General features: G+C 37.0%; 1 protein-coding gene across 4 annotated transcripts; it reads right to left on the bottom strand.

The window, feature by feature from the left end:
* Positions 1-50,493: 50,493 nt before the first annotated feature.
* On the bottom strand, positions 50,494-271,240 carry CDH12 (cadherin 12). 4 transcript variants are annotated; one of them, XM_037381806.1, is made up of 13 exons: positions 270,997-271,239; positions 270,783-270,926; positions 204,832-205,247; positions 172,406-172,700; positions 126,244-126,363; positions 120,355-120,522; positions 100,364-100,551; positions 90,881-91,134; positions 71,431-71,567; positions 65,213-65,334; positions 63,514-63,631; positions 58,284-58,535; positions 50,494-53,595 (listed from the first exon to the last, which is right to left on the bottom strand). In XM_037381806.1, exons 3-13 carry the CDS (start codon positions 205,060-205,062, stop codon positions 53,096-53,098), a joined length of 2,385 nt encoding a protein of 794 aa, XP_037237703.1. In that variant the 5' UTR covers positions 205,063-205,247; positions 270,783-270,926; positions 270,997-271,239; the 3' UTR covers positions 50,494-53,095. The 4 variants fall into 4 exon arrangements, 3 of the variants coding, with proteins under 3 accessions (XP_037237703.1, XP_037237704.1, XP_037237705.1); XR_005103402.1 differs by lacking the exon at positions 50,494-53,595 and adding an exon at positions 63,213-63,335 and having other exon boundaries at positions 58,426-58,535; positions 270,997-271,240; XM_037381807.1 differs by having other exon boundaries at positions 270,783-271,239.
* Positions 271,241-288,358: the final 17,118 nt, after the last annotated feature.

The following is a 288,358-nucleotide window of genomic DNA, read 5'->3' as shown; positions in this document are numbered from 1 at the left end:
TTTGGCAGTAGACTTCTACTTGATATCTATTTCCAAACCAAAGCAAGTATGTGTATTTACTAAGCCATGAATAGAAATTATGAGCTGAAAACTTCTCTGATATTCATAATAAAGGTCTAAAAATTGTTGGGTATTACACTGAAGCTGTACATAAATTGTTTGGGTTTTTTTTTATGCTATAATTTCAGTGGAAATACTAGTAATTATTTTTTCATGAATCTTTCCTTAAACTTTTGTCTTCCATGTGTAATTTGGCACTTTATGTTAATTTTTCTCTATGTTCTGAAAAAAATTAATTTTGTCAAAATTTCCTATGTCACATTCACAGTATGTTAGTTAGTACTTATAGCTGCCACTGTACATCTCTTTGAAAGTGTTTGGAAGTTAACTACTTTGAATTTGATCAACCAAAAAAGCATCTTCTTGACTTTAACTATATAGATACTATCATGAAACATCCTTAGGCCTGAAGTGAAGGCAGTGTTTTAAATTCTGTTCCAGGTCTAGATTAGGGAGATCACCTTGTGGGATGAAAATAGTGCATTCTCAAGGTTTTTATTAAAAAGAAACAGCCAACCACCATCCCAAGCCCTAGAATCTTCCTTTTAATTATGCTGTGAACTCCAGTCTTTAGAGTAGTGTTAGATACAAATTCAGTTAATGAGGCTAAGTAAGGCTTTTCACATGGTTGTACTGCTTTGAACAGAATTTAACCTGAGAGAGGTTCCTGGGATTCAACGGAGGACATCTAATCAGAACCACAAACTGCAAAAGGCCCTTTTCTAGAATAGTCGAGGGATAGTTAAGTACTGAAGTTTATACTTCAGATACTTAATACTGAAATTTAAGTCCTTCTTCTGGTATTTCACCATTACCTTACCATTAAGTTCTTCAGCCATCTCTGTCATCTCTGTTGGATTTAGTGAATAACTTTAAACTAGAAAGTTATCTAGGAGAGATTAAGCCAGTAATCTAGAGATTCCAATTGGACTCCCAAGTAGGCATGACAGCTTGCATTTAAGATCCTGGCTTTCTATGCATCAGAACAATCCTGTAAGTTAATGGGCCTTTTTATACCTTAGATGACCATTCTAACTACTGGACCATCAGACTTTGGAGTATGAGAAAATGTATAAATGCTTTCTTTTCTTTTCTTTTCTTTTTTTTTTTTTTCCTCTCCACAAAGTTGAAAAACCTTTGTCCAAGCGTATGCTGACATCTCAGTTATTTAGAGGAGGTGTAAGCTATTTCTTATCTAGCCTCAAAACATAAATAAAAAAATAACATAAATAAAATGTTGCTGGGGAAGAAAAGCCCTGAAATGCCAAAAGGCCCAAACCACTGGAAGAAAAGCCCTGAAATGCCAAAAGGCCCAAACCACTGTTGAGAGTATAATTTTCTGGAAAACTTCAATTCTGCAGTTGAATCATTCTGAAGGATGTGATTCTACTATTTACCTTGCTCCCTTCTTTCAGGACTTTAAGTTCTTCCTCACTGCTATTGACTTTTGGTACAGGTTTTCACATCTTTTGTGATCACATTGCAACTGTGATCTTTCAAATCACAGTTCATCTTCTTTTGCGATTATCTGGTCCAGAAAAGCATCTTCTGTTCTTGGTTTATAGATTACATATGTCAAGAAACCATCTTCAGTACACTCCGTATTATCTACTGATGTATGTGCCCAAGCCTAATGTCCTTCCAGCAGATACTAGAATTATTGAAACCCTGGTTGAACATCCTGGCTCTGTGTGACTCATGAGTAACACAATCCATTTCAAAAAACTTTCATAGGAATAATCTGAGGTTTGTCACACTTATCTCTTTGCAGCTATTACATATCTATTAGGCTATCAAAATACATTTTCCTATTCATTTTGTTTAACACATACATAGTCTAGTCACTGTGCTCTAAATGGTCTTTGACCACAGTTAACATCCTGCATAAAGGAAGTAATTATAGCCATTTAATTATTCATTCAGTTCAGTTTATTATAAATCATTCCAAAATCTTATCAGGACCTCAAAGATTTCAGTGGAATTAATGTTAACTGATTATAACCGTTAGACCAGTTAGTTCAAAGAATGAACATTATAAAAGATAAACAGTAATTATTTTATATTTTAGTTATTTTGAGTGTGAGTGACCTATACTTTTTCAGTATAGATTTCCTTCTAGATTATGGATTAAATGACAAAGCTTATCTTTGGTTTATGTCAGGTGTTTGTTTGGGTTGAGTTTGCTATAACATTCTGTTGTACAACTTTAAAGATCAGAAGAAACTGTATATATGTCTACTTCATTATTCCATAGGAGATGGTCCACAGTAAACAAGTAATTTTTTATCACACTTGTAACTTCCAAAAAGCATTGTTTCATTTTGGCAATAAAATGATGCAGACACTATCAAAATATTTCAGCAATGAGATGTTTTTCCAGTGTTTCTAGTCTGGAAACAAGGTGATTTCAAATTTTATTGTGGGTCTCATATTTAGTCTGTCTGTCTTAAAGTACATATTATCTTTCTGAAGATTAATCCTTGGTTAGGTACTACTGTTAGCTTTTTTCTTAACCTTTGCTTGGATGTACTAAACTGATTTGATTGTTTACCTCTGCAGCGTCAGCTAGATTGCAAATCACTTTTCTGCCTCTTCTGTAAAGGAATCAATACTCTACATCTCTACTTTGTACATTTTGTTCACTGTTTCCATGGGAAATTTTTGAAAATCCCGACAGTTGTGTTAGCATCAACTATAGAGACAACAAGCAGTACAATTAACGTATGTTCCATAGTGTAAGAGGTTATACACACATGAATTTCAACTATTTAGGGCTCAATGATTTCAGTAATTCTTTTGATATGGTTAAAAAAATATATCTAATTTATGTACAGGATTAAAGACTAGATAAACAAAATTAGGCTGGAAAGTACGTATTCAGTAAAAAACCCTTCTTATCTGCAAATAAGTTTTACCATGTATATTCAAAATAGCCCAATATTCTCTGAAAAGAGTTAGGTGTTGTATGAGAAATGCCTATTGTGAATGAAGACTCAGCTGTCACCATAAAGCTTGTTGTTTATGATATATTATCCCACTAATTCATAAGCATTAATTATATTTAGTAATTAAGGGCATCATGGGGAATCTCTTATGAGCTCTTAAACTGAATTACCCTCTGTGCTCATAAAACACGTTTGATTTCAGGTTGACCATTTGTCAGACACATATACCTGTTTGCCTGCCTTCTGCTGCTTTCTACTTTGAGTAATGAGGAAACATGAGCAAATTAAGTTATTTCTTAAGCCATACACTTAAAAAGCAGGCAAAAGATATCTTTCTGGTTTTACGTGTACATGTGCTTGTAGATACATATGCATACGTGTGTGTGTGTGTGTGTTTGTTACCCAGTAAATTTGATCAATTTTCTCACTAAAGTAATAATTTATAAAGTTATGTTTGGCTTATTAGAAGTGAATTGTATTCATAGCTTAGAATTTTCTCCCTTGTTACTTTCGAAATTTAGCTCTAGCTCTACCAGTTCTTAAATAAACACACTTAAGTTGACTCCAAGTTACTCTAGTTATACCTTCATGCAATGCAACAAAGTCACTGGTTGGGTTATACCATGATATTATTTCATTCTAAAGAAACTTGCAGAGATTATAGGAGATCTGTTTTAGATTGCTACCATTGTAGTTTGGAATTTTTTTCAGATTGTAATTTTTATTATTTTATGAAAATCTTACATAAACTGTATGACACCTCTGTGAAATAATCACTATCTATTACTTACGAAGAGTGCTGAACTACTTTGGATAACAGATATGAAGTCAAAATATTCCTACTATTTATCAGGGTCATAATAATTTTAATTTGCTTATTGTGTTACCTAACTTGAAGTCTATTTTCTGTTCTTCCAGTCAATCTTTATATCATATTCACATTCATAATTACAGCCACTGTACAGGGGTAGTATAAGGGTTGATGAATGATCATGTAATCTGAAAAAAGCCAATTATCTATTTCACTATTTTTGATGAGAGCAAAATTAAATTGCATGTTAAATTTATGCCTTCTTCAGTAAGTGAAAGGATGTGGCAGTCATACACAGGAATAGACATTATCTTACTCAGTTATAACAAACTCAGTAAAACAAGGTGTACTGCAAGTCATATTGTCATGCATTAATGACCTTTTTTAAGAAAGTACAATAACTGTAATTTTAAATGCCTGAGTATTGAAATATTTCCCTTGTTCATAGAAAAAATTACAGATTCATAGAAAAAAATCAAATATTTTTCTTTTAATCTTACTAAAGCTGCCATTAAAAAGACATTTATAATAAATACATATTTTGAAAGAGCATGTTTCAACCTATTGTCTGCCTCAAAGTTCTAGAAACCAATACATTATTTAATATCAACAATATTCTGTCCTTTTCATGCCGGTATAAGAGAGACGTGAACAGCAGTGCATTATTTCCCAAATAATGCACTTTATCAGGGAGACAGAGACAGCAAAGACACAAAATTTATGAAGAACAGTATGAGCAAACCCATAGCAGAGCTGGAAGTGAAGTTTACATCTCTGCATGCTCTCTGTGCATGGTTCTACAAACCTGTGGAAGATCTACTCTCTGTAATTCCTGAGTCAGGAATGTCACCTCTAAAATCCCAGGTATTTAATAATAAAATATTTTACCCCTTTCTATTTTTATGTGTGGTGAGGATCCTGTTCTGTATACATTACTGCTCCTTTCATATAGTGTAAGCATATTTTATTTATACTGGAAATGTCGAAGAATTCTGGAGTCAGTAGTTTACGGGTATCTTTCTACAGTGTCCTACAGCAGTATGATGGCTTAACAAGAAATGAAGATATCAATGCAGACATGCATGGCTGTATCATATTATGCTAGCGTGCTTTCACTGTTTTTTCCTACTTTATACTCTCCCATGTCAGCTAAAAGGACTTTCCAGGGTTTCTCCACAATTGTTATGCTATAGTAACACTTTCAGGGGTCTGGAGTCTGGCCTTATATCCTAGCTGAGAATGATGCTAATTCAGTATTTTGTGCATGTAAATCAGCCTTCCAATAAATACAGTTTTTCTTAATAAAAGGTAGAATCTGACTGATTCAGTGTTTCATGAGCAACAGAAAACATCTAAAGCAATCAGAGACCTTCAAAAGTAATAACACTCAAACATTTTGTGCACAAATTCCTTTATTTCTCTAGCATATAAGGCTTAGCCTTTGGATCTCTGTCATGTCATGCAACGCAGCCAAGTTTGTGTGGGTTATCTGCTACAATAAAATATATTTATTTTGTTGCTTTTATGTTAGCACTACAAATTCTTACAGTCAGTATTAACAGAGAAGTGTTACAGCATTAACAAATTACTGAGATGCATTAGTAACTCAGTGCAATCTGGATGTAAAAACAAAGCTAACTCCAAAACAATTTGAATGTGGTATAACAACACAAGTACTATCAAACCTCAGAGGAAGTATATCCAAAGTGTTGGCGTAAGAGGAGTTTTGTCTTGGTAGATACTATAAGTTATGACTCTTGGAAGTGTTTTTTTTTTTTTCAAAGTGAACAAGATTGCTACATCTACTTTTGTAGTTTTGGGGGCTAAAATTGTTGCTAGTCGTGTACTGTTATGCAAGGACAAAACCAATTTCTTCATACCATTTATGCTACATTTGGAAGGGAAGAAGGTTCCTTGGATTAATTCTAGTTCTTCTAGGGTATTAGGAGGAATATGAACTGAGACAAGACTGGAGTAGAGTCTTCTGGTGAGTAATATGTGGCTCACTGTAGGCAATAAATCAGAACAAAATACACTTTGCGTTCTTCTTTTTGAACTAGATGTGACTGAGGTGTGGGCTTTTTGCCTAAAATCCAGCAAAAAGAACTCAATCCTGTGAATTCATGAAAGAAGCTGAACTACTCATAGTGATTACAACATACATTGTTCATATTTCCTTTGTTTGTGAGAAGTAAAACTATTTCCTCTATAACTTATTCAAATTGCTTTACAGAAATTTCTGTTCGTATGCTGGTTGTTATCTATAAAAAATGGTGATAGATGGTCTTCTGCCAACCTTTATATTGGAAGACTTCCATGGAAATTTAGATTCAATGCCTTTTCCTGAAGTCAGACAAGCATGTGAGTTGAGTGATATATCTAAGGTATACAAGTTTACCCATGAGTTTAATCAGGGAGAAGATGCTGTTTTGGCAGTGTGTTGTACAGGAGATTCCTTCCAGCTCTGTGCCTTAAAATGCAGTCTGCTGCTCTTGCAAAAAGCAGTTATATAGGAATTAACAAATTTATCAATCTGCATCTTACAAATTCCCTCCCAGTCCTGGGGTGGGTTGACCTTGGCTGAATGCCAGCTGCCCACCAAGCTATCACTCCCTTCCTCAGCAGAACTTGGCAGTGGTGGGGATAAGATGAAAAAACCCTACCTTGTGGGTCAAAATAAAGGCAGTTTAGTGAAGAAATAGCAAAGGTCACGCACATGGAAGCAAAGGAAAACAATAGATGTTATTCTCTACTTCCCATCAGTAGGTGGTGTCTAGCCACTTCCCAGGAAGAAGTTGCTCCAGAAGACAAACGTTGTAAATAACGAATGTCCCCAATTCCTCCTCCTTTCTCTTAGCTTTTATAACTGAGCAGATGCCATGTGGTATGGAATATTCCATGGGTCAGTTTGGGTCAGCTGTCATGGCTCTGTGCCTCTGAAGATCTTGCCCACCCCCAGCCTACTGGTGGTGGTGGTGGAAATGTTGGAGAAAGAGCTTTGATGCTGTATGAGCCCTGCTCAGCAGTAGTCACAACACTGGTGTGTTATCACCATCTTTCTAGCTACCAGTACAAAGCAGAGCACTATGAGGGCTGCTAAGGGGCTCAGCCAGGCCCAGTACAAGTCCTTATCCCATATTTCCACAGGGAGAATCTTTTGGGGAGACTCTCACTTTGGAGGTCTGAGCTAAATGTGTACACTGAGAGATTTTATGCACTGTGTCGGTGCCACCCCTACCTGCCTTTGTCCCACCATTTATGTATTCACCAGAGAGAAGGAACAGCTTTTACTATACCAGTTGAGGTATTGGAATAAAAATTAGGAAAATTCTACATATACATTCATTCTTCAGGTTTTCAGAGGATTATATTACTCTATAAATAGGTACCTGGTAGTTCTGTATCCTTAGTCATCTATATCCAGGATATAGATGAAATATATGTGGCATTCTTCTAGCCATGCACTTTTTCTTTTCCTCTGAAAACCAAAGAAAGACAGAGTAGTATGTGCCAATGTGTGATCTGCAGATTGAATCAGGATGCAGCCAAAAGGTGGTGGTGGTGGTTGTTTTTGTTAAGCTCAGTTGACAGCTAAGTACCACACAGCTGTTAACTCACTGTATCCCCTAACACCCACTGGGATAGGGGACGGAGTAGGAAAAGCAAAACAAGACAACTTGTGGATCAGGATAAAGGTAGTTTAATAAACAAAGGAAAAGAGGAAAAAGAAAGACACACACCCAAACCCACAAAACAATCAATGCAAAGGCAATGACTCACCACCTCCCCCAAGCAGACCAATGTCCAGCCAGTCTCTGAGCAATGGCCACCTTCCAAAAAAACCTTCCTCTTCTCTGTTTTTATTGCTGAGCAAGACATTACATGGTATGGAATATTCCTTTGGTCAGCTGGGGTCAGCTGTCCAGGCTGTATTCCCTCCCAGACTCCTTCCAACACCCAGACTACTCACCTCAGGGGCAGAGTTGGAAAAAGAGAAAGCCCAGACTCTGTGAAAGCACTGCTTAGCAGCAGCCAGAACACTGGCGTGTTATCAACACACAAATCCAAACCCAAGCACAATACAGGCTGTTATGAAGAGGGTTAACTCCATCCCAACTAGACCAAATACAGAGGTGTAGTAGACATAATTGCTGTAGCTGTCAGGGCCTTGGATATTTCTTTCCAATTCTATCACAAAATTCATATCCCAGCTGGATCTTAATTTTGCTCTTCTGTGGTCTTGTCTCAGTAAAGGCTCTGCACTTAGATTATCCAAATGGGTCTTCACTCCACTGATCTAGTTGGGATTCTTTTATTCTGACCATGGGTGCCTGAGCAATTTAGATGAGGTGTCACTAGTGTCTTTTTAATAGTGCTGTCACCTATCTTTCTGTACTGTAAAAATATTGATTCATACATCTAAGGGATCAAGTTGCCTTTTTACGGAAGTCCATTTCAGTGGCAATTGTCTGTCACTTAGTGTCCTTTCCCTCAGTATTTCTGATTACTTGACTTCCCAATTAAGAGTTAGTATTCTCATTAATCCTCAACGTATTTCTTCTGTTAAACATCTCATTCCTGAGACACACCAGTCCGACAGTGTTTTTCAGTCCTTTTCTGCATTACTGATGCTTCACAGCTTTGTGCAGTTCTATTCAGGTGTCAGGATATTTGGGCTTTTGTTAGTAGGACTTGTTGTTCAAGCAAAACAAGGGTGCAAACAGGTCATATGGGTGCTGATATATGAATGGCTGGTTCTCTTTTGTCTTTCTGATATCACAGTTACTTTGTGCTGAAAAGAGAAAATCTAATCTTTACACAGCATTACAAAGATACCATGCCTACATGGTGCTGAGCCTGAACTAACTGCTCTTGGGACAGACTTACTAGCCCAGGCCTTGTGCCAGGCTAATGTTCTGCATTCTGGGTTCACAGCAGTATTGTGCTCTTTTGTGCTATGTGAATATACTAGCCCTCTGGGATGTAGCTTAAGGCTCCTTGTGTATGCTTCAGTGGTCCTTATAGACATAGACACGCAGTCAATATTGAGGAGACATGATCTGGAATAAAATATGGAAATAATTATGGTTATTGAACAGTCCTAGATGTGTATTATGTCCCAAGAAGGGCAACAAAGCTGGTGAAGGGTCTAGAGAACAAGTCTTATGAGGAGTGGCTGAGGGAACTGGGGTTATTTAGTCTGGAGGAGACTCAGGGGGGAACTTAATTGCTCTCTACAACTACCTGAAAGGAGGTTGTAGGCAGGTGGGGGTAGGTGGGTAGGTCTCTTCTCCCAGATAATATGCACCAGCACTAGAGGAAATGGCCTCAATTTGCACCAGGGGCGGTTTAGATCAGATATTAGGAAAAAAAAATCACTGAAAGGGTAGCCAAGCATCGGAACAGGCTGATCAGGGAAGTGGTGCAATCACCATCCCTGGAAGTGTTTAAAAACATGTAGACATTATGCTAAGGAACATGGTTTATTGATGGACTTGGCAGTCCTGGGTTAACAGTTGGACTTGAGGATCTCAGAGGTCTTTCCCAGCCACAATGATTCTATGATTCTATGATTTTAAGTATCCTATGATAAATGAAGCTACTTTCTTACATCAGCATTGCTTGCATTTCTAGAAGCAGTAGAACTGTGTACAGTCTGAGATTGAACTCAAGAGGGGCAAAGAGAGCAGGGTGGTAAAACCAACACTTTTGAGAGGCTATCAGGTTATTTTCCTCTCGAGGAGTATGAAGTCTACATCAGTTTATGCTAGACCCTGATGCTTTTTTGTCAGTGATTTATAGCACTGATTTAATCCATTAATACCAAGGTGTCTCCATGGTTTTTTTTCAGAAAACACTATCTGGATGTCAGCAGGATACTGGCCCACACACTTTGCTGGCTGTTTGTTTTGGTTTTTTTTAAGTTTCTAAGTTAAATAGCACAGTTTTCCTGCTCAAGGTATCATATTCCTAATAATACTTACTGAGCTATGTAAGCATGTGTTTATCCCCAAATGGAAATTTAGGCATTCATTGTTATTCACAGTGGATAGATGCACTGTGATTTTTGTTGTAGCTTGCAAGCTTCTTTTTGTTGCTAAAATTTAGATGATCAGAGAGCTTTTATGTGAATATTTAATTTTTTTTCTGCAACCAAGGTGTTTTCCTTAAGTGTTCAAGCCCAATCAGAGAAGGCAGAGAACAAATTACAAATGGTAAAATTAATAATAAACCCCCATATACTGCTTTGTGTATTTTGGTTTTCGTTATCTGATGACTGACAGTTGCTGTTCAGGCTGATGTTTTGGCAGTGCCTTTGTTTGTTTGTTTCTCTTTGTCTTTCAGTATTGAACTATTTTTTTATTCCAAAACTATGTATCAAACAGATCTCTGGCGTAAATCCATTGACTTCAACACTTATTCTTCAGGGCAGTATTTGGGGGAAAATACATATGTCTATTTCTAACTACTCTAACTCGTTCTGCAGTAAATTAGAAATTGAATTACATGCATGTTAGATCTTGGTAAATTCTTTCATTAACAAGTATAGTGTTATAGTGATACTTAGAAATTAAATGGAATGTCGATCCATTTTATATTAGACAAATATAGTCAATGTTCATCAAACAAGTATCTTCTAATCACTTACATAAGGTGTTCTAACAACTCTAGCAGTTCAGAGAGATCTTTTTTAATTATTTGAATAGCTCTCCTTGGCCTGAATAATTGCTAAATTATTCACCATATATTGTCTTCAATTGTTTCATATAATCTAATGATCAGGAAACCATTGGAAACTCTTCTTATTTTTTGCTTTAATCAGAAAGTAAACAAGAGCTTTAAAAATTACAAGTTTTACTTTTTATGTATGAGAGGTACTATTTAGCCTTTTATCATTATTAGGCTTCTGTCTTCCTTTTAAGTTTCAGAAGTTCTGAAACAAAGTAGAAAATAATAGCGGCATGTAAAAGTAATAGTTTTGTTACGTTTCTCTTGAAAATATAGGGAGGCATTCAGAACTGGAAAGGAAAAATTATGACACCTGAATTATAACAAGTTTTTTTTCTTTTCATTTTTCCACCAGCTTTCTTAGAGTAATAAATTTCTTGGCATAAACACTATTTCTGTTTTAATATCATAAATATAGCAGAAGGAAAATCTGAGGGAAAAAATAGTCATGCCTTATCTGGCTTGATTTTTTATGTCTGTTCTTGTGTTACTCTCTTGTGCTGTGGACAGAAATGATAGGATTAAAACCTTTTCATAATTTTAGCAAGGAATTAGGGGCAGAAATGTTAGAATGTAGTATCTTTTCTTATCTGTGTTACAGTAGAGAGTGTGAAAAATTATAGCTCACCTTTTGCAGTACTTGGTCCTTCTGTATTATAGTAAGAACCAATTCCTACCTTAGATGCGGTATAGAGATAACACAGGATAAAACAAACAAAACAAAAAAAAAGTGAAACCCTTGAGGACTGAAAAGAAAGCAAGCAACTTTCACAAAAATGAGGAACTTGATCTAAAACCTGTTCATCCTCTGTAGAAGTCAAATGACCTCATGATCAATCTGTCAGTGTGCTTAAGGTCATACAGGAAAGTTATTCCAGTACCAGTCACTGACAGTTGATCTGTCCCCATCCAACAGCTGCAAGAAGAATTTCATCCTGGAACCTAAATGATGGAAATAACAGGAGTCAATATATTCATAACATCACTAATACTTGTGGTAGACAGAACATTTTGGTCTTCTCTCCCTTTTCTACCAGCTAAAGCTGTCCTACTCTCTAGTTTTTCAAAGCAATAGTGAGCATTCCTCTTTTACTGTTCTTTCCATTATCTCCAAAGTTTTCTATTTTTTAAAAAGAAATTTTCCACATTAAATGAAGGTGATGTAGTTATGTCAGAAATTTCATTTAAGAGCTCTGATGTACTGTGTAGGATTTGGGTGGGCATAATTGTTTTTCTTCAAAACATTAGTTATCTGCTGCTCGCCTGTGCCAGTGATCTGTTGCCCCAGTCTTTTTCACTATTGGTTGTACTGTGGGGGTGTATTTTGAACAGGCAGAACCAAATTTGTACGAGGTATTTTAGCATTCAGCTGTTCTAAGGAGGCCCTTCTAAGACTTTTGTATGAGACTTTGAAGTCCATTCTTGCGTCTTATAAAAAATAGTTAATGCAAACTGAGCTTTATTCAAAGAGGTAATGGCAGATTGACATTTGACTGTTCTTCCATATGCAAATTATTATTTCAAAGCAAAGTCTTTTATGGTTTGTAACACCAATGTATTTTTTCCCTGAAAAAAACCCCAAAACACTCTGCTGCGCATTCAGTAACTTTTAAGTATGCATTTCCCACTTAAACCAATACATTTCTTAAAAAGTAAAAAAAAAAAAAAGTGAAAGGAGAACTGTTAATTCAATTTTTTTTTTTACTTCAATGAAAGCAAAACAGAAGATAAGGCTATATGGATAATTGCATTGCTCTTGAAAGAAACATTGAGTCTAATATCCTGCTAAGACTCATCATACTTTGTTCTTTGTAAAACCTTGTTAAGAGGTGCTAGAAGGGAAATAAAAAGTGGAAAAGATCTGATGCCTCCTTTGATGTGGGTAGTTAAAAATAAGAAGCTGTTTCAGTGATTTTAAAAGGTCATATTTCACAACTGTTACTAAAACATAGCCATTTATGTTAAAGCGATTCTTATGGAGACCCCCCAGAGTGATAATTTTGGACACAACAATGAAGACATTTAAGTTCTTCTAACACCTGTAATCCTTTAATTTGATTTGTAACTATTAAGCTTTCAAAGCCTCACTGTTGCAGGACCATATAATTGATTTTTCTTTACTTTTTGTTCAGTGGGCAGATCATTGTAACTTGACAGAGTGTTAAGATATCCATGATTTCTAGGCTCGAGAGTAGCTGTTTAGCAATTCATTGCCTCTGCTTAGGGAAACCAGTTTACATAATGACACTAGAGTGTCAAGTTTTACTTATTTACTTTTTCAAGATTTTAAGGTTAGGATATTAATATTTAGATTAACCTTGTTTAGAGGACAGGAGTTTCTGAAGGTATGATTGGTTCAGTCCTGAGCTGTACTGCAGTTTTGCTTCAAGTGCATTTTTCTTCTGATTTTAATTACAAAGACAGGTTAGTAAGTTCATTGCTGAAATGCATTGTTAACAGTTTGCTAATGCAGTCACGGGGAGACTACAGTCTGACAGGAAAGAAAAAATCCTTAAACTCATCATGACGATGTGATTAGAAAAAGTTCGTGGAGCAGTGGACAGAATAATTGAAAGCAGCTCAAGTACAAAAGGAAAATTCCATTCTTCATTGTCTAGGACTCTGAACTAATTGATTAACTAGTAGATTTTTTTTTGAATGTTTTATATATATATATATCTTTAATTGGTGGGTATAGATTAGCATGGCATTGGTATCCCATGACTTTCAGATTTTCTGTATAATTTGAATCATTCTTTTCAATATTATTGCAATCACAGCAACAGTTCACTGCTAACAGGTAGCAGAAGTCTCTGATAAAATAGCCAAAGCTAGTGTAGTCAGGGGAATTAGATAAATGGCTCCCAATATCCTTTCTGACTATTCATTACTTGTTGAAACATAGATATATGAAAATACTGACCTATTCATAGTGTATTAGTGAACTGATAACCAGCCCGACTACCTGATATTCGCTTGCAGCTGCTCTTGGAAACAGAAATATCCTTACTTTGGGTGGGAGGAATTTGCTGAGGCTAGTTTGAGGTTCAACACATTCTGGTATTGCGCCACACATTAACTCAATTACAATTTGTATGAATTGAATAATGAAAGCCAAATTTGTATAATGATAAATTCTGTTAATAAGGCAACAACTTGGAAAATTAAGGTACTTTGCCATCTTTTGATCTTTGTGATCCTTATAATTTTTAAGGGCATTGCTCCATTCAGCATTTGAAGAACGTTCATTAATGCTAACATTTCCTCTGAAGATTTTTTAAGAGTTTGTAAATATTAATATTCTTTAAAATTAAATTGGAGGCAGCAGTTTTAAATGTATAAAAGATATCTACATTAGGTTGCAGACTTATCAGAAGCTCTAAAAATGGGATAGCAGGGTGTGTTCCCATGGGTGCAGTGTAGAGTCTTGGGTGCCACTTGAAATGCCCACACAAATCGAGACATGACCCTTACAAATCAGATTCATGTCTTCCTTTTCCTAACCATAATTGCCTTTTTGTAGTTAACTTCACGCTTAACCTCTGGTATGTCCTGTTGCTTTTTTGCTGGGAAGGTGGAATGCAAATTTTGAAATACAAATCAACATAATGGAAAGTTGCTCAAAGTATTGCATTTATGTTCTGCAATTGCATTCTGAAAGGAGAGTTTTACTGACCTTGGGGAAGGCAAGTAGAAAAATTGTTTCCACAGAAATTGGATGTGTATTTTCCAGGAACCTTTAGATAGACCTTATGAGTCTTTGATTAGATAGGCACAGCTTTCTCATTTTTGAGCTTTATTATCTAGCTGAAGCACTTTGAAGTAGTCCCACAGATTTCTGCAGCAGGAAAAAGTCAATTACAGTCTTGAATTATTAGCAGTTAGAAACCAATACATTGTCAGATAAATTCAGAGACCTCCAAATTAGTAACTTTTTTATTGCACAGCCTGAAATTCTCAGCAAATACATGTATCTAAATTTATTCCATTAGGAGCTCATATTGTGTTTTGCATGATTGTGTCTAAGCTATGAAGATTTAAAAATAGATGTTAATTAAACACAACTCAAATACACACTTTTCTGGGAAAACTACTCAGTTTTCCACAAGTAGGTGAATATACTTTTAGTACCTTAGTAAATGTATGCTGGACAACTGGTAAAATAATATGGGCAGAGTCCTAGGACGTGCTTGCATGGTACACTGACACTCAGCCTAGCTTCAGACAAGCTGTTACATCGGCACAAAGCAGCTGAGCGCAGTTCTGCACAGATCTACCACTTCAGGTTGCAGAGTCCCAGCAGACCAAAGGTCTAACGGTGCTCCCTTACTTCATTGGACTCGTCTACTGGGTTTGCATGGCAAAGTCTCAGTAGTGAAGGCTACAGGAGTGGCTTCTGTGAGAAGAGGACGAAAGGTTCCCCCACGTCCAACATAGCCAATGACAGATGGATGGACCCACTGCTGGCCAAGACTGAGCCCCATCAGGGACAGTGGCGGTGCCTCTGTGACAGCATATTTCAGAAGGGGGGGGGAAAGGCTGCACAATTGCAGCAGGAGAGAGGAGTGAGAGTATGTGAAAGCAACAGCTCTGCAGACCCCCAGGTCAGTGCAGACGGAGGGCAGGGGCTGCTCCAGGCACCAGAGCAGAGACTTCCCTACAGCCCATGGTGAAGCCCATGGTGAGGCAGGCTGTGCCCCTGCAGCCCATGGAGGGTAACGGTGGAGCAGATACCCACCTGCAGCCTGGGGAGGACCCCACACTGGAACAGATGGATGTCCAAAGGAGGGTGTGACCCTGTGGGAAGCCCACACTGAAGCAGGCTCCGGCCAGGGCCTGTGGCCCCATGGAGAGAGGTGCCCACACTGAAGCAGGTTTGCTGGCAGGGCTTGTGACCCTGTGGGGGACCCATGCTGGAGCGGTCTGTTGCTGAAGGAATGCACCCCGTGGAAGGGACCCATGTTGGAGCAGTGTATGAAGAACTGCAGCCCATTGGAAGGACTCACTTTGGAGAAGTTCATGGAGGATCATCTCCCGTGGGAGGGACCCCATGCTGGAGCAGAAGAGTGTGAGGAGCCTCCTGAGGAGGAAGGAGTGGCAGAGGCAGTGTGTGATGAGCTGACCACAGGCCCTGTTCCCCATCCCCCTATGCCGGTCAGGGAGGGGAGGAGGTAGAGAAAGCAGGACTGAAGGGAATAAAGTCCCTGGAAGAAGGAAGGAGGGTGGTGGGTGGGTGTTTTAAGATTTAGTTTTATTTCTCATTATCCTACTCTGATCTGATTGGTAATTGTGGCAAAATGACTACAGTAACATTATAACATTAGAGACATTTTAGGGTAAACCTACAGCTGCTACGTCCAGGCTGCAATGAGGTTGCTATGCACTCTCCAGTAGTTCCCCAGCCAACACAACCTGCAACCTTAGGACATGCTGAAGGGAACCGACCTGAACGGGGCGCAGGGTGTGGAGCGGGGTGAAGACACCACAGCCTGGCCCTGTTGTACCCCCTGCAGGGAGGGGAACTTGAGGATACCATTTACTGACAAACCACATAGTAGCTGTCAGGCAGGGAAGATAAGCGAAGTTGTCAGCTGTTGAGCCAGCAACTGTGGCAAGATCACTTTCCTCGGATGAACTTTGTTCATTATAAACTTATTATAATACCAAAATACACTTCCATCTCAAAGCTACCTGCCTCCAAGGTACAACCACACTTCGCTGAGCATGCACTTTATATTTTTATTTGACTGTACCTTTAGAGGTAAAGCGAGAGAATCTTACACCTACCAGTAACAAAAGTTCATATGACTAGAGTTGCTCAAGCTCCACCTAGAAAAAAAGATATAATATAAAATAAGTTAGGAAAGGGAGAAGTTAGGGAAGACTCCATCATATATGTTGGGACTGGTTGACAGGCCAAACCTGTTTTTTCCCCCCATAGGGTTAAAACTGTACTATACTCGATGCACACTTAATGATTAAGTCCAGCTGGCTTTTATTAGTGATTAGACTTTGTGTGTATACTATTTTATGCTTGTTCTTGAAGTTGGTGTACTATCCACAGCAGTCTTGAACCTTAATATTTCATGTATCTGAGTAATAAAAAATTCTCAGCTGAGGTCTCTTTTGTGTGAGATTCCAGAAACATGAGTAATAGATTTAACTAGTGAATCTGTCACCATGAATCCCTGAATAGGATGGGTGAATCACCCTCCGATGCAGTGTGCTGTCCAGTAGAGTCTCTGTAGTGAGCTCTTGTAGAGGAATGAGGGCAGTGGGTTGATCAGCATTGATAACATGCAGCTGTGGCCTTGCCACGAAGGCAGGGATTTGATTGACTTGGATGATGTGCAGGTGTAGCTCGTTCCCACTAAGTGGTTAAATGGCACTGAGGATTGTGAGGGAGGTGCAGTGTGGTCTGACCTCTAGAGGAAGGAGAAACAGCATGGACAGTAGACTCTGAGCAACAGTAAAGGCCTTGTTGTAGCCTGTTAGTTTGTTTGTGCTGCAACAAGCTCTGACAAGCCAGTTGGGTGCAAGGGTCTTATATTTCCTGGGATGTTGGTAGGCTAGTTGAAGGTAAAAGGTTGGTGAAAAACCTTCCCCCTTAATGTGACAGATAACAAATTAAATTTGTTTTCCTTGAGTTAAGTCTGCTTTGCCTGTGATTGGTGAATGATCTCTCCCTGTCCTTATCTTGACTAGTGAGCTGTTCTTTGTATTTTCTCTCCCCTGGCCAGCTGAGGAGGGGGAGTAGTAGAGTGGCTTTGGTGGGCATCTGGTGTCCAGCCAGGGATGACCCACTGCAACCTGTCACAAAGCTGGAATCTGTATGGCACTACTGCTTTGAGCTCCAGAGCAAGCTTAACTGCAAACTAGATTGATTTTCTTTCTAAAATGGGGTACACTGTGGTGAGATGGATGCTGGTCTGTTCTGCACTATCATGTGATCAGGGACAAGCCCCTTAGTAGAGGATGCTTCAGCCTCCTTAGTGTTCCTGTGAATTGATATAATAAGGTTAATGCACCTTTACTGATAACTGAAGGGGTTTGGATCCCCTGCTTTTTCTAAGAAGTTAGTTTTGTTGCCATATTCTTGGTGTTGCTACTACTAAGAGAGAACAATAATCTTGTCGTCTGTCATTATAGAAAATGTTTCTTCTGAAAGTTAATGATGATGTTTCTAGCCAGAGTGAATGACTATAGCTTTATTCATAAAGTTCAGGAAGTTCATCTCTACAAGATAAATTCATAAAGGAAGTTCATCTCTACAAGCTAAAATAGAATACAGAAATACATGCTCAGGAAAGCACCAAATTACAGAATTATAGAATCATAGAATCATTTAGGTTGGAAAAGACCTTTGAGATCACTGAGTCCAACCATAAACCTAACGCTGTCAAGTCCACCACTAAGCCATGTCCCTAAGATCCATGTCTAGACATCTTTCAAATACCTCTAGGGATGGTGACTCAAATTAGATACCATACTTGCAGTAGTATAAAGCTGTTCTGTTTTCCAAAAAGCTTAAAAATTTGAAATGGTTTTGTGAAAATTCAGTTTTGTAATTGTGTCTTCTAAATCAGAAGTCCTTCCATGTATTTCTGTGAGTTGCTCAAGATTATATATGAAGCTAGCAGGAAAAAAAATTGACCCTTATATTTTTGCGCTGGGTTGAACACTGCTGTATGCCTTCAAGCAACTTTGTTTTTATTTAACATTATAAGCTATGTATTTCTGTGAAATTATTAAATAATATTATAGGGTGCTTGAAAACTAGTTCACATCAGACATCCATGGGTATGAAGATGGACTTTGGTATGCATGTCTTCTGAGATTTAGCCAGAATTTTTTTACAAGAGGAGAACTTCATTTTCAGAAATATATCTATATCAAATAATGCTTTAGCTCTATCCTTTGTTCATTTTCCTACAGATGTTACCCTTACAGTTCTTCCCACAAATGTAAAAGTTCTCAATTCTGAAATGGCAGTATGCATTTTGTGATGATAAAATGATGTCACTTCAAATGCAGTGTATTTTATGTCGTGCAATGCTTAAAAGTTCATGTTTATGCACATCTCTTCATGTGATGGTGTCACACATACAAAGGACGAACTATACCAGCATGCATTGTTATGATGTATCATTGTTTAAACAAGTGTTATGACTGGCTGGAATAATGAAGGTTTTGGGTCTGCTGATCACTGTATATGAACAATATGAAGTGAGCCAGTCTCTGCCCTGAAAAATCCATAGCCTGAACAACAAGGTACAACAAGGAGTGGGGAGGGGCAAGTAGTTCTTGGGAAGTCCAAGGAAAGGATTCCTAGTAGAACCTTCCTGGAACCTTGAACAGACTTAAAGAGTCTTTTCTTCAAAAGAATGTCAATTCAACTTTGAATTGTAGATATATTGAAATTATACTCCTCTGTATAGTATAAAAACCCTGTTGTATTGACAACACCATACTTTCTTTCATCAAGGGACTCTGTATGTCATCAGTTAAAGTGTGGAGACAAGTTCAGTTTTATAGCCAGCTTGTTCTCATTTGCTTTTAAAGTCTCAAGTTGCTAATTAGCAGTGCACAGTGTGCTTCCATATACAATAAATGAGACAAAGAACCACCTCCTCACCCATAAGAGTATCTGTATTTTATATTCCTTTGTCATTGCAACTATTTATACTTTATTTCATGTTATTAAGCATGAAAGATTAATAAATGTTTATTTTTTTCTAAATGTTATCTTTCTTTATGATTCATTATCTACCCAAAGAAAACAACGCCAACAATAACTTCTACCCAGTAATTTCACAGAGTGAGAAAATAGTGGCTTCCTCAAAGTTAGGGAAATAGTCTATTTAAATTTGACAAGTAAAGGTTGGTTAAGGTTTAAATGCAGGATGAATAATATGAGGTAGCTCTTAATAGGTGGGAAAGTACAGTGAAATTTTAAACGAACAGAACCCAGCCTTATGGCATATTAAAGTGCCAGATTCTACCATGGAATGAGAAGATGTAAATGCAGAATAATTTCAGCAATTTAAACAGAAAAAATCCAGATTTAGTCTGTTAGTAATGACAGCTGGATCTGACTCCAGGTTCCTTCATTATTATGTGACCTTGGTGACAAGATTTTCTAAGACGTTCTGATAAGAGCCTTTGGCTCAGCGTGTACTATGCATGTTTAAGGAACCTATAATTACATTTCTAAAAATGGTGTCTTTGCAATTCACTGCTATGATGTTTGTTTCTTCAGTGAATTTCACCTCGCAGCTTTCTGGCAAAAAATGAAAAATAAGAACTCACAGTTGAGGTATAATGGAAAAGAACTGGATTCTGTAGTGGATTAACATTTATGGTATATATAAATATAAATTATTTTTAAATGGTCAACATTTTCATAATCCTCATGCTCAAATGGTGGAATAAGCATTAAATAGTTCAAATCCATACTACTCATGGTTTATGAACATTTCCAAGTAGGATCCAGCAGAAATGTCTCCTGTTATGTCCTTGATTCCCTTAAGGAGCCACACCTCTCGGTTATGATCCACAACACATCCATATTAACCTCAAAAATTTTGCTTTTTTAAAAATGTTTTATAATATTAACAACGCTAGCAATCTGTGTAACAGCTATAAACAACCTAATAAAATCTATAAAAGCAGTCTTTTCACACTTTAACCTGCAGGACTATATTCATATGAAAATCCCAACCAGAATCAGAGGCCTCAGAAAAAAAACAGAAAGTAGAGACACAGCATCCTTCTTACCAGTCGTCTTCGTAGACCAAAGGATGGGAGAGAGAAATCATAAACCCAGAGACAAATTAAGGTATATGGGTGAGAGTACAAGTGTGCTTTTAGTGATGTAGTCAAGAGCATTCAAGGATTCTTGCTCTATTAGCAATGAGAAAATGGTGTGAAAAATGGCTGGATGGAATACCAGGAGAGCTCATTTGTTAATGTAAGGCTCTGCAACATCAGCACTTTCTTTCAAAGTAGCTCATCAAAGATTATAGCCTTTACACTAGTTTAAACCTTTATTTCATACCCCTATACTGCACAAGATAAGCACATTCCCTTGCCTTGAAAAAGACTGCCTAATGAAAAAGGATGTCACTGGCCACAATTGCACTGGAAACGATGCCTTTAACAGTAAATCACTGTAAAATTTGCTTGCATCATTTTCTTCTTCTGTGCCTTACCAAGAATGGATGAATTTGTTGATGGCTTTTCTTAATGCTGGAAACGCCACTTGATCTTGTTTTTGTGTTCTTCTGAAGGCAGAAGAGAATCATGAATTAGGTTGCATGTCAGCATATTATCCTTTTCATGCCTCTTTTTCCCTTTTTCTTTGTTATTTATGGAATGTTGGCAAAGTTGTGCAGTATTGTTTCCATTTTCTCTTCTGTGTTAAGTAGGCAGGAACCCAATTTTAAACAAAAGGAAGCAGAGTAAATGGAAAATCACATATAATACCTTGATAAGAAAGCACTGAATGCCTTGATACCACACCATTAAAACTACCTGACAGAACAGCAACCATAGCATTCAGAATGACTAGCTTAGACATTTGAAATTGTTACGCTTGTTTAAAGATAACAATTATACAACTGCCTGCACTACAGAATACATCTTGTGTGTCAGCCTCTTTTGATTTAATTTTTCTATTCTTCCACAGAATCTCTAGCAATAATAAAAATGAACAATCATAAATCATAGTAAGTAAAAGAAAAAAAAAAAAAAAAGAGTTCTGTTTAATGGAAGTAAAAAAAGGTTGGGAGAGAAAAAAAATACATTTTTATAGAGCATTAGATAAAGAGGGAATTTACTTCTCAGGGTTAGTTTCACAAGCTGCATGCCCTCAAGAACAACTTTTCTTCAGGAAGTTTTTCTGTGGAGAATTTCAGTGATGGATACAGCTTGCCCTAACCTACAAGAAAAATATAAAATGGGCATGAATGCAATTAAATTTGCAGTGGTTCCCCCCTCCACATACACATTTTCTGTGTATTTTTACAAATAACACAGTAAAAAATACTGTAAAAAATATATTTATACAGTTTAGTCGCAATGTGCTCATGGTGTGGCTAATTCTTTAACTGCATGAGATATTTTTGCAGCATATATAAAGCAATGTAGACTACAACACTGTTGATGATATTCATTGGTGGTACAAACATTTTTGTGTGTGTGTGTATATTGACAGTGGAACAGAGTTAAATAAAGATTGTTAGGTATGCTGAGTCTGGAAAGGCAAAAAGAAAAAGATGTACGTAGCTGGGTATCAGAAATAGGTCAAAGTGGCAGATATTACTGGATGATATTGTCCAGATTGGTGTGCAGCCTCCATCTGTAGGTATATTCCAAAAATGACTGGACACAGACCTGGACAACCTGCTGTAGCTGAGCCTGCTTGAGCAGCAGGGTTTGACTAGATTACCACAAGAAGTCCCTTCCAGCCTAAACTGTGAATTTTGTGTAAATAAATACAGAATATGAATATGTAGTAGTTAATTTTTTTAAATGGTTATATAAAGTAAAACATTGATTTTTACTGTAAGAATTGTAACCGATCCTTTAAAAAAATAAATAGAAAAAAATCTCTGCCAGGAATAACTGAGGGAAAGATATTAAATCGTTTGACACAACTGCCTGCAGCAGTACTATTCCAAAAAGGTGGGGTTTCCATCTCTGTCTAACAGTGTGCTTCTAGATTTTTGTTATTAGAAATTTTTCATTTTTGTAGTCTACTTCAGTCTATTCTGTGGATCAAGACCTTTCTACAGTGTTACCAGCCTTTGGCCACAGTCACACATGATTGACCAGACTGTGATATTTCCCATCATCAGTTCTGCTTTTTCTTCTTTTTACCTTTTTTAATCCTGATACTTGCATACTTGGATGCTCATTGTACAGTTGGGCATTTGCTACTGTCCAGAAAAATGAAGTTGTTTCACTAAAAAAACCCAAAATCTATTTTTCTCCAGAATTCTTGCTTCTGTGGTATGCATGAACACACTATTCATATTATCTAGTAAGAAATTCTTGACAACTCTACCCTTAGCATGGCGCACATGTATTTTTTCTTTTCCTTTGCAGTACTGACTTCTCTGCTAGGACAAATAAAGGGAAGTGGATACTGGGAAAGATTAAGCTATAGGTACCGCTCACTGCGTTCTGACTCCATTACCACAGAAAGTAAGCTGAATCACAAGTACAACATAAACTGTAGAACAAGAACACACATGCTTTATACTTTAGTTTTATTGCATTATACTTTGGAAATGGTAAGGTTTTTTTCATATTATGAATACATTTTTATTAAGACAAATCTTACAAAGACAATGCTAGCTGAATGAGCAGAACACTGCTAAGAGAAACTCCCTTTATATAGTTTTTATTTCTTTCTGAGCAAATACAGACAATACATTTCTGGCAAACAGAAATTCCAGGTGCAGTTATATAAAGTTAATTAAAGGAAACTTCATTCTAGAACAACAACTTTTGGTTGTGTGGTTGCTGGCAGGATTATGTTTATGGGATAACTGACAAGAGAAAGATGGGAATAGAATTCCTGGCAAGAAACAAATGCAGGTTGCAAACATTTAATAGGACATTTTTAATGATCATAATGAGGAGGATGTGTAGAAGTGAATTCCTGCCTACATAAATCCTGTATGGTGCCAGACAAAACAATTGTCCTCTTGGCAGGACTAAACTAAAGCATTTATTATGTGGGATAGTATAATCAAAAATTGCATTTTATATGAGAAAACAAAAATAAAGATTGATAACTGTCATTTGTAAATACAAATAAAAGAGGGTTGGGGTTTTTTGTTTATTTAAAAAAAAATATAAACTAACATTCCATTAAAAAGAAGGAAGAAACTGCGTAGTCTTAATTATGATGTTAAACTATTCTACAGGTGTAGTGTAATTTCAAAGTTGCCTGCTTATTGTAAATAGTATCATATTTTTATTGTGACAGGATAATTCGGCTTTCCATAGCTAAGAGGGAAAGGATTTGAATGTTTTTCACTGCATTAGTAGTCGTCCCGATTCCTTTTATTTTTATTTCTGTTGAGAGCTGTTTTCATGCGGAGTGAAACTACTGTTGTCATGAAACAGCATTGTACTTTTAATAACAGTCATTTGGACAGATTCATACTTCTTGCTGTGCACAAATCGCTTCAGGACAGCGCATAGGAAGGGCTGTGTGGAATCACATCATCTCTTATGGAGCAGAAAAGACTTTATGGCTGTAAGCATCTACTACACTGTAGGGATTAGTTTAGCGTCTCACCAGTGTCCTTAGTCAAGTCACAGAGAGGAGGCAGAGCCCAGACCCAGTATCCTGCTGGTACAGAATTTTGGAATTACTGGGCAAACTGAAAAAGTCTTATTTGTGCAGCAGTGTCATTTATTGAAAATCAGGCTTGGAGAGATTCTTTTCAGGCCATTTTGGGACATAAGCACAATTTAGTCTAAAGAAGGGAGTTTTGATAACCTGAAAAAAACAATGACTGAGCAGAGAATTTGTCTGGGTGTTCAGGTCAATATTAAAGTGTGCTCTAAGATCCCAGCTAGCCGTGCATTCCACCTACATCACGTTTGGAAGGGTAAGGCTGAGAAAGATGCCTATCCATTTAAATCAGAGGTTCAAATCCTGACATGACGGGAGAGGCTGAAATTCCTCTGAGATGAGATTCCTCAACTGTCAGTATAGAAATGAAAGCTAAAGTAAAGAGAAAAAAGTCAAAAGCCATATATTTGTATGGGGTATGAGTATATGCTTAGGTTAAAGGCAAAGCTGTGTTTTTTTGGGGCCACCTCTGGTCTGACTTTTTCAAAGATGCTCACCTAAGATTTTTATGAAACTCATTACAGCCAGTCCTAAGATCAGAGTGTATCATTGTTTTTCAAAACAGCGCATCTGGAAATGCATGGAAGTTTTTAATTTTTTGGATCTGGGGACCTGTTTGGATTGTTTTCATACCGTGATATGGAGAAAAATATAAATGTGCAATTCCTCTAGTTCTCAAAAAAATGCTGCCTGCAATTTTCACCGGATGTATCAATCTTTACTAAAGGACAATACTAACACCTTTGCTCAAAGAGACAGGATGGTAAACAAACGACATTAGATGACAGTATGCAGGATTGAGTAACTTGGTGACAATTCTAAACATCGAAGAAATGTTAAAGTATGTCAGATGAAGTTCACCCGGACGGACTTTCCACTTTTGTCACTCAGTTTATTCCTTCACTTCTTTCTGGGTGAGATTCTAGTGATTTAATAAGTAGATTTATTTTAGTGTTTATCTTCCTGAATTAGTGTGAACCTTATCAGGAGACCTTTGCATAAAGCCGATGGAATTGGAAAAGTTCATAGCAAAGTAAAGCAAGTTCTTTCATTTCTGCTCAAAATTTAGGAATGAAATTTGCAAGGAACAAGTGTCCTGATAGGAAATTCTCTTCTCAGTGATTTATGGAAAAGATTCACAAGGCTTTCACTGCAATGTGCAGTAATGAGGACAAAGAAAGATGACTGAGGACATACTTGGATAACCTAAATAGAGAAAACAAATATGTTCTGTGCCCAGAAGGCTTGAGACAAGAGAACACTTACAGGGGAAAATGAAACAGAACAAACAAACAACAACAACAACAAAAACCACAACACAAAAAAACCAAAACCCCCCAAATAACTTTACAGCACTTAATGATTCAAAGCAACAGTGACTTTAATGTCACTATAACAATATAGGATAGGATATTATCCTATCCTATTATATTATAAGGATTATAACAATAGGATAAATACAATGGGCATGTTGGGGAAGAAAAACCTCTTTTGCTTTGTCCTTTGTACTGTCTGACCTGACTTAGAGCTGTGGGTTAATTTCTGCCTTGTTTATTGCACAAGAAGAGGTATGCAGTTTCCCCCTATACTTTTCTACTACAGTTCAAAAGAAGGACAAGATGTGCAGGGAACCATAGGTGCCACTTTTTGTTGCTTCCTGAAAGGGCTAAATGGATGGGATATGCAAAGCACAAGATGAGCCTGAGCTTCCTAACTTAGTGGGTAGCAAGACGTTCCACTTTGGAAGTCAGCACTGCAAATGAAATCCCTGCAAATATTGGTGTATGTTTTACAAGACAAAGTAATAAGATCTCCAGAATGTTCCTTGGTTGGGGTGTGATGTCTACGCTGTCCTTTATCTTATGCTTTAAACACATACACAGCAAGATGAGTGTTTCATTGCAGTACAGGCAAGGGTAGTCATCTTTGTTTCACCTTGGTGTCAGATTCAGCATAGGCCAGTAGCTATAGTACAAATACTTAAAGGGTGTTTTAAAGTGCAATTTTTGCTAACTTACGTAAGAAAGACCCTAGATAATGCTTATCACCCCTTCAGTTCTCAGTACTCAGTTTAATCCAATGATAAGAATACCTTTATTTCCAAGCCATGTTTTCCTTTATATAGTTTAATGATGCAACAGTTGTTAATATTGCGTTCCTAGTGTGCAAGAAATATTAATGGCTATATTAAACCCTTGTACTCAGAGTACTTAAATTGTTACTGTGGTAGTTTGACCCTGGCTGACTGCCAGGTGCCCACCAAAGCTGCTCGATCACTGCCCTCCTCAACCAGACAAGGGAGAGAGAATATAACAGGAGGCTCATGGGCCAAGATAAGGACAGGGAGATCACTCAGCAATTACCGGCATGGGTAAAACAGACTCAACTTGGGGAAATTATTTTAATTTATTACCATTCAAATCAGAAAGAACACACACACACACCCCATCACCCCTCCCTTCTTCCCGGGCTTAACTTAATTCCCCATTACTCTACCTCCTCCCCCCGAACACTGTAGATGGATGAGGAATAGGGGTTATGGTCAGTTCATCACACGTTGTTTCTGACGCTCCTTCCTGCTCACACTTCTCCCCAGCTGCAGTGTGGAGTCCCTCCCACGGGAGACAATCCTCCATGAACTTCTCCAGCGTTAGTCCTTCCCAGGGGCTGCAGTTCTTCATACACTGCTCCAACATGGGTCCCTTCCACGGGGTGCATTCCTTCAGCAACAGACCGCTCCAGCATGGGTCCCCCACAGGGTCACAAGCCCTGCCAGCAAACCTGCTTCAGTGTGGGCACCTCTCTCCATGGGGCCACAGGCCCTGGCCGGAGCCTGCTTCAGTGTGGGCTTCCCACAGGGTCACACCCTCCTTTGGACATCCACCTGTTCCAGTGTGGGGTCCTCCCCAGGCTGCAGGTGGGTATCTGCTCCACCGTTACCCTCCATGGGCTGCAGGGGCACAGCCTGCCTCACCATGGGCTTCACCATGGGCTGCAGGGGAATCTCTGCTCTGGTGCCTGGAGCAGCTCCTGCCCTCCTTCTGCACTGACCTGGGGGTCTGCAGAGTTTCTGCTCTCACATAGTCTCACTCCTCTTTCCAACTTCAGGGGTTTTTTTGTGCAGGTTTTTTTTTTTTTTTCTCCCTTCTGAAATTTATCACAGAGGCACCACCACTGTTCCTAGTTAGCTCGGCCTTGGCCAGCAGTGGGTCCACCTTGCAGCTGGCTGTCATTGGCTCTATTGGACATGGGGGAAGCTTCTGTCATGTCACAGAAGCCCCTGGGCTACCAGAACCTTGGCATGCAAACTTGCTACAGTTACACAATCGGATATCGTGTCAGGAAAGAGAAGAAGCGTTAAGAGCTGGTGAAAAAAGCCAAAGGAAATCATAGGCTGGATGAATTTGAGACAGAATACACATGGCATAGTTCCACAAAGTAATTTTCATCTAGAATTTTCCTTCCCTACTCTTATTTTATTAGTAAATTATCTTTTTTTCCTCTCCTTTTTCTTCCAAAATCTTTTGTCCTTTGGGCATTGCACCATCATGCACATACTGTATACAGACCTTCGTCTTCATTCTCTTTCTGGCTGTGGATTTTGTGATATAAAAACAAATTTTCAGAAAGCTTTCTGTAATAGGATGGCTGAGGAAAGGTGAGCTGCATATCCATGGTACAAATTTATATGGCAATTTTAATGGAATGATTTTGGAGTAAAATACTAGTGCTCAGCTTAAAAAAGGATGAAGACTGTAGATCTGGCATGTTTTACTTGCCTTTACGACCCAAGAATTTGATTTGGGACAAAACTCCCCTCTTGAGTTCTGGGCAGGTTCATTGAACAGTCTGTGGTGAGGAGTGGAAGAAGGGTGGGAAGGAGGCAGAGAACATGGTGTGAGTGTGTGTGGGAGAAAACCCAAAATGCTTAATTTTGACACTTCAACTTGCTGTTTCAAAATGAAATCTCAACCCTAAATTTGATTAAATTAAAAAAAAAACAAACAAAAAAACCCCACCCCCCCAAAAACAACAAAACAACCAAACTAAAACCCCACAAAACAAAACTAATCACAACAAAATAAACAAAAAACAGGCAACAAGAAAAAAAAAGAAAAAAAAAAAAAAAAGACCTCTAATTTTTTTAGCTTCAGTAAAGAATGTTTACTTTGACTGGGTGTTATGTTTGGAGGGGATAGAGTGAATGCCATTTCTGTAAGTAAACCTAAATCCTTTATTTTTGTATCTTACCTAAATACTACATTTTTTCATTGTTTTTGATGCAGGAGACAAATCAACACAATCACTTATTGCACAGTTGTACCTGCAAAATTAATTTTGTAATCCTCATTCTAAAAACCATGTTTTTTTCCTAAATAGCATAGTTTTGTTATTATTAGTAAATTGTCTAATTTACTGTACATATAATTTAATGTAGGTACATTGCTTAGTCTAGCAGAAATTTATTGTAATTTAAGATATCATCTGTTGAAATTCTCTTAAGTACTGTGACTTTCAGATGAGATGCAAAGTGTGAGGTACAAGATCCTGGTTTTAGGTTGTAAGCAGTATTTTATTACATCATCATTAATAAGACTGTAGAACACCAAACTGCTCTGGATTGAAGCACTAAAAATAAAAGGTGGTGTCTGAAATTTAGCTTGATCAAGTACTTTATATAATTAAGGATACTTTGACTTAGTTATAAAGTACAGCACAAAGCTAGCCAGCTATCTATATTTATCATTGTTCTGGTGATAAAATTAATTCAGAATGAGGGTGTGCCATAAAATCTTTCCTGCTAAATAATCTATAATACAATATTAAAGGTGATTTTGTTTGTAACATCAGAACAGGAGTTTTCATACCAAGTTATGCCTACATAAATGAAATATTCAGCTTGAAGTCTGAGGCACAAGGGAAAGCCTCACTTGGCTTCAGGCTCTCATCACTGTAATTGTTGAAACTATAAATTTCTATGAAACTACATAAATTCATATGAACACAAACCCTAGGAATTCCAAGCTGCCAGTTTTACCCATCTGAGAAATGCTATTGAAGATTGTTGCCTTAAGACAATTTCTGCATAAAGTCACCTCATCATGTGAACTCCTACTGTTTTAATGTTTTTGGATGGGGATGAACAAATAATCATTCTCACAGAGGGAATCTAGAAGGCATCTTATACTGTTGATAGTTGATGTGACTGTAGTTCATTGGTTGGACCATTGCTAGAAGTCCAGCCTAGTGCTGAATTAGCAGTAGTGAGGAATAACTGGCTCTGATTTTCCCAAAACATCTGATTCTGGACCTGTCCAGGTATCCAGAGGCGGCCTGCATATTACAGCTTCCCCATAAGTGCTCTTTCAAGCAATTACACTAATGCACCAAAGGGAACGAGGCAGTGATCCAGGCCTTCCACTTCTCCTGTATTTGTTGTCATGTCCTGGGACAACAGGGAAGAACCAGATGTCTTCCTTGCGTTTTTCTAATTCTAAATACCCCTTTCCAGGCACCATCTGTCTTTACAACAAAATGATGACAGAAGCCCTAATGTAACACATGCTGCACTGAAGTATTATCAAAACCGAGGTTTGGTTTGGTGGTTTTTAATGGCATTAAAACAGGTGCTGTGATTAGTTGTCATGAGGTACCTCATGAATATTGTAGGTAAGGAGAAGATTTCTCTCCTGTAAAGGAGAATAGCAAAGAATGTCCTGTTCCATCCAGTGATTGTACAGTTTTCAACTTCTCTGGTTTACAAAATGAAATGCATGCAAAGACTCATTTCCCAAATTAGCTGGTACAAGCCCCACTGCTTGCTGTGAGACGCCTCTTGGGATGCTTTTTCTCCTCCACAGTTCCCACACTGTTTTGAAGAAGTTTGCTATGCAGCTAAGTTCCTATTGCACAATGGTTTAAATAACTTTGGCACATGTATCTGTTCATTAATTCCCAGCTGGATCTATTTGAGATATTGTGAAAAGGGTCCCTCTGCCCTCCATGACCAACATGCCTGTATTTATTTTGGTTTTCTTTGAAATATATTTGCTCAACCCAAACTCTTAGGCAGAACTGCCAATTAGATTTGCTGTTGGAAACCACTGGCAAAAGTTGCCTTTTGACATAAAAAAAAAATAAAATTCTTTAAAACAAATTATTGTTTAGAAAACATGTTATCTGTAATATATTGTTGAAATTAATTTCAGTAATTTAAAAAAAAAAAAAAAACAACAAACAAAAAAACCGGAAACTTTTCAGGCTGCTTTCCTGAACTAATTAATGTTGATGTCAAGGAGCACTTGGAAAATTTTTTAACTTCTCCCACCAATTTCAGATTAGAATAATTTTCAGAATTGTCACAGAATGGGGAAATTTTCTTTCCTCTTTTTTTACACTCCATTAAAAATCAATGCCAACTTCTATCTTTGGAATAAATAATGTGAATTGAAAGCTAAACCAAATAGTAAATGCTAAGAACATTGTAACAAAATTCTTGTAACAAAATTGTTCCCTTTTTAAATTAATTGTTTGTTTAGATTAACATTCTGTAAAGTTGAAAGTCATGCTAAATTTACATTTTTTCTCTGTCCATGTTTGATGAATGTCTTTCTGTGATCTTCTTCATTATTCAGCACCTTTTCGAAGTGGAGTTGACCAGGTTATTCCTGAGACAAGGCCGATTAATCCCTGAAGCAACAACACAGTGCATCCCAGCAGTCAAACCAATAACTGCAGACTGAAAGTTAGCTGGTAAATGGGATTAGGAATTCTGTTATGCGACTGTAGATCTACACACCTCTAAGATGTTAGTTTTCTCAGCATCTTTGCCTTAAAAAGCTTATTCATTCTAGCAGAGGTGAATGAGTCCTGCTTCTATCAAGAATAATTGAGTACTACATACTTCATCTTAATTATGTGGCCCTGGGATATTAGTCAAGCAAACATCCAATTATGTCCATCTAAAATATTAATAGTAAAATTAATAATGATTGGTTTAAGTGTAGGCTAAAAGTGAAGTAAAAGTTCCTTTGTGGATACAAGCTTCCAACTACACAAGGCAAATACCAGTATTTTTATCTTCTACCCTGTCAAATAAGTACATTTCTTGCTTAAAGGTCATTTCTTTGAAATGATGGGATAGTTTACATGAAACTATCACCTCTCGTAGTGCTTTATTAGAAGCAGTATACTATATTCACTTTAGGACCTTATACCCTTGTATGATATGCTGCCCTCAAGAAAATGTTTGAAAAATGCTAATAGGAATCTGGGGAAAAGGGAGAAAGAAATGCCTGTCATTCTTCAGGCTCACCTGCAAGTGGCACAGTGCCTGTTATAGGTTAGAACATTCCCAAAGGCAACCTTTGTCAGCTGCCAGGTATCTCCACAGGCTGTTCAAACGGACTGGTGAAGTGCGGGAGACCTAGCTATATATTCTTACTTTAATTATAGTCCCCAAATAATTACACCGGGGAAAGGTAAGGCATTGCTTTGAAAAACTCACCAAGAATGTCATTAAGAATGGGAGATCTTCAAATGATTGTACTGAGTCTAGGCTGGCATCTGGCTCAAAAGAAAAGTTGGCATGAAGAATTATGCTAGAGTGTAATACAGTTAAAAATGTATTGGATTAATTTGTCTGTAATTTTCAAATAAGAAAATGATAAGGCAAATGTTATTCATGGTAGAAACACTCCAAATCCATATTACTCTCTTCAGTAACCTTTTTTTATAAAAAAGAAAGAAAAGGGAAAGAAGTTTATCCATGGAACTACTTTAAGATCTTTGAAAGATTTTTCCAAACAGCTGAGGGACAGTCAGCAAACCACTAGATGACTCTTCTAAACCTAAAGATTTCAGGCTTGCTAATTTTTGCTATTATTTTGATTATGATGGTTATTTCATAACGTCAGTAAAGCTTTAATATTGCCAGTGCTGTCTACATGCCACACAATGATAGGTGGTGGAAAAAATAATTTGACCCCTTCTGATGTTTCATAGCTGTGTTTTAGCTAAGGATGCAATCGTGTTTCCACCTAGCATCTTGCTGAACCTTAACTATTAACCTTCTATTTGATAGAAACATATTAATTCGCAGCATGAGCATTAAGTATTGTCATTTCCTAATAAGTCTTCCATAGTGATTAGTGGCCACAAGTAAATGGACGTATTTATCTCTGTTGCTTTTAGGATCAACAAGCCAGGAGGAAAAGGAACTATTTAAAACAGAACGAAACCATCTAGAAAATTACTTCATGACTGCATCTGCATATAATCAATTATTTGTGTTGAGCTCATAAATCACATCAGTCTCCTCACAGAGATCTAATATTGACAAAGGTTTTGGTAAAGGGATGTACACACAATCTCTTCCTGGGCATGTTGTTGAGAGCCAAGTTCTTCAGTTTGCCTTTTAGGAAAGCACCAATAATATCAAAATAAAGAACACCACCACTACTGCAAAAAACCCTCAAGAAACCCAACCCAGACAAGGTGAAATCTAATTATACTGTGGGTAGAGAATTTTTATACTTTAAAGACTGTTATTAAATCTATAATGTGTATAACAGTAATACTAACTGGGGAAGAAGAGGACTAATTAAATACATACTTGTTTAATAAACTGGTAGGTATATTGATGGAATTTCTTGAATTAAGTATTTAAAATCCCACCTTATGAAAATGCAGTGTTAAAAAATTACTACATATGATGCTTTATTTAAGACCTGCTATCACTGAGGTTAGAAACCAAAATACAAGATGGGATTTATAATCACCCTATAAGAGTTTAGGGACCTAAAGTGGCCATAGTAACATTTTCTGAAAAGATGGTTCTTAATGCCGACCTGAGGCTTGCATCATTAATGAGGTTTGGAAGCAGTATTACATCTTTGACATTATTACTCCATTTTGTAAGGACTAATACAATTAACAATGTCCAAAATAGATTTATTTTTCAATTAGCAAAATAGAAAATGACATGATCCTCTGCAACTATTGACAAAGAAATAACTTGTCAAAAATTGATGCAATCTGATGTTATGAATGTTAATATTAATGTAGGTATGGATTTAAAATAAAATTGATTTTGTCAAACCATTCTTTAAACACGCCACATCATATGCATGTATAAGAACAGAACACAACCCACAATTTTAAATGTGATAACTTCTTTTAACTTAAAGGGAAAAAAAATAAAGATTGCTGTAATAGATGTTTATACACCTCTGGACGTTTTTTAATAAATACTTCTGTCTGATTGTTCTTTTCATGTTTGAAAGAACCCCTTGTGGTGATTTAGATCTGATTCCACAGAACATGCGCACCTTCTGAAGACTGTTGCAATTAGTTTTCCTAAATGGGAAATCAGTTCAAGAAAAAAAAAAAAAAAAGGTGATGTTTACTGAACTATCTGTTTAGTTTCATAGAAACTTAATAATGGAATTTCATTTTAATACTCATAGTGGTGGTCCGATGTAGAGGAATGAAGCTGGCTTAATTATCATTGATAATACACAGCTGTGGGTTGGCTTCAGGGGCTGTGGGTTGGCATATGTAGATAAGGTGCAGCTGTGGCTGGTTAAGTTAAGTTAAGTTAAGTGGTTGAGAGCCAGTGAAGAGAGAGCAGACGAGGAAGAAGCAGAGATAAGGGAGAGAACACATGCCCTGGATGAGGTGAGACGAGGAGAAGGCAGCAGAGGTATGAAGAGTGTGTTGCTATGAGATGGTAAGAGACCTTGTTGGTGTTTGATAGTTTGGAGAGTGCTGTGACAGTCAGATACATCTAAAGTTGTACTACACATGGGAAGTGATTATCCCAGCTGGACCCATACATACTATTTGTCATGTATGCAAGTTTTCAAGTACAAAACTATGTAATGAAAATTGAGACAGAATGCCTCTTTTGAAGTGCATGGTAGTTTCTCGGTAAATTCCTATTGGTATTGAACATAAACCAGTTCACAAAACAGTACTATATCTTTTGGCAGCCGAAAACTGGTATAATAAACTATAACAAAACAGTCAAAGCATGAAGAGTATAGGTGTGAGAGTGAGGACAAAGAAATTGCCAGTCTAAAGCAGCTGAATATTGTAGTGGGACTTGGCACTGAGACTAGACCAAGCCACCTAAAGAAGAGGTCTAGAAGAAATGAGATACGGTATTTTACACATACCACTCATATATATATATATGTGTGTGTATATATATACATATATAAATAACAACATAATAGCAAAGTAATATAATGCCAATAGTATACTACAGTATAATAGTGACAGAATGGAGAAGCCTGAAAGTGATGAAAGATATAAAGACAGACATGTGAGAAGAGTGGTATGTTAATTACCAGACTTTCATAATAAAGATGAGGGACTAACTACTTTTTCTCAGAGGTTAATTATTTTCCAGTGAATGTATCTTACTCACTTAGAGAATTTTCTGGAGAGAAAAGGAAAATTTTAGGTAAAAATCTATCTACTTTTTCTTTCCCAGCTCACAAGCAGTGTGGTGGTGTACTTTATTTTGTGCACCCCTCCAACACCTGACCTCACCCCAACCCTGCTACTGGTTACATAGTTTTTTAAAGCTATTGAGTTCTTTTTGTCAAGATGGAGGAAGTTCTTACTGATCCTTAAAGATAATTTGACACAAGGACAAAAAAGGGTATTTTTCACTGGATCTATTATGCACATAGTTGAAGGGAACCAGAACTATAGTAGAAAAAAACATGAGTGTGTTGCTTTTAAGTAGTTTGGTGAATAAATCTATTGGTGTTGACTAAGAGAGATAGGATAACAGTTTGAGAAAATTGGGTAAAATATCACTGCATTGAAGACAGAAAAAGTAGAATATGCTAGACCTTGAAATGGAGAGCAAAATATTAAGGAGAAAGAGATAAAAAAGGGAGGCATGGGACTTAATTTTCATATCTATGATTACTTAAGTGACACACATAGTAGTTAGAATACAAGGAAAGCCTTTCCCAGGCAGGCTATATTTGTGGAGTGTAATTCTGGCAATGTAGAAATTTTGGACTCTTACTTTTGGCGCACAGAATTTCATGTGAAGGTATCCATTACTTTGTTATGCTTTATCTAACAACTTGGAAAAGCATGTTTAGCTAGTGGACATGTGTTCAGGTCATCAAAGATAACTGTGTGTATGAATCCTTAGATTAGATAGCTGAACGGCCCGTATGAGTAATGCATAAAGATTACTTCATTTTTTCAGTGTTACTGATTTGCTTGATTAAGACTACAGTTCAAAATTATTAAAATTACATGGATACTTGCCACCGATGTCAGTATGTGTGTCTTGAAGTCCCCTAAGGTAGAGTCATCAGCATTTGCTGTGCAGAAATAGAAGTACTTAAATGAAACTGTACTAAATAATGTACATAGGCCAGTATTCACCCCTTCCTGGAAAAAATGGGTTTATATCTAAAATTTACAAGGAATTTCCATATACAGCTTAAACTAACAAATAATTCTTAAACTCAGTTGAAGGAACTATTTACCTTCCACATACACCTTAAACATTTCTTCTCAAAGATATTATGACTGTGAGGATCTGCTGCTGAATAGTTTCTGAAATTTGAAGGATTTTCACATTGTACTCTATTGGCATTCACACTTTAAATTCATAAACCTTATTAAAAACATGTTAAAGGAGTGGACAATAATGCAGATGCAAGATTTCACTATCTATTTCTCAACTGTTAACATTTTCCTATTAATGGTGTGCACATTTAAAAGAGCCATGGTATAGACAAACATGATTGAATTAATACAGTGAAGAGAAAACAAGTTTGTCTAATGAAAGAGCTTAGAAAAATGAAATGTGAACTGCAAGCAGAGCCATACCCTCTTTCTCATACTTCTACAAATAATAAAGCTGAAGTGCTCTTTCTCAGAGAAACTGCAGTGGAAGAAGAAAAATTTTTAATTGTGGCCTTGTGACTTTCTTCAGTAGAACATTTGAAATCCCTTTGTGAATTAATTTCAAAGTTTATTTTTTTTTGCCAGAAGGCTGAAATCTGAGATTGTGAAAGCTGTTGTAGACTGATATATTTTAGTATAGCTATGCACTAACATACGCCATCCCAATTTAAACCCATAAGACTTGTATGATATTCTTTGCTGGATTCATCAAACAAATATTGTATTGGTTTTGCATATATGTATAGAAATGCACATTTTGCTTTCATGCACAAATAGTCTCTGCATGCTGTAGGAACCCTACTTCAAAAAATACAAGTATTTCTGTTGCTTTAAAATGGAATTTTTGCTTGTTTGCCTAAAAGGTTTATCTGAAAATTCTTAGAAAATAAAAGCTTGTTTATATAAATCATGGGAGTGGGCAGGAAAGGCAGAGAGTAATTACATTTGTAATTAAACAGTTCTTAACAAATATTTTGAATACCTGTAGTATTCCTCTGAAACTGGATGATACTTGTTTTCAGTTCAGCTTCTTTTTTGTTTGCAGAATTGAATCTATAATTTACAGTAGAAATAGGGATTGCTGATCAGGAAAAACTAAAGAAAAATAGATTTGAAAAGTTTATTCCCGTCAATGAGTAGCACAGTTTCACTTTATGTTCTTTTATATTCTCATTTACTTCAGAAGTTAAGTGCTTCCTAAAAATGAATACAATTTTTTTCCTTCCTCTGAGGCAGAAAGGTATTATTTTTCCCAGCTTGAAATGAGAACCAGTCTCAAAGAGATTTGTGTTATTGAACAACTAACAAAGGAACGGAATGTCTGAATTTCATGGTTACTGCTGTAGAGCCAAGGCTGGCAGATTGGTATGTATGGTAGGGAACAATATGGATACTCATATTAGGAAAAAAAACCTAACACCGAAACAAAACAAAAAACCTAAAAGTAGAGACAACTGAGACAAAATCGTGGGATACTTTCTGTTATATTGATGGGAGAATTTTGACATTTAAAGAATTTTAAAAGGGATTAAGGCAATCGGTCATTTCTTTCAGATGTTATTATTTAGCTGCTAATGAACCTTTGAAAGTATTGCCAGGAATCTAGAATTATTCTGCTTATCTTTAAACACTGAATTGTGACATGCAAGTTAACAGACTACTTACTCCAGAGTCCCTCTGTAATTGATGAAGACAGCTTGCCTCATATGAGACTGCATTACTCACTGGAGGATCCTGTCTTATTTCAGAATACAGAAGGAGACTAAATCATTCTGAGAAACTAGAACCAAAGAGAAAAGCAGTATGTGTCATTAAATATCTTCCTTTTCTTTTTTTTCCTTTTACATTTTTTTTATTTTTTTTTTTACACCAGCTTCTCTGGTATGCTTTTAAAGCCTGCAGGTCATTATTCTTTTAGACACTCATTCTGGCATATTCATGAGCTTGTTTTCCTCTGAGAAACAGCTTTTTCAGGGATTCATTAATTTCTGAGGTAGAGAACGAAACTGTTCTTGTTAAAGAAGGAGGAAAAAATAAAAAATATATATGAATATAGTTTAACATATCCATAAGAGTTGTATTATAATTAAGTATTTACTGTGGTGCAGCAAAGAAAATAATCTTATTTCTTCACACAGTCATTTCTGATGCAGAAGAAAGGCTCATTTATAATTGCGTGTACAATGGTGCTAACTTCAGCTAGTTTATGTAACTAGATTCTTTCTGCCTAGAGCACTCAAAAAATATCTGTCATTTAATTCAGGCTGTTGATCCTCATAGATCTCTGTCCTTCATGTTAAAACAGGGAGCAGGAGAGGTTTTCTAACATACTGAAATGCATTAAAAGCTTGTTTTCCCCATAGGTAGCCAGTGACTGTCAGTGCCACGGCAGCCAGTGAAGCTTCTAAAATGGCGTAGTTTCATGACACAATTTCTCAGGAAAAGTGGAAAATGTTTGTCTTGTGAGAGTGTGAGAAAGCTTATTTTCATCTGGTAGTTCCCACTCATTCATGACCTCAGTTCAGTATAGACAAATTCCTACCTTTAACAACATCAGGTTTGGAGAATTGAACAGATTATAGATGTGCCCAAAATGTTTATGTGAAAGCACTTTACAAAATCAAGCCAAAATGAAAGTTTAACAAAAACTTTTCTTCTTCTTTGCTCTTGCAAATCAGTATTTACAGATACTATTACAGTAACAGGGACCAGCAATAGCCATCTCTGCCTTTGTCACTGTAGGCTATTCTACATATTATTAGCAGCTACATGAAACAGCCCAGCTGGAAATCGGAGATGGAGAAGGATATACCTGCTTAGAAACCTGAGTTCCTTTTAGAAAGTACATAAAACCTGTGCACTGATACCTGCACTACTACTTATTAGTTTCCAGACAAATGGAAAATGGCTTTTGGCCAGTGCAGAGAACACTCAAAGCAACTTCACGCACATCTACAAAATCCCATTATGGACAGCTGATGCCGTGTTGACCTGATTTGTTACACTTACAAAAATTGTTTGACAATTATTTTTTACTTTTATTTTAGACAAAAAAATGCATCAGAACTGCTTAGGCTATATCCTTCTTTTGTTCACAGTAAGAAAAATTCCAGGGCAAGTTATAGGGGTTATCATCCTGACTTTCAAAATCTGAGTACTTTGCGGTTATGTTTGCCATATAAGGGTTCCAAAGAATGATTTATTTATTTATTAATGTCTGGTAGAGAAAAATGTTACATAATAAGTAGCCTTCATGGTCTGTGTGGTTGAACTTGGTAAATGTGGAACTAGCATCTGGTGGAGTTTCTCAGAAATTTTTATGGAAATAAGTTGTGTCTCAGTGTGTTGTTTCCTTAAGTTCTGTTTTACGTAGTTGCTTTTGTTTGTTTTTTGGGATGCGCAATGGATAGAATAAAAAAAAAAGGCAAAACACCTTCTAAAGACAGGAATGGACTTGCTCTAATCCTTTTGCATGCTTGAGAGTTATGTAGTATGAATGAGAATGAAGTAGGTTAAGAAAACCACATAAAACTGATAATTGAGATTAAGGAAATTCTGAAGATAAATGCATTTTTAGTTTTTCAAGAAAAAAAATTTATCTCTGAAAACTAATAATAGTGAAGACAAAGTGTCATGCTGAGAGTCTTTGAAAGGTCACAGGTAAAATTTAAATTGCATCCAAAATGTAAAATTTTACATATAGAGTGCTGAAATTTTGGCATAGATGTCATCAGAACTGATGAGTCTATAAAATCAACCTTAAATTAAAAGGAAAAAAAGTATATTTGCCCTTCTTCAGCAGTACTTGTCGTGTAATTGCTCACCAATATGAAAAGGGCTTATAGTTTTTGCCATAATTCATTGAACATCCACCTGCCAACTGTAGTAAAGCAGTTCAAAACCCAGATTTGTGTAACTCCTGAGATATAGATGTGAGCAAAAATCATCTATTTAAACAACCCCCTGGCAATGGGATCAGAACACTATGGCCTTTTTTTTACAGCTCACCAGGTTCCTAGCAAAACCTCTGTATCCAATGAAACTACTGAAAACCTCAGCCCGTCTAACTACTCCCATGTGTCTGTGAAAAAGATAAATGGTTTCAGTCACTTCACAATGAATTTTGAAAGTAGTTGTCAGCATTCTTTGCTGACATTGAAATTTCTGCTTATATTCAAAACCACTTCACATCTTTTCCTTAGTGCTTTTGAAGTAACAGTGAAAAAATACTCTGCAGTGGCACACTGTGCGTTTACATTATTTTATAAAATGCAAAGCTTTAAAATGTAGACTAATCAATATAAAGTTGCTCATTCAAAAATTATTATAATATACTGGCAATATTACTAATGTACATATTATAATTATTTCTCTAGGAACTTCTTCATATTCATATATCTTTAGTAGAAATTATGATGCCATTCAAGTTTCCTGTGTTAACACGCTAAAGAACACAGAGTTTTAATGCTATCAGCATAACAAAATAATGATTTAAGGACATTTTAAATGTCTTCACACATTTATTTATTAAACTTATGAAATATTCCTGAGTAAACTGCCACCAAAATAACCCTCAGAGCAACAAAAAAGTGAAAGAGGGGCCGGGGGGAGAAGGAGAGGCTATGTTTAGATTTGCTGTATAGAGGACATGGCTGTAAAATGCCCTCTTCCTCTTCTCCACCCCCACCCCCCACCCCCAATCAAATTAAATCAAATGGTTTGTCCTTTTCCAAATTAATAAAGGTTTCCCATAGGACTCCTAACATAATCCTGGAAAGCTCTTTCTGTTCAGAATATAGTGTTACGAGGGTTGTCCATCAACCGCACTTTAGTTTATAGCTAAAAGTCTGTTCTCAGTGTCTGAATAAAAAATCTATTCTAACTCAAAGTGCTTGTCATTGGAACTCTAAATTGCATAATGTGTCATTAATAGTAAAAGCAAAAAAATTCAGACACACAAACATTTTCTATCAGTGTTAAATAATCATGAAACATGTTTAATTAAAAATTCATAAACAAAGCCAAGAATATTTCTGTGCATTATTACTGGAATAAACTGATGTCAGAGAAGGTTGTCTCAACATTTTGAAAAGCAGGTTCAGCATAAAGAAATACTCATCAAAGCTTACAATTTCTGTTCTGTGAAAATGTTTATATTTGAATGTCTGATTTCATTTTATAAAACAAATTTATGACAGTATTCTGAAAATATTATGGTGTGCTGTGTTTCCAAAAACTAATATGTAGCAAATGATACTGGAAATTTCTAAATTCCCGGATCCTTTGGGCTGCCTAATTCCAACCAAATTGGGACCCAGGTGCAGCAAGTTCTAGCCCAGGGGCTGTCCAGCGGAGGTAAGAACTGCTGTTAGAAGTCGATGCACTTTTTGCCTGCTTCATTTATGCACATAATTGCATAGGATTCTAAGAGAATGATCCCACTGTGGGCATTAATTTTTACCCTAACAATAAATCAGTACTAGAGGCAAATTTTGAAACTGGACACTTCTGTAAGATGATGCAACAGGCTTGTAAGAGCCATACCTTGCCTCTTGAAATGGTAAGAAAGGATTGGTTTTTTATCATGATTAAGAAATTTCTTCCTCATTGAGGCCTCTCTGATGATCATACAGTTAAGTTCTGGTCATAAATAAGCGATCACAACTCTTTCTGACTTGGAGTGATCTGCACTTTTGTCATAGCTGAATTTGGTCCGTTGCTCTTAAAGTTGTGAGCACTCATCAGGAGAATCATTACACTAAATTACAATAAATACAATATGGAGAGCTGTTGTCTGGTACTTGCTATTAATTTATGTTTGTGAAGTGCACAGAATCCTCTACAATTTTACTACACTTGGCACACTGTTGTTTTGGTAGGATTCAAGCCTCTCTTTGCAGTCAGTGAAACTACTGGAAAGAGCTCAGAGCCTGTTGATTTCTCATTAGCTGGTATTTGATTGATAAACCATTTTATTCTTCTTTCTGTCAACGTCTGGGCGGGCTGAAGTGACTTCATTTTTGATAGAATTGTTATCTCTGGTGCTAGTGTATCACTGTAGATTACGCAAGGCTAAACTCCATACACCCTCATATGATACTTTTTAAAATATTTGCAGATTTTCAGGATAATAGTCCTTTCCCATAACAGTATTTAAAAAGCTCAAGGCAAGTAAATAAATGCCTACAACAAGAACTAACGCTGAAAAACATTTGCTTTGTGAGAAGAATAGAATGAAGAACTTGTGTGAATCAGTTGATTGCTGCTGCAGACTGAACAGGTTAAGAAATTGTACTTGTATGGAATTTAACATTGGTTGTATTAATTCCTTTTAAATTTCAATCTGAATTAAAATGAAAACCTAATTCTCCTAGAGTTTATCAGGATTTCACTGTTGACAGTAAGGTTATTTGCATTTAAGCCTTTCTATGATCTATTGAACAGATTTAAAAAAATAAATGGTTGTAGATACATTGCCATTTTTAGATCTCATTTCTTAATATACTTAAGACATTTTTGTTACTGGTAGTAGCAAGTAATCTTACTACCTCAGGATTAATTGACAATATCCAAGATTACTTTTATGATGAAAACACATGAGAAAATAAGCAAGCATGCATGCGATATCAAGGAATCATTTATCTTAAAAAGTAGAAATAAGTCAAAAAGAAATACCTAATACTACCTGCTTTGATCTGTTTCTTAAAGGGCACTTACTAAGTGTAACTAAATCCTATCAGATACAGTGAAGTTCAATGTACTGTAACAAAAGTGTATCTGCCCAGTGTTTGAACACACCAAGGACCCTTCTCTACCTTGAGAGGAGCCTTACAAATCTACCAGCCATCTGAGGGCAGCAAAGACCCAGACGCTCCGAGTCAGTTAGGTGAGCCGTGGACAGAACCAGATGTGTCAGAGTGCCTTTCTTCCACTTCCCTTTTTCTTTTCCCAGCTAATTTTCGGAAGCTCATGTCAGTGATGGTGGAAAGTCTGGCACTGCAGTCTTTTCAGGTAAAACTGGACAAGCCTCTGGTGGTACATACTTGATGGCACACCCTTGCCGTGAGAAAGGTTAAATGGCTTTCAACAGGCATTTCCTACATTAATTTGTAATCCCAGGACATATTGGTAAAGCCTGTTTCCTCCACACTATGAATGATATGAACTGAATCGTGGCATAAGAACCAAAACTCTTCTTCTTTGTTCCTAAGGTGCAAAATATAGGAAGTTTTCTTGTGGTGCACTGCTTTAGTACTATTTCTTCTTTCAACTAGCGTACTTTGCTGTTCACGTTCACACCTGCTTTTTCTGTCACATTGATTACAACGCATCTGACTACCATGATCTTTATTATTGTTTCAGTTCTCTATAAATTCCAAAAATGGAGACTTTATGTAGTCTTATGAGACTTAATGAGCCAAGAGAACCCCCAAATATCTAAAGCCTTTTTAGTGCTAATTTATCTTAAATGACAAGAATATACATTTCAGTTTCCATATATTTACTTTCTACTGTTTACTTGTCAGAAAATGAACTTAAAAAGAAACGTATAAAATATAGATGAATAAGCATGTATAACCTGCAGCCCTCTTGGCTTGTACTAGACAGAAAATTTCACAACTGAACACATGAAAAGAGTCAAAATTTCTGTCAGGACTGAGTCAAGTTCCTCAGAAATGTAAAGCAATTGTTGTAAATTGAAATTCTAAAACCTGCAAGCTGTATTGTTTGGTATGTCACTGGTGCTATGTAGCTATTGTTAGAATGTTCGTGAAATTCCCATGCTTTAAGCTTCTTCACTCAATGGTTTTCAACCAGTATAGTGCCATTTTTTGAAACTTTTCTTCTGTTTTCATTCATACTAATTCGTGGAAAAAATGCTTTAAAGCTATGCGTAAGTACATGTATTAGGTTTAAACACATTTCCTGTTGAAAGTACATTTCCTGTTCCGATGCCAAAGTAGGCTGTTATATTTTTGTATAATTTTTAAATGAAACATCATAAATATTAACTAACATAGTAAATTATACATGATCTCAGTGAAAATGTGTTCTGTACCTAAGAACAGACTTTGCAACTAAAAATAACAATTATTTGCATATACAAGGCTTGTGCCAGTATAAATCAGGAGTGTCTCTAGTAGAGTTTATGGTGTCACATTACTGTAATGGATGACACCCAAAGTCAAGCATTCAAAAAAATATATCATGTGATAAAATTATGTACGTAAAAAAAAAAAATTGTTCAATTTCTATCTTTTAAGTAGTTACCTAGCGTATCCAGTTGCCCTGTCACTTACAGGGAAAAGTGTTCTGATATCTCATTAAAATTTGCTTACTGTTTTCCCATGGATTGAAATGAAGATATATTTTTTTTCTCCTAAATTTTACTTCTCAAGCTCTTGGTTTCTGAGCATTACAAGAGGAAAGCAGGAAACAGTTTCCTATGCATATTTTTTAAAATCATGACCTGCAGTAGGCTCTCTTACAAGTACTTCTTATGCTATAAATAGAAAACAGAACAATGTTCTTCAGTTACATTAAATAGTGCTGATCCAGCATGTACAGCACAGACAAAATGAACAGCTATCGAGCACTTCTTAGGAAAAAAACTTTTGGACTTTCTTTTATTTTGTAGTTACAGAAAGCAACTTCAGGTAAGGAAAAAAAAGTCAAAACAGTGCTTCAAAATTGGTTGTCGGACTAGGCATCTGGGTTTTCTGCTTCAGAAAATTGAGTCAGAGCAGCCAATCTATTAGCCAAACACTGAGAGGGAATCGGCATGTACCTGGGTAGATCTAGCTGGAGCATCTTCAGTCCCAGTCCTAAGAAGCATTTAAAGACCAGTCTGTATTTATTCTTGATTGATCAATCCCAATCTTCTTGTAAAATAGGTATTTCTGTCTTCTTGTCAAATAAACATTCCTCAAAGGAATAAATGAAGGTTCATTCTTTCTTGAGGCAGGGAAGAGGAGTTTTCTGGGGGCTTTTCAGAGCCTGTGAAAGGTGAAGGATTAGCAGCGGGAGAAAAACCCAGACAGCAGAGTGCCTTGCTTGTGAGCCTAACCTTTCCTATGAAGCATGTTGATTATTTTTACTGGGTATGGGATAATAAATCATGTGCTTTTTTTGCACACAATTATTACATAGCTTCAGGAGGTGGTGTGAGGAGCACAATAGTGGCCTCAATATGCTCGTGGGAGAAGTAAGATGCTTATTTACTGTAACCTTCATAGGGCATTAAAACTGAGGCTCTTAAAGTTCTGTGTGCATGCTTAAACTGCTGAGCTGTTGCATAGGAGGGAGAGAGTTTCTTGTTCTGCAAGGTTAGTTTTTTCTATTGTTTTGATTGATTTCTGCAAGTGACTTTTGCAGACTTTGTGATACGCTAGGCCCATTATGCATGGGATTTCCATTGACAGTTTACAAGAGGGAGGATTTCCTTCTGCATTTCAGCAGGATGTAGATGTGTTACTGAGCACCATCAAGGCTGAGGCAGTTATGCAAATTTAAACAGGAACAGGCATGGAGCAAGAGAGGATTTTTAGGATTACACTGCATTCTGGTTTGTTCTGCAGCTGTCTTTCTACCTTAACCAAAAATCCTCCATAGATTTGGTGGATTTGGCAGTCCTGGGTTAATGGTTGGACTTGATCTTGAAGGTCTTTTCTGACCTAAATCACTCTATGACTATTGCTGAGCAGTCAAAGCTTTATTTTTCCTACTCTGCCACTCCAGTGAGTAAGCTGGGAGTGCACAAGACACTGAGAGGGGACACAGCCAGGGCAGCTGACTGCAACTTACCAAAGGGATATCCCACACCACGTGATGTTATGATCAGCAGTAAAACTGCAGTGGTCTTCCTTACACTTATTAAACTATCTTCATCTTGTCCCATGAATTATCTGACTCCCACTCTTCCTATTCTACCCCACTTGCCTGTGAGTGGTGGTGTGGTGCTTAGGTGCTGGCTGGGGCAACCCACCACAGAGCCTCTATCATATCCAGAAAAGAAGGTAGAATTCTGAATTCCTGAATACAGAGAAAATTATAAGCATGATGGAGCCATGTTCAGCTCAGACTTCTAGCAAAATGGAGAGATCAGTCATGGCTCACAACATTTTATCTGTTTCATGTTACGCTGTTTCATTTAGTCCTGCAATGCTTTAGCACGAATGCATAAATGGTCTCTGAATTACAAATCAGAAGTGGTGTGCTATTTCTAGAGAGGCTGTTCTTCCCTACAGTCTTTACAGACTATTTCAATGGGAAGAATGGTCCTATTTAGTTTTTCCCATGTATGTTTCCTCTGTTGCTTAGTGTTTGAAACAGGGGTTTCACTCTGCTCATGACAACAGTTTTCTAGAGCTATTATCTAGATGAGTTGTCAAGTCAATACGTTGTTTCATAAAATTTGAGCCCTGGCAGGGCATTCTCCTCTCCATAACCATCAAGAAAAAATTAACACTTCTGTCAGCTTGGGCTGCAGAGCACAATCGTCCAGACAGGCAACAATTCAGACAAATCTCTGTGCTCAGTATCTGTCACTGAATATCTATGGTCAGCAGATAGTTTCATTAAATCACTTTTTGAGTTTACTTACCATGCCCTCTTGACTACATATTAGGTACTTCTGTCACATCATCTGGACCAAGAACAACTAAAGTATGTGAGCTGAGATCATTTAAGTCGCTAAAATCGCAATTATAAAAATTAGTCCTATAGAGCAAAATTAATCACTTACCAAATGTGTGACAGCATTACTGAGAACAATAGGCATTCATTGGTGAGGTCAAGTCAGCAAACCTGAAAAAAGATAAACTGAATTTCTGTCCTCAGAGTTCTCCTTTTAGGAATTGAAAAGTAATGTCTTGCTGTACTGTATTTGAAACATGTATATGTATTTCATTTCTCATTGCTAAATTTCCCTTAGTTTCATAGAATTTATTTTTAGTAATTTAAGACTAAGAAATACAATTGAGCTAAGAAATATTAAGCTGTTCTTTATATTTACAAAGGAATGCTAAGTAAAAATAGCAGAAAAATCAGGACATAACTCCAGAGTCCTTTACCTCCTTTTTATGTGTCCTTCCCTTCACAGAAAGTACGTGAGTTGCATACTGTAGAATGTGAGAAAATATACTGCAAGTTTTGATACTGCCCTTAGATTTTCCTTATTAACTTCATAGTCTGATTTCTGCTGATGACGGTTTGCAGCACATTAAGTTGGTGTTTGTTCATTACAAAACATCTTATGTAAACCCAAACTAAAAAATTTGCACCTGTACTGCTGCATCATGTATTTTTTGGTTAGAAATTTCCACCATGAAAGTTCAGCTGTAATCAGATATGCAGCAAGATCCGTAACTGCAAGAATAAAGAACTTACAGGAGGGAAAAGATCAAACTTCAAAGTAACCCAGAGAGGCTAAAGCAGCAGGGATTGAAAACAATGAGAGCATTCTGAATAATATTAAATGTGTTGCCCTGCCTTCACTGACTACAGAGAGAAAATGAACTCCAAGGACAAAATTAAAAATGTAACTATCTACTGCAAGCATGTGACCAAATAATATAAGACATTCTGTTAAGGCATATTTATTTTTGATCTCTCCTAATATGATGCAATTTCCTCTCTATACACCTTGATAGCTTCAGAGAAAGAAGGGGATTAAATTGAATTATCTTTTCTGACAAAGGCACACAGCAGAAAAGCATGCATTTGGCTAGTAAATGTATAATACTCAACATGTGAGAACAGTTAATCACCTCTACTATTACAATGCATAATAGGAAAGCGGTAGGCTGCTCTCCTGAATAATGGGCTAACACTGGCCACTCATCCAGCCAGCCAGTCACTATATTCCCCCTTTTCTTTCTTTGTGTGTTCTCAGGACACAGGGAAGTAACCAGGACAGCTAATTAAATGAAAGACATGCAAAAGATGACATGTAGAGGTTACCATCTTCATGCAGTAATGAAATTATTTTTTAAAAAAAGAGTAAGCCAAACTGTCATCATCACTGAGCAGTCAGTGTCGATGTCCCTGTTAAAGACAAAAGCATGTAAGTACTATATAAAGGTGTTCAGAATTGAGGGAAATATGGCAATTACAATATTTAAAATCTGAGGGGAATCATAAAATATGAATCTATATATGCATGTGATGTGTCATAAAAAAAGAACTGGCTTTATCTATGCAATTCAGAAAATGAGAACTGAGAGAATGATGATGTGAGGATCAATTAAATTTACAATGAGGAAATACGATTGGTCAAACTGGGATAGTAACCTTTTCCAGCACTGGCATAAACTAATATCCCAGCAAAATATCTAGGAACAGACCAGGTCATGTGACTCCTCCATACGCTAATCAAACACTGTTCAGGGACTCACTGGGTAAAACGGGACTCGCCAGATGGGACTCCTGTATTAAGCAACCCACAAATTATTACTTTTTCATTAATTTGTCCAGCCTCTTTTATATCCTATGTAAACTCTGAGCCTCCACAGCTATCTCTACTACTCATCGTGTGAAGGCCAAATCCATTTTTTAATTTACATCCTGACTTCTGCTTGTTTCATGAGATGCCCCTTACTTCTTGTACTGGAAATGGCAATGAATAATTTATCCCTTTCCAGATTATTCACATTGCTAGTAATTCTGTAGATTTCTAGCCTATTCCGCCACTTCTGCCTGAGCAGTCTCTCTAAAACAAGTATTGGTTACTACGCATATGTAGTTATGTCCCTAATGCCACTGAGTTTACTAGAGGTTAGAAGCCTAAGTAGACAGGATGGTTTTAGGATGTCACAGAATAGCTGAGGTTGGAAGATGCCTCTGGAGATCATTTAGCACAACTTCCCTGCTTAGAGCAGGTTGCAACCAGGACAAATCCAGCTGGGTTTTGAGTATCTCCAAAAATGGATACGCCACAACTTCTCTGGGAAACATCATCCACTTCCTGGCATCCTGACAGTAAAGAAACATTTTTCTTACATTTTAATGGAATTTCTTGTATTTCCATTTGTGTGCATTGCCTCTTGTCCTGTTACTATGCAGCACTAAGTCTGGCTCCATCTTCTTTACTTCCACTCACCAGGTATTTATACACATTGATAAGATCCCTCTCAGTCCTGAGAGTTATTTAGACTGGGACCACAGCAATGAAAGTAAGATAGACAAAAAACTATCTGGGTATTCTATTTGCAAACTAATGTTGAATTAGAAAAGTTTATCAACAAAGTAAATAAAACATTAAAAAAGAAAAAAAAAACCAAACAGGAACTCATCCTAGTTTTCCTCAAAATACTAACTGATGCTCATGTTCTGAAAGCTTATCTGAATTTTGGTTTAAATAATAAAAGAAATTAAATCAGGTTATAGATTTGCCATTAAGAGAAGGTGGTGAAGGGGTGTAATATAAACTTTGATTTTCATTCACACTTAATTGTCACCTTAGTAGGGTTATTATTAGGAGTTACTTCATTATTTGTTCTCATGAAGATCTGTAGAGCTCAAAAATATTTTTATACACACAGGATTTGAATGTCTCTGTCAATAATAATAATAAAAGTAAGAAAATAACTGCAAAGAATTTACAAACCCAAATCTCAGCATGTAAAATCCAGTCACTAATGTCATACGAAATGCCTGTAACCCAGTGGATTATTACATTTTCTTCCTCTATTCATTTAATAGAGTTTCATTATTCCATAGCAACCAGTCTTAAGAACTCTTTCATAACAATAGAGGTAGATCTACAATGAATATAGGATCTGCAGAACTGTATTTTTTGCTACTGTGAAGGATCAGTTGTGTTTATGTGGATTTGTACACCTTATTCTCAAGGCAAGAATATTTTCAAGGTAGTATCTGGAATAATACTATCAGTAATCTGTTGAGTCATTTATTGCTCTTTTTTCCATAATGAACTCTACTTGCATAACCTAGAGTAAATGCTCAGTAACTATAATTTTAATTTGAACAGCAAAATTTAGAGCAAATTTATAAAAAAGTAGAAATTGTGAAAGTATAACATATTCAAACATCTTCCTGCAAGAAACATCATCTATTTCATTGCTTACCAAACCCTTGCTGCATTTCAAAAATAGCATCAGTTTCAGATTTGTGTGGTAGCATTCCTAAATCCAAATATTAGCAGTCTTTTGTTTTCTGAGCCCACAAAGACATTGTGTAAACTTTCCTAAGTAGTGGCATTTTCAGCTTTCTTGGGAGGGCAGAGAAGACATTTCCTCCTTCTCTGAAATTCCTTTCAAATGATCTGTTATACATAATTCTTCAGTTCTGTATGCCCACAATGTAAGTTTATCAGCTAGATTTCCTTGGATACTTCCCTTCTTAGCCGAGTGCTTTACATTTAGACTTTAATTTCAGCACCACTAGTGCATGTCATAACTAACTTTAAAAGTGGATTTGTTTGTGTCTTGAAGTATCTCAATGCCTTCATGTGCAGAAGGCATTTTATAAAATGTCTTGTGATTTGCAAGGCGGGGGGGGGTAACTTCTGAGACATTTAAGATGATGCTAGATGTTTGTGCACATGTTTAGAAATCTAAACAAAAACATTTCACTCAGTTCTGTCCCTTCTGTGCCTTTTAAGCTTTATCTTAGTTTCCTGTCACTCTGGTAGAATCTGAGGTTTATGGCTCTGTCCACAATCAAGAGAAAGACAGACATCCACGTTAACATCTTGATTGTGCAAGTGGTTGTAAGGACTATTTTGAAAATATAGTGCTTGAAAACTGAAGTAGTTATCTGATACAATTTACAAAGGCACTGGAGTTCCTTAATTCCGTTGACTTCAGGTCATCCCAGATACCTTGAAATATTTTAAATCTTGTAAATTCAATATTTATCTAATTACCTTTTAAAAAATAAAGTGTTAAAAACCTGACAAGCACCTTTAAGGGGGGGGGGGGGGGGAAGTGAGAGAACATGGAATTAAACACAGATTTCCTGGATCCCAGCTTACACATAAATGAAAAGTAATTATTTTCTTTAATTCTACAGAGCTGTTTAGAAAAAATACCCATTAAGTTAAAATTGTTTGATCACTCTTAAAAGAAAGGTCTTAAAAGATTTTAATTATGATTTTACAGGACAATTGCATTAGTAATTACATACTTTAAAAAAAAAAATCTTCCTGGAGGTTTATTAATTATATGATAGAAACATCTCAATTACAAACCTCTTGAATGTCAAAAATGTTCATTTGATATTCAATTTGGTATTAAATTAACATACAACAACTCACTCTCAAATATTAGATTGCATGTAGCAGTATGTTTAAGACCACGTTTTCTGTCTACCCATGTTGGAAGTCAGGCACAGACTGTTCTGCTTAGAGCAATTGCCAACCTAGTCAAGAGCGGTAATGTCCACCCAGTACCCACTACAAATACACGCAACTTTCTCAGGAACAAGCATGCCACGATGTCAAAATATCAAACACTGCTCTCACTTATGCTGACTTTACTAGTGAAATACATGTAAAGGACTAATGCAGTTACTAAAAGCAGAGTTTGGCTGCAGGACTGCACACCTGTAAATGAGCAGTGTCAGATGCTTATTTTATCTGTGGCAGCAAGGTAGGAAGCATGGCCATGCATATGCTACATGCATATTTAGCATTGCTACCTACGTTAACAAGTGGGAATTTTGTATGAATCAAATTTATGTTGTAACTAGTAGCAATGTTTTGGGTTGGTTGGTTTGTTTTCCCCCAGAGCTCTGGTTTAGGCCCACTCTGCAGTATTATGTTGCCTTTGCTATTCTATCAAGATGTGCAAAAATTAAAAACATCAGTTTCCATATGAAAGTTGCTCTGCTGGTAAATAGGCCCTGCCACTCCATCTGCTTCCTTGTCCTGTGAAATGAGAGCTTTTGTTAGCTTAGTTTGCCTTTCAGGGAACATAGGATATCTTTGCTGATAAAGAAAAAAAAAAAAAAAAAGACCTTTCTTGTTACCATATGTTGTGTCATTTCCTCAGCACTCTGCTGATAGAAGCTATAACAATTGTGGTTTTAATACCACCCTGTCCAATTGTACCTAACGATCCAACACTTATTTAAACTATACACCTTTTAAAGTTTCATTGGGATATTAATGTATACAGCTTTGAAATACCTTTACATTTCCCCGAGAGTAAAGGGATCTTTGTGTACATTAATATCAGACTTGTGAGCTAACTATATCTGGTAGTTATTAATTCTTCAGCAGCAGCAGAAGTAAGCTGTAGAGCTGAGGTGAATAAAAGACCTCTGATTCATGAAAGACTTGGGCTGACCTTGCCAGTGCCATTAATCACGTGTAGAGCTCAAGCAGATTATATAGCACTGTGGAGATTTTAGAAGGAGAATATAAGGATATATGCACTTTGGGGGACATAAACCATTTTCTTACAAAACATCTATGCCTTAGATCATCAGTAAAAGTCACATGAAACAGTTTTACAGGAGATCTTTCATGGCATAATGCCTTGTGCATATCTGTATTTCTGTTACCTGTACAGCTACATTTACGCGTGGATATGTACGTAAAGAGTGGACAAACATACTGGTTTATATTTTTATTCTGCCTCTGTTAATATTTTGGCAAGAGCAAATTCCCTCTTCAAAAGGCTTTCTGAAATGTATTATGTGGGTGTGACAGTGATATGCAATGATATGCTGAACTGTAGCAGATGGTCAGTTGAAAAAAAAACTATCTCTATAATATGTGTCTATAGTACCTACAGAGTAACAATCTAATTGCAAAGAAAGTGATGTGGAGTTCTTTACATGTACTTCTTTAGCCGTAGTTACAAGGGAAAAAATTCTTGGTACTAAAAATACAATAATACTTTTAAGAAACCCTCTCCATTTTACATTCTAATACTAATCTAATTTTAAAAGAAGAGGGTGAGCCAAGGGAAAACTTCCTTCACATAAAGGAATAGCTGCTTTCATCTTTTAATTATTTTGGAAAAATGTAATATTTGCATGAACATTTTAAATATTCACTGATGTATGCTAAGATCTTTTCCTTTTTAATTTGGGATTTACATGTTCAGAGTGAGCAATAGCATTTCAAATGTAATTTTTCAGTGAAATTTTGGAAGAAAAAATATGACATCTTGACATATTGTTTTCTTCTTTTAAAAAAACCAAACATAATCCCCAAACACAATGTACACACAACCCACCCCCCCACCCTCCTTAGTTTTAGTCATTAGATATACTCCAGGAAGTGATCTCCATTTTTGTTCTAAAAGAAGTCAGCACGTTGCTATTGCTTCTTGTCTTAAAGTTCTTGTCCAATTTACCATTCAGTTTTGTAACACCATCCCAGCAGACTTTACCACTTAAATGATAAAAGTTTCAATAGGCACTTTAGTGGAATTACGAAAAAGCTACCACTCTTCCACCGTGATGCCAGAAAGCTATCTTCTTTCTAAGTCAGGTCAGTAAACTGTACCTTGTAGGCCTGAGCTTGTCTCAGTATAATTCCAGAGTAACAAAATAACAACAACAAAAAACTGTGTATATTACAGGATTTATCTTTCCTTTGCAGATCAAACCAAAACTGACAGTATGATAAATGCAGTAACTTGCTGGAAACAGTTGCCGTCTTTTATAATCAAATGAATCCTGTTGTGTATAAAGCTTAGGTTTATCTTTTAGATTTGTTGTTGGTTTACTTTTATTTTTGTTTCACTGTTGTAGTTGTACTTAAGTGACTTTGTCAGGGTTATAACTTTCTTCTTCTCCAAACATGTCTGCCAAGATCTTAAAACGAGGTCCCCAGTCACTCAGATAGTCGTAATCCTGGTCTGCCTCTGTAGTAAGGGAGTCTATAGAGCTGAGAGACTCTGCAACAGATCCATTTCCTTCATAAGCATAGGTTGCCAAGGAGTCATAAGGGGGTGCAGTCGGATCTACATCATTTTCCTGCAGCCTTTGATTAATGAAATCTCTTATGTCTGTGTTATCTTCCACTGGTGGTCTCTGACGTGGAAAACGCAAGGTGTCTGGTTTTATGTCCCTGCGTATTTTGTTATCTTCAATCACTTTGGGATTCCTCAGGGCACCTATGTCAAAAGCCTGGGTGTCCTCTTCTCCACCTCCTTCATCATCATAATGGATAACATTATCTCTGATGTCTTCTTTAGAGGTCATCAGAGTGTCCTTTTTCTTCTGCCTCCGTAGTGCTACATACAGTACCACAATGACTGTAATGAGAGAAAACCGAAGTTAAGACATGCTCAAAAATAATTTGCCACTCTGATGACATACCATTATATCTTCCTTTGAAAGTTGCAAGCAATCAAAGGGACCTTTTTCCTTAGAGGATATGCTCCTACTATTATTTTAAAAATAACAGTGCTCTAGCCAATGAAAAGTCATTTGCTGTTTGATGTATGAGTCTAACTTTCCTTAGTGCTTGCTGTGCTTCTGAAGGAAGTAACAAATAATTGTCTTACTGGCCTGCTTTGCAAACAAATATAATTGGAAAGACTTCAGATTTTTAATTCAGAAAGGGAGAGATGGGATTTTTTTTAAAGTGTCTTCTGTTGCCAAAAATCCCCAAATATCCATATTGCAGAGCAAAAAACCCTCCATAATATTAGAGAAGGGGGGGGGGGGGGGGTGTGGGCATGATGACGACTGGTGAGAATCTCTGAAGTGGAGGAAAAATAATCCTACTTCAGCTTTTTATAGAGCACACTGGTTTCTTCAGGGATCTGCTTTGAAAAATCCCATGTGAAATGGTTCTGGAAAGAAAAGGGGTCCAAGAGAGTTGGTTGATTTTCAGGTATCACCTCCTCCAAGCTCAACAGTGCTCCGATGAGCAGTAAATCAAGCAAAGGCAGCTGGAGGTCTGCATGGATGAATGAAAAGCTCCTGACTAAGCTCACATATTTAAAAAAAGAAAGACACATATAGGAGGTGAAAACAGACAGGTGAAACAAGAGGAATATACAGTGGCTGTCTGAACATGCAGGGATGTTCATTAGGAAAGTCAAAGCCCATCTGGCATTGAATCTTGTAAGGGACATGAAGGACAACAAGAAGGGCTTGTACAACATCAGGGGAAAAAAAAAAAAAAAGAAAAAAAGAAAGAAAAATCCGGGCCCACTCCTGAATTAGGCAGGGGCCGTGTTGACAAAGGACACAGAAAAGTCCAAACTACTCAATGGCTTCTTTGCCTCTGTCTTTATTGGTAAAGTTGTCCTTCAGGAATCCCATGTCCCTGAGATCAGAGGGTAAGTCTGGAACAAGAAAGACTTATCCTTGGTGGCAGAGGATTAGGTTAGTGAAGACTTAAACAAACTTGACGCACAAGTGCACAGGACCTGATGGGATGCACACGAGTGGTGAGGGAGATGACTAACATCATTGTGAGGCCACTTGTGATAATTTTTGAAAGGTCATGGGGACCGTGAGAAGTTTCTCAGGACTGGATAAAGTGTCACCCCTATCTTTAAGGAAGGCAAAAATGAGCTAGGGAGCTACAGGCCAGTCAACCTCACCTTGATCCTGGCAAAGTGATGGAGCAAATAATTCCGGAAACTATTTTCAAACATAGCAAGAACAGGAAGGAGATCAAGAGTAGTCAGCATGAATTTATGAAGGTGAAATTCTGCTCCACTCATCCAATAGCCTTCCACAGTGAGGTGACTGGTGGATGAAGGGTGCAAAGTGCATTATTTTTATCCTAACTTTAGCAAAGCTTTTGATGCTCTTTTCTGTAACAACCTTCTCAGGAAAACTGAAAAAGCAACAGTGATCAATAGACCAAAGACCAGACGGAGGTCAGTCACCAATGATGTACCCCAGGGTTGATACTGGAACCAGTTTCATTTAACATCTTCATAAAATACCTGGATCATGGGATTGAGTGCACCCTCAACAAGTTTGCAGGTGTTACAAAGCAGGCATTGTGCCACTATTCAAAGGGACCTCACCAGGCTGAGGGAATGGGACAACAGGAACCCCATGAAGTTCAACAAAGGGAAATGCCAAATCCAACACATGGTGAGGAATAATCACATACTGTAGATGTTGTTGGCTGACTGGCCAGAAAGCAGCCTGGTAGAGAAGGACCTAGAATCCCAGTGGACAACAAGTTCACCATGAGCCAGGAATGAGCCCTTGTGGCAAAGAAGGCCAGAAATATTTGGAACTGTATTAGGAAAAGCACTGTCAGCAAGACATTCCCCTCTGTTCAGCCCTAGGCAGGCACATTTGGAGTTCTACCTCTAGTTCTGACGGACGGACGTGGACTTTCTGGAGTGAGTTAGTGCAGAGCAAAAAAAAAGATTATTAAGGGATTGGAACATCTGCCATACAAGGAGAGGCTGAGAGAGTTGGATCTGTTCAGCTTGGAGAAGAGAATTCTCAGGGGGACCTTACCGGTGTGTAAATTACCTGATGGATGGAAGTAAAGATGGAGCCAGATTTCTCTCAGTGGTGCCCAGTGACAGGAAAAGAGCCAATGGGCACAAATGGAAATACAGGAAATTCCATTAAAATGTAAGAAAGCTGCTTTACTGTCAGAATAGTCAAGCAAGCATTGATCATATTGCCCAGGGAAGTTAGGTGTACTCATTCTTGGAGATACTCAAAACCCAGCTGGTTACTGAGCAACCTGCTCTAACTGACCCTGCTGTAAGCAGGGAGGTTGGACTACATGATCTTCAGAAGTGCCTTCCAGCTGTGATTCTATATAAAATAAAATGTTACAAACTGGTTTTATTCCAAATGGCATCTCAATGGCAATCAGCGTGTGGTAGGTTTTCTTTCGTTGTTTTTGGTTATTTTCCCAATAGTTTGTCTTTGGAGATATATTTCATCGAATGCAAAATCTTCTTATACAAAACTGGCCTTTTATTATTTTTTGTTCCCTAAACTGCCTTTGGTAGAACTGACAGTGTTCTAAGTGCTGTTGGTGAAGTAACACAATAATGAATACAGGAGTTGAAATGATTATAAACTCATGGTCAGGCTGTGTGGCCTAAAATAACTCCTGATTCTGGTGATATGTTGACTATCTTTTTTTGTAGAAATTAGTTCAACAAGAATGACTTCAACTACTATTTTAATGACTCTGTTTGAGGCCAGGTTCATAGCAAGAAATGAAAACCTAAAAGGAGATTTTAAATTGATCAATGGAATAGTAAGGAGAAAGTCTGGATGTAAGATAGACACCATTCTCTTAGGTTACACACAGAAGTGGAGATCTCATTATTTATACATTAGTTTTTCTACGTAATATTACCAGGCTGATTAGAATGAAGCGGGTTATTAAAGGACCAAAACCTCTTTTCCAAGCCTAATCTCAGTAATTCAGTCTAGCAATCTGAGCAGAGTGGGAATTAAAATACCTTCATTAGCTTTGTATTTTCCAAGAGCATCAATCAGCAGCAAAGCTGGTAAGGAGTCCTTTGACATAGTTATTTTTCATTGAACATGCTGTTTTTTTTAAAATAACCTGTTTATTTCAACAACATTAGGGAAACATAAACACAGTTCCATTGAAGGCCTCCATGATGACCCAGCAAATCTGGAGGAAATTCAGGCTTCCCACTTCCCCAGATACTCTGCCATTTTTACTGGACACAAATGTGGCAGCTTGTCCTGCAGCTGTGTGTTTAGGGATTCTAGGCACTTTGCTCTGTAACATAGAGGTTAAGACATAAGTCAATCAGAGCTCTCTCTTCATGTGAAAATGTTAAAGGTTTTTTCATAGTGGAATTTCTTTGATGCTGAGGCTCACCCCTGGCTGCCTTTATCCAGGAAACCTCTACAAGTAAAAAAGTAGTCCCAAGGTAAAGGAGACAGCATTCTTTTTGCTTCCAAAAAAAAATGATCTGTTTGTTTTGTTTTGCTTTGTTTTAAAATTCTTCAGAATGGGTGTACTTGTTAGTAAGTTCTATTCATGGGAAGTATGACTGTTTGCCATTCTTCCAAGCTGAAACAACTTTTCTCACAACATAAAAATTTTACACAGAACAGAAATTCTGACTTTTACCCACTGCTACTCAGAAGCTATTATAGTAATTTACTTAAATGGTGGATTACTGTATTATTCAAATGCAAGGCAGTATCCATATGTTATATTCTGTGTCTACAGCCATTTTTCCCTATGCATTAGACCTGTGTAAGGAGTATTATCAGATCTAGGAAGCCCAGAAGAGTCATAGGCTAGCATCTGTAAGCATCAGTCTGTTTTCTGCAGCCTACGTTGGGCCTGTGTGAGCTACAAAGTTGGTTTTATTTTGTTATCAGTTCCTTAAGGGTACATTATAAATAGGTTGCACATGACTATTGACTGCTTTGGGCATGCAGTAAATAAGGCAATATTTAAATATAATGTAGATCAAATGACAATGCCACCTTATGGAATCCATGCCTGCCTGAAATTAAAATGTGCCTGTAAAGTTTTACATGGATCTAGCCAGTCACAGTCTACATTACAATTATTTTAACCTCTCTCATTTCTTTGTTCTGCTTTTGCTCATGCTGTCTTGAAGAATTAAAGGCCCTTAATAAGTACTTACTGCTGTTACTCTCAGTAGGACCTGTCTACCTTAGTAATTATTTAAAAATATCAATCCTTCAGGAAAGGTATTTAAACAACACTGTTTCAGAGTAAAAAAAAAAAATGGTTTGGATTCCACAGAAAGCTTTTTTGTTTTTCATGCAATAAGAAATACCTAGGTATTATTCAGATTCATAGTCATGGTCGGTGCTTTGGAATGTTTTTTCAGAAACATAGAAGCATTAAAGTACTCATAAACTGCCACACATTTTCAATGGCTTTTGTTAAATGATAGATGAGGCTAGTAACAACACAAATCAGTTCACAAGTGAATAATCAGAGTAACGCACTTCCCACAGTTTCATAAGAACTAACCTAGAAGTATAACAATACACAGCAAAATGGCAATCAGTGCTCCTGTGCTGAGGCCTACTGGCAGGAATATTGCTTCCACATTGCAGGATTGGATGGTACCATCAGAATCACATCTGCAAACACGGATAGTCAATGTGTTTGTGCTGCTCTGGACAGGGTAACTGCTATCTTCTATTACTACTGGAAGAAAGTACAGCTCTTGCTGCCTTCTGTTGTAACCATTTCTCCTGGTTTCAATCCCAGCAGTGTTGTCTGTAAAACATGACACAGTCATTACAGGATTTTTATTGTGTACGTCAATTCACCTTTGTAGTTTGTATCACCTTTAATAATAGGCAGCCATTTCATTTTGGAAACTCAGTGAATGACATGATTTATGTAATTGCATTGTTTTATCGTTACAGAAGGTATTGTATTATGATTTGGTACAGCTGTTTCTTGCAGAACATTAAGTAATATTCTGTTTCTTGTAAACTTCTTAGCTTGACAGCTGAAATTTTGAAGAAAACATAAATAATAATTTGAAAAAGCATTACAGGTATTATATTAGGAAGGCTTTTCAGTTTTTCTTTTCTCCTTATCTCCTTATATTCCAAGCCTGTGGTCCAAAGGACTTTGCACATGTATTTAGAAACATCTCAATTAATTCATTTCTCCTTCAAACTGTAAGTAATATAACTGGACAAAATGCAAAACCCCTTCAACATTCCTGCCCGATTAAAAACAAGTACAGAAATCAACTGAGTACTTCATAATCAGTATATTTTCCCTCAATTAGTCATGAGTGTGCTCAGAACTCCTAGAAGTTATGTTTTATCATTTCTTCCCAGTAGATATTCAGTGATCGCTGCTTTTCTTGAATCAGAGTAGCAGATAAATGATGTGCAGATTAAAAGAATTACATTGAAAATAAACTCCAAATGAAATTAGCAGAGAATTAATTAGCTGACAGATTGGAATGAAGGTAGCCTGCAGAAGTTGCCATTTTTCCATCTCATCCATGTTCTTTACTATATCTTTAGGAGAGGTCACTTGCTGTCTATGTTACAACTTTTATCCCTTGGAGTTTTGTCACTAGGTAGAAGGATTAAGGGCTCTGAATTCCACGCTGAAATACTTGTGTGCAGTTCTAATTAAGGACAATAAGAATGAACCCTAAATATCTGAAATCAGATATGTTATGACACCTTTGAGAAAGCACTTGACTGAAAAAAATGCTTATTTCAGAAATTCCCTTTTATATCAAACTCAAACATGGCACATGAACTCATCAAGTTTAGTGACATTTAGTTTTGAAAAAGTGTCTCAAAATTGTATGAATCAAACAAACTTCCACCTTCAGCTTGTTTTTTCCCTATGATTAATCATCTACACTATATAAAGATTTTTAGATCTATTTTGGAGTAATCCATCTTAATCTTATTTCTATTATTTCTATTTCTATTAACAGAATTATTACTGTTCTTTTTCTTTTTTTGTCAAATTTTTGTGTTGAAGATCACTTTAATACAATGCAACCATCTGACTTTCTCCTTTGAGAAGAATCAAATAGATCAAGCTCTTAAGTCTTTGACTTTGAACAATTTTTGTTGCTCTTCTATGACCCCTTTCAATTGTTCAGGGTCCTTTTGAAAATATGGACACAGACACGTTTGAACTCCACAGAGCAGCCTAGAGCTGCACCGCGAAGTTGAGACAGCTTCTGGTTCTTCAGTCTGTTGGCAATAAATTCATTTTCAGGAAGTGTGTGATAGTTTGGAGAGAAAAAAATTCCCTCTTACAGGAGTGACTGAGTGTGCTCAGCAGGGAAGCCCCCTCTGGAGAGCAGAGTGGAAAGAGAAAGATGGGTGGTTCAGCTGGAAGCACTCCAGCTCTCCCAGGCCCTCTCACTTCTATTCACCCTTGCTGAGTTGGTCTTAGCACTGCTGAAGGCATAGTCTATAAACATAACATTTCCCTGTCTTTACATTTATAGAGACTCCAAATGCAGCTTCTGTCTGGCTCCTGTCCTCATTAAGTTATATTTTGAGTACGGAACTCAGAAAAGTTTATTCTCTTGAGTGTGCTACAAACATATTACACCTGCTGTGATATCACACCACCCATGATTTTTAGGTGTATAGAATAACATTGGTTATTGATCTTCCTGACGTTTAAAAATATTAAATGACACCTTTACTTGTAACAGCATTAATTGTTACACAGTGGACAAGATTGTTTCCTAAAAAAAAAATAATAAAATATCAAAATTCCTTTCACAAAGTAGCTGCTTGGGACTAACATAATTGCTAACTCAAAAGATAATGGCATTTGTGTTTTTAATTTAGGAAAAAGGAAAATAAGGTTGTGTTATTATACTTTTAAATTGTGCACAGAGCAGACCTTCCAACTTTCTGGCAAACAAAAGGCAGAAGATATTGAAAATATTATACAAAGTTTCTGTTTGCACAGATTTTTCTAATAGCTCTGTAAATCATCACAAATTAAAATGGTTTTTATGGTTGGAAAATACTCCCCAAAGCTGTTTTTTCTGTCTTCCTTTTATTTCAGTAAATAGTGTACTACTTTTGTCTTTTTTTATTAGGTGTTAGGAAATGCTTTTAACAGTATATGTATAGGTACATACACAAACAAATATTTATGCATGAAAAATTGTGTGTCTTGGTGGCTTGTAATTCCATTTTAATGGAAATACTGCAATTGTTTTTATACAGTAGAGAAAGTTTCTTAGCAGACTACTGAGATCCAAAGTAATCTGGCTGTCAGTATTACTGGTTAAACAGGGAAATTTAATTATCTAATATTTGAGAAATTTCCTCATCAAACTCATATACTAAGCACACATCACAAAAGCTGTAAATGAGAAAGGTCATTGAGTTTAATTACTGTACAGTATTTTAAAGTTTAAATATTCTTTTGAGGAATTAAGTATGTTAAAATCACCTGAGAAGAACTGGAAGACACATTTAAAGCAATAGTTTGTTATTATTAAAAAAATAATAATCTTGGTGAAATTAAAGGGTATTTTAGGAAATGGACAGAAAGAAAGAAATTAAAGTTCTTGCTTTAAAGAAATTTTGACAAAAAGATCAGCAAAGGTATTTGGAAATATGTAGTATTTATGTTATAAGACCACGTAATTACAAAGGTACTGCCCATATGGGCCTTCAAATGTGTTGAAAAGTGAAAAGATGAAAGTAATTCATGTAAAATATTTGGATGATCAAGAGGTATATTTTCTTGCTTCTGTTAAGATATAGATAACTTTTTTTTCCTCTTTAATTATAACCGTTACTTATAACCAAAGTTTATTATGCTGAGTTTTCCAAAGAAATACTACCAACAGCTAAGTAGGGAACAGAAAATAACAGAAACTTCAGTGCAGCATTAATGAGAAGCAAACTTAAGCATTGTCCAAAATTATAAATCCAGTGGGACACAGATGTAAAACATTTAAATGTTTTTGGCATAATTATAAATCCAGTGGGATACAGATGTAAAGCATTTAAATGTTTTTGGCATAATTACAGTTAGATATCAAAATATCACAACATTTTTATATACTAGTAGCTGTTAAACCCAGACTGTTTAGAGTAAGCACATCTGGAGAAGAGTAATGACCTAATCTTCCAAGAGCAGAAGTAAGCCCACTTGAATCCATTGTGAGGTTGCCCCTCATACTCGTTGAGCTCTCTGTCTCGAGAAACCTATTTGAATGATCTCTGCTAAAATGCTGAGCTACATATTTTTGGTTTCAGAAGACACTATTATTTAGGTCTGCAATATTATGAATTACTATGGTTTCATTACTGTATTTACAAATCATTAAATGAAATTCTTTGCTCATCTGTAAAAGGTTTTAAGCTATCTATGACATACCAATATAAAATTCACCTAATACATTTGGGAATAAACTGTATTTGTCTTGCCATCTTCACAAAGGAGCTATATAAAAAGACAAAATAAGCACAGTTTATTTTTCTGCTGTTTCAAATCTATTTCTTCCTGAATTTTCTTAATGATAAAGGTCTTCATGATTAATAGCCGTGCTTATTTTGTTGGCTTTAATACCATATGACCAAACATTGACAGAAGTGTATGGCTTCAAAAGCAATGTAGGTGATATACTTGAATGGTTTTAAAAAAAGCTAAATAAGTGACCTCTGCAATTTTTTTCATTCTATGTATTATCCATTTCTAGTACTTTTTAGGACTTGGATTACTTAATTCTCAAGAAAATAACCTTTACATCATCAGTATTATGTAAAATTTAAATTAAAAATAATAATGAATAAAATTAATAAAATCTAAAAACATAGTTAAGAATTATATACTTTTTCTTTAAGTAATACTTATAACCTACATAGTTATATAGGCAAAGGAATGTTACTGAACTTTATTGGATGGTTTTAGGTGTTCTTTCTCTGCTAAGTGAACACTTTTTGTGAAAAGTTTATCATATCACAGCTTTTTAAAGATCACCTAATAGCTGATAAACTCATTATTTTTTTTTCTTTATTCGGTTAAAGTAATTAGTGGTGAAAATTTGCTACAGTTTATTATGATGTTTTAGATGTGTCTGTTCACAACTACATTCTTGAAGATGTTTATGGTAGAAGAAAAGATCAATTTTTTCATCTTGGGCTGTTCATTCCCATTCAAAGAAGCATTGAAGTGAAAAAGAAAAAAAAAGATGATCAGTTATGAGAAAAATTAGGGGCGAAATCAGATATGTTAATTATATAAATCTACAAATTTTTAAGAGTGTTGTGGGGGTGTTACACTGCAGCAGCACTGTCCATATTTAGAACTAATTCTTCTGCAGGACTATGCATCCTCCAGAAAGCACAATAGGTGGTACTTTGAAAACAGTTAGCAAAGTAATAGTATTTAAACAAAGCAGCAATAGTGCCTTGTTTAAGGGTATACCTGCATTGGCATATGGGTTCTTCCTGAGATTTTGAATGACTAAAGGAAAATAAAACAGGTAGCAGTGTTTTTGCAGGCCTGTAGGGAAATCTCAGCCTTTGGTGTTCTGACAATTCCTGTCCCCTAAAAATGAGAAAAGGTGCAAACCTGAATTTATATTAATGTATGTCCTAGATAGTTTAGCATTTAGAAATGTCAAATAAAATTAGTCTGTAGACATGACTGTAATACAAAGTAATCATGTTTGTCATTATAATCACAGCCTGCTGCTCTGAAAGAAAGATACATGTAACCAACTTACTTCTGTAGTCATGGACTGTGAAATTTGGTTTGTTGGAAGCCTCAGTTGACAGTCTGAAGGAAAACCTTTGCCCAGCGGGTGACAAATCTTTGTCTGCTGCAGTGACAGTCTGTATCACCTGAAACCAGATTAAGATCAATTCTGAAGTCAGTTCACTCTTCTAAAAGAAGTTTTGTAGAAGTGTAAAGTGAACATCAAATGAAGCAATGGAAGCGGAATCTTGTTGGATTACTCTCATTCCCCTAACATTTGGATGCTGGAGGCAAGACGTATGAATAGTTTAGCTTCCAGAGAACTCATGATGTCTCCGAAGGTCTCACTTTGACATAGCTGAAGGAAATCAGAAAGATTTACCTTATATTCATAGCAGAAGTATTCAATAATTGTCCTTTCTACCAAAATACTAGTGATTGTTTTAGGTGAGTATTTAAAGACAGTTCACTTTGTCTGCCACTCCTACTATCACAGTTATGACCAGTACATGCTGTAGTACTTCACAAAGCTGCACCCTAATTTTACTAATTACTAATTAGTACTTCTAATTGAAGTAGAGATGGTTGAAAGGTCTGCACCATCTAGGTATGAAGAAACTTTTGGGTCCCAGAGTCTTATCCACTAGATTTCAGGTAAGTGCAGTACTTTTAAAATGTTTCATAGTAGGATTGCCACTGATCTTTTAAAGAGGAAGGCATTTTTTTATGTAACAAAGGTGTAAAATAATATTTGACAGCTCAGTGCTTGTCTCAGCCTTCCCTGTGAAGGGTTCCTCTTTCAATTCTTAGTGCCTGGATAAGAAACTAAAGGTGTCTAATAAACTAGAAGTTAAATTATGTTGTATGGTAGTTAACTGAAACACATTAAACAACAAAAAAAGATGAGATAGGAATATCATATGAAGTCATAGACAGATCTGTAATAATAGCAGTAAAAATCACACAGACTGATTACATGCTACACACATACAAAGATAAGTCATTGATTACACAGCAGGCTGAATATGTTCCTTCCATGGCTGGCATCCACTCTCTAAGTTGAACAACTGAAGTTACAAGTCTTGTCTTGGAAACAGTATTAGCTGCTAATATGTATGATGGTGGGCTTTGGTGTTTTGCAGCGCTGTGTTTAATTACACAAATTTTGCACAGAAGGAGCACATGCCAACAGCTTCTCGGGCCAGCTCTACTAATGCTGGCATCACTTATGGTGTCAGGTGATATTCTGCATCTGAAATAGGTTTTGCTTGCTATGTATATATATTTCAAATTGCTTAAAAGACCCAAGCTTTCAGGAGGATTGTCTTTAGGGTTGTGCGTTCTTTTTCTCAGAATAGGACACTGAAATGTGTGTAATTCATCCTACTCCATTTATGCACTGTAGTTTTACCCTTGTCTTTAAGGAAGGGATTCCTTCTCCTGTCACAGCTATTAAATGCACAATAAAGAGTGGTTCAGGCTCATATAATCAGGGATAATAAAAATACATAGACTACAAATAGACTATAAAGGTCAACAAACAGCACTCCAAAACGTATTTCCAACACAGACATTTTATTTGTAAAAGAATTCTAACTAAGATGTCATTTTCAGACCCAGAAATTTCTATTGCTATAAACAAGCAAAGAAAAGGAAAAAAAAAAAACCCCAAAACAACAACAACAAAAAACCCAACCAAAACAGCAAGTATTACAAATTTGAAATACCTGTCCTGGCTTGGCATTTTCACATACAGATGTCTCATACGGAACTGCAATTTCAGGAGGAAACTCGTTGACATCCAGGACATTTATTATAACGTTGACTTTGCTGGTTAATAGTGGATTACCTATAAATGATTTTTAGGACAAAAACATTAAGGGATACTATGTATGTTTGTTGCATCACCAGTGTCCATGGGCTGTCATAAACTGTTTTGATCCTAGTACTGGGGAAAAGCCCTTGACTTCTGTTTATTTCTGATTTGTACTAAGGAGAAATCAGAAGCAAACTTCTTAACATTTCATACCAGACTTTGATCTGTTATTCTTCATTGGGTAAGGAAGCAACCAACATGATTACATTTATCAGACCATAAATTAAAGGATTTGAACTTGCACTTGTAATAAAAGATGCAAACTTTTCTCAGATCACTTTTCACGAAGTCTGTGGGAAATTCTTCCAATGATTAAAACAGAATTCTGTTTTGCACAATGGAATGCAAAAAATCAATATTTATTCCTTAGCCAGTGTTTACATCTTCAAAATATTAAGGAGGTAAGTGGACCATACCCATTTAGAAGGTGAGGAAAAGTAAGAGAGAAAGATACAAAGAAAAATCTTGCTGAAAGCCAGAGTCAGTGTAAACTTAGCAGTGAAACATGTAAAGCTATCAATCAACTTATGGTTAAACCATTAGGCTATGTTGTAACAGATATTATTTTTTAACTGCATAAGTATTTGCAAACAGCAAATGCATTTGTGCAAAAGAAATGGTAAAAAAAACCAGTATACATTGTGCTTCTTTCCATTGTCATAACAATGCAGATAGTCTTCACGAGTCACTAGATGAATTTTATAAACAAGTTTACTGGCAAATGCAATCTATGACAGAAAGACACACTAATTCAATACAAAGGAGACAACAGTCTTTTTTACTTTATGCTGAGACCTCTTGCAACATAGATACATAAAAAAACAGTTTAGCTGGTGAGTGAAAAGGGTAATTATTTTGCATAAGAGTGGCAGCCACTAAACAAAACTAACAGTTCAAGAAATATATACTATGAATCAAGGTGGTGTAGGAGTGACAGCATGGGGTCATGATTTCAAGTACCAGAAAAGTTTTCTTGAATCTTCAAGCATAAATCTTAGAATCACAGAATGGTTTGGGTTGGAAAGGACCTTAAAGATCATAGAGTTCCAACCCCCCTGCCATGGGCAGGGACACCTTCCACTAGACCAGGTTGCTCAAAGCCCCATTCAACCTGGCCGTGAACACTTCCAGGGATGGGGCATCCACAGCTTCTTTAGGCCACCTGTTCCAGTGCCTCATTACCCTTGTAATGAAGAGTATCTTCCTTATATCTAACCTAAAGCTACTGTTTTTAACAGAACTACGTGATCACATAGTGGTCAGAGTTAAAAGGACCTCTTAAGATCATCTTGTCCAAGCCCCTGCTAAAGCAGGTTCACCTACAGCAGCTCACACAGTTGTGTCCAAGCAAGTTTTGAATGTCTCCAGAGAAGACTCCACAACCTCTCTGGCCAGCTTCTTCCAGTGCTCTGTCACCCTCAAAGTAAAAAAAAGTGTTCCTTGTAAGCAGATGGAACTTCTGTGTTGCAGTTTGTGCCCGTTGCCCCTTGCCCTGTCGCTGGGCACGACTGAAAAGACCCTGGCCCCATCCTCTTGACATTCACCCTTAAGATATTTGAATGCATTGATAAGATCCCCTCTCAGTCTTCTCCAGGCTAAACAGGCTAAGCTCTCTGAGCCTTTCCACATAAGGCAGAATCTCTGTAGCCCTTTATACATCTTTGTAGCCCTCTACTGGCCCCTCTCCAGCAGTTCCCTGTCTCTCTTGAACTGGGGAGCCCAGAACTGGACACAGCACTCCAGATGCAACCTCACCAGGGCAGAGTAGAGGGAGGGATAATCTCCCTTAACCTGTTGGTCAGGCTTCTTCTAACTCCCCCCAGGACCTCACTGGCCCTCCTGGCCACCAGAGCACACTGCTGGCTCATGGGCAACTGTCCACCAGGACTTCCAGGTGCTTCTCTTCAGAGCTGCCTTCCAGCAGGTGAACCTCAGCCTGTGCTGGTGCATGGGATTGTTCCTCCTCGGGTGTAGGACCTTACACTTGCCTTGGTTGAACTTCATTGTGTTCCACTATGCACCAACTCTCCAGCCTCCCCAGGTCTCACTGAATGGCAGCGCAACCTTCTGGTATACCAGCCACTCCTCCCAGTTTTGTATCATCAGCAGAGATGAACACTTTGTCCCTTCACCCAGCTCATTGATGAGTAAGTTGAAAAAGACTGGACCCAGTACTGACCCCTGGGGAACATCCATAGCGACAGGCCTCCAGCTACACTCTGCACTGCTGATCACAACTCTCTGAGCTCTTCCATTCACCCAGTTCTCAATCCACCTTACTGTCCACTTGGCCTATCACTACATGTTCTTGTGAAAGATCCCTCTCCAGCTTTCTTGTAGGCCCCCTTGAGGTAGTGGAAGGCTTCTGTAAGGTCTCCCTGGAGCCTTCTCTTGTCCAGACTGAACAACCTCAGCTCCTTCAGCTTGTCTTCATAGGAGAGGTGCTCCAGCCCTCTGATCCATCTTCATGGTCCTCAATGGACCCTTCAGATTATTTGCATTAGCTGCTTACTTTGTAGTTTGAATAAATCTTCACATTTCAGTTGTTTATAACTAACACAGCAAGGAGCAAAGTCTCTTCATGGTGGCACTGTAGAAATTTTACATTATTTCTTTCTTGGTTTTAGCATTTTCAAGAGGCCTCTGTCAAAGTTAAAAGGTATTTCCCAATGCTTCCCTAGTTAAGTAGGATCAGCTGCAAGTAGAAGTGTGCTGTACCTGCTTACAGGTAGTGGGTAAATTGACCATCTTGCAAACTCAGCTTAGAATCTAAAAAACAACAACAAAAAAACCCAACGAAACCAAACACACAACAAAAAAACACTACCCATATCACACAATATTTAATGTTACTTCCTATGAACATACCTAATTAATAGTGAACATATCTAATAGGAACTCTTTGAATCCTCATTCATTTCCAATTTAGAGTCATCCCTGCTCACAAAATGTCTCTTTGGAGAAAGGCATTGTGTCCTATGAATGAAAACAGGTTGGTCTAGCAGCTGGCAATTAGGCAGTGATTCTATAGATGCCTAAAGAGCCAGAAGAAATCTAGATCACCTGCTCATAGTTGAATTGTTTCCTTTGTATAAGAGGAAACAAAAAAGTTCTAAGAAGTTATTTTAGTCAGTAGAGTGCAGGACCTCGACTCTGAATATATACAGAGAGCAGAAAACCGCTGAGTAGGTCAAGTTCACTCAGTTACCAGCAGAAACAACCAAACTTGAAATTTCTCTCCTAGAAGTACTCATTGCAAAGAACACAGCAACTCACAGAGAGCAACTTAGGTTTTCCTTTAGGTTTTGTGTGTTTATTTTAAGGTAAAACACTGTCGAAGAGGAGTTCAGGATACATTCTTCACATTAGAGATTAATATGTTGCCATGAAAGCACAAACACAGATGTTACCTTGTTTCTTTTCACAAATATGTTAACAATGCTTTTCCAGTAAAATAACAAATGTATTCAAAAATTATGTATCATGTACATGGGAGATATTAGCTGATTTTGATAATTTCTGTTAAAGATATTCGTTTCCATAGTATCTTACATTTATATATATATATATTTTAACAGTCTATATATTATGGAACTGTATATTTTTAAATTGAACAAATGGATTTGACATACAGGGTTTCATTTTGAAATCAGCTGGCAATTAGGCAGTGACTCTATAGATGCCTAAAGAGCCAGAAGAAATCTAGATCATCTGCTCACAGTTGAATTGTTTCATTTATATAAGGGGAATGATGGCAAAGCCAGTTTAATGTATTTTTTTCTCTGACTTGATAGGGATAAAGCTGGTGGGCTTTGTTTATAACTGGCCTGTTCAAGAAATGACAATTTGCAGAATGACCATTAGGGTGCGTGTAAAAGTTGGTAGAGGGGTTGTTGCTATTATTGTCTCACAGTAAGAAAGAAAATAAGTATTTTAACAATAATATTTTTTTAAGTAACAGAACTTACTATTTTGGATCCTGTATATTTTTAAAAAGGTAAGTTCATGGAGAACTGAAAATACTTGGGTAACAACAGTGCCCGTTCCTGAGGGAAGTTTATGCAACTAATTGCAGTACTGGGCCACTTTCCTTAGATAATCATGTATTTGTCGAGGCACTACTCAGTGCACTTTTTCTCTAACAAGATATGGCAGTTTCATTGTTTCTATGTCAGCAGTGAACAAGTCACAATTATTATTATTTTTTGTAACAGAAGTTCTTGAAATTTATCAATTTGCCTCCCCTCTTTTTCTTCAGATTTTTCTTCCCTTTATCTTTTTTTTCGGTTGTATGCAGTATGTCACCCCTCAAACCCCAGCTTTTTCTTCTGTGCTAGCTCTTAGTCAGACAACTGCATGTAAAGTTTTGACAGATAGTATACCTTAAATCCTTCAAAATATTGCCAATTACTGGCATAGTACAGGTATGGCAATTGTTTTTAATGCTGTGGATAATGGTCAATGTATAAATATTTTGAGGTACACTGAAATGAGCCACAAATATGTTTTAATTGTAGATTCTTGACTAGGCAATTGTTAAAACTGAGAATTTCATAATATAACTTACCTGCTACAGCTCTACATAAACATTACGTGTGCTGGGAAGGTGCACAGACAAGTAAACACGGAAGTTTTAGCCAGCTTTAATTACTCTTGGGAATAATAAACAGATTTACATCAAGTTTATGAAAACTTCTGCCTTACTGCATTAAAAAAAATTACAAATCTCAAATGTTCTTTGCCCACCAACAAATCTATAATAATTAAGCTTTACTGAAACATAGACCATTATGAGACCTTCCCTCAGCATCTACCTGCCTTTCAGTTTCTCTGAAAACAAATTACAGTTCTGCTGGAATTTCTGTGTACATGTACATATATCTCCATATACTCAAAATCACTTGTGATAGTTGCCTCTGTTAGTGTATTTTTTGCCCAGACTACAGATAAAATTCAAGTGTTCATTTGACTGGTGACCTCATTATATTTTCAGGTTTCAGCGAGTGAGCCCATAGGGTTGGGGGTTTTTTTTGACATAACTACAACCAAGAATTTATATTTTTATTTTTAAAAATGCCTAAGTTCTCTCTTTCCAAAATCTCCCTCTTCCTGTTAATAGCATGTACTACTTTTTGAAGACTCAGTGCCAAGCAATACATTGAGGAAAACTTGTTGTTTGTTTTAGAAACCTGCATTTCTGGACACATAAACACAACAGCATAAATAAGAAATATAGCAGAGGTCCTCTTCTACAACCTGCTGATGTCAACAGAAAGATGTCTCTGGCATTTACACAACCACTGAGTGACTTGTATTCAAAGGGTTGTATGAGAATTTCAATTTGACAGAATCATGAAGGAGGAATAATGTACAGAAGGATGGCAATGAAGAAAGTTAGAGCTGCATAATACAGTGGTAAAAGGGAGTTCTTATTTAAAAAAAACCAACAAAACAAACATAAAAACACACACACCCCACTATGTAGGAGAAGACACAAAGACAAGAAATAAAAAACAAACACACACACACCACAAATCATATAGGAAAAGAAAACAAATGGTTAGGTGTAAAGTCTTGGGCAGAGAAAAGACAGAAGAGCAGTGATGCAGCGCACAGATTGGTTAATTTAGGGCCTTAAATTTTGACTCAATTTTAGTGGAATTTTTGAATGAGAATCAAATGAGTCTTCAATTTTTTCTGCCTTTCAAATGGAGATTGGCAGACCTGTTATTTGACTAACCTAATTTCATATGGAGTGAATTACAAAATCAGAACTCGGAACTGGAAGGTCTCCATACAGCTCCTCATGCTCTCTGTGCTGACAAAATGTTTTTCAGCTTCTGATGGAACTGCAGCAACATGAGGGCTGCTAGAAAAACCTTAATATACAGGGCTGTTTGAACGTCACAGCTAGCCTCACAGTGAGTCTGGTGAAATGATATTTATTGAGCCTTCTTAAATAATCTCTTTGCAAAACATGCACTCTTCACAGTATATTTATGCCTGAGCACTACATTCTGAAAAAAACACCACCCATTAGCATATTAATTCAGTTTGTGTCATACTTACTAACTTTACTTGCAATTATAGAGAAATTGTACTGTGCTGTGCTTTCTCTGTCCAGTAATTCATTAGTAGCAATGGTTCCTTCAGTAGCATCTATTGTAAAGTAGTTGTCCACATCATTCTTCCAATCGATAAAGTATCTGTATGTGAAAAATATTAAACAAAGTAGATGCAAATGTTCAAAGATTATTCATTTATCATAACAGCAGTCTAGCTAGCTCAAGTTTTGTTATTTTACTTTTCCCAACTACTATCACTGCAGGAAGAAGACAATAAAAAATGATTTATTTATTTCTTTTTTTGCAGAGTTGGAATGCTCAAGGGAAAATGGGATATGATAAAAGATTTAGTATTTCTGGTGTTCATATTATTTGAAAACTCTGAGCTCTCGAGAAGTTGATGTACAGCTTCTGTGACCCTGATCACTTGTACCAGTCAGTTTGGAAAGCACTAGATAGGCTTAGAGGGAAAAAAGAGAAAAGATACGTGAAATAGTGCTTAAGGTATGAATAGGAATGAAGAGTGGATCAGATCTTGTCTCTTTACATTCATTTGTAGCTGCAATAGGCTGGTAGTAGCCTCACAGGGTGTACAAAGATGTTTTCTAGTGGATGTATACAGGCTGTTGGCACTGAGTCTACTCAAAAGTCCATCTCCTAAGGGATGTTGGCATTCACAGTATGGGAGATGGAGAAGAATGCGGTTGTTCCCCCACATATATAGGAGCAATAAAAGACTCTTTGCCTTTGGGAATAATAGGCAACTTCAGCTTTCACTGGGGGGAAAGGGTGTGTGTGGGATATACCATTGGTTGTTTTGTTCTCCTAAGCCTTTGTCGAAAGTAGGAACACAGAACAAATTCAAAACTCAGAATGTGTACTTATTTGTTATTTATACTTAGCAAGGACTTAATAGAAAGCAGAGATGCACTTGTAAACATAGCTGCTTAAAAGCAATCTGATAATTATTCCAAACCCATCTGCCTTAAATGCTAATTAATTTGAAAATCTGTTTTCACATTTGATGCTACTGTTTGTAGGTATAACAGAATAATAATTTTTCTGATGCAGTGCCACCAGCTACTAATTTCTTTTACATTGCTACTCTCTTCATATCTTGATGATGTTTCTCAAAAGCTAGGCAGGATGAAACTGAGAACGCCATTTGTGAGCAGTAGGCAATAAGAACAAAACCGCACTCAACAGCAAGTACATTTAGAAGATCATAAAGGCCAGAGGAATGTTCCTATGGCATCTCATTGCATGTAAACTAATGAGAACAAGCATAAAAGCTATTATTTCCTTCTCTGATTAGTGTGATTTATGGAAAGAATATATGGGGAATATAATGATAAACAATGTTTACTGCTGTAGAAGGAAGCAGTGGTAGAAAGGGATATTCCCAAAGGAAATATATCAGATTGGGACTCAAGAATGCCAATAGCTCAGGAAGACTTGAATAGCAAAAAAATCACCAGTAAGGTACCATGGTCATTTGGAAACATTTTGTTTAATCAGAATTACAAGAAAATCCTATCTGTAGATGAAATAAGTTATTTATTCAATTGACAGGCAACATTACCAGGTTAACACTTTATTTGAAAAGCCTCAGAAAAATTTTGCTGAGGCAAATTTTATACTTTTGCGCAGCTGAGCAGGCACATTTTCTTAAATGTGATATTACTGTCTACCCACATTTCTAATTTCAATTTCATTCTGCAAAATCTGTTTGACATAAAAAATTTTGAAAAATATAAGCCATTTAATTAGAAATATCATTACACTGAGATACTCTTTAGGGAGCAGTAAAATTACTCTTTCAGGCTTTGCATGTTTAATAGATTGTAGTTTCTTCCAAAATTAAATATGCAGCCACAAACAAATAAATGGGATCAAAGCATGAGAAAGTAACTTTGCTTATCTTTCCCCTTAGGAAGATTAGTTTTGTCTAAGTACTCTACACACCACAGCATGAGCCAGGGAAGAAAACTCAGGACTTATTCAAAGCACGGCATAGGTGATAGCCTCCTCCACCAAGAAGCTTATATAGAAAATAGAATATGAAATAGAATAGAATATAGAAAAAGAAATATGAAAAATATGAATATATAGAAAATATATTCAGTTTGAAGACTGTTGCATTTGAAGTTGCATTCAAGCATGAATATTTTTAGGATCTGAATCTGACCGTTTATACTGAAGCATTCAGACAGGTGATTAACTTCATGCACAAGCCTAGTATGCCTACTCCAAAACATAATCATTGGCAGGATCAAAGTCCACAATAAGCACTGCAAGATTAGCACAATTCCTGCTGATACTAATGGCAGAATTCCTCTTTGCTTCTGTGGAAGTGGGTTCTGTGGGAATTGAACAGTTTGATTAAAACAGAACTGTAGCAGTTGTTCCAAATTCATTGTCTTCACCTGTGGTAACACTGTGTTAACTATTATGTCAGCATTGTTAGCATTTTTTTTTTTTTTTAAACTGTGGCATTATCTTTAAAGACATTGCTTCCTTCTCTTTCCATGTACTGCACAAATGGTAAAATCAACAAGGGTGGAACAGTCAGCTTCTCTCATCCTAAGAAGCTATATATTCAATTATACTACAGAAGAAAGAGGAGTAGAAATTATTGGAGATGTATTGTAAAATATATATATATTTACAGGAAAAACTGCAAACAAGCAGCCATTCTTTTTCCTTTCATTGGTTGTCCATGCGCCATACACATGAAAACCTACCTGGCAGAAAATAATCTTACAGATAGCTCTTCTGGACATACTATTGCTCCCAGATACTTTAGTAAGTCTGTAAGGCTTAGTAAAAGAGTTGACCCCATATGGCTGCTTTTCAAATGGGAAAATTTCAAATACTTTTCAAATTTCCCAAAGGGAAGTAATTTTGGGGGGAGGCTGTAAAAGAAATGCAGTTTCCTTTTACATTCAAAAAATACTCTTTCATATCATCTGATGCTCAATGTGAGATTATTTGTAAACAGCACAGCAACAGTTAGTCTCTTTCTAAGGCAAATAGTACTGCCTGAGCTCTGACTTTTACTTGGAAACACGCTTTCAAGAACAGAAGAAATGGGAAAAGCGTCTCCCATCAAAAAAATCAGTAAGTTTCCAGGTATAAACCATGGTATCTGGGGCATAAAGCCCTACATTTCCTGTTAGACTGTGACACAAAGGGGAACACTGTTGAAATACTGGTATTAGGACAGCTGTCTAGATCTTCTAGTCATGGTCTAGCAGTCTGAAGCAAGTGTGATGGGTCTGTCTGACTGCTCATAGTGCCTGAAAGACAGATCATGGATAACTGCACTAATCCCAAGAGGCAGCTCCCTCCTTGAAAAGTTAAGAAGTTACTTGTTGACATAGGACACAACAGTATTATTTTTCAGAAGCACTTAAACAGGCCTGCTTGGCAGCTCTGAGTACCAGGACATTGATATACATTTCATAGTCACTGAGAGGGATGAAACTTTGAACTATATGTCCCCCTGAATATTCTTCCCAGCAGAGGACTGTATTCCAGATCATATTATTCAAGGCAGAGGATGTGTGGGATAAGTGTGGAAGGATAACACCTTTGCTAACATTGTCTGAGTATTCTCAAAAATAACTGTATTTGTACATCAAGTAGGACAGAAATGATAGAATGGAAATATTTGGTCTATAAAATGACAAGAGTCAAGTCTGTAGGACTGTCATCCAGAGTGTTCACAAAGACACACGATGTCCTCTTAAGAGGTCCAAGAATAATTTGCATTCCTCTTGCCTAAATGGTGAAGCTGTGTGTAGCTCATGGGATCTCACAGGGCGCTCCTCCAAAAGAGGGCTCATCTTCTTTTAAAGAGCAGAGGACAATAGGGAAGACCGTGTGGACTCTACTTGCAGCACAGAACGTAGCAGAGTGCTTGATGGAGTGCTGTTGAATACATGAGTGACTGCAGATCACCCTTGTGAGGATAACAGGAACTCTGAGCCATCAAGCAGACAACTGGAGTTGCTTCAGAGTTATACCATGACTAAAAGAAATGGACAGCTATCCTGCTGCTGCTATGGAAATATGCATGACAACATGCTCAGGACGGATGGGAAGTAGCAGGAAGCTAGGGAGGCTGTGAAGCTCAGGACTTCGGTTATGTTTTTTGTCCTAAAAATGTGGAGGGGAAGACTAGTCACAGATGGCCTTTGGAACAGTGGGTGTCCATCCTCACCACCAAAAGTTTACAAACCTTGCCAAAGTCCCTCTTTGTTGTTCTGTCTTGATAGCGACAGCAGTGGTGACACAATGCAACAAAAGAATCATGTAACTGCATGCAACAACTTACAATATATCTTTTTTTTTTTTTAATTTGATGCTTAAACACAATGCAGAGTATGTATTTGTGTGTCCATGCATTGGCCCTAATTGGGAATTTACCAGCTGTTCCCAAAATTGCAGAGGAAGGCATATTGTAGCTTGGACATAGCTCAAAAAGGGGCTTTTAGGAGAAAGTTACAAAGTCCTTTGCAAGGCAATAGCTATTTTTTTCCTTTTTCCAAAATTCAGCTGAGGATTCTAGTCTTGCTAGTATTACCTTGATAATGAATAACCTATACTGTTACGGTTTCATACTCAAATCCCCATTGAATTCCATATACATGCACACATTCTTATGTATGACAAGTTTCTGTTGAATTTCTACCAGCTAAAAAAATACTAGAACCACCATCGGTACTCAGTATCATTTTCTCTTCCCAGCTCTCTTTTGATAGTGTTTTATTGTCTCCAGAGGAGGACAATTGCAAAGTACTGGCCTAACTGTTTTTTTCTATGCTTTTCAAGACCATAAGGACACCTTATTGTGAGCTGATTGTGGTTGTTGGGATTGTTCTAGTGACAGAAGCACTCTCAGGTCTTCTTTTGAACAGGGTGTCATAAATGCAGAGAAGGTAAAACTAACAAAGAATCAAGAGGTACCAGAAAAATTTCCCGGTTACACAATGCTGGCATGGTGAAAGCTGGGTCATATCAAGGTCTAAGCGCTCTCTTGTGCATTCCTAGCCCAGAGGCACCCCAATGTATTTATCCTTGCTTGTACTCGCATGTAGCTGACAACTACATCTATCCATACTGAAAAGCAGTATCCAGGTCTCAGTCAAGCTGCTTTGACATTTTAGACTGAAAGGTCCCAGACACTAATTAATGGAGTGAAGTTGCAATACCTTGCTAATATACACCCATGCCTCCTCAAAAGTAAGAGCAACTAGCAGGAATAGTCTTGCATAACTGCCATTTCACTGCCTGTGAGACATGAGGGGACTTATGAATGTGGAGAAAAAATATTTGTTTCCAGAAAGTTTTCTTTCTGATACTGCACCTGAAAGATGAACAGGCAGAGCACTTGGCAACATGGCTAAACTCAGAGCATCTGAAATGGAATATGCAGTTCTTAAAATTTGTTCATGATATCACAGCCATGCAATTCAAGCCAGGAAATGAGCAAGGTAAGACATATATAAGTGTGTGTATTTTAGAAGAAAAGATTGTTTTAAAACCAGACTGGGAGGATTAAGGCCAAATGACACTGAAGTAAAACTCTAAAGCATAAACCTTAAAAGAGTGCTAAAGCACAGATGATCGGTACTACCATCACTTACCAGTGGTGGCAAACATAAGGAGGAGAGCTCTGACCTGTCCAAGCTGCTGAAAGTAACAGTGAAAAAAAGACACCGTCTACACCCTTTGTCACTGTTTGTATAGTAAACAGGGAAGGGAAACATGGACCATGACCCTAGAGATGCTGTTAAGCTAAAGGCACTCAGACCAAACTTGCTTCTGCCACGATAGCATGCATAAAGAAAATCATCTGAAGGAGTAAAGCACATTATTCAATTGGAATTGGCATGAAAATGGAAAGGAATAATCCAATTCAGTGAGCAGTAATGCATTTAACGTTTAATTACTGGCTTTCCCTTTTTGTTTTACTGTTCCATAAATAAAGAACAGTAATCACAACCAGCCTCCTCAAAGAAGAAAAGAAAAAAAGCCAATAACCAAACCTCAACAAAAAGCGAGGGGGGCATTCCTTCATTTTTATTTTTTTTTTTATTTGATATAGAGCTATCTTACATCATCTGTCTTACATCAGCATATTCTTGTCTGTATTTCAATTTCCGTTGTGGAATTGTACCTTAAGCAGACTCAGATGGTGAATCTAAGAAAATCCAAATGACAAATTTTCTGTGTACACTCAATGACTTGTCTGCCAACCCCAGTTTAGAAAGTATCTTATTACTGCAAGCTGACTACAGCTTGTCAAACCCAAGCAGTGGAATGAAGAATTTTAGATGTAAGAAAATTCCTGATGCAACGGGAAAAAAAGAGATTAATTACTAAGAAAAATTATGCTTTCAACTATACTTTTCCAACTAAAAATTTTTTCCAAGTATGTACTTGGTGCTAATCATACTCAGTTACATATCTGCTCTAAGGTGCAGGTCCAAATATTTTAAAATACAAACATATATTTTTTAAGATTGCAGTTATTAAAAAGTAGAGAAAAAGAAAAATCACTGCTACAATGAGAAACAAGAAATTCAGACTTCAAGTCAAGCCTGAAAGAGATTAAAATGTTAGAGAATGTAATGTGTTGAAGCGTGCAAACAATTTTGTGTCCTCCAGAATCCTATCCTGGCACTGAAAATTCCTTCCTGCAATTATTAAAATGATCCATTCACTAAGTTATCTTTGTGTAAAACTCAAAATAATTGTATCACCATACGTACATACATATATATTTGAAAAAATAAGCCAGTTCTTTGTTGCTCTTCTCAAATGTAAGTGCTGAACTCTGCTTCTTACTGGAAATATCTTCTATTCCAGTTAAGATTGAGGAATGATTGTCATAATTTTGCTAAAGGTGCCATCAAGAATTTTTAGAACAAGTCCCCTGTAGACCATGCACGCTTAGAGAAGCAATTAAGTTAAAACAACTGTAATTAGATGTAATGAAATATTTTATTTTCCTTTGCTAAATGATACAGTCATCTGATTTATCTACTTTTAGAGCTAAATAGGATAGTTAGATTTGCAAAGTTTTCCTCAGAGCTGCAGCACTTGAATCAGTATCAGTTTTCTAGTTTCTTTTTCATACCTTCATTTGATTTAAGGATTACCCTTTTTTTCTGAGTCTTGTGGTTTTCTATTGACTTAAAAATGCTGGCTCATGGGGTTTTACAGGAGCAGCAATGGTAAATACCATTTTTTGTCCTCTGTACAGCGTGATAACATGAAATAAGATGCAATGCAGTACTTGCCTAAGAGTAGCAGACAATATCATGCAGCACCCTTGCATATCATTCATGTTGTCCTGTGTTAATACAACCCCAGGGTTCCTTCTTATATTTTTAAAGTGCCTATTATGCTGTACAACCCAGCAACTGTTGTGCTGTATACATACAAAGTATTATTTATATGAAATTAGACATTTAAAAAATAAAACACCTTTTCTTGAATAACACTGTTAATATAAAAAAAAGATTTGAATAAATAATTTACTTAATATAATGAAAAGCAATAGCACCTCTTTTGTGCCAAAATTCCTAGTTTTTTAATACCCTGGGTTTGATACTGTGTTGCTCTGTTTGGAGGAAGTAAATCCAGTCAAACTTATCTACTCTCACATAAAAACGTAATCTGATATATTCATAGTAATAGTTATTAGAAAAATCTAATTTAATAACAGCAAAATAACACCTGAAGTTCTGCTGTAAAATTTTCCTGTCATTAAGCAAAAGATGTAAAGTCTGTGGTAATGTTCCAAAGTGGCAGATGCTGCTCTGCTAGGATGCCTTTTTTTGTTTATAGGTTTAAATAATTTATTAAGCCACCTCCCTTAATGGGAACAGAAGCTTTTTGAACCTTTGCTGAGTATCTTCAGAACACTGCTGAGATGTTAGAGGTCAAACCAAAGGAAAACCTTACTGGTCTGCCATCAGATCTTATGCTCTGGGTAATCCCTTGGGTATTAGCTGGATCCCGGAAGAACCCTAACCATGCTGATACATAATAATCTCAATACTTAAGTTTTTGGGCTTTGTTTTTTGTTTGTTTGTTTGGGGTTTTTTGGTTTGTTTTTTTTGGTTTTTTTTTTTTGGGCGGGGGGGGGATACCAGGAATGAAGAAAATATCCCCCAAAAACCTCTAACAAACAAAAAATAAACTCTAGCTGAAATGTTTAAAAGGAACCAGCTCTGCCATTCACTACTATCTGACTATTGCCATTAAATCTTAACATTTCTCCTAAATGCCCAGACATAGTCACAGAAGGGTTTCTGCTGCTGTTCCTGTTAAGTTTAAATGGTTATCTCCTACTCTTACTTCCCTCTCTGCTTCTAATCAGTATTAGTACTACAGTTCTCCCAAATGCATTTTCCTTTTAAAATGGAATGGGCCAGGTTGTAAAGGAGTAGTTTGTTTTCAGCTGGTTTCTAACCTAAGCTGTTTCACAAATTGGGTTAATTGACAGTTGTGCTTACAGAGTTGATATTAATAAAGCTCTCATGGGTAATGCTTTGAAATGAACATCTCAAAGTTGCATATTCAGATGCAACCAAAAAATGAGCAGCCAATGTAGTTGGTCTAACGTGCTCTAAGCATCTTTACTACCATATCATAACACAAAACCAACAAGGTGAATGTAGGTAGAAAGGTCTTAGTGGCATTGCTTTATTCACAGGTAGCAAAACCTAGAGATTGATGTGCGGGTGATGCTATCTATGTAAGTGGCACAGTTGTCTTTCATATTATACCAATCACACTTGCCACACCTAAAAATGAATGCACCCCCAATTTACTGATATGTTAAAATATTTCTGACAGTTTTACCATGACGTTTCTTTCATCATTCCACTCAAAATGACATATTTCTTTATGATTCAGTAGAGATTTTTGAAGGTATGTAGTACAGCTATAAAGCTGTTGTAATAGTTCAAGCTGAGCAATTTTGAAGATCCCACTGAAGTAATGTCTCTACTCTTTTAGTGGAAGGATAACTTTGTATTTGTTAATATATTTTGGCTTAAAAAGCGGAGAGGTTTTGGATTATTTTGGTAGAAGCCAAAATAAGTTGTTGTACTCCTCTGTCCCCTTTTCCAAAGCAGTTCAGGAGTGTAATTTCTTGGACTGATATCCTGTGATCTGTACTTCAGCCTTCCCAGAATGAATCTTGTCTATACTGCACATCAGATAGGGGATGCCTTGAAGAAGGACAGATGGAATTGCTGTATTTTGGGAGAAAGAGCAACCACTTCTAGTCAGAATGTCCCATGTGTATCATTTTCATGCCTTTCTTATAACACAGGATCTTTCACAGGAAAAAATAACACAGTTTGAATCTTCTGCATACAGCATGACTACGTTCACAGTCCTTCATACATGGCTGCATTCCGTATTTCTAATCAGGAGATTGAATCAGGTTAGTGATTTTAACAGTCTGTAGCTTACCTGATCTGGGATGAGAGATACCAGTGCAAACAAATTATACTTTGCTCCTTTAGTGAAAATCAACCATCATGTAGAATTAGCTGACAAGGAAGCAGTGGCTGGAGACAGCCAGACTGCAGCAATGGGTCAGAGTCAAGCGAGGGAAGTTGTTCAACACGAGGGAAGCTGTTAAACTTTTCATAAGATTTATAAATCTTACATAAGAACTTTAGTAGAACACACTAAGCAATATAGAAAATAAAATGTGCTGCAGTTCAGTTATCAGCCCTTCCAAACTGCCAGTTCTGCCTGTCTACAAATTCCTGTCCTTCCTCCCCCCTCTCCCTTTAAAGGTTTTGTTCATTTGCGTATCACACCCTTCAGTCAGCTCCACTGTCTGATCTGCGTTTCTCATTACCAGCTGGCTATCTTATCAAAAGCCATTGTCATTTCGAAAATGCATTGTTTTTATTCAATTTTAACATCATTTTTCCTGCTTCATTGAGCAGGCATAACGGCAAGACAGTCAGGCAGAAGGAAAGCTTTGTCCTGTGGTTTAATGAAGTCTCAGTTGTTTGGACTGTGAGCAGCAGCAGAAGACACGTTGGACTCAACACCCTCACTCCAGGCATAGCAGTCAATATTGCTGTGAAGGGAAAGCAGCACAGCACTTTCTCTAACAGCACCACAAATTACAGGCCCTGAATACCATTTCACCCTGATTTTGAAAGGTGCATATTTGCCCTCTGCAGTGCTGCCCAGGGCCTGTCCTTTCCACCTTCACCCTGCCCACAGCGTCAAGGATCCGCCACCCGCCTTCCCCAAGGCACCCAGTCCCTGGAGGGCGTGTTGACATTCAGTGAAGAGCAGAGCAGAGCTCCTGCTTTGCTGGTTTTAGGTGGGCAAAGGGTGCGCTGGGCTGGGCATCTGGACGTGCATCGGTACCTCTATCCATGGGCAGAGAGAGTACAGAAAGAGAGGGAGCAAAGGATTCTGAGCGGGCCTCCCCAACCCTCAAGAAAGCTGAGAGAAGGAAAACAAATGTGATGACTTTGTCAGAAATTCAGCCTCAATATATATACGCTGAAACTTTATTTTGTACTTGGGCACATGGGATCTAAACCCCACAGCGTAAGGTGGAGATGCTTCCTGGGCCTCTGTTTCCAGGCCTGGCCTGAAATGCTTCATCTCCTGACAAAGTGCTAAGGCAGTAAGCAGCATAGCTGCCATAGAACAGAGCAGGCCTAGTGACATAAATTCAACAGGAATAATCTTTGATAGCTTTACTTTTGCATCATGTAAATATTAGCTCTGTTCTACATCTTTTGGATACTAAAATCTGAACAAATCTCTCATATTTTTCCCAGAAAAAAGCTGACGTAAAAAGCTCATGCTGAGACAATCAAAGAAAAAGCAAACAACAGCAATCGTGCTGACCCTAAAGCAAACTGCATCACCCAGCAGAGAATTTATTGCTTCCTTAGATCGTCAGCTGGGACTCACTTGACTTGTCAGCTGGATCTGCAAGAAGAAACACTCAGTGAAGTCGGGAACTGGAGTCTGCATTGTTGCTTTGAAGCTGGTTTGGTGAAGCTCTCATAAAGCAAGAGATTTTTCAGGACAGCTCTGACAGTGCAGGAGCTGTTGCATTTTCCTTTTTTGTTTCTCCTCTCCAATCCTCTGCATGTATAAAGGAACCCAGAATCTGCAGAGATCAATATAAGGATGGGGTCACCTTTTCAAAGGTTTTACAGATTTCATGAGGGCCCCAGGCAAAAGCTGCTGTTGAAGCACCTCATTGCCCCCCCTTGCATACTAATGGTCTGACCTGAGCCAAGTCAGGTCCCATCATTTGCCTCTAAAATTGGTTCTTCTCTCCTCCTAGCTGAGCCGGAATTTCTGCGCTGTGTTTCCTCCACACTGTTTTCAGATTTACTGCCTAAAATAATCTGTTATTATAAATCTGTAGATACTATTTACATGAATGCTGACATCAGTTTTTTAAACTATTTGCTTTTGTGTTTGCCCATACTGAACCTCAGCTTTATATTTAGATTATCTTTGCTCCTTTTCACATCCAGCCATCTTAGATGATTCTAGATTGCCAGTCTCTCTGTTTCAGCTTAGAGAAGATGGAAGTGGCAGAATCACAGAAGACTGAGGTTGGAAGGGAACTTTGGAGGTCATCTGGTCCAACCCCCCTGCTCAAGCAGGGTCACCTATAGCCAGTTGCCCAGGACCATGTCTAGGTGTGGGTTTTTTTAATATCTCTGTGGAAGGATGCTCCAGCACCTTCCTGGACAACCTGTGCCAGGGTTCAGTCATCCACACAGTTAACAAAGAATTTCCTGGTGTTCAGAAGGAACCTCCTGTGTTTCAGTTTGTACCCACTGCCTGTGGTCCTGACACTGGGCACCACTGAAAACAGCCTGGCTCTGTCCTCTTTGCACCCTCTCTTCAGGTATTTATATGCATTGTTAAGACTTCCCTAAACCTTCCCTTCTCCAGACTGAACAGTACCAGCTCTCTCAGCTTTTCCTTGTAGAAGGGATACTCCAGTCCCTTCACCATCTTCATTGCCCTTTGCTGGACTCTCTCCAGTATGTCCACATCTCTCTTGTACTGGGAAGCCCAGAACTGGACACAGTAAAAATACAAGTATCTGAGATCTGTCTGCATCTACAGTCAGGATGTAACTGAAACTGACGAACACATAGATGCCAAAAAGTGTGTAACTCTCAAAACCCCTGTTGTTTAAACTTAATTAAAAAGCCTGAAAGCCAAAAAAAACCCAAAAAAAACCCAACCAAAAAAAAGAGCAACGACTCCCCCAAAAAAAACTACAAAAACCCCACCCACAACACCCACCCCCCCCCCAAAAAAAAATCCCAACAAATATATACGAAACTATATGCCATTATTATTTAAACATAATAATAAACTTTAGCATTTTAGGACAGGAAAGTAAAGCCAATGTTTACAAGCAGACCTAAAGGAGAAATTTAGATTGAAAGGACTTGGTATCTGACTAGGTTGCCATAGTTAAAATACTTATTCTTTTAGAAAGGGATGTAAGATCTTTAATTAAAAATGTTGAGAAACTTAATTTTATGCTAGGAAGATGGTTTCAGGTTTGCCTTTGTGTACCACTGTGCAGAATAACCAACTAACATCCTTCCCTGTAGCATGTAAGTTTTTCTTAGATGGTTTAAGTCCTAAGCCTTCATAATTCTCTTGGTGTCAAGCCCTGAGAGGTTCACAGATTGTGGTGATATGGCTACAGCCATTAAACCTCTGTTTTAATCTCACAATTGCTTTCTAGAGTGCTTGAGAAATCCGTTGCTGGAGAACTTTGGAATAAGAGCCCTTGATCAAAAATCAGGAAGACTATTATTTGAGCTAAAGTAAAATTACAGTGTGTGCCTCTGGGATGTGAACTGGCTTTGTAAAATCATATCACCAGGTGGTACAAGTGCTCTGAAGTAAACCAGACCTATTATGGTCATATTGTTCCTTTCCCCTCACTCTGGCTGCTTAGCTATTCTCAATTAATTTAAAAGCTTTTCTGCCTTGGAGCTGAATGCATGCTTCTTGATTTTCAGCATCCACTTCTCTCACAAACAGGTCATTCACTGAAAGCTGTGGTCCATGAACTTTTGAATCTATACATACTTCTAGTTCTAAACTGACTGACATTTTATAGGTTAACTTGCTATTTTTCACAAGCTTCAGTAAATTGATGAATTACCAACTGTAAATAAATTTTACTGACCTCTCTCAGTTTTAAAATTTGGGTTTAGCTTCTTTTGACTTGCTGGAGTTGGGAAATAATATTTCATGCTGCAAGCGCTTCCAGGACATGATCTAGAAAATATGCATGTCAAATGAATCCTAGCAATCTTTTATTTGGGAAAGCCTGACTTTCCTCTAGTGCAGGCTTTCTGACTTGTGCCAGAAAGTACTCACCTTTGCTCCATGTTCCTGCAAGTCCTGTGAAAATCCACACAGACCGAAAGTCAGTCTGCATGTGCTCCAAAATGACAAAGAAAGATTTTTCAGCTCAAGCCTCTTGCTGTTTTCAATGAACAGGCTTCAGCATCACAGAGGACTAAGTAACAGTACGTTTACCTTCCCCACCAAAGAATTCTGTGTGCTCCCTTCGGCCTTAAGTCCGTAGATTTAAAAGTAATGTTAAAACAAATCTTACTTTTCTTGTAGTGGCTACTTCTAGTAGCTTCAAGCTGATCACTGGAACTGAGGTACCACAGTCCTTGATTTAATACAACTGAGTCACTTGTCAACTGAGCTGTGATAACTCTCTGCTTGTGTGCACCTAATCCATTGCAAATGTGAAATAAAACATGTTAATTTAAAGTACCATGAAGGGGATTACCATAATAATTTGTTACACACACCTTGCTTCAAGGTAAAGGTAGAGCAAACAGATAGAGTCAGTTGCTGTTGAATAGAAGGAATTCATTAAAATGTAAGAAAACAGTTCCTTTTGAAAGACAGTTTATACACAGAAAAGGAACATTTTTCTGCCTTGTGTTTGAAGAGAAGTCACCTTTCTGTTCACTCATTTAAAACCACCCAGCTGCTGAGGAGGAAGCCAGCTCATTCAAATCTAGAGAATGGCAGAGCAGTACATGGGATCATATTGGGGGGAGCTTAAGAGGAAGACAACAAAGGCATGGAGGATGCGATTGCCTGAGGTCACGACGACGAAGTCTAGGAGCCAGGGAAGAAAACAGAGTCAGAGTGAGAAAGTCAGGGAGAAATAGAAGGAGGAAGTAGGAATTGGTTGCCCTACTATCATTTCCAGTGTTGCTGGAAGGTAGGTATATGGGGTGGTTGTTGTCTATATGGTAGCTGAGTGCTCACTGAGCCAAATGAGACTGGAAATTAGGGAGGCTGGTGGCGAAAGAGCAGATGTGTCAGCCAAATATATCCATTGAGATTCAGAGAAAATGTTGGGATAGAAACCCAGTTTCTAAAGTTCTAGAAAGAAGATCAAAGTAACTGGAACAAAGAGAAAAAAAGACATCAGACCACTGAGATCAAAAAAGATGTCTATCATCAGCAGAAGAAAGGAAGGCAGCAGAACAGGTCACCAATGAAGCTAATGGGATGTGTTTCAGGAAGAAAAAAGCAGAAGCCAGCTGTGGGAGAAGGAAAGATGGACCGTGAAATAGGAGACTGGTATTAAGACTGCCAGAGTACAGGACATAATAAGAAAACAGTGAGCTAATAGGAGGACTGAAAAAAAAATAGTAAGGGATCTCCAGCAGGAACTGAGAGGTACTGGTGCAGGGATTTGGACTGGCTAGTGGATAAATTAGAACTCGGAGGAGGTCTTAAAAGTGGTTGAGGAGACTGGGACTTCAGTAAAAGGCAAGGGATGGAGTGGAGGTAAAATTGTAACAAGAAAGAGACAGGAGGTAACAGAGCAAGTGTGCAAAACTTACTAGAGCATCTAAAAACCAAGCAAAATGCATGAGTCCCACCATCTTTTATCTGTGCAAAACCAACTGGCAAAGCATCTTGTTCCCCTCCAGTGTGATACCATACACAGAAAAATAGTTATCACTTAGTCTGTTATTAAATGAAGAGGCCTGGGGTGCTAAAACTAGATGTCCTAGTCTTTCTATGTATGTATGTAACTATCAGATATGTTTTGATGTCACAGGATGGGACTTTCCTTTTTGAAGAAGCAGCAAATTCAAAAAGTGGATGCAAAAAATAGAAGAATTATGGGACTGGAAGGTCAAGCACTTTCCTGTTACATATGTCATTTTAATTCATCTTGTCTGCGGTTGTACATTAAGATAAACTGTTTAAGGATTCAGGAAGAAACTTACTATTTGTATTTTCTTGATCTTTACATGACAAAGTATTGCACTGGGAAAACAGAACCTATCTGTGAAAGTTTTCGGTTCACTGTGAACTAGTTCAGAAAATAAATAAGGCTTTTTCTTTGGCAGAACATGCAGGGAATACAATTTTGTCCCCAAGATACTGAGGGCAGGATTGACCCGTGACTAGTACACATGGCTTTTTTCTTTCTTTAGTATCACAGTTTCATGACTCTGGACTTGGACAGGAAAATGGACAGTCCCCATAGCTTTCCTGCTTTGAGTCGTTCTTGTGGTTCATAAAGAAAAACTCCTGAATCAAGCAGAGAAGACCTGAAGGGCAGTGTTGTGGCACAGAATATGAAACTCATTGTAACTGGAGTCGTATCTGAGATTCACATCAGGGACAATAATCCTTTCATGCTTTATGCCAGAAGATCATCTCCAAGGAAATCTGACAGCTTCAAGGGTGTCAGTGCAAAGTTGTTGAACTTCACTCACACCGTTAGATAAAGCTGTTCTAGAAAATATTGCAGATTACTCAGTCTTGCTATCCATTTGCACTGTCTTGTTATTTAGACAACTCTGTCTATACATTTATGCTGTATGGACATATATAAATGCAATTTTTAGGAAGTCCTAAAATTCCTTTTACCAGAAGTACAAGGATCTTTACTAAAAACTTTACATATTTATAAATTACGTATGTTGTAATACACTACAATACAGGTGCTTTTCTTTTTTTTTTCTTTCCTTTTTTTTTTTTTTTTTTCTCCCAGACAGAAAGTAAGCATCGTAAACTAGGGGAGTTTGAGAAGAATATGAGACCATTGTTTTCAGAAGTGCTTTGGGATTTTTAATGGCCATGAAGTACATAGGACTTCATATTGACATTTCTGCTGAGCATTTCTTGCAGCACTATGGATAAAATGGGAATAGACAACATAGCTCTCCTGAGACACATGAACTCCAGATTTAACACAGGTTGAAAATTAGGTTCACTGGGGTAATGTTCCAAAACAGCTTCAAAGCCGTTCACCCTTGCTGGTGTTGAATACTTGCAGCCCCTTTTCTCCTTGTGCTTAATTTCCAGTTTCTTACTGAATGTGTGCTCTGTACACTTTAATTTCAACATCTCTAACAAATATCCCACAAAATGAACCTTTTAAATTTCCTGACTTGTCCAAAAACTTGATTCCAGTAACAAAAGAGAAAAATAATATAAACCACATCATATTCAGTGGCTTCTGGTAAATTATTTTTCTTTTTCTAACAGCTGAATCCAGTCTTCATTCTTAGCTGTTACCTCCCCCTTCTTGATGTGTCTAGCATAACAGAGCTAAAGCTTTTGTCTGATAGCATGGATTTAGTTGCTGTAACTAGTGCTGCTTCCTTTCACGTGCGCTGTTCTAGCATGTTTTGTTCTCCAGCATTTTGCCTTCTGTTACGTGCAGTCCAGATTTTTTCCAAATCTCTATTGTTTGGCAGCTTGTTGATTTGGTTGCTGTTGTAATGAACATTTTAATGGCCAAACTGTTCTAGAAAAACATTTCAGAGAAAATCAATTAATTGGTAGAGAAACTGCCACCCAGAAAATTGTATGGAGTGTTGTTTCAAAGAACATTACTTTCTTTTCTATGTTTGATTAGAAGGCATATTTACTTAAAAGATGCTCCAACACCTTTTTTGAAATATGATGAAGTTGATGGAGCCGTTCTTTATATCTATGAGTCGATCTGGATTTTAAAGAGCTGAAAGACCATAATTGGTTAAGACACATTAAGAAGTTTTAATCACATGCTTTGTAACTAGTTTATGGTTTTCAAACTTCTGGTCGGGTACTTTTTTTTCTTGTAAAACTTATGGAATATTTAACACTAGTATATCAGCAACTATCAATTGCATATAATTTCTTTTTCTGATTGGACTAGTCAGCATTTGGATACAGGTAGGTTCTTCCAGAGCATAACAGCATCATCTGATAGATACATTAGTAAGAAACTTATAATGAAATTGAAAAAGCGGGAGATCAAGCTGAATACAGAGAATCAAATATATCCTCAAGTAAATGAGAGCAAATAAAGATAGTTCGAGACTAAAAAATGAAAATTGATTGAAATAAGTGATCTTACAAAGCTGGAAGAAAGCTGCATGAAGAGGTTTCCAGCTTAATCTTCTCAGCATGTCAGCTGGGTTACTGGAATACATCCCTCTCCTTAAAGCAAAGTATTTCCCTCCAAAGTCCATCAAATTCACTGTGTAACTTACTTCTGTGTAAGAATGGGTCCCTCGGAGAAAATGGTAATACTGGAAGTATTCATGTTTTTCCCCGGACATGAACCAGCTGAATCAGTTAATAAAAAGTGACCCTGGGAGCATGTCCATAGTTTGTCAGTGTAAGGGGTCATCAAGTAGAGCATTGGGACTAAAATGTAAGGGTTTTTTAATAATATTTCTGATTATTATTTTTTTTTTATTCCTGATATTTTAACTGTAGAGGGGCATTTGGACACCCACGTAGTGATTTCAAGGTTAACAAAGGTAGACACAGTCACTTTAAAACAGCTTAGGATTCAATATTACAGTGAGCAGTGTATGGAGAAACCATCGTGAGACTATTTTTCGTGTGTAGTTTCAAATATAAGATCAGTAACCAAAGCCCTTGAGTCTCCTAGGAGGGTTTGTGAAGTAAAAGACTCTCACTGAGGAGTGGTTATCTATTCAAATGACTCTGCTGTCATATCATTATGACATATGAAAATATGATTAAAGGCTTGCTGTCCAGTTGCAAGAAACTATGGTTTCCAACATAATATTGACTTCAGTGGATTATTTTCATAGGCTACTACCAGGTAAAAAGGTTCCTACTTCATTCTTTGTTAGTATATATTTCAATCCTTTATCAGGGTCAGGGAAGGAACGTGTCTCACAGATTCATGAACAAATACATTTCTGTATTAAAAAAGAATGAAGAATGTATTTTTTTTTTAAACAGTGAAACAAAAACATTAGTAATAGTTGTAAGCAATAATTAACAGTGATTCGACAAAGCAGGAGCTAAACAGTCACTGTTACATGTTAAATTTTTGCACATGATTACAATGCATAATCTACCATGTTTATTGTACATTTTGAGAATGTATGTACTAAGTCAAAATACATATAATTAATAAACATGGATTAAAAAGACCAAATTAAATTTGGAGTCAAATATGCATGAGTGTGTATGCACTTGGTAAACACTAGTGGCATTTTCCTGTTCTGTCATAGTCCCATTTGATAAATATTAATATTTAAAGATTGATGATTTCCATTATGTCTGCAATATTGCTCATGAAAGTCTGGGAATAAAAATATTTCCTGAAGTCAGTTAGGTCCAGCCTGAATTGGTATTGGAAGTATGTATAATGACTGTCAATGTCTTAGACAATGTCTGCGCAGGAGCTTCCTTATTGGTACATCAGTCTCGTTTACTTTATAGTTTCTAATGTGACTGGAAATACATCCACAAAATCAATATACTACATTTGTATAACAGCTCCCTTCTCCCTTTTATTTCAGGAAAATAAGCTATACCAGTAAATGAGAGGTTTTGCTGGCAGGGGTTTACTTGTGCTGAAGTCTGCTGAACAGAGCCATGTTGGTCAGCAATCATGTCCCCACAGCCTTCGCCAAGACAGATGTAGAATTATTTATCAAAGCATTTGTTCTTTGCCAGATGTAGAATGTAAGTGGATCTTGTGAAAGGGGCAGTGCTCACTGTCACCCATTGAGGTATAACACAGACACAGCATGTACAATCCCATTTTCATTACTATACTTCAGAGCTGCTTTTGTGGAAGCACCAGACACCAGGCAAAACAATGTATTTACTTCCTTAGTCTGAGCACACCATCTCTGAAGTCATGTCAGTAACTTATGTGATCTGTATGATAAGCAGCTCTCAGCACTTCTCGTATTTTTTCCAGATCACCCACCCAAACTATCATCTCTTTTCTATATGTTACAGTGACAGACTTGGATCATTTTAAATCTTTTTACTAAGCTCTTTGCCACCAAGTCTCGCTGTCAGCAGCCCTTTGGGTTGTCTGAGAATTACTGAAGGAAGAAAAGCTTTCTTACCTAACCGAGCTGCTGCCAGCATCGAGGTCTTGTGCCGTCACTGCACCTATAATGGTCCCCACAGGCGTATCCTCATACACCTCCATTGTGTACGTAGGCTTGCTGAAAACTGGAGGTTCATCCATGTCCAACACATTTATCTTCACTGTAGCAGTATCTTTGAATGGACCCACCGAGTGAAATCGATGGTCAAGATGGAGATTGGAAGCCTCAACTTTAAAGGTGTATGCCTTTTTTGTTTCAAAGTCTAACGGCTGTGGAAAGAACAAAAGAAAAACATCAGATTTGACTAAAAATTAAACATTGCAAAATCACTTTGGTAGGATTAATCTGCCATAGCTTAAAGATGCCTTCAGTATAAACTTCAGCTCCCGAGCTAATTGCCTAAGCTTGTTTTGCAGTTCTTCTCATGCCAAGGTGGTTTCTGAAATAGGCCAGATAAATCATACCCAGGAAACGACTGTTTCTCCACATCAAAAAAAAATCGCGATGACTGGCATGGATGTAAACAGTTACAATGTAGGTGTCTGAAGTTAAATGAGTGAAATTCATGTCTTGCAAATGAGCTCTGTGCAGGTTAGCCAGAGATTTGCATTCACAACTCCCATGCACAGGCAATCAGCTGTCTTTAGCTGATCCAGTTCTTTAAATAGAAGATTTCGTTTGGCAGAGAAACCTTTCAGATGACCATGAAAATGATGGAAGTGAGCCCAAATGAAAAGTCTGATATATACCAATGGGTCAAACCAAACTTTAGGTATGGCTTGGAATGTGATTTAAAACTTCTTCTGAGCAAAGTTTTTCCTGTAAAATGTCTCAGCAGTGAGCTGCTATTCATGCCACATATTTGACCCACATGTACTCTAAAAAATGTGGACTTTGACTCTGCCTTATGATCCTAGATGTAATCCATAAAGTCTTGAAGGCAGCATAGCAGCTCTGGGCGTTTGATGGAAATGCATTGCGCAATCAGATTGTTTTGGGGTGGGTTTCTGTCAATGTACATAAGTTTAGTGCCTTTGGTTTTAAAAAAGCAATCATCTCAGAAACCTTAATGCAGTCTTACTTAGTTGAAAAGACACAGAAGCTTTATTTTCAGTTAAAGGGTTTAGCTGCACTGGCTTTCATGTTGTTTTTAACGTTACTGACAAAGGCTTTTCCTGCTGCCTGGGTAACACTGGCACCTAGTGGTTTCTGGCGATTATAGGCAGGTTGGAAATAAACTAACAGAAAGGATATGCTATATGGAAAAGAGCAGGATCACAAGTGTATGAGCAAGAATATGCCAATGTCTGTCATTTTTTTCCCAGCTGTCATTACCGCAGTGTTTCCAGTCATTTGTCACAGCCAGGATAGATCTAAATTCTGGCATTTTCTGCCCTTATGAAGTAGCTCCATTAAAATCAATCAAGTTACCTTGACTTACATTAGCTGAACAGCTAGCATAATAATTTTAAATCCGTATGAAAGACATCGTAATTTTAATAGACTAGATGGTCAGTCTTTTCTGAGCTGGGGATTTAAAATTAGCCATCCAAGTTTATATGCCACAGAAATAATCAGGCTTGAAAGCCAAGTACTACTAACTGATCCACTACCACCTGCAACCGTCCTCCCACAGACAAAATTTCCAGTGGAAGCCAGTGTGAGTTGCACCTTTATAACTGGACTGACAGAAGAGCATAAACAAAGACTAAAAAGAAACAAACAAAATTAAGTGTGGAAGATCTTGTGCCCCAGAGTTAAAACCCTAAGCTGTTGCCTTCACTACAAATGGACATGCTGCTTCATTGTCCAAATTGTTGCCACTGTCTTTTCAGTTTCTATACTAGTCATGTTCACTGTTACACGTTGCCAAAAAAAATCCTCCCCAAAACAAACAACTCCCCCGTCAAATGCTTCTCCAGCTAATTACATAAATTGTTAACATGTTTAAAAAAATATTAAGGGGAGAAAACCTAGAGTTTAAAGAACCAGTCTGGAGTGGAAGAAGTCTAAGTATGAGCGGTTAAGCTAGAGCTACATGATTAAGACAGAGAAAGTAAGAAATCTAAGCTTTCAATTAAGTAGACATTCTAACTGATGCCTTGTATGTATCTTTGATACCCCCCAAAAAAGGGTATTAAAACTGTTCAGACTAGCTCCTGTGATGTATGAGAATATTTACAGATAGATGTACTAATGGTAAGAGCCATAATTCCTGCGGTCCTTGCAGGCTGTCTTTCACTGAGTTACTCTTCAAGGCAGGAGTACCAGATCACAGTCCTTGGCCAGTGCCAAGTCACAACTTTCATAATGTAAGGAGAACAGAGTGCTTGTTCGAGGACGGACAGAAAGAATAAGGTTCCAAGCAATTCTATGTACTGGTGTGCTCGGGCTGGCATATTTACTGAACAGCAACCCACTAGACAGATAAAGTGACTGCATTATTTCTATCCCCTCAGCCTTATGGGGCAGCACTGATATATTTTCGGAAAGACGTTTGCCCCAAGAAAAGAAAATGTTTTGCCTCTGTAATATCAGAGCAACCCATTCTCTCTTTCTGTCCTTCTATGGGTCTGATGATAAACACAGTTAGAGGTTAAACAATACATGGCCAATGCAAAGCTCAGTTGGCACTCAGAACAAGAAGAGAGAGGCTGAAAGTGCTGAGCCATCGTCAGAGAAAGAAATCAGTGACAGAATTCCACAAAAGAGCAGAATTTAAACTTTTAATATAAGTGAGGCTAAACTGCAACTGAAATGTCTGTGGAAAGATGGGAAATGTTGCAAATGGTAAACTGAAGATTTTTTTATTTTTTTTTTATTTTTTTTTTTAAGATTTTATACAACATATATAATGCAGCAAAAGAGTATGGCTTTAATGTATTGTGTTTATGGGAAGTCCATGCTACAATCTCCTGATCAGTTCTGGTCTTCCCAGTTTTGAAGAGTTGAGACATATAGATAGCTATTGACAGTCTCAAATTTTGGCATTTGTCTGATATGTCCAGTCTATCTGAAAACAGAAGAATTGAATGTCTGTCTAGTCCTCAAGCAAAAACCTTTTGGGTTTTAGTTTTAAAGATGTTAAAATAGCATTTCTTTGGGTTTTGTATTTTGGTGTTGTTTTTTGGGGTTTTTTTGTGGTTGGGTTTTTTGGGGTTTTTTTGGGTTTTTTTTTTTTTTGTGTAGTAGATCACGCTAAAGTCTGTGAAGAAAATGAGTAGGCTACACAATATTTTAGCTGCCTTTTGGTTTTTTTTTTTTATTATTTTTAAACACATATTTTGCTGTTACATAGTAACTGTCTGACAGTGCTCAGTACTATTTTCACCTAAAACCTGGAATGCTGCTAAAGGGTACAAACATAGCAGAATGCTGGAATCTCATAGAAAAAAAACCTATGACATTATTGAAACATCTTTCAATTAACCAGATTTTAATGGAATGGTTTCATAGAAGTGTTGTTTTATAAATAACCAACAGGAATATTGATTCTTTCTATTAAAAAAATATATTCAGAAAGCTAAGTTTGAGTAAGGCTTTTATTTTACAAAAGTTATGAGTTTTTTCCAATGTAAACAGCAATTTCGGTAATACTAAGTCAATGTCCTATTAACTGTGAAATATTCAACAATTAGAGGAATATTTCTAATTGATATTCTAAGTACCAGTGACAGAATAGATGCATTTGGCCCCCCTATCAGTTCTTACCTGCCTTTTCCTATATTACAGTTACAAGCTGCTCTATATAGTCACATAGTAAAGCACTATCAGCATACATACAACTGTGTGCAGCCAAGGCATTCTACAAATCCCAAAATCAAATAACACATACTGACAAATCACTTTATCTTGCAACTCTGGAAGTACCATGAATAGATTTAGTATGACTAGGAAATCACATAAACAGCACTGTGTTAGAAATAAATACATTCTGAAATATTGGTTTCCCATCTTCAAGGTAGACGTTAAGAAATGCTACTATACAGATGTATCTGTCTAAAATTACATATTAAATAGATAGATGGAAATATGGGTAGATAGATAGATATAAAGAAGTAAAGAATTGAAAGAAAAAAAAAATGGGCTGAAAGATGTAATGAATTCTGAGAAGCACGGCAAGAGTGAGAAAAGAACTATCCCGTGATTTTGCTCTGCTTTTTATCCACACATAAGAGATACAACAGCACTGTTTGTGGCACAAGCTTTCACAATCCACACCTACAATGATAGAGAAGCTGTATTTTGGGATGAGGTTGTAAGCCCTAGGTATATGGATAGTTATGGACAGTAGCGCTGGGTTGAGAGAAGGTGCGTATCGTCCTTGGCTTGCCTTCATATTAGCATTGTGCAACTGTAGAACAACTCTATGTCATATGTGCCCATCCCAAAACCTGGCAACACTTTCCCCTTGAAGGTGAGTTGAAAGTCTATATATTTTGTGAAATATTGCCATCAAAGTGTTTGCTGTGGATTGACATGTTTCAGTAACTGCACTTCTGCACTGGATTTTAAATCGCATAAGGAAATAATTGGTATTACAGAGCAGGTTGATTTATTAAAACAAGCTCCAGATGAACCAGGAGCTCTCATTAGGTAGGGAAGAGAGGGCACAGTAAAAAATGAGATCTATAGGCCAGATCTGAAGTGAATATTTCAAAATTTGATGGGAAGTGGGCAAAATATATGTACGCTCTTATCTGGGGAAGGGGAGAAGCTGACCAATGTCAGCGATTGAGCTGTCTGTTGCTCTCAAGCCTCTTACCCATTTATGCAGGTGCCTTTCACTGTTCTAGAAAAAAAAAAAAAAAACCAAACCACAAAACAAAACAAACCTAACAGCTGTATCTGCAAACTACAGAGACTGAGCATTTCCCCTTCCTCATTCTTCCCGTCATTCTTCTCTGTGGCTGTCATGGTCTTTATGATTGCATCTGCACCTGGATCACCACTTTCTGCCTGTACAGAAGGATTTAATATCAGCTGCTTTTCCTCCTCAAAATGTAAAACCACAATTCCCACGCACAAACTCGAGTTATGATTATAGGCAGACAGTGCCTATGCACACACATGCAAAGGATATTCTCTGCCTCTGGAGAATCAAGGGGTGGAGTGAGCAGTCTGTACAGTCTTGCTAGTAAAGCAGTTAGTAGCTGTAATGCAATTCTGGCTGAGGGATATCAACAGTCTGCCTTATGCTCACCGTTGTAGTGTACCGATGCTATCAGACTGCTCTTACATTATAGCAATATCATACATGGGCTATCCCACAAGCAAGACAATTTGGCTTAGTCGACAGTCAAATTACTACTTGCTGACTCCAACTAAAGGCTTTTTAAAAGTGGCCCCTGAGGTTCCAAGGAAGCATACACTCCAAATACCTTCCTGGAGCTACGGAGTCTGTTCATTGTTTCCCCAGTTTCTGTTATTTTATCGTCACTAAAGTTATTGTTTCTCATTATGTGGTGCTATGTCTGCCCCGACACCGTGATTTCATGGTACTGCTTTGCCATCTGATCAGTTAGCAGTGGTACACAGCTTACAAAAAATAAGATGCAAATGTTCCCTGAGTTTCCACTGACCTACGTGGAGAAGCTCAAGCAGTACAGTACAGCAGTGTAGGATCATACCAGGTGAAGCCTAGAAACACTTTTTTCCTGGGTTTAATGACAGTCTGCACTAATTAGTAATGTTTGAGCTAGACTCAGTGCTTGAACCCTGATCAATTACTGGATTAGCTCATGCTGAGCCAGTTAAGGGGCTTCTGCACATAATAGGTTTATTCTATAAACTTATGCTTAGTTTAATAAATTTAATGCCAACTGTTCAGTGAAGCTTGGATCCTTCTGTTTTCTGTTGGATGTGGTCATTAAGGATTTCTTATCAGTTTCAATAAAATCGGGAGCTTGCCTGGGACTGACACATTTTCCCCCTGTACCCGGGAGCACTACCCCATGCTCCACCTGAGGCCACCACATCTGGTACAAAGGAGATGGTCCCTTCTGTCACCCTGCTTCTTGTAGCTTACACTCATTGTAGTTTGCTGACACATTCAGGTAGGATGACAGATAATACATAAATATAAAACTCAATAAAAACTTTATTAAATAGCTCAAGAGAAGGGAAGAAATTGGTCATTCTGTTCCTAAAATAGTAGTATTTCTACTTTTACAAACAACTGTATACAGCACTATCCTAAAGTCCACACTCTCCCACACTTTTTACCAATACTATTTTCTCTTTTTTTGAGAGAGAAGGGAAGCTCTTACAGTACTAACCACACAGTGGTGCTAAATAGCATTTGGATTTTTCTTTAGCAGACTATAAGAAAAGCTATTCCATTTTTAATATATGTAAATAGCACAAGAGTATTAGTAATCAAGCTTATATTGGATCATAGCATGAAAATAAATTAGCAACCAAAACAGATGACTTAAGATGTGCACATTGTCCAGCTGTAGCTGTTTGTGCCCATTTAGTGTCCTAGAAGCAGAGAATGGCCTTTTGCCTCCACCAATGCATTCAGCATGCTGAAAAGAACAGCTTGGCTTGTGCAATTTTTTATCATCAAATGTATTTTCCACCAAAAATAAATGCAGTCCAGGAAGGCTTCATTTTTCTCAATTTTGATATAGAAATGTCTCCATCTGGTTTTGCATAACAACAGAACACAAAAGCATTTACACAGTGAATGACAGTTTCTGGCTGCAAGAAATTTTTCAGGAAAAATAAAAGCAAACTTTATAAATGGTTTTGAAATGGCTCAGCACTGAATTAATGCAGTACATCCAACATCAGGATATGTTATGATACCAAAACCAGTCCAAACCGGTTTTTAAAGCACAGGTACTTTTTATTAGTGTCTTTGACTATTTATTATTTATAGCTCCGAATTGAAAGTGTGGTCGTATTCATTCACCAGCTTTGACTTAAAGAAGGACTAAACGCATACCTAACTTAAATATTTGCGTAATCCCACAAGGTCAAGTCAGTGTTTTGAACACCATGCAATGTGGAATTGCTTCTCTGCAGGCAAATGAATAGTGCTGTTGCAGTCTTGTACAGTTCAGGTAACATGCATTTTAATAGGTGTTCACAAAATTGTGTTTGTCTAGCACTTCTGAAAATCTGAAAACTGCAACCCATAAAGGCACATTTGTATTATTACAAGCACAGAGGACAGGAAAAGACAACTGAGTTAACAGTATCATTATGAATCAGTATTGCTCTTGTTTAACCAGGATCCAGTAAGGAACTTAAGTGGATGGATTTTGGGTGATTCAAAAATGTCTTAAAACACTTGGATCATTTAAAGCTTGGTGAAAGGGAGCTTTTCCTAGAGAAAGGGTTTGTGAAGGACAATGTGTAGAGTCTGTATAAAGGCATTCTTTATGGGATGACCTGCATATTGGGTTTATTTTCTTTCCACACTCCGGCATAGAACAAGGATAGTATTCCCTGACCTTCACAGCCTGTCACCATCCCCAGGCTCACTACGATGAAGAAGATTAAGAAGGGATTAGGACTATATTTTTTCCCCCTCCTCTTCAATGGCAGAGAGCTAACATTTACATTAGGCAACATCAACTGATGTTCTGCTGTTGTAAAGGTGCCCTAAACTTTCAGATATGCTGTATCTCAATACTGAAAAGGCTGAATAAATGCAGTAAAGTATCTGGACATAGAACTAATTATGTTTGTTTGTTTGTTTGTTTGTTTTAATTAGTGGTTCATACAGACATTATATAATTCCTGATGTAGCAGTCTCAAAAGTACCAGGTGTTTTGCCTGTGCTGCTCTTAAGATAACTGTGTCAGGCAAATTCATATGTGAACACGCTTCATCAGTAAAAACTACTATATGTGTGCTGTTTGAATCTGCATAGCCAATTTGAATGTTTTGACTGTACAGTCTAATACATACCTACTTAACCATAGGTATGGAAAAATTCCATTGCTGTGTATAAAAACAGTCAGCACAGCTGAGACTTTGAACTAACCCAGGAAGAACTGAATCCTAGCAAAAACCTACTTCTGATGCTCAAGCATACATTTTTCAATGGTTCCCACTCATTGACATTTGTGATTGTCAGTGCATACAGAGGGGCATGCAGCTGGTCAGCCTGACAGTCCCAGGTGGAGCTATTTTTGACTCATCTGCACAGAGGGGAAAAAAGTGATGAGAACAATTTTTAAAAATTAAAAAAAAAATTACAAATTCACATAAGGAGGAAGCAGTACATTAAAACTCTTAGTCAGAAAAGAAGGGGGTCTGTGAAGAGTGGAAAAAGTTTGCGTCTCATTGACAAATTACATCTTGTGGGTATCGTAGCTTCTATTTTATGTCACTTAAAACTAGCAGAAGAGTAAGTGACTTGACATCATCTGGTCCTTTAATGCACCTATAGATAATTTACTTTTTTCTGTGTCAAGAAGCTAAAGCCAGGAATTTTGCTGTTAGAATGAGTATAATGCAAATACAGATCATTGGTCAGAGCCAGGGGAAATTTAATTACCTAAATTCTAAATTTTATTGGAACTAACACTTCTTTACTCCTAAAGCTTGTTTTAATATACATGTCCAGAACTCTTTCTTTCCCAGACCCTGACGAAGTGCTCAGATCATAGATGTGTTTATTTTACAAAAATTACACCTGCAAACATGAGCTGTCTATGAAACATAACCTGGCCTTTCAAAATGAGATGATGGTTCTTTCTGCTAAACAAGTTGATCACTGCTGTACATGTACATGCCTGGGCTCAGAAGACGATCATTGGTTAAAATGTGACAAGTCCCTATTTTGGATCTCTACTACTGAATGCTTTAATCACTAAATTCCAAATCACATTTATCCTTTCTATCTTCAAAATTCATAAATTCAGTAATCTTGAACTTACTATAGTACACTAAAGCAACATCAACAGCTGAGATGCAGTGTGCCCCCTTGCATGAGTATCTGATAACCAGCTATTTGGGATGCTATTAAGAGACTGGAAGTAGGACTTGTCGATTTGCAATCATCTGGGACGACTCTACCCTGAGTAAAAACTCTGTTCACCACAATACTGTACAACAGCTTCATTATTAAAATAAAAAACATAGCATCAAAGTTTTCAAAACAAAAAGTTTATAAGTAAAAATTAAATATATTATCTTAAACATAAAATAAACCTCTTTCATTCCATGTTCTGAACGGGAACATTTTTCATATGGTTTTAGATGGAACACTTCCCACAAAAGAGAAATTTTACTTTCTAGACAGAGATAAGAATTAGTTCTCTGCCATTAAAATTGACATTATTTATGAAAAGTCATACCTGATTGTATATGAAAAGAAACACTACCAATTTCTTTTAAGACTAAGGCCACAACCACAGATTCTAATAAAGATAGAAACTACTATGTGTTCTTTATGAGGTATAATTGTACAACATTTACTTCTCTTACCTAATTTCTCACTTGAGCCACAGGTACATACACCCCATCAGTGCCACATACCTTTTTCAGTTTGATGACTCCTTCCTGCGTGTTCTCATCTGTTGTGATGTCAAACAAATTTCCTCCATCTCCTGGAACTATGTTGTACTCAATTTCTGCATTCTTCCCGAAATCAGGATCCACAGCTCTGATCCTTCCAATCGCAGAACCAACATGGGAGGACTCAGGTACTTTTAAATGGAAGATACCTGTGAAAAAGTGGTAGATAGTCATTCTTGGGATTTCTTGATAATTAACACAGTATGCCTTTTCAAAACGATGGAGCCTGTGCAAAATAAACAGACTTAAATCATCTAGTTAAAATGATGAGATCAAAACAACAAAGGATTAGAAAATACATATTCATGTTTTACCCACCGATTTCCCCTAATTTCTAGATTTAGTCCAGTGCAACTGTAAAAACCTTAGCATCGCTATCTATTGAGATAGCTATCCGTATTTCTATCTTTAATTTTACCCACATGGTTGACTCTTTTGAATTAAACTCCACTTGTAGACAGTACATGTTAATAAGCATTTCCCTCCTGTGTTTAACGGGTTTTAGTATCTGAATTCGTATTTTACTGAGAAAATATACACACGCATTTCACAGTAGTTGAAAGGAAAAATTCAGTGGAGAAAGGATTGATTTCCACTCATTTCTGTAGTAGTCAGTATTACAATTAGATGTACAACTCCAGGGGAGTAGGAGGGCCAAGGGAGATGACAGAGAGTAATGTTTATACATTAGCCACCAGAGGGTGCTCTGACTAAAAGTTCACTGCTAAATATAATTTTTTTTAGCTCTGCATCTTTTATTTTCGGTTTATTTACTATCAGTGGTAATAAAAAACCAACACGTGAAATTTACACACTTTAAAAATAAGCATTACTACTGATACGTAAGGACAAAATGATTTAATTCAGAGAAGCAGCTCTGCTGAAAAAGCACAAGACATGACAGATAAAAGAGCTAAAAGAGGTCCAAAGTACTTTGAGTCAACCTTGACTTTAACGACATCCATAGCAGCAGCCTTAATTTAAAACAGGGTGCCCTGGCTTATTACAGCAGTGCTGCAGTGCCTGGCTCCCCTGCTCGCGGCACCCCTCGCTGCAGCTGTCATTTTGCACAGCTGCCAGTGCCCACCGCCACGACCAGTATTTCCAGTGGGCAGGTAGTGCTCACCTTTCTTCATGCAGCAGCCTTTGCTGTCAAAACTACCAGCAGCTTTTGGAGCTGATTTCAGCGGGCCTGGGGTATTTGATTTGCTTCATCCTGGCTCTCAACAAAGCTAGCGTTTTGCTTGCCCCATCATTTTGTTTTCCCTGGTCATTCTCCAACAGCTCTCACAGAACAGCCCCTCCAGCGCAGGAAAATATCGGCAATGGCCTTCCCTGTTCCTCTGCGTGTAAACACGTAGGAGGAAATTTGCACCTCTTTTTCAACAGTATAGAAGGGCAGGCATCTGTGACTAGTGGGAGGCATATTAGGGGGTTGTCTCAGAGATTTCTGCCTGGTAGCGGTTCAGTCACACTTCACAAAATAAGGCTCTGAGAAGTTGTATATCATGCAACAGCAGGTTAGATGACTTTCGCATCCAGCCGCTGAATTAAACAGCAGACATGGTTCCCTGTCATTATCTCCTCACAATGCATGCTGTGTCAGCTTTTTCAGCTTTACAAGCTTTTTCTAGGTGAGGAAAAAATTGACATTAGCACTGCTGGATTAGGAGCAAAACTACTGTTTTTGTGAGCTAGTAGTTTGGGCTATGGTACCTATAGAATTGTCTGTTTGAATGCCTCTGAAAAAAATGTGTTTTGCCTGCTTTCTCTCTCTATCAGTATGCAAAGTATACCTGAAGGCAAAACTTGCTTTAATTGTTTGAGAAAATCCCTGTAAGTAAAGTGTGTTTGTGACAGCATCCACATTTGGACATTACCGTGTGTAGCTTTGTAGTAATCATTGAGTGAGCTACCTAAAAGTTGTGCAATTATCACTTCACTTTCTTCCAACACAACATAATAAAGGAAAATTTCCTTCTTTTTTCAAGGGAATGTACTAAAGGAACCTTTTGCTTTAACAGCTGGAAAGGAGCATTATGACACAAAGTATCAGCAAGACAATAGCAGTCTCAGCTATTTCTTAGTTATACTTCAATGAATGAGTAAAAAAATAAAATTTTAACATGGTATGCAGAAGAGTCACAAATCCTCCTATTATTTAATGTCACAAACGTGTGTATTGCTGGGTCTCTGCTGTGCAAGTTATTCAGAAGAGGTGGAAGTAAAAGGATCTAAAAGGGCTTTGCCTACACTTGAATCTTATATTATATTTCCACATCACAGTTCTAGCCCTGATGCCCAGATCTTTTACAGACACTTAGATTGGATGACAGAAATCATTGCTGCACTGTTTGCTCTTTACAGCCACAATTTTGGCAAACATAAAATGTAAGAGCATATGATAATGGATTTTTCCTTTTTTTTTTCTTTCGCCTAGTTGATCTGTTCTTAGTGAACTGAAGAGCACTCAGATCCATTAAAACAAACATTTCTCTATAAAATATTACACCTGGCTGTAAAGCACATGGGACTTAGATGAAGTCAAAGAAACATGGCATTACTCGTTTCAGATTGTTTAGGCTTTTATCAGTTATTTTCAATGACTTGGCATTTCATCACTTCCAGAAATTCAACAGCAATAAAGATGGGGTTATCCAGATTAATTTGAAACTCTGAAGTAATCGTCAACTCTGCCAGAGTTAGATCTCTGAAGATGTAGTATGTAATTACACTGCCATTGTCCTCCTGTAATATTATTTTCACAGCATATGGAAGCTGTTAATGGTGCTACTGCGACAACATACTTTCAGAATAAAATAAATGAAAACAAATAAAGTGTATTGTTGCCACCTCAGGGAAAAACTTAAAGAGAATATAATGTATAGCATGAAAAACTTATTTTTTCCCTGTCTTTGTACAGAGGACATTTGAAATGATCACATGAATGCTGCATATGAAATATAACAAAAGGACAGTTTTGTAGATTTTTATTTTTCTGTCTCTAGAAGACATTAGTTCTTGCCCTAGACTTGCTGTGACAGTTTAGCATTATTCAGTTTTTATTGTCCATTTCGCCTGTGTACACTACTACCTCCATTTGCTATAGAGGTATATTGAAACAGGCCTGAGTAATAGCCTTTTACTCCCAAAGGTCCTGAAAACCTTGTTCTCTGCAGCTTCTAGGAATGATGGAACAAGCAGCTCAGCCAACGTTATGCAGCAGCTGGTTATGCTACTCAAACAGTTCTGTCAAATTCTGTAGATTGTCTCATGTGACTTCTCTGCCTACAAAAATCTACTTGCATAAATCTTTTTAAAATATGTTTTCTACGTTTGATGCTGTCCTTTATAGAGGATGAGTGATACAGATGTACCAAAGGAGCAAGCCCTTACATCCCTCAGACTGCACCATGAAACTGGACTCTGCAACTAGTTATCCTTTTGATGATTTCAGTCATGTATATTGCATGCAAGTCAGAATATTTTCACATATAGGAAAGATAGTAGCAATGCATATTGCCTGATCAAGACTTTTTGCTCTGTTGTACAAGCAATTTTAAGAAGAAAAAAAAAAAAGTGTTTTTAAGGCCAAAAGTCATATGCCAGTTGACCTGTTTAACTTATGCAACATTTTGCACTTAAATTACACTTAAAATTCAACCCAGAATCCAAAATTAGAGAAAGCCCAGTGATTATGTATCTCAGCATAAGCATTCAGGCATTCCCTTACAAAGCCTGTGTAGCGCCTCTGTGATTCAAGGTGTGAAATTTCTTCAGAGTTTCAGATCGAGCAGCATCAATGAGAATGATACAAATAAACGAGTGATGATGCTATTGAAGATTTTAGGCTGCAATGACTGATAGGGCTTATTACTCAGCCCAAAAGCATTCAGGAAAATGTAGTTAGAGGCAAGCTAACAACACATACAATCTGCCTCTGAGTTTCTAAACCAAAGATGGTTCCAAAGTGCATAGTGGGAAGAAATCAGAGCTGAGTGACAGGTAATCAGTCATTTTGACTGAAATTCAGCACACACTTACAGTTCTTTTGATGTGATTAGATTAGTTTTAGTTCTGAAGGCTCAAAAGCTGTTCTGGGGTTTGATCTGTCCTTAGAAAGGTTTTTTTTTCTTGTTTTGTTTTTGGTTTGGGTTGGGTTTTTTTGTTTCTCCATACCTGCAGTTTACAGGTACACCATCATTTAACAAAAAGGTTTTCAATTCTGGTAAGAGTAAGAAATGAAAAGCACCATTACATGTCATCAGCAAAACGATCAGCAAGAAATAATCCATGTTAGCATCTAAGGACAAGCTAAATGCATAATGGCCTTCAACCAAACAGATGTAAATGCTGTTTGAGGGTTGGTTTTTTTTATAATTTCACTATACATGTACTGTGTGTATGCAAGATTACCCTCTCCTGCTTTTTTTTTGTCTATATTTTTTTCACTTGTCTTTGGCAACTGCTGAAGTATTGCATTGCAGATAATCATAGCAGCATGAATCTTACAGGAAACAACACTGAAATAAAATAATTTCTTTCTTTTGGATCTAAATCTTTAATTCTTACTCAGGGAAAAAATAATCAGATTATGTATATTATAATATTCTTGTTGGCTTAAATTAACAAGGCATTTCAGTTTTTTATCCTGGCCAGGTCATAAGGGCACTGATTTCTGTCTGTTTAGGAAGAATCTAAAGACAACTGTTCATATTCACTCATTGGTGTTTTAACAATAGTGTAACAGGCAAAAGAAAGGATGCTGTAAATACAAGCGGATAGTGTACTAAACCTGTTACATCAGTGTGGTGGTTTGATGCTGGCTGACTGCCAGGTGCCCACCAAAGCTGCTCGATCACTGCCCTCCTCAACCAGACAAGGGAGAGAGAATATAACAGGAGGCTCATGGGCCAAGATAAGGACAGGGAGATCATTCAGCAATTACCATCACAGTCAAAACAGACTTGACTTGGGGAAATTAGTTTAATTTATTACCATTCAAATCAGAAAAACACCTCCCCCCATTCCCTCCCTTCTTCCCGGGCTTAACTTAATTCCCCATTTCTCTATCTTCTCCCACCGAGTAGTGCATGGGAATAGGGGTTATGGTCAGTTCATCACATGTTACTGACTCTCCTTCCTCCCCACACTCTTCCCCTGCTCCAGTGTGGGATGCCTCCCATGAGAGACAACACTCCATTAAGTCTTCCAACATGAGTCCTTCCCATGGGCGGCAGTTTTCCCCACACTGCTTCAATGTGTGTCCCTCCCACAGGGTGCAGTCCTTCAGGAACAGCCTGCTCCAGCATGGGTCACCCACAGGGTCACAGGGCCTGCCAGCAAATCTGCTCCAGCCTGGGCATCCCTCGGATCACAGCATCCCCCAGGCATCCACCTGCTCTGGTGTGGGGTCCTCCCCAGGCTGCAGGTGGGTATCTGCTCCACCGTTACCCTCCATGGGCTGCAGGGGCACAGCCTGCCTCACCATGGGCTTCACCATGGGCTGCAGGGGAATCTCTGCTCTGGTGCCTGGAGCAGCCCCTGCCCTCCGTCTGCACTGACCTGGGGGTCTGCAGAGTTTCTGCTCTCACATAGTCTCACGCCTCTCTCCTGGGGCAATTGTTGCGCAGTGGAACCCTTCTTAATGTGCTGCCACAGAGGCACTACCACTGCTGCTGCTGGGCTCAGCCTTGCCCTGCAGTGGGTCCCTTTTGCAGCCGGCTGGCATTGGCTCCCTTGAACATGGGGGAAGCTTCTGCCATCTTCTTACAGAAGCCACCCTTGTAGTTCCCCTGCCACCAAAACCTTGCCATGCAAACCCACTACGATGAGCTACAGCTAATCAGCCTAATAATTAGTGGCATGTGATGTACATGCTCCTAAAGCTGGGAAGATGTTATTTAGCATAGCAGAGAGATACATTTGTGCATCTCCTAGCTGTGGCTCTGACCTGCAGGGGGCTGGAACTTGCAGGGGGCTCTTCCCCTGTAGAGAAGAGGCCAAGATGAGCCTTTGTCACCTTGTTCTTTGTGACAGATCACATCTCAAACTGACTGTCTCAAAGCTTGTTAGCTGAGCTCCTGCAAAACTTAACAATTGTGAACAGGTAAGGAGCCAACAGCTGCCTGACATCAGTTTTTGGCCAGGGTCAAGGAAAGAGCCATGCCGCTGCTTTGAGGGATGTGCCTGGAGATGGACAATCACACCTACCCATGCAGTAATCGTTTGTGCCCCACGGAGGAATGTGGTACGTGCCCTTGTCTGGGAAATGACCCCCTTGAACTCCCTATAAAAGACTGTGTCACCAAACAACAAGTGGTGATCCTGAGACCCCTGCCACTGATGTGAATAGAGACTACAGACCAACAGGACGCTGCTGCATCCATGGTGGTGACCATCTCTTGCAACTCTATCCCAACTGCTTGCTAGATTTCCTTCTTTCCTATCTTTCCCTCTTTCCTAACGCTATTTTCTTACCACAACATGTGAATGTTTTGTTTACATAAGCACACGATAAATTTGCTTGATCAGCGGCATTTAACCTTGTTTGTGTCTTAATCTCACTCTGGGTATAACAAAGAATCTTCCTGGCTAGGGTCTTCCCAGACCAGAACATTCTTTCATGCAGTTTCATGCATGATCTGGCATAGGCTGGTAAAATTTCAGTTATGGCAAGGCTTCTTCCATCCTCAAACCTACTGCTCTGAGTTAGGGTTTATGGCCTTATTAGATAACAACAACAACATAACCATTCTTAAAGTTCCCAGTTCTCTGCTGTGGATCCTGGTCCACTCCTAGCAAGAGCTGCATCTCTCCAGACTGAAGAGATCCTGGATGTCCAAGGGTTCCCAGTTCTTCAAGGGAAAATGAACAGAAGCAAAACCCATTCTGGGTCTGATCTTGCTGAAGTCTAGGGTGATCCACATGATGGAGGTTCCCCAGATCTGGCAGCTACTGAGTCTATGAGGACCTCAGGTGAACTAGCAGACTGGGGTTTTGAGGCTGTCCTCTTTTTTCCTGAAAAAAAAAAAGTTCATCATACCTGGTGTAATTTTTGTATACCGAAAAAAATCAGTTTAACCATTTGCTGTTTTTTCTACTGATAAGTTGTCACAAAGCTTTCTAAAAATAAACCTCCCACTTGCATGCCAGAAACTAATTCCCCAGAGCATAATACCCTCCTTGTTGGAGCAAGAGTTCAGGAAATGGGAAATGCCAGTTCATTTTCTCATCGGAAGATATTCAGACCCAATGCTTCTGTCTCCAAAGAGTGCTGGGTGTAGCAAAGACGAGAGAATATTCTGTTTAACAGCTCACTCAGCGTAGAAATCTAGGAGCAGTTGTTTGAAGCCACAGACACTCATATGTGTGTGTCCAAATACCTAGGCAAGAATAACTCTTAAATCTTCGAAGGATCTTAAACTTTCTTTTGTATGGTAGCACAGTTTTACTAGAAGGGGAAGAAAATGGGTTTTTTTTCTAGAAATCTTCATTATTATAATTAAGGGTTTCTTCTAGCCAATATGGAGCTGATTTCTGACAAGCTGAGGAGACCAAATCGATTTCCTGAGTAACTGTTTTAATTATGCAAATATTACTGTGTAGGAAAGACCCCACCATTATCACTTCCCCTTCCATTGGCCTTGCTATATGGTCACCTGTGCAAAGCCTGATCTGTGAATGTATTCATGTGTTCTACAACGTGCTTCCTGGATCTCTGAGGGCTTGTGTGGAAAACCAGTTCTAGATGATCAGTTTCATTATGTATCATGACTAACAAAGAACTGTTCTGCTAATACACAGTCTACTGATTAAGAAATTATTCCCAAACAAAAGAAGGCAGTAAAAAAAGTCAAAAATACAATGAGAACACTAATTATTTTGGGTTATAGTCTAAAGCTTGAATCAAATGTTTTTATGTAAGATATATATAGTGGTTATAAAGATTATCAAGGTGTAGCATGCTTTATGGATAGAAAAAGATAGTTTTCAGGATAAACTGTCTTTCCTTTTCAGAATCTCAGGCAGCATGTAATATTCATTGTCAGGTAGGTCTAGTGGTATATTTTAATGGATCACACACGGCACCATGAAAATAATCAATACACTTATTCCCTCTATAAATTTAAATTCCAGGAGATATATGTGAAAGTGTGAACATGATAAAAAGTATATTGCCAAGGATGGGACACAGAGTTTGTAATGCTCTGCTTAACATCTCTGCTTCTTAAATACCTTGCGGGAGCTTTCTCATATATTCTTTATTACTCTGGCACAAAAGATAATAACACAATCTTACTACAATTCATTCACATCTTAAAAATGTGGTCAAACCATTACTTCAGGATCTAAGCCAAGTGCTCTAAATCACCTGTACTGGAAGAATCATTTTTCTCTCCATCGACTAAAGAAATAAGGTCCCTATCTTTAGTCCTCCAAGTCACACCCAAGTTGCACATCTAAAATCACCTAAACAAAACATGCTCGAATCCATATTACTTAGAAGACTCCCTGTGAAGCTTTGATTTTCACATGCTTATTGGTAGATTTTATGTAAATGGTTTTCCCTAAAATATAGTATTACTTCTTTTTTCACCATGTTAGCACAGTCTGAAGCAGAATATTATTTTGAAATATAAAAATGTGAAATAATCATCAAGTGTAAGTGCCTAATAGTTGGGTGTTCTTTGTTTTCAGTATTGGTTTACTGTATGCAGTTTCCTTAAAATACTTGAGAATTAGTGTGTGATATAGACCAAAAAATAATGATACAATAAGATGGCAATTGGCCTCACATTTGTAGTCTTTTACATACTTTACAACAAGTATGATCAACTTAGCAAAAGTGATTTTTATGACTTCCAATTTAAGTGTTTAAAGTGAGAATCTCTATATAAATACTGCTGCTTCTGCAAGGAAATCTGTGGGTAGTGACTCCTTATTATAGATCCTTCTCTTGAGAGTGTTGGCAATCACTTTTATAAGATCAACAAATTTGTTATGGAAGCCACGTGAGAAAAAATATAATTGTCATGTATTCAAGAGAAAACTTGAAAGAGTTCCTCTAGATATTTCTACTATTTTATTTTTATTTTGTAACTTGCTCTAAAAAAATTCAACTACATGTGTTTTGGACTAAAGGGAAAGCAGTTTCAAAACTGCTCAGTAATCTGCAGCTTCTAGGGCTGTCAGTAGGAACTTTGGGAGTGCACAAGCATTGTTTGGAGCATCCCAGTTATGATCTTGGAAGGAGTGGGGCACTCCTGAAAATCTAACTACAACTGTGGTTATTAGTATTTCTGAAAATGATGAGCCTAAACTATTGTGATTATATTAGATATTACTTATGGTCTGTTCATTGCATGTTGCACAGTAGCCTCTACACCTTTCAGAAAGCAAGCCCACCATGGTCAGAAGCAGAACGGCTGTGTTCATTTCTTATTTGGACAGAAGGCCTTGAGGAAAAAGGCAGATGCTGCCAGAAATTATAGTGATGCAGCAAGTGACGCTGTAGTCTGTGAGTTACTTTGCAACCAATTCTCAAGGCATTGCAAGGCAACCCCATGCTGTTAAATCCGTAGCCCTAGCCACTCTTCAGGTTCAGAGAGTGGGTGGAGATGCATGGTGCTTTTCAGCCATCCCAAGGTTACCGTGGATAATGTTATGCATCCAGTCTAAATACTCTCTGCGTTTTGAATGCATAATTTCTTCATCGCTCCCCACAGAAAACACATTGGGGTGGAATGAATGTCATGATTCCTGCCAAAGGTTGTTGAATTTCTATGAACTGTATTTGTTTACACCTTCTATACAGAAGGTAGCAGATGTAAAGTACAATTATTAATGATAATAATCTACTATGATGATAATGATGTGTTTAAAAATAATTGACCTATAAATCTTACTGTTAATGATCAGTTACCACTTAAACCTCATGAAACGGGGCTAATGAATTGGATAAGTGCAGACTAACAACAGGATTTCATGACCAATAGATAATATTTAACTTCTAACCACTATTGTGCTCATTTGTATTTCCTGGACTATTGCTTACTGTGCAATCAGAGCATTACATTTTACCAAGCGATCTGTAAAATACAAATTACCTGTATTTTCACTGGTTATAGAGTAGTACCAAGAAATAGCTATATTGGTTTTCATGCTCTGCTTTGCAGTTGAGGGTCCAATCTTTCTCAGTTTAGAGCTTTAAAGAAGTTTTTTGTTCCATTCAACCAGTACTCTAAACAGTCCTTTCTTCTAAGCTAGCCTTTGCTAGTTATGCATTCTTGAGAAAGTTAAAAAAAAACCCAACAATATAAGTGTAGCGTATCTGAGAATCTCTGGCAACTGAATATTTCGCCCTCCCGTTTATTTCTCAGGTTTTTGGTGGTGTGGGTGGTTTGGGGGGTTTTTTTGTTCTCCCCCCCCCCCCCCCCCCCCCTTTTCAAAATACGATGCTTTAGTTGGCTTTTGTGTCATTGTTCAGTCTGAATCAAATGTTTCACTCTTCAAAATGCTGCATGATCAAGATCATGCAACAGTGACAACTACCAAAGAAAAAGAAGTTTCTAGGGAGCTTTTACTAAGACTGCCTCCACTTTTGGGGGCAAATCAGATCTCACTGAAAGTGCCTGAAGAATTCTTACATGGAAAGGAATAAGCAAGAAGTAAGAGAAAGTTGGTTAAGTGTAAGAAATCTGTATCAATGTAGGTTTTTATGTTAACTCCTTTATGTTGCACACACACAAACAGTAACAGAAGCCTACTTAATTGTCAGGTGCTGTGACCCAAGATGGGCTGCGTGGCCTGGATTGGAAAGCATAGGCTCAAAAAGTTACAAGTGTTCAAAGAAATTTCATGTGCCAGCCCAGAAGCTACCCAGTACAGAGTGGCCTATTTCCATGTTATTAAATTCCTTTACCCACACCAAAATAGGTCAGCTTCATGGAATGTAACTGCTGAGAATAGTTCCTGATCTGCACTAATTTCCCCAAATGCCCTGAATTTGTCTAAGAAAGCTTTACTTGGTGTTGGTCAAAACTGTGCCCAGTGCCTGTGCTCAGGCTAACAATACTGATGACCGAAATGTCCAGGGACTTTCCCTGACACTCTCATGTCATTCTTTAAGTCTTCAAAGGAAAATATAATGAGCCATTTTATACCTTCTTTTAGTCTATGTAAAAATGTTTACAACTACACTGGTTAAGTGGAGGTGTAGGGGAAAAAAAAAAAAAAAGAACTGAGGTTTTTATGAATAACTGGCAAATATGTAGCTAATACAGGTGGGTTGAATAGAAACAGCAGGCAAGGGGTCACTGAGCTGTACGACAGTGCGTGGCCAAACAAACAAGATGGACTATAAAAAGCTTATCTGGGATGGTGAAGACTCATAATCTCATTATAGCACAAATGTCAGGAGAACTCAGAGCTGAAAGTGACCCAGCAAAAGGATGGTGTTGGTTTAGCAGTGTTATGGCAGAGAAAAAAACCCAAACACTTGGGGGAGCAGGAGGAGATGGCTGCAACAGTAGTTATAAGATGAACAAATGAGATCAGGGATAAATTTGTGTCTCTTTCAGGAGAAAGGAGACAAGAGTGCATGTTAAATGTAAAGGTAGACAGGGTGAGGGGGGAAATAGAAAGCCAGAGGAGGGTGAGAGATGCAGACAGTACAGAGGTGTGGAGACTTGGAAGGAACCTGGATTAAAGAGGTTACCCTAACTCCTCCTCTAATTCCTGTAAGAGCACTGTGCAAATGCTGGTCTGTTAGTATTTCTTCCCTTACTGATTTGACTATTGTATTGCTGTTGTTAAAGCTGTAGTTAAGTGACTTACTGGTATTAAAATCCAGAATTATAATGAGCTCTTCATGGCTGCTGGATTCATGATTGGCTTACAATTGCATGGACCTGTTTCTGGAGTGTTTGTGTTCCTGTCTTCCATAACTCCTTGAAATGGTTGGTTAAAATATATGTTCAATTAAAAAATAAAGTTTTAGTTTACCCAAAACTCACAGGTAAATGGAAATTAGACTCACTGATTTTCTGATGTTAAAAGATTTAAGCTTGGTTTACAAAACCAGGCTGGTGCTTTTGTTTCCCCTTTATGTCATATGGCACAGTAGTTAGAAAAACTAAAAAGTGTGTAAGACTAGGATGTAACCTTCTTCCCTTTATGACTGAAAGCAAGCTCTGACATGGTGTCCCTCCTAATCACAGCCTGCAGGCTTGTCTGCTATGAATCTGTCCACCTGTCCTGTGTAAATATCTCCCATTTGGTATGAAATAAGTAATTAGTTGCCGGAACTGAATTAAGGCCTCTTGTCTGCCAGGAAAATTCTTTAATCAATGAAAGATGCAGTCATTTTCATTCCAAGAGCCAATGAAGATGCAAGTGCTATATACAAAGCACAACTTTCAACAGCAGAAACAAGAGAAGCCATATTTCCCTATCTAAACTGCACTAGGTAGAATAACCTCCCAGAAAGCTGGGCAGACTTGTTAAAATATTTAATTAGACATATCGGAGCTCTGAACCTTAATCCCAAGTAAGTAGGGAGGGAATAAATCTTCCTCATTTTTTTTAATCGAAACTTTTTTGTTTTAATCTTTAGACTAGTGAAGACAATAATTTTGTAATCACACAATCCTTTTCTCTAAATGCCTGATTTACTGCTGGGTGGGATCTGCATTATATACTTCTGAAATCTTTAAAAGCAGATACCGTTATCTGAGGAACTTCTCTCATAGGCCACTCATCCAAAGCAGTGTGTTAAAAGGTTTTTATTTTTATCTCACATGGACCAGAAGACCTTTTACTTGCACTTTGCATATGAACCCAATTTTGCAATAAAATCTGAGCATGACTGGTTCAAAGCCTCATGAATCAAATCAGTCACATTAGTTTACCAAGTGAACAAAATTGACCTGCTTTTATATAGTAAACCCTATGCTAAATTGTGCATTTGCAATTTCTGTAATGTACTAAGCTTCCCAGAATATATAAATAAATAAACATAAGAATTTTCTATCTACAGAGAGTGTGTTCATAAGTATTTATAGACAGGCCTTCTAAGTTCAGCAGTCGGTGGTCTTTTCTTTCAAAATATTTCTACAGATCTCAGTACTTTAAAGTAACCTATTAAAATATGCTATGAACCAATAAATAATCACTGAAAAAAGATGCTGTCTAAAAAGTAATAATACTCAACTCTATTTCTAATATTATAATTGTGAAATAGACGATAGATCTATATAATAGACCATCCAGATAACAGATCATTCAAGTAGCATGCAAAGGTTATATAACTAAGAGGAAAAAAAAAAAAAAAAAGGCTCTTTTTTTCTTGCACTGAATTTCCTGAAATTGCATTGATGAAAGACATTTTTTTTCCAGTTTCTGAATTGTCTGTTTTGTTCGCTCTTCCATTTAAGTTTATTGCTTCCTCTGCTGTCTCCAGTGGAGGGTTTAATGCATTATGTAAAATGCATTGTACTGGCCACTTTTGAAAGCCAAATCCAATCAACTGAAAACTTCTACAGTATGGACAGGCAGATGACATGCAAGGTCCTAGGAATGATCCTTCAACCTTGCCTTATTTAAAGTGTCGTTGCCAGAAAGATTAATTTCTGTTTCCAAGCATGTTAGCATTCCTGGAAATTTGCCATGCTCTTTTATGCAAACTAACTTGAGGATTTCACTAGGATGCTTCTGGAAAGACCAATGACAGCAAAAAAAAAAAAAAAAAAAAAATGGCCTTTGTGATGTCTAGGTGTGACTCTACACCCATCTGAACTTTCTAAATGCGGTTTCAAAACAACTCTGAGGTAATGGTTTCTGAGCATGAGAGACCTGGGTTTTTTTAAAGACAGGACATGCAGAAGCAGACAAATTTCAGAATTCAAGTATTGGGTCCAAGCCTTAATTGATTTTTCTTTTATTAAAAACAATTCTCAATCATTCCCCTAAATATAGACTTCTCCTATGAGTTGGAAAGGATATGATAAAACATAGCTTTAGCCAAAGAGTTCTTTTGAATAAAAAAAGTAAAATCAGGGTGTGTCACCTTAAAAATAAACCAGACTTATTTCTGACTTCAAAAGACACTTGAGAATGGTCTTTTATTTACCAATATCAGAATAAAAATGGTATAACTTTTATAATTCTATTGTACTTCTTCTATATCAGGGCTTTATCCTCTAACAGTATATTTATGTCACATTAAAATAAAAAGACATAGCGTTCCTTTGACTGAAGTGATTCACATGTGCCTTTACTGCTCAGCATATAAGGGTTTATTTCTCCAAATTGCTTTTGCAGCCACTCTGCCATCAGTGTACAAAAGAAAGACAGGAAAACTGAAGCACAATAACCTTACAAAATATGGATCAACCACTCCACTTAATTGGTTTTATTCCATAAAGTGTAATTTATACCAACTAATTATACGGTTTTTGTCATTTAAATGCCGAAGTAAATATAACCCATCCATCCTTTCTTGAAGCTTATTTTAAGAGTTGGAAACAAGCCACAGCTGTCCTTGCAGTTAGCTCAGACTGGTCTAATGCTTCATGAGTTAAGGCCATTAGTTTCAAGGGAGGATATGCTGAACTGTCTTTGTACTTAACCAGCTATTGTGTATGTGAGTAGCTGAGACAGAAAGGCCATCAGTTCCCCTCTGAACCAGGATGCATGCCTACAGATAAACAGCTTTTATCCACTCCTCTCTGTTCAAAGATAGTTTTGTATTACACCAACTTTTCATTTAATTGCTTGAACATCATTGCTATGATAGGAAAAGTACTTCCCCTTTCAGTCTTTACCTTATTTTTTCTGGTTTTGGCAAGAATCAAACTTTTGTATGAAACATTTATTTTAGTATTTATGAAAATGTTCTAACTTTAACAATGAAACATGCACAGTAATGCAGAAAGTCAGTGTACTAATGGAGTCGGGCAAGACATATATAAAACACTTTTGAAAATAAATTCCTACTAATAAATTCATTCAGATTTATTTTTCCTTCTAGTTATACAGAAAATACCAGTTTTCTGAAGTGTCTCAGCTTTCTGAAATGTGGGCCAATAGATACCTGCAGGTCATACAACTCTGACAGAAATATATAATGTTTAGAGGTTTCCCCTTGTTACACTCCTCATTACTATGAGACATGCAAGGTGGGAGTTCCCCACTGAATATCTTCAAAAGCACAGGTTCTAAATAAAAAATTCCATGTTCAGCAGGATAGTCAGTGGTTTTCATCACTGCATGCTGATATCCCAACCGAACCTGCCTGTCTCCTTAAAGGACCCTCTATGAGATGAAGGTGTTCAGTAATACACTTTTGTGGCAAGCTTGTAATGTATTATTTATAAATGTAGCATCTTCCAAGTATTAATAATGTATATTCTCCCACTTCTGCTGTGAAATATTTTTTTTCAGCTTACCTGGGTTCAGAAATTAAATTTAGACTTTATTTTGTTATAATTAGTATCTTCTGATTTGATAGGGTAATCTATAGCACGGTATCCTTGGTGTAAGCCCTTTGGGAAACTGTGGTCCTGATTATGTGATGTAAAAATATTTACCCTGCAGTAGTTAGTGTTCAATGACCTTCAGTCCCTTTTTCAGTTTGCACTTGGACTTCCTGGCTTTGCTGACCAGTGATGTGATACTGGAGGTCTCAACTTCCAGCAGCAGTGACGGTTCTTGAGGTCTTGCCAGGCTTGAACTTGGCACCAAGCTGGACCTAATTTTAAAGGCTTATTTTTCACATAAACTAAAATTCTGCACAAGTATACTTTTAGATATGGTAGTCAAGCCAAAAAAAACCCTCCATTTCTTGGTAGGTAGTTACTCTGAATCATTGCAATGTTTTCAAAGAGGAAAACTGAAAAATGCAGTTACTATATCAGAAATAAAATCCAGGCTCAACTTTTTTGTCTATCAATCATATTTGTTTAGCTGCAATTAGCCTTGTGTCTGTGAATTTCAGGTACAGTATATGTCATCCCCCATACTGCTTAATCAAATAGGACTGGCTAAGTAAATCCCCATTGATCAGGATTTTTACTTTTACTATTTTGATTAAGCAGAAGCCTTAAGTTTACAATAATATAAATATGTTGCCCTGTAAGGTAACACCACACACCCCTATACACACACACATCCACACACCTCACCCCAAAACAAAAAGGATGTTTCAGGTAACTGTCTGCCTTGACCAGTCTTGTTCCAATACACTGGAGTCCCCACACTGACATTTTAGCTTGTAAGCCATGCAAAATATTTATTATTTTCAATATCAACATGAGCTCCCAATATTATTCTATTCTGTTTTTCTGAGAGTCACTGCTATAATTCAGCTTCTATGACATTTGATATAATAGAAAGAAAAGGTTTTCAACCCTATTAACATTCAAAGCACAGGACAAGCTTGGTCTCTTGGGTTTTTCACTCCTTCATAGCAACAATTGGGCAAAGACATCATAACTACAGTGTATGCATTAAATGAGACCTTAAGACTATCATCTTCAAAGAGAATGATATATTCCATGATTTCTCTGTGTCATGAAAACTGTCTGAAGTTATGTGAGACTTGTGTATTTTTGTAGCACCATAACAGATGAAGGCATACAATAAAATAGAAAATTACTAAGGCCCCTAAGAGCAAAGAAAGTAAAATATGCAACTGAAAATCAGACATGGGAAAGAGCACTGGACCCAAGGATCTTGCCAATGCACTGAGTTTTTAAATTTCCAGGCAGTTACATTATTTCCTTTTGCACCTGTGGTACCCTTCCCGCAGCAGGGTTTCCAGCTGAAAGGAAGGAGCAGACTGCAGTGCTGGGTGGTTTAACAAGCATTGAAGATGAGGACAGTGGGAATGTTGGTTCAAAGAGACCCTCTGGGATGATCTGCTTCCAGATCTGGAGCATCTCACAAGGGTTTTGACAGAATGTCAGGCAACGCAATGAGGTCCATGTGAGCACTGAGAAAATAAGGTAAAGCTGGACAGACATCCTAAGGGTGAAATATAGGCTGGCAAGCAAAAGCTGAAGTTAAGGACATCCATAGTAGCATAGTCTGAAATTGTCTTACTATGTACAAGGAAAGACGGAAAGGCAAAGCTTTCAATGCCTGGCTGAAAAAAGGTGTAAGGAGAAGGCATTCCCATTATTGGAAAGTAGTGGTGCTTGCTAAAGCATGGGTGCCCATAGAGAAGGTGCAGAATTCATTTTGTTCATAGGATAAACAGGCTTCAGAAAGTTTAAAAGAATTTTCTACAACTGTTGTGATTCTAGCTGAAAATTTCAGGAAAATTCAATTCAAAAAAATGCACAATCCCCCCCCCCCCCAAAGTATATAGCTCAGATAAAGAGTGTAGTTACCAGAATTCTGAAGAATGCCTCAAAAGGTGATGGTAGGCCAGTAGGAAATGCAGTACTGGTAGATCATACAGAATCAAACTACGGTCCAGTAAAAAGGATAAAAAAGCAACAATATAAAGCCAAGGGTTAAAATGGGAACTATTATGGGTAGCTTTAATGCCCGATGCTAAACAAGAATATCAATATAATAGGCATGTTCGAAATCTGTGGGGAAAAAAAGAAAGGCAGGCAGGAGCAAGATGCACAGGAAAGGCAAAGTAGACCTTATCAGTGGAGGAATAATGATGGTTTTTAAATTAAGTTCTAAGTCAAATAAGACTTAAGGAAGAGAACCGTATTAACACTAGCTAGTTAGGAAAGGTTCTTTAATTCTTCTAAACTTTACAGCAGCCATAATGAGTTTAAACGCAGCATCTGTGCAGAAGCAATAAGAACCAAAATTAAATTATGATTGTATTCAGTTAAATAAAAATAAATTTTCAAAAAAGTGGAAATAAATAAAACTGAGGGATGTTTTTATAGAAATTCTGAATGGGATAGCTAAGAGTTAAATCACTGTGGGTGCTGTCTAGGGACAAAAATGCACAACACCCATTAAAAAGCAAGTTTTTTAAGGGTAAACAACATAGCTAATAAAAGCAAAAAGACATCTGTCAAAAAAATGAAGTTGTATCTCAGAGAGGACAATAGAAAGAACCATAAAACCTGCTTTATCTATAAAACCACAATAAAGACAAAAAATGAGTTTGAATAAATCTCTGGCAAACAAGCTGATAATAATTGTCTTTTAAAGACATCTGGAGCCAAAAGCCTGAGAGAACTGTGTAAAGCCAACCCAAAATTGAGATATAGAAGTGCTTAGAGAAGATAAGATCACAAATGTAAAACAACATATTTTTTTTCTTTGTGATCAGCACAGAATTGCTGGAGAATTTTTCTGTGCTGGAACCCTTCTTTACGGAGGACTCATGAGAAGGTTAAATTAGCTATAGAAGCAGTTGTGGAATGAACAGACATAACAGTAACAAATCATTGGGATTAGCTGTTAGATGCCCAAGAGCCTGCAGGATAAAATAACTGAAATATTATGACATGTAATATTTTGCTTTAAACCGTTGTGGCACAAGAAAGCTTGGAGGTGCTAATATAACACTGATTTTTTTCCCCAGAGACTTCCATGGTGTTTGGGGGAGCTAAGGATGAATATGCCTGACATGTACAGGGCAAACCAGTAGGAGCAGGATTGATGGACTCACAGAGAATATCCCATACTGAAAAAAACTCAACAGAAGTCTCCTAGAAAATGGTTGTATTTTGCAATGTTTTCTGGATTCTTTAAAGAGGCCGACATGCAGGTTGATATGTAGGGATGGATTCAAAACAAAGGAGGAAGCTGTTTGTTGTGCGATACATGATTAATCTGTGTACCTCACTAACATAGGATGATGTGGACTTTGTAATTTTACATACATTTCAAAGCAACAGGGTAATTTGCTGTGAGAAAAATTAATTGACAGTTGTTAAAGACAAAGACACCGACCATCTGGCATAAAAACTGTTAAAAACTGAGAAAATGTTCTATAGTACTATTTGGCCTGTTCTTATGCATACCCTCTAGATGTCAGTGTAAGAGAGAGAAGGCAGGGCCAGATGGATCTTTGTCTTGGTCATTTTTACATATCTGCAAAAATGCAATATATTCTCATACTGAGGAAACCCCAGAATTTTTCTGGTGTGGTTTGGTACCTAAGGAGCATTTATAATAGATAAATGGGATTACAACTCGTGCAAGAAAAGAGACACAAAGTAAAAAGCTACCATGATCTTCAAATTCACATGAATGTTCTAACATGATTTTGCCTTACTAACAACTTTTAGCAGCTAATTGTTATGGCATAGTTGTCACGGTTTATGCTTGATTAGTTTCTGCATTTCAAAGCTACAGAATACACAAAACTTCAGTAAATTTAAGGAGCGCAGTAAGTGACAATCTTGCTAATCATACTCAGCCTACGAAACTTTAAATTAGCATACTTCTGAAAAGCCTCATTTAAACTAACGATATGAAATGTTATGAATTGTCAGCGTATGATCACTATTTTCAGTCTGTAAGTGTTTTCAGGGACAGATACAATCTTCTGAGCCAAGACGTGTGAAAAAATCCATTCTGATTATCGTAATAACAATGCTTAGCGTGAGCCAGGTCTATCTTTGGTACCTGGAAGTCTCAGGTTATACCCTTTTGTCATTTGAAGGGGATGATCCACCTTCCCTTAACAAACCAGTATTTCCCAAATAATTTTTGAAGTGTAAATGAAATACATTTTCAGGCTCAGGATGGACCTGTGAAATGATGATATATTTCCTCTTAAACGATCAAAACTCATACTTTCAAATAGAGATTTATATTATTTTAAAAAAAACAGCAGTATATTATATTTTTTTTTCACCGTATACTATTCTTCTTCCTGGGTGTCAATTCCTTATCTAAAGAATTTTTCACATTAACACTTTCAGTCATGCTTAGTTGAAAATTAGTTCATTTGGAATACAACATACTCTTAGGAAATCTGGGTGGGTTGTCATTGACATCCGTGAGAGTAATGTTTACAGTGGTAGTACCGGCTAGTCCTCCCAGCTGTCCTCCCATGTCCTTGGCTTGGATTAGAACTTGATATTGTTCTTTCACTTCTCTGTCCATATTTGGCAAAGCTGTTCTTATTACACCTATGAGAAGAAATGGGAAAGAGAAAGTAAAAGTAAACAAAGGGCTGTGATTGTCTAGTACTACATTTTAATACTGGATCTCTTGGACCAGGAATGGAACTCTTCCTAAAGGGTTGATCACATAGAAACATGCATATCGCTTGGGCCTTTAAAAATGTGCTCAGCAGCTACACAGCCTTTCAAAATGGCTGCTGTGTCTGTTCAATCAGGACACGAATGGTTGAAAAAGATCGGTGCATTTTCACAAGGAATGTGAATGGCGTGAGCATAGGTTTGCCACATTGAGATGGAAGTACACTGCATTTTGCAGAGCAGGGCAATGCAGGAAGAGGTAGCAATGCATTTCAGAGCCTTTTCAAACAATTATTTTCAATTGTTTCCAACCAATCACTTGCCATCATAGTTAAGCTAGTGTAGGCCAAGACAATGTTCCTTCTGTAGAGAAGGAAGTCTTTATTAGAAGGAACTTCCTTTGCTTGAGAAAGGTTTCTTGATATAACACACAGATGCAGTGAAAACTTTAGGAGTTTCCTTAAAGAAATGTAATTAAAATATAATGGTAAGATGTTTCCCAAATGACTCTTAGTCTTCAGTGATTTTGGATAGCTGATATCTAAATAAGTATGCCATAATCTCCCTTCTGATATATTAAGAATGTATATGATAAAAGGAAGACTTGTAGAGAGTAAGAGGTACTACTGATCATAGAATTAACTGATAAGGTTGTAAAAAGCTGTAAGGATTTGCGTGCTCAGGTCTTTCTGTTGAAACCAAATTTATATGAGAAAATGCATTTCTTTGTCAAAATTTGACAACTGCATATTATATTGCAAAATGCTATATATTCAAAAATGGTTTTCAGAAAATGGCTATCTGGACATTGGTGCATATAGCATGCACAACTGAAAAATAAACCATTTGGAAGCGTGCTTCTCCTCCAAAGTTATTATTGTCTTAGAAATTATTATTTTCTACTATTAAACCATCTGGGTTTTCCCCTGGTGTTATAATGGGACTGGAATGATAAGAAACAAACTTTAAGGGTCATTCCTATCTTCATAGCAACTAACCGCTGCTGTGTTCACAAGTAAGAATAGGAACCATTAGCTTACAGTACTTATTCAGAGTCTAGAAATAAGTTTGACCTAAATCTGCTATTTCTGGAACCTATTAAAAGTTCCCATTGAATTGAATTGTCTAACAATTTCCTTTCTCTCCACTTGTAACACTGGTGATGATAACAACATTAACAGTAACTACTATTTTCTACCTCAGGATGGCATATAATATAGTGCATAGATCTGGAATATAACCAGCAAATATTTAAAAACATTTTGATAATGCAATACTATTATTTTGAGCTTTTGAAAACAATTAGCGTTGTTCAATACTTTGTTAGTTCCAGACAGAAATCCTGAATTGTAAAACTGTAAAAATTTGTTCATATTCATGTGATACTAATAAAAAAAATCTTTTTTGCAAAAAGGATGAACATTACTAGGTTTCCTCTTGAATCTCTTGATCCATATTTTTGCATTGTGCAGACTATATGTTCCACAGTATTTTGCAAGACCCTTGGTATGCTCATTCTAAGGAGAACTATGAGAATTAAATACTTTTCTTGTTATACTAGTAAACCAAAAAAACAGTATATAGAAAAAACTGAAAATGGGCAGATGGGTTGTGAGCCAGAGATGCAGTTCATCTGATTGTTATACCTGTTTTAGGTACAATTGTGTGGCTTTCTCAGTTAGAAATATTCCAGATGGTCTTCATAAAATGAAGTAGTAAAGTTTCTAATCACCCACTGTTTATTCCTGTCTGGAAGTATAAGGGCATTCTATATATTTTTTCTGTAAAAAACATTTGTCTCCAGCAAAAAAAAAAAAAAAAAAAAAAAAAAAAAAGAAAGAAAAAAAAAAAGAAATCAATAAGAATAATTTTAGTGTCTAGCATTTTGTTTTCTACCTCTTCTATTTCAAAAACATAGAAAAAACTCCTGAAAAATACTATTTCTACCAAGATCATCAGTTCTTATGGACAGGGCAAAGGTGATTTACTGTTACCTAACCAGCAAAATAGAAAAATAAGATGGAGGGAAAAATCCATGGGAAAGGAAGGACTACAAATTCTGGTATTCCAAATTCAGCTTCACAAAGAATATCCAAAATTTAAATTTATAAATGTAAAAGTTTATAATGTGGAGTCATTAGAAGCGTGTAACAGTGTTCTGAGTGTTTTCAAATCCTCCTACCTTAAGATTTTACAATAAAGATTGCTCAGTTCCAGAACTGAATAACTTTGATCTTTTATTTTTATTTTTCTAAATGTCAGCAATATCAAATGTGCTGAAAAGTATGGTCTTAATGAGGCTGCTAAAAACTGAAAATAGTAGGTATGGGACCTGGTACAGAAGACATACTCTGCAAAGCTATTAAGCCATAATTCAACAGGAGATGATCGACTTAACGTGGGAGAGAAAATTCAGGTTCCATGAAAAAGCTCCTGAATAAATATTAACATCAATACTCCTGCTGATACCAATTTGGATGTCATTAATATACCTGAGGTCAGAATATGGACTAGAATACTGAATCCAAGAAAAAACTGGATGGAGACATCTAGCCGTAAGAATATTGACCTCATAAGTGCATAAGAAAATTGGGTGGAAAAAAGTTTGTCAAAAGGACATTTTAGTAACAGAACAGAATGCACAGACAAAAGATAAGGGAGGTTATCTGTCTTAAGAGGAGTGCTCTATGTTAAAGAAAACTCACATTAAAATCTGAAAATCAATTTCAAAGCATCCAAAAGTAACCCCCACGTATAAGATCTGAGGCCTTAAAAGGCATCAGTCCAACAGCTGCTTTCCAGAAGGGATTGTAATGCATTTAACCTTCCTGCAAGAGCAATAACAGTTAACTCTCCCATGTCCACATAGTTTCCTTACCTCCAGCAAAGCACTACAAAAGATTAGGAGGTCAGTAAAGAACAGGAGTAAAGGGACAGCTGTAACATTCAGACACAAAAAGGTTAAAAACTATTTAAGTGTACTAGATTCATAGCTGAGTTAATGCTTATCATCTATCAGGAATGATCTGAGAAAGGAGAACGTATAAAGTCATGTGCATGCCAAACCCAATCCTTACTTCACTCATAAAGTTATGGTCAGTGATTTCACCATTACTACTTTGCGATGAGATATTGAGGTAGGAATAGAGACTTCCACAAGCACATCAGGTTTTGTGTGTAGAAGCTAATAAGTGAAGAGAATATTTGGGACTGTTTGGAAAGGAATAAAGAACAAAAGTATCATCATTCAACCATTTTATACATCCATATGAGCTGCACTCTTGAGTACTGTGTGCACTTTCTCATCCTGAGGAGAAGGCTGATCACTGTTATGGAATGGCTTCTGTTTAAAAGAAGCCTTCAGTCTAGAAGAGTCGCAACTGGGGGAGAATATGGGTCTGTAAGGTCATGGGGAACTGATAAATAGGAATTAACTGTTCCCTGTCTCATGCAATGAAGTGTGAGATAGGAAATCAATTAAGAGGTTTTGCATTCCAAAGAAGTAACAGGAGCTGGTTCTTCAACCCAAAAAAACTTTTGCTGTGGAATTTCTAGTCACTGAGTATGTAGCTACTGTGCTCCTAAAGAACTCTACTGGGAAGTGGACAAGGTATGGAGGAGAAATGCTATCAGAGTTTTAGTTACGTGGACACTGCTAATCAGCCAGGAACTTCATAAGAACAAGTTGCTGAAGACCAGAAGAGTATTCAGGAGATGCATTACTAAACGATTATTCTTTTATCCTTCATTAGAGCTAGGCAGGCCATCACTTTTGGAAACATGATACAGGACAGCATTGACCTTTGATCTGACCTGGTATGGATGTTCTTAAGTTCTTTGAATAACTACAAGGGAATGTATCAAAACTGTCACTGGAATTCAAGAGATGGCAAACAAAAGCCAGCAACAGCACCCAAGGAAATGCTTATCCATCTGCCAACAGTTCTGAGTCTGTCATTTTGTACCCAAATGGCTTTCTTCCCTTTCCTGACAAAAACACTCAAGGCAGGTGTCTGGCAGTAAAACTGCAGTGAAAAACTATTGTATCATCTCCTCGGTTACAAAATAAAGAATTGGAAATGCCACAAGATCTGTGGTGCTGCCCAAGATTTCTGGATTTTAAAGCAAGTCAATGAGCAGCATCCTGTGGATTATTCATTCACATACTGTTTATCTCTACAGTCACTGCTAGACCCACAGATAACTCTCATATTGTAACCTTTCTAATGCAAGACAGATTACAGCACATTATTGTTGCTCCTAGAAGCACGCATCTATATGCTTTCTTCTGGTATAGAATTGTAAGCTATGTTGGGCTAGCTGACTCCTGAAGCTTCCTTTACAGCTGTGTCCATTTTTTTACCACTAAGGTCCACCTGGGTAACTCATTAAAGATACTTACAGACAGATGTGGAAGCACTGGGTTTGTTTGATGTTTCAGGGCTAGTAGGGTCCAGGCCATGACCTATGGTCCACTCACTACTCACTACTGAGTAACAGGCATATGATACAGAAATTCAACATGCCACAGGAAAAAAAAGCTTTTATTCAAGTGCTAGTAACTATTAATATTTTTTTCCATGGGAAACTTGTACTAGAAATCCAATTGTGGCTCCAGTAAAGGTTCTCCTTGCCATTTAATTCCTCCTCAATCTTTACAGACTGAAAAACATAAGTATAAAGGTAAATACCTTTTTTTTTTTCTCCCAGACACTTGAGAAGTTCCATTCCATTTTCAAAACTAAAATTGTTCACTGAAAATTGCAATATGATCTCCTGCTAAACGGGACATGTGAGAAAGGATTGTTCCCATTGGAGATAGTGTGCTAACAGCCTTATGAGGCTTTTACTGCCAAAATATTGATTGATTGGTGATAAAGGCCCTTTAACACACAATTTGACATGCAAGTACAGCTTCACTGGGAGGAGAAACTATTTGCTGAAAGGGGCATATGGACAGCTATGCCTGTAACACATTCAGGATGACACAATGTGTGGCATTCACCATGTAGGTTATTGGCTCCTGAACTGAATTACTAATTATAGAAACAAGAATTACATTTAGAAATATAGGACAAGATACTTAATTAACATGTCTGCCAACCTCCCACATACTTCAGCCTCTTTAAATGTATTATCCTTTTCTGCTCACACATCCAGTAAGCCCAGACAAACATACTATGCCTCAGGAAAAGAGGAGAGCAGGAGATGATTAGCTGTTCCACAGTTTCAGATTAGCTCTATGTAGCAAAACAATTATTCCTAGACAATTTCTTACTGTAAGTTCAGCAAGTAAAATGCTGAGAAAAAAGAATATAGACCCAAGATACAAAACTGAATCTTCAGGGAAAAAAACAAAACAAAAACCAAAACCAAAAAGTTGAATGCATGTAGCAGATAAAACTTTAGCAATAGAGAACTGATAAAGCATTAAAAAAAATTAAAATAATTGCCCAATGTATACATATCAGATATTCCAGGATTGATGCAATTCATTCAAAACCTAGTCAACACTCAAAACTGAATCATGTGCAATTACTCTACTGGCTTTTGGCTGTATCAGCCCAGTCCATATTTACTAATTGATACTGCCCACATGAATCAAACCCCAAAGTTTAAATCTTCCATTGTTGCTGATAAACTATTTACCTGTCTTCGGATCAATGGAGAAATACGGTTGTCCCTGAAGAATGCTGTAAACCACTCTAGCACTGTTTCCATAAGTGGGATCATCTGCATCTGTTGCCTTTACTTGAAGTACATATGCTCCTGCAAAGAAACACAGGAAATCACATTTCCAGTATACAGCAGCGATCAGGGTCATCTCAGACACATTAGTCCTGTTGTTAGTGGATCCTGTCATAATTCTTGTTCCACTGGAAACAAAGTGATAATAAAACAGCCAATTCTTCACCTCAGTGCTAGCAACCATCTAGTTAACAGCTGAGGCATAACGGGAAGGAAAGGGAAAGCATCAGTAGTTATTTATAAATAGTTCACGATGTATGTGTTGTTTACAAAAACTTTTTTTCCCAGCACTTATAGGATAGAGGTCTAGGGAAGTGCAATATTGGATTTTGAAAAATGAGTATACTCCAAATTTTTCTGAAAATGTAGACAACTGTGGAAGTAAAACATGTGAGTTGCCTTTAAAACAAGTATTTGACCAAGCAGCTCCTGAATCTGCCAGTGAACTAATCTCTATGTACCTTAGAATAAACTATATTGCAGCCTTGTAAAGGTGGAATTTACATTTCGATTGTAGGATGAAATTAGGTGTTTGGTTCAGCCATTTGTCTTCCAAATCCAGGCTTGAGTCTTCTTGCCTTTCCCATACAGCTCATTAGGAAACCAAAATATTATGGAGGACGAATCTCCCCTTGACACTCTATTTTCAGTTGTGGTTATAAACCAGACCTAGTGTAGTTTGCTTTATATACTGACTTAAAGGGGAACCATGGAGCAAAATAACTGCACATGAAAACAGAAAACTCACTGGAAATGGCAACAGTCTTGCAGAAATATCTTTTCCCTCCTACTAGTTAGCTGCTGAGCAATTTACCTGCATTGCCCCACAGCACCATAACGAAAACAGTGCTCAAACTATAGTCTTCAGCAAAACAAATAGCCACATATTTAGGCTTTCCCATTAGCTTTGCATAATTAAGTGGCCTATGATCTTCTGTGCAAATGAATGTTGGAATTTGCAATGCTGATTTGATGAGTGAAGGTTAAGACAACCTACATAAGAGCACAAGAAGGAGTGTTATCTCCACTGTTCTCGTTTTAAGAAATGTCCTGCATTTGGAGGCCATTGACATTTTTTCAAGAATATCTATGGAATACTGCAAGCACTTCAAGACTGCTCCTTTACTGAAAAGAAAACTGTCAAGTTGCAAAGGATGTTCACAATCTAAAATTAACCTTAATGGACTTCCTGAAGTTTTTTTCTCAGAGTGCCTCACTGAGAGATGCTCCATGTGAAAGGTCCTACAACTTAAGACAGGAAAGTAACTGATAGCAAAGGTAGCTGTTTGGAGGATTTTCCCCCTCACTCAATCCCCTCTCCCAATCCCCTCCCCCAGTCTCTCCATATGGGGATTGACAATGGTGGTGAAGGGTTTGGAATTAACATTGTAAAAATACTTGCTGCTTGATGGCTGGTCATACAAGACTACTCCTGTTACAGTCGTTTATTGAATGAAAAGGTATCCCAAGAGATATTATTTCTATCTCCTGAACAAGACAAAGAAATATAAGTGTTATTTGACTAACAATCACTTTTAAAGTCAATAGGTTGATCATGGTGTAAGCTGAGGGCAAGTTTCCTTAAAATCAACTTCTAAAAGAAAAAAAAAAAAAGAAAAAAAAAAAAGATTAGCAATCAACAAATAAATGAAAAAATAAACCACTGAGAAGGATTCAGTTAACTAAAACCCTGAGGTTACTCTCTTGATTTTCTGGATGTGAAGGGTGAAGAAAAATACATGTTAGAGAAGAGAAAGCACAGGTTCAGTATAACGATTGTGGAAGCTGTATCTACTCAAACACTTCTGTCTTTCTTTACATAACACATAACTATAACTATAACTGACTACACATTAAAGAGCTTAGACAAGCCCAGCCAGAGGAATACATTTTCCTATTGGAATGACAGACAGAATCTATCTAATACTTGTAGAGCCTTTGATGGCTTTCATCTATTCATGTCCATAAGGATTATCTTTGTAATAGGATCTCCTACTTTCAGTTGATTTCTGCTTCAGAAATTAAGGGAGCCACAGCAATAACTCAGTTCTACTCCAGTGACCAAGATTCCTCCTTTCAAATTTCCTCCCCGTTCCCTTAAAAAAATACGTTCACTATATGTGGCACCTTTAGGCCCTTACTGCTGTGGGAGAAAAAGCAAGATCTGCTCCTTTTGGAGCAGTAACTTTGACAAACCATGTCATGCTCGTTCACTGTACAGTACAACATCCCTTCCCAGTACACACACACCTGTCTTCCTTCATTGCTACAGTATCTCACTGCCTTTCCAACCTAAAATATTCAGTCTACTTTTTCCTCTGAAAAGAAATGATACCTTTTGACATAGTTGCTGCCACCTTTCCTCCTTACCAAATTGTTCAGTCTTCTACTGTGTTCTGACCTTAAGCTGCTGAGTTTTACTCCCCTTTGAAGCGCTGGAGCAAGGCACCAGATTCCCAACACGCTGAGGTCTGAACTGGAACGTGGTTACTGAGTGCTCTGGCTGACAGGTGTGCTTCCTCAGGACTGGTTTGCTGAAAAAAGGTGGTACTGTCACACATTCCTGAGTCTCTCCTGGGCCAGGACTCATTTCTGATGCCACACTGGGTGCTACCTAAGGGAGCTGATTTTAGTTTGCCTTCTGAGTACAAATGTACAAAATTTTATCATCATGTTACCAAGACCTTTACTTTGCACCCTGAAGGGAGCAACATTTTGCATAAGAGAACAGGACAGACAGACCGAGATTTACAAATGCAAGGGCAGAACCTAAGTTTACAAACAAAAGTGCACCTATTTTCTGAAGTGCTGAGCACTGGGAAGAACTCAAAGGTCAGGATTTAAAAATCTACTGTTCTGGAAGGCTAGCCATAACAGCCTGCCTTCTCACAGGTTATCAAGAGAGAACTTGCATACACCATAATGAAGTTCTCATGAACACTTGAGACTATCTGATAAAACAGTAGACCTGTCACACAGAGGCCATCACCTCAAGGGGGCGAGTCACACGTTTTACTAGTGACTTCATGATGACTCTTTTCAACAGATAAAAGGCTTTTGAAGTTAGGTAGAGAGGAAAATCACATGTTACCTAATTAATACCTTTGCAGTACTTTTGGACTTTAGCATCTATCATCTTTAAGAGTTTTGCTTCACTGCACCTCACTTGCAAATCGAAAATACCACATAATATGTCTGTATGTCAGCTTTTTTTTAAAAAAAAAGAATTCTTAAACCTAATGTTGTAGTGATCTTGAGATTTGAAATCAATATTAACTGATACATTGAAGCTGCAATGAGACAAAATAAATCATAAATGTGATTCTGCTTTGAGGAAATTATTTAAGAAGAAAGCATTGTGCCTTTGAAGTACTTAAGGAGTTAGCTAAATAGCAATGCTTGTTTTCTATCCATTTCAGTTACAATTCTGTAACTGTATTTATCACTAGCAAAGCTTTCCTTTTAAACCTTAGAAGCTCACTTCACGAAAAATTAATGACAGTGTACTTTGAAAAGGACTGTAAAATATGCTAGTTTGCTATGCTAGGTCATATTCAGAAGGCAGATTTAGCTCTGGTAAAGTTTGTGCGAAAAATGTTGCAGTCCTTTTCTTAGGGGAAAAAATATGTATCCTTTAAGAACTTTTTACTTTTGTATGAACAGTGTGATTTATTCATTTCTTTATAGAATTATAGATGAAATTCCAACTCATTTATTTGCTATATTATTTTATCAAATCAATACCTAGAATAAATCTGGTATTGACTGCTTTTGGTTAAATGACATTTCATTATTGTTGTTATGAAAGAGATCAAGAAGGAAGATTATGTGTATTTAATAGCTAAAAAGTTATTTATATTTTATCTCATTATGCCTACCTTTTTATGCACATGGTAGAGTACTTAATTCTATTCAGATCTGCAGTAAAATATAACCCAGAACAAAAAGTCGTATGTGATGAATAAGATACATCAGCATGACACTACCTGCTAGCATAAGCGGAATTCATAAATGTACTTCCTCCGGGTGAAATAAAACAGAAAATAAAACTCAAATCCAAAAATTGTAATTGATTTTAATACTACCCTACAGAATAACCTTGTTTCTAAAATGCAGAGACATGGAATTGATGAGTGGACTACTCAGTGGATAAGGAATTAGCTGGGTGGTCCCACTCCAAGAGTTGTGGTCAATAGCTTGATCTCTGGGTGACCAGTGGTGTCCCTCAGAGGACTGTATTGAGACCAGTCTTATTTAAGAACTTTGTCAGGGACATGGACAGTGGAATTGAGGGCACCCTCATCAAGTTTGAGGATGACACCAAGCTGAGTGGTGTGGTTGATACTCAAGGAAAGGAATGCCATCCAGAGGAACTTTGCCAGCCTAGGATACGGTTGGCTTTCTGGGCTGTATTCAACTCTGGGTCCCCTGGCGTAAGAAACATATAGACCTGTTGGAGTGAGTCCAGAGGAGGGCCACAAAGATTGTCAGAGGGTTTGAGCACCTCTCCTGTGAGGACAGGCTGAGAAGGTTGGGGTTCAGCCTGGAGAAGAGAAGGCTCTGGGGAAACTTTATAGTGGCCTTCCAGTACGGGCCTACAGGAACCCTGGGGAGGATTCTTTGTCAGGGATTGTAGTGATAGGACAAGGGGTAATGCTTTTAAACTGAAAGAGGGTAGATTTAGATGAGATATTAGGAAGAAATTCTTTACTGTGAGGGTGGTGAGGCACTGGAAGAAGTTGCCCAGAGAAGCTGTGGCTGCCCCATCCCTGGAAGTGTCCAGGCCAGGCTGGACGGGGCTTTGAGCAACCTGGTCTAGTGGGAGGTATCCCTACCCATGGCAGGGGGGTTGGAACTCGATGGTCTTTAAGGTCCCTTCCAATCCAAACCGTTCTGTTATTCTGTGATTTACGACTGAATGCAGGGATTGCTAAGACTTCAGAATAAAAGGAACTTTGCAAAGCATACTAAATTAACACAAATCAATAACTACCCACTCAGTATATTCATCAGCTTCTCCCAAGTTCAAACAGGTTTAGGTAAGAAATGTTAAATTAAGATATTCAAGCAACCTTAATTTTTCTTGTTATGATGTAAATATTTAAGAAGTTGTCATGTGAGGTATTGAATGTGTTATTGGGAGAATTTTTAATAAGCAATGTTGGCAATTTTTCATAAATTTAACCCATACATGTCTTGGGAGACTGAAGTAACAGATATAGCAGTAAATGTGTTTGTCTGTTTCTGACTGTTCAAAGCAAAGCTGCTGTGGCTGTGAATGGGTTTTGGAGCTCATCCCTTATTCCATCATTTATTTCCTAACACCTAGTAATAGCAGCTTAAAACCAATTAATATCTTTTTAACAGAGCAGTGACTATCTCCCCTTTCCAAAACTACCACGACAAGCCAGTGGCTCCTACTATATCACCAGCAGCAACTTCCTCCAATACAGAAATCATTTACTAAAACAAAGATTTGCTAAAATAGTGTGAGCCACAAAAAGTGCTTTCACCATGATACTTACGGTGGAGTTCATGTAATCTGTTATCAGACTTCTACCATATAGGCATCCACACTCATGCCAGGCACCTGTAGCTTGCTTTGCACTAGGGGCTGGGCACAGGGAGCCTGGTAGCACTGGTCTGCATGTACCAGAGATGAACAGGTAGGCATGTGAAACATTGCAGATGAATCCGTATCTAGGTCTAAGCTCTCACACAAAAATGCGATGTTGCAAGGTGAAGGAAGCAGCCAGCAGCAGCCAGCAGCCTGCCTGAAAATTCTGCCAAGGACCCAGATGCCTGATCATCCCTGCACATACCAATTCCTAGTTGCCTAAAAATATTAGTTTATGTTTTCTTAGCTACATGCTCCTGGTAATTCAACCTTGTTACACAAAAGAAGGAAGAAATGCTGATTTACAAACCAGGTTTTATAAAGGCCGAGATTCAAAGTCATAGTCTAGCCTGATAAACAGCAGGCACTGAATATGAAAAATAATTCATTTCACAGTGACAGCAATTTCAATGGTATTAATTAATCTGTCAGGTCTTTTACAAAAAAACAAATAATATGTAAAGCTTATATTTTTTATTAGAGGTCATTCACAACAGACATGTTTTTTTTTGTTGTTTTGTTTGTTTGTTTGCTTGTTTTAATGTGCTTCCAGTCATTTACTAACTTAAATACATACCTAATATTCTACACAGGTTTTCTGAAATTAGTTTCTCATCCTTTCAATATTAGCAAGCATTGCTCATTGTATCTAACAAGCTTTCTACTTTACTGCAAAGCGTAAACCCAATATATTTTTAAAAATAGACTCTAAAATCTAATTATTGTTTTTCCAGGCAATAATACAGGGTGCTACAGCTGTAAATCTTTAATGCACAAAGGTAGTGATGGAGGATCACATTTACTATAGCTCATGACATTTTAATTAAAATATGTACTTACATCACTACACGGAATAATCAAATGAACAAAACAAATACAATATTTTTTGTTCTTTGGAAATAGCTTATATGATAGCATCTAAAAAGACTTATATTTATAATTTTTTATGTGTAATCAATAAATATTTGATGTAAGACATTATAAAATGCAGAAGAATGGAATGATGTGCTTACGTAGTTATCTACATTTAGAAAGAAAAGAAAAATGCTAAACCATTCACATGGCTCAAGGTAATGGTATGGAATTTTAATGAAGATTATATTTTCTTTAAAATAATACAGACAATATTGAGGACTAACATTGTAAATAGTTGGTTTAGCCACAGCAAACACACTGGCCTGAATTTTACTCTGGCTGAAGTCCAAAGGCAATCTAGCCATAACTGCAAATAGAATGGGGTCCAAGATCTCTAGTTCATTGGCCAAACTGACTCAAATAGCACCAAAAAGCCTCACAGTTTATATTAGAATGACTGGAGGGAACTATAAAAAGCCTGAGTTTATACCATAATGAGAATGCTTATGAAATAAGGATTTGATTTCTAGAACTATTACCATTTTTTCTGACAGTCTTTCATTAGTAAAAATGCTACTTCGCCGAAATCAAGTCTCTGGAAGAAGAGAAGCATTGATTACATCTCTTCCCATTCAACGAGCACTAGAAAGAAATATTGAAATTTTCTAATATACCCAGTTTGATATTTTCAAATTGCTTATGAATGACCAGGCAAATTTTGATAAAAAAAATACTACAAAATCCAGACCTTCCCCAATTTAAAAACAGCACTTAATTTATTGATTTTTTTTTTCTTATAAAATACTAAAATATTGACCTTTGGTACTCTTTCAATCTGGAAGTAAGTTTTGCCATCACCAATGTGTAGATGGGGTACCTTGCTGACTGTGGAGCTATTGCTGGCTTCCAAAAAACCAAAGAGGAAATCAAATTTCTTATGCTTAGCTTGCTGAACTAAAGGGCATGACCAAGAATTCATAAAACTCAACTGGAACTAGATAAATGAGTTATTTCACTGTAGAGGAAAATGAGACAATTCAAGGCTAGAAGAATAAGACAACAGAATTATTTAGACATGGTTCCTTCAAAAATAAGGTATAGTCAATTGAATTGCGTAGACGAAGAAAGGAGGTGGTGATATGTCAAGTCTTTTCTCATTAAGTCTTTTCTCATTAAGCTTTCACTAGGCCTGCAAATCCCATTAAGTTTGGTAATGAATACTAAAATTCCGTTAAGTAGTGGTAGTGCATTATTTTTCACAAAAAGTGAGAGGGACCTGCTTTGTGGTTTTGAAGAGGCAAAAGAGGGCTGGATGGGAGCTGTAAGGTTTGGGGTAATCAAGAAGGGAAGGGATACTGAAATAAGAGCAGGGCTTCAGCACGTTGTAAGTGTTCCACAGGCTCTGGCTGGAACCTCTCTCCACTCCATGTAGATCAGAGGTTCAGTCAGGGCAGGTTGCTCAAGCCCTTGTCCAGACAATTTTTGAATATCTCCAATGACAGAAATCCCACAACCTCTTCAGGTGTTCCTATGGATCCTTCCAGCAGTTCCCGAAACAAGCTCAAGTTTCCTTTTTTGAAGTCGATGGCTGTGATTTCCCCATTTGTCTTGTTCGCTTTCTTTTGTGTCTCTTGTTAGTAGGAAATAGTATGAGACATTGTATGTGAATTTTCATGGAATTTTCTTTTTGTAATGGACTATTAAGGTAGTTGCATCTGCTCATGGTGAGTAAAGATCAAACAGCATATCTTCTGTCATAAGCTTTCTTTTTTTTTTTCTTTTTTTTTTTTTGTTTTTGTTCCCCCAACATGGTTTTCTTGTACAGGTAGACGAGTTGTCATCATCTTACTGTGTCTCCTCTACCACATGTGTGATTTGATGGTTTTGTCACTCTGTTGGTGTCTAGTACTTTTGAAAGAAATCAGACGATTATGCAAACATTTTTTTATATGGACAGGAGGAAGGAGGGGCATAGCTGTTGGCAGAGAAACTCACTACTTTGTACCATATTATTCCTAAACAATTCCAAGGATAGCACCTTGGCAATCCAAACAACTTCCATCCTCTTTACAGAATTCAAGTAAGAACCTAATCAACAGGTATCTTTCTTGTGGTTTTTTTCTTTCTTTTTTTTTTTTTTTTTTTCTGGGATAGAGTTAACTTCTTAATACCTGGTACAGTGCTGTGGTTTGGATTTGGTGTGAGAATGATGTTGATAATATACTGACAGTTTTTGTTGTTGCTGGTTGCTGGGTGATGTTTATACTGTCAAGGACTTTCCAGTTTCTTAGGTCCTGCCAGCTGACCCAAACTAGCCAGGGGTATATCCCATGCCACAGAATGTCATGCTCAGTATATAAAGCTGGAGGATGAAGAAGGAAGGGGGAGATGTTCGGAGTTACAGCGTTTGTCTTCTTATGTAACCACTACGTGTGACGGAGCCCTGCTTCCCTGGGGATGGCTGAACACCTGCCTGCCCATGGGGAGTGGTGAATGGATTCCTTGCTTTGTTTTCCTTGCATGTACAGCTTTTGCTTTCCCTATTAAACTGTCTTTATCACAACCCTCGAGTCTGTCACTTTTACTCTTCTGATTCTCTCCCCCAACCCGACATGGGGGGAGTGAGCGAGCTGCTGCGTGGGGCTTGGTTGACAGCCACGGTTAAACCTCAACAATGACTCACTGCAGCACTACATTGCAATTCAGATCAGGAGATCCCCTGTCTCAATAAATATTCCCCTGACCTGCCACTAGCAGTTTTAGCAAAGCTCCAGTACTGGGAGAACATGTGCATCTGTAAAGAGGGATGCTGACATTGCCCTTTTGGGGCTTATCTTTTATAGATGAAATTACCAATAATATGTTTTGAAGATAAACTCCTGAAGCTGACTCACACAAAAGTAATGTGAGGAAGGCATATTTTACTTGGAAAAACTAGTTTCCAGTTTATGTATTCATGGCTGTGCAGCCCTGATAATAAGACAAGCTTGCTGGCTCCATCAATATCTTGAGTACTAGACATAATCAGGGAAGTACACTTTTCCCCTGTTTTGTATTCCAGACATCCCACTGAACATATATATATTTTTCTCTCAGCTGTCAGAAGCACCCATGTCCACAAAAGTAATACTGCCATTCCCTATTGTAATTGATGAAGAATGGCAGCTTTTTGCTAATACTTTTCTCTGCTGGTAGCTAAAAGCAGCTGTTGCAAGTCTCAGCATTTAGTGCACAAACATATTTCTAGTATCTCTAGAATAACATTTGATTTACGGTGGCAACAACCCAGGGAGTATGGAAGCTGGCTTTGTTAAACTGCATTACATATGCACTCTGATTTCATCTGGAAAACAGTGCTTTAACTCTTGAGGGTTTTTTCTTGGTGAATTGGAAGACATGGCATTGTGAAGGAGAGATTTTTTTGTTTCTCCTTCCTTATGCCATAAATGCGTTATAAATTAGAACTAAGGTTTTAGAAAGAGTCAGCACATTTTATTACCCACACTGGTTTTGTCTCTTAAAATCTTTCTTGCAAATTAATTAATAGGTCACTTTCTTCTGGCCATCCCTGTCTCCCTCAAGGATGATGAGGGTAAACAAGGGAAACCCACAGCTGTGGTTTTTTTAGATAATTATTTAGCTTGGAAATCAGCAAAGCAATTATTTTCTTTTCCCTTTTTTTTTCCTACCCTCATCTGTTGGGGTCGGCCAGAGTTAAGCCACTATGGGCACACAATCTAGCTAAGCTAATAATGACTCTGTTAGGATTCAATATTTATTTAATTTATTTATTTTTATTAATTTAGGTTATTTATTTATTTATAAAGACATTCAGCTGCTTACACAGTCCCAAGGCTGTGATAATGTTTACAGAGGTTGCACTTCTGAAGAAAACGAGGAGCTTGAAATAGCAGCTAATAGTCTATACCCAGTACGCGCATAAAGGAGTAGCCTGGTAAAGTAACTGCTGGAAATAAATGCACAAGGAGCGCAGCAGAAGAACCAATTAGCAAATACTAAGCTTAATATCCATCTGTTTGAGAAATACACCTCTTGAAAGTGATTTTTCCTTTCTGCTTTCAAGTCTGTGGATTGTTTTCCTCTTACCAATATGACAGAAGTTCCTCTCACATATATGAAATCTAGCAAATAGAAAAACATAACTTTGACTTTTGCTTTTATTATCTTGAAAACTTGATAACTTTTCAGGCCATGACTCAATAGGGATTTAATTTTGCCAGTGTACCCATCATAGCTAGGATGTGGGAGATAAAAATAACCAAAACACCCTCTAAACACGATAGCTATGCTGGCAAAACCCAGACTGTGCTGATAAAAGCATTTGTGGATTTATGTTTTGTAGGGAGGTGGTATAAGTTTTATTACAAAAAAGAACCGTTCTGGTATCAAATGCTGATGACAAAATCTATGAACTAAAGAACTTTGCCAAAAACATTGCATGAGATTAAATTTACCCTGTATTTTCTTCAAAAGAATTGTGAAATGTCAGCTGTTAGCCATACTTGATGCGCTGAAATCTTAAGGGTTTGAGGAAAAGTGAGTCATCCCCAGAATAATAGCAGAGCTGGTGTTCATTTATTAATCTGTGAATTGGTTTCAGTGTGATCAAAATATTTTTCAGATGCAAATGTTCAAATAAAAGGCTAGGTATTAAGCTCAGTTTGAGTGAGGAAAGCGATACACCGAAACGGATTCCTAGCTTTTGAATGCTAATGCAGCTTGGTGGTTTTCATGTTGTGGATCTGTACAGCAGCAGTTAGTATCAGCTGCATGCCTTTCAACGACATACCACCCTTCTAATGCCAGATGAAAAAGTACCAGCAAAAGAAGCATTTCTAAACAATCCAGGAAATGACATTCACTTTTCTCATGGAAGATCTCCTGGAGATTCTTAAGGTGTCACAAAAGTCTTAAAATTGTGATACTCCCCCAATCCCATATTAAAAAACCCCACACAACAACAAACAAAAAAAAAAACCCCAAACCCAAAACAAACACAAAAACCCTTAACACACACACATCACACATACAACTGGTAGGTATCACAGAAAGAATTCAGGAGAAACCATGTAGTAGTGTATTTCCATTATTTTACGGTTTGAAGTTTTCATGAGCTGATGTTTCACACCTCTGTTCTTCAAATGTCAAATGATTTATTCAGAATTCAGTAATAAGAAAAGTTGAGCCTTACACAAGACACAAGAAAAAAAATGGTTAAAATAACTTTGCTTTGATTCTCAGTAGATGTTCAGATGGCATATGCAGGCTGGTTTGCTTCATTTATTTTTATCAGATGTTGGACATGGTTAGAAATAATTTAATACTATGTTCACCCAGGCATCTTCACCTGAATAAAGTTAATTTCTACATCAGAATTTGGTGAAAAAATCTTTTCAGTTTTGAATGACAGAAAGAAGTTTTTCAGGACATTTTGGCCAGTTATATTTTAATAGAGTCATACACTTAAGATCAAATTTTGGTAACCAAATTTCATGCTAATCTGGTGACATTTCAAGGAAACGAAGTTTGGAGATGTTGATACTGAGCACTCTTAAAGGTTGTTTTGCCTGCATCAGCTCTCTTCCTACCTACTTAAAGAGTTATGTCTAAATTTCTCGAGAAGAATGTGGAGTAGTCTTCATGAACATTTTTTCTTTTTTTTCTTTTTGTATTTACCTTTAGACCTATCTCCTTCTCAAAATCTACAAATCTTCTAAAGCAAACCTGGATTAGGTAGAGACATGATAACATACAAAAATAACCCCAGAACATAACAGTGACTTTTACACAATCTAGTATGCAAGGTGATATTCTGTGAATGGTCCTAATTTTTCTTTATTTTTTTGATCAGAACATTGCTTTGAAGATTTTTCTGCTACTTTAAGATCAAAGCACTGAAGAATCTGTGCAATTTTACTCTATACATTTGCATTAAAATTTTAAATCTCATCTGATCCATTCAGTGACTTAATTCATAGTTTCTATACTATTCTACATAACTTCCTACATCAACATCCAACTACACTAACCTTCTAGCAGTGACAGGGAACAGTAACCCACATGCTCATGATAGGGGTCTGATAATAAAGATTTCGGAACTTGGGACACCATGGGCATCCTCAGGCCTAACAAAAGGTTCCCCTTGTGCAAATTCGTTTGCAAAGTAAGAAAAATGGTAGAAGAGGCATTGTTGCTTCAAGTGACAGCAGGCTCAGCCTTCATCACAAATGGTATTTCAGAAAAGAAGGTGGAAGAAATCCACCTTTTTCTCAGGGTAATATGGCCCCGTGTAAGTCCTGGTCTGATTCCTGCAATGGTTGATTTAAACCCTGAAACACAGGTCGTCATATGCTTTCCAAACATCTCTTACTTTTTACCACAGTAGTTGGTCCTTCATAAAACAAAAATACGGAACTAATTTACCCTTCTACAGGAGCAAGGTCAGGACCAATGAACTGACCATAGAGCAATGAAGACAGATTTTTAATGGATGTACAGAGACAGCTTGCACAGGGCTGACTGTGGTGACTTTTCTCCTCGGCTGGGCTTTCTGTTCCCTCTTAGTGATTAAGAGAGATAAGAAATTGAAAACACAAGGTCATATTAAACATATGGAAGTTTTAAATATACCCACTTAAAATTAACAGTGAGTGTGACTGTCTTGCCTCAAATATATCAATGTGAAAACTCCCTTCTTTTCATGTGTCTGCATTGTCTTCTTTTCTAAAATCATATTACAACTCTCTTGTGTATCAGTCTGACTTCTTATTGATCTGAACAGTAAATCCAGTTTTGTATTTACCTCATAATTTGGATCAATATAATGTTTTGACAATACAGTATTGTTAAACAAAACCTCAAGCATCCTTCACAGCATGCAAATTTCTGGACTGTGTGCCACTGGACTAGGGACTTACAACCAGTTTTTTTTAAGAAAAGCCCAGTGAGCCAAAGAAAATGTCAGTGTTTCACTGGAGAAATGCACTTCCCAGGCATAACTAGGAGGATGTTCTTTGCCAAAAGGCCACAGAAACACGTCTCTGTTTCAAGATACTGCAGGCAGAGTTTTTCTCAGCATGAGGAAAGACAGTGACTGAAGCAGAAGACTGGAATAGAGAGATCTTGCCCTGTTCTTACTTCTATACCAGACTGTTGACAAAGTATTTATATATTTGATAGATTCCCCATGATAACATGGAAACATAAGCCTTCACACTTACAGTGGTAGATGCTGTTCTAAGACAATTTAAGGCATGGTGATTTTTGGTGCTCTGTAGTGTTGTGATAACAGAAAGTTCTTCTATTATATTACTGGTCATGACATAGTAATATACATAATTCAGAAATGTAGCATTGGGCAGAACATCAGACTATCCCAATCTAAGCTAATTAAAGCAGTATACCACAATATTCAAATTCCTTAAAGTCCTATCTTTGAAAGAATTACGGACTACAGTCAAGAAGCACACAACAATCTCAAGAGCTAACAGAATTACAAAGCATTGCTTATTTGTGACAATACTTTATGATATCGTAGGAGGCATACTTGATTTTGTTTGTTTGTCCTCTTAAAAATGGAAAGATAAAGTGTGGCTTTTGGAACAAACAAACAAACAAAAAAAAAAACCCTCAAGCAAAACCAAGATTTTTCATATGTGTAACTGCTTATAAAATTTTATGTTTCATTTATTTAATTATTCACAAGTTTACACACCTGTTTTCTAAGACAGTTTCCTGACTCTCATGGAATGTCAATATTTCTTTCATTTTCTCCTTCTCAGTTTCTTCTGTATAAGCACTCCTGATTGATGGAGTCTCCAAATCTAAGCGTTTTCAGTAACATGGAAAAAATATTAACAAGTGAGCCTGAAAGACAGCTATCTACCTATCACAGGTGGAATCAGATCACTGCTAGCAGAGAAATAGAAGGAAGTTGGATCTTCTGCATAAATTTCACTATTGTATTTAAAACCTTTCCTAGAATATTTTTGTGTGTATAATCAGCTAACTGGCAAACAGTTTCAAGATATCTGGAATTGAGCTTTTAAGTGAATGAACTCTTCACCAACACAAAAAAGCCTTTATTAATATTCTTGTCCTTTGTGACTCGGTTTTTATCTCCTAAGAGAGATTCAAGGCAGTGCTGTGATTCCAGCATGAACTACTACTGTGGCAAGTAAGAAATGTGACGGAGTATATGGGGAAGAGGGAGGTTTGATGCATGGGACAAACCCCCCTCCTTTTCTGCTTAGAGAAGACTATTACTCTAAGATAACTCTATTTCAAAATTAGTATAGTTTTCATCAGTATGTCCTAATTGTGGGTGCTGAAGTTTTACTGCTCAACTTCAGGCACTTGAAAATTCAATCTCAACACTCTAAAAGTTAATGCACCTGCCCACCCCAAAATAGAGACAGTGTTTATCAATTAAATCTTCATTCAGCCCGTGTCTAAAAATAAATGTCTGAATCCTTACAAGATAGTCTGTGTTATTGACTGCGTGGATTGTGGCTGCAAAACTTCAATCTGGAATTATGCCAGTTTGGTGGCAAGTTAGCCAGCGTTCCTGGGGTTATTTTAGGTGATTTTAAAGGCTGTATTCACGTATGTGCCACTGTTGTAACCTCTGTGTGTCAGTGGTAAATCAGAAAACCAGACCTCTGCTCTCATAACTCCTTCTTCTAGCCGTGACTGGCAAAGAAAACTGTTCTTATAGCTAGTTGAAGAGTGTATCTTCTGGCACATTGTAATTATGCTCCTTGCTTTTTTCCCAATTAAGAATATTTCAGCTCATGTTATTCTGCACTTCTTGTTGTAAAGCCATGTTTGGGAAGGGTGAGATCCTGTTCATCCTAAAATTAGCAACAAAACTCTCATTACCTTGGATAGTGAAGGACATACATTTAGATATCCTTGTTGTTTTGAAATTTGAAATCCATCTAGCTCTGTCACTCTTGATAAAACCAGATGTTCCCCATGATGTTGACACTTACCCAGAGAAACTGGATTAAAATTAAGATTTTCAAACTTGATTTTGTAAGCTAATTATTGCTTTTGAGCAGACCTTCTGGAAGAAATATTGACTCAAAGCATTGCTTGAATGATTCTGCAAACATTCTTTTCTTCAAATCATTAACTATGCAGACAATTTATTCTGCATCCAAAATACATGACTGAACACTGTGGGAACTCTTAAAATATAAAACCTCCTGTCACCTGACACAGATACATTTCATTATTAATGCAAACAAGAAATACAATTTCAAAATATTTTGATCCCTCTTACAAAGTGGTATGCCTTTGAAAAATAACATTAAACATCTTTAAAAAGAGTTCTGTTTAGAGTCTAAAAGATTTAAGAAGATTTTATGAGTGTTTTATTTTTACACAAATAATTTCTCTAACTTTCTATATCAGCTTGAAGATTTTTAGCACTTCCAAACACAAGGTAGCCCAGGTCATTTTACTAAATTCAGTTGAAACTGATTCAGACCAAATGTACTTCAACTTGTAAGTGTATCATGTATGCCAGAGGAGAAAAAAAAACCCCAACAAACACCAACAACCCCCCAAACAACCCTTAATATGTTATTATTTATATCCTAAATCTAAACATTTTTGACATAATTTTCTTCCCCAAGAGCCACAATCACATTTGTCAACTTAACTGATCCCTGAAATGAGATCCAAATTATTAAACAGGGTGATAAAATTAGTAAACAGGCCTCAGGCATAAGACAGCAGTTGGTTTTAGCATTCATTTTTGCTTCAGTAACTACTACAGGCCTATGGCAAATGACATAATTCAGTATTACATAGGATGATACTGCAGTCCACTTGAACAGTCCCTGATTTCTGCAGCAGAATATTCTTCCCACCCCTCCACCCTCCACCCCCCACCTCTGGAACCCTTTAGATGAAGTGGAGCCTGTGCATTTGCAAGCACACATTGCAGCTTCAGGAAGAGGTGCTAAAATTTCCAGGATCTGAAGCAGTAAGTTCTCAATTTTCCTCTTCAAACTTACTAAGGCTTCTGCTCATGAGACAACTTACTGTCTAACAGCAAAACCAAACCTAAAGAAATAAACATGTCAAATCTTCCATCCAGCTGCTAAAGCATTCTCTCTTCTTTAGAGAGAAGTGGTACTTGACCTAGACTGATCACAGGTCTCCTCGGCTGCAGAGAAGACTCATTCATACCTTTTGCAATTTCCAGAGGCCTACATCTTTGACTTCTGTATTCCTGTTTCCATAGACTTGAGCTGGTGAGCCACACAGAGCAAAGTGATTTTCGGCTCCAAATTCAGCCAATCTAACCTGCACTCTTTCATGTTTACTTACTACATTAGCTTATCCTCCTCGTTTCTCCTGCCCCATGCCTATTGTGCCTGTTCTGCAACCATCTTCCTCTTCCAGCTGCATCTTTCTCCTCTGGGACTTCCACTCTCAAACCTTGCCCAAGCCCAGCTCGATAAAATGTTCTTTAAGCAGCTCCTGCTTTGTCTAGGTTTCTCTTGACAGAACAAGAAAGCTTTTTCTGTAGTCTGTCTCTTTCCTAGAAAGCAATGCTTCTTGACACAGCTGCCATTCAGCTGCTCAGTCATTTTTCATCCTTCAACTCTAACCAACCTACTTCTCTTGTTTTCACCTTTTTTAGTTTTATTTTATAGTGATATTTGAAATCACTATTTTTGACACATTTCAATGTTTTAAATCAATTATGGGATTAAAAAAAAGTGAGATTGTATTTTCTGGTAATGTATTGCATATCAAATAATTGACACTGCTCCACAACTGGAGTTTTTTTCTGGCCCCACTGCATCTAATGCCAACAGTACATTTCATGTCAAGAGGCTGGCAAGAATGAGTGTGTGTCACAACTAGCTAAACTATATGGAATTTTAGTGAGAAATCTAAGCAGCATCAGGCCACTTCTAATTGGCTGGTTTTTTTAATTTATTAATGTCTCTTTCTCTATGGGCCTCTATGCTTTTCCATCATTAAAAAAAACATCGTGTGAATGGGGACTAGTTGAGGAGAAACTTACAGGAAGACAGTGGAGAAAACAGGCTCATTCATTTAATTGTTATTGCAGCTACACATAATACAGCATACAATCTGGTTTTCTTAAAATTCTGTAGGCATGTGAAGACTGCATTGAATGAGGGAATGCGCTCTTTGACCATTATGTAAAAATGTTTAATTAATTTTCATTTGTCGCTTTCAATATGTTTCTGTTACATGCTTGGGACTATTAGGGTTTCCAATCGTGACTGAATTTTGCAGCTGCAAATTACTGTCCTTAAGTAATTCTAAGTATTTTCCCACTGAAAACTCACAAGCACACATCAGTTGCTAGTTGTGGTCACAGAAATAAAAATCCTGCTTGGCTATACTTATTCTTTTACATTGCCTGGAATATGATTTGTTTATTTAGGACAAGCACAAATTTTTGGGAAAGTGTTCTGTAATATTTTCCTCTACTATATAATGTAGATGGCATAGACGTTAATTTTCATAAAGTAATCATTCCTAAACTTTCTTCTCATGGACAGCCAGGCAGTAGCAATGTTTTGTATGGACTGCATGCTGTTTAGGCAGAAATGAGCTCTGTCAGTACATGCAGTTCAGCCAGTTACCTGGCAAGCTACAGGCAGTGGAATGTAGTAGTGGAATGGATGAGCAGAAGGCACCAGAATATGCTGTCTTCAAAGACCACTGTGGATTCGGTCACCTGTCTTATCTGCAGGAGAGCCCCTGACTGATTAACCGAGACTTGCACACCACTGGTAAGCTGCAGAATGCATTTAGCAATGACTGTCATCATTGAGAATATGTCTGTCATCACACTTGAAAATAAATTACTACTACAGAAAATCAACTGAGTTGTGCTGTAATAAAATAGTAAATGACGGAACTTGTACCCAAAAAAAACCCCCAAGTTGTATATATTATTTTGATTACCTATACTCTATTACCACTTTATTTGATAGAATTATTAAATAATTTCTTTACTAGCTGGTCATAGCTCTGAACAGATAGTTCAAGTGAACACTTAATAAGCTGTTATAGTTTCTGAGTAATTTTTGTTGTTCTCTTAAATATTCACATGGCATTTATTATGCAACAAATAACAGTAAGCTTCCACAGTGGTCAATTGTGGCAGTTATATTGTTAGCCCCTAACACCTTTTTTCTCCTCTTACTTAATTTCTATCACATCTTACGAAATATTTGGGGTTATGGTAGATGAACAGCCTCTAAATTTCCATTAGAAATTTTCCAAAGAGAACATCCATGAGATGGTGCCATTCTCCGAGCAGGATACAGAATTTGGTCCATAAAAGCTCTTAATTCTTATTCATAGATATTTTTTAATAATCTATATCTGCACATTCACCATTTTATCTACATCCTATGCATTTATGAATGCTATGCTTACTGTTATTAAAAGACCTATGCTTATGACAGCATCTGTTTCTCAAGGCAGGGCAGATGGGCACAGATGACCCACTATGTTAGTCAGCAGTAGAGTTGTCTGCTGTCATCATTTGCTCATAACTTCCTTTTTTTCTTTCCTGAGGAAAAAAACCCTCATGTTCTAATGCAAAACCTGCATGCAATCTAGGGGGAAAAATAGTAAAAATAAAGCAAAACTTTATACCTCATTCCCCTGCTTTTTCCCTCAGTATCACTGTTTAGGTTTGTCTTCCATAATTGCTCAGAATGTCTTACTGTTGGCTAATATTTTCCTTTTTTTTTTTTTTTTTTTTAATAAAAAAATGTGATCTTAGATTTGACAGAAGCTTGAGCTGGCTCTACCCATTAAATAAATAAATAAATAAATGAAAATAAATTACAGGCTTATTCTGGTTTACTTTAGAAGATATAATAAATTTGAAGTGATCATTTAAAAGAAGCATCATTTTACATCTATTGTTAAAGGTCCTTAGGGTTGAACTAGTGAATTCAAGTCCAGATTCTCATTTTAGCAAGAACTTTACCCTCTTTTTATCCTCATGCCACATCTTAATGTGACTTCTGGTAGTATCCATGGTTTTGCCTGACCCTTCTTTTGAATACACCAGAAGACCATTGCACACAGTCTTATGCCCTTACCTGGTCTTGTCTTAATGAAAGCACTTTCCTCAGCCTAATGTAACATTTGTCAGTATGGGGGTCTTCATCTGCCTCCATTCCCCAGAAGTGACTCCCACCTGCTACAGGCCACCTGTCCTTACTGTTCCTGGCCCAGGTATGTCAGTAAACCAAACGCACCTACAGCTGACAGCGAGAAAGCTTGAGATGCCTGGGGAACAAGGCACATAGGCAGGCATAAACACTGCACTTACCGAGAGTGCGGGCAAAACAGATTAAACTGAAAACACAAACTAGACGGTTTGGTGCTAATTCTGGACACTCTGCTATGTGGCTACGAGCCAACACAGGGCTAAAAGCCACACAGGCATAATAGTGCCAGTCTACCCACCTGAGATACGGGACGTGACAGTCTCTGCACAAACGTGGGCTAATGTGCACGAACAGCCTCGGGAGCAACGCGGCCCCTCGCACCCTGTGCGCAGCAAACTCTGAGTGGATCCAAAACATTTCTCTACTTAGTGCAATAAATGTATACATTGAGACAAAAAAATAAGCATCTTTATATAGTCTGGTTTCAGGTTTTTCATAACTCTGGAATGACCTGTAAGCAAAGACCTCCAAGGAAATCATCTGCTTTCTCAAAATGACACTCCTATTTAAACTTGGCGTCTTTCACACTTTACTCAGGGCAACGCTAATGGATTTTGGCAGGACTGTCACTTTTATAAGCATGCTTTCTGCCTAATCCATTCTCAGAACACCTTCACTTTTACCTTCTCACAACTGGTTCTCAGTATATTTGTTTTTCTATGGATATTTCCTTAAACTAAATATCCTTTCTACAGACAAATGTAGTCAAACTTGTTTCCAGGACTTAGACATTCTACTTTCGCATACACAAATGCATGCAAGTTGGACTTGTGGCATGAATGTAGCATATATATGTGTGTATATCTATCTATATGTCTTCCGTTACTGACCTGACAAAGAAATCTTGTCACATTTATAATGTGTATGATTTTATATTGTATCAAGTTTCTTGGGATTTGTTTTTTTTAAAAAAAAAAAGATGGTACCAGTAACAGGCTTTCATATGCAAACTACACAGTGTCAAGGCCGTATATATTGAATCACACAATTGCTAGAAAAGCATCATGTAATAGTTTCTCGGGTTTTTTAGCCTAATGATTCTGAGTCAGAAAAAGGAAGATTGATGATCACTTTGAGTTTTAAATTAAAAAAAAACCAACAAACTAGTAAGAAAAGTAAGTCATGCTAGTTTCATGCATATGCGGATCAAGCCAAATCTGTTGACCCTGACTAATTTTTTTCAGGCCAATACTGCTTTCTACAATGGACTGTATTATTAGATATATTTCTAGAACAACTCTTGTCTTCTGAAATTGAACTCAAACGACAAGAACCACAACGGTGTGGAAAAATTGACAGGTATTATGGCATTAATCCAAAATTTGACAGAATCTGACTTTTACCTCCAGTGTGCTTGTTCTCCTTGACTGTGGTTCTTTTCCGTATCTCAGATTGTGGGAAGGATGAATGAGAATATTCAAAGATTTTTTTTTTTAACTTTATTTTATTTTTTAAATTTGCCTTTAGTGGAATTAGTTGCTGTTCCTCAACTGTGATGCAAGGGCTGACTTATGCATTCATTATTGCTCTTTTCACTGGGGGAATACATTTAGTTAAAGAACAGTGACAGTGCAAGAAAGATGACTACGCTTACCTGGTCTTGGCTTAATGAAAGCACATTATTTCTTTCCTCTGTCTTAACGTAGCATTTGTCAGAGAGGGGGCCTTCTAGTCTACAGACTGTATCTTTGAGAAATACTTCGTTTTATGTACAGTGGTGCCCTTGTGGCAAGATAACCATCTCTTTATTCAGAGTTTTTTAAACAAGCAAAAGAAAATAGTGTGGTTTAAACAAAAATAAAGCTATTAGTTGCCTCTTATTGCCTTTTTTTGACTGCATGACAGTTATTGGCTATGAGTAATGAGTATTGTTTACAGGGTTTGTGGCACAAACCACCAAGGAATTGTTCTGACAGCACACTACACACACTAAGGACTCCATACAGATGCTACTGATGATCTGGGGCAGAACTCACTCAAAGGGACTCACTTCAACAACGTTGGAAGTAGATATCTGAAATCATATGCTTATTTAATTTCTTCCCCCCACACCCCCCCCCCCCCCAGTATTTATACACTGTATGTTCTCATTTGGCTTCAACAATGTGTGGTCATTAGAACAACATCACTCAAATTATGTCTCATTTTTCACCCCTTTAACTTCCTGATTATAATGCACTAAAAGAAGCATTTGTATTCCTATCATTACAAGGACATACTGAAACAAGTACGGGATAATTTATCTTTTTTGTTCTTTCATGCCCCTGTAATAAGAAATTTGTGCCATCCTGTATAAGAAACTATGGAATAGATTAAATTATCCTTTTTTTTTTGATATAGCAAGCAACCAAGCTATGTCACAGTAGGACAGACTTCCCTATATGCAACCTCATGAAAGGAAAATAACTGAAAATTACAATGTTCTCATTATTACTATGTAAGTCATATGATAGCTGGCAAAACACTTCTAATCATAACTAAGCCTTAGTTTGGAGGGGAAAAAAAAAAAGCATGAAACGATGAGCTTTCAAAATCCTTGGACTCTCATATATGAAATATAGAAACTGAACACACTGTACTAAGTACTGTGTTAAGCCACATAGGGCCATTCACCATTAGTTTTTTGCAAAATAAAAAATTACAAATACCACTGCTCAGAGGCAGCAGCACTATGGCAACAAGTCCCTGCTCCAACATAAATCCTGTAAAGCACACTGTCACCCTTGTGAACGCAGTGCACTCCATCATATTTGCACAGAGCTAATTTAATCGTATGTTAATAAAACATGCAACTTAAAGATTTATTCCTATTGATACAATTAAGTATTTTCTACAGAAGCAATCCCTCTTCACCAAACGTGAAGTCGGATGTTCTGTTCTAGATAATTTATTGTAGTTTCTCTGGGCTCAGAGTTTGGTAACACCAACACTCATGTAGTTATCTTCATAACTAATTGTTGTCACATTTGCTTTATTTTTCTTGGTGCACAGAAGAGAAAGCTATTGATTTATCTTCGGCAACCTACTGGTATGCCACCATATGGCATATGAGAAAGACTTACCAAATCTCACCTTCATATAAGTATATCCAATGACACACTTCCATCTCTTCTTACCACAGGAAAAAGTCTCTGTAAAGGATACCAGAACTGCAGAAAGGCTAGGAAGCCTTTTGTCCCTCCTTTTCAGTATGTACCTAGACCTAATTCTCAATAACTACCGTTCAATTCCCAGGGATAAAGCTTTGGGTCTGCTGACAAGTAGCTATTAGCACCTTATTACAGAGCCTTTCTGGGGACAGAAAAATAGGCAGCTGCTCAGGACAGCAGAGCACAAGGAGTGACAAAGAGTCATAGCCTGTAACCTGCTGCACCTGCTGCCCATTTGGCCTGCAGTTTCCATCCCCTGCTCTTTCTGTGTGTGCTTTATCAGGTAACACTCACACTGGCCTCCTGAGCAATACAGGAATTCGACTTGCAGGATGTGTAAAACAGCTGGCTACCTGCAAAACATCTAACTAGCCTGCTCAGGTGTTATCCAGGAACTAAATGGGCAGATATTTTTTTTCCCAGCCCTCTGCAGTCATTAACCAATAAAATAAGTATTGTATAACTTAAACATTGCACTAAAAATAGTCATATGGTGAATGTGTTTTAAGCTTTTATTAAAAAAAAACCAACCACAATTATGTGTATGAATTTAATTTTATACAAAATTTAAATATACTTCTCTTCACTCCTGCAGTTGACTATATTTTTACTTTCTCTTTAATCTGCGCATATCTGACTTTTATCAAATTAAATGTAAATATGAAAGGAAAATCTAACGAACATGATGTGTGCTGTGCCCTTTTCTCTGCTTCCTTCATGTGCTGAGAAAGGATTTTGTTCCAGAAATGTTGCTTTCAATTCCTTGTATTTTCAGGTCATTATATTAAAACCCATACACCACTTCAGTTTTCTTCTATTATAACACATTTGATTTTAAAAAGTCTTTAGGCAAAATTCTGTTCTCAGTTACACACATGCAGCCTGACTGAAGTCACTAATTACCATTAAATCAGATAAATAACTTATTCTTAGGGAAAGAAGGTAAGAATGAGAGCAAGGGCAGGAAAATGAAGGACTCGGAGCTCAAAATAATAGGCAGACTTGCAGAGATAATTTAATGATATAGACATCACTGAGGCTGAATGTGAATGCTCCTTTGATTTTGTGAGCCAACGTTCATTTAAGATCAGTGACATGTACATGTTTTGTCAGTTTAATTTAAAAGACAATGGGAAAAATGTGTTTAGCTGTGATTGCATTTATAAGCACCATGCTGGCTTTCAAGTTTTCACTATCGCTATTTGTGGAAGGTACTAAATACTCTCAAAGCAAAGGGATGGAAGATCAGTTAAAACACAAGGGTCAAAACACCAACCCCTAGGAGTATAACCCCCCCCCCCCCAATAGAAGTAACAGTGGAAGCAGTGATGCAGACAGATTACGTGCGTTGCTACTACAACCTCCTCTGCCCCTGAAGTAAACTATCTAAAATTACCTCATTCAGTCTATGCAGCTTCTTGTCACCCTGTGCTGAGATGAGTGAGACCCTGGCTAGGTTGTAAAAGAAAAAAGCCACAATGCCAACATCAACCACCCCAGGCAGGGAGCAGACCGCTTTGGTTAACTACTTTTAACGTTCATAGTGGTTTCTTAATGTTGTGTTATCCCACAGCCAAACAGCTACCGCACCACCCTGCAGCCATTCACTAGCAGGGTTAACAGCAGGTACAATGTAGATATTATGGGCCGCACAGTTGTCCAGCTACCATTGCACCCAATCATCAGGAGACACAGCACCCGGGCTGCTCCCACCCATGCACTTCCACACACGCATTTATCACCTTCTCTAGGTCAGACCTTGTGCAGCTGAGGAGCCAGAATCTTGGCTGAGAGCTCTCTGCACCTGCCCCCAGTGCAGCACCCCCCAGCCTGGCTGAAGCAACCTTCAGTAGGCGCTCAAGACAAGACAGATGATTTGCGCCTAAAGCAGATGAGGAGTGCTCATGTCATTCTTTCTGCTTGCTTAAACATGGGGATGGTACTGCTGAGGCACAGGAACTTTTAAAATTGCCACAATTGCAGCAATTGCCTGATTTTGGCCTTTTATTTTTTTTTAAACAAAAAAAATGCTACCAGAAGCATAACTGCATTGGCTGGCCAGAATTTATTAAAACACTGTCAAATTACATAAAATTTACTAAACTGTATTTTCAGTGGTTAGCATCACATGCCTGGCTTCAGTGGACTTCAAGCTTAAAAATTTAAAAGCTTTTTGTCATACATACTGTAACTGTGTATAATAATACATTTTCACTAGTCGTGGATGAATTTCAAGAATTTCAGAGTTCTGATTTTCATCAGATATAGATTTGGGACTTTGAAAGTTAATCAAAAATTCTTTCTGGATCTGTTGAGGATGTAAAATTTAATTTGAAAACCCATGAGAAGAGACTCTTTCAAGTAAGTTTCTAATACTCTGCAAGCAACCAGCCAGGAAAAACTGCAAAACATTTTTGCTTATGATTTCTCAGAATTTTTGACACCACTCTCCATTAGAAATGAGGTGAAGACACACATGAAAATGATCAAATAATGGAAAATAAACATTATTTTCAGAGCATCTTTGAATTTTCAAAACTGGATTGATTCTAGAAATGTGTTAGAGGAATGCATGTTTTTCACTTAATAGGTTTGTATTTACCTCATAATTTTAAAGTATATCTAAATACAACACATAACTGACAAAACTGCTTTTAAAGTGGCTGCATATACCTTGTCAGATGGTCTCAACAATGCCATAATGGTCAAATGATGAAATAGTGGAAATGGTTCTCTTCATTTATCTTATAAAATCTAATACTTGCTAATTATATTGTGGGTTTGGAGTTGGTTTGGGTTTTTTTTTCTTCTTTCTTCTTTCAAGCATGAGATGTAAATAGCACTTCCCTGCCATAGACCTCTGTTATTTTCTTGCTTTTCAGCTGGCTGCAGCATGAAGCTTAGTGGACATCCTACATATTCACCAATCAACAATCATTGCAATTCTCTTATACAAGATAATTAAAGACAATACAGTCTGAAAGACTTCCTTCCAAGGAATGCCAAAACAGAAGGCAATGTACAAGAAGGAAGCCTCACATGGATTGTGAAAATCTATTACCATTCAAGCCTCACACAAAAACTGACTTAATCATGTTTCAGTTATGTTTCTTGACAGTGAGGTTGCAAAAATGTGTTCAAAACCTCCTCAAGAAAAACATTCTGATTCACAAAAGGAGCCTTCAAAGTTTCAAATCTATCTTCAGTCCCCAAGTTGTATACTTTACAAATTTTAACATCATATACTACTAAGTCTGGTGCACAGCCCTTCTGTGAACATTGCTTTTAAATAAGTAAAATCATTGTGTTCAAGAAATGACAACAGAGTAGACAGACAGTACCTGACTTTAACTTTGTTAAATCTCTTTAAAAGCAGGTGATTACAGGGTGCTGTACTGCAAATCCAAGAGGTTTCACATAAGCTTTGTTTATTTTTTATTTCTTTTTAATTCTGTGGTAGATCAGGCTTAGAAAGGTGGAGGAATAACACAGGAACTTTTAAATTAAAATTTTCATTGTCTCAAATGCTGTGAAAAACGTGTCAACATTTATGGCAAATGAAGCATGGAACACAAAACTGTGAACACAATGGTTGAACTGGGCAAGTAAGTATTCTGCCTTAATATCTTTTCAGTGTCAGATGTGGCTAAACATTTAAAGTATGGTTCTACTGTGAAAAGAATCTGTCAGAAAGTAAGTGTTTGTTACTCTGGAGATCTGTTTCTTGTGTTTACTCATGTGACTGAAAACATCAGACTCTATTCCAGCTAGTTACATTCATTTGATCTGCAAGGCTGGCTACACAGACATGATTGAGTGTGCTTACTTAAGTCTCTGACAGCACGAACATAATTGTTAATTAGATTCCAAGAACAAAATCTTAATTGCTGATAAAGATTCTGTATCAAAGCACAAATGAGCAGTTTCACTCATGACAGCATTTGGGTAACGTGAGTTTGATATGTCTAGGCTTTAGACTACCCCAAGCACGTGAATGTTTAGTACTTTAAATTAAAGCTGCAATAAAAATTAGAGTGCTTGAGTTTGCTTCATATTTTAGTAATCGTATACAAACATTTCAAATGCTTCTTGTGAAAAAAACTAAGAAAAACCTAAAAAAAAAAAAAAGAACATTAGAAAGACAATCTATGGGGAGCCAAAAGAAAACTTTCTTCCATATCCACCCCAAGCTGGCAGGACATCTGCTCAGTGCCCACCATCTGGGTGTGTCTAATTAGAGACTACCTGGAATAGGCTCTCAGAGAGCTATTGCAGAAACAGCTCCACAGCAGATGCAGCCTCAGTCCCTGAGGGCTGAAAGATAAGGCTGCAAGAACAAGGGAACCACTGAGCAATGGGAATATTGTATCGCCTTGTGCAGTAGTTCTGTACAGCGAAATGCTTCCAGAAGAGCCAAGTATTGCTTGCACTTGGAATTTACATGAAATCCAACAGGGAGTGATGATCACACAGACCAGCAAGTACAGACAGTGAAACAACACACTGAGACATAATAAACACATGCAGTCCCATACTGATACCTCTGATGCATCACAGTTTAGACTGATGTGGTACCATTTTTTTTTTTCCTTTCTTTCTTCCTTTTCTTTCTTTCTTTCTGGAGGGGGGGTGTTTTGCCTTGGGTTTGGGTGTTTGGGTTTTTGTTTGGGTTTGGTTTTTTTTTTTTTTTTTCATTTCTAAACTATTATTTCCAGATTTTAAAATAAATCACTTCCATTTCAAATCATATTCAGTTGAAATTTAACGCAGGACTTCTCCATTTAGTTTCCCACACTCTGGCCAAAAAATCCTCTGGTTTTCAGAGGTTAAACAAATTAGCATCAGGGGACAAAAAGTTTTTTTTCTTTTTCTAGGTTTTCCTTCCCACAAAAGTATCATGCTAGCCTAGCATAGCACTTGGTGCTTTCCACAGACTGAAACACAACACTCAGCATCTTTAGGTAACTCATACTGGTGAAAACCAGACGCAACTTCGGTTTTACTGGAGATGCATAAAACTGACATGGTATATGTCAGAGAGCTCAATTCCTTTTTGACTTTCAGATATTGATATGGATCTTAAAACGCCTTCATTTTGTAGGGCTTGCAACAGGGAAGAGTGAGCTGGGGTCTGCTGGAGCCCTGTTTGAGCCAGCCATGGACACGGCATGAGTTGGCTCATGGTTTATGGCACAGTGCCAGCCACAGAGCCATCCAGTCACCTTCAGTCCTGTCCACAGAAGAGCCATCATCAGCCCTACCACCTTGTTAAAATACAGCCATGCTTTTAAAAACACAACCCGTAAGAGCTATAACATGTCACAAAGTTTATACCTGCTCCCTGAGCTATTTTGGTTATATTTTGCTTACAAAATACCTGCCATTGTCTGGGTCTTTCAGGCTATGTTGTGTGTCTCCAGTTCTTCACTCCGGCTTGCCTCCACTTTGCACAGCAGAGGGAACAGCACCTGAAGGGAGCTGACTGCAAGGTCCTTAGCAGCCTGGCCCCCTGATGCTTCTGCTCTTTGGGGTCCACAGCAGCCTGTCTAGCGCTCAAGCTGGCTGTGAATAGACACTTCCAGATACTCTCCTTTTGGACTGGCAACAGATGTGGACAGCTGAATAAGGTCCCCTGTAAACATCTGGAGGAGCTGTGGCCAGCTGCAGTTGCCTTGGCCAGAGAATCACTCACTCTATTTTACTTGAATCTTTTGCATTCAAGCATTATAATTTTCCTGCATAAGAGGGGATCTGAATACAGTGTAATAACATCCATTATGGAATTGTAAATATAAACGATGTTTTTACCTACAGCAATGGCAATATTAACTAAATTCTTAGGAAGAGAAATATATTCCTCCTTCAGGTTAGGCTAATTTCAATTAGAATTCAGTGCAGCTTCTCGGTATTATCACCTGCCTTTTACAGGCTCAGTGGGGTTTTCAAGCATAAAAAGGTGATTTGTCAGGTTCTTACTGGTAGCTTAATAAAACTGTGAATTAGTGAAAGCCACTTTAGCGAGTAAATTTGAAGACAGTTGGAGATCAGTAGCTTCAGCTTTGACCGCACAGTGCACCCACATGAGAGTGATCAGAGCTCAGCAGTCTAATGACGAGCGCAGGAAGGCATTAAGCCAGTTGGGACCAGAGGCACATAGACAAAACACTAAGTGGGTTGCAAACCACTTAGCTATACCTGTACTTTTAAAATACTCAAGGCACATAGAAAGGGTGTAATTCTAAGCTTCTTCTAGAGGAAAAGGAAACCTACTTTCTCCACTAATATTTGTCATGTGAGAGAAGCTAAAAATACTGGTAGATGTCTACACACACACACGCCACCCCAAAATCCTAGTAACATTTAATATTTATAAACATTTTAAGTATCCTTACAGATCTGCAGTTATATACCTTTTGCACACTGACATCTGGGATAAAAGGCCGTTTACAATTCTGCTGGGAACTCTACTGTTAAAAATGCTTTGATACACACAGTAGACACCATGCAGTCCCCAAGCTGATCTCAGATCCAGTTCTCACTGCACAACCGAGTCTACACAGAAATTTGCAATAGCCGTGCGGCAAAAAAGAATCAATCTTCAGCTAAGATTTTCATTTTAAAAATTTCCAAAATTTAAAAAAAGTTTTCAAGGTTTTTCAATGTTTTTTGACTTTCAGAACACAATCCTAAACACTATTTGGATTTTGGAGGGTAGAAAAATGACTCAAAAACTGAGGTTCAGCTTAATCAAAGATATTTCCAAATTTATGCTGAACAGCTTCACCACAAATTTCTCTGAAATAACACTTAGAAAGGTGAAAGCATTTCGTTTGGAAACTTTCATGCTTTGATTCCAAAATAAGTAATTTTTTTAGGTCAGTGAAAGAAGAAAAAACAGTTACTTGTACAGACCAACTTGTATGTCATAACCCAGTTTATTTATGTCTCAAAAAGCAATTTTAAAAGAACGGTAAATAGTTTTCACATACATCTCTGGCTCGCCAATAAGATTAGGTACTGATAACTCTGCAGGGCAATAGTATATGTATTTCAAAACATAGGCATAGATTTGTGAAACAAGAACATACAATGTCCAAAAATGGACAAGAAAGGAAAATTCAATTTCTGATCACAAATTAAGGAACTGCTTTAGGAAAGGGACCAGTGGCAAAAGCAAATACATTGTACATTACCAAGGTGTTACATGTCAGTTCTTATTGTACAAATGTAAAAGAAAGGCAAAGTGACCATCTTCTTAAAAAAAAAAGTGAATGAAAAAAAGCATCTGTAAAGGTCATCAGCCTTTCATATGGCCTGTGGCCAAAAAAGAAAAAAGTCACTGAATGTTGTATGTCACCATAATGCTTAATTTAAAATTGCGTTGAACTAAAACACATGTGAGAAAATATCCCTTGAGACAAAGAGCTCTGGCAGCAAATGCCTGACATGCTTATATTATTTCTCTCTTATCTTAAATACTACTAGCAGAATTTTCCTCAGTATACTTAGTTTAATAAGCATGTAATCAGTGTGGGTCTTTTGCTATTCTACATATTGTATGAATATTTTAGACAAGCAGTAGTTTAAAATTAAAAGCTGTATGCTTCAAATCTATTTTAAAGAAGTATTTCAATATGTTTGAAATTGATGCTAAGATTAAAGGATATATTGCTTTGCAGAATCGGGGCATAAGACCTGTAGGAATACTTGGGAATTTGCTGAAAATTAGAACTAATTGACAAAGACAGCGGGAAAATGTTCAGAATTGATGTGAACAACTGTAAAAATAAAAGTTCATGGGAATTTATCAGCCTAGTGGAAGATAAGTTCTTGGTAACTTTCCCAATTGTATTTTCAAAATATACTTCTACATGCAGTACTCCCTTTGGTTTTACAGCACCTAGTCTCACAAAATTCTGTGGATTTGAAGAATCCTGTTCCTTCTAAAAATATGGTGAGCTTTTTCAGAAAATGGAATATTTTTGTTTGTTTGTTTCATACAGGTAAATAACAAAAAAAGCATATTTACTAATGTACACAGATAAGATCATATGTCCTGTGGAACTGGAGAAACAAAAGATGGAACAGCAAACAAAACAAATAAAATTAATATGGGCCTGGGAGTTCTGGCTAGACTCCATTTCTAATATTGCAGTACTGCTTCAATGTCAGAATGGAGTCCCTAAATGCGGATGGCAGATCAGGGGAAAAACTTCAAGGAGAAGAATGAAGTTCTGAGTTGCTCACATTCATAAATCTATCCAAGAGCTTGAGTTTATCTATTTCTGCATGTGGGAATACAGTTGCAGATCTGTAACTCTGTTTCCCCTTAAAACTGAAATCCTGTCAGATTCTGTTTTGAATGAAAAATTTGAAAATTATTTACTTCATCACAGTAGACTTTCAGTAGATAATATTTGGTGTTCTGCAAATTGGAATATGGTATCTGACTGTGTGTAGCTCAGGTACCTATGAAAAAATAGAAATAAATCAAACTGGGAGCCCCATTTTTTCCTCAAGGATTTTAGAAAACAAACACATATCCAGGTATCAAACAGTTAAGATCAAATATTGGTACCAAGAGAATTAATTTGATATGACATTTTATTTGTCTAGCTTGGATGGGACAGAGCACAGTATAGACGAGCATCTAGTATAGATCGGATTTTGAAGATAAACCATAGGCATTTTTAAACCATAGACATTGGTTTATCTTCCTGATGATAAAAGGTATTTCTAACAGTGAAACAATATTTGTTATTCTCTATCATATAAACTTTATGACAGGGATGAAGTATTCCATCTTCAAGACTCTTTCAAAATTAAAAAACAAAACAAAATACTGGAACATATTATGTTGCTGATTTTCTAGAACTTGATGATTTCCTGACCGGTTGCTCAGGACAAAGCTACAGCATACAAGCATGTCATTCTTCCTGCAAAATGTCAATAAAATAACAATAACAATAATAATAATGATTATTATTTAAAAAAAAAACAAAAACAAACAAACCAAAAAACAAAACCCAAAACCAAACACAAAACAAAGCAGACCCTAAATGCCACTTCTTTTGACATGCTAATAGGTAATTAACAGTAGGAGGAGATTTTCGAACTATCACAGCCTGTCAGGCTTTCAGTACTACACCATTAGGAGATTGGATACAGACCACTATTTACTGGGTGACAATGAGGCACCTTCAGCCATTGCGATTTAGGGCTGGGAATCAGGCAGTGAACAGCCACGCAACTATGAAGGTTTGTTAAAAAAGCTATCAAGTGGATTTTAATAATCCATGCACAGTCCTTCCCATATACATGAAGACAGACAACATGGTTATTGTCTTAACTCTCTAAAGTAATCATGCTCAGATTTTTTAATGAGCATTAAACTCTTACCCTGTTATTCATCTATTAGCTGCTTCCTAGCTTTTTATTCCATATTTTCCTATTCCTCAACTTTCTTTGTTTCTTTTTTTTTTTTTTTTTCCTTGAGTACTTCATAAATGTATTAAAAAAGACATTCTAATTCTTAAGGTGAACTTCCCCTAATGCACTTGCACATACATTCTCACATGTGTTTTTTCAGTTCTGGTAACATATATGCATTAAGAAACAAGCTGTGTAATGAATATTCCTTCTCAGTTTTCACCATCTTCAAGACTACACCTATAAAACAGAGAAGTAACATTACACGATGCTTTTATACACAACTACAGCACAGAGATAACAGAGGTCATGAACCATAAAAAGAGTCACTGCAAAATACAGTAAGACCAGATGGAGTTTTTGTCTACCTGGTGTTATTTGGATGCCTAACAATAAGACACATATAAGAGAACTTATTACTGAAAAGGTGCTGTAGCCTGTAAGAAGCACTAATGAGAAAAAACGTATTCTAGTTACCTTCTTTCTCAGAAATTATTTACTGGAGAAAAACAATTTTGAACCCTTTTCTGTGTTAACAGCTCAAACCAACCTTATTCTGACAAAATGCAGAAGCCAATGATGTTTCCTCCTGAATGCTCAGTGGATGCATGAGACAGATTATTTTAAGACACTCTTCTATGGTGGTTCAATGTTTATTTCCTACCTCTTCAGTGAATGCTCAGACCATCACTCTCTTGAAAAAGGAGGAAGCTGATCTGTTTTATATAGGATCTTTAAATATTCATCAGGCTAAAAAAAGGGAGAAGGGAGAAAGGCTAAGAAACACTTTCTGGCCTCTGGTGGTTAAAATATGGGGAGGGGGTATTTGATAAAGGAAAAGATTAAAGCTGCATCTGCAGCATCTTGTGTGAGCTTTCTACCTGCCTTACTGCAAAATCAAAATCATGTAACCTCTCCTCAAGCCACATTTTGCATGTGATGTAACTCTGAACTCTGAAAATGTCACTGACTGGCTTCCAAAAAAGAATTAAGTATATCTACTTTATGGTTTCTGACAGTGCTTATGCATTAATTGGCATCTAGTTGCTCAGCAATGTAAAGTTCAGATGGTTCTGTGTGCAAGCAGATTGGGGCCAGGCTTAGGTGACATTTTAGGCACCCATGGAACAATTTTATAGAAGTTTACTTTTTCCATGTTCAGGCAGGCACTAATATGCTTCATTTTGAATCAGAAAAATAAATCCATGTGGACATCTAACCCTGAATGGCATACCCCAAATAACCTACTGTAGCAGTGCTGAGTCTGATCCATGTCTGATCTGGTTGGGCTCCCAAGACATTGCTCTAACTGCCTGGCAAAATTTCCAGAACATTTTGGTTCACATTTATAATCCATGACGCAGAATTTAGGTGCCTACACATTAGGGATGCTCGGCCTGGCTTGAGGAACTTGATGGTACAGCTCAAACTACTAAAAGCTATTTGGGAGTCTAAAGGCTAACTGCATCATTAGATTAACTGAATCATTAGATTAACTAAATCATTCAAATCCATTTACGTGCCCTGCATTTAGTGACATCAAGAAAAAAAACCCTACAAGATGCCTATAAAACTCTTTCAGTGCCAAGTTAACTTTACAAGTCTGGCCAGAGAACATGCTGATGAAAGACTTTCACTAACAAGATCTTACTAACAAGTCTAAAACCTCTTCTGTTGAATAGCAGTACTGACATCACACACGGTGTCCACAAGTAAGTCAACACCCAAATCATAAAACAGATTTGCAGTGTGGGCAGGAAAGCCCACGTGGGCTTTAATGCAGACAACCTGGGTAGCAGTAGCACTGGAAATGAACCATTAGGACACCCCTGCAAGGTAGCTGGTCAGTTAGTATCCTGAAGTCCCTTGTACTACAGCTGCCATAAAACCTATCCTGTCATCACTGTTACTGTCCCCTTGTGCTATCAAAAATAAATTGATAAAGGTGGCTAAAATATAAAGCATCCAGATCGCAGTATAGGTATTACTGAACTGCCACAACTTCAATTCTACAGTAAATCAGTAGGATGTGCTGCTGCAGTTCTTATCCCATATCCTTCCTTTAAATCAGCAGTTCAGAGATATCTCATTGCTGTGCAGTGGCCCAAAGAAAAAGTTCCCTCTTCACAACTTGCCAGTTCAATTACCAGCTTTGTATGGATTTTGGAATTTAAGGAGCTGATGCCTTGCTGCCACCTTTTCATTCAGGCAGAGAGCCTGACATATTGGCACCTTTCAGGTCATTTACGAAAGGTTTTCTTTGGGAAGAAAGGTTAGAACTTGATTTTGTTTATTTGTTACAAAGAAAAGCTGATGTAGGAACTTAGAATCCAACATTTTATATTGGGGCAATTCCTAGTACACCAGTGTTCGAATCTTGGTCGTGGAAAATAAAAGCAGCAAATCATGTATGTTCAGCCACTGCCTTGCCCTCCGCATTAACAGTTCCCATCCTTATTCCTCCACTAGTACTGCAAATAAAATGAACAACAAAGTTCTTTAATATATCATAGTAAAGCTATTTTTTCTTCTCAAATAGAGGGAAGTGTGGTGGTTTTTTTCTCTCCTGTTGTATTAGCAACTGGATGATCTTTTAAAGGCTCACAGGAACATCCACTGTTAGAACAGTAAGGCTCTACATCTCACTACATTATGCTCAGTGATTAATATTGCTTTAGGACTTAAAATCTGTGAACAGAGGATTCATTGAGAATCACATGCAAGAGCCATGAAAGAATCCCAGGACTATCAAACATCTGCTGAAAACCATCTGACAGGGTTTGGTTTGTGCTCAGGCATGAGGTGATATGGAGTGAAAGCAGTAAGAAAAAGTGGATGAATCTGGGCCTACTGAACCAGAGAAGTAGCACGTGGAGCTGATAATTTGAGCATCTGTGTATGTATCATCACTTGCCAGAACATAATTTGTTGGCTTGAGGACTTGAACCTGCCCTTCAGGCATCTTTCTCATCTGAATTCTCTCAATACTGTTGAAAATACCAATTACCATTGTCCAATCACTAAAAGGACAGTAGAAACAAAGGGGGCTTAGAGGCAAACAGAGAAAGTGATTGAGACGTGAAGAGTTTTCCATGTAGAACTTTAAAGATTTCATCTGTTTAATGTAGAAATGAGACAAAAAGATGTGGCATGCTAGAGACGTATAAAGTAGTTAGGATTATACCAAAATTAAATCATCCATTGCTATTCGTCTTTTATCTTCCAGACTGGAAGTTAAAACTGTTAAAAACAACAAAAGAAAATGCTTTGTAGAATGGAAATACACAGTTGAGGAAATATACAGTCACTAGACCTAACAAAATGGGGATCAGAGAAGTATTTGACATGCATGTGAACCCAAACAACAACCTTTTTAACAGAGTTAGACAACAAGTAAGTAAATTGTGCTTGGATACAACCTACTCCCAAACAGACTGTGACACGATGGTCTGCCTAAATGTGTGTTTAACTTTACTCCTATCCCCTACTTCTGTCCATTTACAGAGACGGGAAGATAGATAGGCTTCTAAGGTGATGTTCCTACAATATAGGATTCCTAGCTACAAAATTATCTCATGTTTCAGATAAGTTCAGATAAGTTGGGATACTCCTTTAGATCAGAACAAATGGTATTATCCTTTACCAGTTAGATTCTTTATCCCCAAAACTTCACGTCAACCTCAGTGGGATGACTAGCAGTCAACACACTATTTCTAGTGAAAATCATCAGTTGTGAAGAATTGTCTACCAAGATGCAAATGTTTAACTGAAATTACACATCTGAAAGTATCTGCAACAACATTCTCTGTCACTGACTGGTGCAAATTGGTGTCAGGCAGTCCTTGCCGGAGGTCCCCTTGCCTGCCCCATGCTGTTTCCCTGCTCCCTCAAGATTGCTCCATAGGAATACTCATACCTTGAAAGTCATGTATTTATGCATCAATATCCTTCCAGCTTCTTATGAAAATAAAAGGATTGTCCTGAGGTTTGTTACCAAAAATGATAGCAGTCTCTTTAGCAGTGCCAATCTGAATCAAGTCCAAAGCAGTATTAAAGGTGTTACATTCCTCTCCAGTAGCTCCTGAAATAAAATCTGAACAGTCTGTAAAGCTTCTCATCTTCCTCTGCTGTAATTCTTTACTTTCATACCTGCCCGAAATCAGCACTGTTTCTGTTTCCAGTCTTCACCTTTCTAACCCTCAATGATTTCACTTTTACTGCTGGCCTCTGCACAAAAGGTGCCCAGAGATAACGGGCAAGTAAAGATGTCTGGACAGTAGAATTTTGCCTTACTGGGATATTTCACATAGTTTTGGCCTTTCATTTCATGCTGCTTCACTCCAGGGGAAAAAAAAAAAAAAATATTTGCACACTCCAGAAAACGATACCAGCACCGCTTAATTTTTAGCGGACAGTTTGTTTCATTTCTATTAGTCTTCATCCTACTTAGTTATGACCTGTTTAGCCTGCAGACTGACTAGCTTGTCTGGGAAGCATGGCAACCTGCCTTATCAACTGCACAGCAGAGAAATCAGGGAACAGACAAACCTGCCAGGTTCCCAGCTCCTGAGAAGACTGCCTGGCCTACAGGTTCTCAGCCAGGCAGTGCTTGGCTTGTCAGGCTGATATAAAGAATGCTTCTCTACTAATTTGGGAACCACCTGTTTAATTTGCCAGTCACCAGCTGACCTGGGGGATGACTCACCAGGCAGCCATCTGTTTTTTCATAAAAAGTTTTGACAGAATTACACTTGCATCTTTCAGTTCTACAGAAACTTAGCAAAAATGGCTCTTGTAGAAAGGTTTCAACCATCTCTGTCAGAAACTTTGTTATCAAAGGCTGGAGGGACGTCAGGCTTATGTTCCCACAAGATCTTTAATGGTTCCTTAGTTAGGAAAAGCCTACAGTGTATGAGACAAACATTGGGCCAGATTGCCCATCTATGCTGTTCCTTACTACGAATAAGGAGAAACATTAAGTATCTAGGATTCACTAAACCCATGGTTGACAGACAGATACACCTACTAATTGGCTTACATGTCATTTAAAGATACTCTAGTATGTGCTATTCCTCATTCTGCAGATATTTTTAGACCTCTGCTTTATGTAGACTTTCTTTTCCTAAGGTATTACTTTTAACTGCAGTGTCTTTGCTTTTAGACTTTAAGCCTTATGGGATTTTCTAAACGGAGACTAATTTGTCCTTAACAGAATATTTGTGATCAGTGATTTTTTTTTTCTCTTAGCTCTCGCTAAGCCAGATTCTCACGAACACTTTTCTTATCACTCCAGGCCTTCCTAGGATTACATCTAATTTGCCACATGGAGTTATTTCTGCACAGAGAATTAAAGCCCTTAATCATATTTGGTTTAGTGACTCCCATTTGCTTAGCAATCTTGAGACTATTTTGCCTTCTGTTTTGTCCTCCTCTAGGGCTGATGATGACTTGATTGATTCACACAATCCATCAGTGACTGATTCCTTAGACCTGTTATCTTAGAACAGAATATCATTCATGTCTGCATTTATTATTTTGGTTTACTGCACTTATACAGAAAAATGGGTGAGAAGAACACTAGATATGCACACACTATCCATGCAAAATATCCATAAAAATCCATTTAAATTTTGGCTTGTTCTCATTACCTGCAGTGTCTTTATGAGAAGATGGCTAGGAGATGATTACTTGTCGTAAATGAAGAGCTGCCTTGTGCCAGTGAAACCTTGCCCTTGTTTCTTCTGTGAAAAATTATAAATAGAAATAGGCTTATAAGAAAAAAAATAGCTCAGTGGCTAGAAAGCAACTTTAAGGAAAAATTATGTTCACAGCCATGCAGGCAGGAGCTTGAAAAGCAGCTTTTATAAAACATATTTAAGTTTTACAGTCACTCAGTGGCTGAGAAGAGTAATACATTTAAAATATGTTTAATGTTTAAAACCGCTTGGTGGCCAAAAGAACAGCTCTTGCTGAAAAGATATTTAATGTTCAAAGTAATTTTGTGGTAAAGAAAGGGCAACTTCTTGTTAATTTTTAACATTTACAGCTGATCAGTGGCTACTAAAACAAATATCAATACATGTTTTATGTTTAGGGATGTTATGTGCCTGTATAAAAACAATTCCTATGTCTCTCAACACTACACTAAAACATGCCAATATCTTTCAGCAACAGTATCACTGACAAAACCCCCCCACATAATCCCAACAACTCTAATGCAATATATCTTGAACTTAAAGATGATTATGCAAACCACAAGACTGTACTAATAATTACAAGCCTCTCCTTATATACTGAAAGAACTAATACTCAGCACCATTAAAAATACCAATATATACATTTAGAGAGAGAAAAACAAACAAACAAACACAAAACCCAAACACCAGAAAAACTTAATTTAAAAAAAAATGAAAGTATTGGTTCGTTAACCTAACAGAGGGCTCTGCATCAAAAGAGTTGGGTGTGATAAAATATAAAATGTTATTTGATTTACACTACTGACCTGAAGTTAGCATGTGGATAGGAACACTGGCTTTATTTGCTGTCATGAGTTTTTAACTTTGTCCATTTCCAATTACACATAATAACGTAGGTTTGGATATACATGAAGTAAGACTCAAATGCTTTGCGTGAAATCTGCACTAATACTGACATTTTGGGACTGTGAAACTAGCTAGCAGAAAACATTTATACAGTGTATCACCTTTTTAACAGTAAAAGCTGCTCAGACATTCTGCTGTGTGCATGTTTATAAGGTCCTGTGTGCCACAGCTTTCATTTTACATAGATTCCTTCAACTAACAGTATTGGCCAAATTTCTTTATTTTGCTGACAATTTCCAACAGCCACAGATTATGAAAAGAAACTCACAGTAAGTATGACAATAGCCATAACCCTTTAAACAACAAGCCTTCATTCTCTGTATTGTTTTCTTCTTCCTTTTGGTCTAAAAGGATTTTGTTTGGAAGGTTTTTCACAGTAGTGGAAGCTGCCTAAGTCACCTAGTGATCTATCGTAATGTGAAGAAACACTTTTGTTTCAAAAGTTTTTACTGCCTACTTGTAATTTTCTCTCAACACCTCAGTGTTTCATTTTTTTTTTAGTTTTATTTTGTTTTGTACTGTATTTTTGTGCAATGTCCCTTATACATGAGGAAAAAACTCTTGGACAAAAGGCTAAGCAGCCATAACCTGCCTTTCCTTCTGCTCCTTCCTTAAAACTCACCTCTCTCTACAGTGGCGATAAAACTTAATCTGATGATCACTGCAGTAGCTGTTTCTTTTTACAATTAAAAAAAAAAAAAAAAAGAAAAAAGAAAAGAAAAAAAAAAAGGACAATATCTGTAATTAACAGAGCTTTTCTAAGTTAGAAACCACCAAAACACCCGTTGTGATGGGTAAACTGCAATCTGACATAGCCCCGGGACAGAGAACTGAAAGACAGTGATGGGACATGAACTTTTCTGGTGTGGTCTGTATGACCTAGGGGATGGATGAACTTGTACAGTCTGTAATAAACTACCAAATTAGAGGACATGTGGATATGACACTGTAAGGATGGACTCAGTACAGCTTTGTGAAGAGAAACTGCCCTTCACAAAACCTGTTAAATGTTTTTGGTGGCTCTAGATTACTTGCATAGGTAAACAGTATCTAAATTTCCAAAAAATAATTTAGCCAAGCTCCTAAGCAAAGGCTCTTAAAAAAAAAAGGATAGATTGAGGGAGAACAGCTTTTTCTAAGATAATATCCAGATAAAAGTAGAAATCAACTGGTAGGAATAAATTGCCGGTCTTTATATGAGGGGGGTTTCCGCTGGCATCTCACTTGGATTTGAACTCATACGTTGCCAGTACAAAAGAATACTTAAGCAGGTGAGATCTTGACAAAATGAAAGCTTGACTGCAAAGTGTTACAGGGGAATCTTAACGTAATAAGTAACTGGGGATAGGGGATTTAAATCTGAGAAATACAAAGTAAGAGGCATTGAAAAAAAACACCTTATCAGTACTTTCATAGAAGTGGGTTGTGGCTCTGTTGCCTATTAATTCTTCATCTTGAGATTCATCACCGTGGAGAACCCTCCAAAGTTTTCATCTCAATGATCAACAGTGGACAAAAAAAGGGGAAATGATTGATGGGAATTGTTGGGCAAGGAAAAGAGAATAAACAGAAATATTCAAGATATGTGTATCTTGAATATGACATCCAATTCCCATCATTGTCTCTGAGGGCTTGATAACACCAGAAAAGAGCATGGAGACCAGGCTGGAGCTGGAGGGCCTGCAGACAGAGACTGACAGATCATACTACCACTTCTCTCTCCATGAGTGTGTGTAAAACTATCCAAAAACCTAACATCTTCCACAACAGCCTGGGTATGTTTGAGAAAGTCCTTAAAACAATATTGCCAGAAGTTAGGAACCTATATAAAGGGAAGGATGGCTCCATATTTGCTCCAATGCTTTACAGTCCTTCCTTCCCCAGCCTCTGCTCACTGTAAGCTTCAGGCTACATTCAGGCACACGGTTCTAAGCTATTCCCAACTGGACTGCAGGTTCCTACCCACCAGTTCATTAGGTTAGTTTCCCACACAATGTAATTAATCCTTTTGCATGCAACTACATAGATGGATATATTAAATATATGTTCCATTTGTGAAAGTATGTATATAAGCCTTCGTCAATGTTTAAATATAAGCTAATTGCATATTCACTTCAGAAAGAAAACTGCCAGAAAATTTAGAAAGACTATTTTTAGGCTGTCAGTACCATGGGAAGCAAATCCGTAACACTCTTCAAGTAGCTGCCTTGCTCCATGGAGGGTACCCAGTAAAAATAACCCGGTATCAACTTTCCTGTACCATTGACCACTTTAGTGTTACAAGATAGTGTTACAGCTGAGGCAGTTTCAAACAGAATCTTCAAGCCTATTCTGTAATACAGCTATTTAATGTGAACATATTCCATTACTTGTTAATTAATAACCTAAAAAGCAGAATAATTGCTATGGTGATCTGGAGTTTGTAGAGCACCCCTAAGGAATAAAGAGTTAATCTAGTGGAAAGGTATGAATTGAAATTGCCTGGGAAAGAACATATGGAATCTATCTGTTATGGAATTAATGGGTTTAGTACAGCCCTAGCTGGTTTGTTTATAAGCATAGAGGAATAAGGAAAGATCTTAGAAAACATGAGACTCTGACAGTAGAAGTTATAAATTTGTCATATGTAATACATGCAATTAATTAAAATCAGCATATTTAGTGAAAGAAATGCATGAGAAATGCAGATGCATTTCTGTGCACATTTTTCTGTATAAATATATAAAAACCTATAAGATTTTTCCTTACATACAGTGTTTAACACTGGTATGTCCCTAATCAGTCATCTGAACCAATAGCTTTAATAAGGGGATAACCTTGGTTAAACTCACCATACATTTGCATGCTTACATGAGGTATATATTGCAACAGAAGCTGGCACAGATGCCAGAAGCAAAACCACAGTTGATTAAACTGTACTTAAGGACAACATATTTTGCTAATACTAACTTATAAATGGGAAATTACAGCCCCATTTTCAGTTCTCATACATAAATTTCCATTTCTGGTTTGTTCTACATTTTGGAACTCTTATAAAATCAAAACAATATTTTCAAATAAAGACATTGACGAAACCAATCCAATATCAGAAAAAATATATTAGGAGTTCAGCCTTTAAGCTTTTATAAGCCTCTTATTAGGCATAGGATAACAGCATAGCAATCTCTGTTTTTAAAATATTAGTTCTGCATTGTAATCTGACTCCATCTGCTGTGTTTCTCTGCAAGGAATTTCACGTCATTATCCTTTCCAGAACAAATTCTTTGCTGTAAAGTATTCTGCATCCCATTTATTAGGTGAGCAATACACTGTCAGCTTTGGAAGTACCAATACCCTTCTGCAGCTATACAGCAACTATACACACTTAGGAAGTACCAGAAATAATGGAAGTCATAGAAAGGTACAGTTGCCTGCATGCTGGTAACCAAGGGCCTTTTCAAAAGAAGATATTTTTTTCATTTGTTTGTTTGTATGCGTGATTGACTGTCCTCTCCATTACACATGAGCAAATTGGAGTGCACGTATGGAAGGAGTGAGGCTAGCTGGCCACTCAAGCCTCTGGCATAAAACCCGTAGACATGCTAGTTTGTAGTGGGCTTAAATCAGAATTTTAGAGCACTGTAAACATCCTGCTAACATTTTTTTCTTAGTAAAAAGTATATGAGGGAATTTGGCTCCCAGTAAGGAAGGCACCACTAAGTAAAAATGGCAATCCTAAAATTATAACTTCAAAAAAAGATAAAAGATATGCATTACTATAATCTTTTTTAAGGAGTCATATCGACTGGAGAGAAAAACATACAAACCCCAGTGTACAGCTGACAGATATGTCTAAATCATATCTATGTGCAGGAAGCCAGATATTGAGGATCCTACAAATTTCCGTCTTTTTTTACCTTTTCCAGTAAAAAGTCACCGAGGTCCAGGATAAAGCTGATGCAGTATTTTACTCTAACTTGATGACTGGAACTCTGAATCTGAGGATGAATGCTACGGCATTTTTTCAGCCACCAAAGCTTCAGCAACAGCAATTAGTACGGAGGCTAGAGACATTACAAAACTGAGGACAATGCAGCCATGCAAATTTCTAAACTGATTGTGAGGGGTCTGAAGGACACTTTTCTTCCCAGGACTTCACAGCCCCATGCAATCCTCTCATGTCTGCAGACTGTGGTACTTCAAGGGTGTTTTATACAATTTCACTGTCCAAATGGAATATATACTGTTTGTTTACACTGGGTGTTAAGTCTTGAGGACTGTATTAGCTACTTCTCTGCCCCTCTATTCACCTTTCAATATGAACTCTGGCATTCATACTTTGCTCCTTAGTACCAATAATCTTAGGAGAAACTACAAAACTGAGTAAACCTTTGCATGCCAGTGTCATGCAACAATAAAAGACTCTATCAATATAAAAAATAATAAAAAGTCACTAGGCACAAAAGCTTGTCAGGCTCATAGAAATGACTACTAAGGGGGAAAAAAAGTCATGTTGTAATGCATTTCCCACCATGGAAACAGTGTGCATGAGTGCAGTTCATAATAAACACTGTTGCAAACGTACAGTAAATGAAGTTTAACACATTTGGGAATTGAAAACTAGCAACTAGAAAATGAAAATGTAAAAACATAGATAAGAGGAAGAGTTTATCAGGGTTTTTGCCTAAGCCAAGAAAAAACATATGCTGCACCAACTAAAAAAACAAAAGTGATTTTTAATGTCATCCTCGGGCAGTCATAGGTCTAGGCATCTCTGTAGGTGCAACTAAATGCTACTGATGATACGCAGCAGTACTTTTAGATCCTTTGAGAAATCTGTGCTTGCACAAGGCAGCAAAAGCATGGGTAAGAGCAAGACAGTAGAGAGACCTACATCTCAGAAGGCCCAGTCTCACAATCTCCTGGCACAGGATAGGCGACAGAAGGTATTTCTGGATATTTTTGCTGCAAGACAACCTAAGAGCAAAAATTGTTATCTGCTTTAGTAACCACTAATTGGAGTTTAGGCCTCCATTTAGGGCACAATTTCCTTGCCTTGACTTTTCTGATCAATTTTCATCCATCTTTTATTTTCTTATAGAGGAAAAAAAAAAAACCAAAACCCTGTTATAAATACATCTTACAGACATTGTGAATGTGACTGAATAAAGTGAAGATCACGAGGATGCATCTTTGGCATGGCATTTGCTGCTGTTCTCCCAAAGGAGAATAAATTGAAAAACATTTCTTTTAAAATGATGTATGCGTGACACAGCATATTCGGTTGCATCTCATTTAGTCATGCAGCTGCCGGTCAATGTAAAAGCCATAATGCATGGCACACCTTGAAGAGAGTTTCCCACAAAATAATACCACTGTTAGCATTTTGTCTGCTACTGCACACACATACTTAAGAAAATAAGAAAGGAATATGGAGAGAACAGTGAGAGACTGAATGCATGTACTGCATTCTACTGTGTAAATAGCATTATTCATTATTATTTTGCTTATTTCTCTCTGATAGTGCCTCAAAAACAATCTAATAACTAACCATACATTCACAGGTGAGAAATTTTTTCTCTAAATTTGCCACAGAAATAGATTTGAAAATACAACAGATATTTTCCATCTATAAATAATATAACAGTAATATTACTAGGCATCTCTATAGGGGCAAGAACAATAGTGCGCCTATATAGTGAACCTATAGATGCACCTCTGTGGGTGACTATACTAAACCCATCTCAACACTTGTATGAGATTAAAAAGATCACCTCTACATGTCTATTCGTATCACATTTTATCACATTCTACTACTTTTTATCACTACAGTTAAAATACCACCTCACTAATTCCATGTAACAACTTGTGTAAATAGCTAGTTGTCTCCTGGATTGTCTTTCAGAACACCACCACCTGAGCTGCACAGCTGAAGGGACAACAGGATCCCTCTGCACATTTAAGAGTCAGAAAACTTCTGAAACTGTTAGCAGCTACAGGGAGTATTAAACGACTACTGCTGGCTTGTGAAGTACTGGGAAAAGACAATTTAGGAGAGAAAATGGCAATAAGCTGAAACTAGCATTGGGAAGTTAAAGGCCTCCCAGCCCAGAATGAATTAATTTCTGGTGCCTGCAGGGAAGCCTGAAGTGCCATCTGGCAGCAGGACACAAGCAGTGTGCTTGTGTTGCAAACACACTGCTCAGGACCATTCCAGAATCAGCCATCAGGCAGTGACCTGAAGGGCCCATTTAGTCTATTCTCCTGCTCCAAAGCAGGATCAATACTCTTTATGTCTTTCCCAGCAAATGTCAATGGTAGTGTCAAAACTCTTCAAACAAAAGTGCTTCAGTATCCTTACTACAGTCCACTTTTCTTTGGAAAGAAAATTGTTCTCTCCTCTATATACTAGCTTCTTTAAAACTTACCATGTTTCCAGTCAGTCTTCTCTCTCTGTTTTTTTGGGGGTTTTTTTTGGTTTTTTTTTTTTGTTTGTTTTTTGTTTGGTTTTTTTTTTTTAACTTAAGTATCCAATGCACTCAATATTTTCTTCGACATCAGGTTTTTAAGACCCTGTGCCAGTCTTGCTGAGCCTCTCTGACTCCCGTTCTTGCACTGTGGAGCACCAGGTTAGGGCAATCTTTGCTTTCAACACCCACAGTGCAGCAGGATATGGATAAATAATTGCCTCCTAATTCACAATTAGGGGGTCATGCAAGTGCTGTAGGACTTTAACAGCCACAAATAAAAGAACAGTAATGGTAAGATGCTGTTGTACCATCTAATTCTGTACAGTAGACAGTCAACGTAAACTAGGAAGACAGAAGAATGTACTTCATTATGTGAAATATCAGGTTTGGGGGTACACAGAACTCCTGGACCTTAGATACCTGCCTTGAATTTATTTTTTTTCTCCTCCTGTCCTCAAAGACTGACAAGTATTCATTTTGCAGGAGAATGAGTTTCTAAATAAGCAAATAAAGCTAAAAAACCCCTGTAATCTATATATTTCTAAGAACAAAGCCAGACATTTCTAATAATAAGTTTTAGAAGATACATTTTCATGTCAGCCTTCTTTTTCTTTCCTCAGCAGGAAATGCACATTGAGACAATTACGTAATCTGCAAATAGTTATCAAAGTGTTTAAAGCTTCTTACTCACCCACTGGAGACATTTCTGGGACACTGGCAACATAAGGCCCATCCAGGAACTTTGGCTCATTATCATTAATGTCCTGCACTTTGATGATGAACTCTGATTCAGGCTCTAGTGGTTTCTTGGTGTCAACATCTACAGCCTGAGCCCGGAGTGTGTAGAAAGGTTTTTCTTCTCTATCTAGGCTTCTTATGGCGTGGATGTCTCCTGTGGTCTCATCAATGGTAAAAACCGTGCCAGCACCATCTCCTGAAAGGGTATATTTAACAGTGCCCACTCCCTTGTCCAAGTCTGAATGAAGCTTGAGAATACAAAAAAAAAAGGGGGAGGAAAAGAACATTAATGGCTTTTTCTAGGCTGGAAGGAGCTTTTTTTTTTCTCTCTTATGTAATAAAAGGCATTAGAGGAACCAGTTTCAAAGTCCGTAACTGCCCCTAAGTGCAAGAAAAAAAATGAGTAGCACATTACCTAATTCTTTTTTATCCCCATCTAGTACCCAGAATAGAAAGCATTTCAAAATTCCACCTGCTTTCTCTCATGAATAATGTTCACTCCTAAAACTGCAATGAAGCAGGGCTTTAAATTTGTTATAAACTGAAATTTCAGACTAAGGATGGAAAACCACCAGTAAGCACATCAAACAAACATGAGATGACATGACAGTGTCAAAAGTTTTCACAGGCATTTGGTTTTCTAAAGAGTAGAAGGGAAGTCTCTAATTTTCATTTAACATGAAAGACCTTGACAGAATCCTAAACTCAGTCTCAGACCTGGTTTTAAAAAAGACAATATAGACCTCTTAATTACAGTAAATGCTAAACAGAATTAAAAATACTACCTCTTACACAGAGAGGTGATTGCTTGTTTCTGTCCTTTCTGAGATAACCACATTGTGGTCAGTGTTAAGCTAGGAGTTCTCTTGTTCATTGGAATAATATAAGACTCAATCATTCCTTCCTTAACTCAATTATTTTTGCCTTAAATACAAATATACCCATTTTTGAGGCTATAAGTATGTTAAATCTCTATTTCTAATTTGGAAAAAAGAAATATCTGACTATAGGTTCTTGGACATTTTTGTCCATTTGATCAGTGCCTATACTACTGTAACGTGGCCTTAAACACTATGTCAAATACAGGAATTTTTGTAATCAAAATACAGTATGATTAACTTCTTTCTCAAATGCCTTCATCTGTTTCACGTTCATTCTTTAAATACATCTAAATGTTTTGAATATATATTCAAGGTTACATCACTGATGCTGAAATAGCTTCTAAAATATTCACCTGCTTGTCCCATCTAATGAGAACTAAAGAGATCTGCTATAATGGACACAGGTTGTAGAGTTTTCAATAGTGAATTCCCTTTAGTAGTATAGTAAAGTGATTATGGGTATAGGCTTTATTTACATTATATACTGCCCAAGGTGAAACACAATAGAGGAAACACGGGACATGAAAGGAGATTATGTAGAAAATGAATTACTGAGAAACTAAATGGTTTTGGTAATGGGGCAAGAAGCTAAGCTACAGAGAAAGAGGTAAAGGCAATTATTAACATTTATAGCTATCGCCTTGAAATTGAAAATAGGTCCTTGTGACCGCGGAAGAGGTCATGGTTTGTGGGACAGAGCGAACATGAATATAGCCTATCTATGCCTACTTTTTCATCTCATCATTCCTGCTCAGTGAATATACTAGATTCTGATCTTTATCTAGCTGCCCCCTGCATGTGATTTTAAATTATCTTTCCAGTCTGAAGTAAAGCATTTTGTTTCTGAGATGTTAAAATATTTCCTTGCTTGCAAAATGAAAAGATAATGCAGCCTGACATAATTAATGCCTATTTCTTCCTCATCATTTTAATTTAAGTGGCTCACAAGTTCCCTGCTGTTCCATTATACCTTGATCAGTAAAAACTTATAATTTTCCTTCTACTATCATATAGAGGCTAACAGATACACATGAAGTGGAAAAAAATAATGTTGATGACAAAGCTCAAAGAAAAAACGCTAGAAATTATACCACACCATTTTCTTCCCCTGTGTCCCTGTATTAAATAAAATATGTCTGGGCTTTACTGTGAAGCCTACCTTGTTCCATACTCCTGGAAGTAAAAATATCACAGAGCAAAGGAATGTGGTTTCAAAGCAGTGATTTGTAAACAGAGAAGTGTGCCAAGAATATTGTCTCTACTCCCATCTCCTGTCATCAGATTTGGCTCTAAAGCTGAGATGGTTGAGTATCTTTCTGATTGCCAGCTGAAGGGTTTATGTTCAACTAGTAACAAATAAGGCTGCGTTGCATGTGTTATCCGAACACTTGGATTATACCAGAGAGAAATAATTATAGTTGCTTCCCCTAGCTGGGGAAAAAATTCAAGAAGTATAACAAGAAAAAAGCAAAACAAGGGCTCCTAAGAGGAAGAGTGAAATACAAAGACAAGCACAAGCATAGCTTTTTTCCAAATGCATTGGAGAAAAAAAACTTTATAACTGGCAGCATTAGAAATTCTACAGTTCTAGATGTGTTTACTGTGCTTCACACTCAGCTAGTATAACCGAGGAACCATTCCATTGATTTAAGCAAAGTTGTATTGCTTTACATTAGCTGGGATCTGTCACATTGTATTTATTCATCAAATCTTGCTAATCTGCTGATTTCGATACAGGCTTCTTTAGATGCCATTGCTGAACAAAGCACAAATGTATGCTATTTGCAACCCACATTGAGCTATTTGTGAGGCAATTCAACATTACAAAGTCCCTAATTACTGTAGGGGAATAGCTGATTGATTTAATTAAAAATGAACTGAATTCTGCAATAACCAAAGGCATACAGTACTGAGATTAAATGGAAGGATGGAGAGTGAGGAACTAGCATTGGTTGGACTTGGGCAAACTAATTATCCTGACTTTCAATGCCTGAAATTTCAAGAAAGCAGTTTAGGCTAAAGACTCAGTGCTTGCTAGTGTGTCTCTGATTTATGTATTGCAAGCTGCATTGCACTGGAAGAAAATACATTTATTTTTTGTGCTGAAAAATATACAGAATATTTGTCAGAGACCAGCTTTTCTGACACTGTGTCCAGCAGTAGTTTTGGGTTTGTATCCTGTTTCTCTTTCTTGCTTATACTTATTTTCTAGTTCTTGCTCTTCTGCTATTTGAGCAAAGCTACAGGGCAAACAAGTGCTCAAATCTTACCTAGATCCCCCACGCGTGTTTACATTTCAGAATTACTTGAATTTACTACAACAGGGTGGTACACGATTGTATCCACATGGATTTTCCCTACTGTTACATTTTGTTTGTAAATTTTGAATACTAAAAATGCCACAAAGGTTTGGAAATGCGAGGGATTCATTTGTACTTTTGCTCAGTTCTGCACCGTTATTCTCACTACCTAATTAACACAGAGTTTATTGTCAGATCTTTGGGCAAATCCACCTCAAGTGTAAAATCAATCATTTTTTGCAGCAAACTTTGTTAGTGCAGAAAATCATGAATATTTTTCTGTGATGACGAAGACATATCATCCCATAATTCTTGCTAATCTGTGCAAACAAAAACACATATGGCAAAAGAAAAGACTGATAAAAAAAATCAAGTATGAATAATAAGATGGAGACAATTTGTGAAATAAATTGCATTAATCTATGCAGAAACTGTAACAGTGTTCTTGAATCATATCCGATACCAGATGCCAGACTGAGTCAGTCTACAAATCCTTTCTTGGGTAAGATGCAGAATGAAAACTAAGAAGGCAAAATAGTCAGTCAACTCAAGTTATTGCCTAAAACTGCAAACAGGATGACAACCTGAACTGAGGAAATAAGAAACAGCCATTATTGTTTGGAAAGCATGGATGCAAGCACAGCTATTTTGGCAATCCTCTACTGCAAAAGTCTATGTGTTGGAACAGGGATGCCCACTACATAAGAGGAGGGTGTAAATAAGTCTAAAGAAATCTTTAATACTAACCACCCAAGAAGACTTTCTATTTGGAATATTGCCCTTTTAAAAGATATTTATTCTACACATATTTTCTATTAGCAAGAACTTTATGGTCTACGCAGGTTGCATAGTTCCTTTTAAAAACTGGTAATTAGATTCTTTCACAGTGTTTTTATATAAATGTATTTTTTTCCTTCTCTCTAAATATATAAAAAAGTTGAAATTTTTGCTGAGATAAAAGTTGGAGGGAGGTGGGGGGAAGTTTTTCAGAGACTTTAATTCGGGAAACTGAATAATGAAAAACAACAATGCAATTGCTGCTAATCAAACGGAATCAAATATATTTTCTTTCCTCCCCTCTCCATCACACACCCACACCTACATACAACGCTCCAAGGACAATTAGGGACAAGGCAAAATCTGCTCACAAATCTGCTCAGTACCAATGTTTCTTGATCCTAAAACTATGAATTACCTTGGGCATCTTCTGAATAGTCATTTAACATGCATTAATCAGGCAAGACTGCAAGCTAAAGCTTGTGCTGGGAGGAGTTAGGACACTATTACAAAATGGGTCATATGAAAAAGAAGTTGTAAAATAAACACATGGAAAAAAGTAATAACTAAAATCATAGAATCATAGAATCATTTAGGTTGGAAAAGACCTTTAAGATCATGGAGTCCAACTGCAAAATTATGAGGTGAAAGAAAAAGGAAAAAAAAAAAGAAAAGAATGGTTTTTAAAGGTTATTTGGAAAAGATGGTTTTGTTTCCTCTTGAGACTGAAAATTATTTGCAATGGGAAGGGGTGTTTTTGTACTAGCTCTGTACAGGGCTTTTACAAGCGACCCTCATCCACGACTAGGCTTTCTTAGTGCTACGAGAATTTTAAACAGTAATTAAAAATGTCAATTAAAGGATGTATGTGTGTGTGTATATAAAAATATACCAAGGATAAAAAAAATAATTATTTGAACTAGCCAGCTGTGCATATCTTATGACCATGATTAATTTTCTTAGGGATGTATTGCTATGGTTTCTTTTCCTATGTTTAGTAAAATGTTTACTTCCATGAATTGCATACTTCTGTCTAATTTTTATAAAAATAGTAATAGCCAACATGGTTCTGCATTTTGAAGTATCTTTTGAACAGTGTCCAAATTATATTAGAATATGTTCTTATTCAAGAGGAATTAAATAACAAGGTTTTCCACACTTTTTCTAATGATTTCTGTTTGGCAAATAAAGCTGAACTTTATTTAAATTAAACACTGATTACCCAATTAAATAAAACATTATCTCCTTCTGTCACAGGGATTTAGTTTAAACATACTAAGTCAGACCAGACTTTGCCAATAATGAGTGTGGTTGGCATTTAGTAATATGATGGTAAATAAGTCATTAGCAAGGAATAAAAACAGTACCTGACTTGGTCAATTCAAAGGAATCCTCAACCCTACCAACATCACTGACTTGAGGGGTCAGGGACTGTTATTTTTCTAATTCAACTCTACAAGTATGGTTTTTTTACATTATGCAGATTTCAATAGTAACTTTTGCAAAAGGACATTCCAAAATTAGTACTTTTTAAAATGAAATTTCATTTCCTATAGACACAAAAATACTGCTAAAGAAAAAAAAAATGCACTAGTAAAATATTGTAATAAAAATCTATCGAAAATATGTCTTTACAGATTAACCATACAAGTAATTATCTATGTAAGTTATAACTTGCATATATTTCTGATGATGACTTTTACATCACCATTTCAGTTGGAGTTGATACATATGGAAAGTGTCCTGGTTCTCTCTGTTAAACTTCAAAGTAAGAATCGATATCAGAAGTTGGTTTTTTTATTATGTTATTGTTACTGAACTCATATAATACCACGTTATGATGTGCTCTGTGAATGTATGTTGATAGGTTTAAGGCCACAGTTATGTTAAATTCCATTTGAGAGAAATGTTCTGCAGAATGGTTACAGCTGATGGGACCATGAATCGACTGAGGCCTCTAGGCATTGCCATGGTAAAGCAACAACATAATCACAGCTTCCAACAACAAATTTCAGTATTAGCCGTTAGACAACAGTGGAAGACAAAACTTGAGGAAATTTATCAACTTCTAATTTCTTCTTTCTTCAATGCAGTTTTATACATCCTGCTGAACTAATACCAGCTACAATGAAATGTGCAGCTGCTGATGACAGCTCAGTGGCAAATGATCTCACCATCTTTTTTTTTTTTTTTTTTTTTAATTTCAGAGTTTTTCAGAGTATTTACAGGAACAGAGCAGAGAATTGAATCTGAAACCTTCACAGTCCAAAGACCTTAGTGCATCAGATGGGAAAGGTGAGGTCACGCCACACATCTTCATGCACAGATGTGGCCTTTTCCTTTCTTTTCACTACTGTGTGCTTCAAATCTATGGTAAACCTATCTTCTGGTTCAAAGGAGTCTGTGCAAGACATCACCTCTTACAAATTAATGCATTTCAGTTGGCACCAGTGGAGCTGGTTTGATTTACATCTGTGAAAGCACTGGCGCTCCCTCCGTACCAGTGCCTGGCTGGAGTCCCGGTGGCTAAGTGGGAGCATAACGTTGATGCCTGAAACTGAGAAATGAGGGAAGGGAATTGGCCACAAACAGAGGTCTGGAGAAAAATCATCACAGCTTTCAGCAGCAGATACTTGTATTCCCTTTCAAGGAAATATTTCTTTCTCTTTTTTTTTTTTTTTTTAATTCTGAAAACTAAATGAAGAAAAGACAACATTACAATCACATTCTGAATTCTTGCTATTTAATTGTGCAAGACCGGCAAAACACCCGATGGCACTGCTGTAATTAATTAAAATGGTAAGTATCAAGCGGTGGTGCTCTTTTTAGGTAGTACATATGATTGTACTATTTCTTCTTGAAACAGGAATCACTGTAAGAATATAAAAATGCCCTGCGTGTCGCTGGATGCTACATACTGACAGTAATATATTATTTTGCATTATGCTCCCTGCCGTATCCTTTCTGGAACATATATAAAAGATCAATGCACGAAAATACAAAATATGCTGTATGAACAAATAAAATAAAAATAGATACTAGAGACTTAGGAAGCCTTTACATGAAACATGTTATCTTCATAAGAAAAAATGTAAGAGACCTATTAGAGGAGAATTTATAATCCCTAATGACTACCTAATTATATTTATGAAGATAGTCTCTCTGAAGATCAGCAGATAACCACTGTTCAAGAAGTTGAGAACAAGCAGGAGCTTTATTTTACAAAGTGTCACTGAAATTAAGCAGTTGGCAAGGTTAGATATTTTCAGTCTAAAATGAGGTGTTTGTACTTTGAAAAGAAATGACAAAAACTATTTGCTTTCAAGGGTGTGTGAATGTGATCCATTTTCTGTAGAATTAGACTCTATAGATGTCTTAAGCTACAAGGTATAAAATCATGGTTTATTTTCCTTATTCCTTATATGGTAACTAGTTGGGCTTTACATGGAAAATATACCATTAGCATCAGAATACACATGCTTGAATACCAAGTCCAACATGATCAATATATGAGATGCCTCATCTCACCTAATAATGCGTCATGACACTGTGAACAGGCTTTATTCTTGAGATTTAATTTCCCATAGATGCTATAACTTCAGCTGCTCAGTTGCACAACCATTTTCTCTCATAGGAATTGACCTGCTGATGCCAGTTGGGAATGCCTTTCTGTAGGCTGTAGGATTAGCTATGAATATGTCACAGAGAAGGCAGCATACTGTATGACATCCTGTTGCTGAAGGGACAGAAAAAAAGACAGACGCTTATTGACAGCCGCCATGGCAAACAGGGGCTATGGAATGAAATCCAATGCTGGAAGAGATAATGGCTCTGCATAGCTTCCCATTCCTTCCTCTGGTTGCTTTTACTCCTCCAACCCAAATGTCTGGAGCTAATTGAGTTCCTTTGAACGGCTTTATATCATACTGCCCCATCTAATTAAAGCAGCTTTGTAAGTCTGGCTCTTCTGAAATTAATTATGGAAAACTCCAACTTCCTGCTGGAGATACACTTCTGAGGAGGCAGCATCTTATGTGAAGGACAGTAACTGTGGAGCAGCATACATTTCCACACCACAGCTGCAACTAGGAGAAGAAATATATCTTCAACTATGCGTTCATAAAAATTTAAAGGAACAGTAGTCATGAAGACAGTTATCTTCTTCCATTAATGAGTCCTGTGTTAGGGGACTGTGGTTAGGAGTTAGCTGACCTCCATAGTTGTAGAAATGGTGCACCTGACCACACTCAAAGGGAATCCCAAGCCTGAATCTGGCTCCCTGGCTGAGCTCTGCAAAATATCTAGTAACAGATTCTCTGGACAGTCAGAGGTTCAGTGTAGCTCCTAGAAGCACATCCTCTGTAAGGCTCCCTAAACTAGGTTTACCCTGCTTTAGGAAGCCACAGTTCTCTGACCTGCAGAGACATGAAAGGACACAGATCACCATACAGACTCCTGTTGCATTGCCCCATAGTCTACATACGCTGCAGACTCTGTGTGTATGTCTCAAAGATGATAACATTAACAATAATCTTTTAAAATCACTGATACATACACAACTTTTAAGTACTTTTAATGGTAGCTCTGTCATAAATCTAAAAGAACAAGTTCCTGTCGTTAGGACATGAAAAGAAAGACTAGATCTGTCGGGTGTCCTTTTTTTTGAGTAAACACAATGTTGGAAACATATGCTGAAAGAATAGCAGTTTAAGTCCATTGCTTTGGAGAGGTCAAAGATTCTAAACCGATTATAAAAGCTTATGTTCAATTTGACATTGATTGCAACTTTAAGTAGCAAATAAATCTTCCGCTATTTCATTTTTTATTTATATCAGTATGCTTTTCCATTCCAGTCTGATCTTGGGGGGGTTTAGAGCAAAGGCCTATTAAATTCTTCTGGTGCTGCTTAAACTTTCTTCATTTTGATCTTTCCCATAATACATTTTATTTCCACAATTTCAAATATTTTTCTTCACTGACAGCATTGGAAATTAATATAAAAACTCTCTTCCTCATGTATTTAAATTTAATGTTATATTAAATACAAAAAAACTCTTCTGTTAATCACACCTACTGTACAGCACTGGCCATTAAGGTGTCTCTTTTTGGTTTATGACACACTAGAACAGGCAGGAACTGACAGAGTAGAAAGATTCTGCCTCAGCCTGCCCATCACTGTGACAAGGCATATTGTCATGAACTCTGTGGCTACTTCTCTGTTCTAAATAGGAAAAAAAAAATCTTAGTTCTTATCACAGAAGTGAAAAATACTAATTTTAACACATACATAACAGGCGTAACTTTAGGGCATTTACAGGCACAGAATTGTATGAGTGAAATATTCTACTTTCTGAATTTTTAATATCTTTGTCTTAACCTAAGTTGGATAAAAAATCCCCAGGAAAACAAGCATACCACGACACAAAATAAAATGCAAAATCATCCAGCAGTCATGAATCAATAATGCTTAATGTGTATGAGATACAGGAACAGAAAGCACAGCAGAGAAGCTGAAAGAATTCTTTTGCGCCCAGGTGTCTCAATTCCAAGCAAGCGCAATCATGTGACCCATGTTCCAGCTGTAAGATTTTCTCAAAATAATATTTGTAAAGGCTGTATTAATGAAATCACCTTTTCACAGAGCAGCTGTTGATTTTCCTCAGATTCCAGAAGCAGCATAGGAAAGGGTTATGTTGTATGTATTTATTTCATTATGCTGAAACAATACAGGTAGGTGACACACTGCATGGTTTGCATTTTCTTCCAGCTTGACCAATAGAAACCTTTTTTGGCAGTTTTGCAGAAACAGTTATTTTCTTTCAGTGGGGTCTTTTAATCAATTGACCTCTGGATGGGAGAAAAGCAGGTTCTTAAGACACAGGTAGTGCCAGATAGAATTCAGGCTTCAGGCTTGAATTATATAAAACAGCATTTATATGGCACCACACAGAACTGAACCAAATCAGAGAAAACCTGTATATATTGTAAATTATGGATACATACATATTTTACATATCATTAAGCTGCACTGCGCAAGAATACTGGTTGCTTTCTTTTTAATAAAAACGTCACACATATATACTAACAAGCAAAAGAAAAATATCTTCCACAGCTCAAGACTAAATTATTTCTGCTTAAGTGGAGCAGTTTAATTATAAATCTGAATGGTGATTGTCTCTGCTGGATTGTCCCAATGCAATCTTTTAAAAAATGCGTTGAGTTTACATGAAGTTATAGCATTTACTTGCAAGATTTACTCATGTTCTTAATGGATAAAATAAATGTTCTGAAGAAGTAGGGGAAAACACAGTATAATAGATAGAAAAAAATTAAAAATCTTTGTAATTGGGAACAGAAATTATTGTATGGCTGTGGTAAGATCTCCACTTTCTATAGCTGTGGCTGTACTTTTGTTTTATACAGACAAAATAAAGAACAACCACCTCTGCTGCTGCTATTGGGGATGGACAAGGAAGAGACAAGCATAGAAGTCATTTTACCCCAGACAGAGGTTGGCAAGTTTATTGCTACAAAGACCTTGGGAGAGGGAAGAAGCAGGAAGCAAGGCAGAAGAGTGGTGTCTGGGTGAATTTATATTCCATCCTTTTCTGAAAGAGCTGCCCAACAAAACAACAGAGGTGTTGATTTGTTCCTAATCCTTCTGCATATGGTTCTTCCTGAAGTCCTGGGGAAAATAATTTTCCATGGCAAAATCTCTCCAGGACCCAGGGAAGCCTAATTGTGCTCATAAAGCTTAAATCTTGGCCTTGAGAAAGTCAATGGCAAGCCTCCTATTGTCTCCGGTTTTATTCAATAATAATTAGGGCCTTGCAAGTACTAGCAGAATACTCTCCTGCAGAGTGCTAGCGGGGTACCCCCCTGCAGAGTGAGAATAAACATTTGCTTTGTTTAAATTCACACACTCAGGTAGATTTTCTTTCCACTTTTAAGTTTTAACAAACTGAAGATCTCACAATAGAAACAAGTCTTTTCTTGTGTGGAAATAACTCACCATGTCTCTCTCCCTCTCTCTCCCCCACCCCTCTGATTTTCCAGAACCTCAAATAAAATTATTTGATTGCTTCAAGATGGAAGAGATACGATAAACTTGATCAAATAATGCTTTTTTGCAATTTTAACAATAAAACTTCAGTCAGACAGAAATTACAATAAAATCCTTCCACTGGTGCAGGAATTACTTGCTATGTGACAGGGGTTTTATCTGTTTATTACTGTTCACAGAAGTAAAACTTCTTTCACTGAAAGTACTGCAGATATCAATAGTTAATTTGGATTTTCAGTAGTTGCTAATTATGTTCAAGGAAATAATATTCACATTTTTTAGTAATTTTTGTAAAAAAAAATATCCCTTTGGTGTGGCAGATGATTTGCACATGCCTTTTTTGAACATAAGAACAACCTTACCTATTAAATAATAAATTTATGGGCTGGAGACCTTCTAAGCATCAAACATTACCTATTTCCCTTGCTGTCTGCCTTTAAGTTCTCATGGATTTGCAAGATAGTTCTCAAGTTCACCATCTTATTACGCTTGCTCCAAATACAGAAACCAGGATTGAGGAACATGTTAATGCCTCTCTGAAAAGGCAATGTAAACACAGCTTATGGCAAAGAACAATTTTCTGCTTTGTTCTGACAAATATTTTTACTCACTGAATAATAGAGAATCTCTACTGTGAATAAGGCATTTTAAGCAAACATACAACCTAGCAAAAGATGAATTTTAACTATACCTGAAAGACATGTGTATAGAAACTACATATTCATTAATGAGATCACAAAACACTGGTACCTATTTAGAATTAGATCAGCTAATCCTAAACTAATTAGCATCTCTTTGTTTATGAAACTCTTACTCTAGCAATATTTGCACCATAAATCGAACTACATTTAACAATAAAGGATAATGTATTCTAATTTACGTAGGACAATAAGTCAATTACTGGAAGAATCCAATTCATTCAGGAAGGTAATACATTAACAGAGTGTTCTTGCTTAAACCAAATCAAAGAATGAACAGGTAATTACACATTGACTAATGAATTTGCCAGAAATAAGCAAGCCAGAAAACTAGTTATTTCTTTTGCTCATCTTTTTTGAGAGGAAAATACTCTAGATACACAAATTACTGAATCTGTGGAAAACTAGTGTCTCTAATTCTATTAAGATATTTATTATTAAAATATTTGTTTTCAGTGCAAATTTGTTTGTTACAAAATCTCATTTCTTTCAAGGATATCTGTTGGTGATTACATTCAGCAGAACTGTATTGTATAGATTGAATTCAGTGAAAACTGCCTTACAAGAGTATTCTCTTGTAAGTATTGCTTACAGTATTTGAAGAGTATTGCTCTCTAGCACTGAGGCAAGCTGTATTTTCCTATCTCACTCAGTAGGCAAGATCTACCTCCTGGATGATGATCACAGTGTCTGACTATATGAACATATCAGGTGCAGCCTCTGAAAAGAACAGTGTGTAAGCCACCTGTGGAAAGGCATGCAAGGAGTACTCTGTAGTATTGCATTTTGTGTGTAGGAAGTAGCACATAATTGCCAAAAACCACATCCACAGAAGAGCACAGATCTATTTGTACCAGCCACATGCCCCATAAAGATTGTTCTGTGTCCTGGTTTCAGCTGGAAGAGGATTAATTTACTTCTTAGTGTCTGGTGCAGTGCTGTCTTTTGGATTTGGTGTGAAAACAATGTTGACAGCACACTGATGGTTTTGGTTGTTGCTGGGTGATGTTTATGCTCAGTGAAGGACTTTTCGGTTTCTCAAGCCCTGCCAGCGAGAGCGCTGGAGGGACACGGGAAATTGGGAGGGGACACAGCCAGGACAGGTGACCCGAACTAGCCAAAGGGATGTTCCATACCGTATGACATCGTGCTGAGTATATAAACTGGGGGAAGAAGAAGGAAGGGGGGGACATCTGGCATTATGGCGTTTGTCTTCCCGAGTAACCGTTACGCATGACGGAGCCCTGCTGTCCTGGGGATGGCCGAGCACCTGCCTGCCCATGGGGAGTGGTGAATGAATTCCTTGCTTTGCTTTGCTTGCATGCGTGACTTTTGCTTAACCTATTAAATTGTTCTTATCTCAACCCCTGAGTTTTACATTCCTTTCTGATTCTCCTCCCCATCCCGCTGGGTGAGGGGAATGAGTGAGCGGCTGCATGGGGCTGGGTTGCTGGCCGGGGTTAAACCATGACATTCTGTTAAAGGAACAATGGGGATTTTGACTCAATGTGAACAGAAAAATGAAAAAAGCTTTATGTACAGAGCTTCCCACTCCTACCCTCACCTTCCACACCTGCAGAGGGAAATAGCCATTCTTGTTGAGCTGCTATGAGACCCAATTTAGAGCTACATCCTTTACTCTAAAACTACATCTTTTGAGAGGCTGGCTCAGGGGTATGAAAGGAATACAGCAATCACTTGCAGTGGGCCTCTTCCAGCTTTCAGAATAGATTCATCCCTTGCTGGCATCCAGCTGGCCTTGTTTTGACTGCTGCAAAATATGCTTTGAAAAATCATCTAGCACAGACAAAAGAAAATATTTAGGCAAAAATGAGCTTTTAATTTAGTATATGTGTGCCTTGAAAATGAATATTTTTTGTTTTAATGATACGTTTACCAGAAGCATGAATTGGTGTGGGATGCCAAACATCTGTCACAATGAAATTTTATGCTATGAAATCATGAATAAACTATGTCCCAGCACACCTACTGCCTTATCAGGATGATGATCTTCTGTAAGAATTTAATTGAATAATAAATTTTCTATAAATGTACTTTTAAAATTGGTAAAATTAGTGAGAAACCCTTGCTAAGTATTTTGAAATTCATAAACGCATCAAGATTTCTTTGCTAATTTGTTCATTAATTTCCTGATCTGGTTAGACTGGGCTTAGCCAGTGTGATTAACAAGCCATTATAACACCAATCTTCCATAAGATAAAAATAAATTTAAGATTAGTTTGTATTAAACAGGACTTCTTAGTGGAGTTTTCATTACTGGAACAGCTGGTACCTGGAGCAACAGTAATTTACTTTCTTCCTAATTTGATATACCAGCTGCAGCTAGTAGCAGTGTAGCATTTCTGTCATTCTGAAGCATTCATTTCGTAGTCAACTGTGTTAGTACTGTGGGCTCCTGGTTTTTTGGGGACTTGTGTGACTCCATTATTATCAGCACCATGGAACTGTCCATGGAGTATGGGAATCATTGGGATTTTTCTTTTTCAGTATATAATCTTTACCCCTGTAAAGATAAACCTACACAAATCCATTCTTAAGTGTGATATGAATGTGAAATGGCATTTGTATTTTAGAAGAGAAAATCATAGGAGAACTTGAATACCTCTCTTCATTCCACAAATAAAAAAATGTTTTGTTCATACACATAAAGAACATCAGAAATGCTGATTAACCTCCCTCTCAAAAAAAAAAATCTGATACATGCCCTCTCTGCTGAAGCAAGTTCGCCCTGTTTGCCTGAAAAGGCACTGTTTTAATTTTTAAGAATGATCAACAAGAAACATTTTTGGAAGATGGAAAAAAAAATATACAGAGTGGCTCTCCAGCTTGCCCGTGATCTGTGAATGTCATGACTTTAATAGGCAGATGAACAGGTGTTTCAGCTAGGCTGGGCTGTACAAAGCACAGCTAAGAAGAGACACATACCCATCTATAAAGAGGTTATAAAGAAGCAGCTATGTATTTCAGCTGGAGGATATTTCTCCCCATGACTGCAGTGCTGCATTCGAACATACATTGCTCCTCAGCACAGCAACACAGACACACCAAAACCAGAGGGAAGCTTGTAAGGTGCTTCCAGATGACTTCCTAAAAGTGAAATAAAATATTTCCCCTCCCCATCCCCCCCCCCCCCCCAAGTATTACTATGTTTTGTGGGATAATCCTGCTGCTACACCTATCTCTCTCCCAGATAGTATCTGTGCTGTGTTGCACCAGGGCAGCAGATACCAGCTCTTTCTCTACTTAGTCCGCAAGAACTGCTACATTTCCTTGCTGAGCAGTACTGCCTGCTGTGAAAAGAATGGAAAAGCACTTTTCCCTGTGGACAAAGTAATAAACTAGTCATGGCAACAGCAAATTAGCAGCACATATCAGCACTGCAGGGTGTATGTAGGATTTGAATAGCAACACGCTGTCAAAGTCCTGGAGGTATTATGAACTTTGACTGACTATTATGAACTATGAATTGAAAGTTAATGATGTTCAGGTTCTACAAACCCATGTTTATTTAAGAGCTATAGATGATAACTGTACATTGATTTACAGATGGTGTTATCAACCCAGTTTAGAGGAAGGGGAACAGACAAAGAAATAGAATGGTAGAAAGTAGCTCAATGGTACAATCTGTAAACAGAATTCAGTGAAAAAGTAGTGACTTTAATGGCAGTACGCTCATTGTTTAGCTGCCTTCCAGCATGACAGCAGCTGTAGATGAGCTTGTTTATCATTGTAGATGAGTTTGTTTTTCATTCAAGCCACAGAACTGCAAAGATCACAGAAGTGAAGCAGAATAATCTAACTTTGTACAGATTCAGCTGGGCACACCTAAGAGATGGTCAACCCCAGTAACTCCAGCTGATTCTGAAGACCAGAGATTACGATCTCAACAGACCACCAACTAAAGCAAACTTGTCCTCCTTCCATATGAAACTGGGTCAGTTCAATGAAGGTTTAAGGATGAAAGCTCTAAAGGTCAAGACAGTGGAACCAGAGGGACTATGAGAAGGAAATCTGGATCATTTATCAGAACAAAAGTGAATAATCAAATTAAGTTTCCCTAGCTGCTGGTTTTACACATACAAACATATACCCACATGGTTTGCACATGCTTCTTTTAGAGTAGTTCTTTTCCCAGTGAGACATGGAAGAGCGAAAAGAAAAAAATAAACCCAAACAACATGATCAAACATGTGTAAATCATATGCATTACTAATGGATGCTGCAAAACAGCTAGAAAATGTTTCCAAAAGAAAGGGCAGATGAATTTTACATAGCCTGTATTTTAAAATTACACATTTTATGAGACTTTAAGGAAAAAAACGATGGCTTTTTTGACTGTGTTCTACATACAAGATTTCTCTATCACAGATTGTGAATAATGTATACATCCTTTCTCTTTCATATATAAAAAGTTTTGAAATATTAATTTTTGTAGTTTAGAAAAAAAATACAGGGAATATTTTCAAGAGCACATATTCAGGAGAAAGTACTTGCTTCCACAGGAATAAATACACTATTAAAAGCATAAACCAATGTTTAGAAAACTATGTCAGTTCTTCATAAATCCTTTTATCCTTTTTTCACACCTAAATTTTTCTCTTGAAAAAATTATCTTTTAATTGGGTTATTCTAGGTTTTTTTCCATTAAAATCAATAAGTAAATAAATAGACTTCATATTATCTTTCATTACTGTAGTGAAAAAACCCTATCTACATAGACCATATTTCAAAACCAAATATATCACAAAATATTTTTCATTTCTTTCATGATTCTAACTTTGCGTCACCTGTTTCATACTTTGTCGTATCAATCAATTTATTAAAATTGAAATCTCTCAGTGGCTTCAATGTAAATTTGACCTGTCTCATCATTTTTGTTGTTCTTTGTATGTTTTTTTATTGTGAAAGGTAATGGCTGAACACATTCTAACACAAATAAGACAGACAGTTAACAAACAAAGGCATATGGGCAAACGTAACTTTTACTCAGGCTTCATTTTTTATTTGTAGTCCCCCTGTAGAACTCACAGGCAAATCATAAAGATTTTTTTTTAATATATACGTGTATACTTACATACACACACACATATATATTTGTACTAGACCCCCACTGAATATAATTTTGGGGGTTATTTTTTTTTTAATGTAATTCAACAGCAGAATATACAATTGAAATTTTTGCTTAGGCATCTCTCTTGTCTCTGTACTTTGGAAGCTCATTTCTTCTAACTCAATAGCCTGTCTCTGCTCTGATTTTGTTCACGAGCATTGTAGACTATGAGGGGTGTACTTTACAAGCATGGAAATATGACATATTTATGCATATAAATTGTATAAATATAAATTGTAATACGAATATCAGAAAGAGCTACTACAAAACTGTGACCATACTCTCCTACTTTATATTACTATTCTGCATAATTTCTTCCTCTCCTTTAGAGACCTGATTGTATAAATCACATCTACTCAGTAGGTCTTCTTAAAAGGACTGGAAAATTATAGCTAAAATTTAGGAGAAGAGGGCTGACTAAACATGTCAGCACTGACCTAGCCTAAGGTAGTTTCTCCCTATCTACTTTTTATTAGACATGAGGTTCACCTATGTTAGCAAGTAATGTGAACCTGTAAAAGTGGATCTGTAGAATGAAGCAGTTGGTGCTGAGGAACAATTCCTACAATAAATTCACCTCAGGGTTTTTTTTTGCTGCAGGCAAGATCTCATCTAGTTCGATGGACTAAGTATCAATTCCTGTAGTGCATACTCTTGGCTTATTTTTATCCAGAAGTGATCTAGTCTGTACTCTCCAAGACCTCTCCTGAAGTGAACAAAAGTACAGTAGGTCTGAATGATGAAGAGATTTGCCTCAAAAGTGCACTTGAGATAGGAACAAAAATTGGAGATATGCCATTTACCAGGTAATGGGCAAATGCCACAATTCTGAAACACCGTCAGGATTTCAGTATTTAAGAAGGAAAATATCCCCTTCTTTATTTTGAGAGAAACAAAAAGAATTTTTCAGGAAAGGTCCAGTTTATGTTTTGGACACAGCTCAAAATGGAAGTGGGCTTTAGTTTATGTTTTTGTTGTAAGCAAAAGCAATTTCTCTTTAAGTAAAGATATACAGCTCTCATCAGCTGGTTATAAAATCGGTGGTGGCATCATGTGAACTGGTTTTTACCAGGAAAAAATGAAAATTTAAGTTAAAATCCCCAAATCTGAAGATCCATTTTCTGAAAAGGATTTGTGTTAATAAAGTCTGTTGATGTGTGTGGGGTATTGGCAGCATTTAGACAAATGTCATCATTATCTTTCTTTGCAGGCATTGTTTTAGGCCCTTCTTCATTTTGTCCTCTAGTTTATAATACCCATGAATATTAAGACTATAAATTACTTTCAGCTATTTAAATACATGATCATGATATAATGTCAATGGCTTTGCAAAGTCCTTGTATACTTTTACTTATATTTATCTTTGTAACTTTTTTTTCTTCCTGCAGTTTGAGCTAAGTTACTGGAAAATAACACTGGAGATAAACTACTGAAGCAAATAACTTCTGCATACTTATCTGACTCATAACATACCAACTATTCATCATTAGCAAACATGGTGATAGAGCCCACACAAACACAGAATGAAATAATCTTTGGTTCCTGTCTTGTAGATGTCAGGCAGAAGTGTTGCAGGCTTCTTTTCCTCCAAATAATACCATTTTAAGTTTTCCCTAATAGTAAAAATATCTGTATAATGCATAAAATGTGACCAAATGCACTACACATTTCTTATTATCTTGTATAGCTCACAGGAAAAGCAAAGCCAATAGGTTAATTACTTATACCATTATTTTTTACAAGTTTTTAACCACTGATACTTGGAGATAATTAAAGAAAATGAGCAGCCTGTCAGAATTATTTAATACGCTAAGGAAGCCATTACTTCAGAGTCAGTCTCTGAGGCTGGGCTCCCCAAAGAAACGTGTTAACAATCTGTTCCAAGGAACACAAGTAAAGAAGCGTAAAGCATAATGCATATAGATTATTATGAGCACAACATTTTTGATTGCCTGTTTTCTTTGTCATTTTAATAATTTTGTCATCTAGTCTGATGATCCCTGAATACAGTAGGCTAACAAGGAATCGACAGCATTGCCCTTTTCTCCCCTTCCCTCTTTTGCTTGAGCTTACTTCAGCTTGCAGTTACAAATTTGACATTATTAATGTCAAGACTAAGAATGGACTTGGATGCTAACTATTTAATCTAAAGAGCACTGCAGTGTCTGGATGTAGAGGAATTAAATCATTAATCCTTTATTTCATTCCAGGTAGGCAGATATGCCCAGCTTTCTCAGTGACCGTGTTGTTCAGCACAGACAGAACTCCCTCCTTATCAATTCAGACAATATTCAACTGTAGACCATTATTTCTATTAAAATGCATATAAAAATAATAAAAAATCAGAAAGACTGACTTTGTAGTCTCTAGGGTTTCAATATAATTTTGATAATTGCTCTGACAAGTAATTCAGTCTTTCCTGTGCTTCAGCTCCCTACTTACGGAAAGAGCTAATGCTTTCTTGCCTCACAGAGCCACTGTAAGGATAATCATTGCAATGTTCAGATGCCTTAGTGATGAGGCCCATAAAAACACCTCTCTGAATCACAGTACCCTATAGAGATGGTAATAAGTGTAGAGAACAGAACAATTCAATTTTTTTGTAGGATCAATTACAATTTCTTAACCAAAAAAAAAAAAAAAGTTCCTCCAACATAAAAGACTAGGTTACACATTATTTTTTAATTGAAAAAATATCTAATTTTACTACCCTGGGGAATAAAATTATGCTGTAGTTGCTAAAAGGCTCATCTGGCAGAATTTCACACTTGGAAAGAAGAAATTATGTAGGAAGTGGAATTCACAACCAGACCTTACAATAGCTTTCAGACATGACAAACAAAGCATTGCAATGAACATGGCAAAATGGCAAATACATTAAACCAGTCCTGTTTGTATCCCACATGAAATAACTTATTTTTGATTCTGCATTTTGTTATACAAAAAAACCCAAAATTACTTTTTCAAACGTAGATAGCAAGTGTGTTATTTCCCTTTAACTTTTTGATAATACCAAATTAGTCTATCAGCATAGAAAATCCTCATAAGTAAATACTGTACTTTTTAAAAATGTCAGCCACACATACCTTTACTGAAAAGAAATTCTTAGTAAAACTGGTCAATGTTTCAAGTCTCAGCATCTTTTTTACAGTTCTTAAACTGCACAAATGCTGCCTGCCAGAATTCATTAGGCTTATGTGGGAATTTCCTAATTCCACCAACACTCATTGATTTTTTTCTTGGACTCTACTACTGGCGTCAATTAGGGTTAAACTAGAAGCAGTTTACCTGCTGTTAAGCTGATACAGCTGGATTTTACAAGCAGGAGCTACTAACTGGCTTATGTGATGGTGCTGCAAAAGTGCTCTCCGATACTAGAAGATACACGTTCCATTAATAACTTCAGTGACACTCTTTTTCTCTGCTTGCTCTTTGACAAGTTTATGCTTCAGTTCTCACAGTAAGGAAAAATTTAATGTAAGAGTAATTAGACTGCTCTGCACCACTTTTTACATTGTAATCCTGAAATCATATAAGCCGTAATAAATAAATATGTAAAAGCCGTAATTTTTGAAACAATAACTCTTGTTAACTATCCAAATATTTTGACACCCTGAAGAAAACACCTTTGGATCCTATGCTATGAAACACTAAAAAACTGTACTCTCTTCAACACAGCAATTCTACATCAACACCAAGGTAACAAGGGAGGGGGTGGTAAACCAAAACCAAAAAAGACACATAAGTATCTGTGATCAACAGCTCAGACATCACTGCTCAAAAGCAGCGACACCAGAAAAATTTGAATAGAACAACCTCTGCTGAATGGCACAGTGCCATCGCCAGGAACTGTGGTTTACTCACTGCCATAATCACAGAGAGAAAAGACTACTAATTAAAACACATCTATTGACATTATCCTTTAAGATACTGGAACAGAAAATCCTCTCATCTTGCCTCACCTTATTTCTTTAAAGGGCATGGAACTGGCACAGAAAAGAAGACCCAGAGAGGTAAAGAAAATTCAAAAATCAAAAGGCTGGTGTACACATTCCTGACAGGCCTAAAATTTTATTGAACCAGCACATAAAACATCTACTCTGGTTCAGTTTATGTGGTATTCCTTTTCTGTCTAAAGATTGTATGAAAACATGTAAAGAACTCTGAAGGTTTTCAAATTTGCAAGACAATGACTTGTTCCACAGAAGCAGAAGGTATAACAAAAGCTTCTTTTCATTTACTTTTTGCTTTTCAGCTTATCAGTCAGACTTGCATGATGTGATTTCAACTCTTACGCACTTTCAAGTGGTCATTTTAATTTCATTAAGCAGATTGCAACATATGATTTAAATGACCTATTGCATTTTCTGAAAAGGGCGTAAGATTCGTATAAAAAAATAAAAACAACACAGCAAGAAGACATACAGGAATATTTGCGCATTTGATCTGTCTTGTGCAGCCTAAGTTTGTGCTTGTGTACAGGTACTGGTGCAGTTTAAGGGTTGCCACGTTTGTGCTGTATGCAGATGTCAAGATTGTTTGGGAGGTTTCATTGCACCTGATCGAGTCGCCTCCCATCCCCAAGCTGGCCTGAGCTGGTTCCCTCTTGTCTGGAGGCTGAGGGAGAATCACAGAGGCAGTATGGAAAATGGAGTGTGCAGGCAGCAGCACAAGCTCCGTCATCAGCTACCAGGGCAGTAAGTGCAGCCGCAGCCATGCCCAGCGCAGGCGTTCAGTGACTAGGTGCTCTGAGCTCTTTAGTGTTAAGGGATCCTCTGAGGGGTTTGTAGGGGGCCTGAGCAGGCTCAGCTCTTCTTGAGGATCTTTATGAAGAAGACCGTCTGCCATTTACATGGACTAGAAAACTAAAGAAACAGTGTGAAATGGTAGGTAGTATAAGATCTTGAAAGGCATGACTATTTGCAACAGTATCACAAGCCTCTTTCTAACTGGACTTTTTTTCTCAGGAACACATGAGAATGCTGACCTGCTCTACTGTCTTAAATCTTTTGAATGTAATATTTTTACTAATAGAGCTGCATTCACCACACAATCAGTACATTGCCAAATGAAGTACTGCAGATATTTTTATTTTTCGTATAAGAAGTAATGTTTTTTATTTTCACAAGGAGAAATAACATTTAAGGAAATACATTTTTCTGTTTAGAACTGAATTGTTCCTTGATCATATTCTTGCCCATCAAACTGTCCAAAAAACTTTCAACAAAGTTAAATGAGTCACTTTTAGGGACAAGACCAATATAAAAACATCTCATTATTTTCTCCTAAGTGGAGGAGAACGTCTGTTACTGTCAACGGTCCCCACAGAGCAATGATGTGCTGCGCTGCGCACAAGTGGCCTCCAACCCAGAACTCTGTCTCTGGTAAAGTCCAAAAGTGAGTACTCAGAGAAAAGCGTAAGGTTAGCAAAAGTACAGCTCACCCCATAATTTCCAAGCCTCCAGTAGTTTCTGGAGACATTGGTGGTGACTGTAGTTATTAGCCTTCAGGATATTGATTTTTCATTAACTTCTTCACTTTCTGCTCACACACGTGAAAAATTCTATATATCCATAGCACCCTGTGGTGCAGAGCTACCTATTCGGGATTTATAAATTTTGTGAAGAATAACTTCCTTGTCATTGCTCTGACTGTGCCACCTGTTGGCTTCATTTGATGTCCCCCATCTTGCATTGGTGAAGAAGGGATTCCTCCTCCTTTAGCCTAACCACTCTGTTCTAGTTATTTTGGAAACCTATCACATCTCCTCCTCTTTGTCCCTTTTCCAGGCTAAGGGAACTATCTTACTCAGTCATTCCTCACCTAGGAGTCAGTCCAAAAATACTGACTGCCTTTGTATCCTCTGTACTTCTCCCTCTTCTTTGGGACACATGTCCTCTATGAGACCAGAGAAAAATAATTCACACATGGAAGATATAGGCTCACCAGCAATTTAGATACAAAGCTGTGTTAATGACTTTTATTTTTTTCTGCCACTGCTAAGAATTTTTAACATCCCATTTGCTTTCTTGGCACTTACTCTGCACACTGAGCAAATGTGCATACAGCTATCATAAACCAAAATCTCATTTAAGAGACATTATGGCTTCCACAGAGCACAACATTTCATTAATGAAGTTAGAATTATTCCCCTCCTCCCCCAGTATGTACCACTTTATATCAAATTTAATCCCTAATTTTAATCCCATTTCCTAAGGTCCTTCTCCCATTTTTCCCATTCAGCCTTTGTCTTTACAAACTCAAATAGCTTAATATGAACAGCAAACACGGTCAGCTGGATATTCACAAACCTTCCTGGATCATTTCTGATCATGTTAAACAACATAGGCCCCAGCCTAAATCCTTACTGATACTGAATATAGCACAATAATGTCCAGGTTGAAACAGTCATATTTTTTTCAGTGATCAGTTAAGTATTTTCATGACACGTGGAGGAATAATATATCTGTTACTAAAAATCTATTCTTTTAGCAAGCAGTAGCAAGGTCATAATGGCACTAGTTCAACAATATCAGTAATAACTCCAGTTTACATATTCAGGGACTGACACTTAAATACAATGTACACATGAAATAATCTCTGTAATTAAAGCTGGTGCTAGAAGACAGGAGGTTTTTTCCAAGCTTGGCTTTGTTCTCTAGACACACTTTTTTCTTGTGTTGTAAATACAAGAACAAGTACTGCACACAGCTGTTTGGACAAAACCCATTGTACTTCTGGAGCATTTTTTACTATTTAAGCTTTCACTGCCATGGCTCAATCCATAACATTCTGACTACCACCACTGGAGACCATAACTCCAGAATACAATGAGGTACAGGTATGTGAACCTAGAGGAAGAAAAATGTCATTGTTTAACAATAAGATGAAAAATGTTAATGCAGGGAGATAAGAGTTTGCACACTATGCTGTCATGTATGGGGGGATCCTCTGCAATCCCACTTTCCTGCTACAGTGGCAGGGGTCCCACCAGTTCTAAAAGAACCAGGTTCTTGACTGCATCCATTACTATCTACACATTTATTACTACTAATTTTTAAATTTGTATAGAACTGCCTTCTCATGCCATCTTATTTCTTGAGTATTTCTCTAAATCTTATTCCATCCATTCTATTTTAACCTGTTTTTTTCCTACACTTTTTATATTTTATAGTGCAGCAAGAACCAACAGGGTGTTTTTTTTCTTACATGTATTTATCAAACAAAAACTCCTTCAGCAGAGAATTAAATTTAAGGTAGTAACTAATAATTAAAACTATTAGGTTTACTTTCAGCATGTGTCAATACTGGTAGGCATTTTCTTCATTCATTATTATGTCTTTCAACTTTTCTCCTCCTTTTCTCACCTTCCATGAGGTATGAGCCCTTGGGCTGGGTGGAGGAGGGAAAGTTTCGACTTCAATGCCTTTCTCCTCAGTCATCCTCTCTTGCCTATACAGCACTATTATATATATATATATATATATATATATCACCGCCATGCAGTGGGCATAGAACACATGCTTCTGGTACCACACAGTGAACTAAACCAAGGAATTTATCAGAGTTTAAAAATAATCCTGGAAAGAAAAAGAGGAATTTTCAACCAGATTGTGTTTATACTTGAGTTAACCTACCCTTAAAACCAGCATAACCACTTGTTTGTAAAAGACTCTACAACATTGCTGGATTATTTTGGATTTTATAACCTAAATTTAGATTAAATAAATATTCAGGAAGAAGTGGCAACATAGAGAGAACTATGCAGGAGCATTCCTATAACAAAAATATTTTCCAGTACTGGGACATCTGAACAATACTTATTTTAATATAATATTTTATTTCCTCAGTTTTAGTCTTGTCACTTCCCACTTTTCTTTGTTAAGACTTTTCTTGACTTTTAATTCATGTTGGGATTTTTTTCCAGGTGAATGTAACCGAATCTGCTTTACACAAAAATTATTATGTAGCAAATGCAAGGATCATTTATGAAAGCAGTTCTTTTCATTAGACTTCCACCAACAGATGGAAAAGGTAAGCAAGCTTTTGAGTACACAAGGTCTATTTCCAATCAGAAGAGAAGGCGTGGAGTTTGAAGTTAACTGTAAACTGGGTTCATTGCTCACAATGTAATTGGATATGTAACAGACCCTCCGTAAAGAGGAAAGGAATCGTAGCTTTTGCAGCAGAGTAGATGTCTGGTACAGGGAGACAAAAAGAAGGATTAAGGGATGGTTATCTCTAGAGGGAGAAGAGACAGGTCATTTACAGCCTGTGGGACATGGAAGTGGGTGAGGGAGAGGGAAACAGCACATGCCATGACACCAACACCTGCTCCAAGTTCATTGCTTTCCTTATCAGTTAAGTGTTACAAATTGTGGTTCAATATATATACTTCAGAAGCACAGGGGGGGTTGCACCTTAGGATGTCTACTGCGAAAAGACTCTCAGGACCCTGATGCACAAACTGTGCTAGATGCAATGGCAGCACCTGACAAGACTGCCAGTTCCAACCATCTCTTCTGTTTATGTCTTACATACAAGGATATTAACTACAGTGGCAGAAAATGGGATAATCTTCCAGCTCTTTAGCTTCTCCTGTAGGTTAGTGCTGAGCACCCGATTTTCTTGAAGATCATGCTCAGCTAATAACTGACTGATTCTTGCTAGGAACATGTTTTTGTTTCAGGATATCTAGCATTTTATTTGGAAAAATATGAATTTAATTTTGAAGTTTGTTAATAAATTTTATTTTATACTCATATATTGTTTATGAATTTCAGTGGCCATTTTTCATGCTATGTTTTCATAAAATGTAAATAATTCTGCATATTTTATTGAAACAATGAATTTAAATGATGTAAATATTCACATTTAAACATTTCTGGTTTAAATTTTAAGTGGAATTATGAAACAAATTTTATCAATTTAAATTTTATCAATTTAAATTTCTGAAATTTGCTGTTCTAATTTGTTTATTGAAAATATTGTTTTTATACCAGATCAGTGTCCCTTCAAAAAGAGCAAAAGAAACGAAAGTCCACATTTTGAAAATATGAAATAATAAATATGAAATCCTGAGCTTTCAAATAGTCTCCTATTTAATTATTATTCTTTATTTTATTATTCTTTCTTTAATATTTCTGTATTTCATTAATTCTTTCATTAATATTTATATACTTACACTTTTCCTGCTAAGAATTTATACTTTTGTTGCATGTTTGAGTGAGGTATTACACTATTTCCTTGTTTTTAACACCTCACATGTTGCAGCAATCATAGATTTTATTCCATTTCTGAATCTCTTTGTTACTTTGGTTCACACGTTGTTACCCAGATACAGGAATGGCTACAGGTATGTAATACTTTTCCACATTTTGCTGACTGGTGAATTCTACTGAATTACTTGGCATTCTGATGCTCTTCCAGAAAAGAGATCTCATGACCTCAACTAGTTTCTCCTTCAGTTCAATTGTAATTTATGATCTAGGTTTCACTAGTTATAAATTCAATTTTGAGTTGCTGACATACGTAATACATGCCTATGCCTGATCATTCATAGTATCAGAAACACTATTTCCAAGGCTGGCAGGTCTGTCAGCAGTTCTCAGCCAAACTCCAAATTTAGATGAAATAAATTTAACGTCCTCAGATTCACTTGGATGAAAAAAGGAGACAATATTTTCATTTGTCTATCCACCCCAAGTCCTTCAAAACATTTCATACATCTTTTTCTAAAGCATTCTTTCACATATTCCGTAGTTCAAATGAACATCCTTCCCAGCTGAAGCCATTTATACAAAGTTTCCAAATAAATAAAAGGCTTTGCCTTAGCAGTTTTATTCTACAAGCTCATTTGTAATTCTCCCTCTGTTGACAACATAAACTTCAGACTCAGGCTTGCACCATTAGCACCATCCATTCAGCCCTACGCAGAGGTCTGGTGAGAGCTGGTGATTTTGTGCCAACAGGATCATCTCCACAGGCTTTCAGTCTCCTGCACTGATCGCTGAATTATTGGGCAATAAAGCCTTCTAAGTTTGAGAGTTTTAACTATTTCAGTCTGTGACCTCCTTAGGAGACCAGAACAATGACCACAACCTTTTACATTCCCTAAAATGTGGGTTACAGCTCAGGAAGTTGATCCTTTCTTTTCAGTTTGCTCTCTCTTGGTCCTGAACTCGCTCTTTCTCCTCTCTCATGCAATCAATGAAAGCACAGAACAGAGTTCTCATCTTTGTTTCATCTCCAAATACCTCATATAATTTTCATGAATGCAAGGACCACATGCAAAAGGTGTTACTACTATCAGTATTTTGCTTCCAATATTCCCGCTTTGAGCTAACCAAGTAAATCAATAAACAAGTGAAGACACTAGATCAATAAGAAATGTTCTGTTGTGTGCAAGCTGTTCATCTCTAGCACACATGACAAGAAAACTAGGTCTTTATACCATATACAAATACAAGCTTGCAAAAGCAAACATTAAATGCAAGTCTGACTTGCTCATGAGTGTTTGTGTTTCCATGGTCCCACTTCCTTCTCACACTTTCAGGTGCAGCTGTCAAATTGCTTTTTGCCTCACATTATGCAATATACAGGATGCAAAGCTTTTAAAGTCATCACATTTTTCACCGGCCAGACATAACTGTTAGAGACAACAGTCTCAGCTCAACACAGCAAGATAAGAACTCTGGAGTTCTGCCCCTAGTTCTGACTCACACTTTCTTTTACCATTTAATTTCTCCTCATCGATTTTCCTATCCGCAATAAGTTGTGACAATCCTTTTCCTTGAAAATGTGCATGGTATAAACTCAGTCAGTCAGTTTAATACACCAGACTAATGTGACCATGCCTGATCACAATATATATTATTGCCTAAGGACCAAGCCCAACAAGAATTTCACTATAATATCTGCAGACAGAGGTGGGTATATGAATTCCTGTGTGTTACAGATGTACTGATCAACCTCATTCTTATAAATACTATTTGGGAGACCTTTCATATTAAAGTCATCCAGGAACGAGTAACTGTGATGTTCTGCATCATGCGAGTCAACACATTACTAGCAGTGTTCCCTGAAACATTTCTCATCTCTTGGAGGATGGCACTGTACAAATGTCTAGTGGAAATGACATACAGGTCTCTCTCTAATACTGTTATTTCAGATGTGGGCATAAAATCTGATAAGCTAGGAAAAACTCTTTTGACAGCTTTAAATATTATTATTGTGACACTCTCAGCAGAAATCTAGTAGAAATACATTTTTTTAAAAACATCAGATTAATCGAGGTACTGTTATGAACAGAGACTTAAGCTGGTTTTGGGGTTTTTTTTTTTCTTCAAAGGGCAGTAGCTTCAAATTCACTACCTATATTTCTTTTCCTTTAAATTTATTTTTTCTTCCACATTAAGTCAGTTCTTGTGAGTAATACCAAAATGATAGTCACAGCACTATAAATTTGTTTCTCTGAGAACAGATTCTGCACAAGCAGTGCAAAATTTCCTTCACAGACTGCCCTGTCACCCAGGCACTCATGCAACAGGGAATACAACTGTAAAATCCGAGTGTGCACTCTGAAACAGGTGATGATTTAAGCCTGGTGGAAGGTGGTCAACATTAATTTCACTATATTGAAAACTGTGCACTAAAAAAATGCATAAATGAATTCTATGCTCATATTTCAGAAGTAGAGGATAAATTACTAGGTTTCAGAAAAGCATTCTGTTCTGGTCACAGATATAGAGCTCTGCTTCCTCCAGATCAGAACTGTTTCTGCCTTGATATATGGGGAAACCTGTGAAGATGATGAGGCTTTCTCAGGACTGCGTCAGATGAAAAATACCATATTGTTATGTGCACCCTGTAGTGCCATAGGACAGTTGTGACTACTACATTTTTCAGCTGGCAGGGATCACAACTAAAAAATATCTGTTGTAGGTTGCATGCAAGCATGTATAATGTAGTGCAGGTTTGAAGAACAAAATGTTGGAAAAGATATCGGTTATTCATTAGCAAGATACTACCTAGTAAGCTGAGAATATTTTGATTCTTGCACACTGGAAACCAGAACAGAAACGGCCGTTATCTCAAAGAGGACTTCGCAATCCTTTCCTATGTACCAAGCCAGTGTTCAGTAGGAGTTGCCACACGCCTGTCTCTGCAAGCTTAAGGACAGCCAGCAAAAATCCTTACTAAGCAACTGTACAGGTGTGCAACACAAGAAAGATGTAATGTGTTTACACACTAGGAACACAAAGACACATATATAAATCCAAGCATGCTACATGTACGACAATTAAAACTTTTGCTAGCATTATCTCAATAATGAAGAACCTGCACTGTTCTTGCCTATTTTGTTCTCTTGAACTTTCATTTTCTTATGCTGCCTCTGCATGCCACTATTGAAACACATCAAGCAAGACAGGTTGCAACAAGATTTATAATATTCTGGTGGGGTTGCACCCCCTTGAGCTAACCCTGCATAAGGGCAAATAAAACTGCTACCTTGTTAGTAGTTAGAAAATTTTGGGATATGGCCATGCTTGAGGATCTGATACTCAGGTAATTTATCTCACCATTCAGTGAGGACTGAGCTTTGGCACGAAAAAAAGAATTATGAACCTTTTTATCTGATTCCACACATGTGGCACTTCACCTGGCCTTCTGGAGCTTCACAGTATTGGGAAGAAACATAAAGCACAGCCAAGTAAGTACATGAGCAAGCCTTATTTTACAAGCCTTCTAGCATCCCTTCAGTTTTCACGAGTCACATGGCAACACCATATTCCAGTTCTGCTTTTTAGCCTGGGCCTGCTTACATGCCTCTCTACTAAAGGGAGCTATCTTTTGTTTGGTAATCTGATGGATTTTTATGGCTCTTACATATCATGAGGTTTCCAAACTTCGATTTAATATTCAGGTTAAATGCTTTTAACGTGTCAACATGAAGCACTATTTCCAGATCTCTAACTGTGAGCTAGACTAATCCCCATCAGTTTCTAAACTATATTTTGATTTGCAATCTGACACTTCTTGAGATAGTCTTCTAAAAACGTACATAAAAGGAATTAAGCGCATTGGTCAATAAGAGCTGACATTGTTGCTGCAAATCTGTGTTCTTTTACAGGTGGCTCCCAAAATTAACTACTCTCCCCTAACCGTGTAGTGAAATTGTCAGCTGATTTAATAGACACATTAAACTCCTGTTTATAAATTACTGTGACATTATTAATGCAGCAATTCTACAATAAGCAATATAAACGCCAATGTGCATGTCCCTATATCAAGTCTGGCTACAATGGCTGGAAGAAGACGACAAGAGACCTGCGATTTCAGGTCACATGAAATATCCTGCACTTTATCATATACATAATATCGCTTTAAAATATAGCACAGTAGTATTATAAAAATAATGACTTTTAAAATAAATTATTCTGGAATAAATCTAAATTATGGTAAATATAAATCAAATTATTTCTGTAGTCAATCCAGAACTCAATTGTGTATCAAACCTTAAAAATTTTATGTGATTTTTAAAAATTACATAAGATCTAAATATCTTGAATATCCACTGTTGAGTACATTTCAGTATGTTCACAATGGTTTGGATTGATATTAAATTATAGCATGGCTATTAAATTTATACTAAATTAAAGCATGGCTTTAATTGTCTGTATTTAAATGCACAATTTCTCTAAAGAAGTTCTCCCATTCAGTTCTCTACCTTCTTTGAGAGCTTTGTGGAATATAAGGAGGAAAAGCTAACATCTCTATCTTGGGGTTTTTTGTAGTTTTGGGTTTGGGGGTTTTGGGGATTGGCTTTTTTCTTAAAAGATTAGGCAAAGATGACATTCAAAACCTGTCAGGTTCCTTTTTCTGGTATATTGAAGCAAATAGTTTATATAGATAAAATAAGTTCTAATAAGCATCCAAAGGATATTTAGCAGGTAATGAACACTGTTGAAAAAATTATCACCTGCTATGAATTGTATATTTGGGAAGCAGATTTTTTGACTTAATGTTATTGATGTACTAATTAAACATCCTAATTTATTTTGTCTTTCATCACCAAGATCCTTCCATATTCTATTTTATTTACTAGGTAACAGAGGTATACGACGTCTTACCAAGAAACGTCACTATAGCTTGTTCTACGCTGCAATTAGATCTTTCCTAATTTTTGAAAAGTGCTATCTTACTATCTTGCATAAAGGAATAAAGATTAATGAATTACAGGGGTGCAGCAATAACATTTCTGTCTTCTGAGGTAAAAAGCATAGCAATCATGTTTTCCGTGTTACACCATCGAATGTGATTAGAGTCTTTACATCTTTAGCTAGTGGCCAGAACAAAGGTATGTGTTAGAAAAAGTGTAAATTTGTATCAACTGGGTGTCACAAAGATAAAACGTTTCATTATGGGATCCCCCTTCAGACTGTAAAACAAACTCTTTATATTATCTCTGTGATATAAGCATACACCTTTGTAAATTGTTTTGACTAGTATGTTTCAGTGCTTAACACTAATGCCTACATGTGTAATATCTAAATACATTTTTGGGTAGTTTGTCAAATCATCTAGTGAACCACATGTAGTCTTTTGCTGTTTTACTGTGTAGGGAAGTGGCATCTGGGGACTCAGGCAATGAATCCCTGACCTCTTATTTTCATTGAGTAAGGGCCTTTATTTAAATTCATACATAGCATCCAATTATATACTGTGCTACTTTTTTCTTCAGGTCTCACTTTCAGCTTTCCTTTCTGAAAAATCTGTTATTTAAATTCACCTCACACACCCCTTGAACAGTTGGCTATCAAATTACTTATGCCTTATTACAGAAACGGTCATATAATGAGAGAGAGAATTGCATAAATTCTCTGCATGTGTGAATGTGCATGTCTGCACACAGAGTATAAAAGCTATAATGCAACAGTTTGAATTACAAAGCAATAAAACATATTTGAAATACTTGAAAACAATCTGAACAATCAGAAATAAAACCAAATGATGCTAAGGCATAAGACAGAAGAGAAAAAAGCAGGTATCTCTGTTAGTTGAAAATGGACTTGGAGTAACCATACCAATCACAGAAATGACTGTGCATTCTGGGCTACAGATTTCTGGTTGAAATCTTATTTCTGATATCAGTCCAACATTTGTTGCTAAAAATCAAATGTGCTATTACAGCAGATTCAATTAAAGATATTTGTGCACCACAAACTTATTTCAGAACTCCCCCCTCTTTTTTTTTTTGTTTTTGTTTGTTTGCTTGCTTTATTCCAAAACCAAGGATAATGAAATAAGACAAACATAGAAAGGTAGAAAGTAAATATTATAATTTTTTGCACTAAAAATAATAATAAAATCTATAGTGGATATATGAGAGGTGGAATGGTAAAGGGGATGAACAGAAGGAACTCCTGTCAGTTGAAGAATTGCCCCACCAGAAATAGGTACACCTTTATAGCACATTTTACTATTTGTCTGTGTTAATTCAACTTTTAAAGAAAGAGTAAAAAATTACCTTTCCCACATACTGAGGTTCAGAGCCCATGTACTCCTCCAGCACAAAAAATTGATTCCACACCCAGCCTCGTTTGACTCGCTGAGCAGATGACCTCCTCCCTGGCATTGGGACAACATTATCTCTTGGCTCTGCTTCTAAAGTTTGTTGTGGTTGTGGATGCAGTGGCGTCAGGAGACCTCCATCAAACAGGACCCAGAGAAGCAGGGATAAGCAGTTCCTTGTAAGCATTGGCAACGGCTTCCCTACAGCAAGTAATAAAAACTCCAGCACTTAATGCAGAGCAGAGGAATCCAGGTTTGAGGTGTCTGTGGCCTCCACCACTTAGCTTCTGATTTTATTGCGGAAATGCTAATGCAGGCATTAATCCTTCTGATGACAAGGTTTTTGCCGCATTAAATTCCATCTAAAGGGACCTATAAAAGAGATTTACATGGCAACATCAAATTACATAAAATTACATTGAAGCGTTCATCAAAATTCTCACACCTAGTTAGTTTCTAGAGACAGAGAAAAAGATTAGGAATCACAGTTTTCAAAGATTGCTATTTTGATTGCAGGACAGAGCTGCTCTAGAACATTCTAGTTATTACAGGAATAGCTCATTCTTGCTCTGCTTAGCATTACCTTTATGTCTGTCTGAGGACAGGGCCATAGCCTTTGCTTTATGACCCAGTTATCAGACAAAACTGTTATCCATCAGTGATGTAAAAATTATTTATTCTGGATTTACACAGAAAATATTGGAGAAGAGAAGACCCACTCTTCACCCTACTGTCTAGGGCAGGAATGCTTTGCTTGTTGTCTCTGCCAGAAAGGCATCCTGGGGTTTATTCTACGGCCTGCTGTTTGTCTGTGCAAGAAATACTACTTGTAGGATTTAAGATGGATGCATTTTACATTTTTAAAACAAAAATACAATTTATATCACTATGGAATTCACCACTTTGTTAAGGCCATATTGTGTTATTGATTTTTAAGCAGAAGCTTCTACCAAATCAATGAGAGTTCTGCTTAAAAATCAATGGCATGATATAGACCTTAGAAAAGAAGAAACAGTAAAGTACCTAACCATATATATTTTTCATTTTCAAATAGTGCCAAAGATTATATTTTCCTTATAAATAATATTGTTACTATACATAACAATAAATAATGTAGAAAATCTTATTTGTTAGGTGCATGCTGAAGTATCTAAATAGAAAGGATTTACAATTGGGAACCTGGAAAATCTAACAGGTTTTGAAGAAAAAAACCACCACCCTAGAAAAATAACTGCACTCCCTTTTCTAAATTTAGGGTGAGATTTTCTGTTCTGATTAGAAAGGCTATTCTAGGTCTTACCAAAAAAGAAAGTAAAAAAATGTGGTGAAAAGGAATCTAGTGCAAATGAGTATTTTAATGCTACCTTCAGAAAGGATTAAAAATGAAGGAAGAACTATCTGCTCATAATCCTTAAAAAAACCCAAACAACAACAAAAAAATCTTTTGTGTTGAAGACATTTCAATTTTTTTTTTTTTTTCATCTAAAGGAAAATATTCTAAGGTACAATGAGCGCAAACTTCCACTTGCATTACCATTTGTACTTTATGTATTTTATTTCAGCAAAGAAACTTTAATATAGGACCCTACCACAATAGAGAGCTGCACTCAATATTAATATATTTGATACGTATTTCTATTAGCAGCTTTTTTAATTTAACAGTTCACATGACTTTTTGTGCTTCTGTCTTCAATGCATTCAGTGGTATATAACATTAGGTTCAGACTGTGTTCAGCCATAATTCAGTTCCAAGACTTTCAAACTCCTGTGCCTTTCTTGATCCACAGTTGCAGGGTGCATGCCTAGTTTTTATGGCAAAATCATAGTAATCATGAAACACAGGGAAAAAAACCCAAAACTGAACAAAGAACTCAAAGCACCTTTCTGAATTACCCAGCCATAGATGCAAGCTGGAAAAAAATGACATAAAAAAGTTCTGGGATAGTCTGCACTGCTTCATACTGTATTCAATTTAACTGCTATACCACTGCTCTTTGCCGAGGAGGCTCTGTACATTACAGTTCTCCCAGCGGAGCTCTGCCTCCGGCCATGTCTGTCAGTCTGGGAGCTTTTAAAATGTTATACAGCACCAAAAGTAATGCGAAGAGATTGAAGAACTTCAATGAAAGGAGAACAATTCCCCCTTGGCTGGAAGGTTAGTTACCAAGTGCAAAACACAGAGCACTTTAACCCTTTCTCTGTCAATCTCCTAGGCTGCCTTCCACACCATGTGCTGCAGAGCCAGGAGAGAGCAATGCCAGTGCTTGCTTCATTCCCTACAGCTTCACAAAGCTGGTGAATAGCAGTATCAAAGAAAAATGGCAGGCTAATAGGTGTTGCAGGTCAGGACTGCAGCATGAGATACCCTCATCAGCTGCAAAAGAGTTCACCATGAAGAATTTTCTTTTTTTAAAATGTAAATCTCAGCTGTTAGGAGGCCAGTAATTGAGATCCCAGTACTTCAGCCCTCAAGGGAACCGCTCCAGCTTGAGCAGTAGGAAACTGAGACACAGGGTCATCCCCTGCCACCTCTTCTTCTCCAGCGTTTCATTGCTGGCTTTGGAGTGGTGAAGTGGCCAAACAGAATATATTTAAAATCACAGTTTGAACCTGTACAGCAATTCAAAGGTTAAGGCTAATATTTATTTTAGTCTGAGTGTATTGTTTTGCATTTTCTTTTTAAGTGTTACTCTTCCAGCCAGGATACCTAAACCTGTATTGGTGTTTTTATGTTGTCATATACTCACTAGACATTTAAGTCTAGCACCTTTATATACTTCTGCCCTGAAAACTGCTATGAGAGCTGGAAGATAAGGATTTAGAAATCCAGTCAGAACATTTAGTCATAAGGAAAGTACTATATTTCCTATTTTTTTTAAGGAATTACTTCCTCTGATGCTTATAAAGAGAGGCTTAATTAGTAAGAGAGTTTTGCACAGATATGCCAGATTTTTCTTAACTCTAGTTTTTTTCTTTTTCAATATTAGCTGTTGCTAGTCATTTCTTCAGACAGTCTTATATGGATTTAAGTACCTTTACGCATGACTTAACCCACAAAAAGAGACACAGAGGGAATGCCTGTATGAAGTTACCCTCCCTGCCCCACACACATGCTTTTATGCAGTGAGATTACATTTACTCTTTTCCACAGTTCAGAAAACTGAAGTGACCCAGCAGCAATCATGGACAATCTGTTAAAACACGGTAATTAAGAAATCTCGATCCTATGTACTCTGTGCCCAAAACTGCACACTTAGAAACTCATAAAATGCAAAGGATGAATTAAATATCACTGCTGTGATTATTTATTGAGAATAACGAAGTACAGTATAAATGGTTCTCCTGCAAGAATTTTGATACTGACCTGGATTATACTGCAGTTAATCTAAACAGCCTGAGCAGAGGAATGTTTTCAGAGTAGCAAAACTGATGCATGCTATTACTGCTGCAATAACACTATCAAAGAGAGCCATAGCACTGCAGACACAAATGGTCTCACCAAGCTTGCAAGGGTTATCCCTTCTAGAGAGGACAGCTATACATCCTCTGCAATCACTAGTACACAGATAAGGCCAGATTTAGAGAAGTCTGAAAGGAAACTCTAAATGATCTTTGATTTTGTCATGGTTTAATCCCAGTAGGCAATTCAGCCTCACCGAGCTGCTCACTAGTCAGTCCCCTTGCAGTGAGATGGGGAAAAGAAGCAAAAGAAGTAGAAAAGTAGAGAAAACTCATAGGCTGAGACAAAGACAGTTTAATAGGGAAAGCAAAAGCTGCATGAGCAAGCAAAGCAAAATAAGAAGTTCATTCACAACTTCTCATTGGTAGGCAGGTGTTCAGTCATCTTCAGGAAAGCAGGGCTCCATCACGTGTAACAGTTACTTGGGAAAAAACCCACCATAACTCCAAATGTTCCCCCTTTCCTCCTTCTCCCCCTGAGTTTTATTGATGAGCATGAAGTCATATGGCATGTGATATCCCTTTGGTCAGCTGGGGTCAGCTGTCCAAGCTGTGTTTCCTACCAACTTCTTGTGCACACCCAGTCTACTCACTGGTGGGGCAGTGTGGAGAGCAGGAAAGGCCTTGGCTCTGTGTGAGCTCTGCTCAGCAATGACTAAAAGATCTCTGTTATTAACACTGTTCCCAGCACAAACCCGAAACACAGTGCCATACAAGCTACTATGAAGAAAATTAACTCTATCCCAGCCAAAACCAGTACAGAACTGTATGAAGCATCTACTTGCATCAGATTGCAGATACCCGAATGTCACATGCACACAAGCAAGAAACACTACAGCTCCACGAAGCACTCAAAAATGTCTTTAGCACAACAAAGCTGATAATTGCATCTCCGTGAATGGAGGCAAATTGCTTACTGACAAAGTATCCATTATATGCTGATGGTGGGAACATTTCTGCAGCCACCTTAACCATAAATCTACCAGCACAGAGAATGCTTTTGCTTATGTGAAACAACAGCTAATGTAGAGCAACCATCTTCCTACCCGAAAAGAGGTTTGAAAAACTTGGCAGTACTGCAAAATGGTTGATCCATGCCAGATGGAAAGCCAGTTAAGATCTATAACTGTGAATATGCTGTAATAGCTGACCATCTATCCTCACTTCTCTGCAGTATCTTGAAATAAGAATATACAACAACAGAAAAAAAGTCTGTGCTGTCAGTATCTATTAAAATTAACTGCTAAAGTATTTGAGAAGATATATCTTGAGGTTAAAGGAATGGTAAAAGTGCGTGGAAAAGCTCAGTTCATCTCTCACCTTCATATGCTTTCTCTCACCTTAGGCACATCAGGATGATATTCTCAAAGGTATTTAGTTAAAAGAATTCCTATTTGATTAGACTCTAGATATCCATATCTTTTTGTCAGTTTGACTTTATTGAGCATCAGAACCTATCTAGAGACTTTGGAAATAAAAGTAATTTTTGTTTTTTCTGCCTTTTTTTTTTTTTTTAGTTAGGGTAGGAAGTACTCGGCAACATCAAAACAGAGGTTAGGAGGGGGATTGCAAATGAACAGATTTGAAACCTCCAACTACGAAGGAGAATAATTCTCAGTATCTACATCCTACAAGTCAGAAGACTTTCAACAGAGTGATTGAGCAAACCCCACCTCTACAACTCCAAAACCCATTTGTCAAGTGTAACATCTGGAATCCGTGACAGGTAGCTCTCATGGGGCTTAAAAGAATGTATGTCTCTACCTGTTAAGAAAATACCTGACTTACTGGAATCTTAACATAGAATTACAGAATCACAGAATCATCCAAGTTGCAAATGACCTTTAAGATCACCATTAAGTCCAACCATTAACGTACCACTGCCAAGACCACCACTAAACCATGTCCGTAAGCACCACATCTACATGCTTTTTTAAATACCTCCATGAATGGTGATTCCACCATGTCCCTGGGCAGACTGTTCCAATGCTTGACCACCCTTTCAGTGAAGAAATTTTTCCTAATATCCAACCTAAACCTCCTCTGGCATAACTTGAGGCCATTTCCTCTTGTCCTATTGCTTGGTATCTAGAAGACTTACCAGTCTACAACCTCCTTTCAGGTAGTTATAGAGAGTGATAAGGTCTCCCCTCAGCCTCTTTTTCTCCAGGTTAAACCCCAGTTCCCTCAGCCAGTCCTCATAGCACTTGTGCTCTAGACCTTTCACCAGCTTTGTTGTCCTTCTCTGGACACACTCCAGCACCTCTGTGTTTTTCTTACAGTGAGGGGCCCCACACTGAACACAGTATTTGAGGTGCAGCCTCACCAGTGCTGAGTACAGGGGGACAATCCCTTCCCTTGTCCTGCTAGCCACACTGTTTCAGATGATCCAAAAGAGTTATTCCTTTACCTCTGTTTGTGTGGAACACAATAAGCCATAGAAGCTGTTGTGGTTTAACCCCAGCCAGCAACTAAGCACCACACGGTTGCTTGCTTACTCCCTCCCACACCCCCAGCAGGAGGGGGGGAAGAGAACTGGAAAACCAGATGTGAGAAAACTGGTGGGTTAAGATAAGTACAGTTTAATAACTGAAATAAAATTTATTGTTATTATCATAATAATAATCTTGTTATAAAAAGGAAAATAACAAAAAGAGAGAAATAAAACCCAAGAAAGACAAGGGATGTACATTAAAATAATTGCTCACCACCAACTGACCAGTCTCCTCAAGTAGTGGCCCCTGGCCAACCTTCTCCTTTTGTTGCTGAACATGATGCTATATGGTATGGAATATCCCTTTGGTCAGCTGGGTCAGCTGTCCCAGCCGTGTGTCCTCCCAGCGTTTTGTGCACTCCCAGTCTGCTCACTGGTGGGGTGGAGTGAGGAGCAGAAAAAGCCTTGGCTCTGTGTAAGCACTGCTCGGCAATAACTGAAACATCCCTGAATTACTAACGCTGTTTCCAGCACCAATCCAAAACATAGTCCCACACTAAGTATGAAGAAAATTAACTCTAGCCCAGCCAAAACCTGCATAGAAACCTAGAATGGCTCTCTAGCTATATAGGCTGACCCCTCATGAAGCTGAACACCTGAATCCTGGTCTCTGCATCAGTGGTTATTTATATCAAGTTGATGATGAACAGGAGGAACAGAAACCCAATACCCTATACAAATTCCAAATGCTCTGTAGCTTATTGATGACAGCACTCTGATAAAATGTGAGAAATATGGATAGAAAATGCACAACTGGAAGATGAATCGTGGTGTTTCTGTAAGATATTTATAATCATCTGGAAGAGAACTATACTGACTGAACTACTGGACAACAAGCAGATGACTGCCTTTCTCATGCAATAAGGTGAATTTAACTCTCCTTTTGTTAAATTCTATTACAAAAGCCCTCAAATCCTAATATTTCACATCAAATATTGTGCTTGATATAAAGTTACTAATTATGCAACTAGGCAAGAAAAATATGAGTGTGATTAAGGCTATGATTCTGGGATTTGACTTTCAAAGCCGACGCCTCTGTATATTGAATGGATATTTGCAGAGTTGTATTTTCTATACTGATACAAGAGTTCAATTTGAATGTTAGTTATGACTATAGATATCAGAAGTGATAGTGATATGAATCTGGAATACTCTATTGAGTTTTTACTGGCATAAAACCAAAGTGAGATGAGAATGATGTCCCTGATCTTCAAGTATGAATACCCTTTTAGCACATTCATAAGAAAGTTGCCACAAAGATATATTATAGTACAAAACCCATGTGAAATACTATACCAGTACCCAATAAACATATTTATGAAGTGCCTAACATTGGAGAGGAGTCTAATTATATTTGGCATTTCTAAGCACTACAATAATAAAAGTATTATAGCTCTGCAGACATGCATTAATAATTGGCTTTCTAGTATATAAAAAAGTGATTACTTAAGAGAGTTTGGAGACACAACAAAATCAAACGACACATACTTCCAAAAAAGCATAGCTGTACAATGCTGAGGGTTATAGAAAAAGTAATGAAAAAACCCAATACAAAAACATTCTTTGTGAGTGCAAAACAATAAATTGCTTCTATATGCAACTATTTATACACAGTGTCAGCCCTATCATCATTGGCAACAGTTACAAGAGATCGTTTATGACTTAAATATAAGCCATAGAGCCATCATCTGCTACATGGGAATTTATCCTCTTTAACTCACAGCATGCGTAAGAATATCAGGGACATAACTGTTAAAAAAAAAAACAAAAAACAAACACAAAAAAAACCCAAACAAAAAAGACTGAAACTTTCATTATAAAAATGAAAATACATCAAGGCTCCAAGGTTCACTGAACTCTTGAAAGCCAATTCAGGTAAAATGAAATTTTCACTACAGGTTAAAAATAATTAATGTTTATTTCAGTGAAATTCAGATCAAGGCCAGTACTACTCTGTAAATACATAGTGCAGCTCTACAACTTAATGATCAGTTAAAATTAAGAAAAAAAATGCCTCAGAAAAGCACAGAGTTTCCTTCACTTTAGGAAGATGGTCAGATGATGAAGTGACATCATCAATTTTATTTTTATGGTGTCTTGTATCATGTCATGTTAGTCTTGTCTCAGAAAAGTACTATGTTGATTTTGTACCTACTTAGTCAATGATCTAGAATCTGTATTTTTGAAGAAATTATAAACATTTTCATTTCTGGTAAGAATCTGTAAATGTAAATGCTAAAGTACAGACAATCAAGAAATCATCCTTCACCCTACTGTCCTATGTTTTCTTGAATGAATACATGAGATGGGGGAAAGGAGAGAAAGGCAAACAAATCAAAACCTTTCAACACATTAGCAATATCTTTAGGGTAAGAATTAAGAGATCTCAGGCTGCAACTCAAATATATTTATAATTTTGTAAGTAACGCAGGATACTGAAATGAATGTGAGCACATTTTAATGTGCTCTGTAACATAACATTTTGTTATTTCTTAGGGTATTTCTGGTTTGCCCAGCCTGTCAAGAATTCTATTAATTACTTCATATTGCAAACATACTTCAGCTAAGATCCCAATATTAAAAGACTTTCTGCTATTGGTCAAACTGATTATAATACATTTTAAATAATCCATTATAATTTCTTGTGTTAGAAGGACCACATAAATATACTAAATTACAAAACTAACTCAAAGTTAGATATTTTAAAATGAGTCCTTGCAGACTTTTGTTTGTTTATTGTGTATATAATTGCATAATTATTGCTTAATACAAACGGTGTATAACCTTAGACACTTAAAACTGAAAATATGGGTCTTCTATCGCCAATTATTGCAATATGGATAAAACAGACTTAAATGTCTCTGTCTTCCTCACCACAGTATTAAGTATTTAATTCTTAATATTCCTTTCCATAATACATTATGGAAATCCATAGCTCAGCTTGTACTCTCAGCCCAATTCTTAAAGTTTCTTCTGGTCTTCTGGAAGGTTAATAGATCTGTGCTGACAATACTGTGTTATGTAATTTACTGCGTTATGTGATTTCAGAGGACGGTAACCCCTCAGGAAAAAATTACAGACAGCAGTTTTGCCCAACAAATTTCAAGGCATTAATCTTGTGAATATTAACAGGTAGCCCCAGAGACAACAGGACTGAGAGATAACCCATCAATTATCTTAACCTTGAGAACATTCAGCTCAGGCCTCTAAATATTCTGGAATCACCTAGTTTACACTGTGCTTATTCCAATGCTCAATAATACATAACTTTTACGCTTAGTAATTTATCTCTTTTCACAACTCAATTTGACTTGTTTTTACCTACCTACATATGCTATTAGGACTGGCAGTTGTAATGACCCTATGACTCTTTTCTGACCAATGATGAACTAATTTAAAAATAAAAAAATTTCATGGATTTTAAAACATCAGAAATAGTAACTCTAGGGCTTTTATTTTTATTCCTTAGAACAGTGTTCTCTGTTTTGCCCACCATTACAGCATGGGAACATAAGGTCATCACAGCAACTGAGCCAGGCTGTAGTTACACTGAAACCAGCTATTCTAACTAGAGTACAGTCATCTATAAATAACCTCAGCCAAAGTAATCCTTGTTTGGTTTTTTGTTGTTCAGAACCAGGCATGTTTCATGAAAACTCACCAGCTATCAGAGCTGTATGCGAATAGGTAGTCTCTCCTCAAGAAACCTTTCACTCAAGTAAAACCTCCCACTCTCCAGTCAACGTGGAATTGTTCCCAACCGAAGTCAGTGATTAAACTCAGAGATGTTAAAAGCAACCACAAGGCTTTTTGTGTACAGTGTCTAAAAAAGATAGAAAAATATTCTTGCCTGACATTCATCTTTATAAATCCCCGTGTCTCTCGTGTGCAATTGTTCATTTCCTAAATTCAAGACTAATGAATTGGGTAATTTTATGACAGATGCCTGCTGTGAATGTCAACAATTATGGCCTAATGCAGACAATAGATGAGATGGTGTAGGAAGAAATAGAGGGCTCACTTTGATGACACACAAGCCTTATCTGTCTTGTTCAGAGAAATAAAAGCAAATCTTATTTGTGAAAATATTGTTTCATAGTATTTCTTACTTTTCTTAATTTTAAATTAAAAGGACAAGAAAAGAGTATATTAGAAGAAAGACAGGTCTTGTCATCTATTAACACTCAGCAACACTCAGAAATTAGCATTCAGCACAATAAATTATTGGAGTCTTCCTCTTACTGACCCATTAAGGCCAACCATAAACCTAACAAGGTGCACCACTAAACTATGTTCCTAAGTGCCACATCTACTCATCTTTTAAATAGCTCCAGGGATGCTGACTCAACCACTTCCCTGGGCAGCCTGTTCCAATGCTTGACCACCCTTTCAGTGAAGAAATTTTTCCTAATATCCAACCTAAACCTCCTCTGGCATAACTTGAGGCCATTTCCTCTTGTCCTATTGCTTGGTATCTAGAAGACTTACCAGTCTACAATCTCCATTCAGGTAGTTATAGAGAGTGATAAGGTCTCCCCTCAGCCTCTTTTTCTCCAGGTTAAACCCCAGCTCCTTCAGCCACTCCTCACAGGACTTGTGCTCTGGACCCTTCACCAGCTTTGTGGCCCTTCTCTGGACACACTCCAGCACCTCCGTGTTTTTCTTGCAGTGAGGGGCCCAAAACTGAACACGGTATTCGAGGTGCAGCCTCACCAGTGCTGAGTACAGGGGGACAATCCCTTCCCTTGTCCTGCTGAGCGCATAATTTCTCATACGTAATAAGCAGCTTGTTTACTGCATATATTTCTTTTAGTTTTTACAATAAGCATAAATTGTAGTTATTGCAGTTTATGAAACTGTGGTTTAGATAGGAAATCAATAATGTCTTTTTAAGGTTAAGCTCAGTGAAACAAAGTGCTGAAATAGTCCCTGATGAAATTGCACCTTAGCTGAACTCACAAAGAACAGCATTATGGAGAGGATAATGTCATACTTGCAGCATTATAGATTGAGGCCAATCAATCAGATATATTGTGATCGCTGAAGGTGCAGTCCTATTGTACTAAAAAAAATACCTTCAGGCCTCAAGGTAGAAAGACTGACACATTTAGTCTGAAGAAACCTAAATCCGGTACTTCCCTAAAATGAGTGAATTCACCTTACCAGAGGACACAACCCATAGAGATACACATATTTATTTTTTTTCAGGTAGAACTGGAGTACTAGACCAAAGACTAAGCTAGAAGAAAGGCTAATACTCTCTACTGAAAAACCACAGAGGGAGCCATTGCTTTTGTGGAAATAAACATATAATTCCTCTGATGTAATTTCTGACAAGTGGTCAAGTGTGACCCACTGTATGGTTCTTCTCAACACAGAATCACAGAAAAACAAAATGGTTGAGGTTGGAAGGAACTTCTGGAGTCTATCTAGTTCAACCCCCCCGGCTCAACCAGGGTGAGCTACAGCAGGTTGCCCAGAACCACATACAGCTGGGTTTTGAACTCCCCACAGACAGAGATTGCATAACTTCTCTGGGCAACTTGTTCCAGTGGCCTGGCCCTTCTTCAAGTTTTTGATCTACTTTGCTGCCCACTTATCAACACTTCATCCGTTTCTCTATGAAGATATTTGCCAGATAGTGTGAAAGCCTTTTTAAAGTCAAGGTAAACAACATCCACACTCTCCCTTTATCCACCGCTCATTATAGAAGGCTAACAGGTTGCTTGAACATGATTTCTCCTTTGTAAATCCATACTGACTACTCTCAGCCACTGTCTTGTCCTCCACATGTTTGGAAATGGTTTCCAGGTTTCCAGGGCTTCATTACTTTCCTAGGGACTTAGGTGAGGCTGAACTGGCCTATAGTTTCCCACATCTTCCTTCTTGCCAACCAACCTTGAAGGTACGGGTGACATTTGCTTCCAGCTCTTGGAAACCTCTCTTGATTGTCATGACCTTTCAAAGACAACAGAGTGAACTTCCAATGACTTCAGCCAGCTCCCACAGCATAGATGCAACCCATCAGGCCCCATGGACTGTGTACATCCAGAAAGTGCTCCCAACCTGGTCCTCCTCCACCAAGGGCAAATCTTCCTTGCTGTATTCATTGGCAGCAGGTACTTCCTGACTTTGTGGAGTTTCAAAGTCTCACCCTCCAGCACAGTGACCAAGCCTCTTCATTTTGTTATTCAAGCCAAACCACTAGATGAGTCAAAATAAACTCTCATTTGTCAAACCCCCATCTTTTCCTCCTAGGAAGGGAGTCTTTGAAAGTACGAAGGAATTTTGGAGAAGGTTTTAATACACCTTTCAATTTAATCCCCAATTTCTTCTTTGTAACTGCATGAACCTCTATTTATTATTACTAGTAATTGCATTTGTTAACACAGGAGCTCAAAATATAGGTATATGTGCTACACCAGTTTGATTTTTCAAAGCCACTGTAGACTTCAGATGCTTGGTGAAATCCTTAGAATGCTTTCAAGCAAAAGATTTACAATTTCACAGTGATAAACATGCAGATACTCTCTACATATTAAATGCACTAAATAAATGCTATTTGGAAGACAGCATTTTAATGTAATGAACCAAAAGATTACCTCACCTGTGATATCTAAAATACTTATATGATTTTTTTTCACATAAAGCTCTAAATTTTAATACTTTGGGGCCATATTTTATCATAAACATAATAAACTTTGGTGACACAGTTGTTATCTGGATAATTTTCATATGTAAGTAAAGAAAGCTCAGTTGCACAGAGAGCTTTATAAAACAGATCTGTAAATTAATTAATTTATATCTCTAATATTCTTTAAAAAAGGTACTCAGCTTCCTATATTTCTCTAACAGAGATGATAAAATTATTTCTTATCAGTCTATGACAGATTATTCAGAAATAAAAAGTGAATAATTAATATACCATAACACCAAGAATTTGCTTTTTGGGGTGTAAGGTGTTAAAAGCAATTGATGACATGAAAGACAGTAAAAGATTATCGCTTAGAGAAATTCCAGCTGAACTGCTTTTATGACTTTGCCTCACTTTAGTTAAAATTTTCTCTGATGTTAGAGCTTTTGAAATTCCTGGGAGGGTTTTATCCCCAGGAAGAATCTTATTTTCCATTTCAAAAAGAACTAAAACAATTCTTTATTTTTAGCCCTTTTGATACATATACACATTTTTATATGGTTTGTGGCATTAAAGTGCATTAAACCCCAAACCTTGCAACTTAGAAATTGAATAAAGTTTAACTTTTCAGATTATGTCGACCATTATTGGCTTTTCTACTCCTTTGTGTTAGCAGACGAAACATAATGCAACAAACTCATGTGAGCAACAAGAATTTTCATTGATTCACCACTTGCAACCCTGTATACCTCAGCATGTGCTAAACTACTGGATATGCTTCCACCTATTTACCTGCTAGCTTCATTCAGACACAGAGACAGAAAGAAATTTCTGGTAAGGACCAAAGCAATACAGAGACCAGAAAGGAGCCCAGCACCTCTCACCTGACATGTGTGAAACAGGATCCCTTTCAGCATTTTAAAACCTGGACTGGCATTAAGGTCACCCACTTGAGAGCCCTAACTATATTTTTATAATACTGGAGAAAGGGGCTATCTGTGTATTTTTCCTTTCTGTTTTGCTAAATGTTTGGAAAGTCTCATTTTCCATCTCAGAGTTACTGAAATTTCCTATGTTTCTGTATGAGTAGTTACCACAATGTTTCTGCTTACTTGTCTGAGTAATGATGGAAAGCTCAGAAACAGATCTATTGTCACCAAAGCAAAAAAGAAGGTTCCAAAAGTCAGGTTTGCCATTAGCCCAGAATAAGCAATTCATCCTCTAGGATACAAATGCTCCGAATACAAAAATTACTATGCCTTTTGAAGGCCCTTCCCAGAGCAGAAAAAAAGGCTCTGCTTCTCTGTTATGTGTGTTAGCCATCATTATGGTATTCATGCATGACTAATGATGATTACACATTTAACTAGCTAGCATCTGGGGCAATAGCTGGCAGCCTGGCTGGGCAGTAGCTCCTGTGAGCAGCAGACAATCAGAGCAGAGAGAGTTACTGTATTATTTCTTAATACAGTGCCTGAAATGGCTCTCAGCTAATCAATGAAATAGACTTACCTACTCAGCCCTTGTTCAGAAACAACCTGAATAATAGTTATGCAAATAAGAGCTTTCAGTCAGATTACAGAGACTTTCATATTTTACTGTTACTAAGAAACAACCACACCACAGTTATGTAAGTGAACCTGCAGACAAAAGTGCAGAGAATTGCTAATTGCCACATAAATACAAAGACAAATGTCAGCAGCTGTGTAACATCCTGGTTGTCTAAGTGGCTCAAGTTACATAAATTAAGACCAAAATAAATCTCCAGCGTTCCAGCTTGTCACCACATTGATCAACTCACCCCTTTACTGCTCACTTATTAATTGCCTTCCTTATCTCCCTCTCCTACCTGCCGTAGCCAATCTTTGAACCAGCATTTAGAGTAGGGCAAAGGGAAGAGAGAGGAAATGGGACTGTCCTCTTTATTAAAATGCAACAGTTAACACAAGACATGAAGTTGATGGTTAGGCACCTGAATTACAGAGGTTTGCTTCAGAGACTGTATGTGCAGAGTACTTTGGAAAATCAGGACAAGTATTTAGATACATGGTAGCATAGGTCATGATACATCTTTTCATGATCAGTCTGTACAGGAGGCTAGACTATATGCCATGTATAAACTTAGGGTTTGTTTACTTGTGCAAGTACTGGGGAAAAAAATTCCAGTATCCTCAACGATGCTTTAGTTCACATGCTTGCTCTCTGAAGGGATCTTTGAAACAGAGAGACCAAACTGTGACCAGTCTGATTCTGAAGAACACTAGAGTCTTTTCAAGTATTTGCAGCAAAACTGACACCTTTTCGTTGTTGTTAATTGACTTTCAGAGTTAATGTCCCTTTCAGCCTAAGGGAGGTAGCAAAGTTTTGCCTCACAGATGTCACTTCTGTTCTGCAAAGATTAAGTATTCCATTTCCCACAGAAAAAAAAAAAAAAAAAAAATTACTTTTCTCAGAGCAAAACCAAAGCCAAGTATTACAAACTCTCCTACCAAAATCTTATCGATTTTTCCCCCCCTTCCTAGGAAATCAAGACGAAACCCTCAGGTCTCTAAGTTTCTTTAACTTACTTCAAATATCAAATTATTCTCAGTCATTCATGTAATACAATCCCTGCATTAGGCAGGACAAAGCTTTCATGACAACTGCATTTGTTTTGGTCTTTATGCCAGAAATTTCAGAACAAAAAAAATTCCTTTATTTTGTATTGCTCTATGTGTATATTTATACATAAATACACACACACACACATATATACAAATATTTGTATATATGCCTCATAAGAAAAATAAAAGTGTATTCCTTACAGGCATGCCTATGAGTGGTAAATCGTCGTAAAAATCACCAAATATATTTGCTGCTGACTAACATACAGTAACTTTCCCAATACAGTATAAAAATTCTTTCTACTTCTAAATGAGTATGAAGAGTAATTATTTCTGAAGGACATCACCAATGATATGATTTCCTCAGACTTTTTTAAGCTGCAAGTTTCCCTTGCCATACAATATCCACTCCAAAGAAGACTCTCAGCAACTGAGTTGCTGTTCTGCAGTGGGAAAAAAATCCCAAAGCAGCCACTTAGTACATCTTCCACTTTCCACAAAGTGCAGTAATCCAGTGCCTAGATGTGGAAATAAGAAAACGAAGTGTATTCTTCTACTGAAAAAAACCCTGAATATAATGCATTATCCCAAAGATTATAATCTCCCTGTACAATACTCATATGCACCTTCTATCATTTTGTCTTGTGTGCCAGTAATGTTTTTTTTGAATTTTAAAGCACTTACTGTAGCACTTCTACTTTCCATGCTTCACTTTTACATTTTTTGGGGGGCAAAACTGGAACTATAGATTTAATTTTGACGTGGAAAAGAAATAAAATGAAACCTAACGTGGCCCAAAAGACTCCTGAGGTTACAGGAGATGAAAAATCTGAAACTGAATGGATAAATTGTAAACACAATAGATGCTAATATACAATTTGCATTCTTGCAAATTAAGGTATTAATGAAAGAAATAGTTCTTGCTTCTTAAATTCTCACTGCAGTACTCAAAAAGTACAGCACAGTTAAGAAGGCCAGAAAACTTTAAAGATGTGACAAGCAGAATTGGATGCTTACTGAGTTTTAAAGATTTAAAGACATTTCAATGACGTAACATGCTGAGTAACAATTTTAAATGGCCAAACGTTTCATACACTCTTCTGAGATATTTTCTTTTCTTCCAATCCTACTTCAGTAAGGTTATTATATTACTGCAATGAGAAATGAAATAAGTAAAATCTACCACTTTTAAAGGAAAGTTTGGTACATTGCTTCATGCTACAAGAATGAGATGAAAGTTGTTTTTTAACAACCAAGTGGTGATACAGCATTCAGCGGTGGTGCAGTAGAGAAAATTACTTTTGTTAGCCGTACGGATGTGTTAGATTGCTGCTGCTGCATGCCAGGAGATGCACATCTGCTGTTTCTGCAAAGGAGCCAGCCAGAAAGCCCAAGAGCTGTAACAAGTTGACGTGCATCCTGGAGTCAGAAAATTTCTGCCTCTAAAATATCTGTCTCAGCTCTGAAAACAGCCCCTCAGTAGCTATGGTGGTGCCAGCCTGGATTTCAGAAGACAGTTATTCTCGGGGAAATTTCTGCAGTAGAATTGCTGCTTTGATTTCTGGTCACAGCAGAGAAGCTTAAGGCTAACCACTGTGGTGAACTCTCAATTAACCCAATGGAAGTCCTCTTATCCGTAAAATTTAATCACTAGCATCAGGAGCTCCTGTTGGGGGGTGGGATGAGAAATGTATCTCCCACATGGCACTGCATCTTATTGATATCAATATATCTTATTGATATTGATTTTTAAACTGAAAGGGGACAGATTTATATTAGGTATTAGGAAGAAATTCTTTACCGTGAGGGTGGTGAGACACTGTAACAGGTTGCTCAGGGAAGTGGTGGATGCCCTGTCCCTGGAAGTGTTCAAGGCCAGGCTGGACGGGGCTTTGAGCAACCTGGTCTAGAGGAGGATGTCCCTGCCCATGGCCAGGGGGGTGGAACTATATGACCTTTAAGGTCCCTTCCAACCCAACCCATTCTATGATTCTGTGATTCTATGACAGTGTGGTGTGGAAAGGCTGTGTCTGTATTGTGGGATTCTGGGATCACTGAAAGAGTTAATCTGATAGGTCTTCATATGAAAATCCCCAAATGTAAGTTAAAAAACATTATTACTTTTTAGTTTGTAGAAAACAGAGGCAAAGAAAGGAGACATGTATACACTAGCAAAAATAATTCAATTAATGGAAAATATGCTCTACTAGTATTGTAGTAAGTAGGACGTTTCATAAGGTGAAAAGCTCTCTCTTTTTGACCTTCTAGATCTGAACTGTCCCTCAATTGTTTTTTGAAAATTACGACTGACAATTTGCATGAAAACCTTCCTATCAGACAGTATTGTTCTTTAAGTTAAACCCCGTAAAACTAAATACAATTTATTTTAGAAACACAATGAGGAAGTATTTTTTAAATGCTGATCCCTTTCACAGTTTTTGAAAATAAATTTTTTCAGACATAAAGTATCTTTTAAAACCAAAATATTTTTAAATTAACAGTCAACGTTAAAAAGTCTATTGACCTCAAAACTCAAAACCTAAAAAAACCCCACATGTTCATTTCATACAGTATTTTGAAATTTTATCTTTTATTTGTAAACTCTGCTTTATTCAAAAAAGACAAAAGATTCCTTCCCTTTTAATATTATCAGCTTTTTAGATCAACCCTATGTTGAAATCAAGAACCTTTCTAAAACAGGGTTTGTTTCCAAAAGGATTTTTAAACAGAAAAAATACCCCTATTCTTTAATATTATAAAGCATTCTAGGGTAGGTCTCTCATGAAAACAGTATGGTGTGGTGTAATAAAAGAATTGTTTTCCATTTTCTGTTAATAGAAGAAACTCTGCAAACTTATGAACAAAAACATCAGAAAAAAAAAAAAAAACCCAACCAAAAAAACCCGAAGTACACCAGTAGCCCTGTATAATGGAATCACTGCTATCATAAATTAAATGGAGTGCTGATCAATTTGAGTTATCAGTTGTGGGAGGTAAAAGCAAAAAAGAGAGAAGATTACAAGATGTCATCCAACAAAGCAAAGTAGAAAACAATAATTCAATATAGAACACAAGCCAGAAGTCTGCCCAGATGGTTTAATACGTCATATCATCAGAGAGGTAAAATCTACGTCCCTATGATGGGCAATAACCTTATGAGTTAGACTCCAGAAATTCAGCACCTACACTCACAGAAGGCTCAGCAACAGAAAAGAGTTATTCAAAGGAGGCTACAGTATTCCTGGAATGCTGCAGGAGGAGCAAGGACTCAGAAGGAAAGATTTTGAAGCCAGCCTGTGTTTATGTTCACATGATTGAATACTGTAACACAGCAGCTCTAAATATTTCTCTCCATAAAAATGACAGTTTAATTTTATAAAATCAGCATAATTTTCGTGTACCAAATGCTGAGTTGTGACATAAACCACTTATTTGCATGAATTTCCATCATGCTGTCAACACCAAGTTTCTTGGCAAACCTATATGCTTGCACCTGCTCTAGTATTGAGGCTAGCAAACCAGCCTCACTAGGGCCCATAACCTTGGCTTTGCTTTCTTCATCTACTTTTGCCACTTGTGTTCTCCCCTCATCTTTCCCCATTACATACAGTAACAGCAAGTCCTTGCTTTGAGTTAAAATCCACTAAGTCGATCAAGATTTCTGTCTTACAAATCACTGCCACCCAAAACCTGGCGCTTCCGATTTAGGAAAAGGAAAAAAATAAAGATAATGGTGTTAAACAGATTTCACTTCACTCTTTAAAAAAAAAAAAATAGTGGAAAATGCTTAACAGAATTTAATCTTTATTGGATTTGACGTTGTTTTTTTAAGAAATAACTATTTTACCCATTTTTTTAATGTCTGAATTAAGAAACCCTTCTACACTTCGTTCTCTACCATTAAAGTAGTAAGTGAGTATATTGATTGAACAATCTAAAGAGCTGAAAAGTTTCAATTTCCAATGTCAGTTTTCTGATGCAAGGGAAACCAGTCATGTTATTCTGCATTTAATATAGCCTTAGTGAAGATTAGAATCTGGCTCTATATTCTTATTCTATATTTTAATTTTATTCTGCAGTCATTCACAAAACTTTGGAAGCCTAAATAATACCTCCACAGTCCCACAGCTACTAATCAACAGCTCTGAAGAATGAGGAATAAAGTGCCAACTTCATAGACCAAAACCATTTAGTTCAATTACTTGTGGAGTTATACAAATTAATATTGGCCTTTTATAACGTTAAATGAATTCTGAGTTTGGCCCCACATGTTTATTTACCAGCTATCACTTTTATAATGAACTACATTCTTGTGAAGAAAACTATTAATAGTTTTCAAAGAAAAAAGGGAAAAGAGATTTTGTATTTAAATGATCAACTAAAATAGCTGAAAAGGTCTTAAAGTCTGTTATGCCTGTTCATATAATTTTGTAATTGTTCTTTACAATGTACAGTCCAGTTTTAAATGTTAACTGAGTTAGTAGGTAGCTTTCAGGTAGCTATCCACTTCCGTTAAGAGACAATTCACCAGTTCACTGATTTCATTATATCCTTATACTTTCCTTTTTATTCAATTAATTGTTTCTTTACAGATACAGTACCTCTTAAGATAAGGATCTGGTTGCCTATACCATACTTAAAGATTTTATGTTGGAATGAATAAAATACACTGTTGCAGAACAGAGTACACACACATAGTATAGGGATGATTTTGATCCTAAACTTTATTTTTCGTTCCCCACAGACTTACATGACCAAATATTTCTGGTGGTTGGTTTTGGTGGGTTTTTTTCATAGTTTGGGTTTTTTTTAACAAAAAATAAGTAAATCACAAAAGTAGTAACATCACTATAAGTACATTCAGCATTTCAGGGCTGCATAAATTAGAGATTCCTTAGCAAAGTCTGCTCTTGTTCCCATTCAGATTCCATGAACTGAAGCTTGGCAGGATATTTGCACATCATCTTTAAATAGAGAAAAACAGGCTTCTTAGGCACTGTCTAGGGTGAAAAACATAATCAAACAGCCTGAAGTTGCTTACACTCAATTCATTCTGATTGTAACAACAGAGCAGATTTAGCCTGTTGAACAGAAACTGCTTAAATAAGTTCATCGCCCTACTTCAGTCTCTGTTATTCAACAGTGTCTAAGATTAAAACTGTGATTTGACATTATTGCATTAAGACTAATAATTTTTTGCTGTCTACATAAATATGCATGAGAATTATAGTACCTATTCATACCTTCAAGTATTCATACATAAACATTTTATCAATCTACATTAAAATAATTATTGATCTGTAATAGAGTTGGTACTCTGAATCATTGAAGTCAGTCAGAAAAGTATTAAAAAGTAATTTTTTCATGATGTGTCATCTATGCTTTATTTCATTCTGAAAGCATCCTTTGGCGTCTGTATGCCTACTGGGATTCAGAAATCTGTAAGATCATTTTACCACAAAAAAAGACTCACTTCGATGTAAACAGCCTGCCACTGAGCTGACAGCAGACTTCATCAGTCACAATTCTCTCTACTTCTATCTCCAACTTTTTCAGAAGTGAAAATTCAACTGTTTAATGGGTTGGGCAAGAACAATTACTATTTTGAGACTCCATATGAGATAGCCACGCTCTCCCTTAGGAGAAGGGGTACCTGTGATCACCATATGTCACTCCAGAGAGCTGGTCTGAAAGGGCTGACCTTGTGTCTCTTTCCGATGCTGCAAGCAGAAGCCTGACAGGACACTTACCCATCACCGTTAATAATCAGAGAAAGCCAGGCTCCTGGAGCACTGTCTTGGCTGAAGAACAAGATTAAAGATGGTTACAGATTTCCACATGAGTTATTAGCTGTTAGGCTGATGTAAACATGACTAACGGATAATGGAATTAGTTTGGCTGAGCAGAAATCACCCGGACGAGCCTAACACTTCTCTTCCACCGTGAAATATTTCATAGAGGGAGAAGGGTAGGGAAAGTCTTGCATGTCACTTTGAAAGCCTGGGTGGGTTATGACATTGCTTGAAACACAATCCTCTCAAGAAGGCAAATGTGCTTTTTGTCTTTGCACAGGCAATTTGGAGCTCAGTGGAAAAATAAAATTAGCATGGGGATTAGAAAAAATGACAGAAAATGTTTCTGATCTCAAATTGCTTTCTGATAGACTCACCTACTTCAGTAAACGTATTTCAGTAAACTACTGACTGGTTTTGTCACTATGCATTTGTCTATGAATTTGTGCATTTATTTTGTTAATAAATTTTTAGCCACTTAAAAGTCAATGATGTGGGTCTTACTGGTTTGCTGCTTTATTTTTTCTCTTTTTTTTTTTTAAATTAAAAATTTATCATTTAACTCAATAAGCAGTAACAGACCCAGACCTGACACTTCATTGTTAAGCAGACACTAAGCAAACTGAATTTAGTATCTTGCAAACTTGCCTGCAGGAGTCAACCAGTCATTTTTTTCCTGAGCAATCAGTGATCCAACTTTAAAAATAAAAGATCAAATGTTCTGGATTTCAGATATACAGATAGACATCTAGATAACCACCAAGGACAAGCAAGTTGTTGATACAGTGTTGATACAGATTTTTATCAGTGTAACTGACACACAAATCTGCTTAGGCTTATTAAAGAGGCTAGAAACATACAGTTGAAAAGTATAGCATTCACACAGCCTGCAACAACAACTCACAAAACAAAATAAATGGATAAGGGGCGGGGGGGTGGGGGGGTGGGGTGGGGAGGCGGAGGGCAAGAAAGAAGGAAGAGGAAGAATGACAGGCTAAACTAACTTCACCTTCCACCCCCCTTTTTTCTTATGAAGAACAAAGAAAGAGGATAGGTAAACATGAGGAAAAAGAAGCACAGGGAGGACTAGGTGCTAGTGAAAAATCTAAAGCTCTTCCACACCCACATAAGTCATTAAATCAACAGAATGTCAGTTGTCTATAATTCATCTCTATGAGTTCATTATCTCCCTTTTGTTTCACTGAAGTTGATCAGGAAGAAGGAAAAGGTGAGGAGAGGGGAAACATTTGTGAAAATGATGCTGAAAAAAGCCCAACAAATAATTTTCCCTTCCACTTTTGTTGCACGCATTTTAGAGCAATGATATGAATGGCAAGCCAAACTTTTGTGATTACAGGATCTGGAAAGATTTTTAAATGGCATTTCAGAAGAAGAAAAAGTAGCTTGCAGGGGCATTAAAAAAAAAAAAAAAATCAATGTACATCAGTTTCACCTGGAATGAACTCCTCAGGTCCCTAACATCCCGAAAAAAATGATACTTAAGTTTTCTCATTCTTATACTAGAAAGATTGAAAAACATTATACATACTCAGTGCTGCAAATTTTGGTAATTAAGGATTTGGGACAAATTTGCTTTCAGGATGTAGTGCAATTGCAGTTCTATGAATGGTTCTTATAAAGGCTATAAATTTCCTACGGCTCCTTTTTCTGCATACGGTTACTGAAGATAACATATCTAGGACATGCAATACTTCTTCTATTCAAAACAGCTGCAATGCACAGTGGGGTGTGAATATGTAGTGCCCTGGGTGAACAGCATGACCTTCCTTTGGTCACTATAGACCTTTTTCCCCGATGTTGCTTTTGGTTCTGCTCATTCTCTGTTCAAAAGCATGTGCCCACTCATTGCACAAACTCATTTCTCCACTCAGAAGCTGAAACACTGAAAACAGTCTTTTCTAAGCACTAGATTCAACCATGGGAAAGGCAAGTAAAAATGGGAAGAGAGAAAAAAAAGGTGAAAATATTCTTCCTTTAAAAAATCTGTAAATCACAAGGTAACTAAAACTTCATTCTTCAGACTTCATAACATAGTCTTTTGCATCCGCCATAAATAATAATACATTAAAGGAGATTTTTTTTTTCCTGCTACCTTTTCAGTTGAGCAAACAAAAACTGATGACACTCCATTTATTTTTCCATTGGAAGATGTAGGTAGAATTTTATTCATGTTTACATACAGAGGTAGTTAAACTCTTCTGTGTGGTAAAATACCCTTCCATGGGCCTCCTCAGCACACTGTTCATTAAAACCAGGTTCATAATATTTACCATGTAAGTTTTTGGCAGAGCTTCCATTATAAAGGAAATAATTTCCTCTGCATCTAATACACTTAGTATGCACCTCCTGAAAATACTGACACAAGTGAAATTCTACTGTAAGCTCTACAGCTAAATCGTTAATAGATACCTTACTATTTTTATCCTGAACTCTGTTCCTGAACTTTTCTGGGGAAAAAACCCCAACAAACTGACACAGCATGGTAACAGTAATGCAGGCAAACCAAGGAAGTACATGTTACAAGGTAACAGAAAGTGGTTTTCATTTTTTTCTATTCTGTTTGGGAAGAAAAAAATAAACAACCCCACAAACAACAACAAACATGCTTGTGGAACTAGTAACATATAAAGAAAGCACAAACGAAAGCGGTTTATAATACAGCAATGTGGTTATTCACAGCACAGTTTGATGGTGGTGAATATGAAGCACATCAAACTTCTTAAAGATTCAAGAAAAAATATATTTACTACATAAAAAGTTGTTTTCATCATCTTTCAAAGGCAAAAAACCAAACAACTGATACACATAATATTAAAGTGGTGTATATAGTAGGACTGTTCATTTACACACCCATCTGCCCATCTATAACATATAAATAAACGTTTTAGAGTGTAGCACGTGACTTTCTAAGTATTGATGAATAGAACTTCTTGACAGATCCTCACAGAATATGAATAACAGTGACTATATTTCACAAAGAGATAATCAAAGATAGAGCAAAGTGATCTGAAAAACACCAACGGGGCAAGCAACAGAATATCCCAGGGCTAGGATGTGAACTAAATCCAGCCCTGTACCTTCAACACCTGCTTGGTCCTTCTTGGCTTTAACCAAGAACCAAAAAGGTTCATATATAAAGGTTATGTAATTTTAAAAAACTGTATCTTGAGAATACAAAATAGAATTAAGAGTTGACAGTGTTACATACAAACTACATGGTCTAGCACAGCAAGTGCTTTCCTCAGCTTCTGAGGTTTCACTTCTGACATTGCCTTGTTGATGCCTTTATGTGCAAGTAGTCACCTGCACAGAGCATGCAACATGCTTTTGGGTTTATGATCTATCATGCATGTAACCTTGAAATGCCCACATTTAATCAAAAAGAAAGCGTCTGAAACACCACCAGTTTCTTTAATAGCTTAGAAGCTCCACAAGAGCACAAACCAAGGGTTTTTTTGATGAAGGAAAGCCATCCAGGGAAAGGAAGGGGGGTGGTGCTGGTGGTGGTGGAAGCTACACTTCATTTCAATTTTTCAGGCTGACTGCAATCTGTAGAATACAGATTGCACAACATTTATTGGTTCAGTTATAATCTGAGGCTTTTCTAAACTGTGTGTTATGTCCAAAGGGATATTACTTTGTAGAAAAGAATAAGAAACTTTAATAGTGAGCTGTGTTATGAATACCACTGAACTCTTCTCCCCCCTACTGACAGTGGGGGGAGCGCCCACTTTATAGAGGACATAGCCCTCTACAAAACCTGTTCATAATAATTACATTTTAATAACTATGTGCGTAATTTGCTGCTTTTATTTAATATATGCTACTCTCTTGTATCCTACAGAACCTTGCTGAAATGTGCCATTATTTTCCAGATGAATTGGTTATATTTTTTTAGCATGACTTATTCGTGATAGTCCAGCGTTATCTTGAATTTGATTTCTACACATTCACCAAAAATCAGTTTTCTTATTCATTTCACGAACTATCTACACATTTAAGGTGCTTAACCTGACCATAACCTCTGCATATTTTAACTACCGATAACATGATAATCACTAGGAAGGAAGTATATACAGCTGAAAGAAAATAACAAATGGGTTGTAGGCATCAGAGTAAATTTCTTGTATAAGAAGATCACACCTGCTTTTCTGATCTTTATGGTGCCTGATCTATGCAGATGAAGTGGGGACTTACTCTACTATCTTCTGGATGCCCCAAACACTGTGTTGGAGAGTTAAGATTCAGTTTGTCCTATCCTTATATCAATAATATCTTAGCACTAAGCAGTTACCAACACATTTAAAAATCTCTTTAACTGAACCCAAGTTAAATGCATATTTCCCCTCCCTCTTTCAAAATAATACATTTTTTTTTCTCTCTCTCTTCAAGTCTACTAATTATAAATGTGTTCAAAAGAGAGTTGGTCTATTCAGCTAAGGTTAAACCTGAGTATTTTTTTCCCCTTCTCAAAACCAGCTATAGCTGCTATGTTCTCACAGGGAAGATGGCAGTAAGGCATTTATAAACTTTTCCTTACTTTATACCCCAGCGAGCACTCTTAAAGAGAACCTCTGCTCTACTGCCTCCATCAAAAATCATTACCTTTCGGTGAAATGTTTACATTCCTATAGCCATGCTCCCCCATCAGCTCCATCAAAGCACCGACAGTCTTTCTCCTGGAGAATTACTGTATTTGCTACCTATGCAGGAAATCAACTGACTGTGCTTTTTGAGTAAAATAAGTACTTTTCTGCTTCCTTAGATATGTGTGTTTTTCATATCCTGTGCTTGACTGACCAATTAACAACTTTTTACTCAGTCAGAGAAAAATTTCATCCCCTCTCTTCCTTTGGTGAACCACTGATACATTTCATTGTGATATATAATCAATAAATAAAGACTACTTTTATATATATTTTTTTCCATATTAACAAACATACCTGAGAAATATTTCAATACTATACAGCTATGTAACTCACTATTATTATTAAAATATGGTGGTAATTAGTCATTCTCAGGTGACTAATCTTCAGATTTTTTTTTCTAAGCCATTGTCAACTTCTTCTCATGACAACCTAGCTTTTACCTGTACAATGATCAGCAGACCTGGGCTTTTTGCATTCATTATTGCATGCTGAAGATCACTGTCATTTTATTTTTTGCATAAATTATGTGGATTACTGACTCCCACAGAAGCCTACTGTCAATTTTAATATTTTTTTTACACAAGACCTTCAGTACTTTACTGCATGAAATCTCAAACTGAAGTGACAATATGATTTTTCCATTCCTATTTTTTTATTTATGGTATTACTAAATTGAAAAGGCCACAGCCATACAGGAGTGTGTGCTGGTTTTGGCTGGGCAGAGTTAATTTTTGTTCACATTCATTAATAAGGGGCTATGCTTTGGATTTGTCCTGGAAACTGTTGATAACACAAGGATGTTTCAGTTACTGCTGAGCAGTGCTTACACAGTCAAGGCCTTTTCTGCTGCTTCTCCCAGCGAGTAGGCTGGAGGGGCACAAGAAGCTGGGAGGGGACACAGCTGGGACCACTGACCCCAACTGACCAAAGGGATATTCCATACCATGTGACATCAAGCTCAGAAATAAAGCTAGGGGGAAGGTTGGCCAGGGGGACTGCTGCTCAGGTACTGGCGGGGTATTCTTGGTCAGCTGGTGGTGAGAAATTATTTTCATTTGCATCACTTGTCTTTCTTGTGTTTTATTTCTCTTTTTTTTTTTTTACTTTCCTTTTCATTGCATTCTTTATTATTCTTATTTTTCATTTATTTTTAATTATTATTATCATCATCTTTATCATCTTTTTAATCAATTATTATCATCATTATCATTTCTGTTATATTCTATTTCAATCATTAAATTTTTCTTATCTCAACCCATGAGTTTTCTCACTTTTACCCTTCCAGTTCTCTTCCTCCCCATCCTACTGAGGGGTGAAGGAGTGAGTGAGCGGCTGCGTGGTGCTTAGTTGCCGGATGGGGTTAAATCACAACAGAGTGTAATTTTTTCAGATGGAGATGGTGACTAAAATCCTACATTTTGAATATTACTTTTCTTGTCTGCTTTCCATCAGCTTTTCAAAGGACTCAAGTTTGTATAATGTATTCTTAGCTAACTGAGCATGCCCAGCACAGACACTAAATTAAAGTCATATTATCATAAAATGTAACTAGCTAGCTCTTTTTTTTTTTTTTAAAAAAAAAAAAAGTCAGCTGCCTACATATTTTCCATTACCAGCAGAAGACACAGCCCAACACATGGATTATATCTTTGTTCATGCTGTCCTAGAACGTGATTATTTCAGGTGATTGGCAATCTGTCATTTTGCTAATTCAGTGTATGACAGTATGGGACAGCAGCTGAAAGACCTGCATGACTCTCCTTCTTTGCAGGTTGCTGGATTTCTTTTTAAACCTCTGTGAATCCTTGCTTGCAAATGGAATAAAGCAAAAAACTGTATCTCGTCCTTTATAAGGCATCACTTCAGAGTGATTCATCTGTACCCTGAATGAAAGTGTAAAGGTTACTAGCAAGTTGGCAACATTTATTTTTTTTTTACAAATTTAAGACAGCCAAGATTCCTTTGGAAGCAAGAAGTGTTACAATTGCTGAGTAAGAGCTATTATTATTTGGTTTACTAAAAACCAGTTTACACTCTGTAATCTATACCTTGCACTGTTAGCCTATACAACAGGCTTTCATAGCTTGTTCTATTTCCTTGTGCACCAGAGGCTCATATAAATAGGTCAAACTTTTTGTTGTTGTTATTCAAATAACCTTCACACACTGTAAGGAAAATATGTTTTTTCTTCAGTGCCACGGTCACAAGTCTACTGTCTGTTTAAAATCCTAGTTTGTGGTAACAGCAGCGTATGGGGTTAACTTTGAAAGGGAATATATATAAAGTCCCAGACTCTAGTGACTTAACTATAACCTCCAGTGTCTCATGCTCAGTTGCTGCTGGGCTGCACTGTACTGAATGATAGGTGTGTAATCAAGCTCCCACCTTTGCTCCATGAGAATGTAAAATGTTGTAAAGAGTGCTATGATTTGTGCAAAATCTCACACTCGGAAAGATCTTTTCACCAAGCTACTAGTCAACTTCAGCAATCCTTAATATCCTTTTATAAAAATATACATTTATATATTGTCATAGGTCATGGCTGAAATCCATTTCTCATTTTGAAAAAGTTTCTTTTCATCCTTTGTTCACATTTTAATTACCAATTTCATGTTATTACTGCAAAATATCACACACAATATCTGTGCCAATATCCGACTTGGAAGAATCAGCAGACAACCTGAATGTTTGCTTCCTATAAAGATATTTCATGACTTGACCACTTCACTGTCTCAAAATCCTTATTGAAAGTTGCATTTTACGTCCCATGTATCTTCCAAAATTAAAAAACGGGGTTTTTTCCTTATATTTACTAATCCATGGATGAGTTGTACCCATACACTGCTAAAGCAGGTATTCTAGAGATGGATTTAATCATCTTGAGATATATTTGTACATCCTTTTATTTATTATTTCCCTTATTATTTTTCTCTACTTTTACTGCTTAGTATTTCCCTATTTTCCCTTTTGTGTTTTATATGGTCTAAATTCTTAGCTCTTCCCAGTGCTGTTCAGAATCTCTGGTCATCCTCCTCCATTTGTTTCTTTCCCTCAGATTAAATATCAAATACGTTATCTATTATATCAAAAAAAGTATATTTCCCAGAAGATATCTTAGATGCCAAAGGCAAAAAGTAATCTCAGGATTTATTTATTTTTTTTCATAAAAACATTGAAAAAGCATGTCTCCTAGAATTTTTTCTTTCTTGGAGCAAAAAACCTTCCTTTTCCACATTTCTTTAATTATTTGACTCTCTCTATCTGGAAAGAATTCCATCATAATTATGTTTTGGAGGTACAGGTGATTTGGTGGTTGGTTTTGTTTGTTGTGGTTTTGGAATTTCACTTTTCCCCAGGGAAAGGGGGAAACCTCCAGCTACATGAATCATGGGTAGGGTTGGAGTCTTTCTTTGACTTTGAACTTTGAAGTACTTTGCATCTCCTAAAATGTTACAAGAACAGTCTCTCGGCAATTCCAGCTATTTAACCAAGTAGTACAAGCTGTCACAATTAGGACACGCTGTCACTCTTTCTCCCATTTATTAACTTACACATGTAGTTCAGATATTTTAATAATATGGGTAAAATTGCCACTATATACCATGAATTTTAACTTCTCACTCCGTTTTCCCCTGCTTGGTAACTTTTTCACTATTTCTGACGTAGGAGTGCCTGTATCTGAAATTAGTATTTTTCCTATGCAGATAGATTATTCTTTTTTAGCTGTCCTATTGATCACTTGCACCTCAGGAGAATTTTTCTCTTGTAAAAGTATTCCCCCCTTTCCAGCTCTAAACACCACTATCCCTTGCAAGGCCGTAGTCTTTTCAGAAAGAAAAGAAAGTGACTGCATCTTTTTCCAGATAGGCTTGTATTTACTCATGTCTGTAGAATAAATGCTAGGGGTTTATAGTTTCCAGTTCTAAACCGCATGCACACTTCTGCCTCACGTATTTTTTCTGGGGCTGTTGGTAGTGTTCTCAAGCCCGTTTGCTTGTTTCCTAGCCAGAATCTTCACTTTTCAAGGAAAATATAACAAACCTCATGGCCAGGTGCATATAACGTGATTGCGTGCAAAACAGCCTGTAGGAACAAGCAAGGAACAAGAGATAGGAGTGTTTTTGAAATCCAAGCAGAACACTCTGCCACATGTATTTAATAAGTCTAGACAGTGTCTCAAAGTGTCTTGCTCATACTTTTCTCTCTCTTCCACACACTAACGGGTTCATTTAAATTGGCATTAATCTGTCCCAAACCCTTGGGACTTGAAGTCATATATCTGAGAACAGAACTAAACATGGCATTTTTCAAGTTCTGCAGCAGATCTGGGTACATCAGACTGACACAAGGACACTTAAAAGCAACTTCAGGTAAGAGGGCCTTTTTGCCTGAGAGAAGCTCAGGCTGTTAACATTTCTAGCTACCCTTAGTGTATTGATACGTAACAATGACACAAATTCAAAGAATCAATCATAATTAGTTTTGCTTTTCATTCCATTTTAAATTTCTCATTAAAGCTACCAGCCCAAAGTCAGATGCACATGGAGCAGAACACAGACTTCCACACATATTTTTGTATATATCATTTCTTTGTGGCAAGAATTTACTTTGTGGGTTTTGAGCAGTCAGTAACGTAACGCAGCATCTCTCTCAAACTATTCTTTCAGTTTTGCACACAATACTATACATATTGGAAAGTGACCTAGTTTTTTATCAGTCCATAAAGTTACAGATCATAAATCAGATGATTTATGACTAGCTAGACTATGCCTGAAAAAGTTTGTGAATGCAGATTTATAGGAAGGTGACACTAAACCAAAAAGAAGCAGCTCTGGATTTAACTACACATGGATGAAGTAAGTTTCAAATTTTAGCTCAAGGTGTATGATTTCTTGGATATACTTAACTACACAGTCATGAGATGGATTATTCTTTCAGCAATTTTTTTCACGTCTTACGATGTTTTTTGCATCATCCATGTTAGATTCAGCTGCAAGATTCCTCACACACAGACCTTCATATGGCTCGGGAAGCCACAGAGCCTCTTACACGAAAGTATTTCCTGACCTTTTACTTGACCAGAAGACCAACTTCATAAAACAAAAAATCAGGTTGCCCTGTCTCTCACATGATAGACATACAAATTATGTGACTGGATACACAGAAATTGCACAGTATGACATGATGCAATTACATCTATGTGATGCCATCACACAACTGGGTGTGAACCTGCCACGTGCCAGACATACTGCTAGTGATATGAGAAGCAAGAAGCAAAATAAGGGAAAAGAAGACATAGGAGAAAAGGCCATAAGCAGACCACCATGAGAATGAAACCAACACTGCTCACATCTAAGGGACCACTGAGCAAAGAGGGCCACAGACAACACCTGTTGGACATGTCTGTCCATATAAGGGTGTATTATTGCTTTGTTTTATAGCCTTAATAAATATATGGGACTTTCCATTATATACAAATATGTAGAGATTCTTCTAGCAAGATACTTCTAGCAAGAAGGAGAGGTAAGCATAGGGTGTAAACACCTCAGAATCCATTGGGGCCCAAAACTAAATGTTGTGACTTACATTTTGTAGAGTATGTAAGTAGTAAAGACGTTAAAATATGTATGTGAATGAGAGTGCTAACATCAGAAGTAGCTAGGAAGTGGTCTATATGTTTTTACAGAGATTTGTAGTTAAATTTTGAAGATTAAATAATAGTCCAGAAAAAAAAAAAATAAAAAATCAGGCTGTAGGCTATAAATTCTAAACTGTGCTCAGAGTTGCACAAATAGTAACTGTTTGCCAACAACTGGTGTACATACACATCTCAGTTTTCACTGTTACCTCTCAGGCTCACAAAAGAATTTAAAAACTGTTTTAACAAATAATCACTTTTAACAGCAATGTTAAATGAATGTATATACGCATGTACAGCCTGGTTGTCCTATCAAGACACTAAAGATAAAACTCTAGCAGTCCACTTTTGATATCATCAAGTCACAGTAATTAGCTAATTTTTAGTTAATTAAATATGCAGCAAGTAGCTAATACAGTGTGTAAAAACTCTTATCCTCCTTGAACTGCACACCTCTCTAAGACCTGAACTCTCCCTCCAAACCAAGTACAACAAAAAGGAAACACTGGAAAGGGATGAGAAGAACAGAAAGCTACTGAATAGCTGAACCGGGACCTGTGTGGGTTTTTTAGATATATATATTCATAGCATTTTATTCCTTTTACCTTCAGAGACAGAGCTCATTGAATTAAACCTAAAAACATGCAGTACTTCATTTAGTCAGCATTACATTTCCAGTGTTCTTAATATGTCATCACAGTGCTATGCATCTGCAACCTTCTACACTTCGGACCCTGTCTTTGTAATGGAAGCTGAGGTCAGATTAGAAAGATTATGAACATTATTTAAATATCTATTTAAAATATTGGTGAATCTGTGTTTACATTACAATACTTCATAAAAACACCATTGAAATGAAAATCACCATCTTTCAGGATTTTTTCATTCCTGAGCTGTAATTGCCAGAATCATGTCCCATTTAACTTTTTAGTTTTTCAAAATGGAGTAGTTGTGGCTTCTGATGTTCACTCAGCACACTCCCTTTGCTGATAAAATGAAATAGACAATAGAAAATAACCAAACTATGTGACTGAACATTTTAGTGACAGAGAAAGGAATCACAATTTACACACAGTTTGCTTCCCTTCTACAAGAAGCTTCAAAAATCTATATTCAGCTTTTGAAATATAGTAAGTTTCTATCAACCTCATTGCATTTTGGAGGGGCAGGGGCTGGGGTCACACTCGGAGCCTTCAAAGAAGCCTGGAGGAGTTGCACTGTAACTGTTCTGCTTCATATATATGGGGTACCTTATTTTATATTTATTTCTAGTTCACCAAAACCAAAATCTAAACCTTGTCTTGAAGACTGTGTATATATTTAGTGATGTATATGTACATACCATGTGTATTGTTCTATTATATAAATACATTCAATAATAATGAAAACCAAATGCACTTAGCCTGTACCCTAATGGTTAGCTTCATTCAGCTGAGATCTGTAACTTCAAGAGAAGTTAAGAGAAAATGTACTGGTGGAGTTGAATTATTGACAGCAGTGGCTTTAATTAGGCTTCACTTCGGTTCATGTCATCACTACTGCTCTTTCTAGCTGCATACAGCTCGCTCAGAAGAACTATAGAGAACTGTCTAGCCAGTCTTAAAAACTAAAGTCAACTGTCATTCATGCTTCCCACAGCCATGGATCTCTGGATTGTATCTGACACATATTTCTGTATTAAGGCTGTCATTATTGACAAGAAAAGTGCTGATAACTTTTTCTTTCATAAGAAAATGCTGCCGTGGTGGAACACCCACTCTTCAGCATATCAAAAAAGAACTCTCAGAGAAAAAGAAAAGACTTTGTTATCCGAGAAAGAAAAAGACTCTATACAGAAAACATTTTATCCAGCACTAACCAATGGATCAATATGGAAATTAGTATTTAGAATTAATTTTTGTCACCTTATCATAAAAAAAAAAATGTTTTAAACTCATGAGACTGCTTAGTTACCTTCAAATCATACGTACTGTGATAGTCTCTCCTGGAAAAAGTTAAGCCCAAAAGCATTTTGATATTTTCCTGATTATTATTTTTCTGCTCTATGGTGGTTTGGTTCCCCCCGCCACCACCACCTTTACAGCTGATTTTCTTTGTACATTGCTGTGACAAACAAATCCCTTCGGTAATTATATGTCTCATAACTATTGTTAACTTGTTATTTTAATGATATTTTAACTTTCGAGTTTAATTTTATTGTGTACATTGGAGTAGCCTAACACTACTATCTAGGGCTAATTAATTACCAATTTTACATTTTAAAAGGTTTCAGAAAACTAGTTTTTGAGGGTTTTTTTCTTTTGGTTTGGTTTTGGTTTTTTTGTAACAGAACGTACCATTCAAATACTCTTCTTCCTTTTGTTACTAAGCTTTGCTGGCGAAACAAATTTCGCTTTCAACCAAAGGTTTGTGTGCTTTTTTCTACTATTTTATTACATAAACAAATAAAATCCTTCTGTAATAAACTTCTGAAAATTAAATTATTAAAAAAAACCCACCAAAACCATACCAAACCAGAAAAACAAAAACCCCTTTTCTAGGGAATAGATTCACACTTTTGTATTATGCAACCATTTGACCGTATGAATGTTGGAATATTCTAACTTGAAATCCTGCGCAAGTATTTGGAGTTGAAAACAGAGCCATAAATCAATGAAAATTTAATTTCACCTAGATTTACAGTGAGAGCTCAGTTTTGATCTATGACATCCATGTCCCAGCAAACTGGCCATTCTTAATGTTATCATGCTTCAGACGCATGCTTCCATCACCAAAAAATAAGGTTTAAGGGATATTTGTATCACTGGTACAGAGCTACAATAACGAATTAATAAACTGAAAGTGACAGAGAATGCTTTGAAGAATGCAGGTATGATAAACCGACATCAATCAGCATGCTAAGCCTCTGATTCAGCCAGTGTTTCTGTCCCAGCCCCAGCTCCAAGCATGGGAGCACCCCATTGATCTGAGACAGCCACAGACCTGGCACAGCAGGGTGCACTGGAGGAGCAGGGGACTGCTCCAAAAACACGAGCCTGCCTCAGCTTTGGTCCTATTAGGGACAAGTCAGACCTGTGCAGTGGCAGTAGCAGCAGCAGATGGGGACAGCAGGCCTGGAGACTGGGGGCTTGCAGGGAGGTGGTGGCTGGGTTTCCTCATAGATGCAAACCCACAAAGACCTTGCATCCTGTGGAGCTGGATGGTCCGCCTCCCTCACCACTCTGCCCTGTTCACACCTCACGGGGTTTTGGTTTTTTGGAGTTTTTTGGTTGGTTTTGCTGTGTTCATAAAAGGCAACTTCAGAAAAACGGAGGTATATTGATGAGTCAATGTACACAGCTAATAGATCTGCTGCTCAGCTCGTAGTTGCTCACACATTAAATTCTACAAAGATGAAGAAATCTCCCTGTCCTGAACAAGTCACTAGTGTAGCTAGCATTATAAACCAGAAAACAAAGAGGCAAAAGGTTTATGTGGCAATATGTAATCATGGGGCATTGAAAGCAAGGATCCTGTATTTTAGACATAACAGAAGAAAATTAGGAAAGATGCAGCAAATAAGAAATCAAAATTAAGCCTCAGCATATGAATAAGGGAGCAAGATACAGAGAATTATACTACAAAAATTGGCGGGGGGGGGGTTGTTAAGTGGAAGAAAGAGGGAGAGAAAGAGGAGGAGAGTGAAAGAAGGGGAGAGGGAAAGAAGAGAGGAAGGGAAGAATGTAAGAGAAGAACAGATCTACAAAGAATACTGAACATAGAGTTTCTACTGCCCTGACTACAAGCCTGGTCTCGGACCAGGTTTTGTGACTAGCCAGGGCTTTTGCTGACTCCAGTCCCAAGGGTAGTACTTAGCTTACCAACAAAACCACTTACTTCAGGCAAATTCCAGCCACCTTGTCAAATTCCAGCCACCTAAGGCCTGCAGCAAGACTTTGATGGAATTTTAGGTATTCTTAGTCCTTCAAAAAAATCCCCATGAAGTCTTCACCAAAATTACTAGACTTCCACATTGGTTCCAAACCAATATTATTTTAGAATAAAGCAGCCTGTTTTAAGGGTCTTTTTCCCCTTCTTTTCTTTTGAAATGTCTGGTTCTCCATCCCTGCCTGATATATGTAAGATCATAACTCACTATACTTCTGGGAGACTCCTGACTTCTCATACGGCAAAACAGTTTAGCTTCAACCATAAAGAATCATTTAAAAAAAAAAAGACCCTTCAAGCATCACAGTACTTCAAATAAGTCATAAAATCTATTAAATCAAACCACCAAGAAATTAAAAAAGCTAAAGTGCAAGGTTTTGCTTTTTATCAGATATCAAAACAAGCTACAAGGATAGTTGGTAAGAACTAAAACCATTTATCTTATTTTCTCTATCTGAAACTAGGGAATACCTGTGTAAGTAGAATTTTTCAGACATTGGCACCAATTACTCCGTTTTTCTGATCACCTAAGTAAGTGACATCAGTGCAAGAATTGAGCCATTTGAACCCGAGTAAACTATAAACTTAGTTTCAAGTTAAGAAATCACCCGTAGTATTATTGTGAAGGTTCTGTATTACCTCTTTCATAAGTTTTCATTATATCCTAATATAAATTTGAACTTTGTCTGAAGAGTTCACATTTCCTTTCAAACTTTATGTAATTTTCTTGTATACAGAAGTTGTCTTGTCCACCTTTTTCAAATGGCATACCAAAGAATAAAATGATTAAGTAACTCTTTTATAAATACTTAAGTACCTAAATACAGGCAGTCCAAATTATATCACTTTTAAAGAACTGGGTATTAAAAATTAAATTCTTACAATGAAGTACATTTTAGATTGAGAAAAAAAAATTGCCTATTGGCTCCTAGACTGTGTGCCAATTACAAGCCAAATTATGCTGTTCAGTGCTATTTTTGTGAGATTTTTTTTGTTTAATATAAAGAGCTAATGCAATAAAGCTGAATGAAAAATAATCCTGCTCATCCTATTGCCATCATTACTGAGAGTATTGCTAGTTGAGAAAGGGGGAAAAAGAAACCAACAGGAAATTCAGCTGCTAATGAACACCTCTAATCTTAACTACATCTATGAAAAAATTTGCTTTGCCTGACAGTATAACTGAGCAGAAAAAGCGGGCTTACAGTGTTAAAAAAAAAAAGACACCTTCAAAAATTTTATAAACAAATGATCTAATTCCACAAAAGGAGTTTGTATGAACTTATTATTTGTATTACCTATGAGAAGACTGAAGCTTATCTGCTTCTATGTGAACAGAAGGGATTTATGGATTTGATTGCAGAATTCTAATTAAAGCATTAGTGTAAGATTAGGGAATGATAAAATTTCCATTTAATCTAAACCACTATGTATTATAGGGGGAAAAAAACCCCAACAAACGAAACTGCAAACCCTAAAATTCTCTCTCCTGCCCTTCTAAGGGCTTACTCTCATTTAAAAATATAACCAGTTATTAAGCTTGTCAGAAGTTTTCACATTGATCTAAATATTTATCTTCATTTTAAGACAACCAACCATAAATGTTGTATTCTTCAGTTTTTCATATTCTTTAATAACATCTCACATTACTATGGGTGCATAAAAATGGCAACAAAACATTCTGTAACTCATCCTTAGTAGCATGTTTTTCTTGTACCAATACAAATATTCAAATGAGCCAGCGCTGAACAGAAATGCAGCCCTCATGTTCTATCTTAAAGAAAATCAATTTACAATATCCCACATGAGCCTCTCATTCTGTTTTTGTTTGTCCTTGTTTTCTCCCTATTAAATGAAAATTGCAAAAACTACATTTTTACTGCTGATTTATTTTTGTCAATTAATGAAACATGCATATCTGTTTTAAGAGATAAGATTAAGGGACTTAGTTTTAAAAAACTGTATGAGTAGTTGGATATGAATTGTATTTCTGTAGAATCTACAGTACATTAACATTTTTGCTTGACTTAAATTCCTGGAAATAGACATAGTATACAGACAATTGTTCACAAAGACAATTAGAACATGAGAAACAGGCTATATAATCAAAAGGAAAAATAAAATGTTGCACTCTAAATACATGGAGATTGGTTTTGGTTTTAGTTTAGTTAGGTTTGTTTTTTGGTTTTGTTTTGTTTTGTTTTGTTTTTTTTCCAGCAAGGCACTAGAAAAATAATATGCGTCTATACAGTCTAACTTAGCTTTAACTCTCTTCTGCCCTGTAACTTCCAGACAAAACCAGCTCCATCACAGCCTTTCTATGATCAAAAATAGAAATCTGCAGAAGCTGGCTACAGGCAGCCTTCAGGAATACAATAGCAGAGTTGGAACTACACAAAACCAGCCCTAGAGTGGGAAGTGAGGGAAGACTTGACAGCCCACCAGCCCAGCATGCATATTTAATCAGAGGAAACGTTCCTGAGATGTCTCTAGCATAGGAGTCATCTTGTCCCATGCCTGGGGGTTCAGCAGCATAGAACAAATCTCATTCACATAGTAAATGGAAGTAACTCATGTCTCTTCTTCATCTTAAGTAATTTCTCTTATTTTTTATTTTTATGCCTTAATTACATTGGCATCTTCCTTCCTCTGCCCAAAAAGTCAGGGACTGGCTGACTTTGTACAACAAAACTCCGTCACTTCTGTTTTTCTGTGTCATTCTAGTTCTTGATTATAATAATTCTGAATTATTTTAAAAATCTCTGCTCTAAGCCACAGCCAGGTCTGACATATTTACAGGAAATACATACTATGAAGCCTGCAATTTTAATCAGTGGGTTTTTTCTATCTAAATTCCCCAACATGGTATTCACACCCCGTCATGTGAGCACTTTCCAAAGCACTGCACTTAAGGAGCTCCACTCTCCTTAAGTACATAGAGAACTGTCTTCCAATATGCCACGAGAAGTAACTGGGTAAAAGATTCTTTCTTCATTTTAGTTAGCCAGGAAAATATTTTTTTATTTGTATGGTTAAATAAAAATTATGCAAATAAAAAGTAATTTCTATACAGAACTTTTTCAATATTCATGTCAATGTATTAGGACTGTCTAATACCATTTTAACTTTCCTAATACTTTACTACATAGGTCTGATTAAAAAAAAATAGACACATTAGACACCTGCTTTTGCCACACATCTGTTCTGCTTGTACTTTTATAAATGTAAAAAACCAAACCATCTTCTATTTTAAGCCTGTTGCATACAAAGTTTCTTTTTTTTCTTTTTTTTTTTTTTCTTTTTTTTTTCTTTCCACTGGCAGAACAAACTCTAAACTGCTGTAGAAAAGTAACTGATTCATTTTTGGGTCATGCACTATCAAAGCAATTACTATTTATCAAATCCATATTATTCACCTCTTATTGCACAAAGCTGTTAATTTCAGTATCTGAAGTGATTAACAGTGACCTCCTTGCATGACCATGAAGCACTGTACAGAACAGAACCCCGTTTCAAAAGATCTGTTGGCACTCAAACATGTTGTTATTATTTTTGTTAATTCATGGGAGTTGGTGCCTTTGTAGACTAACGCGAGACAAAGAAAATAACTCTTCCTTAACCTTAATGAAGATTACAAGATCGGAAACCTTCCAAAAAATGTCTAGATCACTCTGGTGATGCTGTGTAACAAATTATCTTTTCAAATTACAAGCTGAGTTAAGTTAAAGGAAGCAGGGAAGTGAAGTATCACCTCGTTGTACATCTTTCTAATCAGAAATGCATGAAAGGCCTAACTTCTGCATTGGCAAGTTCAGAGCATGTTCCCGAAGAAACCCTACCTGAAAGATCCACAACAGTAATTGAGACCTTGACTGCATTTGCCCAGTGCCCAGCCTGAACCATTACATGGTTGTGGTATGTGCTATGAAAACAAACCAAGCACAGATAATTGTTGTGGAGGGGCTTACCCCAAAGCTCTGGGCTACACCTGACCTGCTTTAATGAGTATGTATGCACAGAAAAGAAACTGAGAAGCACAGATGAACGTGGAAGAAATTTGTGCCCAGGTAACACATTTGGAGCAGAAAGCCAGGAGGTGATAATAACCCAGGTAGCAATGTCCAGATGGTTTTAGCTATGGAGAAAGTAAAAGAAATTGGCCTCAGGTGATGTGACCAATGAAGCTATTGCTGGTTTACACCAAGCAGCTATGTTAGAAAGTAAGCAATAAATAGTGAAAACAACAGCCCCTCATGGAGATCATCCTTGCACAGAGATCCTGTTCTACTGAAATATATGGTTTTCATCATATGCCATTAAGAGGGATGGTTCTGTCCCTGTGGCTTCCTCACCCATATTAACTAATCTAAAATATTCAGTTCTGTAAGCCCCCATCATATCCTGTGGTTTAGTTTCCCACTAGGATCCTAGGCTTAGGTGGCCAGTAGCATACCCAGCAGAGACCCACCACATTGTGACTAGAACAGAGATGCACACTGTAATTTTTTTGCAGTCTTCCATCAATGAATTGTAGCCCAGAACAGCTCCTGAGCTTTCCAAGGTTTCCACTGCACCTACAGCAGCCACACAGGTAGCAGCATTGCCAAAAATCTGATTGGTGTGCTGTGATACTCATGAATCAATCAATTTTTACTTCGAATTCTTACAATTGAAACAGTCCATACTGGCCTCTCCCAGCGGTGCTTCTATTAGAGCCCTTGTACCCAGAAAACAAACTCTTTTGAAGCATCAATCCTTGCACTGTGCATCTCTTTCCCTTTCCCTATGCCAGTGTACCTCAGGCTGATAAGAATGCTAATTAAGCTCCTACTGTCTGATAACATATGCACGACACTATTTTTACAGTATTATCCAAATATTTAAAATGTTTTGACAGACTGTGCTCTGAGAACACTTAACAGAATATCAAATGACTAAATCACAGGAGTTCTTTAGATGACATTACAGCTGATATGCTGTATGTAGCACAGGCACATGCTCAAATACAGTAGATGGTATTTATAGTTTGTGAAATTATAAAGATGGCATTAAGAGATTAAATATAAATCAATGTTTCACTGTTTTGGGAGGATGAAACTGTTGCATTATTGCTTTCAGTGTTTTTCTTTTTTCTGTCTGAAAACACAGGCATATAAATCTGAATTTGTCAGTAGATACTAAAAAAAATCTGTGGCAGTTAAAAAATACTACTTGCCTCCCAGGTTACAAGGAAAAGGATATATTGTTTTATCTATTTACCACAGTAAGGTACAAGAAAAGGTACATTATTGACCTTTCTCCCCTTTGATTTTTCTCTAAATTATTGAAACATTTAACATTGAGCATTTTGTCGCCATTGTAGAAAATAAACCAAACTGAAACTGAGCAGTCAGCCTCAGAGGTCTGTTCTCCCATCCCTGTATGCACATACCCTCTATTAGCATTAATGAGAATTATCCATGTATATGGATGAGAGATCAGACCCCTTAATTTGTTTAGATGAGACCCATTTTAATCAGTGTGAGCTAATGCATAATTTTGTGGTTCACTTGTGTGGTCGGACTCTTAACACGTTTGAGGTTTTAACTTCACGTTCCAGGAGTGCCTATGCAGGCCGAGAATTTTGAAACAGAAGAATGTCAAAATATTATTCAAGGATATTATTCTCAGGGCGCTTGTCCCCTGCTGAGAAGAGGAGCCATAGTGACTTTGAGTGACCTCACAAAAACAAATTGGGACAGAGAGCGACTGTTGAATGCCAGAAGCATGATTTTGCATTGAATCTCTATCATTAAAAAAAGTCCTACAGCTGTCACTGGGGTCTGTTGTAATAAATCATTGCTCTTGTTTATTATACACAGGTCAATAAAGTTGTATTCTTGGTGAAGCCTCAAAATTTGCATTACCTCCTAACCTCACAGCAACCTCAAACCAAGCTCAGTAAACATGTTTATACAAACAAAACAAACATCAAGAAAAATTATTCAAATGCATTACACAAACCCCCAAAACACCGTACAAGGTAAGACCAAATACCTGCTCCAGGAAAAACTTACACTTTGACCTGCATTTGAAAATGAGTTTTAGTCTCAAAAACAAAACTCCACTTTTACGTCACATACACTTTCTACTGCTTAATTTTTTACTGGTAATCATTTTCCTAACTCACTTCCAACAATCTTGCTCCAAAGAGATCAGGCTTTTTTTGAGATGCATAATAGAAGACATTGCATGTTTCCACAAATAAAAAGATACAGACAGATACATGTAGAAACTTTTTTTCCCAAGAGAAAATACTCAAGACATCTCCCAAAACTGCAGAGAGTGGGTAAGGGACAAGAATTTGCACCTGTAAAAATGTACCTATATAAGAGAGCATCAGTGCATACCCATTTGGAAGATGATGATCCATAGTTGCAATTAGGCCTTTTTCTTAATCTTTCCTTCAAAGTTTCACATTATTGGATGTTCAAAACTTCTATTTTTAAAACAGTTTTCGGCTATTCTCTTGTGCTTTCCAAGGCTCTGTGTGAAGCTATGAGTAACTTGTATGGATCATCTTAAATAAAGGTCTATGTAAAGGCCTATGTAACCTTGTACTACACCCCACAATTAGCCAGTCTGAAACATACACAGGCAACTAAAAACACAGAAAAAAGTTTAAAGAGTTCTAAAACTATCCTCATGTTACAGTTTTTCTGCCTTGTTCCCACAAAGAACAAAGAGCTATTCCTCCTGAATTCAGCACAACGCCAGCAAGATCTAACCAGTAACTGACACGGGCACACGGTGCTTCAGTTTCAAGAGATAATATTTTTAGCCCATCAAGTGACGGAGAAGTGAGCTGTCCACCTGGAAAGCTGGATTCTTCTGTTCCACCATGTTGCATCACTCTTGACGTCGAAGTGGGGAAGTGGGGAGAGAGAGATGGTATAAACACACATGGAGGCATACACTCTATGCTGTGTACATACAAAATGCCACACACTTGGAGATTTGCAATTTAATATGCAGTTTTAGGAGAATTTATGAAAGGAATCAGGAGCATGTGGCAAAAGGCCCATTATAAAGGCAATTAACACACGAGTTTCACAGGAGGGTGCATTTTCTTCTTATATATACACACCTTTATTTATTTATTCCAAATGTACTACTCCACCAAAATGATAAGTGAGTGATAATAGAAAGAAAACTACAGTATTGAGGTGTATTTTTCATCCTAGTAAAGACTGAATGTTTTTTAACTTAGACAACATGTTGCACCACTGATTTCTTCATGTGAAAAGAGTATTTTAAAGTCAATACTGAGATTCACAATAAAGCTTAAATACAAGTAATAAGAGAAATTCCTCTGAGATATCTGCTTGGACTAACTTCTTTAAAGAAGTATTACAGAGTGTGGATAAAGAAGGGAACAATTGGGCAGTGAAGTTAAGTATTTGCATCAGAAATAATACTTAGTAAATTATTAGCAACTTATTCTTACAAAAGATGTTTTCCACATTTTACAAAAATATTTAAACAAAAGATTGTTATAGGCATTTCCTAAGTGAGTCATATTTAACTGCTATCTAAATTTAACGTAATATAAATAAGAACTTATTTATGTGAGTCTGAGGGACAAACAAGCTGTAGTGTGTAGTTACAAGAAGGACTGCATAGCTTATCTTAACTGGGGATGAAGAACTCACATTTCTGAATCCTTAAAACTGATCCCAGCTGGATATCATACTATATATTGGGAGGTTAAATAAACTCTGTCCGATAATCCCCAAATAAAATCTATGCACAAATAAATTAATCTCACGGTCTCCAAATAATTTCTCATAGAGTTTCATTCCCCTCCCAAGGCCAATCTATGTTCAAGACACAATCCAGCACATATGCACAGCATTCCAACAACCTTCCCAAGCTATAAGTGTAGTATCCAATGTTGTTGTATCCAAGCTGTACCTTCAAATTGCACCTGTTTACATAGTACCTCTGGATTCAATGAGAGGAATCTCATCATGTTTATTTAGTTCTCTGAACATTTAAACCAGACACCCAATAAAACATATCAAGATTACACTTCTTTTGAGTGAAAAGCTCAATGCCAGCAACAACTTCTAAATTAAATAATCTAATGTTTCTAGTACCTCATTGATTCACAGGGCTGGACTCCGACATCTTTTAGTTGAGGTATTGGGGGATTTAGCACTACTGAAAGGTAAAAGCTAAGTTCCTATTCTGTTCTGCAGAAACAGAGGCAGAAAATAACAACCAAGAGAACTTTCAGTGTTTACTAACCAGGTATGTAGTCACAGATCTATTAAACAGAAAATTCTCTCTATATATATACTAGTCTACCTGTATCTATAAATACTCACATTGTGTATTTGCTATAGAATAAATCTAAAGGATGATGCTCTACTGTAGATGAGGCAATTTGAATGGAATCCAATAATCATTGCTCAAAAAAAATAATTAAAAAAGCATCCTTTTATGAACAACTTTGTTTGGATTCTTCTCTATTGCTTCAAATAAAGTACAAAGTATTTTCCCTTTTCATACCTTTAGAAAGTTACAGTCAAGAAGGTCTTCATCTGGTAAGTAATTTTTTTTTTCTAAATCTTTAAGAATCTTTCCAGGGTTCATTCACTTATTTTGTGAATTGGTGTTGTAACAAAGACTTTAAAAAATGTATTTTAAAAAAAAATACACATGGGTAATAATCCATGGAATTTTACTTATAGTTTCACTTCCATCTGTTTTATTTATAGTACTCTGTAAATGATTTAGGGTTGTGACCATCCCACTGTAATTTAATTTAGCCTTAATTGCATAAAAATTATTAAGACAATAAAAATAGCATAGTTACCTGATGAAAAAAAAAATTAAAAAAGTAAAAGATGTTATTTTGGTTACAATCCATGTGTATAGATACATCTTAAAATTAACAAGCAACTCAGTGGTGGAAACCTAATGAGGAAACACTTCACTGAGGAAAAAACATATGACGCGAAAGAAGTTCATAAACGTTGCAGCCTTTCCACAGAGAATTCACATCAGGGCAAAACTAATGTTTGTATATTTGTAAATTCTGTGGAGAGACTTATTCCTTTCCCATCAATTTCTGTAAATACCTTAGTCACCATGGCTTAAGTAGATCAAATATTCTGATGCAGTGAAAGAACCGACTGAGTAGCTCTCATGCTTGATGCAAAGGAAATATGTCCCACACAATTTCCTTTCTTTCTTTCTTTCTTCCTTTCTTCCTTCCTTTCTTTCTATCACCATTTGAAAAAAACCTTTACCTGTATCTGCACTTGCAAACAAAGTTAAAATTAAGGACTTTGCCTTCAGAAAGCTGGAAGCACATCTACAAAATCAATTTCTGGTGAAGTTTAAAGGCATAGAAGCCTGGGAAAGACTCTGGGATCACAGAGCCACTGTCACATGGCAAAGAGCCACAATAGCACCTGCCAATGCTAATGGAGAAAAAGAGGTTAAAACCTTCTGGGTCCTGGATCCCTTTCCACCCTCTCCAGAAATCTATTACTGAGTAGCTAATACGCCCCTCAAAACTTATAGATATAGGAATTCATGACCCCAGTGGACAGTGAAAATCATAATCGCTCACACAGCCTAGAAATGCAATTGAGTCCATAGATTCACAATGATCTTATATAAATTGAGTTAAATTCAGTCACACTGACTCTGAATTCTTAGTTACAATTTTGCCTTGATATTCTGCATATTTGCAGCTGCTCCTTTCTATAGCGATAAATGTAAAATATCGGAAGTCAGAGAGCCCTTTAATTTTACACTTTGGTCATTTTTGTCTGAATTTTTCATCTGTTTTACACAGGTTAATGTTATAACTTTTTTGAAGAAAAGGAAAAAACAGCAAACAAAAAAACCATTGATACAAAGAGATATTTAGTGCTCAGAGTTATGAAACAGACTTTAGAAAAAGGTGCACCTGTTCATCACCTACTGGAGCCATGCTGTGATGGCACAAGTCAGAAAAGGAATAGCCCTTTTCTTTCTCTTTCAACGGAGAAGATGCTTTTTTGAGGGCTGCTTCAATTCAAAATAGTGAACTGGAAAACTATCCAGTTTTGTGTCCTTCTGTGACTTCTTACTAGAATATCAGGTATGTGTAGTTGCAAGTTAAGCATACCAGTAGTCTTACTGTACTCATCACCAACAGTCACATGCTAAAATATGCCTGTAAACTGTTTTGATTAAAGATCTTAACTATTTCACACATAACAGCAGAAGTAGTAGTTTATGAATAACTATAAACCTGTTAATCATCAAAACTAAAACTATTAATATCAGATATGAAAAATTCTGTGCCAATGTCAATTAAAGCAATTATGGATAAAACAATACAATAAACCAAATTCTGATGCAAAAGACTTTCTAAATTCACAATTGAACACAGTTTCATTTTAAAAAAGATGTACTGTTTCTCAATTCTTATACTCCACTAGATCTTCTGAACAGCATTTGCTATTGAAGTGCAGTTGCACACACATAAACATACCCACACAAAGACCTGTTTTGATGCTAATTGAAAAACATTCAGAAACTTCCATCACAACATAATAAAGCTTGGTAGTGAATTGTAACTGAAGTGCTACCAATACCTATCATACCTCTGAAAGAAACTGCTGATTGCCATGTAACTGCTTACCATGACACTTGATTAACTGCATGAATGTATAGAATTTCTAGGGTTATGACATTTGGAAGAAGGGGCAGGCAACTCAGGAGGAGTACAAAGATGTTGTGAGGTTATGTGGGAGAAAATTAGAAGGGCCAAAGACCAGCTAGAACTTGATCTAGCTACCCCTGTAAAAGACAATAAAAAATGTTTGTATAAATACATTCACAACAAGAGGGCTAAGGAGAATCTCCATTCTTTATTGGATGCAAGGAGAAATGTAGTGACAAAGGCTGAGGAAAAAGCTGAGACTTTTAATGCCTTCTTTGCCTCAGTCTTTAACAGCAAGACCAGTTGTTCTCCAGGTACCAAGCCCCTGAGCTCTAAGACAAGGATGGGGAGCAGAACAAAGCCCCCATAATCCAAGGAGAAATGGTTAGCAACCTGCTACGCTACTTAGACGCACAGAAGTCTATGGGGCCGGATGTGATCCACACAAGTGTACAGAGGGAACTGGAGGAAGGGCTCACCAAGCCACTTTCAAACATTTATCAGCAGTCCTGGTTAACTGGTGAAGTCCCAGTTGACTAGAAGTTAGCAAATGCGGTGGCCATCTACAAGAAGGGTCAGAAGAAGGATCCTTGGTCTGTCAGTGTGACCTCAGTGCCAGGGAAGGTTATGGAGCAGTTTATCCTGAGCACCATCACATGCCATATGCAGGACAACTTGGGTATCAAGCCCAGCCAGCACGGGTTTATGAAAGACAGATACTGATCTCCTTCTACAACAAGATGACCTGCCTAGTGGATGAGGGAAATGTTATAGATGTTGTTTACCTGGACTTTAGTGACACCTTTGACACAGTTTCCCACAAAAATTCTCCCAGATAAACTGGCTGCTCATGGCTTGGATGGGCTCACGTTTCACTGGATAAAAACATGGCTGGAGGGCTGAGCCCAAAGAGCTGTGTGTGAATGGAGTTAAATCCAGCTGGCAGTCAATCACGAGTGGTGCTCCTGAGGATTCAGTATTGGGGCCAGTTCTCTTTAATATCTCTATCAATGATACAGATGAAGGGATCCAGTGCATCCTCAGTAAGTTTGCAGACAACACCACGTTGGGTGGGTGTGTCTGGACAGGCTGGATCAAAGGTCTGAGGCCAACAGTACGGAGCTAAGTGCTGGGTCTTGCACTTGAGTCATAACTCCACGCAATGCTGCAGGCTTGGGGAAGAGTGGTAGAAAAGGACCTCCAGGTGCTGGTCAACAGCCATCTGAACATGAGCCAGCAGTGTGCCCAGGTGGCCAAGGCGGCCAACAGCACCCTGGCTTGTATGAGAAATAGTGTGGCCAGCAGGACAAGGGAAGTGATTGTCCCCCTGTACTCGGCACTGGTGAAGCTGCATCTGGAATACTGTGTTCAGTTCTGGGCTCCCCAGTTCAAGAGAGACAAGGAACTACTGGAGAGGGTCTGAAAATGTTTAGGAGACTGGAGCATCTCCCTTATGAGGAAAGGCTGAGACAGCTGGGCCTGTTTAGGCTGGAGAAGAGAAGACTGAGAGGGGATCTTATCGATGCATTCAAATATCTTAATGGCAGATGTCAAGAGGATGGGGCCAGGCTCTTTTCAGTGGTGCCCAGCGACAGGGCAAGGGGCCAGGGGCACAAGCTGCAACACAGGAAGTTCCATCTGAATATCAGAAAGAACTTCTTTACCTTGAGGGTGCCAGAGCACTGGAAGAGGCTGCCCAGTTGCAGAATCTCCTTCTCTGAAGACATTCAAATCTCGCCTGGATGTGATTCTGTGCAACCTGCTCACTCCAGGCAAACCTGCCTTAGCAGAGGTGGGTTGGACTAGATGATCTCCAGAGGTCACTTCCCCCAACCATTCTTGACTCTGTGATTCACAGAACTTATTTTTTTTACCTTTCTAAATTGAACTGAATCATCACCAATTTCATAGGATAAGCTTCAGCTTTCATTATTTTTTCATTTTTGTCATAGCTTTGCAGACGTAAGTGCAACATAATTAATGAATTCTGTTATCAGACTGAGATATGCAAGCTTCCCCCCAAAATGTCATACTGCACTTCAAATACACCTCTTTAATGTATACAAAGATCACTTACGCTTCATCTTTATTTTCTGAAACAAGCAGCTACTGGACTAGTTGCTTCATACAGTCTTTAATTTTATATTCCTTAAGGATGGGTGATCCATGGTGGTGACTTAGACTTGAATTTTTAAAGTTACAATACACTAAGGAAATTCACATTTGCTTACTGCTAAAAATGACAACCAACATGTTAACCTACTCTTCCCGTTTATTTTTTTTTCTTTCCAAGTACATATTTCTTACAGCATTCTGCTCTTGGGAATTTATTATATATATTTTATATATATATATAACTGGAAATTATTTTCTGGCTATCTGCAAGACAGAGTTTGAGCAGTGTGCATGGAAGTGACGTACACAGTCATTTCATTAAGAACCTTATCTCTTTCTCTGCTTCTCAGTCTCATCAAGAAGAAAGAACATCAGTACTGATGGGAATTATTAGGATGAGAAAGTTTCTGTTACATCAAAACAAGAGAACATTGTGGGATTTCAAGTTTAGCAGGTATAAAATTCAGGAAAAAAACCCCAAACGCTTAAAGGTGGGTAGCATAAAGCAGCATGCATTTGTGCCTTGATTGCTTCAATTTATCTTTTATGATGACTGCTAATTTCATTTATAGAACTTCTCATAGAATTAGTGGAGGAATAATGCTAGAGTATTTTCCTGTTTTATTGATACAGAACTTGTTTGTTTACATGATGAAAGGGGGGACCACAATCTGTAATTACTATCTCTTCCCTCTTCAATGATACATTTGCATCTACTCCCACTCCGTGTTGTTGAAGTGGTTAATAGCTGAGACATGCTATATAGCAGTTCTCCCTACCTGATGCACAGTGGTTAGAAAACCAGAGTTATATGGACTGCCTAAGGGCTCCAGGGAAGTCAATAAGAAAACCGATTCCATCACTGGGACTTGAATTAGTCCTAAATACACAGAAGAAAATCCAGCTGGTACTATAGTACTTATGTTCATCTTACAATTCAAAGAGAATCCTTACAAGCATGGACAAGTCAGAACTAGCAATAAGAATTTTCTGTAATTTACTCTGAAGTTAAAAGTTACTCTAAGCAAGTAGGAGGAGAGGCTAGAAGATAGTACGAATGGGGACTTGTATTAATTATAACACAGAGGAAGTTATGGCCAGCTATTACCACAAGCACTACATACACCATTTGATTTGCACTAGCAGTAAATTATTTCTTTAAATTCAGTTAGAGGAATTAATGTTTATAAGACCTGTGGAATAAACAGATTTATGCCCAGTATCTTGTATTTATAAGACTCCTTGAAAGAAGGTAATGAGGGTCTCTTGCAATAATAGGTTCACATAATGAAATCAAATCAAGTTATTATTGTTAGTGCAGATATAGTAGTGCAGGTAGAAGGGAGAGTCTTGACTTTATGTATAGCAAGTTATAGGAGTGTAGAAAGAACCATCAGTGTCCTTCATACTATCTTCAGAACTGTTACTTTTGATTTTTGCATAGCCAAGAATAGTGCCTATTTCCTCATGTCTTCTGGAATATAATACGTCTCAGAAAGAATAAGCACTGTAATTTTCTTCCACTGAGAAACTGAATTGATGCTACCACATGTCTGACCTGCTCCTGTCCTGAAGGAGACTCGGGAAAAATTCAACTCAGCAAAGCAAAACTCCAAAGAGAATCTTTGCTGAGATACGGCATACAGGGTGACAGGTCTGTATTGTCTTCATCGTAGCCCACTGGGTAAAACACTGCCTGACCTCTACATAGTCTAAGTCTTCTGTTCAACTTCTGTATATTAATACAGGTTACATAAGAATTACATGGCTACTGAACTTTAGTGTAGGACAATATGAAATGTTCCTTCTTAGTGATCACACATTGTAGAATTTGAAGTTCATTGACGTAAGAGTGTACACTGATTAACATAGCAGCATATTGCTCTGCCATGGTTAGCATAGTTTGGTTTTTCACTGGAAAATAATATTTTACATTAAAAGCTTCATGCTGTATTTAACACTCTATGCTTTACGTGTTGGTATGCTGATGACGCAAGTTTATTAGTGGGAAAATTCAACTACAGAGCAATACAAGAAGACAATTGTCACAAAGAGTGCACACTGCCTCCTGATACCTTCACGTTTTTGAAAATCTAAATCTGTTTTCTTATAATTGCTTTTGCTTCAAAGGAGTGATTGTGACATTGATGATCATAATATTGAGTGAGATGCTGACAAGATATCTTGTCTACAAAGACAGCTAGCTCCTCCTGTGTTCATAAGACTTGTTTTGTTTTCTTTCACTTTTGAAATACAGAGTATCAGATCTTGATCCAGTATCACTGGAATCAATATGACAAATGTTTTAGTGGATCAAGATATGGTATTCTCTTTATTTTTTCAACATAATGTAAGATTAAATAGTTGCTCTAAATCCAGTATAGTTGATAAAACTTATTTAAGGAATTGTCCCAGTAAATGTGTCATTGATCTCAGTGTGAATAGCTTTCAGTGATGAAATATAAACTACAAGATGTCTAGATACCTAGGCATATGACCTTTTCTAATTTCTTCCATTTACATGAAAATACCAGTTCAACCTGAAACAGCAGAAAATGCCAATGTAATCCTATCAGACAGATGCTTCCAGTTTCTGGCCTTACGGAAACTAACAATATTCTGGAATAACCTCACTGAAGTCACTTGATTTAGTTTGTATGTTTGATACATGATATACTGTACCTACTTGAGAGAAGAGTTTACACGCTGCGTGCGGTTTCAAGAAGCACTCTCAAACTGCAACTGCTAATGTTACCTAGGTGGTCTTCACAGTGAAATTCTTGAAAGAAATGACAATTTAAACACAACAGAGCAAAACAATGAGACTGCAATCCTCTGGGTTTGGAACAAACAATTTAAAGACATTCTATCTTACTTACATGAGGCAGATTAAAGACTCTGTCTATTTTACCACAGTTTTAGGTGAACATCAGTCATTTATTGCAAAGAAAAATGTAAAACAGTTGATACACATTGAACATAAGGTGTTCGATTTTGAGACAATATCTAACTTGGTACAATTTTTACCCACAAATATGGTAGTGTTATTTATGTACATGTTCATAACACAGAAAATTGTACAGGGCTGGTGGTTAGATAAAGACTTATTCTAGCCTGGTTTACATGCAGTTGAGGCACTACGATTGTTCTAGCATGTAGCATGGAACTGCAGCACAGGAAACATTAACTCCCTTCGTGATCAGAGGAGCAGAGCTTTGCTTCTTTCACACCCTGAGAGAGCTTAAGAAAAGATGAACTAGTCTTACAGACACTCTATAGCCTGTCACCTGCATGATTATGGATTAGGGATTTTAAAAATTTGATCTTATCATAGGAAAATGTCATGTCATGTTAAAAAAAATAAATATCACTGCTACCCACTTTTATAGTGTTTCTTGCATTAGCAAAGCACAGACTGGGAAATCAACAAAAATAAATGTATTATTTCTAGTTCTTACTGCCTGAATACTTCTGCTATTTAAAAGGTGTCTGTAGACCCAATAAATGAAAATCAGTTCTCAGGCATAACTTCGAATCTTTATTCTATCATCACAGCAACAGCTTCCTCTCTCCTTTCATTCCATGCAGTCAAAGGAGTTAAGCAAAAGAGAGGGGAAGTATTTCCCTTTACTGACAGACTGAAATTTTTACTTTCAAAATAATTTATAACAAGCCCCTAGTAAAAATTTGCAGTCTGATCATCTGACATTCAGTCACTGTTTGCATTTATGGGGTCACTGTTATGGGGACCATTTCTCAGGTGCTGTTTCTCTGCATTCAAGAGTCCATTTTGACCCCAAAAGCATTAACTCAGCGAGCTCACATTTCTTCCTGTACTGTCATGTAAGATGTACTCTACACAAAATAAGGAACATCGACCTTGAAAGGAAATGGGGGGGTGGGGGTTTGGGGAGGATAAATAAATCCCACAACTAAACCCATTCAACAACCCAGACTGAGATCTAAGCTCTGTCAAAATGATTTCTTATTCCATTTTACTGAAGCAGTGCCATGCTTTATCACTTCTGTGTTCATGTCTTACAGCTGAGACAGCCCACTTGAATTGGTAAGTTGTTTTAGTTAAAGTATACACATGGTATTCACATTGGCAGTATGATTTAAAGGGGCAGACCATTTTGCAGGTGAAATACAGCCAGAGCTGCAACAGGAAGCTGAAATCCAAACCACTAAAGCACATGGAACTAATTGCTGTGTGTCTCACTCTGCTCCTTCTCTTCCCCATTTACAGAAACACTACAGTCAGTCTCATGACACGGGTGACTCAGTGGTGGAGGTGGCAGCTTTAGATCTTGCAGGAGCTTCTGCTGAAGACTCGTAATTTTAAGTAGAATTGGTCAGGTAATCTCAGCTAAACCTAACGTACTACTACTGTCTGTATCATTACCTCACTGCACACACATTTGTACACAAACTGCAATATAATGTGGACAAATGCTGAATTTGCCTCGTGACTATGAAATGTGCAGATGTTGAAAGACCCAGATAAATTATGACTATAAAAAAGGTGCTTTTCAAGTCACCAAAGTCCTCAGTTTACAACCAATAAAGTTTACACTTCGTTACACCAGCTCAGAAGTAGTCGTGTTTATTTACAGATATTTTTACAGAGGTGGGTTAAGTTGCTTAGCTTCTTTGGTCCAGTCATGGTGCTGCTTTAATAGGATAGATCAAGTATTACCATGCAGGCATAGACACATGTTTTTTAAAGCAAAAGGCTCTCTATTAAAAGTGCAAACCATAGCTAAAAAGGGCTATTTGCTCAAACAGCAAGGAAATGAAAGGCTTTTTCTTCTTTTGATTTACAAATAAGGAAACTCAGATCCAGAATGCTTGAAATGCCCCATAGCGCTGCTTAATTTTATTTTAATGTAATTGAAAAGTCTTATGAAGGCAATGTTGAAACTTGAGCTCATTTTCTATTACACTGCAGTACTGTACCAAACTCTATGCATTTCATGTAAATTAACAACATTATCAGACTACAATGAATCTAAACACTCCTCCATCTGTACTTTGTGAAATGTAAATAAATAAAAACTTGAAAGTAATGCAAATGAAGTCACTCGCAAAAGAGCCATAAAATTCAGAACTAGGTCAAAAGTGAATGCACTAGTTTTCAATATAATTTTGTCTTAGGTTTTAATGTTCACCTTCTTATGTTCTTGCTGCCAATTGATTATCTTTCAGTGAAGTTTACACGTTACCATTAAATGTTAATAATGCATAAATATTAAACAGACCATGGTAAAGTTAGCAACACTATAAATATCCTCAACCTCTGTAGCCAATACTAGAAATTACTAAGGTCAGTATCAATAGTCAGAATCATAAAAAAACCTGTCTTTCTGGAATGGATAGCAATAAACAATGGACAAGGTACAACTGTTATTTAATACAGCTATCTCTTCCTGCAGAAACGTAGAGAATGGGGGAACTGGTGTGAGGAAAGAAAGCTAAAACTTTTAAAACAAGACATTCCTCAATGTTTCATTATTTTTTTATCCTTTTGTCTGTATATAATACTTACAAAATGCTTTAACCACCTTAAGACATTGCATGTTCTGAACATCCTAGGGATATTTTGTTCTGTAGTTTGCTTAAGAAACAAACAAACCAACAGCCAAAAAGCAGCCCACTGCAGATCCCTGTCAGACAGGGCACTGTTAAAAAAGCAAAGACTTAAATGTGCATGGTTGCTATAGATTTCAGTCCCACTAGGTGACAACAGATAGCTAAAGTATACATGTGCAATAAGCTTTACACTTGCCCAAGTGTGCTAAATCATTGTGTTGGCTCAAATTTGTTTTTTAAGAGCTTTGTTGACTTCACAGCTGGTGAGTTGACACTTTCCATCACTCCACCGCTTGGCAACAGATGCCTCTTACTTATGCACAGATGCCGAGTATCCACCCAACCCTAACATTAGTGTTGTGTTTTGAACTAATTGGGCCAACACAGTTGTAATTAAGATTTGAATAATTAGAAAACTAACATGATTACTTTCACAATTAATCCTTATATAGTACTACTGTGTTCTTTTCGGTCTATCCTGCATAGCTCTCATTTCATCAGGTCTTCTAAATGCATCAGCCTTCTAAACAGTGGAATAAAATCATATTTTGCAGATAATATTAATGTCATTTTAGAGGGCTGCTTTCACTCTGATTTTAAAGAGTTACTGTATATAATTGGACTAATATTTCCTTTCACTACATTTTACCATTACACGGATCCCTTTACAACCATTACACAGGAAGAAAAAACATACACAAGAATGAAGAAAGATTTTTTTTTAAAACCAGCATGTGAGTATACATGGATTTAGTGTAATATAAAAGATCTTTAAGATGAGCTGATCTGATGCATCCTGTTGTACTCTTTGACTTGATGACTGTTTTAAAAAGATGGGTGTTGAGGTGTAACTGTTAAGCAAGAGATTATAGCTGAGGGGAAAGGAAGAGTCTCTTTTAAATGGTGAGTCTGTCCTGTGGAAATGGCAACTGTAGGACTTGCAAACAATAGCAGATAGTCTGGTTCTAGAGAACACGTAAATAAAAGAAGAAATAGTAGGAAATAAACAATTGAAAAATGGATGTGATTAGGAAATGTCCATTCAAAGCATGAGGGGTGTAACGCTTTCATCATCCAAAGCATCTAAGGATGGATGAATGTGTAAACATCTCACGCTCTGGGTATTAAACTAATTTTAAGCAATGCTCAAGATTTATCTGACAGTAATATGCAAAATTAAGGTGTTCATGTACGTGTATGCTGACAGAAATGACAGCATTTCTTCAGATGCATTTACTATCATATACACACAATAGGAACTCTCTTATCTGCCACTAAAAATCACCACTAGTTAAATTTTCATTCTTTGGCATTACAAAGACTGAGAACAATAAAGAAAAAAAGATAATAGCTGTATAGGAATATTAATAAGAAGTAAGATTTAGAAAATGTACATTCTGTTTATAGAAAGTAAAAGATAAATCTTTTTTTCTTTGGCATTCTAGCTAATCTACACAGTTTTTGGCACAGTGCAGGAAGCTTGGTATTTTTGAGTTACAGATCACTTTTAAAGGTAAAAATATTTTTTTCATATGACAACTATAATCTCAATTGTGTGTTACAAAAAAAGCCAAGGAAAAAGTTAAATACATACTATCTGCAGTTGGAATAAATTGCATCCAATTATGGGGAGGAGGGAGAATTTGTTGCAGGTATCCTCTCTTGAACTAAAGATTCATGTTTTCTAGTCTTCTCCAGGTGTTTAAAGCATATTGTTTGCACAGATACCTAAACTTGCTTTAAAGGGCATTTCAGGAACATACTTATCAGGGAAAGCAAAGAAACAGGACCAGGGAAGGAGGAGTTGTTCAAAAGAGTATATTAAGTGTTAAATGGCAGCAGCCAGCAGCAGCTCAGCCTCCCCTCAGATAGCAGAGTTCAGTTCCCCTGAGGCAGGAGAATGAGAAAAGGCTATAATTACTGGCTAGCATTGTTAGTGAAAATAAATATACCGCTTCTATATTCCAGAAGAAATATAGCCTCTTTCCCCACCAATTCCTTAATCCAAACTACAAATGCTGCTTTTTATGGATATGATAATCCCCTGTTAATATCTGACATAAGAGCAATTTGTGATCACAAAACAATCTCTTGTAAAAGTTTGAGTTAATTGTTGTCAAGACAGTGATTCATTATTTCCTTAGGCACAGAAAAGGGAATATGATGATAAGAAGCTGTGGAAGGAAACAGGATTCCCAGAAAGAAGTTACGCTAGCCCATTACCCTTCATTTGCTAAATGGGGACAAAATGAAAGAAGGAAACAATTTCTTGACCTGTATGTTGGGCAGATGGAGGACTTTTTAAATGTTGGGAAGAGAAACCTGTCTGTGGGCAACGTAGGGGGAAAAGGAGACAAACCAATATTCAATATTACATGGCAGAGAAGTATCAGCAGAGAACAAAAGTAATTTAATTGCTGATAAACATCAATTTGCCCAAGACAAAAAACTCAAGAGCTGATAGCATCACACAAGTAATCAAATCCTCACCTAAGTCTCAAATTGTCAGAGCTGCTGTACTGTCCAGCACAGGGCACTTCTTTGGCTTAATGACCCCTCAAAGAAGGAGCTTGTCTATTACTCAACATCCTGGCCACTGTATGACACTTCAGCCCCAGACCTAACCGTACAGTAGAAAACAAGATGTAATAGGTCTGAGGCTTTGGCATTGTTAAGACAGTCAGTGAAACTCCAAAGCTCTCATGAATGCTTATCAAACCGACATGCTGAGATCTTCTAATTCTATCAATCATAGCCAGCATACTTCACAGCCATACCCTGATCCAGCTCCTGTTGAAGTCAGAGAAGGTTAAATTGATTCCTCATCAAGGTTTGACTGTTCTCAAATTTAACTGTAAAACAGATTTTGCCAGTTATTGCTGTAGGTTTTGCAACTGTGTGGCAATATACTGAGCAGACTCCACAACATCTTTCCATTGTGTGGTTGGTAAACATGAAATCCATTTTAATAAAATTAAAGCCAGGTTATAGCTTTACTGTAGTAGGGCTGCTTTCCAATGCCTTCCATAAAACACAGTGTATTGTTTCAAAAAGGGTTGAATAAGATTATCTGATTATAAATCTCTTGTCAGTGATTATCAAATAACATTTGGTTTCGTAGAGAGCTTAAGAAGTTTTTACGGGTTTAGAATATCAAATTCCAACACACATATGTTTATATTCTCATATAGAATTACAAGGTCATACTTCAAATGATACTTAGTTTCCCTTCCTGTGGCTGTGTTTTGCTTCAGTATCTGAGAGCTATATCATTTTGCATAATCAAGAAAACGAGTATTATAATTTTCATTTGTATTCCAAATTATATTCAGAACAAAAATAATGAATTAACAATGTTTTAAAAGTGATTACAGGGAAAGAAAATAATGTTGGAAAACCCTAATGCATCATTATGTATTTGAGAAAAATCTGAAAACTAGAACAATATTTTTGATTACTAACACTTTCTTTTTTGACAGGAGATATTTCTCTGTTTCCTTGCATTATGTTTTACCTTGCATCCTACTCACAACATCCATCTTGGCTTTATGGCGCTCTCTGCCTTTTCAAATGTTTGGCTTCAGGGGTATTTATGCTACTAAACATTATATTTGGTAGACTTGCTTTAAAAACCACTTTCTTTTTTTATTTCCTGACAAGCTATTTAAAACATCGCATTCATGCCTTATGTATTGCACTTTTAAAAAATATATCCATGTATTCCATGAAATCTAGATCCGTCTCACCCAAATTTGTTTCTTTGCAAGAACTGCAATTTATATTTGGGGACATCATTGCTAAAGAGGTATGAAAGAGACATTTTCCAATACAAATACTGTAGTTTATTTCTACTAGGGAGGGGGAAAATTTCCTATCAGAAAATTTAGAAGAACAGCTCCTAAAATGGCTAGTTTAACTATGGACATCAGTAGTACCAGACCATTACAATTCACATTTAGAATCTGAAAAAAAGGAGGGCAGGAAAATCATACAAAGGATATAACCTTCAGCACTTGTATGTTTTATAATTTTAAATGGGACAAGCCATTAAGTTCTGGTTTTTAATTAATCATTTTTACAGAAGACAGAGACAAAAAGTCAGAGGCGGAGAGTAAAAGAATAATATATACTAAATTATGCTTTGAAATGATAAAAAGCTATTTCTCTACCATGGTATCTGTCCAAAGAATACCTAAAAAACAGCTGGTAGAAAGAGAAATGCCTGGTGCACCTAAAAAATGCATTCAAAAATGTTTAGGTAGATCAGTTTGTGTTTTGCTTGGTAGAGCCTGCACTGATGGAAACAACTGAGGTAGGCTGCATGGTGACCGGCTTCACTTGTTCTTTAACCAGTAAGACTATATCAAGTTAGATTCATTAAATCTCAGCTCTTAGTTCAATTAATCTCCTGTCACTAAGTATCTGAACAACATGAACCCAGTTCTTACCTAAACTAGGCAAAAGACATGCACATATTTAGAAATAGGTGTGAGAAATTCCATTCAACAGAAAATTATTTTTTACCTGAGCTAGCATCCCTAAGCATGTATCACAGAAAGGGCTGTACAGCCACCAGGCAATAAGAAATGAATGGTAATTCTGAATGTTCAGCATCCCCTTTCCAACCCCTCCACACAACTGTAACAGCAACATTTAGAAAGACAGTTAAGTGTGTGAGTTTTCGATTTAAAATATTCATGCTCATTGATCACAAATAGGGCAAAAAAATGTCATACAGTTATTACAGGAAAAAAAATGAGTTGATTAAAAAAGAGTGACCTTTAGAAAACATTTACAAAAAATGTCCATTGTTTGTTGGAAGATGCTCCAGGGAGTTCCAGACAGAGTGAAAAAAAAAATAAAAATCTAACCAAATAAATATACAAATCCACCAAGTTTAAATAACAAGCTTGGAGAAAAATGCTTCCATGGGGGAAGGGGGAGGAAGTTTCTGATATTTCCTTTGTTGTTGGGGTTTTTTAACTTTACCTATTAAACACATCCAGATGCTTGCCCTGATGTCTGTGCTCCATTCTGCTATACATAGGATCTCCTCTACACCTTGGCCAGGATTACTCACGTTCAAGGCTGCTGGAACTCAGATTATGTCCTTGCCTGTTACATTTTGGCTTCAGGGTAAGAAAGACTGACAGGTAATTGTTATGTGCTACATCTGAAGGGTTATTCAGAGTAGGATTGAAGTCCATTGATGGACCTGAATTTAGTTGCTTACATGTTCTGTGCAGCAGATGAAGGACATTTCCATTCCAAACAATAACAAAAGAGAGGAGGGGGGGTAAGGGCATGAGGAGACACAAAGACAAATATAGAAGAAAGTGATGGTGCCTGGAAATTTCAATCGATTTACATGCAGTGAGGACCAAAAAATGGGATAGAAGTCTTTACAGTGAATCACAAAACCAGCAAGGAGAAGTGATGGTCTTTAAAAAGCATTGCAATTAGCAAGCTCATTTGAATGTTTTCCTTATCAGCACATACCTACTCCTCACCAGCTCTTAACCTCTGTATTTATTCTGACATACCAGGTATATAGCATTTTATCTTTATTTATTTGACATATGTCTTCCTTCAAGTGAGGCAGAAGGACCAAATTACCAAAAGATCTGTTTTATAGAAAACCTGAACCCCACTGTCTAGGAGATCAGATTAAAAAAACCCAACTATTTACAAATGAGAGTAGGAAGCACAGTTGTATCCCAACAGGACAGCTTCTCAAACAGTAATAGAGAAAAGGGGTTCTTTATCGAAAGGCAGAGGGCTTTTTTTGGTTTTATTTTTTTCTTCCAACAGTGACAATCAGGACTTCTGTAACATTTGTTTAGAATTACAGCAAGGTAGATCTACGCTAGATAGGTTTACTTATGCACTAAATGAGTACTATTTACCCAGAAAAGGAATAAGAACTGTTACTTGTAACAGGGAATGCAATTAATTTATATTCCATTTACTATTTTCAACAGATATAGTTAAATACTCAAAAATTATGGTAAACAAGTACCAAGGTTACTATTAATATTTTAGGGAGAAATAAAAAGACAGTTAACAAGAAAAGATACAAGTTTACTAAATGGAAATGAAATGGCTTTTCCAGTTTAATGATTGAAATGTTACTTAAGCTTGAAGATTTTTTACAGAAATGTTGTTGCAACCAAATTTCAGTGAACTCAGATTTGGCAGAATGGTTTCATCATCACATATCTAGCAAAAGTACTGAGTAAAAGTCTGCTCAGGCTGTTCAAAACAATGGAAATTTTAGTTAAGAAATACTAGATTTTAGCTTTTCTTCATGCTACAAATATTCTTAGAAAACTGTAATTGAATTTTACTATCTGGTATATTTGTTCCACTTAACAGTATTGGGTTTATTTGCATTATTTTCTTAATATAGGAAAAATGAACCATGGGATAGAGCTTTTTTTTTTTTTTTCCTTTTAGATTACACACTGAACTAAATATAAAACATCTATGAAAGAGTGTAACATGCATGCACAAAATCAGTATGCCTGAGGACATAATGCCAAGGTTATTCTTAATAAACTTTGTGATCTTTTTATAGGTTTCTGAGAGTTGCTTAAAGTGCCATCTCAACCCCATATATAGAAACACTGTATTCTATATGTATTAAGGATCCAAGGGGACTGAAGAACATAAGGGAGTGGTAAGAGAACTCAGAACCTGGGTCACCAGTTCAAAGCCCTGTGGGTAGTCGTTGAATTGCATAAACAAACTAAAAACTTTGAGAAATAAATAAATGGCCACCGACAAGTGTTCAGCAAATGTGTGTCTGCATTTACAATTACATTTAGCACTTGCTGGCAGCCTTCAGAGAACAGCAACTAAGAACCTACCTAACGCTTATAGACTTGAAATGACCTGTGTCAAAAAGCTGGATTTTGGGATCAGTGCTGGAGCACACTGTTGATCAAGAAAGGTCAAAAGTGCTTTCTGGAAAAAGAGTGGGTTTGCATCCTTATTTACCTTCACAGGTGGGGGCGGGGGGTGGGGGGGTGGGGCGGGGAGGGAAAAGAAAAAAAGGAAAGTATTTCAAACATTTTTCTAACCAAGTTAGCCACAACTTTCTTTTGTAAGTACATTCAGTGTGCTGGACATAGTATTAATGTGGTCAATGAGTAAATGCATGCATCAAAAGAATAAAACATCTGATTTAAATTTGGAAACAAAGCCTATTCATCCAAAAAAATTGAGTATTTGAGTATTTACCATCTGCTTTGGAGACTGTTCTGAATATACCGTACTCTGAAAGTTGAAGGACAATGTAATTCTAGTATCTAAATTTGTAACTTCAAAACTTAAGTGGGATACAGCAATTTATTGTAAATCAGATGCTTTGATACTTCCTTGTTTTGAATCTCAGACCTATACATTTCTTATGAACGTTTCCATAAAAGTTTCCATTCTGAGCTTTGGCTCCCAGTCCGGGCCATTCAGGACAACAGCACAGAGATGAATTTCAGCACCCACAGACCCCAAATCACACTCTGCTGGGACACAGGACAGTAAACATTGTTTACATTATACATATGTCAACCAGTGTAGTCATTGCCTTAAAAAATATTGACAGCTGACACATCTGCAGCAGAAAGATGCCCCTGCAGCCCCGGAACTGTCTGGTGTACATCAACAATTCTGATGTTTACAGGAAGGCTCTTTTCCCCATCAATACTGAAATGATACATTTGAGAGAGACTGAACCACAGCTGCTCCTAAAGTAATCTGACCAAGTCACAAGATACAGTACCGTAGCTCCCATCTGGCTGGGAGAAAAAGAAGCCTCTTTAAATGATCCACTGCAATATTAGTATTGTAAAACATATGTCTTTGACTTCTGCTAAATACCAAGTCCAGTAATAAATATGGCGATGAACAGTTTGCATTTTATGTTGATAAAGAAATTATCTACATGAAAGAGTAGTGCCTCAGCCCCCGCAACTACCAGGCTTGAAGATTCAACATAAAAGCAGATTAAAGCTTTCTACCCTTCAGAACACCACTTCAGCTTCAAAACTTCGCTACAAAATTACTACCTCAACAAATATTCATGCAGTGACACATGCCAAACCCAATGCCTTCAATGAGTTAAATCTCTGCAAATCAAGTGGACGTTAGTGAAAGTTTCTATTTATACAAAGGAGGAGAAGGTCTGAAACTCATTCTTCAATATGGTGCATCTCTGAAGAAAAGCAATAAAAAGAGAAGACAGGAAAAAGCAGTAGCAAACACTACCTTTGCCTCTAAATCAACCAGTTATGATTCTGAGGAGTCATTCAGAAGCTGCAACTTTTCACATTGGCTTGAAAATGACAATGCCTTTGAAAGTATGCTGAAAACTTACATATTTGCAACGTATATACAAAAATATATGCTGCAATATATGTTTCTTTTTAACTGGAAAATCTGTGTTTGCAAGAGCGATGACATCCTGAGTTACCAGAGTTAAACCTTGAGAGTTTTATTTCCATGAAGCAGTTAAGAGCATGCGATTTCTGCAGTGTAGACACATAGACTCTGAAACTGGAAACAGAACTGGCTCTTACTGGGCTAGCTACTTACAGTACGCTGAGATACTGTACACAGAGCCCCTGATGCAAAGAGCGTACAATCAAAAACAAAGTAAAGAAAAACGGGATAATGACACGGTAGAGTGTGGGAGCACATACATCCCATTCATGTGAGCACTGGAGTGTTTTCATGGGGGGGGGGTGTCTGTTTCAATTAAAAAGAAAAATTTACACAGGTGTCCCAAGTGAGAAAGACGATGTCCTTGCAGCATCAAAGGAAGGAAGAGAATGGATATGAAAGTGATGAAGCATTAAATTGTGGTAGATGAAGAAAAGGAAAGGAATGAAAGAGGGAGAATGCTAAGAGGAACAGAATGAAAAGGAACACAAATCATTAGGAAGAAAGAGAAGCTATATAAAGAATGTGGTACTCAGAGGTGCAAGAATAGATTCCCAGGAAACAGACTATGATAATAACAGCAGGAGGGATGACAAGAGTCTGGTGGGACACAGTGATCTTGCTATGAAAGCTGATGGTAGTTTTCCAATGCACGTTAATAACCCAGGCCTTGAGAAGCCTCCCTTTCTGGTAAAGCAAATATATCTTTGATAAAGAAAACTGGGGAAACTCACAAACACCTGAAGTTTATTCTATCTCACTCTCACCCTATCCTCTTGAAATGGCATCATATCTCTCTTCACCTTACATTAACTGGATTATTAAATATAGTCATCAACAGTGGTTTTCTTTTTCATATATGTCCAGCACTGGTTTAGCAGGATTGTTCCTTGCTGCTCTATGGTTGGTTTTATGTCAGCTATGACAGCTCCCTTTGCTTTACCCCTTTTCAAATCTCAATTTAATAAATTTCCTTTAAAAAGTTCCTAAAACATTAAAGCATTATCATCAAACACTAATTTTCAGTGGAGTTGGGTCAGATAGTATTCATACTCATCTGTCGGTAATAAGGAGATGTAGCTAGAGGCAAAAAAAATTAACACTGAACTCAAAGAACTTGAAATATCTGGAATACAGCTGAACTTTGCATACAGCTACATATGTAATACTATTTGATATGGCCTTAGAGTTAAAAAAAAAAAAAAAAAAGGTCCAGAAAAAGGAACTAGGCTATACTGACATGTCTTCCACTGCCTTCCTGTGTAACCTATGTTCCTGTGTTTAACAAGTCTGAAAAGCTTCAATGAGTCAGGTACCCCAAATTATTTGTTTAATGAGAAATGGTATTTCCCATATTGCTGAAGTCACTTTTGGACTGTCACCACGTATGAAGAAACCAATAATCCACCAATGGAAGAGATCAGAAAATAATTATAGCATTATTGTCTATTTTTATCAAAACACGAGGAAGCCCAGCATTTCCCTGTATTTTGTGAACTGTCATATCATACAATCTCTGAGGCTAGCATACTGGAAAGTAAGTGCTCTTCACTTAGAAGCAGATAGAACATCTGATCTTGTAAAATAATAATAGAGATGTAAGTGCATTTTAAGACTTGTTTAGAAACCCACAGACACACTGCCATGAAAGCGTGATTTATTTATTTTTTACTTACAGCAACAGCTTTGTGAGACAAAAGGGGAACAAAGCCATCACGTCAAATAGTGTAGTGTTTGTAGTCAGTCCTTGTGAAAGACTGAAATGGAAGTTTTGCTATGTGTATGTAACTTGAATGTCTGCAACTGCAAAGGAATTGTTTACACTATAATTTTTTCCATGCGGTGCATTAAGTTATTGTCTTTTGATTTTTTTTAATGAATAGTCTAATGTCTATTAATGAATACTAATTATGCCAAGATATCATTTCATGAAAGAAAAAAAGTGAAGACAGGTATAATGGAAGCTGATTTGTGCATTGAAATATTTCTGCCTTGGTCAAAAATTGCATCTCTGGGTAGAAACACAAAACTTAGTAAATGTCATATAAACGTAACGTGAAAAAAGTAGCAAGCCATATGTTACACCAAAATGAGGATCAGTGCCTATAACTACTTCCAAAACCAACCTATTTTAGAAGAAAACAGTGAACCTATTGAGTCACCATATAAACAAGCACGACTTTCAGAAATAATTTTTAAGAAGGTAAATATACTGATAGGTAAAACTGTTTTTATGTCTTAATATTATTACGTCTTAATAATATTAATGTCTTAATACATTCCTGCAAAACTTCACATCATTTTCCCATATGCTTATGTTTTTGCAACAAATAGAATGTGGTATTTCTCACTGAAAAAGCTAACAGAATAAGTAAGAAATCTGCAGGTAACCAACATTTCCCCAAATTGCCTTTTTTTTTTTTTTCTTGAGGAAGGGTGGAGTGGAGTGGGAAAGGGGCTTGGTAGGTATTTTTGGTGAAAAAAATGCATCTCCATATTAGGTAGCTGAGCTTTTAATGCAATATATATTGCTATGAATTATATTACCAGCATTGGATGATAATCAGCAATACAGATACTTAATGACAGTAAACCGTATCTGCTGAAAAAAGCTGTCCAATTAAGCCACACTTTTATAATCTACCTAGGAGTTATATATCTGTTTAAGACAGCAAGATTTGAAATAAGTTAACTTTCCATTGAACTGTTTTCCCTATAATGACAGATTTTTAAACACATTATGTTAATTTTTGTGGGAAACAGAAAGAACATGGCCATGTTTAATACAATAGACTTTAACTTGGTCCCTTACAGTATTGAAAAGTTTGGGCTGTTTACTAGCTCCTTAATTACGTCCCCTGACAGCATGGCTATTAAATGTGAACTTGACTCAGACTATCAAATTCAGTTCACTTTAGGCATTTTAGGATGGATACGCCACAGGCACACCAGGTTATTTAACTAATTCCAAGCTGTGCAAGCATCTCTCACTTTTTCATATTAATCATTTAATCTTTCAAGACAGCCTCCCTCATGTACTCTCTCATTTCTTTGCAGATAAAGATCTTGAAGCACCAGTCTATTTCTTTCGATGCCACACTTTCTATCACCCCATGAAAAATACATCCTCTCCCTCTTCAATCCAACACTACTCCCCCCCCAGCGACTACCAAATTAATTTTCTGAATTTTCTGGCCACTCGTATTGAACTAGCACCCCCACTCACCCTTATCCTCTTCCTGAACTGCTAATCCTGCAAAAACAACTATCCAAACCCCACCAGCCTCCAAGCATAACACACACCAGCCACAGCCCTCACTCTGATGGTAACCTGGAAAGCTGCATGCATATTCTTGATTCACATTTCAAAAATCCCTTTCTGTCTTGTTTAAATGCCATGGGACTTTGAAGCCTTGTGTCTGTGTGTTCCTGCTTGCACAGGAGCAACACTCCTTATTCAAAATAAAGTTTTACCTTTGCTTTCCAGCTGCTGTGCTTCCTCAAGTAAACGTACTAAGCACAAAGGGGGAAAGTGCACTTTGCCTTCCCTCCTCCCTTCTCACACTCCTGCACATTTCTAACATTTTTACTTTTTTTTCCTCTAAGCTTCAGATAACCACTGAATTGGAAAAAAACCTGCAGCCATTCATAAGAAGCTGCTTAAAACCTGAATCCCTCCAGAAAGGAGTTCCAGGCTGGGACACTTGCCTCTGCCCCCAGCCCTCTCCTGACAGGCAGCCCGGCTCCCTTGCTGCAGTGCAGCCCGTCAGTTCACTCAGTTTGAACTTTCAATGCAGAAATTCGGCATGATGCAGTCAGCCAGATAAAGCAGCACTTACCTTAATTGAAATCTTTTCTCTGGTAAAGCTGGAGCTTCAGTCAAATCAACAGTGATTTGGGGGTAATCTAAGTTTCAATCAACACCCTCCGGGTAGCTGCATACTGCTATGCCTTTTTTTCCTTGATGTTGAACTCTTCACTGTCTAAAGGAGAGAGAGAGAAAAAGATAAGCTGAAATCCTCAGAGGCTCCTAGGGAGTGAGAGAAGACGCACCAAAGCAATGTTTCTTAACATGAGATTCTCAGCAAGTGTGCTCAGGTCTGGAAGATCGCGTAACTGCTGTGATAGGCTCCTGTCATGTCCCCTGAGCCGTGAGATGATCATTGACCTGATTAGCTCCGAACACTCCCTACATGCAGAGAAAGCACTGAGAGGATTGGTGGGTCGCAAGGGAATTGGGAAAGGCACCAGGGCCACTTGGGAATCTTCATTCTTCCAGACTAATGGATGTGCTGCAGCTGAGGCTGTGATTTGTGAGGAGGTTATGCACAATGTTAACCGTCTAAGGACTTAAACAAATGTGCTTTTGCATGCTGTTTCTCAAGGTGCACCAGCATTCAACTCAGGGTAGAGCTGAGTAATTAGAGACTGATGTAGCCGTTTCGTAATACATGGCTCACTATATGCAATGTTCTGTAAGATGAGAGATAAAGTGGATTCATACATTTGTCTCTGACCCTGGAGACAATAGCAGTTAATGGGTGGAATAAGTGAAATTAGCATGGTGGGCTCATATTAGCCCCCAGATGGCAATCAATCACCATGGAAAGAAAATGAAAAGACCAGCAAAACCCAAACAGACTAGAATTATTTAACAAGTGTATGTGGCAATTTCAATAAAATATAGAGAAAGAATGCCAAATTAGTACAGAAAGGACTCTTCAACACGGAGATAAAATCAGCAGCAATGCACAATACAAGTTCTCTTCTATGCTTGCAGTAGTGGGGGAAAAAAACCACAAAGAATGCATTTAAAGGACCTAATTTGCCTTTTCACTTATGCTGATACAAATTAATCTATTAAAGATGACAGCTTAAATTTAGATGGTAAAAAAAAATGAGGTGTATTTTTTACCTGGTTTTGGTTCTAGGATATTACAAAAACTAAGCTTCTGTGTACCAAGTATTCAGGCTTATATGGTCAAATGAGTTCAGCCAAAGTATGCCAACTTTTATGACTGTCCTCATCTGTTATTTTCCTGCTTCTTGGATGCAAATATGGAACTAGCCAATTGACTCAATTTTCCATTCAGATTTATGGAAATACCAGTTTGTGAGTAAGAGAGGAGTTCACAGAATAACCTATCTAGTGGTGGTAGTCTGATACACCAATATAAAATGGATACATTTTAATTTTGATAGCAACTAAAGAAGAATATTTGGAACTTATAGCGGCAATGTTAGTTCAGATGTAGTTGTCATAAGTTACTCTATGAATGCTAAAACGATAATCATAAACATATATTGAAATTCTTAATCATATTTATTTACCTTGGATCTGTTTTTATCATTTTTCAGGTAAATTAGTATAATTGTATTTTAGTAGATTAAGCAGTCAAAAAAGCAGTTTTGAAATTTTTAAGCGGAAGAAATGGATTACATATTCACTCTCTCAAGGCATTCACATCAGAATTCTTATTATTACAGAGAAAACAGTATGATGTGACTTACATCACTCGGAAGCAATGAGAAGAGTTCGCACCTCCAATTTATTTAGCAAGAAACAGAATACAACGATTTCTTACCTTAACTGCAGTCACCCTAACTGTAATGCCTGAGAAACAGGTAATAAATGTAAGTGCCCCATATTACCACTACACAGCCAGTATGAAGAAACCAACTTTTCTATCCTAGCAGTGCTGGCTATGTATTTTTCATGATCCTCTTCTCAAAGTGCCTCTCTCTTCCTACTAATAAAAAGCTCTTCCATATAGAAAATCTGGATAATAAGATTGTCTTTGGCAATATTTTATATTTGGACAACAAATTTTTTAGAATGTAAGTTATCTTTTATTATGATTTATAGAATGCCTATCACCCAGGGATTCCCATTTCACCTGGGACTAATGGTAACAAAATAATCAAATAAGAAGGCTTTCACATGCATTAGTATGAAACATAAACACATTCTTGACCTTGAATAAATGGGTTTCATTTGTCAGAACTACAGTGATTTGCTGCTACAACCCTCACTGAAAAAGAGGTTACTTTCCTTACCCATAAATTTGTATCACAGAATGGGCAGCAAGTCATCCCAACACCCATGATCTTATCTGTTCTGACATGACATCCTTCATGGAACAGGTAATCCACAGACACACACTGTATTATTTATGACTTCAAATACAAAGAAAGAAATTAAATATGAAAAAGACCTTATTAAGACAATTTCTTTGCCATTCCTGAAAGCTTCCAATTTCAGTTTTCTTGCTGTTGTGTTTAGTTAAGTCCTAACTCTCATGAGCCCTGAAATTTTCAACACTTCTCTGAAACTACTCTTCCACCACCCATGAGATCCTCATATTAGGAATACTTTTCCTATTACTATCCCCTTTTCAAATATCTTTCAGTAGTTTTACACTAAAAATTCCATTTTTATAATATAAATTGTAATCTTTCTCACTTAATGTTCAGTTTATCTTTTTAAGGTTTAAAAGTCAACGTTTGTCAGAAGTCAATAGTACATAACTGAATTATTTTAATTGTTTCTTAGAACAAGTAAAGGTCTGAAAAATAAAACACCAGGTCCAGAAAGGGGACTAAAGCACGAAGGGATGAAATTTGAAGTGACAAGGTAATTTATGTTGTTGCAAAAACAACTGGGACTTACTGTTGACTTGGACAATTGGGTAAGAAACTGGCATCGTTAATTAAGTGTTAACAAGTGGAACAATAATTTGAATAACTCATAAATCCGGATGCAGTCTAAATAACACAAGCGAAGCCACTTGTTTTGGGTCCTATTCCCAATCTGAAATATAACTTAAAATGTTGAACTCTGTTCCTATCAATCATCTAAATAAATGGACAGAGGTTATTCAGAGCAAGGATCAGAAAAGGAAAATACCTTCAATAAGAGACAATATAATCACTTATACAGATACAAATAATTAGACAGCCTTCTCAACTCATCATTCTTATATAAAGGGGACAGACATTAAACCAGTAAATAATAATAATAATTAAAAAAAAACACACCAGGGGAAGAAAAAGGAATAATTCTCAATGCAAACCATACTTAACTTTCTGAATTCGCTGCCATAAGCCATGACTGTAGCAAAGAATCAAAATATACATGTATGATAAAATATTGAAATCACAACAGGATTTAAAATGTATATACAAGAAAAAATTCTTTGTTTCAGGACTGTTCTTCAATGAGAAGTAAAAATATTACTTCATGGGCAAGACAAAATAATAACCGTAGGAAAAAATCCTCTACCAACTAATATAATCTAGTAGCAAAATTTAGAAGACCTTTACAGTGTCATTGCATAAGCCATGGTATTTTTACTATCAAAGGTCATTAGATACTCATGCTTCATTAACAGAACAATTTTGTTGGTTTGGAGTATATTTTAACAGATTAATAGCATTTTTCGTAAGAGCTGTATTTCCCAAATTCATCATTTGAATAGACTGAATGCCAAAATAAATACAGAACCCTATATTAGTGTAAGTTTCATAACATTCACATAAAGATCTTCAGTTCAGAGACATGAACTACTGCAGCACGATACTTCACCATATATCAATGTAAATTCAATACAGAATAAAAGGCCATAGAGCAGGGGTCCTCAAACTTTTTAACCAGGGGGCCAGCACTTGGATGCAGCGGCAGGCAGTCATCTGCGGCTGCTTGGTTCCCCCCCCAACCCCCGGCAGGGCGGGTCTGTAAATATCAGGGGCCAGATTGAGGACCCTGGGGGCCATATCTGGCCCGCGGGCTGTAGTTTGAGGACCCCTGCCATAGAGGGACAGTAAGAAAAGCGACGGAATCACCTACATGCTAACACATTCACAACTTCTCCCTTGGCCCAAATCCCACAGTCAGTTGCCTCAGCTTTGCTGATGCTCAGGAACTCAATGAACTACAATTGAATTGTGTCTACTATATCCATAGCTTCAACATAAAGAATATTCTTTTTCTACAGTGAAAAAGATCTTCTGGTAGGAAAAAGATATACTATACCATGATATATTGAGAGTGTCAATTTGCCCAGTAAATTCCTTTTTAAAAAGTAATTAACAAAAAAGGCTATTGTCTGCTTCATTTTGGCTGGACAGACAGTAACTAGCAATCAGGTGTGAGAGTACTCTAGGATAGCAGCAAATCCAGCACAATAAAAGACTTTATAGAAAAGACTGAGTAAATCCATCTTTATCCCTCATCTCTCCTGAGAAAAACCTATAAATAATAAACCAATTAATGATATTAACAATGTTCTGAAGAAAAAGAAAACCATTTGAACTTTCACAACCATTAGATTTTCTGCATTTTGGCAACCAGATTTTCCCCATGGCAGCCAGAGACGAGTAATTCTCAGTAGTACCTGACAATTGCCATGCATTTTGGCACTGAAATTTTGCTCTCATCCTCATTAACGTCAAAAGCACAAGCTGAGCGGATTCAACTTCAAATTCTCAACTGGCTTACATTACCATAACTGCACTGATTTAAGTGGAACTGTACAGCAGATTTATAAATTAGTGAGATCTTGTGTAAAAGCAATACAATCTGTCATCAATGAATAGCACACTAAATTTCAAAGATCAACCTTCTAGCAACATCATCCAACTTGTTATTTTTGATACGGATTGCTTTCTTCCAAATTTTATAGCCACAGTGAGTACAGACAACACAGGAAACCTGTTTGCATCTAATAAAAAGTGTAATCTTGAACATCCGCCACTTTAGTTCAGCAACTTGTTCAACAGGTTCTTGACGGTAAGATAAAGATGTGATCTAGATGGAAAGAAACACGTGAATCCTAGCCACACTCAGTATACAACTGCTCACTTCATCAGACTTCTTCTGGTAGCTCGAGAGGCTCAAACACATTCAAAGTGCTCTTGCTCTTACTTGATCACTGTTCTTACTCCCAGTTTAGCAACAAAATAATCAGTACTCTTCTTTTTACTTAGGCCAAACTTCCAAAGATAAGTAAAAATAGTGCTTTAAGAAATTTCTGAGCATGTTATGCAATATACAGTTTGAGCTTTGTTGTACACTTTTATTAAACTAGGGTGGTAGGCTCAAGCATTTCAGTGTTAGTGGTCTTTACTTCCTTGGAGGCATCCTCAAAACATTGGAGATATTTAGGAGGTACAGGTAACCCTTTAAGTAAAGGTCCACAAAATGCATAAAGAAAGAAATGTAAATTTTGGAGCACTGTAATAAGAGTGGAACCGTTCCAAAAGCATAATGACAGTGGGAAGGCTGGTGGTGACTAAATACTCCACAATTCGGTTCTGGAACATGTTAAAGAATATTGTTCTTCCCAAGAGTAGGGAACTTATGGGTAGAGAAGGTACATAGCCCTGTGAGTGAAAGAAAACGTGGAAGGACAAAGTTTTGAAGGTTGCATTCAGATCTGGTAAAGAGGGAAATAAAGGTATAAAGAAGTGAAATGGAAACAGGGCACCACTGTTTTGATTGTCTCTTCAGTTTTACTACCATCTGAGAAAAAAATACTTTGTATCACAGAGGAATACAGTTTATGTTCAAGCACCCAGTGAATTATGTTTTTACATAATTATAACAAAAGAAACAGAATGGACAGTTATTTGAATATAATACGTGCCTACAAATCTATTTATTTACAGATATGTATTATAAAGGCAGTTTTGTCAAAACATGGAATCCAAGTTCTGTTCAGTCTGGTATGTCTTTCTGTGTGAGAGAACCTCAGAGCTGCTAGAATATACTCTACAGAACAGAGGAAATTTCAAATCTGAAGTTAGTTTCTCTCTTGAATAATTCTGTCAGTAATACACCTATAAAGTTCAACTGAAAACAAGTTACACGGCTGTAACAAAGCGCATGGTTTTGTAGCTAAGCGTGACATGTAATTTCTGGTCGGGGTCTCCTTTTTGCTGGGGACTATAGACCTTTACGCATAACAGCGAAACCAGAAGCACCCTGCAAGTTGCATCACAGGAATATTGTGGGAGACAGAATGACTCAGAGACATCCTTTCTAAAATACAATTCCTCCCTCACATCTTTCTTGTTCAGGTGAAGGGAACAGCGTGATTTGTGGTATGACCTGTCTCAGCAGCAATTTGCAACAATTTCCCAGTAAAATCTGTCTGCTCACTCCCTTTTGCCATCCACTTGTTCTAGCATGCAGGGGTAGGGGAGAGAGGATAGTGCAGAAAGTAGTGTGCAGGGATGCAATACACTGTTTGTAACCACATAAATATCTTATACCTATCCATTAGCCTCCATGTTCCCATCTCTCTGAATAAGGAGGGGTTGCTTGTCCCCTTGAAGGGGACAAAACTAAACTGCAATTTAGTCTTGGGATTCTCCCTGGCATTTTTATAGCTGAAGCCTGCTCTGCTACTTACTCAGACTAATGCTATAAATCTAACACACTTTAAGGGCCACATTTTCGGTGCCATAAACCATCATATCTGTCCATTTTTCAGGGGAACCACAGGGCTTTTATAATACCTAGAGAAAATCAGTTCTTAGGAGGTGACAACATCCCTGTCTGAAATTGTTCAGATATTTTTGGTTTCTGGGAAGGCTCAGAAAAACATAGTAACAAATATAAACATTATTTAAACCAAACTTTCCAGCAATCCTAACTTGTGTGTCTCTGACTATTTTTCAGTCTTCTAACTTCAAAGGAATTTTGTTTGGGGTTTTTTGTTTGCTTGTTCTGTTTTGTTGTTTATTTTTAATTTTACCCTTGGCTGTTTTTCCTCACATGACGCCACTCCTCTTTTTCAGTTTGTGCATTTCAGAGTCGTCTTTCAATCTATTTTTTAAATAAATAAAAAAAATATCTTTTCTTTCTCTTCAAGTTATTCTAATGTACTCATTCTCTAGGCATAGGAAACATCTTGTTCCTTACCTTAACCTGCTCTCTTTCCACTTACTTATTCCTTATTGTTTCTTCCTACACAATTCTAGTACTGCAAGCATTTCCTGTCTTTCTTCTCTAAGGATTATTGGCGCCATCTCTCTTAATGTTCCTCCCTCCTTTTTTTCTTGCTGGGTTGTTGTTGGGGTTTTTTTGTTCGGTTGGTTGGTTGGGTTTTTTGGTTTTTTTTGGAGGGGGGCAGTCTTGGAAGGAAAGGTATTTTCCTTCTGCATTTTCTGGCAGTGTTAGAATGGATAGATATAGAAGGAGAAAACAGAGGGGAAATAACAGCTGCATTTTTTCCGTATACGCATAATAAATTCTTATGTAGGAAAAGGAATGAAGTGCTCACAAAATTGCTTTTATCATCACATTCCAGTTCAGGAGGAGCTGGAAATGCTGTAAAGGAGCATGACTGGAAAGGTTTTAATTCCAAGTTCTCTCTTGTTCCACATGGTCTGAATGAAGTTTTCTCTCATATAAGAGACACTGGCCCCTTGTCTATATAGGAAGACTGCCTTCTGTACAGCCAACAGGGAAGAAGACTAGGCTACACTATAGAAAGTACCTGTAACATTATTTTGATGCCAAACCCTGAAAGAATAGACTGATGGGAACAGTGTCAAGTATGACAAGCTCTCATTTGGGGTCAGCTCTCTCCTTCCATGTGTGCCCACACTGGTTAGCGCTCAGGCTAGGTTCTGCTGTGGGAATACCCAAGCTACACCACACCAAGCTGACAGTGGACAGGAGGGGCAGGTAGTCCCTCATCCCAGTCTTCTGAGCAGAGCAGAACTTTTGGAGCCTTTCAGGAATGTAAGTAATTTACTTCCTTCCATGTGCCTAATGGCAAGATCATTACTCCTGAAAGTACTGTAATCTGTCCAAGTGTCTAATAAGTTAAGTGGCTTTCATGACGTCAAGAAGCTGAACTGCATAATGCATATAGATCTTATTTTTGGATACCTACAAAAATGAAGATTCCAATCTGGTACACAGACACTGAATCTAGTACACAGACAGTGACACACTGCTTAGCAGAGCCTAACCCTGTAGAGTTTTCTTCTTGTTTGTGCCACTCATACCATTAACCCTTCCAATGCCCTCCTATTAAAGGTAGCAGGCTACTACTGCATTAGTTTGCTATAGCCTATAATAAAATTCTGAAGAACACCGTTGCTTCCTTCTGAACAGCTGTATGTTTTTCCCAATCTGCCTGGGGTTTTGATTCTATCCTGCACTTCAGAAACATCAGTCTCATGGGCCTTTGTGATCATCAGGTTTCCTAAGATTTCCCTTAGATGATCAGCAGAGATAAAAGAATGAAAAGGTAATAATATACTAAACTGCCTTATAAACCGTTCCCTCCTGTAGTCATCATTTACAATCGGATCTATCAATGCCAACATTTTAAAAGCTCAGAAGGCACAGAAATAGATCATGATATGAAATGTGATGCTCAGTTCTAGCTGGCAGGAAACTGAAGGGGGCAGGAGGAGAACAGAGCAAAAAAACCGTCCTCCTTAACTCAGGCAGCCCCTTCACTCAGGGGCACAGAGACTATGGTCTGGCAACATAAACTTGGGCATCACATCCCACAAAGAGAGTAAAGACATAGCCTCTTAAACTCCACTGCAGCTTTCTGCCAAAAACCTGTACAGAGCATGCTGGAACACAGTTTCTTTGATACAGTCTTGCTGTGGAAACATGTTGGAAGATAACATATTTTCACAAAGCACAGACATCCTTAATCTCTTTTGTAGATGGCATGGTTTGAGACAGTTGTTTAAGTAATAAAATTTGGCCTCCAGTGGTTAAACTGAATAGAGTTCTCTAGCCACAGAAGGCAGATACATCATACAGTACATTAAAAAAAAATAATGGTTCAGGTTAATAATTATAGCTTTTCTGGACAGGAGATATTATGTGATCACACTCATTTTAGAACATTACCCTTACTTCCCCCTTTTTCTGAATATGAAGGAATGAAAGACGGCTTAATTATAGTACTAGGAAATTACCTTCCTTTTGGAGGTGGGGTGGAGAAGATGGTTTTATAATCACAATACAAAGTTGAGACTGTGGGATATTACCTTAAAATATTTATTCTCAGTTAGTCTCTCTGTTCCATTTGCATCTGTAATAAGTAACATGTTTAAATGACACTCATGTATATGGAATGAGACTAGAAGAATTTGGAAGCCAGAAGGTACAGGTCTTGCTTCCCAACTTCACAGAGTTGCATTTTCTTTCATGGTTACAAGTTCTGATTCATGACTGATGTGAAAATGTGTAATATTAACATTGTCTGTTTAAAATGTTGGGTAAGAAATGTAAACACTACATATTCATTCATGTTAATTTGTCTCTTTACAAGCATAGCCAGCTAGCCTGTGTTCAGCTATCTCCAGAACCATCTATACTGATTATTAATCAGTTTGCAGCAACTCTGCATCTTTTTTTTCTCCCTATTCATGAAGACACTTCTGAGAATAATAATTATGCTACTTAGCCTTTATCTAGTGCTTCTCATCTTTCAAGTGCTTCACAAATATTAATTCATAAATTAGTCTTCCCAACAACTCAGATTACTCCCATTTTACAGATGGAGAAGCATTAGCAGAGGGCAAGTGACCTGACTGGGGCCATGGAGAGTACAGAAAGGGGAGAGGACTAAGGGGAAAGGTGCTTATAACTAGAAAGGAATAGAGGCAGATGGGACAACGATGTGATGGTTCAACAAATAATGATATGATACCAGTGAATAATTTGAGATATAAGAGGGCACACAAGAGGGCAAGCAGTGCTAGCCTTACCATGTATATGCTGAAGGATCCACAAATAAAAACATCGAACTGACAAATAAAACATATTGTGTACTTTTTTTAAAACAAAACCCAGTCTGTTCGTAGATACTGGCAAAATCTTGAAAGTAATCATGAGCAAAAAAAAAAAACCTAAGGTAAGGAAAATGGAAAATTCTAATTTATAGGGCATCTTGTTTGATGTAGGGCTAATGCAAAGACTGCCCAATACTAGTGACATAAGTTCAGTTAAGAGTGTTACACCTGGTTCATTTTGCATCTAGGGAGGCTGATAGAAAGCATACTGTCTGTAAGACTAGATCTAGATCTCAGACTTAGTTCAAAATGAATGCAATAAAATAGACTTGCCTCTTAAATATTGCCTTTCTGCTTTCCAAATAACCTCCGATAAATTCTCTAGGTATCTCGCTTACTTCTTGTTGTTTTTAATGTTATGATAAAAACTTCCTTTTAATACAGACCTCCGAAATGACTGCAGGAAAAAAATACTTCTACATTAGGAAAGGAGAACTTGCATTAACATTATTGTATGGTACTGCTGACAGGAAGACTTTTTCATTAAGGCTGTGAGAGATACATCATTGCCTGGAATTTAGGACAGCAACTGGGGATGCGAGATATCCAAGCTAAACCCATGATCTGAATGACTGAATGATCTAAGAGCAAAAACTGTTTTCTATGTCACAGTTGATAGGAACTTGGGGATTGGTTTTGGATTGCGGTAGAATCCTGACAAGTATTCTCCCCATACCTACCCAAATCATAAAGCTCCAAATGGTTACAAAAAAATTCAAAGTACCTTATGCTCCATGCAGACTGGGAACAAACTAAAAAGGCACTGAGACCTGTACAAAATCCACCAGATATACAAACAATTGGCTAGGGTTGAGATCACTTTTGCCCCTTTTTAAGAAATTTTGCTTTCTGCTCCATTGATATGGCAAATGCTTGGTTCAGTTGCACTTTATGCAGACATTGATGTTTGGTATATAATGCTGTATTTTGCTGATCAGTGACAATAGGGTCAAGGTGGTGACCAATCTGTATACACTCATACTCAAAACTCTCACACTGCACTGACATCATAAAGAAAGCCCCAATAAGAATGAAAAAGAGAGAGGAGGAACACAGAAAAGCTCCTGTTAATTCCAACCACTACAGTAAGGTATGTGCTGCAAGTTTTAGGGCTAAGAGGAGAGGTCTCACTCCTGCACTCTGTGCATTTCTTTCTCAAGTTACCCCCTTGTCTGAAGATGCCCTTATAGGGAAATATATTTACCTATGGAATAGAGACACCCTCTCTGTATCTTGGAAAATTATTTGCTTCCCAAGCTCTAAGAACCTGGGAGAAACTTCTTATTCCAAAAAGGAATAATCAAAACATACCTTTCTTTGCTTCTGTAAGATTTTGAAAGTAAAGATCATTGTTTTCTTTCTTTCAGAGTTCTACATCCTCTTAAAATCAATTTTCCCTATAAAATTTATTTAAGACACATATTAAGGAAAAGGTGTCCTGTAAATTGCAAGATGGAATAAAGTCTCTGTTGGTGTTATCTTGATGTTACTAGCACAACTTTGTCATGGTTTCAGCATTTGTAAGCTTTGCAGCCACTATGCATGCTTACCAATCCAACCACTGACAACAGCAAGCAGCTTACCACTTCTGATCTCAAATTTTGTAGTAGTGAGAAAAAAATTGACTGGGGAGAGTTTCTGCAGCATTTTGTAATCAAAATAACACTATTAAATTTGTGATTTCATCCAGTGATTAATTTTTTATTACTTCCTGTGACACAATGGGGTTTATGTTGTTACAAACGGGTAATGATCACAAAACCTCCATTAACAGGTCACATACACAGGTACAGGACTGGTGAGAACAATGCTTGATCATGACAAGAGGGTATTACACCAAAACCGAATACTGCATTTTGGCAGTGAAGTTTAGTCAGGTTTGCTTTGCTTAGGCCAGCCTGTTGGAGGTCTGTGTAAGGCCACAGACCACTCTCAGTGAAATTCAGAGCACTGTGCAGAACCGACTTTAGCAGACAAAAAAAGTGGCAAAGAAAACAAAGCGCCTGGCTCAGCTGTGATGTGGCTTAGCATGGAGGAGAAAAACCTTGTTTATGCAACAGACATAAAACCAGCAAGGATAGGGAACAGAAGCCCTGAGTTTCTTCCCAAGCGAGTGCTATAGCTGCCAGGTTGTGCATAAACTGCTGCAGCTTCATCTTGTGTTCCCTTTCTTCAACATATTTCAGCTCTAAGAGGAAGATCTGGATTTTATTTATATGTCTCCAGGATTATATTTGGAGGCTGCTGAGGAAAGACAGAACTCAGAAGTGCTGCTTATAGAAACTTAATTACTGTTTTAGGAAGCAAGTTCTTTTAAACAATGATTTATTTTACATAAATCTGTCAAAAAATAGGCAGTGTTATGCAGTTCAGTGCTGTAAGTTAAATGAGTAGTTACCAAGGCAGGGTGTATGCTGGTTCTTAGATGTTGGAACCTACAAGTAATCTTTACATATCAGCTTATCTGTAACAAAAAGTTGTTAATACAATCTGAATGCTGCTGATGCTAATATTTTGAAGTACTTCAGGCTATTCTAGGCTAAGCAGGAAAGCGTCAGTTTTCTTTTTCTATTACTCTCTATATTTGCATAAGCTTTAGCTTTGTATTCTTCAACTAGGAAACAGTATGTAATTATTTTAGATGTCTTCTTTTATTGCTTAATTAAAACTATAGAAAATGGAATAATGTAAACTATCACACTGACATTTGCACAGCAGCACATTCGCAATCAACCCAAAGCATATTTGTCGTATGTCATTAATGATATAAAAGATACAAATTATTTATGATATTAATAAAATATTGATTAGTTGAACACTATATTAATAATATATAATTCTGATCTCCATCAACATGATACCAGGATGAAATTGCTTTAATTTGGTTTAGAAAATAATTAAATACAGACTTACACTCATAGAAAAGAACTCTTCTGCCTTATAAACAGTAATAAAATACATGCCTTGGAACAACCTCTAAGTAAGCACCTGCATAAGAAGTGTGTTGTAACGATGAATGAATTTACAGTGCTGTATCATTGAGCATTAATTCTGAAAGTGCTACTTTTTCAGAGAAAAGGTTCTGCATTAATAAAAGACATGCAAAATCTAGAATTTGAAACGAACACCTGAAAACAAAATAGAAGAAAGCATCTGTACGTTGCATAATTTGTTTTCTAATTCAGGAAAATATATGTGTGAGATTAACAATAAATCCGCACACATTACTTCTTCAAAACCCTGAATCTTCAAAACAGGGAAACAAAGAATAATGAAATGACAGCTAGGATGGGTCAGAAAAAATCCCGTATCTCAGTATAACTATGGAATTAACACAACAGAGATTCATAAGCAATGCTGGCCACAACTGACAATCTCTAAAAGTGAGTGTATGTTGCTGTTCTTCCAGCAGGTTTTTACAGTGCTTCAGTCAGTCTCCCAATAAGTAAAATACTTATGAAGGTGGCCTCTCTAAGTGGTTGTACTGCTTTTCAAGTGTCTGGGGCTTTCCCATTGTTTATGTCTACCTTCACCTCAACTTTTCATCCTTTATATCTAAATATGTTCAGATGGTAAATTAGCTTCCTTTTTGTATGCATCTTTTTCCAAACTTTTTTTTTTTTTTTTGAAGTGCACAGGAAAGCTACAGCAACAGTGATGACCTCTGTACCCTTTCATTTGTAGCACAATGCTGCCCATTTCTATGCCTCATTCTCAATACTAATAGGCATATTTCCAGTCAGTTCGCTTCCACTTGGTATCATATACATTAGCAATCTTTTTATACAGGTCCCATACCAAAAAGCTCAAGAGTATCACATTTTGTAAAATATCAGAAGCAAATATTCATATTCCAGAACTTGTAAGTGATTTCATCCTCAACAGCAAGCAGACCGGGAATGGTTGCAAGTCACACAGACATACCTGAATTCGTTCTAATTAGTTCAAACACCAGTAACAGCATAGCAGGGCTCAAAGAACTAACTGCAAGCTAGCTGCCCAAATACATGCTTTACAATATCACACCCAGCAAACAGTAAGTTTGAGACAAAAGGAATAACATGGGATGTAACCCTCACAACCCATCAGAAAAATCCACCCCGTGGTTAAACTTGTTTCGCTACGATCTCAATGAAAGTTGTTCCAGTGAGGTAAGTGAGATCATTTAGATGAAATTTGTATACCAATAGATTGTGGGCCAGACCCTGAACAAATTTTTTGAAGACACTATCCTTACATGTGCCGATAAGAGCAAAAAAATTTCAATGAACTCATTCACTTACATTTTAACATTTCCAAGACTGACTTCTAATGTCATAATCATGTTCGTAAACATAGTTTACTCAAATTATTCATGAATCATAACTCTTGAACAAACGAAAAAAGGCACTGGTATTATATATGTATACGTGTAACTAAACTGAGAAACTTCTTAATAACTCACTGCTAAAATATGTTATATAAATATTTATGCATAGGTGGAATTATTCATAAGAAGAAAAGGTGGTATACAACATTCTAAACAAAACCAAAGTATTCAGAAGTTTTCAGAAGGTATTTTTCGGTGCAAATATATTAATTTTCATAACTAAGAGTTCCACTGTAAAGAATGCTGTAATATTTCTGTATGCCTTGAAATATCTTAAAACTGTACAAGACTCTCATGACTGATTTATTTAATTGAGTTTGCGCCATCATAATCATTCTCCTAATTTAAGCTAGTCATTTATGCTACTGATAGTCCATTATTAGAAAAGAATGTCAGTAAACTTTCTTCCACCTGAACACAGACATCTTCCTCAGAATGAGATTTATTATTCTTGGCTGGCATGTAGCTCTTCCCTCATAGATTATGAAAAGATCATAGACAATTTTCTAAGATTAGATATCAAAATTCTAGCCAGTTAACATCAGGTGAGCAGAATCCTGCCATTACTTGCCACAAGCCTCCTTTAGATATGTACAGAAAAAATACTTGTTTTTTTTAAAAAAGATACATTCTAGTCAAGTGCTTTGTCTTTCCCTGTCAAGCTTTTACAGCTACATGCCACATTCCCTAGTTTTTTGGATAGACATTCCAACAGAGTCTTATGAGCTAATACTATGGCATGTCACTTTACTACATCAATGATCAGGTAATAAATCTCAAGTGCAAACTAACTTCAGTTAAACAAAACAATACCTGGTAAATATTTTTTTAAAAAAAATGAAAAGCAGAAGTATTGTTCTTTAAGATCCAAAATGCACATTACAAACTATCAAAATACTCAGAGCATGCCATTTAGTTAGACAGACATAAACCTTGTACAGAATAAACTTCCACATGAAGTTTTTTAACTTACTTAATGCTACCTAAGTATATGGTCAAACTTTAAGTAAATGGTCTCCTTCTACCGTTTACTATTTAAAGATTTTCTGTGTTTTTCTCAAAGCGATCTTACCCAAATCTTGATCATTTTGTAAATATTTTTCCTTTAAGATCCAGGCTGGGGGAAGGAGTAGAAATGAGGAACAAAATTACACAAATTTACTTTCATATCCAAGATATTTTATCTTACTAGTCATTACGTCTTTTTTTGCAGGTATGCTTTCGTTACTGGGTACGTTTTCAATGTCAGCAATGAGCCATTCGGTTCCTACTATTTCTGCCTCTAAATAGCCATGAAGTCCTGCTATGCATGAAGTAAACTGAAAAGTAGGACTGACATCAGTGGGAAGAGAATACACACACAGCCTGGGTGGGTTGCTGTGTTCCTTAACAGAAAGAGGCTTGTGCTACAATACCATCACAGGATAAATCTGTTCATTTCATAAATGAGAGAAGAGCTGTGAAAGATAGCTATTGTAATTTCACAGCTAAAACTTCACATCATTTGGATGTAACTGTATGATAGCTGTTCCTGTAAACAATACAAGTATTCCATGTTCATTTTTTAAACCATACTGTAAGCACCTTATCCTCAGTTTGGTATGAAGTGCAACTCCCAGCATTTGTCATTTAACACAGCTCATACGGAACAAGCCGCTTCCTTCCAAGATTGTGGTATTTGCATATTCCACGTTCAAGAAAATGATAGGTAAATGTTGTTAGATCACATTCACTTAATGACAAAAAAAAAAAAAAAAAAAAAAAAGAAACCAGACCTTTCCACTAAACACAATGTCATTTCCTGCTGAAAAAAAATGAGATCATTGAGATCTGTTCTCTATCACAATAACTTAGTGAAGCACAGAGGCCTCCTACAAAGCAAATACTTCCATTAACTACAGCCTTTCAGAATTCAAAAATTTTCCAGATAACAGTGATTTACTAATTAAAATTTGAAAGGTATCTTCACTACAATACACACAGACACACTTGTCCACACTTATACATTGTACACTTTCCATAACTGATACACTCTCCACAGCAAGCTTTGATTTTATGCATGTTTCCCTAGCAATGTACAAGATTTCTCCGCAAGGGTATTCTGGAGGAATCTGTGACCAGAACACTCCCCTTAGAGAACAGCGCTGAAAACCGTGTACTGTGGTACGAACCTTCAATATTGCACCTTGCATGCAAAGGCGTTATCCTGTAAAAAAATAAAATTATAAGTAGCTCAAATTTAATGGTGTTTTTTCTTCAAGCAAAACTGTAAAAATTCTACTGAAAATTCTGAAAGAAATTATTTTAAAATATTTTTCCTATTTTTTCCTGATAGAAGACAAACTGGTGCAAAGATGAGACATTTTAATGTTGAAACAGAACCCAATTTTGTTATCTTGAAACCTTGGAATGAAAAAGAATTTGTCTTGCATGCCAAAGTACTGCCTGTTAAAATAAACAAACAAATAAATGCCTACAATTTGATTGTCAAATAAATATTAAGTAGCTACCTAAATTTATTCGATTGAAAATTGATACACACATTTTATGAGCATCTATAAATTGATCTAAAATATAGAATGTTAATTTGAATTGAAGCTACTTTTAGGTGTAGACTATGGTCTTATATAGTCAGAAGGAAAAAATACAGTCTATAACTTCATTATTTTCTGTTGACAATATAGGATATATAAATAGGGGAAAGAAATACCACAGTTTTAATAAATTTTGTTTTTAAAAGGCAAGTAAGTCCTCTTGAATATTTCAGTGAACACTCAGCAAAAAAGCAATGCAAAGCCCCTACGTGAAATAACTGAGGCGCATGGTTTATTTCTTCATTACTCAGGAGTTGAGACAGAGGAACAAGGCAAGGTAGCTAAGACAGGGGAAGAGCTGTTTAAACAATATCTTGTTAATAACTTATTTTCTGAGCAAATTATCCATGCCAGCTATGTGAAAAAGCAGCTACAGAAAATGAGTGGCATGTCTAGCTAGACATTATATCAGCTGTTACTTTTTCAGAAATGAATGTAATTTTATTTTTATGCTATTTTGTAAAGTCAATATTGTCATCTGAATTTTTAATACATCAGTAAGAGCTTTTCTGTAAGAAAACATATGCCTAAATTAAAATGCTTTGAAATTTGATTTTCTTCTAATTTGTTCTAACAAGTTAAAAGTGTACCTGACTTCCCAATATACCTATCTTAATAT

Source organism: Falco rusticolus, chromosome 3 (assembly GCF_015220075.1).
Source record: "Falco rusticolus isolate bFalRus1 chromosome 3, bFalRus1.pri, whole genome shotgun sequence".
Classification (NCBI taxonomy): Eukaryota; Metazoa; Chordata; class Aves; order Falconiformes; family Falconidae; genus Falco; species Falco rusticolus.
The sequence above is the reverse complement of the archived record's forward strand: the minus strand, read 5'-3'. Positions and strand labels throughout refer to the sequence as shown.

What these genes read in the sequence shown, in the direction of transcription:
- CDH12 (XM_037381807.1), bottom strand. Translation starts at nt 205,062, where the DNA reads ATGCTTACAAGGAACTGCTTATCCCTGCTTCTCTGGGTCCTGTTTGAT. An exon ending in CTCCATTGATCCGAAGACAG is followed by an intron (nt 120,523 to 126,243) that starts GTAAATAGTTTA and finishes TTCTTCTCATAG; the next exon opens with GTGTAATAAGAACAGCTTTG. An exon ending in AAAATGCCAAGCCAGGACAG is followed by an intron (nt 63,632 to 65,212) that starts GTATTTCAAATT and finishes ATCTGGTTTCAG; the next exon opens with GTGATACAGACTGTCACTGC.